The 288,358-nt window shown below is 35.1% G+C and overlaps 3 protein-coding genes across 3 annotated transcripts; 1 reads left to right on the top strand and 2 right to left on the bottom strand.

Annotated features, from left to right (window-relative positions):
* Positions 1 to 28,158: 28,158 nt before the first annotated feature.
* Positions 28,159 to 35,255, bottom strand: LOC145691908 (uncharacterized). Its single transcript, XM_081767213.1, has 4 exons — positions 34,821 to 35,255; positions 34,032 to 34,187; positions 31,924 to 32,078; positions 28,159 to 28,461 (listed from the first exon to the last, which is right to left on the bottom strand). Exons 1-4 carry the CDS (start codon positions 34,866 to 34,868, stop codon positions 28,284 to 28,286), a joined length of 537 nt encoding a protein of 178 aa, XP_081623339.1. The 5' UTR covers positions 34,869 to 35,255; the 3' UTR covers positions 28,159 to 28,283.
* Positions 35,256 to 68,922: 33,667 nt separating this feature from the next.
* On the top strand, positions 68,923 to 82,983 carry LOC145692416 (uncharacterized). Its single transcript, XM_081767722.1, has 5 exons — positions 68,923 to 68,957; positions 71,117 to 71,249; positions 73,675 to 73,830; positions 81,340 to 81,488; positions 82,806 to 82,983. The coding sequence occupies exons 1-5, from the start codon at positions 68,923 to 68,925 to the stop codon at positions 82,981 to 82,983; spliced, it is 651 nt and encodes a 216-aa protein (XP_081623848.1).
* Positions 82,984 to 168,123: 85,140 nt separating this feature from the next.
* On the bottom strand, positions 168,124 to 285,691 carry LOC145691907 (uncharacterized). The gene is made up of 10 exons (XM_081767212.1): positions 285,552 to 285,691; positions 271,509 to 271,592; positions 269,151 to 269,298; positions 264,227 to 264,370; positions 250,294 to 250,451; positions 212,108 to 212,191; positions 209,739 to 209,889; positions 184,618 to 184,761; positions 182,319 to 182,476; positions 168,124 to 168,517 (listed from the first exon to the last, which is right to left on the bottom strand). The coding sequence occupies exons 2-10, from the start codon at positions 271,589 to 271,591 to the stop codon at positions 168,337 to 168,339; spliced, it is 1,251 nt and encodes a 416-aa protein (XP_081623338.1). The 5' UTR covers position 271,592; positions 285,552 to 285,691; the 3' UTR covers positions 168,124 to 168,336.
* Positions 285,692 to 288,358: the final 2,667 nt, after the last annotated feature.

The raw sequence follows: 288,358 nt of genomic DNA, 5'->3' as shown, positions 1-288,358 counted from the left end.
ATCTAATAGCTTTTCTTTTATTTTCTGCGCGAAACTCATTTTTGATAAATAACTCTGTTTTTCAAGTCAGTGGCCTCTTAAACCAGGGCAGTGGGTAATCAACCTATTTCCTCTGATATAGTAGGGATTTAATCACTGATAGCTACTTCCCTCGGAAATGCTACGTCAAATTTTTTACGTATTATGCGACTTATTATTAATTCAATATCTTTATTTAGCTTCCTTTGAACTTGAATACTCAACTTCCCTTTCTTTATAAATTTTTGCTTCACTTTTTTAGAACGGGAAACGGAAAGTGACTAGACAGCTGTTTATAACAGATAATGCTTAGTTGCTCACTTATGATGAGTTTACTTTTTACTTCTATTCTTTAACTTGTTTTCTTTTTTTTTTTACACAAAACACCATTGTTTTAAGCTATTTTGTTTTTAAATTCACAAGGGGGATTTCGATCATCCAACCATTGGTTCATGTACCTGCATTTTGATTTTTGGTATTGCATTTGCATAAAGGTGAGTTTTAGGCAGTTATTCCCAGGCAGCCGTCGGGCATGCACCCCTAGTACAGAGGGGCCCTGCTGGACCAAAAGAATAAGATACCTGTGACCCCCAAGCTTTGCATGGGAAAGGATTTTAGACACTTATCGCCGGACAGACTAGTCGAACTTTCATCCCGTAAAACGGGCGGTTCTGCTGTCTAAAGATAAAACTGACTGTGACCCCACCAAAGCTGGCAGAAGCATAAGCAGATTTAGGGTTTTGCAAGTACATGAGACAAGAGCTGAATTCTGTCTTAACACTCGCGTCCCAATTTTTCATTTCCATCACTACACAAGAAAACGTCGTGAGGTAAACTGAGTTTTGCTCTGCGGAACCTAGCAACTATTCCGCTGACTTATAACAACTTAAAGCGAGAGAAGTTGAGAATAGAAAATTTTTCGTCGCCACTTCACTCCTTGTAAATCGCGCTACTTAGAGCAGAAAAATTATACTTGTATATCAGAGTCATAGGCTGAACACCGCCTAGTCCAAGTACGCCACTGAACTGTACTGACTTTACATAGTACCGATACACCACTTGACTAGTCAAAAGAAAACTTCGCGTACACTGTGGACTTTTATCTATTGAAAGCTCTTCGATAAAAAAAAAATCACTCCCGATTTGCCCTAAAACGCAACTGAGATTTTTGGTTCCCCTATAAAGTGAATGAGCACCAGAGATTTGTTTAGAGATTCAAGAACACACAGTTGGTTACCCGGCGAACACCGAACACCATAAAACTGTTGTGATGTTTTGTTCTGAGATTGGCGTAGCAATTGTGTACACTTTCTTTTGTGAAATCGTATTTGAGATCACTCCTCTACTCTCCACCCAGTATTACAAAGTTGGTTCTGAGTCCAACTCCCTTTAAGCCTCGGTCTTGAAAACGTCTTTGGCCTACTGGTTCGAAGATGATGAGAAAGTGCACTAACAGTGGTAGAGCTTGTACTGGAGATCGAAACCCAGGTAACATATGAAGACTGTGAGCTGAATCTAGATAGGCGTGATAGCTTGTCTAAATTAAAGAGACCATTCCATTTTACGTTTTATTTATAAGAATAAAAAAAATAAAAATGAGAATACAGATGAATTTCACAATTCGGTTACTTGGAATTACAACTTGAAAGTATTACTACATCACGTAAATAGGAGCACAACCCCTACGTTACTCAATGGATGCTAGAAGGTTTTTATGCTAAGCCGCGATTTATTAAAAATAGTGAAATTGCAACCTCGTATATCGCAACTTGCATTGGCCCGAAGGGAAAAGTGTTAATTCTCGAAGAGGGGATTTGGTCTCGAGTTGAACTAACTTCATAGTTTTAACTAAACATTCTCAAGGTGTTTCTAACAAATCTCCAGGTACTCATCCCAAGTCGAGGGGGGACTTAGAAAAAATAATCACATACCTGATATTATACAGAGCGGCCGTGACTAAGGAAGACACACACTCGTCGACCGTCGGCTTCAGAATCAACCGGAGCGGCGAACAAGCCTCGTTTATATAGGCGCTTCGTCCCACGCATTTCTGCCAGTTCTGACGTCGCTCGAACTCTACGTCACGAGCCTCGGCGACCTTGGAGAACCTATTCTCGCGCATGCTCAATAGTGGCTAAGACATCCAGTTTCTCTATGATTTTTCCCTATCACGCCGGGGTTGAAATTCCTATTTTACATTTATTTTTACAGTTTTTATTTCATGCATAGCTCCAAATACATAATAGATTTCATGTATTTATCGCTTGCGTGGTATTACCTAAATATTGCATCCGGGGACCCGGCGCTGTGATCTGAGTAAATCAAAGCCAGGGTCATACCACTATTACATGCGTGAGGGTTGGTGTCAATGAGGCATCAGGTTGCTAATTCAATCTGAACCTCAACTGACTCCGTTCTCCCTTTCTCTCTTTTCCTTACTGCACACACAATCTGAAAAGCGCGGGCGTCTCGCCCCATAATTTGAGTCCGGCTTAGGACTTCGAGGCACAACTGTGTAACAATATATATATATATATATATATATATATATATATATATATATATATATATATATTTTGCTAGTGTCTGCTTTATCATACTTTGCAGTTCTAAAAAAAAGTTTTTTTTATGTATACATACATCAAACTAATTCTAGTCCGACGACAAAAAAGAGAAGAAACACTATTTTTTTTCAAAACACATAAATCTAAAACTAATGCAATCCATTTCTTTTCAATATGCCCCTGCTTCGAGATCCCATAGATGTCACTTCCAGATGCCAGTTGATTCTCCAGCCTACCAGTAGCGGGACTATCTTCCTGAAAGATGCTCCATTCCCGGATGCCGTTTCCAGGATCTTCACGACTCAGTTCGAGATGTTCCTGGGCCAGCCTTCATCAGCACGATGCTATCTCCAGTTCCCGTCTCGTCACGATGCAGCGAGAACCTGTTCCTGTTCCCGGCTACATGGCACCTCCAAGAGTTTCTTTTTCATCGCGAGCCAGATGAAATGGTTCCAGCTCGACCCTTCTTTTTAGGAGTCAGCCACAAGGTGGACTGAAACAGTATGGATTCCTGTCATGAACCAGCTCATCCCAAAGCAGAAGCTCCAGAGGTTTCACCATCGGTCTGACACCCCGACCACATGTTTTTTGGATGATCTTCATCAGGTGTGGACAGACGCTGATCCACTGCTGCACCATGGACCAGTTCTTCCCGTCAGTGCTTCGCCAAGATTCGACGCACCGACTCTCAGTGCAGAAAGTTCTTTTTCTTTTTTTTTCATTAATGTGGATGTTATCAGTAGCCGCTCATTAAATCCCAGAGGAGAATTATCATAAAATAAGTGAATTATCACTTAATAGTGCATAAAGTTTTTTATTATTATTATTATTATTATTATTATTATTATTATTATTATTATTATTATTATTATTATTATTATTATTATTATTATTATTATTATTATTATTATTAACATGGAACAGAATGGACAATTAAAATAATATTTTTCAGGGCGAATATTTGGTACGTGGAAGATGAGAGAATAGTCAAAGCATTCAAAAATAAGAATAACATGAGGCCAAGGTTGTGTGAACTGGAAAATAAACTTTCCCACAACAAACTATAGCATAACACCTAGCTGACCTCGATATGTGCATCTGTGATCTGATCTATTGTTTGTGATCTGATCCGTGTATTTCTTGTGTGCAAGAAAAGTTAAAAACAAAATATCTGGTGACGTTCTGGTGCACAAATACACGGATTTTCCGAAACTGAAGAGAAAAACAAAAATAACCAACGCTTTATATTTGTATACATAACAATAATATTTATTAGAAAAATACTTTTTGACTGGTCTAAGATTCAAAAATATAGTGCCAAAGTAAAACTTCTAAAGCGAATCAATCATTCAACGATCATTCATTCGGCTTCCACCATTTCGGATTCACTTCGTTCCGTTCAGAGCTTCAACATGAAGTCTCTGAGTATCTGTCGTCAGAACATTAAGTATAAACTCATAAAGAAAGTATAATTAATGTATGGTATAGTATGACAAGTCAAAATTATCTATTAGCAATTTACATGCTTTTGTAGTTATTGTATGCTTCTTCCTTTTAGTACCGTAATATATTTGTGCATTTGAGTTACATGTAATTGTTTCTTTTATTCTGAATATTAATTAATTACATTATGCATTCTTCTTCTTATTTTTATTCAATCTCTTTTATTCTACTATCTGTCACATCTGAATGAAATGCCAATGATCATTTGGGTAATAATTTCCATGTGACAGACAATACACTATAACTATAATCCCACTATACTACCCGTTCCATTATTGTTGTATACTAATACACTTTACCCATTACACCGTTATGAATCAATTTTATATTTATTATTTTCTTTATATATGCTATTAGAGATAGCATTAAAATTTCAGCAGAAGAAAAATTGGGACACGTGGAAATACGTAGGGACAAACCATGGTTCGACCAGGAATGCATTAAACTAGCAGAAAAGAGAAAACAGGCAAAATTACGTTGGCTACTAAATCCGAGTGAAATAACTACACAAATTTCGTAGACATCAGGCAGGAAACTTCGAAAACTTTCAGGACAAAGAAACGCGATTTTTTGAAAGCTAAAATCAAGGAACTTGAAGATAATAGTAAAACTAAGAACATTCGGACCATGTATAACGGGATCAACGAATTTAAGAAAGGCTTTTAACCTCGAGCTTCTATATAAAGAAAGCTGACGCAATAGTTTTCCCTGATACAGATAGCATCTTAGATAGATGGAAAGATTTTTTGACGATTTGCTTAACACGCAGCCAAAAACTAATGTGCGTGGAGAAAGGGAGATATATATCGCAGAACTGTATATTCCAGAACCCAACCGAATAGAAGTAGAAACCGTTATAAAGAAATTAAAGAAACACAAATCTCCGAGTATAGACGAAATTTCGGCTGAGTTAATTTTAGCTAGAGGCGAAAAATTGTGGAACAACATACACAAATTCATTCTTCTTATTTTAGAACAATGAAGAATTGCTACAAGAGTGGAAAGAATCAATCATTGTCCCTATTCACAAGAAAGCGACAAATCTGACTGTAATAATTATCGAGACATTTCTCTTCTGTCGACATCCTATAAAATCTTCTCAAACATTCTATTAGCAAGATTGACCCCATACGCAGATGAAATTATTGGAAATTATCAGTGCGGATTTAGACGAAATCGATCAACTGTTGACCAAATATTTACCATTCGCCAAATACTCGAAAAGAAGTGAGAATTCAATTCAATTCCCCGGTACATCAACTGTTTATTGATTTCAGAAAGACTTACGACTTGGTTAGAAGAGAAAGATTGTACAAAATTCTTACAGAAATTGGAATACCGAAAAAGCTAATTAGATTAATTAAGGTATGTTTAAATGAATCCCTAAGTAATGTTGGTGTAGGAAAATTTTTGTTCACGAGCTTTTACGTCGAGAATGGCCTGAAACAAGGAGATGTGTTGTCGCCATTATTATTTAACTTTGTTCTGGAATACGCTGTAAGGAAAATCAAAGGTAGCAACCAGGGCCTAGAGTTGAACTGTGTTCACCAGGATATTTCGTATGCGTATGATGAGGATTTAATAGGGAATGATAGGAGAACAATAGAAAGAAATGCAAAGGTCTTATTAAACTTGCATGGACATGGGTTTAGAAGTAAATGCAGGGAAAACTAAATACATGGAAGTGTGTCAAAACGGCAAATTATGGATGCGTTGAAATATTAAATAATACTTTCGATAAAATGAATACTTTCAAATATCTAGGATCAATATTAACAGACAAAAATCATATTCACGAAAAAAATTATATGTCGACTAAAAGCAGGGAATTCGTGTTATTATCCAGTTCAAAATCTCTTTTCGTCGCGAATTCTGTCGAGGAATTTGAAACTTAAAATATACAAAACGATAATCATGCCTGTTGTTCTGTATGGTTGAGAAACATGGTCACTTACTCTGATGGGAAGAACATAGACTGAAAGTATTTGAGAACAAGATAATGAGACGAATATTCGGATCCAAGAGGTACGGGAATGGGGAATGGCGGAAACTTCATAACGAGGAACTACATAATTTATACGGTTTTCCAAACATTGTTAGGAACATCAAGTCTAGAAAGCTTAGGTGGGCAGGTCATGTAGCTAGAATGGAAGAAAGTAGAAACGCTTTCAAAGCCTTGACTGGAAGACCAATCGGAACACAACCATTAGGAAGATCTAGGCGCAGATGGGAGGGCAATATTAAGGTATATCTCGCAGAAATCGGAATACAAAGTAGAAACTGGATCCAATTGGTTAAGGATAGAAGTCAGTGGAAAGGTTTTGTAAACGCGGCATTGAACCTCCTGGTTTCATAGGCCATAGAGTTAATTAGTATTTCAGTTAGTTGATTTAACATTGTTTTTTTTTTCTTTTTTTCTTTTTTTTCGGGGGGAGAAGGAATTGTAGTCAAATTATTTTTCTTTCAGTTCACTTGTTGAAGACCGCACATCAGTCGAAGGTAGCAGTGAGGGATCTAGCCCAAGACCTAGCACCTCCCAGTTTTTTCAGTGACAAAAATATTTTAAGTATTTATATATTTCTTTAAAGTTTATACAAACTCATGATATATCTATCTATCATAGTGTGCGTTCTGGCTGTCCTCCAGTTTTTATCTTCTAGATCCACTTTCTAGGAAGATGGTTGGAGTGCTGAGCTCCCAAGTTGAATAATTGTTTTTATTTCAGTTTCAGGTTCAATTCTCAATAGATATACAGTTCTGACCACATGCTAAACTTTAGAATCATATCATATACATTTCAGATGCTAAAAGGTGTTCCCATATGAGATGGTTACTTTATTATTTTCATTTACTAATATAATTTATTTTTATTATAAGTCACGGAGACATTTTTTTATGTCTAGAGAATCAAAGAATTAGAAGAAGATATTTAGTATTGTGTCATTAATTATTTTATAGCAGAGCTGCTCAAATATGTAATTCAACGCTCTTGCACTTCCTTATATCTTAGCAAAAATTGTATTATTAAGTTAAATACGTAGTAAACATAATCCTCTTGATTGACTTTTAAAATAAAGTAATGATTCAACAGATCACCTTAATTCCAGTATATATGTGTTTTTCCTTTAGAGTCTATAAGTCATCCAATAAAATTAAAACGCTCTTAATACTTTGTTACTTGGAGGGTTCGAGGAGAGAGATAACATAGTAGTCATATTGTAGTAGCTAATGGCGTGGGAGACCTGGGTTCGATTCCCGGAGAAACTCATGTGATTCGGATTCCACGTTAATCAGTAGGTCCCGTCTCATGTAGCCTCGCTGCTGAATGGGACGTTAAACTCAAAACCAACTCAACTGTAGTAGCTAACGGCAGCACTGTATAAAAGAGTTTAGGTTATAAGTACCAAAATTCTTATTTAGTATATCATATCGTGATAGTCAAGTCAATATTTCATCAAGAAAGTTAGGTTATATTAATTCTCTCGCAAGTCTTTAAGTAACAGCAATAGAAGCTCAACTAAGATCGAAATCTCAATACTTCTTCCAAGATACTCTTTTGTTCTGAGTTCCGTTATTGTAATTCCTTTTCGAGTTTAGAAAAGAGAAACAAAAGAAATATTTGATTCAAAACAACTAATTATACTTAAACGTTTAATTTTGTTGTTTGTGACTACATAATAATTTTCAAAGAGGTCTGTCACTTAACAGAAATGGTAAGTCTAATCATTACAGTGTATAATATATTAATAGAATTATTCTAAATATTTTTCAGCAGAAAATTTTTATTTATGTTCCATGTTACTTTAATCTGGATTAAGATACTTAATTTCCTTTGTAGCACATGTTGGGCAGGTACCATGCGTCTCTCGAAACGTTGTATTTAGATACAGACTAATAGTTTTTGCATAATTTCTTGAGTAGCCTTTGATAACTAATACAGGTTTCGAATTTGGTAATCTCAAACTTTCTTAGTTATTGCAATTTCTCTTTCCCTTTTTGTTTTCAGTTTAATTTTCGAATCTTCGGTGTAACTGTGAAACTACGGAACTGGGCCTTTTAGACATATGTTTCCTTAGAAGTCCGTCATCACCATCTCCCTTAGTTTCGGTGCATAATCGTGAGTCGTTAAAAAATAAAATTAAAAATATAATATTTAAATATCTATGTCTCAGAATTCGACTGTAAAGGTACAATGAATTGTGGAAAGAAAATTGGACACGGAGAAAGACTTTTAGCTATTAATTGAGTACAAATTGCAATATTAATGTATATACCGTTTAGAAATTGTTTTACTTCTCTATTATTAATCAAAAATACTATTATCACTTTTCCCTTTCATGAATAGCCTATATTATTTTGAAAAGTGAAACAAGTTTTTAATAGCAAAGAGGAATTAAATTTCGACAGTAATCCTTTTAGTCTCTAAGCCCATTCCAAAGGACATGTAGTTTATCGTGTCATTTCTTATGCCTATAATAAAGTGCTTTAGTTGACAATATTTGGTATTTTACATGCATACAAGATTATATTAATAGAGTCATTTGCCATTTGATGATTTCCTTTTCGAATTTCTGAAACATAAATTTTTATCTTTTTCTCTTTTCATTTTATGACGAATGTTTTTAAGGACTATTTGCTAACTTGGTCCTGTTTAAGAGTTAAAATTGCGAAAATAAGTTGTATCTTAGAATTCAGAAGGCACTCCTATCTGGAAATGATTATGAGTGTAATTGTTTGTTAAGATGAACGATTGCAATATAGTTGTTGATCATTAGAAGGTACAAATGTTATCAAAATAAATAATAAAATAAAATAAACCTTATTGTTTAACTGGCGGTGAATTGAAGCCAGGTCACTTGTTGAAGACGATTTCTTCATTACTTAGGTGTTTAGGCTGTTCAGAGGTATTAAGCTGTAAATCACTGCACCATTTTCCTTGCAGCTGCCTTTTTTATAAAGCCCTCTTTATAACATCAAAGCTATGTATTTAAAATGTCTATAAAATATTTGGTTGACTCGTAAAATAAATATCAGAATTCATCAGGTTATTTGAGATTTGCCTAAGAAATTCCTTGTTCATGACGAAAGAGTTGAGTTGAGTTGATTTTGAGTTTAACGTCCCTTTCTGCAGCGAGGCTATATGAGACGGGACTTACAGCTTAACGTGAAATCCGAACCACATGAGCTTCCGCCGGGAATAAAACCCGGGTTTCCCACACCAAAAGTGCGTACGATAACCGCTTATTCATGACAAAAGCCAAGGATTCGTTTCTTTTCCACTCCAAATATCAAGTTTTCTTACTTTTCATAACATTCCTCTATGTGTAGTATGCTGTATTTTGAGAGAAACGCACTAGTAATAAAAACATAGTGCCAAAAAACATACATTAACGATAATTAGGGGCATTGTTTATGGGTAACACAAGACAGAAGTATGTACCTGACTGTCTATTTCCTAGTTTGGTAAATATAGCAGTGACTGTAGATTGGTGTGCTGGCATTCCGTGGTTTATCTCTATGGATGACTTAAAGCTATTGATCTTATTTGTAATAATTTTGTTGACGTTTTAGGTAAACCAGTGAATTCTATGGTAGAAATATTTTTCAATGACTTATTCTTTCAATATGATAATGCTCCAATACTCACAGCAGGTTTGAGGCACATCAAGACACCAACGTTGTTCCACTCAATTTCCATATTTGAACATCATTTAACATGATCAGTTTTCTAGCATTGAGTTTGTCGCATATTCCCTCCTCCATCATTTCAAACTTAATTGAGTGCTGCACACATGGAAAAGATTCAGAGTTGTATACATAATTTCAGCGACAAATACAAGCTTTACTAAAGGCGAAGATGGTCCAATGCTGTACTAACATTGTAAGTTGATTTTTGTGAAGGTGTTTCATTATTTTCAAAACTATATATACATATGCAGTTGGAATAACAGAATCTCGAAGACAATATATAACATAAATTATTTGACAGATAATACGAAAAATATCATGTAACAACACTAAATATTGTATACTGGAAAGGCTTTCGCTATATAGTTCATCAGCTGGGCATGAAAAAAAAAACTGGTGGTTTCTGGTTTGATCTTAGCTCGCATCATGTGGGCTTTGTGGTCACAACCATATTTACTTGAGTTTTCTCGTGTTCTCCTGTTTCCTTCCAATTTCTTCATTTCCCCATTTCGTTCATGATCATAATCTCCATTAGCCTTTAAGCCATAATAATGGATCGTAAAACTGAAAGATTTTTTTCATCATCATGAGGCAATTGGGAAACTTCGTGAATTAAGAAGTGTCGAAGTCAGGTCCAAAAGTCATAAATAATGACATTTGAGAGCTGATGCACTGACCACGCATCACCATGTTGAACATTCTACATCTGAGTAAACATAGCGCTTCGATTGTAGTGACAGTTAGCTTAACAATTCTTTCTATCTGTTAACTAATTTCATCAGTATTTTAAATCCACATGAATATAAACAAAACTAAAATGTAAGAAACTTGAGTATTATTCTTCTCCCCTGTAATTCGACATCCTCTGTGTATTGAAATAAAATACTTTTAACATTATGACATAGATAGATATAAATATGCTTGTCTGTGCTTCTTCACTATTGCAGTTTATGGGAAAATTAACTTCGCAGCCATCTACATGTTTTAGTGTTTGATCTCATTTTCAGTAGTTTTATGTATTCAGCGCACAACAACTTAAAGTATATAGACGACTGCTTTCATTAAATTTGAATCGGTTCAGCACATACTTTTGGTTTTCTTGAAAAACTGCATTTGAAAGAAACCTCAAGTAAAACCAGTACCTCTTGCAGGCCTGCATGTGACTGACGTCATGTGTAAGCAAGGAAATTAGTTCGCAATTTTTCCGCACGCACAGATAAATCGAACGAGATATGTTAGTTGATTTGGAGTTTTGCGTTCTTTCAGCACTGAGGCTATGTGCGACGTGGGTCTACAGCTTAACGTGGACTTCGAACCACATGAGTTCCTACCGGAAATTGAATCTGGATCTTCCACGCTGATGGCGTCTCCACTACCCATACAGCGAGGAATGAACTCTGTTGGAGCTCATATGTTTTTTGATCCTATGTTAGAGTGAAGATCTACGTTTATAATAACTTCGATAAAAAAAAAAAAAAAAAAAAAAGATAAAATAAAAGAAAACAAGCTAATAAATCTTTTCAACAAAAAACTCGATATTGGAAAGATAACGAAGATACGGTATTAATAATGTTCATTGAATTATATACTTTTTCAGAAAAAAGACCATACACACTAAAATCACATCCAAGATGATAACTAATAAAAATACGAAAGTATATACGTTGAATCGGAAGGCACCAAATCTTTAGTTGGAAACTTTTTCTACTAAAACTATTGAGTATAACTAAGGGCGTCCCTCCGGCTTTGTCTGTCACGCACTTTCCTAAATTCACATATGTTCTCTTCAAATACATTACCTATTTTCACACTTACTATTGTTCCAATCTTGCAGTACCCCCGATAAACTGTCTATGCTTTGATTAAAGTATTCTTGTATAAATAACGCAGCTTTTATTCAATCTTTTCAATTTCGACGAACTTTGTGTCAAAGGCTCCCTTGTGCGTACATCCAGGTTACTTTAATAATAAGTTAATTAAGTGAAATTTAAAATTCTTATTAAGGCAATTTGATAATGAATACACTACTTAAATAGCACAAGTGATTGCTCGTATTTCCATCCGTGAATACTCACCGAAAATAAAATGTTGCTGTCAATTTATTGATTGTTGAATATTTAATGGCGAGGTCAACACCAAGGCTATTTGTCCTCGTCACGATAAGGCCAATGATCGACGCATTATTTAGATTTGAAAATCCAAAATAAGATTTCTAAAAAAGAGAAGATCAAGTAAAACAATCAATAATAATACTTTGAACAAAATAAAATTGAAAGAAACGTAAAAATCCTAAAAGAATAAATAGCAAAATATTAGAGAAATAACTAGAAAAAGGCAATAAGAGTAACACATTACTGTTAGAAATTAAAAAAGAAAACCTTATTGTGCATTAACTATTCCAATCTCACGAAAGAAAGTGAGAATACGGTCACTAGAGACCGCACTATCACCCGAAACCTGATTAAGAAATTTAGTTTATCCCTAAACGTTCTCTGAAGTCTGAGTTTTCTGGACATTCTACAGGAGTATGCCGAATGCTCAGTAGGACGATATAATCTCCACAATACGGATGGTTAATGCCTCTTACTAAATATGTATAAATGAGATGACAATGTCCTATACGCAAAAGAGTAAGGATCATATCATCTCGGGCATTAGTTCGTGAGATGTCTTTCAATTACCCAAAATCGATTTTGCTGTATACAACTTATTTTCATTGACATGGTTCCGACCCGCTTGCCAGCGAGAGCGCATCTACTGGGTGAAATAGCCACGGAGATTAGAGCACAGGAGACAGTACTCCAGTGTAACATTTACCAATGCGGCGTTCTTGGCTGTTATGTCGGCACGCTCCCTTCTCCGAATGTCGACATGTGCTGGCATCCAGGAGACAGCGACAACATTTATTTGCTGTAGCTGATGGCATCTCTCAAGAATGTCTCTTGCTAAGTGGTGTTTCGTAAAGACATTCTTCAGGTCTATTATAACATTTTGTGTATCAATGTAGATAAGCACACGACACAACGTAAGCCGAAACCAAGTTTAATTGTTAGATCAGCAATAAGTATTAAATACAGGCTATGCAGACTAAATCCTTAACTGTCCTCTTATGTGACGAAGCCACAGGCAACAGGTTTCTCATTTCTTGAGTCTCCTGTATAAGACACATTGAAATTGCCATAATATTCCAGTAATGCTCTTAACTCTTATAAGTATTTCTGGTGTAGCGTTTGGAATGCGATTACAATCGCAGGTCGGACCTTGATGGAATCAATAATCAAATTGGAAGGACTCAAACATGTAGCAATGAGTGAAATGTCATACAAATTCTCCTTCGATGAGATTTTCGTAAACACGAAAATATAATGTACGTATAGCCCGAGGACGTGCTACATATCAATCGTAAATCTGGTCATCATGCAATGAAAAGATGAAGGGATGATCAAAAATATGGCACATATGGGCTGTATAATTTCTGACAAGTTTCTCATGGCGACAGGCTAACATTAGTTCGTTTGCTTCTCAATAAAGACTAACAACGGGAATAGTACGGAATACACAAATATATCTAGAACATGGACGAAGAATGCGAAATTATAGAATATTTTCATTAGTTGGATGCCTATAAAAAGTAACAAGAGCAACCTGACAAGGCAGAATAGCCTCACGGATTTCCACAGACTACCATGGAACTTGTCGTTGTGGACCATCGCCTCCGCATGATGGTATTGGCAGTGTCGACCACATGTAATTACTAACTTCAACTATTCTGGATGGTTAGCAATATAACATATGGTTCTGTATTTGTCCTGTTAGTCAAAATAGGATTATTGAACTGCTTGACGTAATTTACTCCATAAATGTTCAATGATAACTCACAGAATAAAATAGATTTAAACTTATATATTTTCGAATACTTTTCCAAGTGAACTTTGTGGTGGACAAACACCGTGTGTGTGGGTTTTCTCGGGGTTCTCCCGTTTCCTCCCACTTTCTTCATTCCACCATTTCATTCATTTCTCATAATCACCGTCTCCTTTAGCCTAACCGGCATAACCGAGGGGCGTAAAACTCAAAGATTTCATTTAATTTTCGAATACTTTTCAACATTTACCTTATATTTTCACAAAATTTCTTCTGTATAAATTGAATCTACACCCATTCATATTTGCCTCCTTACGTATTATATCTTAACTGCATATGAAAATCTATCTGGCCACAAAAGTTAACAACGTAAATGTACAGGTCTGGCCATAAAAGAATATTATATTTTCGGTACCGGACCATTGTCCATAACAACATTTACATATTTATACAGATTATCGTTACATAAAATGGCTTCCGAACAAATGGGAATTATTAATTTGGTTGATTTCCTACTAACTAAGAATCCTGGGCCAGAATAAGATTGTTAATACAGTTGGACATACGGTATGCTTACTTTCCGAGTGGCCCTCAAAAAATATAACTACAAATTACTCATACTTCATTTTTTATTTATATTTTTATAATTATTCATTATTTCATATTATTATTCATATTATATTTTAATTATTCATGTTCATATATGTGAAGATATATGAAATTCTTATGTATTTGCATACATTATAAGTTATTTTATTTCGAACATTGGGACATTTTATTTTAAATTGAACTCAACGAAAAACATCATCGTTTGATTAATGTTCAAGTCGCATTTCAATTTTTTCCAAGCTCATTTACTTTACAGACAAAGAAGTTTTCTTACTGTCTGCCGTCTTATTCTTACATATGTAATTTGTTGATCAATAAAACAACAGATTGCTTCCCTGTCCACATTCCTATCATCACCTCACCCAGGCACGTAGCCAAGTGGGTTTGAGGGGTACGGACCCCCTCTTCGAAACCAGAAATGAAAAAATTAAAGAAGGATGAAACAAAAAGAGACGAGAAAGAGAAGAATCAGCGTTAAAAGTAAAAAGCTACAGCAAACTTTTGGTTACTCTTTCTTATGAGAAGATTTGTATTACTTACAATACATGGTGGCGAATGAGCGGGATATCCTGGAGAAGCCAGTTAATTTGAAATTTCTAGAAAAGTTACGGAACTATCAGAATTTCTGCTACTAGTCAGGGAGATTTCAAGTTTTCGAAAGCATAGTGCCGTTCTGTAACAATGTGGATATATTTTATCATAATTTTTCGTCACTGCTTCTCTGCAGTATCAAACATATTATTTCAGAAACAGTTCTTTACTGCTCCTTTAACCTGTCATTTGAAACAGACAGCAGTTGACGAAATCATGAAAACAAACAAACAAACAAAAAAAAAAAAAAAAAAAAAGTGGAAAAGAAGTCCTGTTAACATTTGATTCAACAGAGTTATTGTAAACTAGTTTGGAAGACGTTATTAGATATGTACTTTTTATAATAGTTGAGGTCATAATGAAAGGATAATTGTTACATTTGAATGAACAGAGGGAGGAACGTAGATATTGTAAAATCTTTTTCAATATTTCCTTTATATTCTTTTACTCAAGATTTCTACATAGTTTATCAAACTACTTACTAACATATCCTCATTTTATTGTCCTAACAAACCAATATACATTACCAGTAAAGTAGTTTAGACGGAACGAGCCCATGGTGTGATAACCACAGTATTTCATGTCACACACACACCCCTTCATTAGGAAATCCCGACTAAACGAAACAAATATGTTGCCAGTGAAATAGTTTAGAATGATCGAGCCCCTGGCGTGATAATTACAGTATTTCATTTCACGGACCCCCTTCCTTTACGAAATCCTGGCTACATGCCTGCCCCACCTATGGCTAATCTATGTAGTCTGCACTTTTCAACGTCACAGAAGAAATGGTCGATGAACCAGAAAATAACTCGGAAAGGACTTTAAAGAAAAACCATTGAAATAGTTTGGAAGAGGTAGTCGAAGTTCGATTTCGAGCCGAGCAACATGTAACAGTGCGAACTACAATTTTGAGTTTCTTTGAGAGTATTTACTATCTTTAACGTTCTTAAGTTGTTAATATAATGTCTTGTCGTTTGCAAAGTAATTTTAATCTCAGTTGAGTTAATCACACCGCCTTCGCTATTTGAGTCGCTCTGAATTTTAACTTCTATCCACTTCATTGCCTATCGAAAAGGAGAGATCAAGGAGACCCACGAATGGATGAAAGTCGATCCACGAATGGAACCATAAGGGAAGAAACACGGATACCTGCAAGTAAGCACAAGTATATTTTATTTTTATATATTTTTTTTATTTATTTATTTATTCACTTTCCTTTGGCCCCAACGAGCTAATGCTCACATTAAGGGGCAGTACAATCCACTGCGTACATACTTTAATAATAATATAACATGACAATATATGTTTGTCATAGACTAAAAAGAGACAAATAAAAGAAAGAAAAAATAAAGAAACAATAATGGGAATAAAGTTCAATTATATATATATATATATATATATATATATATATATATATATATATATAAGAAAAGGAAATACATGGTAACTACTAAATACACGGAACAATAATAGAAATTCAAAATATTGCATAAGATGTTAACTTGAATAACAATATATGAAATACATGAACAGAAACTTTTATAGTTATGGATTATTTATGTAATTTACATTAACAACAAATTTAGGGAAATATCATATAGCTGACAGTTATTTACAATGAGCTATAAACCGCTCCCAGTAAAGCTGTGTCACCTGTTTCTTAAATATATACTCACTACAACAATCTTTAAGTTTATCTGGAAGGTCGTTATACGTTTTGAGTAGACTGTATTTGACACTCTTTGTGCCATAGTTAGTTGAGTTCATTCTTCTTATATGTAGTGCATTCCTACGTCTAGTATTGTGTTCATGAATATCGTTATTTTTTTGAAGCTTGAGATTAATATGTGTCTGGGAATTTATAATTTTGTAGATTAAAATACTTGTTTGAACTTTTGTAATTAAATTTAGTGGTAATATTCCTGAGGTCATGTGCAAACTATTGCTGGAATATCTGGGAGGTAATCCATACATTGACTTTATTGCTTTCTTTTGGAGAACTGCTAACCTAACCTAGCCTAATAGCTATTTCCCTTCTTACCAATTTCTACCCTATCAACATCACAATCTGTTTCATTTTGTAAATGTTCGGTTTCATATAAATGCAACCCAGATCAAATCCCATGTCTTACGCTCTACCACTTACAAGTTTTACAAAATCCTGGACGCTACTTGTTAAGTCTGACATCACCAATGTTTCGATTTACTCACATGTTATCTGAGCTTTTGAGCTGGTAAATAGCGGTCATCTACATCCATTCATAATGGCTTCCATTCGTATTACATCTTAACTGCATAAAGAAATCTGTCTGGCCACAAAACTTGACAACGTAAATGTACAGGTCTGGCCATAAAAGAATATGATATCTTCGGTGCCGGACCACTGTCCATAACAACATTTACATATTTACACAGATTACCGTTACATAAAGTGGCTGCCGAACAAATGGGAATTGTTAATTTGGTTGATTTCCTACTAACTAACAAAGAATCCTGGGCCGAAATTAGAGTGTTAATACAGTTGGACATATGGTATGCTCACTTTCCAAATGGCCCTCAAAAATATAATTAACAAATATTCACATTTTATTTTTCCCTTATATGTTTATAATTATCCATTATTTCATATTATTATTCATATCATATTTTAATTATTCCTATGCATATATTCTTATATTCGTATACATGATAGCGCATTTCGAAAAAGCGTTAAATATTACAAACATTATTCGATTCATTATTTTATCTTCTCTATTAATTAATATTGTAAGGATCCCCATATCACAACATGAGCACATGTTTATAGACGACATGTGCTAACGTTTATAAACAAGCAGACGATACACTGAACAGGAAGACACGAAGATCAACACGATGGGAACCGAAAGGAGACGAGCCACATGAAGAGGGCCTATAAAAGAGGAACCACAGAGGAAGGAAGCATCTGTTGACTACTGATCGCCAACCCAGAACAGCTCTTGAGGTCGCACTGGACTAAGGGGCTCTACCTATCCTAACATCCCTGGAGGCTGCTTTGAAGCGAAGGAGATTCCTCAACACAAACCATACCTGAGCCGAAGAGGTTTTCTATGATCATAACCTGAGTAGCTACAAGACACCCCGGTGGCTGCCATGTGAGAAGGGGTTCCTGTATGAAACGTTACTTCCTTCACCCTTGGTCATAAGGGATATTCTGATATATTAACTTTGTAAAACACAAAGACTATTTTGTACTTTTATAAATAAACCGGTGAAGGGTTAGATTCCTGGTCCATTATTGTCTCTACCTACACAAAATGTTATAAATACAATATATTTGTATTAGTTTTACATAATAACCAATTTATGTTAACAAATATTTTCGTTCGGGCGCATTAAGGATATATTCTAGTAACGATTTAAACTCATATATTTTTCGAAATGTTAAACACAAAAATGAAAAATCTACTCAACAAGAATGTCATGTAACATATAATAATAATTATGAATTTAAATATATTATTATACATTAACATAACTAAGAACTTTAAGGCTGATTTCATTTTTAAAATAGTCAATTAAGTGATTTAAGGTATTTATTTATAAGAATATAGACAATTATTTTTGTAATCAAGAAAATAGGTTATTGATGCGGATTTACTCCATCCTACGTCAGACACATTATTTTACATTTATTCACATCTTCCAAGCAGTTTAAGATATCTGATCATTGAAAACTGCATTATGATCCTGATATCTGTTTAAAAACCATTTACGTTGTTTGATGTGATACTTATCTAAACACTTTTTGGAAATAAAGTAATTTGAAGAAAGTTGAACTTTCAGTTCCTTGTAACTTTGTTTCTTCTTGCTCAAAATTCGTCGTATGGCAACCTTAGTATTCGACATTAAGGTACTTAGGATATATATTCCCCTGTCCGTCTCACTTGCATTAGAGCCCTCCAAATTTTGGTTGATTTTTGGTGTTTGTGAAACTAGCATTCTTAGCTTGCAACACTGCTTAAGAAGTGTACTATTGTGTGTTTTCGGGGTTATATGTTGATTTGAAATATGTAATAAAATAATGTAGTGATATTAGAAAAAATAGAACTTAATATTGGGTGGAACACTTTTAACCTTGCAGTATCGCAGAGTATGTCGAACAATATCGCACTGGCGATGTTTATATAGTATAAGATTTCAGCGTTTGTGCATGTTAGTTAAAAAGTTACAAGGGCGTATCAAGATAAATGGTCCATCTGGTCCATCCTATATATATATATATATATATATATATCGCCCCTCCCCCAAGTGATACCAATCCGCGGGAAAAAATCCCAAATCCCATTTTGTGGGACTTTGGACTTTTTACATTAATTATTGGGGATGAAATAAAGGGGATTTCTCTCAAAATTGGAAACATAAATGGGATTTTTTACTTTAAATATAGTCCACGTTATCAAAATTCTCTACAAGCGGGAAGTATACATAATGAGTCATCAATATGCATATCAGTGTTGTCAACTTCTAGACTGAAGTCTTTTCTTTGCTATCTGCAAAGTGGATGCTAGCGAAGATTGACTTAGTCATATGTAATTCTTAAAAAAAAAGTACCAAGAAACGAAATTTGTGCTCCGGTACTTGCAGAGGCGGACTGGGCCGCCCGGATACCCGGAAATTTCCAGGTAGGCCCTGCTCTTTGCAAAATCACTTAAGATATTGCTCGATTAGTTATAACTAATTCAAACTCCGTTCTCGTTCTTAGTAACCAGTGGCGTAACTAACGGGCCCGTATTGCTAGCGAAGGGGACACTAGGGAGAGGGAACTTTTGCCCAACCTGTAGCATCTTTGTTGAAAAATTAATAAGACAATAAAAAAGTCTGAAAAATACATTAATGCAAAAATGCATAAAATGTTATTGACTTGAAAATGCAATCTCGTCCATAGTTTATGTATTCAATAATGTGAAGTGCAATCGATAACATATAAAGAGCATGGAGCTAATTTTCTACGGTAAGGAAACCATGTTAGACATGGAGTTGTTGGACACGAGTGTGACACTAAATAATGGTACCTGAGCTCAGAGGTGATATCAGAAATCGGGCCCCGAAGTTTTGAGCTTGGGTCTCTGCTATTCACCAATAAAATATGTAGTTCTTGAATATTGGAAGTGGCAATAAAAAGGTCGTGGTCCCCTGAGTACAGCGGTGATGTCATAAATCAAGGCCGGGACCTGATGTCCCAAGATATCGGGTCCCGAAAGTATAGAATCGGATCCCTTCTATTCACCAATGAAGCATTGAGTTTTTGGACGTGGGTGCTTGCATTGGAAAAGATTGGTTTCCCCTTACCGGTGATCTCGTAAATCTGAATGTTGTTGTATTGTTGTAAACTAGTGCGGGTTGAATAGCGTCTCTCTGCAAGAACCCTTCTAGAAATAAGGGAATATTGGCTTTTAGACGCGTCTTGGTGCAGTGTTCGTGTTAGTGATGATCGACAAGTGAGAGATGTGAAATCCGTATAAAATTCGGTCCAGTGGTTGAGTAGTTAAGTAAAAACATATTCTCAAGCATTATTTCAGTTGACTACAACAATGAAACGGACAGTATCATTCGTTATTATTTGAATCAAATCAGCTCGTTTTAATCTATTTTAAATTAAATTGATATAATATGCACAATTATGTTCAATAATGACAGAAAGAAAGGTTACCAATAAAACAGAAGTGGTAGAAGAGGTTCAATATGCAACGAAGATTCAAGATGCGAATGCCTCTTTTCAGAAGGAAGATCCAGGTCCGAATTTGGACACATCTAGCAAGCCAGATGAAGCGCAATGTTCATATTGCCATAAGTGTTTTCTAAGCCAAAGAGGTCTAGCCATACATACTAGTAGATGCCACCGCGAATCACTCAAGAAAAATCTATCTTCTTCCAATGCGAAAAGTGCCATTACCTATATTTCAAATATATTAACACACGAAGCGATTGATGAAAATTCAACGGACTCAACAGCTAAAATAGGTGAACTGTTAATTTTTTTAAAGTCGCACATTCCTACACTCCGACGAGTTCCCCGAGACGCCAGACCAGCTATGGCTCACTCCTTAAGTGAAGTTCTACAAAAGGTCACGAATACTAATAGTATTTATGCTTGGCTAGATCTTTTAATCCTCCCTTATGTGGTTCTCTGTATTCCTCCATATGCCGAAAAAGTTACAAACCTCACCACGTGGGTGAAGCAAAGACTACGAAACTGGTCGGAAAATCATCGAGAAGCTTTGTCAGCCGAATTCATTAAATTATACAAAGTTCGTGATTTGTCAAAATCCACATCAATCCACAGTAAGAACATTGAAAATAAACTATCGGACGGTGATGTTAGAGGAGCAGTAAGACTATTAACCTCCGAAGACTCGATAGCGACTCCTGATAATTCATTGTTAGAAGCACTCAGAGCAAAACATCCAGCTCACTCACATTTATTAGTCATCCCTGAACCTCCAGAGGCATCAGCATCCGCAGCTAAAGTATCATCAACTGAATTATTGAAAGCAATTAAATCTTTTCCTTCTGGATCCGCCGGTGGAATGGATAGCCTCAGAGCTTCAATTCTAAAAGATTTAGTTCTATCACACGATTATGAACCTAGAGATCAGCTTATCAATGTTATCAGAGAACTGTTACACCTCATTATATCGGGAAAAGTGCCTACAACATTGAGACCGATATTCTTCGGTGCGTCGTTACTTGCCCTTAAGAAAAAAAAAAAAAACGGAGGCATTCGGCCAATAGCCGTGGGCAATATTTGGAGACGATTGTCGGCCAAAATAATCTGCTACAAGATGCGCGAATCACTAATCAACATACTATATCCACACCAACTAGGAGTCTGTGTCCCATTTGGGGCGGAAGCAGCAGTACATGCAGCCCGCACATATTATTCTACTTCGCACACCCAAGTGAAAGCATTTTTAAAAATCGATTTCAGAAATGCCTTCAATGAATTAAATCGAGATTCCATGTTGCTATCTGTTAAAAAGAATTTTCCAGCATATTTTTCGTACATCTCTCAATGCTACTCTCAACCAAGCAACCTATATATAGGAGATAACACTATTCTATCACAGCGAGGTGTTCAACAAGGTGATCCGTTAGGTCCAACACTGTTTGCTATGACTCTCCAACCAATTGTTAATAATATAAACGCAGAGCTGAATGTCTGGTATTTGGATGATGGAACAATAGCTGGAAATACAGACGTAATACTACAAACATTAGACAACATTCGTACACATGCATCATCAATTGGCTTATCGCTAAATTGATCCAAATGCGAAGTAGGATTCCTCGGTGCTACAGAAGAACAAATTAAAAACCTCTATGATATCTTTAATAAATCAGCACCTGGTATTCAGCTCCTTACACCAAGTAATGCAGAGCTTTTAGGTTCAGCTATCTCAACAGAGGCATGGAGCAAAATGTTACTAGACAAAACCTCAAAACTAGAATTCTTTTTGTCACGACTTTCCAAGCTTTCAGCCCATTCTGCTTTTTACCTATTAAGGGCTTCATTTGGAATGCCGAGATTATTTTATTTCCTCCGATGCTCTCCATCTTGGAAGGAAGATGCCCTATTGGAAAAGTATGACGATACTCTTAAAACTGGTCTGGAATCCATCCTCAATCGTTCTCTTAATAACAACTCTTGGATACAAGCTTCTTTACCAGTCAAAAATGGAGGCCTTGGAATCCGTCGCGTCACAGATATGGCTATTCCGTCTCTTTTAGCGTCTTTCTACGGTGCAAGTCAAATAGTTAGTTCTCTTCTTCAATGGGATAACGACGAAATCTCCAATCCAGATGTGATGGACTGCATAGCTAAATGGACAAATTTAGTTGGGTTAGACCCTCCGGCTCTCGAAAATCGTAACAATCAGTCGGCTTGGGACGAGCCCATCGTTAATTGCCAGGCAACTTCTTTATTGCAGACTACAAATAACATCGAAGATAAAGCCAGACTTTTAGCGGTCATGTCCCCAGAAAACGGAGCATGGCTTCAAGCTCTACCATCACCATCTCTGGGCCTACACCTATCCAATGAGAGCTTCCGAATATCAGTTGCACTACGGTTGGGAGCAGATATATGTGAACCACACCACTGCCCCATTTGTAACACCTTTGTAGATAAAAAAGGATTACATGGTTTGTCGTGCAAAAGCAGCGCAGGCAGACACCCACGTCATTCAAGTGTAAATGATATAATATTAAGAGCATTAATATCAGCAGGAGTCCCAGCAGTGAGGGAACCGACTGGATGTAGCCGATCTGACGGAAAAAGACCCGATGGTATGACATTAGTACCTTGGAAGAAAGGAAAGGCATTGATTTGGGACTTCACATGTTCAGACACCTATGTCCCCTCCAACCTACAATATGCCTCAGTACAAGCTGGACTCGTAGCTGCTCGAAGAGCGAAAGAAAAAGGGAATAAATATAGCAATCTACTCGATAACTATTGCTTTGTCGCAATAGCAATTGAGTCTAGTGGTTCTTGGGAAGAAGGAGGCCTCAAATTTATAAAAGAAATCGGCCACCGTCTATCAATTAAATCAGGAGATAATCGAGCAAAAAGTTTCCTGATTCAATGCATAAGCATAGCCATTCAACGTGGGAACGTGTCGGCTATAATGGGAACGTTACCCACTAGTAAAGAGCTAGAAGAAGTCTTTCTTCTGTAATTGTGGAGAAGGGAGGTTAGGAGCAAAAACAGACATCATTGGTGCATCAATTTATGTAGCAACCGAGCAAGGAATATGGAGAGACAGCTCAGAGTCCATAAGTTTATATGAAAAATTACGGCATGAATGCTGTACCATACGTCAAGACAGTGACATAACAAGACAGGTTGGAGCCTTTGAAAGCAGAAGATTTAGTACTACCTGCCGAACATTATGGGAACAAAGTACCGAAGAATAGATATTTACTGTTTCATTTTAAATTTTCATTATATATTTGATTGTTAAATTTTAAATGTAAAATAACTAGGCAAAAATCGCTTTGTATGTGATTGTGTGTAGTATATTTGAAACATTGAATTTTTTTAAAAAATATATATATATATAACAATGTAAGAAAATTATACCAAAAACTATTATAGAACAATTCTCTAAATTTGTCAACTGTGGTGATAAAGACAGTTAGTTACGTTTGAAATCAGTTCAAATAAAATTAGATTAGATTAGATGTATAAATTACACATAAAATAGTGAGCCCGAACGGAAAGGCACCACTCCTTTCTAGCAAATCTTTTTTGTATATATACTTTTTAAGTTATGTTGTTTATTTGTTTTCAAAATTCGGGTAGAAGGAGGTCTCCATTGCTGATGCAATTATAGGTTTTTATCGTTTCTTTTTAAGTTCGAGTCTATAAAGAAGAAGGGGGATAGCAAGATGGGATTTCTAATTCGGCACACCTAACAGTAGTGCACAAATATTGACAGGAGTCCACTTGCGAATATTGCGCGGGTTCGGGGCATGCGATCTTTCTTACGCTACTAATAGTAACACTAAAATCAATATAATTTAAATTGTATTTATGCGTGTGTTATGGATTACCTAAATCATATGTGTCTTTAATACGAAGAGCCCCCGAAGCAAACAGGTCACGCCTCCTCAATTGCCTGCTCCGGGAGCAGACTTATGACGCTTGGTTAACGCCAATAAGTTGCAGCCCCACAGGAAATCGAACCCGGGACAGCGTAAACAGAGTTCTGACATTTTAGCTACTAGATGAAACCAAGACTCTCTGTATAGTTTGTTTTTCTTTGAGTTAAAATTGAAAAAAAACTCGTATTCATCAAAGCCCTTAAGCATTATTCTCCGTGTGGGCCCTTGTACTCCCAGTCCGCCTCTGAGTACTTGAAGAATGAAGAAAAAAAAATAATTAACGAATGAAAGGAAGAATGTAAAATACTTCCTATGAAAAAAGAAACAATTAATCTCCAAACGTTCGAAATGTTTAGAGGATAAAACTTTTATAGCATCATTTGACTCATTAGATGCTACAAGGTACAAACATGTGATGAAGTCACTGCATTTCTGACAACATAACACAATATCCCCGTTCTCGATTAAAGAAAATAGTTACTCACGATTTATTTTATAGATGTGGAAGATCGAAATGTATTGATAATTCACCCAGAAATTGAAAAAGTTACACACGATATACCAAAGTATCATATTGGCATTTAATATAATAATATTAATAATAATAATAATAATAATAATAATAATAATAATAATAATAATAATAATAATAATAATAATAATAATAACAACAACAACAACAACAGAATATGGGAAATTCGAATGCAAGACGGGGTGAATTGCCTCTTGATGGGATTTTATAGCATTTCAGGTTGGCATCATTGCTGCCCCTCTCACAGATAAGACTGTCGTACCTCCAAAATGTCAATTTTACAAGAAAGCCCAAAAAGATATTTGTACCTATGGAATCTTGATTATTATTATTATTTTATTTATTTATTTATTTATTATTTTTTTTTATTTTTTGGAATTGCAACTATGTTTCAATGGTATTAATTATTACGTAGGTAGCCTTTCTAAATACATACAAATTACAATTATCACACATCGAACTATTTAAAACCTAATTTGCGTAACAATAGTGTTGTTCTGGGAGTGTGGTGTTATAGTGTATACCTTCAAGCAAAATTTCTGACGTTTTGATGCTGGTACGCTGTACATAAATACTAAATAATTAACATATAAAATATACTCGTATATAAATCACGGCTGAAATGTGGGCTATATATTCTCGTCTAAGAGTTCTTCATGGGCACTTGCGACATTAGTTTAGCATTATATTTCAGTACACAGAGGTAAGGCGAATTGCAGGTGACAGATAATAAGAAACTCATATTCTTTTTGTTTTCTTTACGTACATGACATTGAAATATTGACAAAATTAGATAGCTATACTCTACTTTAAGAGTATAAAGGACTGTAGGAACCAATACTGAGTATGCATATTATTTTTGCTATATCAATTACTAGCATCAATTACCTGCTTCGCTGGGTTATTTTTTTTTTTTAAATTAGAAATATGTTTCGTTAGTCAGTCACTTTTTACTATTACTAAATCGCTCCCTGATATTGGTCATTTTCAATGATTTTTATATATCCCCTCTCCTCATGTTGCGGGTCACGGCATCGAAAGTGTCATTGTTCATCTCAGCGACCCCGAAAAGTATGAATTGGACATTGATATTGGTCATTTTGATCCCCTCCCACAATTTTTGCAGGGCTCAATTTGGATTTAAATTATATCAGAAGTGTCACTGTTCATCTCAGAGATTCAAAATCTATAGATTCGACACTAATATCGGTCATTTTCGAACATTGGTAAATGTCTTTCCCCTCCTTTAAGTTACATCGTCAAAGTGATATGACAAAAATCATCTCATGTTCGAACTTCATCTAGGTTGAAAATTTGGTCGAGATCGGTCCGGTGGTTCAAGAGTTATTAAGTATCATTTATTTTTATACATCCCCCCTCCTACCTCCTCCCCTAAGTTCTATCGTCAAAGTGAATATATAAATACCATCCCAGGCCCGAACTTCTTCTATGTTGAAAATTTGATCGAGATCTGTTAGGTGGTTCAAGAGTGAAGTCACATGGACAGTCACTTTCATTTTTATTTTTTACATATATCTCCACCTCCCCTCCCTCTCCTCCTCTCATACGTTGCACCGTCAAAGTTAAATGATAAAAGTTATCTCAAGCCCAAACGTCATCTATATTGAAAATTTGATCGAGATCGGTCGGATCGTTCAAGAATTATTGTTTTATTTATTTTTATATATCTGTCCCCTTCCCTCCCCCCTGAGGTTTACCGTCAAAATGATATGATAAAAACCACTCCAGGTCCCAACTTCATCCATATTGGAAATTTGATTAAGATCGGTCAGGTGGTTTAAGCGTGGTGAAGTCACAAAGATAGTAACTTATTTTTACTTATTTTTTAACATATATCTCCCCCTCCCCTTTGTTGCACTGTAAAAGTGAAATGAAGAAAACATCCCAGACCTGAACCTTATCTATGTTGAAAGTTTGATCGAGATCGGTCGGGTGGTTCAAGAGTTAAGTTTTATTTATTTTTATAGATTAGTCCCCTCCCCCTCCCCTAAGGTCTACAGTTAAAGTGATATGTTAAAAAAACACCTCATATCTGAACATCATCTATGTTGAAAATGTGGTTAAGATCGGTCGGGTGGTTTAAACGTGATGAAGTCACAAAGACAGTCACTTTTACTTTTATTTTTTGACATTACATCTCTCCCCTCCCCTTCGTTACAATGTAAAAGTGAAACGAAGAAAACATCCCAGGCCCGAACCTTATCTATGTTGAAAGTTTGATAGAGATCGGTCGGGTGGTTCAAGAGTTATTAAGTTTTATTTATTTTCTATATTTCCCCTCCTCCCCTCCCCTAAGATCTACTGTCAAAATGAAATGATAAAAAAACTTTCCAGGTTTGAACTTCATATATATCGAAAATGTGATTGAGATCGATCGGGTAGTTCAAAAGTAATTAATTCACGAACATAGTCACTTTTATTTTTATATTTATTGATTTTTGTAAATCTCCCTCTCCATCCCCTCCCCTATGTTGCTCCGTCAGAGTGAAATGATAAAAATCGTCCCAGTCTTGAACCTCATCTACATTGGAAATTTGATCAAGATCTGTCGGGTGGTTCAAGAGTTATTAAGTTTTATTTATTTTTTTATGTCCCCCTTCCTTAAGTTGTACCGTCAAAGTGGATAGCTAAAAACACTCCCAGGCCAGAACCGCATCTACATTGAAAATTTGATCGAGATCGGTAGGGCGGTTTAAGAGATTAAGAGTTACAAACATAGTCACTTTCAACCTTATAATATATATTACACGCGTTTCATAATTGAAGGGGTTAATTTTCATGTGTTATAAGCATATTTTTGCGACCTTTTAAAGATACTAAATACTACCACTTCAACAAAATATAAATCACAATTGATATTCAGAAAAGTGATTGTGATCTATAATTATCCTGTCTCTGGTTAGTTCAGGCACGTATATTTTTGATTATATTAACTGTAAATTAATACTTCATGTCAAGTGTAATCAAATTAAGAACCTTCGGGCTTAAATACTAATTGCAGATAATATGTAAGTATAAGTTCAATCAGTTGAATTGCGTGAGAAAGGAAGTTTGTAGAACAAGAAAATTAAATAAAATAGGAATATATTTATTTTCTTAAAAATATAAAATACAGGCTTCAACTAAAAGATACATTAATATATAAATAGAAATTTAAATATTTTAAGACTTATTGACTAAGAAATGTATATAAAATTAAAAAGGTCATTGAATACAATGCAAGTTACATGTATATATAAAAATTAAGGTCGTGGTGGGAGACCAACTACTTGTAGGACGCTGTTCATGTTTGCATCATAAGCATGATAGATATTTACACTGCTATCGTAGATTGCTGTGATGCCTTCTCGAATTAGGTCCTCTGATAATCCAGAGACGTATACAGGAGAATTGTGCCATGTGATATTACTGTCGACGACGCTGTAAATAGCAAATTAGAAATGAAAATTACGGTATTATAATGATACAATAAACAATTTTTATTGATACATATAGATTTGTGTGCCATGTGTTATAGAATTGCTATCTTTATTAATAGAGGTAATTCTTAATATTCAATGGAAATGCATTTAGGTTTTCTAATATTTGATCATGAGCTGAAATTTTTGATCCTTGTTACTTATGAGCCAAAATTATACCTCAGATCTTCAAAGCTAGAGATGAACAGAAGAAAGCTTTGGTAATGTATTTCTAAATATCATAGGCAATTCTTACTCCAAAATTTACTTTATTAATAGAAATCATAGTAAGTGTCTCTCCTGTTGCATATTACCTAGACGTTATCAATATGGAGAATCATATTAAATTCTGATTGAAAGTAGAATACAGACGCTTCTAATTGTTGTAGGGACATGGAACAAGCGCTGCACGACCTAGTTAGGCTTCCTTCGCTATCATAGTACAGAGTGGCCACAAAGTTCCGTTTCCCCTTGATAAATGCTACCATTACCGTCAGTTACCATTACCCTTTTATAAATGTTAATGTAAGGTTTTCATTGTTTCAGATTGTGTGGACGATGGCTGATACTTCCAGTTACAGTATTGAAGAATGGGTTATTGCAAGTTGTTGGATGCATGAGAGAAACCAAACAGGAAAGACACTGGCAGCAGTGCGTGCAGACTTTCGGACAAGGTTTCAACGAGATCCTCCCCGCAGGCACGTAGCCAGGATTTCATAATAGGGAGGGGGGGAAGTCCGTGACGAAATACTGCGGTTATCACAAAAGGGGCTCGATCATTCTAAACTAGTTTACTGAAAACATATATTTGTTCGTTTAGCTAGGATTTCGTAATGGGGGCCATGACATGAAATAACTCTCGTTACACACCAGGGGATCAATCAATATAAACTATTTTATTGGCAACATACCCATATTGGTTTCTTAGGACAATATAATGAAAATATGTTAGTAAGTATTTTAGAAACGAACTATGAAGAATCTAGAGTAAAAGAATATAACAAAAAGTATTGAAAAACATATAATATTCTGAGTTTCTTAAGTTTTTCTGAGAGTCTATCTGATCGAACCGATTTATCGATCGTCATTTGTAGTCCATAGGATTAGTATGGATATAGGTGGAATTCGGAATGCTCCGTTACAATAATATCCATTTTCAACTTGACCCCCCCCCCAGTTTCCTCCACACAAACCTCCTCATAAGAGTAACCGAACGCTTGCTGTAGCTTTATATATTTAACGCTGATTCTTCTTTTTCTCGTTTCTTTTTGTTTCATCCTTCCTTAACTTTTACATTTCTGGTTCCGAAGGGGGGAGGGTCCGGACCCCCCGGACCCATCCCTTGGCTACGTGCCTGCTCCCCGAAACAAAAACTTTTACGATGGGAACAAAAACTACTTGCCACAGGAAATGGGAATTATAAGGAAAGAAGTGGTAGTCCTATGCCCGCACCGCTTGCCTGGCCACAACGAAGTCCAGACCTCACCACCTGTGATAATGCGCTATGGAGGTTCATAAATGGCATCGTTGCACAAAACCGTTACGATACCATTGCCAAAATGACAGAAGCAGTGAAACAAGCTTGCAATCAAGTTTCACCTGCATTGCTCCGCAAAATGTCGCACAGAACCTGGCGGCGCATTATCCTTTGTCATGAGAGTGACGGTCGACAGACTGATCCTTTGAATACTTAATATTTTCTATCTCAATCAAACTTCTCGAAAGTATTGTTGTCCATGTCATTCAATTCTTTCTGTGTAGTTATTTATGTACGTTTAGTGGCTCATGTTATTTATTTTCAGGGGTACAGAGACTTTGTGGGCACCCTGTATGTCCTTGACCAACTTGATTCCTATTTAGATGTTTCCTTTCCTCTAAATTACGTGTACTGATGTCGTTTAGATAAGAAACAAACGTTGTTCGATATATGCAAAAGAACTTCAAACTATATAAATCTCATGTGAAGAACATCTCATTTGTGGATTTAGTCCCTAACTTGGATTCTAATTCTCCACCTTAATTTTCTGTTCTACTCATCAGTTCAGCAGCTGAATGTATGGGTACTACCACGAATACCTTCCTTTCCGCCACTTTCTCATTCTATTCAGGAAAAGAGACATAGTTTTGATGGAGATCTGTAACTGTTTTCCAGTACTCTCATCAATAAATATCGGGGTTATATTACTTATTGAAACCTCTGAATAACGAGTACTGGTGAGGTATTATCATTTGACCGTAAATAAGAGATGTCTGTTACATAGATATTACACAAATTTAGATTACATGTAGCAAGTATAAGATTTATATTGCTAAAAGCTTAAAAATTGGTTTGCAATCTACCTTAAACGTGACCGGTTTTGTGACGTAAAAGGCAGTTAGAAACTTCTGGAGGCATGTCAAACGGAGACCTCTTGTCTGGTTCGCAAACCCCAAACAATTCTCATACATGAAAACTACTGAATGGCCTTAACATCCACCCTGTTCCTCCAAGAAGTAATTTAAACTAATGCAAGTCTTGGGGGCGTAGATAGCGTAACTCAGAATTAGAAACATGGGAGTAGAGATTCAAAGATAAAATTCGACAACACAGAAATAATTTAGAATAAGAATTTAATGAACTGATCTTGAATGACTGAAAAACTACAGAGCATGATGTGGACTGGTATGACTTAAAGACTAGAGAAGACAATGCATAATCACTTACTTTTGGTAACGATGACGAGCAGAACCTCTGATGGACAGAATGACGGAGTGACAAAACTAATTATGAATAATTTGACTCGCAGAGTTTCGACGTCAAAATAGAACTTCTCATACCCGGAAGAGAATCCGGTAGTATTTATATGATTTTTCCGTCATGTCAACATTCTTGCACATTCTTTCTGAGTCTTCCTAGTTTTAGAAGTCATAGCCGGTCGTTTGCATTGTAGAAGTCAAGGCACTCTAAATTTTCCATTGGATTATGAATCCTAAAGAATATTCAAACTGCCTCCACTTCATACATTGCCTGTTTTATACACATTTTAAAATTCAATTAAATATTTTGTTTCATTACATTGTGGTACACAATAATATAGTAAATACATTAGCTATAAATGTAAATATAGGTTAAAATTGAAATGATAAATTCAGTACAATTACCTGTACTAGAGGAAAGTGCATCGCCAGATAATGTTTATATGGGCATGTAAAGCAAAATATACTAGTGCTTGTGTGATGATTTTGTGTTGCTTGTGTATTGGCAACACTGTTAACCTGTGTGTATTGCAGAATAACCAAAAACTTCCCCATTACCTGGGGCGTATGAAATAAATGACCCACTCTATAAATAAGTATGTGTGTTTCATTTTACGTTACGAACAAATTATATGGAAACTAAAAAGATACTTGAAGAGAGTTCACATCCTATTCATAAATTACTTACTCAAAGAAATCAAATGAAGTGAAGGGATCAATCCAACCTTCAATTTCATAGAAGATGGTTATACCCATTTGAGTTTTATTACTACTAACTGAGGCTTGAAGGTTACCATCGTATCGACCAAGTCCTGGCATGCGAATTGAACAATTGTATTCTACCTGTAATATGAAGTAAAGAAAAGAAATTTAAATCCAATTTAACCTTAGTATCTAATGATTAATAAAGATTACTCAAAAATATTTGTTATAATTCACTACTTTATTTATTCAGTTACTTAAGGACTTAAGAAATATATCTCTTTGATAGTGTTCATGGATTATAATATATTGCATTGTAATATATGAAACTACTATCCCTGTGTTCAAAGGAAATGATCTACATTAAAACAAAAATGTCGTATAATAGTGTAAAGCAAACTAGAGATAGCAAGGAGACAAAAGGAGAAACTGTAGTAGCACAGATTGTTGATGGCGGACTGCATGATGACAGATTAAATGAAAAAAAACTCATGGAGAGTGAAAAGGGTGATAAAATGATGGAGCTTGGAATATGAGGGGCTGAGATTGGAACCCAGCACAAGGGTTTTAATTAAATTAATGTACTGGATGGTGTATAAGAATGGTGAAAGTTGAATAACCTGTTATAGGAAGGATTTCACATGATGTCTTGGAATAACATCAGGAAAGGAACAAATGGAGGGAAAACAAACTTGGTGCTGTGATTTTACAAATAACATGAAGAAAAATGGGAGTTATAAAGTGGCGAACAAGAGGGATGAAAGGTCTATGACAGTAGTAAGGGCAAATACATTGAAAGAAGCTTACTCGGAATAAGAGAAATAGGAGAGAGAAACACGTGTTACGAGAATTGCAAGGCCAAGGTACAAAACATCAAGATTTGAAAATAGTAAACCAGATTAAAGACTAGTGGGAAATCCTGCAGAATCAGGAGAAGATAACAGAAAGATGGAAAGAATATTTGAATAAGTTGTGAAACGAAGTGATCCCAAACCATATATTTATAAGGACGAATTGGCAATTGAAGAATTAGTGCTAGAATTGAGTAAGAAGAAAGTGGAAAGTACATTCAATAGAGAGAAAAATATAAAGGCTGTAGGAGAAGACCAGATCAAGCATGAACAATTTTGGATAAGATGAAGTTGTCTGTAAGTAAGGCGGCAAGATGGATGCTAGAGATACGTATGTTGATGTCAATTTTAAAGGGCGAAAGAGGGTGTTCATGAATGTGGAAACTACATATGTCATAAAGAGACTCGATGGATTGCAGATGGAGAGAGAGCGGAAAAGAGGAAGGTCCAAAATCTTATAGAATCAAGTAAGATTTCAGGGAGGAAGAATGAAGGAAAGATTAGACAAGAAATGGAGGATTATGGAGAAAAATAATAAAAAAAGAAATTCCGATCTAATATGAACATGAGATTAAGGTATTAACAGAAAAGAAGGTTAAAATGTGAAGTTAGGTAGGATAGTGCCCCGAATCTTGAATAAGAAAGTTCTGTCGCTGGGGCTTCTTAAAATTCCTGTTCAATTTCCTGGTAGCTTCTGCTGTTCATGCATGTATAGACAATGTTCATTTAAATAAATTAAGTAATGATTAAAACTACTTTTGTAAACTGCTCCCAATTTGGTGCAACTTTGCTTTATTGTTTAGAATTATGTTCAATTAATTACTTTTCATGTCTCATATTTATTATATCACATTATCCCGAGAAATATCACTGTTCAGTACGTGATAACACGTTGAGCTGCATTTAAATAAAAGATTTAATATACTCATATTAAATACTTAAAATTTTGCCATACTTTTATGGAATTTGATTTTATATGATTTTGAGATTATCGTCACTTTCAGCATCGTGGCTATAAAATAAGAACCTTCAGCTTCACGTGGGATCCGAACCACACGAGCTCAGGCTGGGAATCGAACCTTGACCTCCCGTGCCAAAGGGTTGCACTTAACAGCTTAGTCAAGAGGGAACTTATACCTTTATAATTAAAGAGTGAATAAGATGCAGTATATGCACTCAATGAACTCAATGCACTTAGTAAATTATACTAAGATCCTGATTAACATATCATCCGTAAACAAACCTCAGCTCTGGTGTATTCCAACATAAAATTCATGGAGATAGCTTTGTCATCATCATATGTCATGTAAGTAACTTCACTTGCTCTGGTAAAATTAGAAACACCTTTGAAGATTCCATTCTCCAACACGAAGTCAATTGTTACGGACGAATTTTGTATCTGTAAAATATAAGAGATAGAACTGTAAAATTAAAAATTAATTTTTAAATCTATCCCTAAGGAATCTAAATATCTTCTTTGATGTAACTATTAAAATGTCAAATAGAAATGTTGGCTACTGACAGTGACTTTTCTGTGTTTTTGAGAGAGTTAAAATTTTCATTTTAAGTTAAATCCAATGAGACTTCAAGTTTTACTATCAAAACAAAACTCATAAGAAAAGATTTATATATATATATATATATATATATATATATATATATATATATATATATATATATATATATATATATATAATCAAATAAGTATTTATAAAGTCAAATAATGTAATACTTGCTTAAAGACATATACCTACACTTTAAAAAAATCTGCTTAAAATGCATATTTATTAAAAGTGGTAAAATGTAGATAAAAATAATTCCTTTGTTCGAAAGTTGTAATTTCAATAGTTTGTTTTCGTTCTTATAAATTGAAAGAAGTTATACGTGATTTTTCTGTACAGTTTCCGTATTTAAGGTTTTGTACTAGATTTTGAATATCAATATGAATGTTCTGGACGCATTGTATACTAAACACAAATTCCCTGAAACTAAAGAAAAACTAAATATCTATCACAATAGTGCCAAGGCCTACCTGCCACCTATTGGCACTCTTCTTTAAGATGGTGTTTAGTAAGCACATGACTCCTCTCGCCGTCAATGCTATCGTTCTAGAACGATGATCGCTACCTCTTTCTTTAAAGTAGCTCCACAATTGTCCTCACGACGCTGGGCTTACGTCACAATCAAAATACTATCTGATAGGTACGAACGGTTATCTATCTTCCCTGTGACAGAACTTGGCACTGTCTGACTCCGCTGATTTCACGTGGAGTTATTTCAGAGTGACTAGGGCGTTGGATAAGTACAAACTCACTCTATGGGCAATTGACAAAAAGACGGCAAATACTTTATGTAATGATTTGCAAGTTGTTTAAAACCAGAATGATCACTTATATTTAAACAACGTATCAATAATATTTAAATAGTTTCTGAAATATTTTCCATTTAAGCTAGTTTGAGTACTTTAATTAACAAGAAACGTTTTTTGTAATTGCTAAGCAATACTAAACAGTGATTGTACTGATTATTGCATTATTTAAAATACCAATACAATATGGTTTGTTACATGATAGGCTTTGTTAACTTATTACTTCAGTTTGGATCAATAAAATTAATCTGTATTTCTGTTAAAAGGGGGTTATTCTTTGTCATAAGTTTAAGGACAAAGCAAAAACATTGTACTTATAGCTACTTCGGAAACATTTTACAAAATAATCACTTTCTTTAACCAGTTTACTTTGTTGAGAAATTATATATGATCTGATATATATATATATATATATATATATATATATATATATATATATATATATATATATATCAGAAAATCAAAAAAAAGTTATATCACTCAAAAAAAATGGGCATATTGAACTTTAGAGATGAAAAAGATGCGTGAATAAATGTAAGTTAATACTCATTACGTCAACTAAAGCAACTAACCATACATTTATTATTGTTATTTTCTAAATTTTACCTTTAACGGGAAATGTCCAAAAGTAGTATCAATCACAACAGAATCCCCTTGTTCTTTTAACTGGCGAGAAAGTTCAGCCAAAAAAACATCTATATATTTGTTATACTTGTTATCAATGCTCGGTAACCTGGTAAGGCTGCAAAATAGTAAAAATTAATCTTTTAAGTATTAACTTTAAAACAATGTATTTTTTAAATAATTTATTGGTATATTGCATACCACCTAGGTATATCCCAAGGTATTAAAACTAACTAATAGATACATAAGTGCACACATATATACTTCGTAGTTCATACTCTTACATATGCTTAGTATTGAAAGGTTAGGCAATAGCAATATATATGAATTGGGGTAAAATAGTACGTAGGAACGATTACAGTCTTAGGAAATTGCGCGTGCATGAACCTCTCGTTCGGTACTTGGACTACTGTATTATTGTGGCACAGCTGTATAAACAATACTTCATAGTAGAGAGTAGAGAACCGAAAGTGAACAGCGTAATTATGCATCGCTATGTCTGGTCGACATCAAAGGGCACGATATAAACAAGCGACATACGGGAGGCGGCTTCTCGTACAGCAATACAGGTACGCGTACAAGTCTTGTCCTTACGGCAGTAATATGCGTATATAAAAGCAGCAGACAAGAGAGTAATATACGATCGGGTAGTGAACAGAGCAATATTCCCATAACCATGAAGGACAGACATCTTGTCCATATGGCCATAACGAACTGTACTGCATTGTCAATAGTGGAAGCTCGTTGCTAGAACACGGTATCAGTTGTCAACCTGCTTTTGGGAATGGTTCAATAGCTTCTGCTGAACACTGGATTGACTCAGAATCACAAATATCTCAGGCTACAGTAGTAGCGTAAAAGTCTTTGTTGGTATGCTAAGTGGCAGACGACCATGTTTCCTCACAAGTCCCTCTTTAGTTTGTCCTACAGTGATGCACACATACGCGTTAATGTTATTATCATAAGCAATATCTACCAGGCTGTAGACTAAAAAAGTAAAATGAATCATTTTATGGGTATGATTGTGTAGTGAGTGATCACGACTGCCACGCACTGAGGTTACTTCACCAGTATTGGTTATATCACAAGCCGAGGTCATAAGACACTGCATTTAAGCTGGGAAAGGCAGGTCAATATATCCCTGAATATGTGAAGTATCTTTAAGAACACCTTCCATAGATTGCACGGCCACCTCACATGTATGCTATTGAACATATCTGAGACATGATTAGTCGATACCTTGTTCGTCAGTTCTCCAGTAGAAAGTTTTTCGATGTCTTATCGATTCATATGCAAGCATCGTAGCAAGATATTGTTCAGAAACATATGTAATGCCTGTTTGATGCAGTATCATAAAGATACGTAGATGCGCTATTATGACGCTTTACGTGATACAAATTTATCAATATTATAGATGTTTTAAGTCCTGATATGAACGTTAATGTATACACTCGTAGATATGTAACAAACGTGTAGACTCAATACACATGTAGTGCAAGATGAGTACAGCATTTTGTCATGTTATGTAGATTAATCGGAACAGTGATGATGTTTATTATCCCCACTTACATAAAACTATGTTAGAATAGGACTCTTTGTGTGTAGTAGCACAATGTCATCTTGGAAGAATGTATTATTGTAATAGAGCATGTCTAGCATGGAATTCTACTGGCCACTGAAAATGTCTTCAAAATAATTGATAATAGCTTAATCTTTGAGAGCAATGTATAATCAACGTAAAAGCAACAAATTGCAGCATACATAGAAAAGAACCGCCACCATCTTTAACGGATAGAATGTAGTGAGTACAGATCACAAATATCCTTCTGTGGGTGTTCCCCATGCATAAATCCAGCATGATGTTGGAAATAACGAAAATGAGCGGCTTGGGCGAATAGAATGGTAATCACCACTTCCGGTAAAATTGAGTCATTAGGTGGAACTGATTGTAATCGAACCACAGAAGAGTATGTAGGTAATTTAATTTCGGAGATGTACTGCATCTGGCAGGGTAAGCTTGTATGGCATGTGTCGTTGTATTGAGTTACATAGAAGTGACCAACCTTCTTTTCCAATTTACTCGAAAGTTAGAAAATGTGACATAACCAGAGCTGCTCAAATATGACTAATTCGGCATATTACATTGTTTGAACAGCACTCAAATTTCCGTATTTGAAAATTCATAAATTCACCATTTTCCACTAACATACACGCTTCGTATAGTAGTATTTATTACTTTCTAAGATAGCACCAGAATGATCGTTGTTACTACCATCTATAAAAACAGTATTGGAATACATAGATGTTTTCATTATTTTGATAATTATATCCATAGCATTAGTTAAACTTCAGGTGTAAAACGAATATATCAGTATGAATTACATTCATGGGTTTTAGATTAGTTGATTGGTTTAGACTCATTTTCTTCTCGTCTATTGTATAAATTGTTAGTATCGTAATATTGTATGTACATATGTTAGTAGTAAATATTGTATGTACATGTAACCTACATATGTGTATTTATCTACGATAGAAATAAGTCGTCTATCAGTCCTATTTTTTAATCAGAATTAGAAGAATACTTACCCATAGTTATTTACTCCAGCATTTGAGTTTCTACTAAAATGTTGAACTGTCCAAGAATCACAAACGAAATTAGAAATTATGAAAACAACTATTCCAAACACCGATTTCATCTTGAACTCTTCCTATAACTAGAGAAACAGTACACATTATAATAGACTGTATTACTAATATTGACACAACAAGTTAACATTATTATAAAAATTCACATGATATTATCTAGCTAGTAATGTCCAATGGCACTTAATTTAAAAATTAAGCATGCTATCACAATATCTTATCAGTGTTCTTTGATGCTCTAAATTTGTTTCTTACGATAGAACTTTAAGTTAAGGAACTAGTACCGACACTGGAACTTTTAGTAGTAGTTTTGTAATTTAACAGTGGTTTGTGGCAAGTTTTAGTAGTATAGTATTTTTAAATTATGGAAAGAAAGAGCGATAGAAATGTCTGGTCTTCTATGTTAGGAGTTGACGTCAGACTTACAGCCAGTTGCAAAAGCAATTGTCAAATCAAATTAAAGTGAAAAAAAGAATATGATTGAGAAAAGGATAGGGAGTACCCAGAAACGACAGGCAGAACGCTCACCTTCATGCCGTGAGAAGTGAGCACAATGGACGGAAGGGGCTATAGAAGTGAGCCCTGAAACAGCAGAAGATCAGAATAGGAACATGGAACATCGAGATTGACAGGCAAGAGTTACAAGCTATCGAAAACACTAGCAAGAAGAAAAGTAAGCATAGAATGCATCCAGAAGACTAAATGGAAGGATCTAAGATCAAAGAAAGTAGAAAATGGATACAAGCTCATATATACGGGAAACAACAACAGAAGGAATGGAGTTGAAATTGCCTAGGATAGGAATATGAAGAAGAAATTAGTGGACGTGAAGAGAGCAAGCAACAGAATTATGACAGACAAACTCGTGCTAGGAGAAAGAGAAACCTTGAATGTAGTCAGTACCTTTGTTCCACAAGTTGAGTGTGATAAAGAGACAAAGCAAAAATTTTGGATAGAGCTTGATATTACTTAGTTTATTTACTCTATTTTATTTTAGAAAGATGTAGAGGTACTATATTATGTATACCTTCTGCTACCTGATAGGTATATTTTATTGGCAATTGTAATCCTTATATGAGAATTTTTCGCGTTTTGTAACTTATTGAAATAGGCAAATAAATAAATAAATAAATTGTTCATTACATGAGAAGCCTATCTTAATAGGAGACCTAAGTAGGCAGGTAGGATAATCAAGATCAGTATATGAAATAACATAGGAAGAATATTGATTAGAAGACAGAAATAAGGAATGAGGACACATTACAAGTGACGGAAGCATACGATCTTGCTATTCTGAATGCTTTCTGTAGGAAGAAAGAAAAACATTTTATTACATATAAGAGTAGCACTTCAATGTATCAAAGTGGCATTTCATCTTATGGAACAGAGAAACCTATGTGATACAAAGAACTGCAAAGTAATACCAAGACAGAGTCTCACAGAGCAACACGTCTGGTAATAGCAAATATTTACATCAAGTAAAAAGTAGAAAGAAGTCGACAAAATTCGAATCGGTTGACAATCTTCGAACTAAGTGGTGGAAAACAGAGAGGACAAATGCTGAAGAGAATCGAAAGGAAATTCCACATTCTAAGTAATGCAAATCAAAGAAGAAAGATGCAAATGGAAGAGGATTAGACCACAGTATCAGCATCACTCAGAGAAAGCTAGTAAAGTTGTGAAAGAAACAAAAGGAAAATGTCTCATTCATAAAGAAATGTGGCGCTGAAGTAACGAAGTTATGAAGAAATATGAAGGAGCTATGAAGGAATAAAGAAACAATACAAAATGACAGAATTCTGGCAATCACTATGGTCTGAGCTAGAAGAATGACAAGAAGACAGTTAGTGTAACAAAAGGCAAAGGCTATGATGAGTTGTACAACAACCTGGAAACAAGAGAGGAGAAAAGATGATTTGCAAGCTTTCGAAGGTATAAGATAGCCAACTAAAGGTATTTCGCACGTGTGCTGCACAAGGATGAAAATAACGAGGTTCTGACAAGTAAGAAGAAGATAAAGAGAGCAGAGAATTAGTATTTCCTGAAACTTCTCACTGAATAAAACCAGGGCCAAACTTACGAAATACTACTCAAGGACTTGTTCAGTCTGTGAAAGGTAGAAAATGCCATGAAAAAGATGAAAAGATGTGAAGTCCCAGATCGGATTTGAAGCATCGAAAAGCTAAAGTAAAGATGGAGGCAGTAGTTTACTCAATTTTAATAGGATATTGGAAACATCCCAAATTGCAAATGGGGCGTTCAATGTTTTTGTTTGATAGGATATTGGAAACTTCGTAAATATCTCGAAAAAAAGAACAAGCAGATACGTTGTGCCGATTAATAAAAACAAATTCGATACACAGAAATGTGGCAACTACTGGGGAATCAAACTTAGGAGCCATGCAGTGAAGCTCTGAGAGAGAGTGATAGAAGCAAGATTGGGAGAAAAGACAATTTGGTTTCAAGACAATAATTTTTGAAATAACAGAGAACAATTTGGTTTCATGCCAGAACGGCCGATAATAGATACAATATTTGCATTAAGTTTGCTAATGGATATGTACAAAGAATACCAGAATGACCTCCATACTTTCATCGATCTAGTTAAAGGGTATGATAGAGTACCACAGGATTTTATTTGAAGATTGAATGCCACACACTGAAGTAAAAGTGTGTTCCAAACACATAATCTGTATAATTCAAGATATGTACGATGGATATAGGACAGGAATGGGGGCGTATGTGGTACAACAGAAGAGTTCATAGTTCACGGTATGTGGTACAACAGAAGAGTGGGACTTTATCAGAGACCTAGTCTTAACCCAAGCCCTTTAACAGTTATGATGGACGAATTTGTAAAGAATATCCACTTTGGAATAGGTTATTTGCATGCGCGGCACGTGGGATCAAGAATTATATCCTAATTGCATTTTAAATTTAATGTTCATATCTAAATATAACATGGAAAACTGTGAAGAAATTTGTATGTTAATGAAATTTTGCAAGTAAAAGAAAAACATTACTTTCATTATATCTTTAAATTTTAAGATATGCGAATTTCTTGTAACTTTTAAGATAACAAGATATTTAAGTTTTCAAGATAACAACATATTTTAGTGCAAGGATCACAAAAGTAGAAAACACATACGTATGAATCAAAATGTACTTTGATTATTTCGTCACTACATAATCAAAAACAATAACAAAGTTCAATAATATTACGGTTAGCTTCATATGATAACATTTGTAGTTGTTTCTGAGAACAAACTTATCAACTATTGAATGTTTTGACTGGAACTTATCACTGAAATTTATAATGTATTGATAAAATGCTGCTATTTCTCCACGAATATTGCATCTCTCTTAATCATAGAAATTGTTGTGATTCATTTGCAGTTTCAGTAGGTGCAGGTAGGAAGGAAGCATTAATGACATTCCGAATGGATCAAAAAATCCAATATATTTTAATCAAAAATTTTCTTGTAGGCCTTATATCTGGAGAACTACAGTGTAGCCAAACCCAAACTATCAGTTAACTCAGTAGTATGTACTTATTCCGTAGAAAATGCGAAAACGCGATTTACGGGCCGTTCAAAACTTTTGTGGCCCCTGATCCAAAACCTAATTATTGGCCAAAATCGCAATCTTTTGATCCATTTTTGATTTTCCTAAAATTCTTGTTTTCACATGAAAGCTTTATTATAAACATTAAAATACAGTGTCAAAGCAAAATACAATCTTTCTCTTCGTAGTAAACGGGAAACATCTCAGTCTGTGCGTTATGCTTATTCTTAAAAATATAATGTCACGCTGATAGATGTCCCTACCTGCGCTATCACTTGGCTGACTGACACTAAAATATATGGTTTGGTATTAAACTGTACAGGTAATTTGCCAATTTAAAAACTATTGTTGTGTATAACGAAGTTCTAAGATAATTGTATAAATATGGTATGGTTGGTGGGCAATCTCAATAAATAAATAAATAAATAGAAATAAAAATTAACTTTACTAAATTAAATAATTAGAATTTTACGATTATAGCTAAAATTAGTACGATTTTAGCTATAGTTAAGAGCGAACCAAAAGCTCAGACCCGATTATTAGTTATTTGAATGGAAAATTGAGCATAATAGCAACACTTGAAAACGATACGCACAAGAGCATTAAAATTCTATCTTTAGATTTGTAAGAACGGAAATGTGAAATAATCGTTGGTAAACACTTCTTTTAATGAGGAGACCTTACCACTTTTCCTCTCATTAATTTCTACCACAAGGAATGGAAATGAAACTTTAATCTTAAAGAAAAGTCACAATGTTTTTTCACGAAAACTGGATAACTATTACGAACTTCAAACTGAAGAATTTAAAATAAGAGGAATTTCTCGAAGTAATTATGAAATGTACTTTTCAGAATTCTTCCTTTCACTCTTGATCAAGTTTAACCTCAAATATTAGGAGTAATTTCGGGGCCACATTTCAAATAGGAACGGTGCGAAAAATACTGGTATGTATTTTAATGCTCTGCTGAGACCTATAGTAATTAGAATAAATTTACTGATAGAGTAATAATATATTAAAAACTATTTTGTACACAGTAAACCAATGTATTCACTATATTTCACACAATCACAGAAACAAATCTACGCCTAAAAATTAAGAAAGAAAATTCTATGTTAAAAATGGAATAATAAATTTTCGCATTCAATTAGGTATTACGAAAGAGCACATGTATTTGGGTTACTGAAATGAATACGTATTATATGTTTAGAAAAATGGTAAAGAAATTTGATATTCATAATTGCATTCATAACGCATGCTAAACTGACCATTTTGAGTACGTATAGTAGTATTTTATATTACCATACATAATCAATTCCATTGACTGTAACGTTCCTTTTCAGCAACAAGGATCCATGGTCTTTCTGATTAATTAATGGGTTTGTCTACGACTCTCAATTTACTAAAATATTTGTTGTATTTGTATTTCTTGGATTCATCACCTACTTTCATTTATATACTATGTTCTTGGTCAATTGAGTGTCATCAACCTCAAACTTACCCTGGTCAGCCGCAAGTTCAGAATCAACTATCTTCTAGCAAATCATATTTAATAACATATCTCAAAACTAGTTGCTGATATACACTTTTCGTATATTTTATAGTGCTTAAATATATTCTAAAATATTTAAACCTACGATATTAATGTCAATCTGTATCTTATAAGTGGTTAAATTATTTATACTTATATTCTTTTATTTCTAACAGTCACGCTTTCGCCTGCATCCAACTTACAAATATGGAAAGAGAGGTATCTGATTTTTATAAAGAAGTTAAATCCTTCTACAGGTTCTCATTTAAATCTAAAATTCACTAATTACTTACACAAATACAAGTGATTCTGTTCGTATCTGCAGATTCAGCAAGTTCTTCTGAAGCTTCCCACGGAATATGATTCTTTCTTTCGTGCCTTGCTTTTATAGGCAACTTATCAGCAAGAATATCTTACAACTTCAAATAAGTAGGAAGTAGACAAGTGTCACACTTCCATTATTTACAAAAAATGTAGATTAAATAATATGGGCCCAGTACATTAATATTTCACATGATTTAATTTTTACGTCTCATTTCTTTTTCTTAAAAATATTTAAACAGTAAACTGATAACATACTTTTACAATATACGTATACATTGTGTACATTTTATAAACAATTAAGCATTTTTAACATTCGTGTCCACTTGAAAGGTCATTCAATTTTGGAGTGTTTATACCTGAAAAATCCGCTTCAAAATTATTGCGCACATTGCAGTACTCAATGAACCCATGTTTTCAGCACGTGGTAATGATGTTTATTACGCACTTACAATTTAATCAATCTAATTTGTTGAGGACATTTGAACATCATGATAATTCCCTTTTTCTCTTTACTTTCGCATGTTTTCTTAATTTATAAAAAAAATGCATCTTTTAAGATAATCATAGTTCTGACAACGTTAGAATGCAAGTTTACTTTTATCAGATATAGGTTATTTACTTCTCCCTGAAATATGTTAAGTATAACGTTCTTTCAAATATCTCTTCTTTGTATTTTCAAGTGTTCATAATAAAAACAATTACCAATTGAAATGAAAAGGAAAGTTTTATTATTAAGTGATCAATGTTATTTCCCAAAAGAACATGTTTTGAATTCATAATTAAAAATTGAATTTATTTAAATACTTTATTACTCAACTTTTCAATTTGTCGCCTCATATGCACGTTACCTCTATTTTTGTGAAGATCAAGTTCAACGTAACGTGCCTTTCTGAAGCTTCAATAAATAAGTATTGATATATCTTTTCTACAAATTGGTTAAAAGGAAAATCCACCAGAACATACTTATTAAATAATCTTCAAAATAGCTGGAAGTAGAGCCTTCACGTTTAGTGCAATAGTTCGCTTTTAATATTTGGGCGTGCTCCTGGATACTGGGTTCTGTGAAATTTGATTTTTGATCTCCAAAATTATTGAATATACGAAAATGAAACTTTCTACGAATGTACCCCTTATATCATAAGCTATAAGTACGAAAGCTTTTTATTTAATGTATTTATTACAAAATATAACTTCTTATCAGAGAGCAAAGAGGTTAATTGTTTCCTTTCTGTTCATAGTTCGACGAAACTGCTTGGAGTTCGAAAATTTGAACAAATGTTTACTTAAATTCTAGATTGTATGCAAAACGTGGATTTTAGAAAGCACACCCAACAACCTTCAGCAAACGTGAAATGTTCCTAATTTATTTCACTACTATTAGCTGTTATTGTTGAATCACTCAGTATATATTCACGAAACTTAATTTGTATTACTTTTGGATACACTGCTTATTTAATCCACCCCGAAGTTGTATAGTAGAGAGAGAGAAGTGGTAATTTTACAACTATTGCATAATTCTTCTAAACAGTAGGACATAAGGTATGATGTCTGGTATATGGGTCTTTTGCTTCAAATAATATTAGGTCTACTTTGTTATTGACTTCCATTAATTCAATATTGCTAACCCAAAGGAGGGAGATAGGTGTGAGTAGAGGTCGCAGAATACTGGCTATGGTATAATGCATGAGCATGAAAGAACAATACAACTATTTAAATAACTGACAAATTACTGACCTTTGGTAGTACTATCTCTTGACCAAGCAAGATGAAGTTTATCTGACAAGGGAAGAGAGGGAGATTATATATCGAAGTGGAAGATGGTTTATACACCAATCGAAAGCACTAATGACACCTATTATGAAACTGTAATAAAAGTTTTCCGAATGCATATACTGTGCGAGTTATATCAATATGCATGGTGTCTAGAAAGTCCGTTGCCACCCCTAGAAATCGCAAACGGAAAGACAGATGACAAAACAGGAAAACACGTGTTCGATGATTTTAAAAGTACAACGTATCAAAGCAAAAATTGTTGTCCCAGGGGCATCCACAGAGTAACAGGCGGGGTCCAACTCAAAAATTGCAAATGATGACGGGATCAAGAAGCGTATCGTTGGAAAGCTGTTGGGAAAAGAAGAAGACCAAACAAGTCTTCGCTCTCTAAAAGTACCATGTGCAAAATGGTAGCCGGTCAAAATGTCAACTAACACGTCATTGTAAAGTCTATGGCCACCCTCATAAATCTGAAATGGTGCGACAGATGTCAAAACAAGAAAACACGTGAGTCATCATTTCGAAAGTAGAACGATTGAAGGTAAAAATATTTTCCAAGGGTCCTCCACAGGGTCCCAAACGGATACTCCCAACTCAAAACTTTCAAATTTCAAGAGAGGGTCAAGTAGCATATTGTTTGAAAGCTGTTGTTAAATGAAAGCAGATGGAAGAAGTCTGGACGTTCTACGATAACTCTGTGCAAACATCTTGCGTTTTAGTTCATTTTTCTGTGGTCTTGTGTGTTCGTTTGTTTTCACTTTAATTTGTGTATGCAACGTAAAGAAAGGAAATACGCTTCTATGGGATTCTGCTCTTCGAGGCCCATTAATATGTAAAGAAAGAAAGAACGAAATCAAAAAAAGAAAAGAAACGACAAGAACAGAAAAACGAAAAGGGACGGAGATATTATATATCGAAGTGGAAGATGGTTTATACACTAATCAAAAGCAGTAACTATACTCATTAAGAAACTGTGATTATTATTGGTCCGAATGCATGTACGGTGGGAGTCATATGCATGTTTAATTGTAAGTTTTTTCATTTTCACCGAATATTGTATCAGATAGCATCGGAAATGGTTTGAATAAAGTCTGAAACTGATTTTGTAGAGATTTGTATTTGACAAAAGTGCTAAATCACAGTTCATTTTACATGCACAGTGAATGACTACTTCCATGCACATGTAGTTGTTTCATTTAATACCAACAATATTCTTTCAAACAATATTTTATTTGACTCTCCCTAAAATTTGAAAATTTTGAGTAGGACCCGTCTGGGACCCTGCGGAGGACCCTGGGACAATTTTTTTTAGTTTCAATCATACTATTTTCGAAATGATGACTCACGCGTTTACCTGTTTTGAATTTGTCGCACCATTTCAGATTTATGAGGGTGGCCATAGACTTTACAATGACGTTTTTGCTGACATTTTGACCGGCTACCATTTTGCACATGCTAATTTTAGAGAGTCGAGACTTGTTTCATTTTCGTTCATTTCCCAACAGCTTTCCAACGATATGCTACTTGATCTCATCACTATTTGCAAATTTTGAGTTGAACCCCGCCTGGGATCCTGCGGGTGGCCCTGGAACAACAACTTTTGCTTTGATACGTTGTACTTTTAAAATTATCAAAAACGTGTTTTCCTGTTTTGTCATTTGTCTTTCCGTTTGCGATTTCTATGAGTGGCAACGGATTTTCTGGACTCCCTGTATATTGATATAACTCGCACAGTATACGCATTCGGAAAAAAGTTATCACAGTTTCGTAATAGGTGTCATTAGTGCTCCCGATTGGTGTGTAAAGCACCTTCCACTTCGATATATAATCTCCCTCTCTTCCCTTGTAAGCTGTTATTCCTGTCTATTGTTCATTATGGTTTTCAGCTTGCAGTATATTGTTTCCAGACCATTGCTTTATACCAAAAATAACTGTTTCCTTTGAAATGAACTGAAATTGTAATTATGTCATCTTACTGATTTCTTTTATGCCTAGTTAAATTTTACTTTCTGTGCCAAAATGAGTTTATATTATATATAAATTTAATATTACTTAAATGAAAGTTATGAATATTAACGTTATATATCACAAAATTTGATTTTCACGAAGAAAATTTAGTTTAGTTTATTTTTATTCTATATATCGTAGATCCATGAGCTATGATATACATTAGCTATTACAAATGGAACACACAACACAAAAGTAGTGCTAAATATTTTCTGTTTTATTATGTTTAAATTAATTTTTTTCATACTATGTTTTTTTCACTTTTATATATATATATATATATATATATATATATATATATATATATATATATATATATATATATAAACTGCTGCCATTAAAATTGCAACACCAAGAAGGAGAAATCGGAAGAGCACGAAATTTGTACATTGTGTAGGAGATGATTGTAGAAGGAAATGATTTGGTACCCAAAACCTTCGTGCGTCATGTACGCCTGCATATACATCTGGTAAGCGATACTTCGAGCAGACCAGAGAGGCGCAAAAGAGCCATCAATGTGCGTGGTTGTGGGTGTACTGTGTCAAAAGCGGTCATCAATGCCTCGTCGTTGAATACGACAGTGCTTCGCAGTTCGATCGGGGCCGAATTGTTGCATACCGTAATTTGTAGTTTGTCGTGCCCAGACGTCGGTGCCAGAGTAGGATGGAATGCATCTACCGTGGCAAGTGTGTGCAACCAGTGGGTACAGGAAGGCACAGTAGAGTGACGTAGAAATTCACAACGCCCGCATCGGACGACGGACTCCGAGAACAGACGCCTGATACGCATAGACTTAACAGACCGTACGGCCACTTCAAGACGGCTGAAGCAGAAACTATGGGCAATTTTGCGACGTCCAGTACCATCACGAACCTTGTTGCGTCGTTTGTTGGAGCGGAGATTTTTTTTTCGCCGCCCATTGCTGCGGATGCCTCTGAATGTACAACATAGGCGTGCGCGCCAGACATAGTGCGAACACCGTTGTGCAGGGCGTGAAGAATGGAATGCCGTATTATTCTCAGATAAACCCCTCTTCTGTATACAGCATCATGATGGACGTATACGTGTCTGGCGGCACCGTGGCATTAGGCTTCAGGATACCTGCATCTGCATCATCACACACGTCCTTTACTGAGCACCATGGTATAGGGTGCTGTCGCCTTAGCTGTTCGTTCGCGTCTCGTATGCATTCCAGGAAAATTGAACTGCCAACGGTACATCACAGCGATACTAACCCCTGTTGTTCTCCCATTAATCGCAGTAACTTCACTTTCCAACAGGATAACACGCAACCCCGTGTTAGAAGGAACGTCCTCGCATTCCTGGAAGCTAACCACGTGTCCCTGATTCCGTGGCCAGAACGTTTGCCAAATCTTGAAGATTGATCATTTCTGGTCTGTTGTAGGTCATGGGCTGGTTCAAAACAGGTTTTCTCCACGTAATGTAGGGAAGCTTTGGCGGCGAGTGGAAGCCGCTCGGGACGCCACACTTCAAGCAGACATCAATGGGCTCATTCTCTACGTGTCTCGTGGTGTTGCAGCAGTTCCGGCCGTTAGTGGAGACTCTACACACTACTAGCTCCAGGAGGTTCGGCAACCCTGCTTCGCATGTCACGTGTTACACCACCGACCTGTAAGTATAATCATTTTCTTCTCTTATTAGTACCTCTCTGTTTGCCAAGTTTCGCATTTCTACCTCATCATATTCTGGGTGTTGCAAATTTAATGGCGAGCAGTTTAGATACCTTTCCTTGGTGCAAAGCATTTTCGTTTCGATTTTATATTGTATCTTTTATGGTAGTAAGGGTAGATAGTAACTATTACTTTTCCTAAGCGCCTTTCTTCTCTTTACCAATGTCATCTGAATTTATTTTGCTATCTTAAAGTATTCTTTTATTTATTTTATTGCTAGTATAGTTTGTTTTCCGTTTATACTGTCGTATGCTTTAAGAAAATTTTCGTCTCGTGTGTCGTTACATTCCTCGCTTGCAAACAAGAAGTGCCTCTCGTTTTCCACAAAATACGCAACTCCTTGTTCTATTCTCATCCTTCTTCCCCTCCCACTTTCATGTACCCAATTTTATTGAGACAACTTCACGTCTCTCTGCCCTCAAGAGGTTGATATATGTTTTCCTCTCCTTTTCTTCACGAAGTAAGCAGCAGCATCATTTCATATTCTGATTGGGGAGAGAGAGACAAAACTCTAAATGTTAGTTGATTTTCAGGCTTTTCATTGGTGTATTATTATCTCATGGATTAAAATGCATATAAATATCGAACTCAGGGGGGCAATTGACGCTCTGGAGCCCCAAATGACACCCCTGGATGTAAGGATCTTCATGTAAATAGATGAGCTAAAAATCAGAGATTGTACAGATACTCCACAGTCCACACTCTTAAGAAAAGAGTCCACTCTAAGAAGTTTGGAAATACGATTCAACAAGTTATACATTTTTTTCTTTTTTGTCTAGACCAACTAATATTAGATTTTGCGTCTGCAGGTTTTTGTTTCCGTATTGGTACTAATTATGGTGTCTGGGCTTTGCATGAATCTATTATTTCCTTGCGTACATTTAATATTGACACTTCAAGGTGGAATAAACAACAATATTGAACACGTAACATAGATGAATTATTACATGAGGACCCAGTCATCGATATTAGTGATCCTTGTAGACTATATGAACGCACCAATTCACAGAAAAAGTTCAACAATCGATTTTTCTTTTTATCACTTTGTCTCTTCTTGAAGTGTGCTTTTCGACGGAATTTTGAGCAGGGTAGTTGATAATTGAACAGTAATGGTAAATGGGTTGTGCTAGGTTTCAGTTCCGGTTCCAGTTCCGGTTCACGTACTAAAACTGATTTTCCCTGCAAAATTTTTCCGAGCACAGAGTTGAATGGGTTTTTATCGGAAAATGTGCTTCGGTATCTTTTCAAATCTCGAACCGCTTTTATGAAGAAATTCCTTTCTCTTCGTGTCCGGAACCTTTTTCGGGAAAATCGATTCGGTTCCAGAACTGAAACGTAATAGAACTCATTTACACCTATCGGTTTTTGTTAGCATTAACAACTCTTGATTTTCGTGAAGCAAGGCTTGCGTTTCCTTAGGAGATTAAGAATTAGTACTGTTGGTTGGGATTGTGATTGGTTAAGACTAAGATGATGTAAATATGAAACTAAAATAAAGCTTTCGAGCATTTCTACAATGCGTAGTATCGCTAGTGTAGTCATATGCAAAATACATATGTTGCAGGTTTGTCTGAAGATGAACTGACAGGAAATAATTCCTGCTTGTTTAAATCAGTGAGAATTCCAGGTGGTAGCTTAGGGGAAAATTGGTGCTCAATTGGTGGAAATTCTGCTCAGTTTGGAATGTCAGCATTTTCATAGTTCTTAATGTTTCTATGGATTTTTTACATTTCTCCTCGGCGAAAGTCTTCTGAAATCATCATTGAATGTTCTTAATGTTCTTGTTGTTAATCATCTTACACACATTAAGTCACATTCATCCCATCTCGTCTTGGAGATATCTTGCGCAGGTCACATCTCCACAGTAGGAGCGCAAACAGAACTCTCTCTCTCAGAACTAGACACTCAACATAAGTCTTTATCTTACGCATAACATGACTGGCCAGAAATAAAGTTTTACTAGAAGCAAAATAGAATAAAGATAGAAGAAAAGAGAAATAAAAAGAAAGAATTAAAGAGAAAACGACGCTAACTTCCTGATTTCAGTAAGTTTTGAAGTGCGTGTTGAATGAATGTAGTACTACAAAAATCATTACGTAGAGAAATTTGTAATCAAAACGTACAACTTAGTTTTGTAAACAAACTACTCAATTTTATGTGATAAGTGTTCAATAACCTGTTTATCTTACTTTAGTCTCTTCACATTATCTTGCATTTGAGGTTTTCAACGAAACAATTTCCTTTAATTGGAATCAGTACTTCATGTCGTTCTTAGAAAACGTTTTTATCGGATCATTACCATCATTGATATTAGTTTCATCACTAAATAATATCATAAACGTCACTACTAAAGATGCATCAGATGATCAAGATATTCACTGTGAAGTTTTGAAGAAAGAAGTTATACATATATCAGCATTTTATTTAATCGGTATCGCATCGCAGTTTATAAACAAAATCCTAGAAGTGCGACGCAAACGGAAAATTGTATCGCAAAATGTGATGCATCTATGATCATAATTTATTACCGAAGTCTGCTATTTTTGCAACAGAAACAGTTTATCATTATCTTTTCTTTATGACAATGATTCTATTCCAATCTTACATACAGTTAAAACTCTGTGATTAGTCTTATTTACCCGACGTTTACATTTCGGTGTCTGTTGACTCTCAAGAACACAATCTACTACTGACTACAAACCAAATTATTGGAAACTGATTGATGATATGATAGAATTGATGATAGAGACCATCCTCTTCGACAGTTTATTCTATCTGTAAACAAAGTGGCTCAATCGATTCTCCAAATCCAAGACTCGAGCTTATTTTTCAAAAGCTAGATTACTAGCTAAAATATGGGACCTTAGCAGTACACTTTTCTTCTCTGCCTTCCCATTTTTTCATATTTCTTTCATAGTGTTGGCCAAGAAAAATATATCTGTTTTGCTACGCTTGCTTATTTTACATTGAATTTACGAAAGAAAAGTAGTGTTTGGTTTAAAATGTGGAAAACGAATTAGATCCGAGTAGCAGTTGGCTACAATTAGAAACTGGACTTGTGTGAAATAAGTTATTTTGTTTTATCGTGAAAATGAATTTGACCTCGTGGAGCGTAGTACCAGTTTCCGCAAGTCTTTACGGATTCAAAACTTATTTTAATATATATATATATATATATATATATATATATATATATATATATATATATATATATATATATATATATATATAGGCACATTCGAAAACAGCTACCACCTTAAACAATCTGTAGAATTTCAAAGTTAAAACTTTTAAAAATATAATTGCTATTACTTTTTCCTTGTTTTGCTTTTCATTATCATACTTGTTTATAATGCATAGAAAATACTTACTACATGTATTTCACTGTATGATATAATAATAATAATAATAATAATAATAATAATAATAATAATAATAATAATAATAATAATAATAATAATGTTTTTCTTGGCTGGCAAGACTGTGATGCAAAACTTAAAAATTGCGATGCAACTTTAAATTTGTTTCGCATTTTGGTACGCAGTAAATACCGTACATTCTAGCTTTCGAACTTGTGTTTCGTAACTTTAAAAAACATCGGACTTATATTTTGTAATTTTTTGAAAAAGAAAATAGTTTCCTTATAATAAAATTATGATAGAGAATAAAGTTGGAAGTTTGATAGATATTTGCTTACATTACCATGTTAATATTCAAAATACGAAAATATTTTCTTCTGCGAGAGATAAAATACTTTTTGTAGGTTGTTGATTTCTCGGTAGTAAAAGGAATTAAGTTAGATGTACCTATCTATTTATATTATATACATAATGTTACACTGAATTTAATTAAACCATTGATATAATAAAATTACAAAATTTATGAATTTAAGAGATCAAGCCTGTCAAGAAGGAAGACCTTCATGTTCTGTGAACTTCTTAATGTTGTTCCTTCACATAATTGAATTTAAGGTTTACTTACAGGATAGTTGAAGGTTTGAACCTGCTGCAGACCATTATTACAATTTGGATTCTGGTTGTCAACTAACTTGACTATGCTGATAGATACAGATAATGACGACGCTATTGACGTTTCTTGCTGTTCTGACCGGTCTGACCCTTTCATTATTTTTTGGACAGTTTGTTTTAGCCTTCCACCGGTATGAGTTTCTTGTTTGTATTTTGTATTTTTGACAATCTCAATTTCATTTTCCTGATTTCACTACCTTGAAAGTGAATTTACTTGTTTATGTAAACTTAACCTGTTTCTTTTTTATTTTCAATAACAAAAATATTTTAATATACATAGATGTATATATTGAGAACTAGCATATATTACCCGCTTCGCTGGGTTGAAATAAATAATTTAAATGCACATTGATATTGCTAACTTTCGATCATTTTAATGTATGCCACCCCTCCTCATCCGCAAGAACTATACATTCAACACTAATATCGGTCAGTTTTGACCATATATAGTTCTCCCTCCCCCATGTTGCGGGCCATGGCATCGGAACTGTCACGGTTCATCTCAGCGACAAAAAATGTGGATTCTGCACTAATAACGGTCATTTCCTATGATTTTTAAATATAGTCCCCTACCCCAAATTGCGGGTTTGAATTTGAATTTAAACGGGATCGAAAGTATCACTGATCATCTAAGGAACCCAGAAAACTATAAATTCGGCATTGATAGTTGCCATTTTTGTTCATTTTTATATCTCTTTCTCTTCCTGCCCCAAGTGGCGAAGCTGATCTTGTATTTAAATTGGATCGGAAATGTCACTGTTCATCTGAATGATCCCGAAAACTATGGATTAGACACTAATATTGGTAATTTTTGATCATTATTATATATAGGTCCCCTTCCCCCACCCCCGTGCTGCGACACACGGCATCAGAATCGTCACTGTTAATCTCAGCTACTCCTAAAACTATGGATTCGGCATTAATATTACTAATTTTCAATCATTTTTAAATGTTCATCCTCCTCCCCTACGTTGTACCCTCCCCCTCCCCAACTATCAGACCCTAACTTGGATTGAAACAGCATTAGAAATGTCAGTGTTTCTCTCATCGACTCCGAAAACTATGAATTCAACACTAACATCGGTCATTTTTCATCATTTTTTAAATTTCTCTCTCCCTCCTCCTCCCCTACGTTGGCTCGTCAAAGTGAAACGATAAAAAATACCCAAGGCCCAACGCTTATATATGTTGAAAATGTGATCGAAATTGGTTTTGTGGTTCAAAAGTTATTAGGCTTTATTAATTTTTATATATACGTCTCCCTCCCCTCCTCTCCTCTAGGATCTACCGTTAAAGAGAAATTACAAAAATTTTTCCAGATCCGAATCTTATGTATCTTAAAAACTTGATTGAGATCGAATTGTTCAAGAGTTATGAAGTTAAAAAAATAGTCACCTTCAGTCTTATATAAATTGATTTTATATATCTCCCCTCTTCCTCCTCCCCTACGTTTCCCACTCAAATTTAAATCATAAAAACGATCCCAGTCCCGAATCTCATCTATGTTGAAAATTTTATCAACATTGGTCGAGTGGCTCAGGAGTTATTAAGTTTTATTTATATTTTTCTACCCCCTCCCAACCTCAGCTCTACCATCAAACTGAATAGCCTATAACCAGCCCAGCCTCGAACCTCATCCATGTTACAAATTTGATCGAAATCGGTCGGGCGGTTCAGGAAATTTAGAGTCACAAACATAGTGATTTTCAATTTTATATATATATATAGATATATCTCCGCCTCCCATTCCCTTCCCCTACGTTGCATTGTCAAAGTTAAATGATAAAACCTATCCCAAGCCCGAACACCATCTATGTTGAAAGTTTGATCGAGATCGGTTGTGTGGTTCCAGAGTTATTAAGTTTTATATATTTTTATATGTCTGTCCCTTCCCTTCCCCCATACTAAGGTTTACCGTCAAAGTGATATGGTAGAAACCACCCCAGGTCCGAACTTCATCCATATTGATTTTTTTTTAAAGATCGGTCGGGTGGTTTAAGCGTGATGAAGTCACAAAGACAATCACTTTTGTTTTTATTCTTCTTACACACACACACACACACACACACACATATATATATATATATATATATATATATATATATATATATATATATATATATATATATATATATATATATATATATATATATATATATATATATATATATAGGATCTTTCAAAACAACACCGACAACGTTTGGGAGGTGATTCCTCACACAAAGAGAAAAAGAATAGACCAACCCGGGTGCACAAATGCTTCCTTTCGGAGTTATAGGTTGCCGAAAACATGAAAAAATGAACTTTAAAGGTCCATAGCTCCAAAACTATGGGATCTACTGAAGTCGGGTCAGGACTTCACTCAGGAACTAATATGTGCACTATCCAAATATCCATGTTTCACAATCCTAGGGTACTCACGTAACAATTTTTATAGAGAGAATTTGGCTACGGGTACATACTCAGTAACTACCTCTATAAAAATTGTTGTTGCGGAACTTCCTCAGGTTTATGAAACATGGATATTTGGGTAGGGCACATACTAGTTCATGAGTGAAGTCTTGACCCGACTCCAGTAGGTCCCATAGTATTGGAGCTATAGACCTTTAAAGTTTATTTTTTCATGTTTTTAGCAGCCTATAACTCCGAAAGGAATTATGCACCCAGTTTTGGTCTATACTTTTTGTCTCATCTTGGTGTGAGGAATCACCTCCCAAACGTTGTCGGTGTTGTTTTGAAACACGCTATATATATATATATATATATATATATATATATATATATATATATGTGTGTGTGTGTGTGTGTGTGTGTGTGCAGGATGTTCAGAAAGTAACTATGAAGTTTATAACCCAATGATGTCACACAAGATGTTGGTCTTCAATCAAATCAGATCTGTGAACAAATACAAATAGCCTACCCGGTCAAATATGAATCAAATATGTTAAACAATGGAAAATGTTGTATTACTAATTGACAATCATATCAGTCATCACTTAGCACACCACAACATGGTACTGATATCATTTGTCAGTTTAAAAAAAAAAAAAACGTAACATTAAGATTTCTCAGTAGTGCACCAGGGCCATCTCAGAGGGATGTGTCCCATTGCGATGTGAGTGGAAATGTCGTATGCTATTAGGGTATGCATCAGTTCGACAGTTTATCCTAGTAATGGCCAAAATTTTCCGGAATCGGAAATTTCACTTCCAGACAGTGGCGGATCTAGAAGGTAAAAACTGGCGGGGGGGGGACAGCCAGAACCCAGACTATGATAGATATATCATTAGTTTACTATAAACTTTCAAAAATATATAGCTTCAATTATTTTCGTCACTCAAAACCTGTGGTGGCCTAGGCCCCCAGCCCTGAGTTAGATCGCCACTGTTTCCGGATTTCGGAAAAATTCCGGAATTCGAAAAATTCCGGAATTTAGAAACAATACAGAATTTAGAAAATTCCGGAATGTTTCCGACATCGGATTTTTTCCGAAATCGAAATTTTCCCCGAAATCCTGAAATCTTCGGAAATCCAGATTTGACCGAATCGCAAATTTTTTCCGATTTTACTCTCCAGATTTCGGAATGTAAAAATTCCGGAATTGGCATCTTTCGTTGATCTTGTAGATATGTGCTTTGGCGTTAGGCGCACAGCCAGTGCTTATTTCATAGTCATATAAAGTGATTAGTTTCAAACTTTCTCGCGCATACAAACAATTATAATATACCAATATTCTTTACAGTGTAAGTATAGGATAAATATTTACTAAAGAAAGCAATCTGTTTAGTAAATATTGATCCGATATATATATTTATTGTTTCTAGCAAAATAGTAGGGATACCAGCAAATTTTCCACTGTACCAGCAACACATGCTACAAACCAGAAAGCTATGTTTGTTTTCCTTGTACGCTACAGAAAAAGGAAAATTTTGGGAAAACACGGAAACAAAATTTTTTCGGAAAAACGGAAGATGGAGAATTTTATGGAAAACAAAAAATTCCCGGAAATCGGAAAACTATTTTTCGGACAACGGAAGGTTTGGCCATCATTTTTCAGAAAATCGAAATTCGGAAAGTTTTCTCAGAAAAGGGAAATAAAATCGGAAAAAGCAAAATGTGAAAACGGTAAATTTTCGGAAAATATAATTTTTCGGGTAGTCTGAATATTAAAATTACAGAAAATTTGGAAAACGGAAAATTTTCTCGGAAATCGGAAAGCAGAAAAGTCATCGAGTCAGAAAATTTTTCGGAAAACAGAAAATCATCAAAAATATATTTTCAGAACAAAAAATAGAAAAATGACCATTTATAAACTATATAACTTTGATAATAATTATTTTTCAAATATGTCATTCCATTTCCTTTTACTTAGATACAACACCGATATTTTTATAGTAGGAGTATACGTATAGAATGAATATTGCTGAAGCCAATTGATGGTTAGCAAATATTGATTTTAAACTTAGAGTTTGTAGTATCCAGCTAAGGTTGCGAGATGCCAGCATATTTTAATGGAAATTATTTTCCACCATAGCAGCCACATATGCTCGAAAGTAGCCTGATAGTTGGATTGTTTCCCCAGATAAAACCAGTAATTGTTGCTGGTCCAATTACTTCCATCAAATAAACCAGTAATTTCATTATGACCAACAAGTTCCAGCAAGATTTTCTTGCTGGTTCCAGCAAAAATTTTAACCTGGGTAGCGAGAATATTACCTTGTGCACTGCTGATGTATAAAACTCCACCTCCAAGCCATAGTCTCTCCCTTACTCTATCTTATTATGCAGTTTGATGAAAAAAGGGAATGTTGTACAAATATTCTGTACTTTTTTTCTCATGTACTATTAGAGTTGCCAACTTAAGAAACTTACAGAATACTTTTGCGACATAAAAGAGCATGCCCTAATTGTTTTACGTGTCACAGAGACACAACTACCAAGTAATAACTGAATAAATTACGAACACAGGATTTTGTTTGAAAAAAATCAAAATATCCATCTATTATTTCTTTTTTCGTACGCTCTGTCCAACCATAGCATGTATCAAAAGAAAGTCCACTTAACTGCAATTCAAATGATTTATGGAAGAGAGATTGGTTCAGTTTCTCCCTTACTTGACTTTAAAAAGGTAACAGATACATTTTAAATATTGATTTGTCACGTAAGGTAGATGATAAAACAGTTATGAAGGATCGAAAATCAAGGAATTTTTAGATAAAACATTTCCCAGAAAAGAGTGTAGGGTTACCAGAGGTTGAAACAAATTGCAATTGAGACGTATTCTTGATAAGAAAGACGTAGAAAGATAAGAATTTAATTTCTACTCATCACGTGCACATTGGAATTGTTTGTCATCAATCACGAGTGTTGTTTCCTTTCACATTATTTGTTTGTTCTACTTCTTTTACTAAACATGTACTTCAACACATTTGATTGTATCAGAAACACTATACTTATCAGTTTTGCTTTAATGAAAATCGGTACTTAATAATTTGCATTGAAATACTAACGCACTCTTGTTAAATGCTGTGGGAAAATAAATGTAATTCCTTACAAAAATAAGCCCTTATATTGTAATTTTAATAAAGTTTCATTATTATCATTTTGGCGAAATAGATAAATCATGAAATTGAATTGAAAACACAATACATGCACTACATAGAATTAAAATTCACGAGCAGTCCCCACTATTTACCTAGGTAGTATGCATGTGGGGAATTTCCTACTAGAGCATTGTTTGCCGAGTTGTTGGCCATCAAATTTATGGTTTGTATTTAGTCAAAGTTTATAAAATATTCAAAATAATACTTCCCGTTTAGAACAAAAATTAGAGGGAAATACATAGTACAAACTTGTTAAACGTTAATTAAGTTCAACGTGTACTTACAAACTCTTATAATAAGGATTACCTCAAATTAATAAAGATCAATTTTTTCCGTAAAGGGAAACTTATTACTAGCTTATTTATTTATTTATGTATTTATTTAGAAGTAGTATATACGTCACTGTTAGGAATATGTGTCACTATTACAGGATAACAACCAAAGATAGATATGGCCTGCCACTTAAAAGTGTAGTTTTTTTTACATATACAGTACGTAAATAAATAAACAATAAGTTTCAGACTTTAAAATTATAGTTCGTTATCAACGTTGAACAGACATAGTTTTTAGTCCCATAAAAATGAGTTTCTCGCGATTTTCTCTAAAACTTCGCACCCACTCCTAATCTTCAAAACAGATGAAGAATAATTGTATTTTAAACTTTCAAAAATATGGGTCAGTGTAACAAAAATACGCGTTAGTTTGCATCCTTATTTTTTTACACTATTTATGATTATGTAATGTAAATTTAAATAAATCAGAACCCATTTCATTTGAAAATAATACCGTTCTTGCTTTTCATTTTAATATTTACTATGATTTCTAGTTCTGAGACTTCTAGTGTAAATCTTTCTTGTACTATTCTGGTGGTCTTAAGTCTTTAATCTAACGAGGAAAAATCGAATTCCAGTTTACAGAGTTGCAGTATCTAATTTGTAGTACTTCTAGTCTAGTGTGAATATTCTCAAAAATAGGGAAATAATAGTGGAGAAATTTTAAAATTTTCCCCATGAAAGTATTCGTTAACAGGTTTGACTCTTATAATTTGAGTTTTTAAAAAATGCGATTTAGAGGTGTATTAATTCTGTTAACATCAGCGAGAATATTACTTTGTATATTGCTGATGCATAAAACTCCACCCCAACCACCACTACAACCTCACCCTATCAAACAGTTTGCACGAAAATAGGGAATATGATACAAACAATCTGTATTTTTTCCCATGTACTATTACAACTATCAACTCAAGAAACTTCTAGAATACTTTGCGACATAAAAGAATATGCCTAATTGTTTTACGTGTCACAGAGACGTAACTAATAACAGAATAAATTACGAACACGGGAATTTTTAAAGAAAATTTTCAAAATATCCATCAATTACTTCTTTTTTGTATGTAGTTCCCGTGCATAGCATATATTAAAAGAAAGTCCACTTAACTCAATTCAAATGAGATATACGTTGTGTCTATACATCAATTGCAAAACGTATATGAATTAACACTAGTCCACTTAACTCAATTCAAATGAGATATACGTTGTATCTATACATCAATTGCAAAACGTATATGAATTAACACTATCTTTTAATTTGTTAAATTCAATTTCCTATTTTATTGTTACAAGAGAAAACATACTGTATTCAAGATTCACACAGTATCTTTGCGAATGGTGTATATCTCAATTGTCTTTATTTGTCTCAGTTTATAAGCAAATAAATTCACGAAAAGAACATTTTTATTGGGAAATTTTCAAAACATTCCTGTATTATTTCATTGTTTCTGAAAGTAATAAAACTAAACCTTAAAGAAAAATCTTCTAATTGTACTCAGAAGGTGTAAAATTGTATTTATACTTCAATTAAGTCTTGAGTTGTTAAAAGTCTAAGATTTTGCAGAAGATGGAAAGCTCACAAAGGGCGGAAATTTTAAGTACATTTTTGCTGCCAAATCTATCGCAGTTGAGCTGTGGAGATTTATATGGCTACTTATTTTGACATTGTGAATAAAATCAAAGAAAGAAAAATTAGGTTTTCCTGTATCCGAATAATTCTTGTTATCTTGTTAGCTGTCCTCAATAACTTGAGTCTGTATTATATTATTATCGCCATTGTTTCTCTCTTTAATATAACATGTATGATCATTTCAGGCTACTTGTGTTAAACAACCGAGTAGTAATATGTTCTCATTAAATACTGTAGACGCTAATATTGTGACAAAGGAGTTTCCACCACCCAAAGATTTAGAGAAAGGCTTAAAAGTCTTCTGCGTACACAGCACACAACTCTAAAACATACCAGGAGAGCGATATTTGCTAAGTTTTCCCACACTTAGCTTATTTATCTATTTTAACTAATAAAGATTGTATTCATGATTATTATTGATTATTATTGATTTTTTTAAGTAAGGTAGATGATAAAGCAGTTATGAAGAATCAAAAATCAAGGAATTTTCAGATAAAGCATTCCCCAGAAAACAGTCTATGGTTGGTAGGGGTTCAAAGAAATTTCAATATCAAGATATATTCTTGATACGAAAGACGCAGAAATATAAGATAACTGAATTCCTACTCGTCACGTGCATATTGGAATTGTTTGTCATCAATCACGAGTGTTGTTTCCTTTTACATTATTTGTTTGCTCTACTTCTTCTGCTGAACGTGTATTTCAACACATTTGATTGTATCAGAAACACTATGCGTATCAGTTTTGTTTCATGGCATAACCGTACTTGATAATATGCAATGAAATATGAACGCAGTGGGAAAATAAATATTATTCCTTACGAAAGTAACTTTTTTTAGTGTAATTTTATTATTTATTATTATTTATTACAAGATTTATTAAGTTTATTATCAACATTTTGAGGACAAGAAATGAATCATGACGCTGAACTGAAAATGCACTACATAGAATTAAGAATCACGAACCGTCCCCGCTAGTCCAGTGGCTAGCGTGTGGTCTTTGGTTCACATGATCCTGTATTCAACTTCCGGTAACAGAGCACTAAAATTTGAGTGCATTACGATGATTCGGATTCTCCTTAAACTCGCAATTCTCGCCCCTTATAGCATAGGTGCTGAAATGGGACTGTAAATTTAAACAAACAAAAGAACAAGAAATAAAGACTATTAGATTTTGGGATCACCAGCATTCACAGACTACTTCATAAATTATATTGATCAGCTACTTGCATTTCCGATCAACATAATTGTACGTTAGCATGTAAACAGTTTCAGACTTAAAAAATATCATTTATCGTTTGTTATCAACATTGAACAGACATACTTTTTAGTCCCATAAAAATGAGTTTCTCTCTATTTTCTCAATAATTTCGCACTTACTCATAATCTTCAAAACAAATAAACAATTGTATTTTAAACCTTAAAACATACAGGTGAGTGTGACAAAAAATAGGGATCAATTGACAACCTTATGTTTGTACTATTTATGCAATGGAAATCCAGACACATCAGAATCCATTCCTCGTGAAAAATTTGAAATTGTTGCTTTTCATTTTAATATTTACTGTGACTTCTAGTGCTGAAATGTCGAATCTAAATCTTTCTAGTAATATTCTGGTGGTTTTAAATCTTTAATCTGATGGGGAAACATGCTAGTGAGTTGGAATCACTGGTTTCAAATTATACATACAGGACATATCTCTAAAACTGAACTTCCGCTAGAGTGGAATGTATGATTTAGGGTCACCTATGAACATTTCTGTTCATACTTATTTATTTGCTTCATTCAACAAGTCACTACATAATTTTGCAAGTACATGATTTCACTAAAGATGATTGAATGTTCATTGTAGGTACAAATTCGGATTTAATGTTATTCAACACTGAAACTGGTGGAAAATGTCTTTAATAACTGATTGCTGGTAAACATATCTTAACCCTCCTATGGTCTTCGGGTCAATATGACCCCCAAGGGACAACTAATTCTTAAATAATTACTTTGTACTTGGTTTTCGGTTACTGACTATTTTGGTATTCCTCGACCTTGTCTAGTTCTTTACATAACCCAAAAATTAAAAGTTAATTATTTTAAATAACGTTGTAAAATAAAAAGGTAACACATCAGACCTTGAGGTCATATTGACTGCAATGTTTAATATTTCGTATTATTTTATTTTACTTTTGACGATGTTTGCGGGGACTCATTATTTTCGTATTCTTCGACCTAGTCTAGTTCTTTATATAATCCAAATATTAAAAGTTAATTATTTTAAGTAACGTTGTTAAATAAAAAGGTAACACATAATATTGACCCCAATGTCTAATATTGTAATTTTCCTATTATTCATTATTATTATTATTATTATTATTATTATTATTATTATTATTATTATTATTATTATTATTATTATTATTATTATTAGTAGTAGTAGTAGTAGTAGTAGTAGTAGTAGTAGTAGTAGTAAGCCAGCTCAATACACTAGAGCAACTATTTAGTTTATCTTTCATGTTTGCATGCGCTTATAAGAGATTAAATAAGGGGGCAAATATCGGGTCATTTTTGATAGATTCATATATGAGTGGCTCGGCAGAGGAAAATGGTAAGGAATATTTTCTGACCTTCGTATAAACTGAAATATAAAGTTCAGCATTCCCGTGCAATGCTATACAATGAAGCTTCTCCTGCTATCTGCAGGTAGACCTACATTTATGAACTTAAAACATCTAACATACTTCCGTGGTCTAATCCCAATTAGCTCAACTTAATAATTCAATTTCACCGGAGGTGGTAGTTACGATTATCTTCTATGGAATGGCTCGTATATCGCGTAGCAAATGACGCTGCTGTCCAGATTAAAAACAACACGTATTAGTTAGAATTACAACTGACTTGTTACATGTTAATTCGTCGCAATACCACCTAACCGAAATATTTAGATTCTGTAAATTTCATCTCAGAAACACACTCAATATTTTCGTTTGCCTACTAAATGTGTTTTCATTAAGAAAAAACAAAAAATGAGATATCTTAGACGAAGAAAGAAAGCAAGTTTCTCTATACAAATTGTTGTAATAGCAAGTTACTGCACATAAGATCGCTATTTGGCAAATTTTTTAATATTTGAAAAATTACACAAAATGCCAGAACCTGGTGAAAATTGAGCCAATTTCGGTATTCCAATGTCCAAATCAACAAATACACAGTATAAACGTTATTATTACAATATTTTTTTACAGAAAATTTCTGGACAAGTGTATGAGGAATACATTGAATTTCAGACGAATACCTGGTAATTAATCTATTATAGAAAATTGATTGTGACTTTAAAGCTCTTGAACCACCAGACCGATCTCGATCAAACTTTCAACATAAATGAAGTTCGGGCCTGTGATGGTTTTTATCATTTCACTTTGACAGTAGAACTTAGGGAGGCGGTGGGGAAGGGGTATACGACCGATCTTGATCGAACTTTCCTCATAAAATTACTCCTAAATTATTTTCATTTTGTTATTTGCTGTTGCATGTGTTATGTGCGCCACAAAATTCAGTAAACAAAGTAAAAAGTAAATTGAAGCGCCTTAAGATTTTAGATTACGATGAATAGTATGAAAATATGATAAAGGTAGATCTAATTCCAAGTGTTTATCAGCTGTTTGAGATCCTTGAAAGATGCATTTTCTCATCCAAAGAAAAAAAAAGATACTAGGAAAATGGAGCTACGTCACTGGTTTGTTTTACTTATTAATGATTTGCACTGATAAAATTGTTGCTGCGTAATACAAATCTACGTGTCCACATGTCCCAACAAGTGGGTTCATTGAGTACTACAGTGCCTTGTTTATTTACATTTGTTTCGTAGTTAAGTGCGCCTTATTTCTCACAAGGAATTTCCACAGATAAACACTTCAAAATTAAGTGATTGACTTTTTAAACGGATCCAAACTGCTAATTTTTTCATTGTTTTCACAGTAATTAAATCAGCGCGTGTTTTATACAAACTATTTTATCAGTTCATTGTTCGCATTTTTTTTTTAAGGTTTTAAGAAGAAAGTGTGACGCAAATTAAGAGAAGTGAAGATGAGTGTTTAGGGTCCATGTTAAAGCATTTGTTTAAATAGTGAAAGTCTATTTTTTTTGTCCACTTCCCACGCCTGGAAGATCGTTAGAGATTTTTGGCGATAAACTAGCTTTAAAAGGAGAATAATTTGTGTAGGAAATTACAGTTCTCAAGAAGCTCAAAGAATTTACTGAGTCTACAGTTAGATTCAAATACACAAAGCATCGCAACATTTAAAGTTTGTAAGTAATGTTCACCCTTTTATATATATATATATATATATATATATATATATATATATATATATATATATATATATCACTCATATAATATTTATGTAATGAATATGAATATCAATTTAGTTTACAAAATTTGGCTAATTGGTTCCATACTTTGCTAAAGAATTTCAACCATTTTTATGAGTTTAACTTATCACAATTATACACCGAAGTTAAGGTTGACTGTAGTGATGATAATGAGCGATATGGTGAAATGAAGAAACTGAAAGGAAGTAGGAGAACCACGAAAAGCCCAAGCACAAAGTTTTGGTTCATCCCAAAGCCCAGTAGGCGCGAGCTGGGGTCGAGCCTAGAACTTTACGCACAAGAATTGAGCGCTCGTCCGCTAGCTAAACGATCCATGTTCTCAATTATAACCTCTCTATACGTTGAAAGAGAATTATTTGAGTGAAAGCCTTTGATACACATAGAATGATTGAAAGCATCACTTAATTGCAAATGAAGGCGTGACTAAAATGAGTCGAGTTCATTTCGTTTCTATTTATGTTTCAAATACTAGTAGTTAATTAAATGTGGAATACTTGAGCTTTAATGATGTGAGCGAGATTTGTGATCTCTTTATCAATTCATAACTTAATTGCTTTCATATAAATTCTTTATCCCTTAAGCAATACTTAAAGCGAATTTTGCCGTAAGAAAATTTTGTCAGGAAATTCCAATCTATGCTATCGTTTTGGATTAGGAGTATAGAAGAGTCCTGTTTCCCTTTGTGTAAAAACTGACAATATTCATGTAACTTTAAAATACACAAAACTGATTAAGTGCAAACGTTAAAAAATAAGCAGTAGCAATTCTTAAGAGGTAGCAGCTATTACATTTCTTTCTCCTTCATCGTTACACTACTGTCATTTTTACAAATAAAACGTATTAAACTTATTTTAATGTTATTTTCTTAATTCATACTGCGCAGTTATTCTCATTCCGTAAATAGAAATTGTAATAGACTTTAAAGAAATTTGTATGTATTGTATGTAACACGTATATGTTTGCTATATTTAAAACCAGTTGAGAATGCTCCAAGAACATTATCAGAACGAACTTAAATTTCTTATTAATTTCTACAGGCTTTATACCTATTGTTCTATGTACTTTGTTATTATAGTCATTAAAAATTCGTGTAATATATCTACCCATTTATAATTTCCTTGAGTACTAAATTTGTTCCACATGTTTTGTTTAAAGTTGTGTTAAAATGTTCTACAATATGTTGTTTACGAGGACAGATGCACAAAATGGAGGACTGAAAATTAAAAACTTCGCAAAATATCATCTCTCTATGACTTACGGTTCCCGAGATATGGTTCCTTAAATCTCCCGAAATCCGAACTCTTTTGGCTAATCTCCGGGGAACTCTAGCCAGTTGGCCGTGGTTACCGGTTACTATTGGCACCAAAATGTTTATAATTATTTAGGTATTGATCAACACCAATATTATCTCTCTATGACTTGCGGTTCCTGAAATATGGCTCCTTAAATCTCCCGAAATCGGAACTTTTTTTTCCAAAATCCCGGGAATGGTATGAGTGACGCGGTAAGAGTGAGTGATTACACACACACACACACACACACACACACACACACACACACATGAGAGAGAGAGAGAGAGAGAGAGAGAGAGAGAGAGAGAGAGAGAGAATTCAGTTACGAACTTTTTAAGTTTATTGATAAAGGAAGATCTAATAGATTATCAAATATGTATTTTTTATATTTATAGTTGAGACTACATGATGCATTCGACATTTGGAATAGTTACTTTTCTGGTTTTGAGTTGCATTGGTGGTTCCTGGACAGTTCAATATCTTACAAGAAACTTAACTCTTGAAGCCAATGAATATAAGTAAGTATTATTGTAATAACGAAGACTTAAAGGTCATATATATATATATATATATATATATATATATATATATATATATATATATATATATATATATATATATATATATATATATATATATATATATATATATATATGCTTTATTTTCTTGTTTGTTTCATATTAGTGTCAGTTTTAAATACTAAGTTATTTAAGGAGTAAACTTATAGCTTAACGTTGAAATCCATTCATGTATCCTCACTGAGAATCGAGCTCGGATCTTCTACACCATGAATAAATAATTAATGATTTTTTTTCATGAGGGAGCAACTCATAATTTTGATAAATGCAGAGAAATACGAAAAGTTGTAGGAAGTCGGTTAGTTAAGTTTTATTGAAATGCAAGAGAAGTATCTGAAATTCTTCAGATTAGGTATGGTAATTAGAACAATGACTGCATTAACAAATTAGATTTAGGATAATTTAGTATACTCTTAGATTTCACTTCAGTTTGAAGAATATGTGGAAAAGTGAAAGTATGATTTTGATTAAACTAAAGACGTCAATATGCTCGCATTCTATAATTGATGTAGTATAACATGGAGTGAATGGAAGTTAGAAGAATTTATAAGGTATAAACTGTAACGAATAATGGTATGCAAATCAAGTAGTTGTACGCAAGAAAACTGATATACATTTATTTTTTTCTTTAAACTATGAAAATTTGACAATTCTTTTTCACTATATGCTTCATTTCTATCAAATACTTTAAATATATATAATTATAAAATGCATATTATCTATTTGAAAAATTGGGAATTTTTAACAGCTAATATTATGTGAGTGGCGTACAATTCCATCCGATTATTTAAGAAAACTTTTACATGCCAAAGTTCGATTTGGAATATTTTTGCTCATCAATACGTAACTTTCTTATCCTTTTTTTTAAAAAAACTCTCTCTCTCTCTCTCTCTCTCTCTCTCTCTATATATATATATATATATATATATATATATATATATATATATATATATATATGTTTAGGATATACCAGTTAAGCCAGCTATCTTGAAAACTATCCCTTCTTCTTATTTATTGAAAATTTATGAAATTTGAAAATGAGAGATGAACTTTTAAAAGTAATCTCTTCCATTTTCTTCAAATGGACAACTTTTGCTTTCTCACGAAGTTTGAAGTTTACATATTTGTGAGTTTAAAGTAATGTGTAAACAAGTGCTTTTCCCGTCTTTAATTTACATTGTGGTTAACTGGATCTCCTTTTTCCTTTTTAGAACATTCCGATTTTTTGGAACATTGACCTATAACGATATTTGCATTTATATATATATATGTAAATGCATATATGCAAATATATTATTTGCCATAAGGTTTTCCGAATGCTCTCTTTTCTCCGTCGGTTTATTGAACAGTACAATATATGTGCATCTTGAGAGAAGCTTGTCATCAATGTGCTTTTATTTCTAATATTCAAATTCGACAATACACTGAAATTTCTCAAAACGAATTTGGATTTTACCACTTTTAAGACAGCATTGAACGCATATTTAGTTTCACAGTTAGTTTTACAAAAGTATGATTTTCATAACTTATATTGTCTTCACATGATTAGGGTATTTCATTCTTCAGGCATATGCCACTTGCAACTGGCTGTCTAAATTCAAAATAAGAAACAGCACCTGTTTTACTGATATTCATACTTTATCGGTGTAATGTGTAATCCTGATTTATCCATAAGGGTCTGTTGGATGTTGTAGTTTCTTACAGTAGAAGAGACGGTTAGTTATTTGTAAACAGTCTTAGGTGGCTAGTAATCAGATGTTGATTATGCCTGAAGAAGAGGGAGTTTTGCAGAGGAACAAGTAAATCTTATATGTGAAGATGAGTTTAATTATGGGAAATTCCAGTAGATGTATGCGTGTGATTATGCGTCTTTGTAATTAAGGACATTGATGAAAACTAGATGAAATATCTGTAACAAGCACTCTTAACCAAACTCAAGTATATGAAGGAAGCAGTGAACTGCCTAGAAATAAGCACAAATGTAATTTTCATTCAAAAGCACCTATGTGCGAAATGAATACAAAACATTTCGGTTTGTTCCTAAGAAGTACACCGAATGCATTGAAGTGTTGTTTTGTTAGATCGACTCCTTGCTTCATATACATCTCGATTGAGAACTAAAAAGATTATGGTAGGATCTCTTTTCAAATGTCCTAATTATTCAGTAGTGAAAACTGATTGTTTTATTGGAAATAGCACAACAGCAGCAACAATAATATTGCCCATCTTTAGTTTCCCAGGATAGTTACATTATATCTACTGGTAATTCATCAGAAACTGAACGATTTGTCAATGCCAAAATCAGAAAGTACATTTCCGAAAAGTTCTAGGAATGTCTGATAATTATCTAATGTCGGGTAAGCAAGGAAAATGCGCATTCTGTGAGCAGAATAAGGCTAAATGTTGCAAAGTGTAGAAATAAATTACATCGTGACTGCTTCCCATTGTGTACTGTGAAAACACTGCAAAATACAGTGATATGTATAACTTTTTGTACTTTGTTCTTTTTACACTATTATGTATGCTAGATACCCAGTTTAAATGATCGTCGTAATACTGCAATCCAATAAGACTAAAATAAAATGTGTTATAATGGAAACAAATATACTTATCAGTTATCACATATTTCAAAACATTATCAATACTGTGTAAAAGTAGTACACAGTTATAAATAAATAAAATAGGCATAGTGATTCTGAGAAAAACGTTCAAAATCTCACTTCAAAATAAACCGTAACAGGCCAATGTTTCATTAATGGAATGTATTTAAAACATACTTTCTGGGATAATTCTGATATTCTACTTCAGATATGGTCAAAAATACGTCTAAATGTGTAACATTTTCAAACCCTATCTCTTATTAATATTAATATCATAAATCAGCCATTAAATGTTAAAATTTATTCCAAATGCAAGTAAATGTTTGAACAATATTATTTGCAATGCTTTCGAGTTTTATTTTTTTCCTAGATTTTGCAATTTGTATATTAGCAATTTTCTGGATTCCAAGATTATTTATTACTCATTTGTTATTTTAACGTAGAGTATAGTACTGATTAAAGGAATATTATGCAGCCTACATATCTATTTTGATGAAAACAGAAAAATCATTCGTGAATTAATAGGAAAATTAGGCTTTATGGGAATATTCTATGAAAGGTCAATGGTTATGGAGTTTTGTAATGATAGTGACGATCAGAAAAACCTCTTAGACACATTGCTAATACATTTTCAGCAGGACATAAATTATATAAAACATACTGGATTACGAGATAGTATATACGTTCTATTAACTTGTAAGAAACACTTCAGTCATTGCAATAGAACGATTCATAATAGCAAATGTATAAAACAACGACTTAAAATACTTGTAACACTACTATTGCTCAAATAATCAATTAAAGACATAAACTTTGGGTGATAATAGATTTACTTTCGTTAAAACTAAAGAGGTATAACGCTACTATATTTTAGTTCTTATCTTTATACACAAATAACACCAAAAATGTACCAGATTTTACTCACCGGTATTGAGTTCACAACTTTATTTTACTGTTATATTTTTGTTTATTTTTGAGAATACGTTATAAAAACCAAACAAATTAATTAAAATTGGGAAATACCCCGAAAGAGCAAATGAATGCAATTTTTCCATATTTTAAGAACTATGAAGAAAATTGAATCAAAATTTCAGTTTGAAATTAGTACTTTAACCTGTTTCTGTTTGCACTTAATTAAATTATTAGCTATTTTGTTGAAATGATTATAGCGTTCCATGGTGTTAATTGCATTCCTATATAGAAAGTCAAGAATGGGATTTCAAATGTAAATCACAATCAAACTTTCAAGTTATATTGGCCTTATAAATGTTTATCCAATGACACGATATGCTAAAATGTTAACTGCAATTCTTTTAAAAGAATGCAATTCAAAACCAACTTTCTAAAAATATTTTTAGGATTGCCTCGTTGCCAACATTTTCTGATTACAATACATACGTAGATAATTTTCTAAAGGAACTTTCTCGTCAGTTGAAGGTGTGCGGAGATTCTGTTGCTATTAATAAAAGATTTGGTCACTTCCAGTTGCAGGTAAGATTTTAGGTATAAACTAAAAAATAGTTAAATTATCAATAAGCTAATACTTTATGCTTAGCATGGTATTTTAAAATTCATCGTGTGTTTACCATGAAATGAACAAGTACCATTCATGTAAAATTGTTTCCACGATTTCAAAATTAAATGAAACATAAGATAATAAAGACAAATTCAAAAGTTAAGTTATTAATACTTTTAGATATTGTATTAATTCCAAGCTAGTAATAAATTACATCTTAGACGTAAACAGTGAGATGGAAAATAACTTTAGAGAGAGGAAAAATTAGGCACAAGATGAGGAAACAAAGTTATCTTGAAAAATATGAATCATAGATAGCCTGTCAAAATAATGTAAATATTAATTATAGAAATTTTCTTTTTAAAAAAAAATACCTTACCAGCTGTCTAAAATTTTACGGAAAACAGAGCCGTGTATGTACCATGAGAATGCTTCTAAACTTTGCAGTACAACGCCTGTTCTGTTATGCAACCGTAATCACACTGAGGAACATATGGTTGCTTATGAGCATTTTGCTTTAAGAAATTTGTAGCGGACCACTGGGAAGGCACTCTTTCAATCTGCAAAAAGAAAAAAATATGAAAATCGATGAACCTATGTCGAAGTTATTCTTTAATATATCTAGGCCATATATATACACAAGAAGGTTGCATTAAGAACTACCTACTTTCTCTTTTTGAGATCAGTTGAAAACAATATTCTGCAATACATAATATTAGTGAGTTATTAAGACAAAGGATTTGTGCCACGATTGTCTTGTGTTGGTGCTGTGCTGAGTGATAGTTGGTAGTATGTGAGGCGGTATTGTATGAATTCAAGTGTGCAATGGGTGAGATTAGGGTGTAAAATGTAAGACCTTTGCAATTTTCTAAGAGGTGCGAGGTCAGTTGAAACAGGTTGCTCAAGATTTGCAATGTATTAGGCGTATGGGGAGAAATGAATTCTAGGTGTTGGATGCATGCAGAAATCGTATCGTGACATCATCATGGGAGAAGAATAGTGTGCGGAAACCTAGTTTCGGGGAGAGGAATCACCAAACATTGAATATTTTATAGAACTGTAGAGCTACTGACCTTAGAACACAATCAGCATAAGAAACGACCTATTTCTACAATCACAGTTTCACGAGAGCTGCGTTATTTCAACGTCCACTGTCTGGTTAAGATTTTAAAATATCTGATCACTCTTGCCAAGTAAAAGACGGTGTCAAGAACGCAAAACAAGAACCACTAATGACTGAAAGGGAATTCCACGGTTGGTGAATCATCTCTTTCCTTGTTTCGAACAATAGGTCAGTCTGATGGACGCCTATAAAGCGTATGCTCTAAGCTGCTTACGCCCTACCGTTAAACATGATAGCGGCGGGAGCTTTATTCTGGTGTGGGAATCAATTTTATTTTATTCCGTTGGGGATATTATTATTATTGCCAAAGAATATATTGATTGATATTAGCAAACGGACTGAAAGCTCTAATGTAAGTTGATACTGTTACATTATACGTAGGTTGATGTTATACGTACAGTTAAAAAACTTTTATTAATATGTGTAACTGTAATAGTCCCCTAACTGTAATTAATTTTAAACTGTGATTTGATGTATGTTTTTTTATTCCGTTAGGAATGTTTTTGTTTGTTCTTGTTTTCTCATTACGTGTCCTAAACATTACAGTGTTTCGTGTGATTTCGTTGTGTTACCAACAGATATACTGTTTGTTACGAATGATAGCAGTACATAGTATTTATATGTTGGTAACGCTCCGAAAACACACGAAACTCTGCAATGTTTAGGTTACGTAATGAGAAAACAAGAGCAAGCAAAAACATTCCTAACGGAAAATGGAGTTACACCAATTGTGCTTTAACCAACTCATATATCAAAATGTTGCGTTTCCTAGTTTATGAATATGGTATGTTTACTTGTTTTTAGTTATTGCTAGGTCTCTAAGGATTACTTTCTTTGAATTATTTCCTTATGGTCGGTATGGAATATTTCAACACCGGCAGCTAAAGGAAAACGAATTATTATTATTTCACAACTTAGTAATAAAAATGATTATTAATCTAGTACATAAATTCTCCCTTTAGTACAGAAATTTTCTAATCACATTTTCTGCGAGCGGAGATTAGTCAAGATAGGAATTTTCATCTAGTCTAAAATGGCGAAAATTCTTATCTGCGAGAAATCAGTGACTAATAAGCCGTTAGGTAAGACGGAGGACACAACTTGCCATAGCTATCATTATGCACTAAAACAGTTGATGTAGCTTCTAGGAATTTCTAAAATGGTTCTTTGAAAAGTGACGCATTTGGCTTTATTAACTTACTAATGGTTAGATATACCGATTATGCCATTCTTTATAGCTCTGATTATTTCCCTTAAATTTTATATTTCTCAAACAGGCAGAAAGTTCGACTGCAATAGTTGATTTCTTACTGGAGGACGGCATCTTGAATGGCATTTCTAACATTACCAGGGAGAGTGATGTCAGTTATACAACATTCCATGACAATGAAGTTATCTCCATGAGTTTTATGTTAGAGTACACCAGAGCTGAGGTTAGTACCTACTAATGGTTAATTGGAGTTTGGAAAACTGTATGTGGTATGCACTTTCATAATGATCACTGACAGAGAATATTTTGATTTCACGTGCTTTCATATTGATAGTTTTAAAAATGTAAAAATGTGATGATAACGTTATCACATAAATGTATTACAATTTTCCTTATTCTGGATCTAGAATAACATATTGCGTGTTTCATAGTATTTAAAAGTAGATAAGAAAGTACAAAGTAATTCTATCGAGTTCAAACTAAGATTGTACATGTATAGCTGATAATATTGCTAATATTAGTTATGAATGAAACTATAAAGAATTATCACAAATTTGGTTGCTGTACGTAGACCGATTGCATTTATGAGTAAATCTTATCTTATTTAACTCTAATAAAGTAAATGATAAATAAGAGGAGACTTATATTGATATGTTTTTCGTAAGCAGCAAAATAACACAGGTTATAGAAGTTTTAAAAAAGTACATAGAGTCATAGTGGAGTTGTATTTATAAATGCAGTAAGAGAATGTAAATACATTTGTTTGTCAAGTTGAAGTCTGTGATCCGAGAAGACGCTGCGAGGAGCTGAGATTCTTGTAAAAACGAACTGAACTGTAATATACAGTACAAGATGATGGTCAGCAATATTACTATTTTATTTTCAACATCACAATATGTTGCAAAAGAAGCCTCACACTATTGAGTTCAAACTTTTCTCTCCAAGGGTGTATTCGAAGCTCCAAAGGAGAGATTTAAAATCTAGAACTTCTCACCATTCCTGTAAAACGAGATGGACAAGGGCTATTATGGTAATGATACACATTTTTCATTTAGTCAGTCGGCGTAGCATGAATTGAAGGAAGAAAATACCTTGAATACAGGTCTGAATTCACCACTATAGTTTTGATTGATTATAGTTACTAATTTATATTTCAGATACACTGAAAATATACAAGTAAATTCACTGATAATATATAACTAATTATTCTAGGAAAGATATAAATAAGAATGTTTCGTTTATGCATAGTATTTGTTTAAACTAACTAACTAAACTAACTAACTCTATGGCTTATGGAACCCGGAGGTTCAGTGCCGCGTTCACAAAAGCTCTTCACTGACTTCTATCCTTAGCTAATTGGACCCAGTTTCTACTTTGTATTCCTATCTCTGCGAGATCCATCTTAATATTGTCCTCCCATCTGCGCCTAGGTCTTCCTAATGGTCGTTTTCCTATGGGTCTACCAGTCAAGACTTTGAAAGCGTTTCTACTTTCTTCCATTCTAGCTACATGACCTGCCCACCTAAGCCTCCTAGACTTGACGACCCTAACAATGTTGGGTAAACCGTATAAACTATGTAGTTCCTCGTTATGAAGCTTCCGCCATTCCCCATTCTCGTTCCTCTTGGGTCCGAATATTCTTCTCAGGATCCTGTTCTCAAATACTTTCAGTCTATGCTCTTCCCTCAGAGTAAGCGACCATGTTTCGCAACCATACAGAACAACAGGCATGATTATTGTTTTATATATTTTAAGCTTCAAATTCCTCGACAGAACTCGCGACGACAAGAGATTTTGAACCGAATAGTAACACGAATTCCCTGCTTTTAGTCTACATTTAATTTCTTCGTGAATATGATTTTCGTCTGTTAATATTGATCCTAAATATTTGAAAGTATCCACTTTATCAAAAGTATTATTTAATATTTTAACGCCTCCACAATTTGCCGTATTACGGTCCCGACGCACTTCCATGTATTTAGTTTTCTCTGCATTTATTTCTAAACCCATGTCCCTGCAAGCGTTTAATAATATCTCTGCATTTATTTCTACTGTTCTCCTATCATCCCCTATTAAATTTACATCATCAGCATATGCCATAACCTGGTGAATGCCGTTCAACTCTAGGCCCTGGTTGCTATCTTTGATTTTCCTTATGGCGTATTCCAGCACAAAGTTAAATAATAATGGCGACAACGCATCTCCTTGTTTCAGGCCATTTTCGACGTGGAAGCTCGCGGACAAAAAATTTCCTACCCGGACTTTACTTTGCGATTCACTTAAACATATCTTAATTAATCTAATTAGCTTTCTCGGTATTCCAAGCTCTGTAAGAACGTTGTATAATGTTTCTCTCCTAACCGAGTCGTAAGCCTTTCTAAAATCAATAAATAGTTGATGTACCGGGGTATTGAATTCCCACTTCTTTTCGAGTATTTGGCGAATGGTAAATATTTGGTCGATAGTTGATCGATTTCGTCTAAATCCGCACTGATAATCTCCAATAATTTCATCTGCGTATTGGGTCAATCTTGCTAACAGAATATTTGAAAGGATTTTATAGGATGTTGACAGAAGAGAAATGCCTCGATAATTATTACAGTCAGTTTTGTCGCCTTTCTTGTGAATTGGAACAATGATTGACTCTTTCCACTCTTGTGGCAATTCTTCCTTGTTCCAGATAAGGAGAATGAGTTTGTGTATCTTGTTCCACAATTTTTCGCCTCCAGCTAAAATTAACTCAGCCGGAATTTCATCTACACCCGGAGATTTGTGTTTCTTTAATTTCTTTATAGCGGCTTCCACTTCTATTCGATTGGGTTCTGGAATATACGGTTCTGCGATGTGTATCTCCTTTTCTCCACGCACATTAGTTTTTGGCTGCGTGTTCAGCAAATCGTCAAAGAAATCTTTCCATCTATTTAAGAGGCTATTCGTATCAGTGAGAACTGTTCCGTCAGATTTCTTTAATATATAAGCACGAGGTTGATAGCCTTTCTTAAATTCGCTGATCCCCTTATACATGTCCCGAATATTTTTATTTTTACTATTATCTTCAAGTTCCTTAATTTTAGCTTTCAAAAAATCCCGTTTCTTTGTTCTAAAAGGTTTGGAAGTTTCCCGCCTGATATCTGCGAAATTTTGTGTAGTTATTTCATTCGGATTTTGTAGCCACAGTAATTTTGCCTGTTTTCTCTTCTCTACTAGTTTAATGCATTCTTGGTCGAACCATGGTTTGTTCCTACGTATTTCCGCGTGTCCCAATTTTTCTATTGCTGAACTTTTAATGCTATCTCTAATTTCAATCCAAGTATCCTCAACACTAGTGCACTCCGAGTCTTCTAAAACCGAGAATCTATTCGAAACTTCAATCTGGTATTCCTCTCTTACCTGGCTCTCTTCTAATTTCTTTAAATTAAATTTCTCTGTTTTCGGACATTGAGTATTACATTTATTCAACGATAATCTCTCCCGTATTATCGCTCCTACCAGGTAGTGATCAGTGTCACAATCAGCCCCTCTAAACGACCGGACGTCAATTATGCTAGATTGTCTTCTTCTATCTACTAAAACGTGATCAATTTGATTATGTGTTTTTCCGTCTGGTGATGTCCAAGTGTATTTATGAACGTGGGAATTTTGTACTCTTCACTATTAGGTTTTTGGATGTTGCAAAGTTCACGAGTCTAACACCGTTGTCATTACTTTCCTTATGCAAACTTTCGTTCCCTATAATCGGTTTGAAAATATCCTCTCGTCCTACCTTCGCATTGAAATCCCCTAATAGAATCTTCATATGGTATCGCGGGAGTTGGTCAAATATCCGTTCCACTTCTTCGTAAAAACTATCTTTTATATCGTCACCCTTATCTTCAGTTGGAGCATGTACATTTAAAACAATAATATCACACCACCGTCCCTTAAGAGTAATAAAAGAAAGTCTGTCAGTAACAAATTCAATCCGTTTAATTGCTGGTAATATTCGTTTGTGAACGAAAAACCCTGTTCCTAACTGGTGATTTTCATTTCCTTCCCCGTAAAAGAACGTAAAATTTCCGGAATTTTCAGATCCATTTCCTTCCCACCTAACTTCCTGAACTCCTACTAAGTCCATCCTGTATTTCTCTAACTCACTCGTTACAGATTTTAACGCGCCTGCCCTATAAAGACTTGTAATATTCCATGTTCCAAATCTCATGTCCATTTTCTTTTGCTGATGTCGTGCCAAGTTATCAGTCCTTGTCCGAGGCTTTTGTGAATGTTTCTGAACAAGTACCTTTTTTACAGGATGAGGGTGTTAGCCTTACCCAAACCCCCAAGCTGGAGGACCACTCCTAGTCGTCTGTCCGCGACTGCTTATTCAGTATATTCGCAGCTAACCTCTATATCTAGAGGCCTTCTCCTCGATCCGCAACCTGAGGACGCGCCATGCCGTGGTGACAGGAACCCACGTTACACAGATTTGTTTAAACTCGTGTTACAAATTAATGTAGTTAAACAAATACGTGGTAAAATTATATACTAATATTTAGTCCCCTTTTCTAACTTCTAAAAATGTTATCAGTCTGTAATCTTCACCTAATTAATATTAATTTTATAATTCACTAGCAGCGTTCACCCCGCTTCGCTGGGGTCACCCCGGAACGCAATAAACTTTGTTACTTAGATAATTTTTACTTTTTCGCTTTCAAGTGATATGATAAAAACCATAGAAGATTGGAGTAAATGTTAACATTATATCGCCTGTCATTTATGTTAACCCGCCGAGTGACACGGTCATGTGGGTTGCATATAAATACGGTTAGATTTAGCTATGATGAGCTAACAAAGGATTTGTACGTTATGGACACTTGAATGGTCAATTATCTCAAGACACTGGTAATTGAAAATTAAAGTGATATGATAAAAACCATCTAGGGTCCAAATCTTAATAACCCCCCAAAAATGAAAGAAATTGGTTCAGTCGTATTAGCGTGATGAGCTAACAAAGGATTTGTACGTTCTCTTTTATATATAAGATTGCAAATAATTATATAAAACTATATATATATATATATATATATATATATATATATATATATATATATATATATATATACAAAGAGAGAGAGAGAAAGAGAGAATTCATGTGTAGACCTATGTAATATACTAATCACAGTATTGGGGCAATGTAAAGAAATCTACTCTTTGCAAAAATTTTATTCTTACAAGCAAGTTGTACTTAATTAATTTGTTGATTAATTGGTATAGCAGTATTATTAATTGTATCACATAATAGAAAAAGACTAAATATTTTTCTAAAAATTATACCATTGCTTGTTATAAGTATTTGAACTTCTGATGTACATAAGTACGAGCTAATTTTATACTGTGTCTATAATTCTATATTCAATTTTACATCTACTAGTATACCGTCTAGGACAGTACTAGTTTATTCTTGCTTGGATTGTACTTGGGATTATACGCACTTAAAAAGACAAGTTAACTCTCATCTGTTTCAAGACATAGTTATAATATAGTTTCATCTTTAATATCTTCAATCAGTATAGAGCCATACAATTTTTTCTTTTCAATAAGAATGTTCTATTTCTTATTCGATCATAGTGACGTTTGCTGCCGGTGTCATTTATTCGCATTAATTGGGACCGAAGTTTGTGTAGACAAATATTTTTTGTGGATAATCAAACCAGCGTTTACTTAACAAAGATTAGGATTAGGATTAAAAATTAGATTTCCGGACTTTCGGTATATATGGCTATGTTAGTCCACTTATGAGAGATGGCGTCCATCGGCGATCGCACTGCCCGAGGAATTAGGGAGGAAGAAAGAAATAGGGAACGAAGGAAGCGGGCTGGAATCATTATGCGAAGTACCATCTCGGCATTTTCCGGGTGTGAATGAAGAAAACCCATGAGATCCTTACTCAGAATGGCCTGAAAAAGCTTCTATACTTTTCCCACCGGGAATCTAATTATTAACCAAATAAAAGTATATACAGTATAGTTTATATAAAGAAATTACTGTACAGTATTAAATACACCCTCCATTCCAAAAGAAACCGAACGTTTTTAAAAAAAAAACAGAAAAGCAATGTACATTTTGGAACAAATCATTTTTATTAATCAATGTATTCCCCTTCTGCATCGATACACATATTTGCACGCTCCAACAAGTTGTCAAACGACTTCTCCATGTCCTTTATTGGAATGGTCTTTAGGACGGCGGTCTTTGCCTTCTCAATGGCATCAATCGATGCGTGCCACTTTCCTTTCATCGCCAAATGCAGTTTCGGGAACAGATAAAAATCGCACGGAGCGAGATCTGGTGAACAGGGCGGATGATGCAACCGAATAATGTGATTTTTGACAAAAATTCAGTTACAAGTCGCGAACGATGTGATGGTGCATTATCGTCCAAAAGAGTCCAACTGCCGATTTCGCGATATTTGGGCCGAATACGACGAATTCTTCCCAGCAAACGCTTCATGACGCCCAAGTAAAACTCTCCAGTGACTGTCTGGCCGGACTGAACAAATTCTTTGTGGATAATTCCTTTTGAATCGTAAAAACAAATCAGCCTCACCCTAACTTTTGACTTCACCAAGCGACTTTTTTTTGGGTGTTCCTTCATCCGGCGCTCTCCATTCAGCACTTTGCCGCTTTGTTTCGGGCTCATATTCAAAACACCACGTCTCGTCACCAGTTACAATCGATTTCAAGAAGTTTCGATCCTGCCGAGCACTTTTAACGATGTCTTTGCAATGCGCAATTCGATCAACTTTTTGGTCTTCGGTGAGTTTGTGTGGTACAAACCGCGAATTAACCTTCTTAAGGCCCAAAACTTCGGTCAAAATGCGGTATGCGGTTGTTTGAGGAATGCCTAATTCCATTTCAATAACTTTCACCGACGTTTTTTTTTTTTTTTTTGTTATGTTTGATGAATTCACGCACTTTTTCGATGTTTTCTTCTGATAATCCGGTTCTGGGACGGCCTGATCTTTCGTCATCATCCAGCGTCTCTCTACCCGATTTGAATCGCCTGAACCACTCGTAAACTTGCGTACAGGATAGACACTCATCACCATATGCGTTTTGTAGCATTTGGTGCGTTTCACTAAAAGTTTTACCCAGTTTAACACAAAACTCAATTGCAGCTCGTTGTTTGAAACTCATTTTCCGACCGATGTACACAACACACTGACAGTTGAAACGCAATAACTTTGTTGCCGTGCATCCAAATGTCATGACATTTATACCAGTTGTCAATGAGGCACTACGCCATCTACCGGTAAAATATTACAACAGATGGCACTAGTGGTACTATTTGTTTTCAAAAGTTCGGTTTCTTTTGGAATGGAGGGTGTATACCGTTCATATATACAGTAACAAAAAAAAATGAGAAAATGAGAAAACACTTGACATATACGTGTCTAATTCCAGCACTGTCTTATTTATGAAGAAAAATAATAATTTTGTTCTTGTTTAGTAGATTTGTTTGCTTTTCTTTTACTTTTCAGTGTACGCATAACTGACATTGCTGATCATCGACGCATAGACAAACGACATTCTACTGTAGATAGAGATAACAAAATACCTTATAATATATTACAATGTGCTCCTTACGTTCAATAAATAGTTATAAAATTGTTGTTTTCCACGTAGTTTTAAGATTTATACTAGAAACATTCAAACATTATATTTATTAATTTTAATTCGATTTTCTTTCACTTAAGGTGGAGTATAACTTTTCAGTTCGTACTAGTGAGAAATTCGATGGAAGCTTGCGGACATCAGTTAGTACCAATAGAACTCAAATGGGTTTTACAATCAACTACGAGATTCAAGATTGGATTGTTTTATTCATTTCATTTGATTATTTTGAGTAAGTTGCGGTTTCCAGACATATTCAGTTGACTACAAAAACAGCTTAATTTTAAAGATCGTAACATAGACTCGACGTGTTTTGCATAACAACTATGTATTTCCAGTAAAATTTTAATCTCCTAAGTTATATGTCGTGGCAAGAAGATATTGATATAGATTCAATGTGACCGCTTTCGACATTATAGGTTTTACAGTAGCACATCTTGAAAGGAAAAGTACTATATATCCAGTATCCATTGTGGCTGTTGTGTTGCATTCAGTCAACATTTTTCAAAATAAAAACGTGTCTTATGATCTTTTTCCTCACCTAGTTTATTCTTATGCACTAAATTTTATCACACGTCACATTGGCACAATATTCACTTTATAGATCAAGGAATTGCTACTACTAGATGTTGACACGTTCAAAAATACATGTTAATATACGTATACTATTTACAGAACCCTCCAATCTTGTTTACCACATTTAGCAAGTAGCATTTGCGTGAGAAAATTACTACTTTCTTCTCAGAAAGTTATTATTTTCTCCAAGTATAAAAATTCCTTCATCATTATCTCATGATTTATTAGGCTTTTTTATCGCTTTGTTTACTCTTAAAATCATCCCTATATCAAGTTCAAACATCTATTTCACTTCATTCTTCCTTTCAAGTACTCAGTTGTTCAATAGAGGTTGCAACAGGTACAGTCTGATAAATAGATAAGAAGATGACTAAATAAGTTACACACAATATATGAATAATATTTAGATTTGTGTGTTCAAATGACAAAAGGTAAATGAAGAAACTAGTCCAATTGTGTTTGTTTCATAGGATTAATATCTTTATTCATATTAATCATAGTACTGAATAAAGATATTAATCAAGTTATTCAACTAACACAGATAATACTTTATTTAAGTTTGTCTTTATTGTACAATCATCGTAATATTAAAGTGTGAGTCGATTGCGCATTACTGCATATACTTAGATGCTGTTTACAAATGGATTATCTTGGAAATGAGTTAAAATTATGTAAACAAATCTGACTTACTTTTATCTTTTCAAACAAGTATTTTTTTAAACAGAATTATCACATAATTTTACCCAACAATGTAAACAATGTGAAAAAAGGAATTATTTCAAAGTAAAAGTCTAAATTTACGAAACAATTAGAAATGGGTTGATATTCAGTTTTGCTAAATTGATGACAAATTTTCTTTACAAAATAAACTATTTTCTTTTTTAACATTACACAATGAATGATTATCAGTTTAAAATAATTTCTTCTAAATCATTTACTATCATTTTGTTTACTATTACATATTTACTTACAGCATCATTGATAGTGACGTCTCTTGGAAAAATGCATACGGAGACTTCTCTGGATTGTCAGAGAGTCTTATTCAAGAAGGGATTCGAGCGATCTATGATGATAGTAGAAATATCTTCGGTGTTTATGAAGCACACATAAAGAACGTTCTACGAACTGTTGGTCTTCCTCCACGGATTTGATCATTTCATATCTATTACATCAAATTTTATATTTATGTATTTATTTTATTATTTATACAAGTTTACTACTATTGTCACACAAGAATTTGTATTTTATTATTTCTAGTAGTAGAAAATCCAATAGAGGTGTAACATGTGTATAATGAAATAAATGTTACTATTTTTAACACAACTTTTATTAATTCGACTGCACAGAAAATCTTCCCAGAGAATGACGATTGTAACAATTGAACTTCGGTGCAGCAGAAGGTACATCTTGTCTCAAAAAGGTTGAGCGCATTCTTTATTGGTGTTTTGAGGCAAAAATTTTTTAAGTCCAGCTTCGGGTATCTTCGGGAAAAAGTAAGCCAGGTTCGAACCTCCAGGCCAGCCTTTGCAATCGGGAAAAAGTTTGCAGATGTGTTTTTCTTCTTTTAAATATAATAAGACTTGTTACCAAGTGTTTAAAAAAGCAACATTGATTGAAATACTTAATGATACAATATTTCGAAACCTTTTATTAATGTGAGCACATGCTTGTTTGTCATTTAGCTTTCTATACGTAATGAAACATTTAAATACGTTAAAGAATCTTTTCATATGTAAAAGAATGCTCAAAGTTAAGAAATAGAACATAATTATCGCCTGAGTACTAAAATAAAAGTCAAAGTAGAACAGAAACAGCGTTTGTAATGGATATGAATGTCATAATTATCTTGAGATCCGTTATACATCGCTAGAAGCTTAGTTCTAGAAGTCCTTGTGTTAGCTCATTGGTAAGCTGTCGGATTTCAAATCATAAGTTTGTGAGTTCGAATCCCATCTGGGTCAATACTTTTTTTAAAATTATATTTTCCGCAATGCATGAAAAATTATATAAAATAATTACATTAAAATACATAAGTTGTTTATATATAACATAATAATTGCAGAACATAGTAATTATTATGTTTAAAATATAACATCTGAGATAATTTTCACAGTAGGTTGGTATTATATATGAGGATGTAAACACAAGTTAAGAAACTCGTTCAATAGCAATAAATAAATCATGTAGTGAATTTATTTGCAGCTATTTGTCATATAGAGAGTAATTCTTAACATTCATAATATAGAATGTCATTTATGTTCTTGAAAAGTTATTCGATGCATAACAGAGGGTATAAACAGAGAATCCAAAGTCGGAACGCTCGCAAAAAAATTCATGAACCCCAAAGGTCACGTGAGCAGACTGGAATTGTCCTTATGAAGCATGCCACAGCAGAAAGTCTTTACATAGATTTTCAATTCAATTCCTGATATATGTTTTTGCAATGTGGAAGTGGTGATGCCTTGAGTCGCCCTCTCTCGCTCGCTCGCTCGCTCACTCTCTCTCTATTTATACAGAATATAAAAGTGGATTTATGTGTGTGTTTCAACATAATTCTGATATATCTCGAGCAATTTTAACTATATTTCTTACAGTCTGGAAAAAGAGTACTGTCGGGATACATATCAAAAATGCTAGAAACGGGTCGATATTATTATTGAATCCATAGTTTCGTGGTCGCTTAGGTGAATAGCTCTACTTTCAATTCAAGTCCAATTAAGCTCCCATTACCACCCAGGGTGGTTACGTAGCGACATAAAGATATCGAAATCAACCGATATTAGAATCGAATCGTAAGTTTTCAGCGCCGCTAACAGTGCAGCATTTCCCATTAGTCCACATTAGTCCCATTGCCTAGAGGGCAACATATTTGCAGAGTGCAAATTTTAAAACTTGAATAATATTTTAATTTTTTCCGTATGAAAAAGTTAAAAATCATGAGCAAATATACTATTTCACGAACAATCCTCTTTTACTATTCTAATATGTTTAATAATAGCGTAAGAAATGTAATAGTAATTCAGAACATGTTTCACAGTTGTTATTTTTTCTTACATAGTTGTAGCTGTAGCATGTAGTGAGTGGAATTTAACTGTAATAAATTCACTAATTAACCATATTCGAATTAAGTTTTATTTTTAAGTTCGGAATGAAGGGGCGGAGAAATATGGAGTTATTGGGGGCACCGAGCTTTTCTACATTTTACTTTCAAGATCTCCATTTTTCTTTTGTCATTTGTTCCTAATAAAAAAAGTTCAGTCACTTTTGGATTGTCATAGGATAGTAGGAGTTGGATTTTGGGATGCAGCCTGTGAGATTCTAGAGGAGCTAACTGCTTGAAAAAATATTTTTGAATCATCTGTAACATATGAAATAAGGATATGTATCATAAAAAATTGAAAGTAACTATGTCCGCGTAATCATCACGGTCAAATTGCAAAGTCAAATGAATTGACGTTTGGTATATAATCAGGCTCCAATCCCAACTGGGAAGTTATCATACGCGTGTCACTTTCATTATAATACATATCCTTAGGGGGAGTAGAAGTCCGAATTTTTGCGAAAAATTTAGTATCTCACAAGCCGTTCAACTGAGAGCTGAAATTCAGCATATAACTCTTTATTAAAAATAAAGAGAATATGCCCTGGCATTTTTTAAAATTGTCTTTTATGAGCGGGGGGACGGGGATGCATTTTCTTTATATTGGAAATTGGTAGTGGGTTGATTTGTAAAAATAATCGAAAACGATTGATATTAGTTGAGAAAAAAATTGAGTAATGCAAACTAAAGTTCTTCTTGAATTTTATACCCACTGCTTTCTATTTATAATTGCTGAAGCTGGTGTTTAATATATGGAGCGTTCCGAACATAAGGCAATCAAGCCATAAAGTTAGAGAAAAATGGCCATAAAATTTGTATTCTAAACTTAATTACATGGGCATTTTCAATTAGCACAGCATGCTTAATTATATAGAAAATTAGTTTCTCTTTTTTTTTTACGTTGGTCTAGTTTTCCTTGATTCGAAACTTTTAAATTTCACCCTATTTTCTACTGAAATGTGTCTGTAAGGCAACAAAGAAATAATTACATATGATAAATTTAAATTCATTTTAATTCGGAAGATGAGAAACACTTTGCCATTATATATCGTAAAGGTCAGACCCACCAGTATTGTAACAAAGAGGTGCTTGAGCCAATGACGGTAGAAATTCAAACTCCGATAAGTGATAATTTCACAGTCTTGTTTTATTACAAGTGTAATCTCTTTAGTCAATGGAGAGGAGGACGTGGGTCATCGGTCAGAGTTGATGTCAATGGGTTTTGGTGGGTCGAAGTTGGGCGCAATGGTTCAGAGTGGTTCATAGTTGGTGGTGGGTCAGAGTGGATCACGATGGTTCATGGGTCAGAGTGGGCCAATGGGTCATTTGGGTGGTGGGTCATAGTGGGTCATGGTGGGTCGTGGATCAAATTTTCATTGACCCACACCATCTCTGGTTAAAATTGTACTAAAGATAAGAGGCACCGAAGATGCATGTCGGCTATTATGCTCAAATTTTGCGCATGGATAGTACTCCACCAGAAAGCAATAAATCTGAAACGGTTCACGGTATGACCTCCTAGAACTCGAGATGTAGGGGTTTGTCTGATTGGCTAAATTAAGACGTCAATGATTTATCCTTCAACAACCAAGCTTTTTATGATCGTTTCCGTGGGGAAGTCAGAAGAACACGTGCCTAGTAATCGTAATATTGATAGTTCGCGTCCACCCCGGGGTATTTGTTTTGTGTTTTTTTGTTTCACCTAAATATAAATAAATCACATATATAGGCATTTTAACATATTTTGGGAGAGTAATTTTGTGGTTCGTTGGCGTTTCATCTCGTCTCTGCCGCTGGTAGTAAAGTTTTCAAAATGGAACTGGGGCCATCACGGATCGTCGCTGCGAGGCCACCAATTTCTGGCGAGAGGTTAATAGTTGACCATCTGTAGTCCACCGACGCTTACAGCTTAGGGTAATGAACGATGTCCTTGCCTTGTAGACTTCATGACTACCGACGTCGGCAGTCAACTAGCTTTTAGTATTCCTTTACTAACCATCTATCGTTCATGTTTGTACACGGTGTTGTCATAATAATAATAATAATAATAATAATAATAATAATAATAATAATAATAATAATAATAATAATAATAATAATAATAATAATAATAATAATAATAATAATTATTATTATTATTATTATTATTATTATTATTATTATTATTATTATTATTTGTAGTAACAGTAGTATAATTGATGATAGAATAATTATTGTCTATGTATTGTCTAGGTAGGACTACACACAGGATTTGGCTCGTTTTGGTTCGACTTGACTCTAATCCGAGTCGAGTTGGAAGATATTTTTCGCGCCGAGTCCAAGAGTAGACCTCAAAGATGTCTGTTTCGAGTCGAGTCGAGTTTCAAAGAAAAGTCGTTCGTGCCCATCCCTACTAATGAGAGCTTAATCGGAGTTAAGCGAAATTGAAAGTCTCACTATTTATCTAAGCGACCCCGAAAACTATGAATCTAATATCGATCATTTTCTAGCAATCTTTTATATGTATCCCCCTCCCATTCACCATAGGTAACCCGACAGCACTCTTTTTGAAACTATAAAAAATGTGGTTAAAATTACTCTAGGCCAGTGGTTCTCAATCTAATTCCTATCACGATCCCCTTTTATCACACGCTCTTGCCAGCGACCCTTTTATAATTTGTTTTATAATAAGCTTGTGTGGGATTTTTAACATACCTATTTCTATAATAGTAGAATCCATTTTTTTTTGTTTATAGTGAACAGTGCCATGGAAAATCATTGCCCCGGGCGAGAGTATAGTACGATGTCACCGTATATATGAGTGACGTCGACAGACTAGCTACGAAGCGCCACCATGGTTGGCACGAAGCTCAATAACATTTTCAAAATAAACCCTACCTTTCCTTAATTTTGAGCACATTTTATTACGTTTTTCCTTCTATTTTACACATGTGCACATGCACTTTCCTAACTTGAGTAACACACTTCCTCCGAAATGTGTGGCCCCTCTTTTCGGCGCCCGGCACTGACAGTGGATACAGTAACTGTAATATCTATATTCCCAACGACGAAGGTGCTGGTTCAAGATCGATGTTAAACTCCTTCATTGAAGAGGCCATTAACGTATCCGATCTAAGCCCACAACTTCTTGACCAAATAATAGAATGATCATGCGACAAGTCTTTGCAACTGGTTTTCTGTAACGAAGACTTGGACAAGTTCTGCCTGATGAGGAGAGAAGAATATCCTGGTCTGGTGATTGCTGCTTTAAAAGTAATAATTCCATTTGCTATATCGTACTTGTGCGAAAGTGTTTTTTTTTTAATGGTAAACATTAAAACAAAGATAAGAAATCGCTTATCAGTTGAAAATGGCTTGATAATATTCGTCATGAAGATTGAACCGGGCATTGCTGCACTAGTGAAATTACACCATGCTTAGGTATCTCATTAGGTTTTAATTTTAATTGTATTTCAATGTGCAGGTTTTGTTTCATGTGTATTTTTCTAGTATTTCTATATACAGTTCTCATTAGTTTTATATCATACCTCTTTGATTTAAATTCATTTTTAAACAACTCTACTAACTAACTAACTCTATGTCCTATGAAACCCGGAGGTTCAATGCCGCGTTCACAAAAGCTCTACACTGACTTCTATCCTTAGCCAATTGGATCCAGTTTCTACTTTGTATTCTTATCTCAGCGAGATCCATCTTAATATTGTCCTCCCATCTGCCCCTAGGTCTTCCTAATGGTCGTTTTCCGTTTGGTCTTCCAGTCAAGACTTTGAAAGCATTTCTACTTTCTTCCATTCTAGCTACCTGACCTGCCCACCTAAGCCTCCTAGACTTGACGACCCTAACAATGTTGGGTAACCGTATAAATTATGTAGTTCCTCGTTATGAAGTTTCCGCCATTCCCCATTCCCGTTCCTCTTGGGTCCGAATATTCGTCTAAGGATCTTGTTCTCAAATACTTTCAGTCTATGTTCTTCCCTCAGAGTAAGCGACCATGTTTCGCAAAAATACAGAACAACAGGCATGATTATCGTTTTGTATATTTTAAGCTTCAAATTTCTCGACAGAATTCGCGACGACAAGAGATTTTGAACCGAATAGTAACACGAATTCTACACCCTTTGAAAATGTTCAGTAGACTTATTTTTTATTGTTCTTTATAGTGTGTATAAAAAATAAAAGTATGCCTATCAGAACAAAATTAAAAATAATATTTAAAAATAATTTCTGGTATTAGATTCTAACTATATTTATCTCTTCCGCCTATCTTCGCGATCCCGTAGGGGCCGCGACTCCCAGGTTGAGAAACCCTTCTCTAGGCATACATGAGTTATGATGGAACATACATACATACACTTTTACATGTATAAATGCAGATAAGAGAGAGTTGAGAGAGAGCGATTAAGGAATTACCGCTCTCAATCTCTTCACTTTACTTTTGCGATTCGTGAATTTCTTACGTGACAGTTTGGGGCTAGCTAGTTTTTTGTCTTGAACCACGATCCTATTTTCGATATGCTCTACCTAAATGCTGTAATGCGAATATTGAGAAGTTATCTGCGATGAAAGTAGCTGCAAATAAATATATTACATAACTTATTTATTGCTATTACACGATTTTTTAAATTTGTATTCAATATTCACACATAACACACCGACGTTCTGTGAATACCTCAGATGTTATATTTTAAAGATAAGAATTACTTATGTCGTGAAATGATATGAATATATATATTCAACTGATATATACAACTGATGATATGAATATATATATTCAACTCATATATACAAGTGATGATATGAAAATATATATACAACTGATGAATTGTAATGTAACTATTTTACATAATTTTCATGCATTGAGGAAAGTAGAATATCATAAAGGAATCTCACCTGAACGGGTATCGAACTCACGATTTAAACGCTCGGTGGTGTACCACTGAGCTAACATGACCGCTTTTCGGAAGCTGCTTCTGAAATATAACTGAGCTCATACGTAAATGCTCTTTTCCGTATGGAAATCACAATGACGAAACGAGAGTGTGAATACATAGTCTCGAAATATTGTATCATTAAGTATTTCAATCAATGTTACTTTTTTCTACACTTAATACCATTTCAACATGTCTTATTATATTTAACAGAAGGAAAAAACATATCTGTACATCTTTTCCCGATTACTAAGGTTGGCTTTGGAGGTTCGAACCAGCAGCTTTAGTTTACTGTTTTCCGAAGACACCCGAAGTTGGACTTCGAAAGTGTTCGTCTCAAAACAGCTATAATCATATCGCTCAATCTGTTTGGTATATGGTATATGTTTTTATACGTGTAAAGTCAGTATAACAATTCATTCTTTAAACAGCTTTTCGTATGTATTAATATTCCTTTATAAAAACTGTTTTTATTATTATTATTACGGCGCATCATTTTCAGATTTCTTTCGCGAGTCGTTGACCAAGTCGTTCGCCACCAGCGTTGCCAGACTCACAGCTCGGAATTATTCCAAAACCTGATCGAACTTATGCTAGATTCGGTCAAATTATGCTAGATCCTCATAATTATTAATTCAGGGGTTTAAAAAAAAACAAAGTTGAGATACGATAACGTAACTTAAAATACACAGAGAGCAAGAATGCATGGATAGAACTCAATACTTCACGCACCAAAATTTTCACTCAACTAAATTACTGCAGTCGTTGCCAAACTCAATGGCGTATATATCGTATAAATGAATGCAAAGTTTTTGTTTACATATTTTGAAAGAAAATTACTTCGCAGCATAAGCGAAGTTGGGAATCGTCTGCTGGGGGAGGGGGCAGATTTTTGGTCGATCTCGGAGCTGTCATTTCAGGAATAAATATGATCATGAAGTCAGAAGTAAAGATGGTGAAGTTGTCAAAAAGTTGGGGGGAGAATGGCCCCCATAGCTCCGCCCATGCCTCGGAGTTAAAGGATTAGAAAACCCTGGGTGGAGCCACAAAAAAAAAGCCCAAAGCCGTTCCGAACTTACTTAGGAAAATAAGACTGCCTGTATGGTTTACCGAGTGTATGAATCAATGGAAGATGATACATTTCTGCCGTTCTTTTTCTTCCCACGACCAACTTCTCCAGGTTTTACGGCTTTTTGATAACTTGCTGAAATTGTGCTAGATTTGGGCAGGATGCTAAAAGCAAGATGCTAGGTGCTAGAGACATGCAAATTATGCTAGATCTAGCATCATTATGCTAGATCTGGCAACGCTGTTCCCCACAATAGGCGTGTCGTGCAAGTAACCAATCACACGTCATGTACTACCTTTTACCTATTGCTTTCTTCTCACAGCTCAGAACATTGGTAACTATGGATAGACGTACAGCAGTAATTACTTTATGGGAGTTGGAAGGTTATTCTGCAACTGCAGCTAGCAGGCGAGTAGGTGTCCCGGCCTCTACAGGAAGGCAATGGATTCGGAAATATAGTGCTACAGGTCAGACTGGTAATTTACGATCTCCTGGTCGTCCGCATGTGTCAACCGAAGCCCAAGATGCGAGATTAGTAAACGAAGCCCGGTTAGACCCACTAAGGACGTCTAGATAGATAAGGGAAGCTTCTCTCTTTCCTGGTAGTAAGCATACAGCTCTGCGAAGGCTTCGTCATGCTGGGTTACGTGGCCGTGTTGCTGCCGTGAAGGAAAAACTCTCAGACGACCACAAAATTTACCGTCTCGCGTTTGCACAGGCGAATGTGGGTCTCAATTGGGAAAACGTAGTTTTCTCAGATGAATCCATATTCACAACATCAAAGGAGGGACGCCGTTTTGTGTATCGTCCGAGAGGCACCCGATATGACCATGGATATGTGGCTGCTTGCAATCGCAGTGGCCATGTATCTATTTTATGTTGGGGTTGGATTTCCAGTCGCGGAGCAGGACAGCTTCATAGAATTGAAGGACATCTGGACAATGCTCAGTACTTAGACATTATCAGTAATATCATGGTGCCATCTGTACGAGTATTTCAGCCTGATGGTGTAATTTAGTTCCAGCAATACCAGTCGCCAATACATAATTCCCGTGTGGTTCAGGAATGGTTCGCAGGGCACCCTGAGATTGATTTAATCGACTGGCCGCCTCGTGGAGCAGACCTCAATCTCATGGAAAATATGTGGGCACAAGTGAACTAAGGGAAAGTTGGCCTGAGGCAGATCCACCAAGAACTCAGGATGACCTGTGGCATCTTGTTTCCGAAGCATGGCTGGAGGTAGGGGAAGGAGATAGATTTTTCACCCATGTAATAGATTCCATGCCCAGAAGAATGGAGCGTGTAATAAATTCAGAAGGGTCTTGGACACAATATTAATGTCCCCGCCTTAACTCCCGAAAACAGCCCTTTTCAGGGCTCCCTAAACGCTTCTGAAAATATTTCTAGAAGTAAAACACTCCTTGTATCCGATTTCTGTGCAATCCTACTAACAAAAAAATGATAATTAGCTGTAGGCTTTGAACTCAAGACCTCTTCAGTGGCAAGTCCGTACTCTACCAGTGAGCAAACATGAACACGCAAACCTAACCTGAAGAAACACGACTTTCAATTTCTGGTATTCGATGACAATGATGCTCATATACTTTGCAAATGTTGTATTCAACTTGGGATATTCCGCAACACACACACACACATAAACAAAGCGAAAGCGAGAGAGAGAGAGAGAGAGAGAGAGAGAGAGATGAATACACAAAAGCATATTCAACGTATTCGAATGAGACTCTAAGTAACAATATTCCGTTCTAAAGAGAATTTGTGTTTCTTCCCGTGACGTTAAGGGGATCGGGAAAAGTTATGTGTCTTGAAGGAGGATACGACTTTGGATACTCTGTTTGTACACTTTCTATATCCGTAGTAATATACTGTATTTCACGAATATGAATAACATACTGTAATGAGAATATTGAGAAGTTAAATCTGTATGACAAATAGCTGCAAATAAATACACTACATAACTTATTTATTGCTATTAAACGATTTTCCTAACTTGTATTTAACATTCTCATATATAATAACGACCTACTGTGAAAATTATCTCAAATGTTATATTTTAAACATAATAATTACTATGTTCTGCAATTATTATGTTATATATAAACAACTTATGTATTTCAATGTAATTATTTTATATAATTTTTCATGCATTGCGGAAAATATAATTTTAAAAAAAGTATTGACCCAGATGGGATTCGAACTCACAAACTTATGATTTGAAATCCGACAGCTTACCAATGAGCTAACACAAGGACTTCTAGAACTAAGCTTCTAGCGATGTATAACGGATCTCAAGATAATTATGACATTCATATCCATTACAAACGCTGTTTCTGTTCTACTTTGACTTTTATTTTAGTACTCAGGCGATAATTATGTTCTATTTCTTAACTTTGAGCATTATTTTACATATGGAAAGATTCTTTAACGTATTTAAATGTTCCATTACGTATAGAGAGCTAAATGACAAACAAGCATGTGCTCACATTAATAAAAGGTTTCGAAATATTGTATCATTAAGTATTTCAATCAATGTTGCTTTTTTAAACACTTGGTAACAAGTCTTATTATATTTAAAAGAAGAAAAACACATCTGCAAACTTTTTCCCGATTGCAAAGGCTGGCTTGGAGGTTCGAACCTGGCTTACTTTTTCCCGAAGATACCCGAAGCTGGACTTAGAAAATTTTTGCCTCAAAACACCAATAAAGAATGCGCTCAACCTTTTTGAGACAAGGTGTACTTAGGCGATCGAAATGAAATTTAGTACACAGATGGAGACTAAGAAGTGCCAAATCTCAACGAATGCTGTTGAATATAGGTTAAGGTGATGGTTAATTAATCAGAAAAAGCTCACATGTAGGTGGCACTACATACGTGTGTAATGGAATATATCAAAACATTCACTTGTTCTTATTTCTACTGACTAGGGGAGGTCGCGAGGTGTTACTCTGACTTCCTATCGACACTATGCTCTATCGACTCGTTTTTACATATAAAACAATTACGCAAACGGAGAAATCCTCGATCGGAAGTGTGTTCGAATTAACCGTTCGAATTAAGCGTTCAAAGCTCAAAATTGAACAGATTTTGCGGATAGTTTGGAGTTACCACTTTTTGAGATAGACGCTTCGTTTTTGATAGCGGAGGGTTTTCGTGGGTACCCAACACAATGGTGAGGTAAAAACATAAGCAGTTTGCAAGATAAAGACATTTATTGGAAAGGGAGTGAAGAGTAATGGCGTCTTACAATTTGAAAATTGCCTCCTGTTTGGCACACAGTATCAATAAGCAAATAAAATGCATTTGCAACCCCTATTCGGCTGTATTATCATTCAAATATCACTTTCCTATGTGTCCAGTTTCAAACTGAACAATGACATTTGTCTCCGAAACGCTTGCTAGGCGTGTGACATTCAATGAAGAATGTCATGGTATTTATAATTAATCTTGTGATAATCTATATTGCAATGTTCTTTCCCTTCTGTGCGTAGGAATGAGACCAAAAGTTTCTTAGCAGGCTCTGTCACCAATGTGTTGTTTACCCCAGAGCAGCTGTCCAACAAAAATTTTGCACTGGGGAGCACAACATAGTATCATATGTAGAAAACAAAAAATTAGTTTATTGTTAAAATGAAGTTAATCCAAATAAATTATCCATCACAGGCTGGCACTGACAGTGAATACGACTATCAGTTTACACAACCGGAATTTCATTTGTACTCAATCGCGCGAAATTGGCGCTTCAAACTAATCGCGCTTGTGAAATATCGGTCGGCTTCGGAACTATCCTGAGCGGTACTCCGAACCCTGTCGGGCTATGCTTATGCATTGTAAAAGACGCTGTTTCAATACATCATCGCTTGCCATGTATTTATTTATTTATTTTAGTTTTCAGGGAATTGAAATGCCCATTATGGGAAATATTGGTCAAACTCCATGGAATATTTCAACGACAATATATTCAGCGACAAAAGAGGCCGAAAAATTAAAAAAGAAAATAGCGGGAATGTGCACTCAAAGCTATGAGAAAGGTGGCTTTTATTCTGGAGAAAACCGAAGTTTGCATAAATTGTCGCTAGCCGATTGTTTGTTTTTTGGCCACATTATCGTAAAATATTCCTTGAAGTTTAGCCACTATTTTCCAACAATCGCTATTAAAATCCGTTGACAAATTATTTAAAAATTGCTAGTGATGAGATATTGAAACACCTTCTTTCAAAGAGGCCGACTGGGTTCGGAGTCTTGATCCATTGTTTAATTTGAAGGTGGCCACAAAGAAAGTGCCATTTGAATGACAATACAGTCAAATAGGGTTGACAAATACATTTTATTAGCCTATCGACACGGTGTGCCAAACAGAAGGCAATTTGCAAGTTGTAAACAACATTACCCTTCACCTCCTCCATAATAAGCATCCTTATCTTGTAAAATTCGTACGTTTTGACCTCAGCACTGTGCTAGACAGCCAAGAAAACCCCCGAAACCAAAAATGAAGCGTACATCTAAAAAAAAAAAAAATAGATCAAACCTCTTGCAAAATCTGTTCAGTTTTGAACTTTGAACGGTCGTAATTCGAACACACTTCCTAATTGAGGATTTCTCCGTTTGCATAATTGTTTCATATGTAAAAGCGAGTCGATTGAGCACAGTATCAATGTGAAGTCAGAGTAACACCTAGCGACCTTCCCTAGTGAGTTGAACGATATATTTGTTGGTATGATCCACGCCTACATTGACCTATATACTGAAGAAAACATGTAGTTTATTTTTGGGACTGTCATTAAGGACGATTTTTTCAAAAACGACTCCATCATATTTCATAAAAAAAAATTATTAATTATGTGACAACATTCATAAGTCATTTGTTCTGAAAATCTCTATGATAATTTATTTTAAGCACGAGTATTTCCTTATGATTTTCTTAAAACATGCTCAACCGATTTTGTTCATATTTCATAAATAAATATTTTATTAATAACCTGGCAAAAAGCAGTAACTAATTTCTTCCGAAAAAATCTACAAGGTTTAATTTATTCTTTCGGGTAATTTTTTCAAATGGTTTTTCAGAAATGACAGACAATTTTGTTCACATTTCATAAATAAATGTTTTCTTTAATTAATAACCCTAACATATGTCATAAGTAATTTCTCACGAAAAATCCACAAGGGGTAGTTTACTATTGGGGTGAGTTTTCTTAGGGGAAGGTTACCTCAAAACGCCTTGGAATTTCGTTCGTATTTCAGAAGAACATGTTTCATTAGTTACTACAGCATAACATGATTCAACTGCAAGGAGAATCTTTCCAACCAAAGGCAAATGTAACTTCGCTGCAGCAAAAAATACTCAGCCGAAACTTTTCTGCAAGAATAAGCACCCAGACGATCGAGCTGAAATTTACTACATAGATCTAGGCTAAGAAGATCAGAAAGGATATGGGTTAAGGGGTTGGTTAATAAATCGTAAATAATAATAATAATAATAATAATAATAATAATAATAATAATAATAATAATAATAATAATAATAATAACAACTTATTCATAAGTGGGTCTTTTACATGTGTAATATATTAAAATGTTCCACATTTTTGCTGAGTTGAACAGCATACTTCATGCTTATATTGACGTATATAAGGGAGAAAACATATAAATTGGAAATAAATAAATAAATAAATAAATAAAAATTAATATTAATATCAATAGAAAGCGTAATTAGTCGTATTAATTGGGAAATTTACATGTGGAGAGTAAATGCGTTCGGATGTTTAATAACTGTGTATTATTTTACAATTTTTATCTTTATCTTTTACTTATACCTTATCATTTAATTGGCCCTGTGTTCCTAATAACTCCATACCGATTCTTCTAATAACCAGAACGTAAAGAGAAAATGGTAAAACTTTCTTTTCATGACAGATACCGATCATTGATACAATATGACTATTCATTCATCCCGTAAGGCAAGAACGTTGCCGAAAGATGTTATGGATGTCGGAGTCAAATACTAGAAGTTTCAGATTCGTAAACAAGGTTCACGATAAGCAATACAGTGCCCTAGTATATTTCTAAAGTACAAAAATCGATTACACAGTTCACATCGTCTTTATGTATTACAATAAATTTACCAAATGACGTAACTAATGTACAATTTACTGCAAAAGCAAAGCAAGTTCAAAAACAAACTAATTTTTGTATATGTATGTAATCTAGTTTTCTTTACAGCACATTTCAACAACTTACAAATATCTTCCTTTTCCGTTGATTCATTGATAAGTTTGTGTAATAAAATTTGTTCCGTGGTTTATCTTGTAGCAGATGATGTATTAAACTATTTTTTCATAATAATAAGGATAGTATTTTCTTTAATGATAATAAATAAAATATAAGGAATAAATACAGGCCATGTTCTGCTTTCATGTTCATGAAACAACTGGAGTGTGGGCTTACTATCGCCTGGATCTACCAGTGATGACAAAGAAGTGCCTGTCGGAATCTCAAATGTTGCTTTGTTTTGAATCCAAAGGCTTGAAGAAGTCTTATTCCAACAATATCCCTTTACGAAAAGATTTCCTTCAGTCACTCAAAAATGACAGACATCATGAGAGGCTCTATGACACATTCAAAAACACTGGGTGTGAGTTGAGCGGTTCGTATTCAGACTCAAGGTATCAAAAAGTGAATCTTCTGATTCAGAGACACCAGTTTCAAGCACGATACCAGCATAAATCAAGTACGGTACCAATTTCCCGTCATCAGACGAAGAAGAGAGTGTTTGTAAGCTTACAACTTTTGTTTAGGTTGAACGGCTATGATACTTGGGGGCAGAACGCTAGTGTGAACGTTACAAAAGTTACAAAAAATGTTATTATTTACAATTAATGACTATAATAGAAACATAATGCAAGTAATACATAAGTATATCAAAATTATGCATATTACTTAGCATTTAAATGTGTTGTATGACTAAATAAATACTGGATTGTAGAATTGTTTAATTGAGTCATCTGATCTAAAATTGACATAATGAAGTAAAGGACATTAATATCATTTGAAGAAGATAGCAGTTTAGAGCACATAATGTACTATGATGTAAAGTAATATTAAAATCCAAGTAATATTAAAATTGCCTCCATCTGACACATCAGATTTTTTTAGTTTTGGTAGGCAGACTTCCTGTTCTTCTCACGTAGAGAATAAGTTTCATTTTGGTCATAAAGGACATTTTGGGCTGAATTTGAATTTAAACGGCATCGGAAGTGTCACTGTTCGTCTCAGAGACCCCGAAAACTATGGATTCGACACTAATATCGGTCATTTTTGATCATTTTCATATATATTCAGCCCCTTCCCCAATTTGCGGGGCTGAATTTGGATTTAAACGGCATTGAAAGTGTCAGTATTCTTCTCAGCGACCCGGAAAACTATGGATTCGACACTTATATCGGTCATTTTCGATCATTTTTAAATACCTTCTGTCTCCCTTTCCCCTAAGTTCTACCGTGAAAGTGAAATAATAAAAATTATCTCAGGCCCGAACCTCATCTATGTGGAAAATTTGATCCAGATCGGTATGGTGGTTCAAGAGTTAAGAAGGCACAAACATTGTCCCTTTCAATTTTATGTAGTCTACTAAATTAAGGGATAGAAGTGTAATGCAATCTATATTATAAAATTGAAAGTGACTATGTTCGTGACTGTTAATCTATTAAACCGCCCGACCGATCTTGATCAAATTTTCAACGTAGATAAGGTTCGGGCCTGGCAGTGTTTTTAGCTATTTACTTTGGCGAAGCAACGTAGGGGAGGGGGTGGAGTGGGAAATATACAGAAATCAATAAATATAAAAATAAAAGTGACTATGTTCGTGAATTAATTACTTTTGAATCACACGATCGATCTCAATCAAATTTTCAACATATATGAAGTTCAAACCTGGGAAGTTTTTTATCATTTCATTTTGACAGCAGATCTTAGGGAGGGGGAAGGGAGGAGGGGGAAATATGTGAAAATGAATAAAACTTAATAATCCTTGAACCACCCGACCGATCTCGATCAAACTTTCAACATAGATAAGGTTTGGGCATTTGATGTTTTCTTCATTTCACTTTTACAGTGCAATAAAGGGGAGGGGGACGGGAGAGATATATGCCAAAAAAGTAAAAATAAAAGTGACTGTCTTTGTGACTTCATCACGCTTAAACCACCCGACCGATCTTAACCAAATTTTCAACATAGATGAGGTTCGGATCTGAGGTGGGTTTTATCACATCACTTTAACTGTAGAACTTAGGGGAGGGGGAAGGGAGGGGATAAATCTATAAAAATAAATGAAACTTAAGCTGGATCGCTAGTCACCTTTAGGGTAAAACTTTCTTACTAGATGGCAGAGCTCATTGCGATACATGCGATGTTGCCACATGAGTTACGGATAGAAAAGTGTTTAGACACGGCCGCATTTTATACATGATTTACAACAAAGAGAAATGAGAGCTTTTATTTCCATTTTACTCAATACTGCCTGCTTTAAAATATTAATTAATTATATTCTTTGATCAAAAGTGATTTTTAACTTATGAAACGTTATGTGGATCTCTCAAACTAGATGTCTTTACAGTGCAAATTAAGAATGCCTATACTAATACAAAATCATTACATAAATTTCACCTTTTGGGCAAAACAGACTCTCAGTACGCTCAAAAATGGTGTTTTATACGCCTAGTTGTAATCCTTGGTGTAAAACTTATCTCTACTTTAGAGATTTAATATATCATGGCTAAAATCCCCTTGTTTTTTGATCAAAGAGCAACTTAATTTGCATTTAGGGGGAAATCATATCATTTCTATGGTAATAGTTTCTTAGAAAACGGCAGTTAAACGTTATACATTTATTTGTTAGATGCCTCTACGGTGCAGATTAAGGATACGTGTACCAATACAAAATCATTACCTAGGTAGATAGGACAAAACATATTCTTAGTAGGTTCAAAAATGTTATTTTATAGGCGAGGTTGCAATCATTGGAGCAGTTTTACTTTAGGGGCTTAAATATCATGGCTAACATTCCAGCGTTTTTTGGGCAAAATTCGACTCAAACTGCATTTAGGGATAACGAAAACTACTTGCATGGTAAAATTTTCTTTGCAAATTTCAAAGATATACGTTTATCTATAACTAGATGTCTCAAAGGTGCAAATTAAGAATAAGTATCCAAATACAAAACCATTAAACAAATCCGATCATTTCAACAAAACAGACTCAGTTCCTTCAAGCGTGGTATTTTGTCAGTTGTATTCTCGTGCAGGTATTTTGTAAGTTGTGTTCCCCAGTGCACATATTTTGTAAGTTGAATGTCTTAGTGTAACTTTAATTTAGAGGCATAATCATCAGGCCCGTATCCAGGGGAAGTCTAGGCGGGCCGGGCCCCCCTAAAATTTTCACCGTAGGTTTGCAAATGAACTATAATATTGTTGGATCGAGCCCCCTCTAACTTCAGCCGAGCCCCCCTACAATTTTGGAGTGGCTACCGGGATGATATTCATTATGGCTAAAATTCCTGCGTTTTCTGGACCAAACATGGCTACGTTAAATGAAAACTATCACCAACTTTTACTAGGTTCCTTATTTATATACAGATTTGTTCCACAATCCAGGTGGAATAAGGAAACTGAGATAGGGCTTTATGCAGAGTCGTTTTGAAGTATGATTAGCGTCATACTAAAGGCCTGACTACTGCAGGAAACATATATTAGTCGAACTCTTTAGTAATCACGCGTCAGAATGACTCTGCATAAATTCTCGCAGCGAGTAAAACTACGCAATTAGCACGGGTGTTAGGGTGCCGAAGGCGCTATTTGAAAATTTCTAGTTTAATATTCCACGATTATAGTCTGAATCTAAAAGAAGCAGTGATGATGATTATCGAAATGGTGGACTAAAGGAAGTGGGAAAAAATCCGAGAAATTCCACGCACACTATGGGTCCTATCGATTATACACATATTAACATTATAATAAATACCGGGCGAATTCGTTATCAAATTATATTACTAGAACAACATATTTATAAATCATGTGACAATAATTTTGGACATGAGTGTACATACAGAGACCTGTTTACCTTTGTTAGGTGTTGGTCTGAACAACATGATCCTAAGGATCATCTAGTTTCTTTCATGCTTCTTGGCGTCCGGTAATGTTACGTCTAGCAACTTTCTCTCAGGCTCGTGGCAGTCAGCACGCCATCGTGGCAGTCAGCACCTTGATATTGGTAATCAGCGCCAGTCGTGGCAATCAGCACCAATAATTGGCTGTGGCAGTCAGCACCCCACCGGAGGACGGTAGGTAGCGGCATGACGCGTTCCCCTGCCTATCTATACCCATTATAGTTTGTTTCAGAACTGGGGGACGCCTTAACTTTTTTCGAGGTGGGGTACGGCGTCCGCGCATTCTCCTTCACTTTTACCCCTGGGGCCAATAGGCTAATAAAATGTATTTGATACTCCTATTCGGCTATATTGTTATTCAAATGTCACTATCCTGTTTGGCCACCTTCAAATTGAACAATCACATTTGTCTTGGAAACGGTTTGCCAGGCGTGCAAACTTCAATGAAGAAAATTCAATGAAGATATTCATAATTAAACTTGTGATTATCTATATTGTGGTTCTTCCCAGGCCCGTATTCCTGGGGATCTAGGGGGGCCGGGCTCCCCCTAAATTTTTACTGCTCCCCTAAAATTTTCACGATAAGCTTGCAAATGAACAATAATATGGTGAACATGGATCTATGGTTGGATCTGCCGCCCTAACTTCTACCGCTCCCCCGCATTTTTGGACTGACTACTGGCCTGGTTCTTCCCCTTCTGTAGCTATAGGTCCAAACAGCTCGAGCAGCGCCACAGGCTTGTACTGTCGCGGTACTCCGAATCCTGTCGGCCTATGCTTATGCATCGCAGAATACGGTGTTCTAATACATCATCGCTAGCCATGTGCTTAGTTTTCAGCAATTGGAATGTCAGTATTATTGGGAAATATTGTTCAAACTCCAGGAAATATTTTAAGATATTCAATGAGAAAATAGACCAAAAAATTTAAAGAAGAAAAAAATGGATAACAGCAATGTGCGGTCGAAGTTGTGAACTAGGTGACTTTTATTCTCAAGAAACCGCTGTTTCAATACATTACCTCTAGCCGATTGTTTGTTTTTTGGTCACATTTCTCGCGAAATACGTAAAATATAGTAGGAGAGACTGAACTATTCTACAGGTACCGTTATGTTTTATAAATAATATAGAAAGTAATGGGCTGTGTTGGCAGCCGGTTGGGTTAGGTCATTAGGGTTTGATGACATGCTTACGTGTGTTTGGAAAGTTCTTATGTTTCTTTTTTTAGTTGTGCTGACATGGAAAGGTCATGTGTTCTTTTTTCGAGTCTGTATGCGTGTGTGTAGAGACTTTATACTGGCTATTTTTAAAAGTAATAATGGAAATTTGAATTGGTTTGATTTGAATTAAATCTGTTGATATGATTAAATTAATATTGCGCAGTAGTGATTAAATTAATAATCCGTATGAGTGATTAAATTAATATTTATATTCTCCTAATAAATTAGTCGGAACAAATAAGATGTTCGAACAATATGTGAGAGAATAAAAGATATTATACAAATGGATTTGACTAATAGAAACTTACATTGAGAAATATATATATAATTTTGGAAAAATGAAATATTTGAGTCCCACCATTATACCTGTTAGGCTAAAGGAGATGGTGATTATTTTATTTGTCGAACAATATGTGAGAGAATAAATCGCTTTACAAAGAAAGATCTTAAAAGTATATAGAAAGTGTGAACCTGTAAAGTAACACTTTCGATAATTAGAATTCTGGCTGCGTACGCCATCTTGAAAAGCGCTACCTTGCGTCTTATATTACCTTGAATGTGTATCCGTAGCTGACATTAAGGAACGAAGGAAAAGAAAGAAAAAAAACATTGGGTCGCCGTTATTCCTTCTTACACTATAATTTATAGACCAGTAAACACAACGCTACTTACTCCAGATTCTTGTACACTACTTGCGTTGTCAATGCTAAGGAAAAGACGAGGAAAAGAAAGAAAAAAAATCATTTAGGATAACACCATATATCTTGCATCTCTGTTTATTTAACTTTCCTTGTAATAAACGCATAACAAAAGACTCTCATTGACATTTATGATCGTGGATAGCTAGATTCAGGAAAAAAAAATCTTTATATTCCGTTAAGTTCCTCAAACCTTTTAACGCCAACACCACTCGAAGGTAAATAACAATATGAATTAAGCCACACTGTACTAACAGTAAGAGAGTTGTTTACATTTCTAGACAATAGCACAAAATCCTTGGTAGGCTACTTCACCAAAGGAAATTTACCAATTACATTACCACTCGTGAACATCTCACTGCAGAGAGAGAGAGACCTACGGCTGCGTCGATTAACCTTCCCCCTTTTAGCACATAACTTCTCCACTTCACCCGCATCCAACCGCTAAGAGGGCATTTCCCTCGACATTTACTATTAGCAGCGGCGGTAATAACATTAAACTCTGTAGCACATTATAGGGAACACAAAACCAGCCAGTGAAATTAGACTCGACTTCTGACACTCCCGCATTGAAGTACGAGTGGTATCGTACACCCACCGTCTTAACGTGCCTCACTGATCTCGTGAGCAACATCACAATCAAACGTAACAGAACAACTCGAGAATGCAAACTTTGGGTGCGGCGACTTAATGCTTAGATTGTAGATCATATAGATATACATATGTATATAGTTATTGATAAACAATACGGAATGCCCGCTGCTAGACAGACATAAACTAGCCATCGCTAATCAATCTTTAATTTATCAAATAGAATGCCTGAGAGAATAGACAATACGGAATACCTGTTGCTAACATACATGTGCTAGATGGCAGCTAGTAATATATTATACATCTAGACAACTCTAAGAGATGATCTTATTCAGAGCAAGAGAGAAACGGCTTTGATATCAGACTACCCCGCTGGCGTATGATTCAACTTACTGGATAGAGACTCACTCTCGTTTACTCGGACATATTACGGACAAAACTCATTTCGGATAATATTATGGACATTGTAAACTGACTCGGATAATATATATATATGTATACACCAAGAAACCTGAGAATTATTGAACGTATATTACTGTTTGTTCATAAGTAATCTGTAGTAAGATAATGAACACACGAAGACATTGATATGACGTTAGATATATTTAAAACAATTTGGACAACTATAAATGGTGGACAATTTCTTCCGCAACTTCCCGGATGATACCAGTTTCTTCACAAGACGGAATAAAAAGAAATAGACATATTTACCTAGTAGACAGTTACCAAAGCTCACCCGACCGTGGTTTCACTTTACGAATAAGGACACTGTGGAAACACTGTGAAACAGCACTCCAGGGTGGCGACCGGTCCTGATGACTCCTCCAACATCTCACCATGTGTACAGCCATAACCTCGGCGTGGATTGATCACACGACGACCCCTCCTGGGTTAATAGCAAAAGCATACGTTCCGCTACTATCTCCACCAGGTAGACAAACAATCACTGCAAAGCTGCTGCAATGTTCATCCTCACAACAGCGACCACAGTTAGACACATTAAATTCCAGAGAGGCAGGCTGAGCTGACAACAAGTAATATAGGACGAAGTCCCTTGCCAAGAAAATGTAGTAAAGGTGGACGGAAATTCACCACGTCAAGAGAAGGAGGCCATACATCAATCGAGTTCAGTCCCGGAGACAGCACAAAAGGGATTTCTGAACTTCAGCTTTCATCACATTAACAGTTAGGAAATATCCAACCAATCTCAGCCATGCTTCTAAACGCACAGGTCGAATATTAGAGTAAGTTCTCTTGTGATTCTTGTTTACACCCGCTAGCCTAGCATACCGTTCGGCTAAAACAGCCTCTTTAAATATTTATATTAAAGAACCGCCACTCACTGCACAGTTCACTGTAAATTAATATCCAAAATTATGGACAATCGTGCTTCTCACCACACCACGGCCATGTTCGCAGTTCGTAGTACAAAGAAAAGGTGAACCAGAGGGGGCTCTCCGCAGCCCTCTCACTTCCGGATTGGTCATTCCATACTACGCATCAAAGCGTAGAATGGAAATAACAGATTTTATAACAAAACAAATATAACTAAAGGAGAATAAAAATTATATAAACGAGCATTTATATATGCAGATTCATAATAATCCTTCCGTTTTACATGAAACACAAAATTTTAAATTATTTCAAACGATCCGAGCTACTCTCAAAAGCCGCTCAACGCAAACCATAGACATACAAAGGAAAGTAGCATACTACATCTACACGCACTAGTCCAATTGTCAACCATCTTGAATCCTTCATGAAAGTCGAGAATTGAGAAAATATAATAAGAAATAATATTAGCTGAGAGCTGATTGAACATTTCCGCAAATATTCTCTTTGAGAAAATGTAACGCTCAAAGAGGAACGTTACATCCACCCAGAGGACAAGGAAAAAAAAGAAAAAAAAATTTCCTCTCTCTTTTTTTTACCCTATATATTATTATTAGAAGTTATTTACATGGATATAAGAAGTTCATCTCTTCGTTCTTTGGAACAGTTGAATTTCTTCAAATTATGAAAATTCTGCGTTCCCACACTTTCCCCAGTGAGGGTATGCAAAATCACTGAGTTTTTCAGAACCCTTCTAGCCAAGAAAGGGCCCGAGAAACATTTCATATATTTAGCAAATTCTCCTTTAATTGAAAAGGAAAGATGGTGAAGTTTAACCATTACTAGGTCTCCTTCTTCTAACTTAACCTCCCTTCCTGTTCGTTTCAAAGATTTCTTAGTTTTATTGGTAACTTTAGGATACAATGTAATATGACGATCTTGGGTAGGTGTCTTCTCTAGAACACCAGGCCAAGGAAAATTCTTTTTAAATGCTTCAATAGCAGAATAAGATAAAAATAGCTCTGCAGGCGTACAATCAATACTACTACATAATGAATAATTTAGGAGTTCCTGACATCGCTTCAGTACAGTACTCCACTTAGAATGATTACTATGACACTCTAAACGAATAATTCGGTTGAGTTCTTTATGGCTCCTTTCTGCCAAACCATTCGAAGACGGGGAATAACTAGACGTTAATACGGATTTCATATTATGCTCCTTACAATAGTCCTGCCAGAGGCGCGAAATAAACTGTGAACCTTTATCCGAGAAAATAGCATTAGGATAAGGGAACAAATAAAAATAATTCTTTTCCAACACTGAAATTATACCTTTAACATGAGCAGTCTTTAAAGGAAAGAAACAAACAAACCTAGAATAAACATCAATAATAGATAAAATATAATAATATCCATTACTAACTGGGAGCCTCCCAACGAGATCTACCGCTAGGCGGTCGTGAGGTCGACTAGCTTCTATATGAATTTCTTCTTTAAGTATTACCTGATTGGCGAACTTTGTCTCAGCACAATCAAGACAATCTCTAATATACTGTCGAATTGACAGTTTTTGTTTCTTCCAATAAAATAAAGAACGACATAAAGACATACATTTCCTAGCTCCAAAATGACCACGTGAATGGACTATTCCAATTATTTCTTTTATTAACTCTTGAGGAATAACCAAAAGCCATTGGTTCGAATTCCTATGCTTGAAATATAGCAAACCTTGATAACAAGTGACATGTTCCGAGGAACTATCCAATAAAGACCTTAACTTAATACAGAAGTCGTCATACTTCTGCTTTTCCCTGACTTTCTCCAGGTTGAAAAGAGACGAATCTTGAACAGACAAGAAATTAACATGATACTCTTCTAACTTCGAAGGCACTTCCGGTGGATTTCTACTCAATGTATCCGCGACAAAATTCAGACTCCCAGGACAATGCTCGAAGACAAGGTCAAACCTTTGTAATTTAAGAAGCATACGAGTCGTCCTAGTATCTAAGTTCTTCATAGAAAAAGAATGAGTGACTGCAGCATTATCCGTATGGATATACGCAGTTCTTCCAAGAATATATTGTGAAAAACGTTCACACAAAAATAAAACAGAGAGCAATTCCAACTGAAAAGAAGACAATGAAAGTTCGTGAGGTTTAACTCTACGACTAGCGTAGGCGATGACATTTGGATGATCGGACCCATCAGGGTACTGTGCCAGAAAACCAGCCAAATTCTCAGAACAAGCATCCGAATGGATGTGAAATGGCAAATTGAAATCTGGTTGTCCCAACGCAGGTGGATTACTGACGATTTCCCGCAATTTATAAAAGAGATCCAAAACTTCAGGAGTGAGTTTGTACTTAACATCCTTCTTAATAAGATCGTACAACGGAGAAGTAAGAGTCGAATAATTGGGAATGAACCGCTGTCGCCATCCCAATAATCCTAGAAATTGACGCATCTTTTTCTTGGTTTTCGGGATGGGATAGCAACGGATTGGCTCATTATGACGTGGGTCAACTTTGACAGTCTGACCACTAATGACATGTCCCAGGAAGTTCACTTCCGTCAGAAGGAAGCAACACTTCCGGAAATTTAGGGAAAAATTCCCACGTTCAAAAATTTCGAACACACGCTCCAGATGGGCGAAGTGTTCGTCTAGAGAAGTGCTAGATATTAAAATATCGTCAAGAAACAAAGTGACAAAATCTTTAGTACTTTGATCGAAGTAACTATGCATAACACTCTGGAAAATAGCGGGCGCACTCCTTATTCCTTGAGGTAAGACCATCATTACGTATTGTCGCCCTTTATAAACAAAACTCGTACAGGGGTATGACGAAGGATGGAGACCTACGCCATAATATCCTGACGAACAGTCAAACTTTGAAAAGTATTGCGCTTTCGCTACACGGTTCAATATATCACCTATTGGTTCCACCTGAGCCTTAGGAGCTCGGACACGGTGGTTCAGTAGGCGAAAATCAATTACAGGTCTAACAGCACCAGACGCCTTGCGAACACAATGCATGGGGTTCCGGTACGGTGAGGTCTGTTCACGGGCTAAGCCTAATTCAATCCATTTTTGTAATTCTGCCTCAAATTCCATTTCCATGGATTTTGGCACAGAATAACATGGTCCTACGACAGGTTCTTCGTCAGTTAATTCTATCTTGTACAAGGGCGTTCGTATCCTACGAGGATACTCGCAGAAAATATTACGATATCGGAGTAACAAATTATATAAACGTTGCTTAACGTTAGTATCTAAATCTTCTCGAGATGAGATATAATTCTGAATTTCAGAATCTGAAAGGTTAGATTCAGAAACTATATACACATCTGACACAGAAAAGGTAACTGGATTTTCTACTGAAGGAGAAACCTCTAAAATGTTGACATCAGAACACAAAAGTTCGGAAGGAAGCGATTCCTGCTCATCGGATGGCCATTCAATCCTCCCGATCTCAACCTTGTTCGAAGACAAAGCTACTATAAGACTACTAGGTTGATTAGTCGAAATTACGACATGACTACCAGCATTATCACGCAATCGGATTTCTTTCCTCTCCCTGTCGATAACAGCTTTGAATTTGTCTAAAAATGGACAACCCAAAATAAGATCTGTTCGAAGATATTTTATAACAAACAATGGAATATCAAATAAATGACCCTGAATATTTAAACTAAATATCTGGACACCTTGAACCGAAAACTTCTCTGTACCAGCAAAGGCACCTAACGACAAACCAGTATATGGTCGCAATTTAGCAGATGAAAATTTTAATTTTAACTGCTTCCAAATATTCCAGTCCAAAAGGCATAAATCTGATCCACAGTCAATAGTACAGGTTAATTGGACTCCGCCAATGTTTCCTTTGACAACAGGGGAAGAAGAAAAATAATAGTCGGGCTTTTCTTTTTCTTCATCCTCCTCGACTACAAAGTTTACGTTAAATGATATGACATTATTACTCTCGTTATTATTTACATCTCCAGATAATGACTCCAGCAAGACATTATGAGTTTTGACGTTAGTTTCCGAATCATTATCTACGGGGACTGGAGAAATACAGCAGTCGTTTCCCCCCGTGTTCGGAAAAGACTGCAACCTTAGTTTTCCGAAGCAGATGAAGGTTGATCTTCCCTTGGATTGGAAGATGCTTCATCTCGTCTCCTATCATTATTTTGATATCTTCCGTTACGTCCTCGATTTCTTCCACGATAACGATTTCTACCATTTCCTCGATATCGATTATTATACTGATAATTATTATCATTATTGTTATTGTTATTGTTATTCCTATTTTCAGTCTGAGCATAGCTTAAAAATTCAGTTTGACAGCTACTGTCAACATGTTCCGAATTACGATTAATGATTTTAGCTTGCTTAGCGAATACCTTCTTTGTTGGAGGCCTAACTTCATGCATAGAAGTATCCTCAATCCCAGATAATAACGCTACTTTACTCATTAATTCATCAACACTATTATACTGCTGAACGGACAGCAAACGCATGTCCCTAGGCGGTAAACAATTCAAAATTAATTCCACAAGTTCCGAAGTACTCGGGGTTTCGCATATATTGTAGTAACTTTCGACTACAAACCAAACGTAATCTAACAATGAAGCAAACTTCGTCTTATCATAGCGCAAAGATTGCAACGACTTCTTCTGTGCACGCTTTATCTGAGGCGAACAATACTGATTCTTAAAAAGACGCACAAAATCTTGATAAGTTTTAATTTCAGGAGCTACTGAGCTATACCAAGCAAACGCGGCTCGCACCATACAATGTTCTACGACCCGTAGTTTGTCTCCATCAGTAAGTGAATACATACTTAAACATTTCTCAAGATCCCTCAAAAACTTCCTTGGGGCTCCAGGTTTGATATCCCCAGAATACGAAGGAAAAGATTGTAAATCTTTCTGCTTAATCGCAAAAGGCAATGAATGCGGTACTATACCACTAAAGGTGGCAACACTGTTTCGCGATACCGGATTATTCGGCACAATAGCAGTGTGAAAAACACTAGGATCATAACTAGGCTTTAAATAGCTAGTACTAAACACTGGTGGGCTATTCCCAACATGAGAAGTGATCCCTCTCGACATTGACCATGTGACAGTGTCAGTAGTAGGAGTGCTATTACTTACATTATTGCTGTAATAAACAGAAGAATTAACATTTGGAAAAACATTTAAAGCACTAGCAATTACTTTGGTTTCACTAGGACTAGCTGGAAACTCGTATTTAATATCTAATTCTGATTGCATAAACACAGGTTTACTCAGATAACTATCAGAACTAGTAACAGACGCATTGCATTCAGCAGACGTACTAACAATAGTATTAACAGGCAAATTATCCCTTGACTCAGAAAAAGACACAAAAGAATTTCCACTAATACAAGGACGTTTACAGGGAACACCTTCTTTACTCAGGCTCCCACACTCAACTGACGTAAATTTAGGTTTCTGCAATTTATCCACTTTATTAGTTAGGGTTAACACTTCAGAGAAAAGCTTAGATTGACTAGTATTACACCCTTCTAGTTCAATTTTCACTTCCTCATTCTCATTTTCAAGTTTTTTTATTCTATCAAAAACAACCTTTAATGCTTTATGATGAGATTCTGCCTCATTCTCAATGGAATCAACACGAGATTCCACGGACTCAATACATAACTTATTATTATCAACTTCCGTTTTCACAGATTCAATACATGACTTATTACTGTCAACTTCCAATTTAATACTATCTAACTGCACTTGCAAATCCTTTTGGTTAACAGTTAACGAACTACAAAGGTTTTCTACACTACCTATTCTTTCATCAATTTTGTTAATTGTAGTGGAGAGGCTATGTACATTTTCGACAATGCACTCTTGAATTCTAGCTTCAGTCCTTTCGTTACTTTCTTTTATACTTTCTATTTTACTATTAGTATTAGCATTACTTTCTTCTATCTTCCTATTAGTATTTGCATTACTTTCTTCTATCTTACTCAATACAAGAGCGAACATTTCAGCAAGTTCATTAACGTGCTCTGTCCCTTTTTCGCTACCTTGCGGGGACTTAGGCGAAGAAAAATGCTTGGGAGGTGATTCGTTCTCACGCTCTGACACTTCAGGAGAAACATGCACGTCGCATTTAGGACAAACCCAAACAAAAGAATCTGAGCTAACAGCTTCGAAAACACTAGAAGTATCTTTTAACTTAACACAAACAAAATGTGACCATTCGTGACACCTGTCACAAGATATAGCACGTTTCTTATCAGAATCAATTTGTTCCGCGGCAGCAAGAGGTTCACTACAACAAACACAAATAATATCATCTCCATTAGGAGGAAGATTCCTCGACTCAGCCGACATTCTTACTTACTGACTTATAAGTCTAATAAACATAAACATATGTGAGCTCTATCCAGTATATCTCATCAACACCAACGCAACAGTCCGTATCACTCGTTTCTTCCCGCATGACACGACAAAAATAGTGTAACATTTTAGACAATAAAATAATCCTACAGCTGGGATCGCCATCTTGTAAAGTAAAACTTTCGATAATTAGAATTCTGGCTGCGTACGCCATCTTGAAAAGCGCTACCTTGCGTCTTATATTACCTTGAATGTGTATCCGTAGCTGACATTAAGGAACGAAGGAAAAGAAAGAAAAAAAAAACATTGGGTCGCCGTTATTCCTTCTTACACTATAATTTATAGACCAGTAAACACAACGCTACTTACTCCAGATTCTTGTACACTACTTGCGTTGTCAATGCTAAGGAAAAGACGAGGAAAAGAAAGAAAAAAAATCATTTAGGATAACACCATATATCTTGCATCTCTGTTTATTTAACTTTCCTTGTAATAAACGCATAACAAAAGACTCTCATTGACATTTATGATCGTGGATAGCTAGATTCAGGAAAAAAAATCTTTATATTCCGTTAAGTTCCTCAAACCTTTTAACGCCAACACCACTCGAAGGTAAATAACAATATGAATTAAGCCACACTGTACTAACAGTAAGAGAGTTGTTTACATTTCTAGACAATAGCACAAAATCCTTGGTAGGCTACTTCACCAAAGGAAATTTACCAATTACATTACCACTCGTGAACATCTCACTGCAGAGAGAGAGAGACCTACGGCTGCGTCGATTAACCTTCCCCCTTTTAGCACATAACTTCTCCACTTCACCCGCATCCAACCGCTAAGAGGGCATTTCCCTCGACATTTACTATTAGCAGCGGCGGTAATAACATTAAACTCTGTAGCACATTATAGGGAACACAAAACCAGCCAGTGAAATTAGACTCGACTTCTGACACTCCCGCATTGAAGTACGAGTGGTATCGTACACCCACCGTCTTAACGTGCCTCACTGATCTCGTGAGCAACATCACAATCAAACGTAACAGAACAACTCGAGAATGCAAACTTTGGGTGCGGCGACTTAATGCTTAGATTGTAGATCATATAGATATACATATGTATATAGTTATTGATAAACAATACGGAATGCCCGCTGCTAGACAGACATAAACTAGCCATCGCTAATCAATCTTTAATTTATCAAATAGAATGCCTGAGAGAATAGACAATACGGAATACCTGTTGCTAACATACATGTGCTAGATGGCAGCTAGTAATATATTATACATCTAGACAACTCTAAGAGATGATCTTATTCAGAGCAAGAGAGAAACGGCTTTGATATCAGACTACCCCGCTGGCGTATGATTCAACTTACTGGATAGAGACTCACTCTCGTTTACTCGGACATATTACGGACAAAACTCATTTCGGACAATATTATGGACATTGTAAACTGACTCGGATAATATATATATATGTATACACCAAGAAACCTGAGAATTATTGAACGTATATTACTGTTTGTTCATAAGTAATCTGTAGTAAGATAATGAACACACGAAGACATTGATATGACGTTAGATATATTTAAAACAATTTGGACAACTATAAATGGTGGACAATTTCTTCCGCAACTTCCCGGATGATACCAGTTTCTTCACAAGACGGAATAAAAAGAAATAGACATATTTACCTAGTAGACAGTTACCAAAGCTCACCCGACCGTGGTTTCACTTTACGAATAAGGACACTGTGGAAACACTGTGAAACAGCACTCCAGGGTGGCGACCGGTCCTGATGACTCCTCCAACATCTCACCATGTGTACAGCCATAACCTCGGCGTGGATTGATCACACGACGACCCCTCCTGGGTTAATAGCAAAAGCATACGTTCCGCTACTATCTCCACCAGGTAGACAAACAATCACTGCAAAGCTGCTGCAATGTTCATCCTCACAACAGCGACCACAGTTAGACACATTAAATTCCAGAGAGGCAGGCTGAGCTGACAACAAGTAATATAGGACGAAGTCCCTTGCCAAGAAAATGTAGTAAAGGTGGACGGAAATTCACCACGTCAAGAGAAGGAGGCCATACATCAATCGAGTTCAGTCCCGGAGACAGCACAAAAGGGATTTCTGAACTTCAGCTTTCATCACATTAACAGTTAGGAAATATCCAACCAATCTCAGCCATGCTTCTAAACGCACAGGTCGAATATTAGAGTAAGTTCTCTTGTGATTCTTGTTTACACCCGCTAGCCTAGCATACCGTTCGGCTAAAACAGCCTCTTTAAATATTTATATTAAAGAACCGCCACTCACTGCACAGTTCACTGTAAATTAATATCCAAAATTATGGACAATCGTGCTTCTCACCACACCACGGCCATGTTCGCAGTTCGTAGTACAAAGAAAAGGTGAACCAGAGGGGGCTCTCCGCAGCCCTCTCACTTCCGGATTGGTCATTCCATACTACGCATCAAAGCGTAGAATGGAAATAACAGATTTTATAACAAAACAAATATAACTAAAGGAGAATAAAAATTATATAAACGAGCATTTATATATGCAGATTCATAATAATCCTTCCGTTTTACATGAAACACAAAATTTTAAATTATTTCAAACGATCCGAGCTACTCTCAAAAGCCGCTCAACGCAAACCATAGACATACAAAGGAAAGTAGCATACTACATCTACACGCACTAGTCCAATTGTCAACCATCTTGAATCCTTCATGAAAGTCGAGAATTGAGAAAATATAATAAGAAATAATATTAGCTGAGAGCTGATTGAACATTTCCGCAAATATTCTCTTTGAGAAAATGTAACGCTCAAAGAGGAACGTTACAAACCTACAAATAATTTGGAAAATATTTTAAAAATAAGAAGGTGAGAACACTTATAATGTGTAAAAGTTTATGTGATACGTATTGGGATCGAACCCGGGACCCTTAGCATCCGAGGTGTATACTGTATTGCACTGAGAATAAACCCGGGACCCTTAGCACCATTGGTGAACGCTGCATTGTACTGAAAATGAATCCGGGACCCTTAACATCAGAGATGAACGCTGTATTGTATTGAGAATGAGCCTGGGACCCTTAGCACCAGAGGTGAACGTTGTATTATACTGGGATTGAACCCGGAACCCCCCAAACACCAGAGGTGAACGCTGTATTGTACTGAGAATTATTGCAATCCTCACATGTAAATTGGCGAGAAAAAAAACATGGGAAATACGAAGTGTGTGTGTGTGTATGATTTGAATGGTTTATTTATTTATTTTGTTAATATTCATCGTTTTATTGATTTGTTTATTCCTTATAGTTTACTCCGTGTTTACAGCCAAGTTTGAAATACGGAGTGACTGAATTGTTCTTCCGTCTTTGAGAGAAGGCGAGCTTAGAATGAACACAATTTTATTTTTGTAAATGCCATTACTTCCGGGTCACTGCCTTATACGCGTTTCCCTTTTGCTTACGTTAGAACTTTGAGTGCTGACACAGATGTAGAATGTCAATGTACTTTCTACTTTTATTTCCGCTTGCCATTATGTACTGAAATAACCTTAGACGCTTTCTCCTTGCCGTTAGAACTCTGACTGGTGACATACTGAAATATTTTTCCATTAACTATGATTGTCACTGCGATACTTATCGACAGTGATGAAGAAGACAGATAGAAATTTTATGTTTCTTCCCCCTTTAGAACATGTTTTGGGACAAACACGTAAATGTATTTTTGTAGCAATATCTGATTTTGGCAGAATATCTAATATCTGATGAAAGTTTTACATGTAAGCATTTTCCTTAATTAGATGAGAACCGCACATTGCTACAAGGCGAAAATGTCGATACCCTGTCTGAATGAGATTTCTCCAGCGGTTGACGAACTTGTAAATAAGAAATTTTTAGATTTCTTGCCGTAACACTGAATAAACCATGTTAGCGGACATGATGACTTTATTTATAATTAATGAAATCGGGTTGAAAACCTGATGAAAACATGATGATTGGGGGAGGGACACAATGAAATCCTTATATATATATATATATATATATATATATATATATATATATATATATATATATATATATATATATATAGTATTGAAATAAAGTTTGTTATTATTGTTTTACACAGTTCCATAGTGTGTGTGTTGAAAAACTTTATTTGTGTGTTTATTGAACTTTTTTCGTCAGTGATTTTAACAGAACGAACTCTGATTTTTAAGGTGAGAACTTTTTAAATGCTAAACTGATATGTATTATTCACTTAATTATAATGAAAGTTTTTTTGAATAATTATTGGTAAACTACACGATTTGCTTTTGAGAAACATTATCGGGGAATAAACCTACGACCATTTTGTAATCATGCAAGAGGGACAAGATTTCAAGTGTTTGCAATCCATTACTAAAGTTATTATTATTATTATTATTATTATTATTATTATTATTATTATTATTATTATTATTTCATTCTTTCGCTTTATTAGAAGCTCATTCTTATTTGCATTCTCCTAATAAATTAGTCGGAACAATATGTGAGAGAGAATAAAAAAATATTCTCCTAATAAATTAATCGGAGCAAATAAGATGTTCGAACAATATGTGAGAGAATAAAAAAGATATTCTCCTAATAAATTACTCGGAGCAACTTGCAAAATAAATCGTTTGCTGTGCAAACTCGTTGTTAAAAATAAGAAGCTCAGAACACTTGTAGTGTGAACCTAGAAATAATTTCGAAAATATTTTAAAATTTTCGAACATATTAAAAAATGAATATACGGTCCCTTAAGAACCGCGATTATGATTTACCAAAGGGCTAAAGACGGACCATTTACTTGTAGAGTTTTATTTGCTTAATTATAGGATGCTTAATTACAATATGTTTGATTCATTTGTTACGATTTTTTAACTGTTATACCGATCACTTTAAAATCAGTTATACCTAATATATATATATATATATATATATATATATATATATATATATATATGTACGTTGTACAGATGGGACTTGAACTGTTTAAGTAAGCTCATTTGCCAATAGATGGCATAAAAGTACGCTTTGGCAACACAGCTGATAATCTTTTAGGAAGGCAAATGTTTGAACTAAGACTAGTATTTGCAGAAAGAAATGTTTTAGTCTTGGGGAGGGGAGGGAGCGCTTTTTCCCAACATTATTGTGTTTTAATAGTAAATATTACTGAATGTTAGTTATTTGCGTGGGTGGTAGCCACATAACGCATACAATAGCTTTAATGTTAAGAAAGAAAATTTACGGACCCCCTAAATACATTGATTATTGAACACTGTCTTTTGATTTGAAAAAACTTGTTGTGTATCCTCGAAGTAAAATGAAATGATGGCCCTCCAACTAAGTGGCATTTGCATGTCAGATAGATTACCTAGATTTTAACTGTATTATAGCAAAAGAGAATTACGTACGACTATTATAGCAAAAGAGAATTACGTACGACTATTGTAGCACGTAGCTATAACTGGCGGGGGCCATTTACCTTAGTTATAGGTGACCCTAGATTTAAACAGTATTGTATTACAAGGAAGCAAAATGAAATTATGTAGTCCTATTTGTAGCATTTCCCTCTAACTAAGTGGCATTTGCCTCTCAGATAGATTGCATAGATTTAAACAGTATTGTATTACAAAGAAGCAAAATGAAATTATGTAGTCCTATTCGTACTATATCCCTCCAACTAAGTAGCTTTTCCCTCTCAGATAGATTGCCTAGATTTTAGCAGTATTATAGCAAAAGGAAAATCACGTACGACTATTGTAGCACGTAGCTATAACTGGCGGGGGGCCCCTTAGTTACAGGCGACCCTAGATTTAAACAGTATTGTATTACAAGGAAGCGAATTGAAATGATGTATGGGTATTCCTAATATGTTTTTACAATTGTGTATGGCTTTTGCCTCCCAGATAGACCATCATAGATTTTAATAGTATTGTATTACAATCAAGCAAAAGGAAATTATGTACGACTATTGTAGCACGTAGCTATAACTGGCGGGGGGCCCCTTAGTTACAGGCGACCCTAGATTTTAACAGTATTATATTATAGCAAAAGGAAATTATGTACGGCTATTTCTACCATGTTTTACCAACTGATTCCGTGTCTCCCATTAGTTAGTTCCTACAATTGCGGGTTTTTCTGAATAGGTAATAACATGATGATGATAATAATGTTCAACTGAAGGTCCATATGTGTTGGTGGGTCCCCCTTAGGGATTTGTAATATAATGAACGTTTGGTGGTTTACTGATAGAAGAAGAATCAACTATGCCCTCACAAATTATGTTTTATTAACAGAACACAACTGCGAGAAGGGTTCTTGGTACTTATTTAATGCTGTTAGTAGTATTTAATGGATAAAAAGAAATATATATCATACTGTACCTTTAAAATATAAGTATATATATTCAGGACTAATAATAAATACGTCAACACGATGCACGGAGGTAAACTAAACTAAAGTTAATTTAAAATTTCTCCGACAGATGTCACTGTTAGTGGTGGGGGGAGAACACTTGATAGAACATGATATAACATGTATTTGATGTGTACGCTTATCATTTTTTCTTACGTCGGCGTGCGTTAAAGATCACAGAGAAAGCTTTCCTGATTATTAAACCTATTTTAATAGTATTAAATAAAGTATACAGGATTATCACTATATTTATTGAGGCCTGTTTTATTACAGACATTGAAGCTGTGCTAAGCGTTGTGGTGCTAGCAATTATATATATTAAAAGTACCGACTATCCCAGTTGAGATTTCTTCTTTTTCTTTTTTTTGTGGATTGTGAACGGAGAACTAAGCCTTGAAAGGTATGTATTTCTTATGATTATTATGATTTTTTTTTAAAAAAAGAAAGAAATTATATAGTTTTTTAATTGTACTTGACTTGTATTTAACCAATATTAATGAACAAAGAGAGACTCTCTCTTTCTCTCTCTTTCTCTCTTTCTCTCTCTCTGTGTGTGTTTGTGGATATTTTTAATAGAATAGTTTACAATTCAATATAAGTGAATATATTTACTGATTTTTCATAAAGTAACTTGATTGATTTCTATTTACATATCAATAATTAACTAAAGATGATTAATTTTTTTCTTTTATATGATATTATTATGTGAGCGTTGCTTAAAAGAAGTATTTATTGATCTTTTTTTATTAAAGTGGAGTTGATTACTCAAAATAGTTTTTCTTTGTTTTATTTTTAGATGGATTTCTTCTGCCCGACTGAAGAAATAAACCTTATTGATGAAATCTACCTGCAAGAGGTTTTGCGCGGTCTCAACGAGTACCCTAGGGTTTTTAGCACGTGGAAGGCTATTATGAAATTAAGCAGACTTGGCCATAGGGGATCGGTGAGATGCGAAGCCATATTGCGGACCCTTCGTGTCTTTGACGGTAAGGATATACTACTTCTGCAGCACTGCGTAAGCAGTGCTGACGTACTGGATTTGTTTGTGTACGGTTTTTTCCGTAATAAAGAATCATATGAATTGGCTCTAGATACAGTTATGTATTTATTAGCTTGTGGGGAAGGTCAGGTAGATAGGATAAATGATACAGAGTTATCTGAGTTTTTTGATTTTGGCTCGCGATTTGTTTTGGAACCATGCTTAATCCCATCTGAAAATAATAATGCCATAGTCATGACCCCTCAAGAAACTCATAACTTGAGTCCTAATAATTTATATTTGTTATCAAATGAAGATTTAGCTTTCCTAAATGATAAAGCAGATGGGATTGGCAATTTAAATTCCGTTGAATTACCAATTGAAGAAGAAATGAGGAGATTGGTTGAAAATGAGGACAATGCTGTGGTTATACCCACGCAACAGGTCCAGGGAGAAAATCCTGTATACAACCCAGCTCAATATTGTGTACAGGATAATCATGACTATGGGAACCAATTGATTTTTTCTCCTCAGCCTGGACCGTCATCTGCTAGTGTCCCACCAATGGTTGGACATGGCAACATAAATAAGAATAGTACAAGTAGTACTCCTGGTAGTCATAATAGTGGTAGTACAAGTGGTAGTAGTAGTGATAATAATAATGACGGGGATAATCAAAGAAATAGTAATTTCGAAGTTGTAAGACAAAGCAGCCAATGTTTCGTAAGTTTCATCTTACGGGCCATGAAATTGTCGTCAGACCTGTGGGTGATGAAAGGAATATTAATAACCCAGAGGCCTATATCGAGAGTTTAATCAATTTTGCGTTGGAACATGTGATCTCCAATGCACGCCCCATGGACTACATTGGTTTATACGTTGAAAGTAGTAATAGTACTAATAACAAACCAGTGTATGTGCCGTTTAGAAGAAAGGACAATTTCACTGCTAGAACAGTCCTCACTTCAATCGAACGAGTACTAAATTCGAATGAAGTGTTCCTTTTAGGGGAAGAAGTAATGTTTCGATTCCATATAGCAGAGAATTTGCACGGACAAGGAAGACCTAATGCAATGAGTGCTGTCCAAAAATACTGCAAATACCAAGATTACTTGGAAAAGCGATTAATTCGCATTGAAAATAAGAATATGTACTGCCTCCCCATGGCCATAATATATGGAATAACAAAACATACCGCAAGTAGTAAAGTTTTATATCATTTAAAAACAAGAGATTATAATAAGTGGCTTTTTAAAGCAGAAGTCTGCGAGATGGCAGGAGTTAACGTTAAAAGTAAGCAAGGTTGTGACATCTCTGATTTGGACCTCTTTCAAGCATATTTGAAAGGGGAATATCAAATCGTTGTTTATGAGGAGGTTGAAAAGAATAATCGGGAATATATAGTACGGTACCCGGGAGAACATGCAGAAAATAAGATTTTTATCCTATATCAAAGAGGTAACACTATTGGTCATTTCGAACCCATTCGTAATATTAGAACTTTTCTCAAGGCACGGAAGTATTGTTATTATTGTTTGGAAGCTTATGATGAAAGATATTGGGTACATAAGTGTAAAACTCGTTGTACTTTTTGCGAACATACTCACGAACGGGACTATACTGCAAACAGAATTAAATGTAATGCATGCAATAGAGAGTTTGCTGAGGGTATTTGTTTTGACAGCCATCGGACACGTAATAAAGCGGCTAAATCCGTATGTGATAATGTAAAGCTCTGCATCGATTGTGGTATCATCTTTGATAAGAGGGGGCGAAAATCTGAACACATGTGTGGTGAACATTTTTGTTCAACATGCAGCGCGTATGTTGATACAAATCATACATGTTTTGTGCAGAAACTGCAACCTGTTCATACGAAAAGGTTTATGTACATTACCTATGATGTAGAGACGATGTTGAAGGCGCCGAATGAGCTCGGTGAAAGGGAACATGAAGTTGTACTGGTGTGTTGTCATCATGTATGTCACGTCTGTATAAGGAAAGGTATCGATGAGTCTTGTAAAACGTGCGGTGACAATATTGGAAATCGTTCGTTTTCTTTTAAGACAATGACGGATTTTATTAACCACGTGTTAGTAGAACGTCCTGTCTTTCAGAAGATCGTGGCGATCGCTCATAATGCATCCAGATACGATGGCCTCTTCTGTCTTAGAACTCTAATAGAAGACCAGCATATTGTACCTAGTGTTCTTATCCAGGATCAAAAGATTTTTAATATTAACATAGGTAACCGTATCTTTTTTCGCGACTTTTTCCTCTATATTGGTGCTAAATTATCTAAATTACCGAAAACGTTAGGCCTTAGTGAAAATTTAAAGAAGGGAGATTTCCCATATTTGTTTAATACTGAAGAGAATCAAAATTATGTCGGTCCCTACCCCCCGCTTGAGTACTATGACCCTGAGGGACGAAGCACAGAAGAAAGAAAACAACTGCAGGCCTGGCACCAAGAACGTGCGGAAAGTGGCGAGGAGTTTAACCTGCAGAAGGATATGCTGCCTTATTGTGAAAATGATGTTAGAATTCTAACAGAAGCGGTCATTAAGTTTAGCGATATTATTGAAGAGAAAACGGAGGGTTTGCAATGTTTCATAACATCATCAACCATTGCAAGTCTTGCAATGCGTACATATCGTACCTTGCACTTACCGGAAAATACTATTCCTATAATTCCCGCGTTGGGATTTCCTCATAAGACCAAGTATAGTACAAAAGCTATGCAATGGCTTATGTATATGGAAGACCAATTAGGGATAGAAATCCAGCATGCTAGGAGAGGTGGGGAAAAGTATATTGGTAGGTACAAGGTCGATGGATGGCACGAAGGACTCAACGCTGCCTTCGAGTATTACGGATATTATTTCCATGCCTGTCGCCTTTGTTTTCCCTTTAACCGTGACGCGGTTTTGCACGATGCACAAGATTCGTACAATACGATGGAGAAACGATATGAGCAAACCATGCGCCGCCGTAAGTACCTGAAAAGTATAGGTGTAAACCTATATGAAATATGGGAATGTTCTTGGGATAATAAGGTAAAGACGGACAAGGAAGTGCAAAAGTTTGTTCAAGAACGTTGTACTAATCTGCCTGATTTTCTTATTCCTAAGAACTGTTACAACGGTGGTCGTACGGAGGTCTTTCGTTCTTACGTCAATTGTACGAGTGATGAGCGTATTTATTATGCCGATGTAACTAGCCTTTACCCATGGGTAATGGCGCGTAAACCTATGCCGGTTAAATCACCTAAGATTTACACGGGACCGGACTTTCCAGATGTGGAAAGTATTCACGGTGTAGTCAAATGCACAATTGTCCCTGCAAAGGACCTCTATTTTCCGATCTTACCATACGTTGCGGGAGGTCGATTACTTTTCGGTCTTTGCCGCACATGTATGGAAGAAGAAAACACTAATGAATGTACTCATAGTGATGCTGAGTGTGCTCTCACAGGAACATTTTGTACTCCAGAGTTACACCTTGCTCTTAAAAAAGGTTACAAAATAATTGATATACATGAGATATGGGAATTTGAACTCTTAGATCCTGAAGAGGGGAATTCAGGTGGGCTGTTCGGGACCTATGTGAATTCCTTCCTTCAGATGAAGCAGGAAGCCTCTGGTTTTCCTGCTTACTGTACCACTGAAGAAGACAAACATAAATATATCGAAGAATATTATGCCCATGAAGGCATACGATTAAATTATGATAATATTAGGACGAACCCTGGATTGAGGCAATGTGCGAAACTATACCTCAATTCATTGTATGGAAAGTGGGGGCAACGCACAGATATGTCACAGAGTATAATTGTTATTGATGAGGTCACATTTCTTAGGTATTTAACTACGGCAAGGTATGAAATTCAAAGTGTGGTAGCAATTGATGATGACCATCTCATTGTCACATACAGAGACATTGAAAACGAAAACGTTCCGTTAGCGTTTTCTAATGTGATACTAGCCGCATTTATTACTTCGTGGCCTAGACTTAGACTTTACGAACTACTGACGACTGTAGGACCTGACAGAGCAATTTACTGTGACACTGGCAGTATCATGTATCTACAGAAAAAAGATGAGGAACCCTTGTTACCGCTCGGAAACTATTTGGGTGATCTTACAAATGATATTCCTGAAGGTTGGGAGTTTACAACCTTTATTGGTCTTGGCTGTAAAAATTACGCCATGCGGCTAACAAATGCCCAAGGGGAAGTTCGCGATATATTCAAAATTAGGGGGATAACACTAAACGATAGAACCTCTCAAAAAATTAACTTTGAGAGTTTCTATAAATTAGTGTCTGGAAAATTAGAGTCCACAGTAATAGAAAACCCAAACAGTATCGTTCGTAGCCTGGGGTTCCGTATCTTTAGCTGTAGAGAGACAAAGACACACCGTGAGGTCAACAGAAAACGAAAACGTATTGACGAACCTGACGTAACTGACGATGAACCAATACAAAAACGTGCAAGTGTACCTTACGTTTATAGACCCACGAATGAATGAATGTGAGTTGTATGAATGTCTCTTTTTTTTAAACCAGCTCGTATGCACAGCATAACCGTTCTTAAAATATTTATTTTTAATTTATTCCTAATTTATTTTAATTTATTCATAATTTATTTATTTATTTTTTCATTTCAAGCTTTAATTTTATATCCCAGTGATTTTTTTTTATTTATTTCGTTTGCTGTGCAAACATTATATAAACTAGTCATTTTAAGCTTTAATCTTATATCCCAGTGATTTTTTTTATTGGATTGTATGCCAGAGCAGCTACATTGTGATCATTTTATTTGTTCGTTTGCGGTGCAATTTTAGTTGGTACGCTTCTTGTAGAAGCTCATTTTATTTAAATTTTCGTTTCGAAATTCAAGCTTTAATTTTATCTTTTATTTCCTCACATGTTCGAAAATATGTGAATGTATGAGTGTGAGTGTGTATATAAAGCAGAGTCTCTATTGTATGCATTCATTTGATTACAAGATGTTAAAGTTTCAACATCCTTCTACTATTTTAATTGCTGGTCCTTCAAGGGCTCGTAAAACTTGTTTTGTAAATCGTTTACTTAATGAATGTGATCAAATGTTTAGTATAAAATTTAATGATATTGTTTGGTGTTATGGTGCAGTAATACCAAAATTAGATGCAAATGCAAAAATACGTTTTGTAGAGGGAATACCTGACATGAATAATTTTGAAATTAAAGAAAATTCATTATTAATACTTGATGATTTAATGTCGGAAACTAATGGCGATGTTGCTAATTTATTTACAAAGTATGCACATCATAAAAAGTTAACTGTAATATTTATTATTCAAAATTTATTTCCAAAAGGAAAACATGCACGTGATATTAGTTTAAATGCACATTATATTATAGTATTTAAAAATCCACGTGATAAATTACAAATACAATATTTAGCAAGGCAAATTATGCCTCGGTATAGTAAAGAAGTCGTGAGTGTGTTCGAAGAAGTAACACGGGAGCTTCACACTTATTTATTATTTGACTTGACACAAAAAACAAACGATGCATTGCGAATACGTACAAATATTTTTCCGAATGAAATCATGCATGTGTACGCTAACGTAAAAGACATGCATACAGAAATTTTTGTTTAGTTTGCATCAAGATGTTGAAGGTGAAACAACACTAAAGCACGCTCCGTGCTCTGTGCAAATGCAAAAATGCAAAACGAAAACAAATTATACAAAATGCTTCAGGGGATTTAATAAGAACAATATCTCAAGTAGCTAAAAACACAATAAAAGGAAACATTCCTTTAAATTCTCGTCAGAAGCAACGTTTACGTAGACATTAAAAGATCTTACGTGCTCTATCTCAACAGCGTACTGCATTGAATAAAAAAAAGAAGTTGTTACTACAAAAAGGTGGTGCACTTTTACCGTTAATCTTGGGACCACTTCTTGCAGCAGTAGGAAGTAGTATTTTCAGTCGTTAAATATGTCAGAATTACGTAAAATGATTTTAGTTCCTGAAAATGCTGTACATGAAATTCAATCAAATCTTAAATCCATAGATTCACATCAGTCACGTTTAGATGAAGAAATGAATAATATCTTAAAACGCCGTGATCTTAGTGTACAACAAAAGTGGAAATTATATCAACAAGCTTTGCATCGTTATTTACAGTATACATCTTCTTCACATAAGCCTATTACTTTACCTATCATTCAAGAAGAAAAAGAAGAAAAATTATCATCAAGTTCCAAACAAGATAGCAATACTTCTATTTTACCATTTGTATCAGACATTTTACAATCAGTACCGAAAACACTTCGTAGGAAAACAGATCTATTATTAAATCAGTTGACAAGTTCTGATAAAATTCAGTGGGATAAGTCTGGCATTGTTCGTATTCAAGGAAAAACAATACCAGGTTCAAATATTATAGATTTAGTAAATGATGTTGATCGTACAAGAAAATATTCAAGAAATCCTTTAGGTATTCATGAATTTAAAATTTTATTAGATCTTAATGTTCCTAAAGAATTTATTGGTACACCTATTAGCACACCAGCATCAAAAGTGAATAGTAGTAGTAGACAACGTATTCGTAAAGTAAGAAAATCTACTAGTCCTGCAGTAGTTGCTAATTTATTTAAACAGTGGAAAGAATATAGTATGTAAAATGACAAAATTATCAAAAATATATTATGATTATTCAAATCCTGATTCTTTATCAAGTATACAAACATTACAACGCAAAACAAAGTTCTCTAAAAAGAAACTTAAAAATTGGTTAGCTTCTCAAGATGCTTATACCTTACATGCACCAGCTCGTAAAGTTTTTGAACGTAAAAGTATTATGTTAGTGCACCAAATGAAACATTAGAAATGGATTTAGCAGATATGCAAAATATTGCAAAGTATAATAATAATTATAAATATATATTATGTTGTATTGATATTTTTTCACGTTATGCATATTGTGTTCCGTTAAAAACAAAGAAAGGTCCTGAAATGGTAAAAGCAATAACAAAAATTTTAAAAAATTTCAAGTTACCCGTGTTTAACGTACAAACATATTTAGGCGGTGAATTTTTTAATCGTCATGTAAAACAATTGTTTAAAGAATATGAAATTAATCATTATAGTGTTCATTCCGAAATTAAATGCGCATTAGCAGAACGTTTTATACGTACATTAAAAGAAAGATTGTATCGTAATTTTACTGCAAAGAATACTTATCGTTATATTAATGTATTAGATCAAATTGTAAAAAATTATAATTATTCATACCATTCAAGTATTAAAATGGCACCTGCACAAGTAAATGATTCCAATGTGAATCAAGTATGGAACACATTATACGGAAATAAAAATAATAAAAAGAATATAACATGTAAATTTAATCCGGGTGATTTTGTACGTGTTAGTAAGTATAAACATGTATTAGAAAAAGGATATTTACCTAAATGGTCACAAGAAATATTTATTGTTGACAAATGTATTAAGTCAGATCCTGTCACTTACAAATTAAAAGATTGGAACGGTGAAGAAATTAAAGGAATATTTTATGCACAAGAATTACAAAAAGTAATTATAAATTCGAAGAAAACATGTCTCATTGAAAAAGTATTAAAACGTAAAAAAGGGTGGATGTATGTAAAATGGTTAGGATATCCATCAAGTATGAATTCGTGGATTAGATCAGATTCTATTCAGTCTGCAAAATGAATTCGAACTTTACACACGACTTTTACGTTACTCTTCCTTCAAATGCAAGTAGCAATCTTTTTGAGAATAATACTACATCATCATTTCGAGTTAAATTGGCACAACCTATTGATTAAGTGATGGGGGATGGGGTGTTGCATTAACACAAATTAATATGTTTTTACAATGTTGGTGAAAATGAAGAAATTATAATTACTAGTGTTATCGATGATAAAGTTGAACGCTACCGTGTTCCAATAACACCTGGATATTATTCATCAATTGAATCGATTCTACAATTAATTCCTGAAAATGTTCGTATGTTACACTATTTACAAAATAAAAATCAAGTTATTATTAAACATTCTTTAAAATTAGAAGATCAATGTATGATTGGTGTTACACCAGGTTTACAACAGATTTTTGGATTTATTAATGAAAATACACTTGATGTTAAAAATGTTATATACACAAAAGTTAAAAATGTTGATTTAATATTAGCACGTGGAAAATTTCCATGTGATTTAGATTATAATATTCCCAATACAATTAATGTTTGCATTGATATTGTAAAACAACAAAATATAGGTCCATTAGTTCGAAAACTTAGTGTATATAATGTACAACACGGTCATGTAAAATCTTTTGTCTTTCACACACCACACTATGTTAAAGTTGAAAAGAAATATTTTGATACAATAGAAGTAAACTTAAAAGATGAACACGGGTTAAAATTACCATTTCGTTTTGGAACTTCAAACCTAACACTTCACTTTAAACGAAAATGATTTCTGAAAGTATTGATGATAGTTTTTACATTACATTAGTTTCAAATGCTAGTGCTGATGTATATCCTACAAATAGTCCAACACATTTTATTAATCAATTAAAAAATAATATTCGTTTATCAGAATCCGATTGGTATGTAGGATTAAGTGAAGTACATATTCCATTAACATGTTATAATGTTACCGCGGGTGAAAACGTTATATGGTACAAATTTAAAAATGCAGAACCTATGAGAAGTAAAATTCTTGTTGGATATTATCCATCCATTCATCATTTACTAGAAGAATTAAACGCAATATCGAGTTTTATAAGATTTAGTTTTTCAAATGTTGTACATGTTGAATGTGATGAACATGTAGAATCAGTTACATTGTCGCCTATATTAGCTTTACAATTAGGTTTTTCTGAAAAATCAGATCTTGTAAAAGAATCTCACGGATTCAAACAACCATACATAGATGTCGGATATCCACATCAAATTTTTATTTATACAGATATTATACAATATCAATTTTTAGGCGATACAAAAGCACCATTATTACGTATAGCAACAATCTCTGATATTAAATATGGAAAAGTTCAAACAATTACATTTGAAGATATTCATTATATGCCACTTGCAAAATTTTGTTTTAACACTATTGAAATACTATTAAAAGATCATGCAGGGCGAAATTTGCCATTTCGTTCTGGGACACGGACCGTAACACTACATTTTAAACGCTCTTCGGCATCTTCTAAATAATAATAATAAAAATGAGAGCAAGACGTGTTACTTATCATCGTGGTCGCGGAATACCATATTTTTCAGGACCTGTATATCAAAGGGAACATGGTATAGGTAGTTTCTTTAAAGGATTATTTCATTTTGCTTTACCATTTCTTAAACAAGGTGCAAAAACTGTAGGACGTCAAGCATTACAAACCGGTATGCAAGTTGCGGGTGATGTATTAGAAAATCGACCATTTAAAGAATCGGTTCGTGCACGTGTAAAAGAAGCTGGTAATAGTTTAAAGACAAAAGCAATTAATAAAGTTGGGCAGTTGCTAACTGGTAACGGCAAGAGACGGTCACGCAAGAGGAAAGCTCCTGCAATTGTAAAGTTTGGACCACCAACAAAACGTAAACATATACAGGACATCTTTTCATAATGGCGTTCCTAAATTCAAATAATTTCGAATGTTGTACCAATGAATTTGATTTCTTTTCTATACCAATGACACAAACAGCTATTGAAGCAACTACAAATGCTGAACATCGTCCTATTTCCACATTAACCTCAGAAGGACCTATTGAATTTGTTATTCCGGGAGAAACAGGTGAATTTATTCATCCTGCATATCTATATCTTTATGTACGTTGTAAAATTACTAAAGCTGATGGTACAACTTTAGCTAACGATGATGTTGTCGCACCCGTAAATAATTTCTTACATTCTTTATTTAGTCAAATTGATATTTCGTTAAATGATAAATTAATTAGTTCTTCATCAGGATCTTATCCTTATCGTGCATACATTGAAACATTATTAAATTATTCTCATGATGCTTCTCAAACACATTTAGCATGTGCCATGTGGCATAAAGATACTGCAAAAAATTTTAATAAATTAGATAATACAAATGCTGGTTTTCAAAAACGTGCTAATAAGGTGAAAAATAGTAAATCTTTTGAAATGTATGGACGTCTTCATACGGATATTGTAAGTTTAGATCGTATGCTTCCTAACAAAGTAAGTTTGCGTGTAAAACTACATCGTAGTAAAGATAATTTTTGCTTAATGTCTGCTGAAAATACAAGCTATAAAGTTGCACTTGAGGAAATTATTCTTCATGTACGACGTATTGATGTAGCTGCAGATTTAGCTATGCAATTAAATACACGAATGGGTACGAAAACAGCAAAGTTACCTCTGACGAGAGTGGAAACAAGATCTTATACTATACCTGCACAAGTAAAGTCTTACAGCATTGATAATCTTTTCCTGGGTAATGTTCCTAAAGGCCTGATTATTGGTTTCATTTTAATAATAATTTATACCTTCTAAGTTACTATACTTTGATTTCAGGTACTGGTATATATTATCAAAATTATTCACATACTGTTACTCTTGATGAGTATCCAAACGGATATGCTCTGTATGCATTTATTCTATCTCCAACAGGAACTTTAGATGATAACACGTGGGATGTAGTCCGCGATTCCCCTGTAAATTTAAAAGTATCATTTTCAGAAACTTTAACTGAACCTGTTACATGCATTGTGTACGCACAATTCGATTCTTTAGAAGAAGTAGACAAAGACAGAAATATTTATACTGATAACACCTTCTAATTTATTTAGTTGAGTACAATGCGGGTTGTTGTTCACTTCTCGGCGTATCATGATAACGAAGATGAGTTTATTATAAAAGAGCTAGCCATTGTAAATCCTGACGTTCCCTTTTTTCAAAATTGGATTTTTAAACCACCATTTCCTTTAAATAACTTATCTGAGCCAATCATAAGCACAAACAAATATCTAGGTGAGAATGTGTATGGCATTACCTGGCACGAAGGGGATGTAGAATATTCACATCTTAAGGAAATACTTCAAACATATTGTTCAAATACTACAACCATATACACATACGGAATAAATAGAAAGTGTTTTCTTCAAGAAATTCTTCAAAGAGAATTTACAAATTTGGAAGAAATAAACTGTCCAAAGTATACTGCATTAAGTTTTCACGTTCATCGGTGTGCACATAATAAGCATCGTTTCGGACAATATAGATGTACTGTTCATGAAGCATTACTGTATAGTGAATATGTGAAAGTGTATGATTATGTGTTACATGTGAATAACAGTGATAATTACATACCTACTACAATTAAAAATAATCTTCATCATGTATAGTGATGAATTATTAAAAGTGTTACTAACTGATAAAGTGACTGGTGCAAGTGTTACTGGAATTTACCCTATTGACAAACTTCCTGTAACGGTAAAACCTCCTGCAGCACTTGTGATTAATCTTGATACATCTGATTCTGCTGGTTCCCACTGGGTTGCAGTGTACATCAATAAGAAAAAACATGGGTACTACTTTGATAGTCTTGCTATGGACATTCCCAAGGAAATAAAAAACTTTTTGTCGAAAAATACTAAAATGTACTTTACAAATATTCAACAATATCAACATGATAATTCTGTGTTATGTGGTTATTTTGTCTTATATTTTCTGCATCATATTATTCGCACTCAATCATTTGAAAAGTGTTTAAAATTGTTTAACAAGAAAATTTTGAAAAAGAATGATGCTATTGTTTATAAACATGTAAACAAATTTTTAAAAAGAAAACACAAATAATTTTTTTTAATTTTTTTTTATTTATTTATTTTTTTAATTTACATTTTTAATTTACAATAAATTTTTTTAAACTTACACCCATGCATTTTATTTACAATTCCTCATTACAATCTTGATAATGCATTAGTTAATGCTGTTGATCTTTGATATTTCCACCAATAATTCAACTGTTGTGCATTACGATATGCACATCCTGATTTCTTTACAATACTTGTGTGAAAAGAACAATATTCATTAAATGTATTTCCACATAATTCATTTAATGAAGGACAATGTTTTGTTTCTAAATCAATGACATTATCTAATGCAAATATTCTTTTAATCCAAAGAGATTTCTCTAAACCTTTACAATAAAAGGTTGAATTCTTTGCGCATAATTGATATATTGGTTTCGTATGCATGATACAGTATATCCAGTTTTGCTATCCCATTTCAATCCATGCAAATTTAATGTTAACCAGTCAATTTGTTTTTGACAGTGATAATAAATTATATTCAACTGGTGATTTTACCAAGCAATGGAAATTTACTGTATCATCGCATGCAGTTAAACAAAACTCACGAATAATAAATTCGTTATCAGACATTTTAAAACCTTGAATATCGATAATATACTGATTTACACATGGTGAAATTTCATTTGTATGAAAAATAAAAAACGGAATTATCTGTCCAACAAATTCTGTATTTTGTAAAAGATCACAAGTTTTATGCATAAAGCATAGAAATGAGATTTCACTATGTTCTTGTTCAAACACTTCAAAGAGTTCACTAAGAGTTTTGTCCAGAGATAAATACTTCACTACAAATGATCCAGTATTATGAAAATGTCTACATTCATGAGGAAGATGTAACTTGCATTCCACGCATTCCATTGGATTATTGTTGTGTAAGTATACTTTTATAGTTTTTAATACACAGTTCACATTAATGTTTTCACCATTACATAACACACATGAAACACTAGCACTATTCGAATACATTTTTTCAATCTGAAACATTCGCTTTCCGTTTGTCTTTTCTTATGAAGATCTCTAGTAATTCCGGTAAATAGTCTGTATCACTTAATAATTCCACATAGGCGTCATAAAATTTTCCTCTTGTTAATAGTCCGATAATATGCGTGTTTGCGTACAAATAAAACACATCATCTTCAACACTAGGACTTGCTATAATACTCCAAGCGCGGATTTCCAATAATTCTGGACGCGTCGTCATACAATCATGATCAAAATCATGATTAGATCCTGTCGTACATCCCTCACACATTAGTGTTTCATTAAAATTTCATTTTTCAATAGCCTTCTTTATACATTCGCGATCCACTTTTTCACTATTACAACAACAATCTAAAGCCCAAAATCGTGATGTTCTTGATAATACAATTGGAGATGATGGCGGTGTTGGTGAAACTGTTAGCGCTGGTGAATCTATTGCATCAAAGTCAAATTCTTCATCTGACGATGATTGGTATATTTCTGTTTCAGCATCAGATATTGCTTCAATATTGCTAATACGAAGATCCTTCTTCTTCTCATACGACTGCATGATGTATCTTTATATATTTTGTCTCTTATAGCCTGTATTTAAAGTATTTTCATAACCGCAAGGTAATCACGTGTTCGGCATTCCCAACATTAAAGTTATTTTTATTAGTTTGTCCCCCAATTTGTGATGTTTATCTCCCACGTCCGCAATCTTCCTTTTGTTCACCTACCGCGGTGCCAAAGTTATTTCTATCAGTCTGGCGGTATTCTGTAATGTTTACCAAACGTGTCAACGGTCTTCCTTTGTATTTAAATTCAAGTTTTAGCAACGCCCTGCAAGCACACATCATCACTCCTACCCAACCGGTTTTCCAAAAGCGCGCGAAAAGTTCAGTTCATGTCTTAAGTTCATCATCAACAGACGTACGGAAACCACGCTCTGTATATGTACCAGTATAGTGTATCATACCGTACACAAGCTTTTACAACGTTCACCGAGTATAATCACACAGTGTTCGAGTAATAATTACGATCCGACAAATTAAAAAAAAAGTTCCGCATGAATAAATATTTCCCTCCCATCATACAGCGTTCACCAATGGTGCTAAGGGTCCCGGGTTCGATCCCAATACGTATCACATAAACTTTTACACATTATAAGTGTTCTCACCTTCTTATTTTTAAAATATTTTCCAAATTATTTGTAGGTTCACACTTTCTATATACTTTTAAGATCTTTCTTTGTAAAGCGATTTATTCTCTCACATATTGTTCGACAAATAAAATAATCACCATCTCCTTTAGCCTAACAGGTATAATGGTGGGACTCAAATATTTCATTTTTCCAAAATTATATATATATTTCTCAATGTAAGTTTCTATTAGTCAAATCCATTTGTATAATATCTTTTATTCTCTCACATATTGTTCGAACATCTTATTTGTTCCGACTAATTTATTAGGAGAATATAAATATTAATTTAATCACTCATACGGATTATTAATTTAATCACTCATACGGATTATTAATTTAATCACTACTGCGCAATATTAATTTAATCATATCAACAGATTTAATTCAAATCAAACCAATTCAAATTTCCATTATTATTTTTAAAAATAGCCAGTATAAAGTCTCTACACACACACGCATACAGACTCGAAAAAAGAACACATGACCTTTCCATGTCAGCACAACTAAAAAAAGAAACATAAGAACTTTCCAAACACACGTAAGCATGTCATCAAACCCTAATGACCTAACCCAACCGGCTGCCAACACAGCCCATTACTTTCTATATTATTTATAAAACATAACGGTACCTGTAGAATAGTTCAGTCTCTCCTACTAAATATTGTTTGAAGTTTGGCCACTATTTTCAAACAATCGCCATTGAAATCCGTTGAAAATTTTAAAAAATGGCTAGCGATGAAATATTGAAACACCGTCCTCCACAATGGATACCATCATGTCTATGGGTTTTCTCGGGGTACTCCTGTTTCCTCCCTTCTTCTCATTCCATCAATTCTTCCATCATCATTCACTTACCTTAATCATCGTCTTCCTTAGCCTAAAGGGTATAATCATCGGATGTTAAACTGAAATATTTTATTTTTTCCACAATGCACAGAGGCCAGCTGGTTGAGTGTCGCGTTGAAGTTAGTCCCGCGGCAAAGCGTTTCGGAGACACATGTCATTGTTTATGTTTAGATGGCCACACAGAAAGTGACATTTGAATGACAATACAGTTGGTTTCAAATAAATTTTATTAGCCCATTTATCCGGTGTGCCAAATAGGGTGCAATTTGCAAGCTGTAAGACGCAATTACCCTTCATCCCTTTCCCAATAAGTTCCCTTATCTTGCAAAATGCGTACGTTTTGACTTCACCATTCCATCGAGTATCCAAGAAAACATCTCGGTACCAAAAATGAAGCGTGTATCTCAAAAAATAATTTCTTCAAACTTTTTTCAAAATCTGTTCAATTTTTAAATTTTAACGTCCATAATTCGAACAAGCTTGCAATCGAGGATTTCTCCGGTTGCCTAATTGTTTCATATGTAAAAGGAGACGACTGAGTATAGTATCAAAATGAAGTCAGAGTAACACTCCACGACTTCCCTAGTAAGTAGAATTAATTACTATTTTCCACTAACGGGTTCAGACACTAACGGGTATGTATGAAAGCTCAAAAACATATATAAATTATTTTCAAGAAAATATAATATTTTACCTAAGCAAAATGAGTTTCAGAAAAAAGAAAGTAAGAAAGAAAGAAAAGAAAAGAAGAAAATGAAAGAACACATATTACATATTTAACGTTCAAAATGATCGTCAAAATAAATTATCTTCGTATTACACGTGTGTATAATATTCACGTGGAAACAAACAGTTAAAAATTGAAAAGCGCTTAGCTGTTTCTTCGAATTATTCTCCCTTTTTCTTCGCTTCCCTTGGCTCTTCGATCTTTTACTTTGAGTTGGATTCTTCTTTTTTGTGTATGATTCCTTCCGTTTCCCCATTTTCCACTTTTATTATTTGTAATAGTTTTGTCACAGTTCGCAGGTTCCGCCTCTGGACTCCAAACGCTAACAAGGAATTGCCCTACTACTGTGACTGCAACAGTAGGGATGGCCACGAAGTTCGGGTTCCGGCGGAATCGGTTCCGCGAGGAACCGGTTCTCGGAGATCCGGTTTTAAGAACCGGTTCTGGAACCGGTTCCGGACCTGGATCCGAAAACCCGGTTCCAGAACCGGATCTTAGGAACCGGTTCCAGACATGGATCCGAAAACCCGGTTCCAGAACCGGATCTTAAGAACCGGTTCCAGATCTGGATCTGAAAACCCGGTTCCAGAACCGGATCTTAGGAACCGGTACCAGACCTGGATCTGAAAGCCCCCAAACACCCGTAAAGGAAGGACAAAGTTCACCTTCAAAAATAATGCAAACAGGACCATGCACTTGTGCCTTCCCCGCCCAGACCCGCTTGTGCCCCCCCAAAAAATTTTGGTCCACCAGTGGGTGTTTAGCCAAATGAGTTGGCCAGTTTGCCTGTTTAGCCAATGAGTTTGCCAGTTACCCGCTTTATTTAGCCAAATGAGACAAGCTGCCGCCGCCTGGGCGTCTGCCTGTCGCTTCCACCATTTCATCTAGCACACTGTTCACAGCTTGCCAGCAGCGCGCGTTTAGCGTAGGGATGGTAGCAAAGTTTCGGTTCCAGCGGAACCGGTTCTGAAAACAGAACCGGTTCCAGACCTGGATCCGAAGAACCGGTTCCAGACCTGGATCCGAAGAACCGGTTCCAGACCTGGATCCGAAGAACCGGTTCTAGACCTGGATCCGAAAAACCGGTTCCAGACCTGGATCCGAAAAACCGGTTCCGGAACCGGATCTTCAAGAACCGGATCCGTTCAGACCCGAAAACCGGTTCCACCAAGAACCGGTTCTGGCCATCTCTATGCAACAGTACACATGTAAGTTTGGCAACGAAGCATTATGGCGTCCTGCGTAAGTATGAAATTCAGCCGCTAAAACTATTTTCGTAAACACAAAATAATATTTGGATAAAATGTAAAACATAACACGAAAAACGGTAATATAATATTCATGATCCGTAATGAGACAACTACTTGTAAAATAATTTATGCTTGTAAGTAAAAATTTCGTAACACTGAGCACAGGAGTAGCAAAATCTAACAGCAAGCGCCATCTTGCGTACTCATCTTAAAACTGATCAAGTTTTCCTCTTATGTTTTACTTTTTTAGCTAACAGAATACTAAAGCACAGAAAGAGTATCTCAATTTGTAGCTGACGCATAACTCTATTTTATAGTGAAATACTTATAATATGTGCCATTTCTTTACGCGTTGGTTAAGGCAATAAACTAATGCTTATACTGACTTCCGGGTACTGATCCACCTTAACAACTCTTGAGTCACGAGACCTATCTTGTTCAAATTTTAATCATAGATAAGATTCGGGCCTGGGATGTTTTCGTCATTTCATTTTTACGGTGCAACCTAGGGGAGGGGGAGAGGGAAAAAATGAAATGAAATCTTTGAGTTTTACGTCCCACGCTTATGCCGATTAGGCTAAAGGAGACGGTGATAATGAGAAATGAATGAAATGGTGGAATGAAGAAAGTGGGAGGAAACGGGAGAACCCCGAGAAAACCCACGCACACGGTGTTTGTCCACCACAAAGTTCACTTGGCGGGGGCTGGGATCGAACCCGGGACCCCAAGCACCAGAGGTGAACGCTCTACCACTGAGCCACCGTGTGTGTGTGTGTGTGTGTGTATGTGTACATTTAATTTTTTTTTGTATGTAATTAGGACGGACCGACATTGAAAAGTCCAAACAATTGCTGCTTGAGTAAATCGAGAGAGGTGATTGAAATATGTAATTTTGTAGATTGTTCGTCAGATGATTCAGTTCTAATTATAGGGAATGTTTAAATCCAAAAATGTTTGTGATACTCCATGTAACTCTTCTACATTTGTAATAAAAGTAGTCAAAAGAGTTTCCGCATTGAAAACTTGACCTCTAACTGACATTGATACGAGTAGTAATTAAATGTTACAGGCTGCTACTAAACGCTGTAATCCCCTTACTACCCTTCTCTCACCAAACTCACGCAATTTCTGCTAATTAATAATATATAAAATGCATTTTTTTAAAAAAGTAATAAATATATATTTTATATTGTAGTATGTGAACAATATTTTTTAATGACAATGCTTACTACAAAATAGCAATTTTTTTAGTATGTAACATGGCTAGTCAGTATTAGTGTACGAAACGTGTTGATTTTACTAGTGAAAACCTCAATTATATGTACGTAAATGTTTCAGACAGAAAAAAGACAGAAGACACAATTGGTGGATGTCAACCACAGTGCTCTACTCGTATAATAGAATTGTTTGACTGTATACTGTTAGTCCCAACGAAATGGTTAACGGAGGGGCACAAAAGATGTCGCTACCCAAAGTACATAACATACACAAATTTCAACATTGCAGTTAGAGACAAAAAGGAACCAAATGAAAATTGGAATATTTATGATGTGCTTGCTGTCATTGGTCACTCACGTAAGTATCGTTTTTTATTTGATTAGTGTAAATCACCTGGCTAAATTTCATTGGACCTCTTGTGATCATCACACATTGCACGAAAATTATTCTAAGTTAAAATGTTTATGTATCCAATATAGCATTTTTGTGGACGAGATAACTACCGTAGTTATTTATTAATGATTATAATCAAATTTGGTATAAAAATTGGTTATTGGCAAGGGCGCCCATCAGGGGGGCAAGGTGGGGCGCTTGCTCCCCTAAGAGTAAATTGTACTTGGGAATATCGAAAACCTAATAGAATTTTTACAATAGTTACAGCAAAATTTGAAACTATATTTGAAACGTTGCTTATACTTGCCCCCTCTTGGAAACCACAACATGGGCGCCCTTGGTTATTGGGTATCTTGGGTAAGTTCATTAACCACCATATTCCGACAGAAAATTTCAAATGCCGACCTTTAGAAAGTTTTAAATTTCCACAATTATCGTAGTATTAACAAATTGGAAACAAACCTTACAAACCTTACATACACATTACAATATCTTAGATATGCCTGTAAGACAGTATGATCCAAATAGAAATTTCAAAGTAGTCGGTTTTTGAAATGAAATTAAATATTTTGTTTAACGTCCTACGATTATGCACCCAGGCAAAGGGAGACTGTGATAATGAGAAGTAGTGAAATTAAGAAAGTGGAAGAAAACTGAAGAACCTGGGAAAAACCTACGCACACGCTGTTTGTACACCACAAAGCCCACTTGGTGCGAGCTGGAATCGAACCAGGAACCCAACGCATCAGAGGTGAACGCTGTACCACTGAGTCACCGCGACCCTCTAGTGAACTTCAACTGTTTAAAAAACGTTACAGAAACATATCTGTCTCTTGAGGCAGTGCCCGCGGTGGATCAGTGGTGGGGGACTTGGTCCGATTCCTGTTTGTGCCAAGTGTACTTTGTGGCAGAGACCTGCACGGGCCGGGCTTGAGCGGGCCGACTCTGTTATTTCTTTGATCCGGGCCGGGCTTGGGCGGGCCGACACTGATTTCTCTTCAGGTCGGACCGGGCTGGGGCCAATTAATTGCAAATCTTTAATAATTATTTACTTTTGATAAACGACAATTGGAATAACGCCAAACGTTGAAGAAGTATGCTCGTGAAAAATGTTACAAAGAATGCAATAGCTATTTACAGTTTGTGTTGCTTAGCGGCTCCACTTTCACTATAGAGGATTGCAGGCATTGCGCGGTAAATTGAGCTCTGACCTTGACCTTCACTGAATCCAAAATATGACAAGCAGGGGTAGGAAAGTTTTGCCTGTCGCTAAACAATATTGCCATCTTCACTTTATGCTAAAAATTAATTTAGATTTTATTTTATTTTATTTTATTTTATTTTATTTTATTTTATTTTATTTTTATTTATTTTTTTTTACACGAAATGGAGTTTTTCTTCTCTCAATGACAGGCAAAGTTCTTGGAGGCAATACTATTTGGGAGGAAAGCGTCAGGTTGTGAACCAGAGTTTAGAAAATGTTTCTGAGGGTTAGGTGAAGTTTAATACTAAATTTTGAGAAAGATTGGGGCTCGAGCTAAAGTTTTGGCCAGGGTCGGGTCAAAAACTTTTATCGGGCTCCGGCCGGGCTTGGGCCAAGAATTTAAAAAAAACTTATCGGATCGGGCGGGCTCGGGCCGAAAATCTCCAAAACTTTTTGGGGCCGGGCTGGGCAGGGCCTAGGTACATTCGGGCTGGATTGGGCTCGTGTCAAAAAATTCGGCCCGTGCTGGTCTCTACTTTGTGGGGACAAACACCATGTGGATAGGTTTTCTCGTGGTTCTCCCGCTTCCAGCTACTTTCTTCACTTCATTCAATTCTCATCGTCACCGTCTCCCTTAGCCTCAGCGTGTGCTTCGGTTTCTTCGGAGTTCTTCCATTTTCTCCCACTTTCTTCATTCCACCATTTCATTCATTTCTTATCTTCACCGTCTGCTTTAGCCTAGCCGGCATAACCGTGGGACGGAAAACTCAAAGAAATTAGCCTCGGTGCATAATCGTGGGACGTTAAACTAGATATTTCATTTCATTTCGTACATGGCGAATTTAAAAAAGCACAAGTAATGGCTATATCTCAGTACAACATTATTACTCTTTGAATTATGTTCCACTGACAAGGGACTACTGCCAACCGTGACAGCTAAATGTTTATAAAAATTGATACTCTGACTGACTGTAGATCGCTAATCATCGTGGTGATAGTAACTCAGTGTGGAAATGCCTTGTTTACCCGCTACATATAATACAAATACCAAGCAGTGACCGGGTGAGACTGTGGCGAGTTATACCCCCAAAACGCCAGAAAAAGGCAGAAAATGAAAATTGTATGCAGGTAATCTGATATCTACGGGAGCGGGACGCGTGACCAAGAACACGGCAGTAGTATCACACAAACAGTGTTGCCATCTCAATACAAATTTATAGTTTTTCAGATAGAAAGTATACCAGTTTATGACAATAAAAATTAGCACAAAACATGAAAGAAAATAAGCAAAACGTGGGTTATCATTGTTGCCAAATAATGGAGATATGAGGCTCTAAAATTGAGAAAGTATGGGGTCCGTAATGCGTTCAAATCTTTGAAGGTTCTCCCTCCAGGAATAGAACCTGGAACTCAGTGCACCAAAAGGGATGAGCGCAGAGCGATCAGAGCACTAAGGAAACAAGTAAAATTACCAAAGTTAATAAAAAAAAGGAGACACTTCGTATGGAGCGCTCAAGTACATGGAAAAATTGTTGCCTTTTTTTTTTTTTTTTTGGTAATTGAGGCGTCCAGTTTCAAAACGACTCTTGCTCATTTACAGAAAACCCCACAAAACAGAGAAAATGTGGGATCTGGGTGTTTTGTAGAACTGGAAATAACTTTAGTGTGTTCATGTGAAAAACTTGAACATCCTCTGTAATCAGTAATAAGCATTCGTGACATTACCATAGAGGTTGCGCTGCTCTTAATGCTTGCTACACACAAATTGCTTCAAAGGCAACAACTACGAGAACATGTCCAATTAAGTTCATTTCAATGAAATGTTACACATTAATGGTGCAACTATGTAATTATAGCATTATTCGATAAGCGCAGCAGCAAAAGTACGGACTAGGGCGAGGCCTAGACCGGTTCGGAAATTTGGTTCGTCGGTCCTGACTTTTTCTCGATCCGTAAAAAAGTACGAAGTGCGGACCTCAAGGTCTGGATCTGAACACATTAAGCTTAACCCACTTTGTCACACTGAAATGTGCAATAAAAATTAAATTTATTTGTTTTTATTAAGTTGCGAAAACTTATTTCTTAATATAGTGAAAAAAAGAAACAAGTAATGAGTAATTATTAAAATGTTTAATTTTTGTCAGGGTCCTTTTCGCATTGAATGATCTATTAGAGATAAATAAATGCAACTTAATTATCAGTTCTTTTTAAATGAATTCATAAATATAATATTACTTGTACATTTCATGGTAAGATGCATTCCAAGCATGTTTTCCTACCTTTCTCATTTCCCAGTGATTATTTGTATGTAAATTACACTAGGTAAGCCTACTGTGCTTAGTGTTGTTAGTACAATTGGTTTTAACTACCTAATAAGTTTTCCATATTGTTTATTCTCGAGTCTCGTTAGTTTTTGGATACGATGTTTGCAATTTATATCGACTCTTTCTCATGAGTGCAAGCATAGAGAAGATTTTGGTTTGAAAAGAACATTATCTCGTAATGTAATAATAAACATGAAACCATAACCTGGGAGAAAGATACAGGATTTTCGCAACCAGCATACAAATCAATCAAATTAAGGTGAAAATTCCTTACTTTAACCTGCATAGAAGTCCATCAAATAATGCTGGATTTTCTAACATGAACCAGCATATAAATCCAATAAATCATGTTAAAATTTCTTGCTAGAACCAGCGTAAAATCCAGTAACATGGTAGAATTTCTTGCTGGAACTAGCATAGAAGTCCATTATATGATCCTGGAATTATTTTCTGGAATGAGAATATTAATTCACTAAAAGATGCTAGAATTTCTTGGTAGAACCACGGTATAATTAAGCAATACAACATGTAATTTCTTGCTAGAATAAGCATAAAATCCAGCAAAACATGTTAGACTTTCTGGCTAGAACCAGCATAGAAGTCCAGCCAAGCATGCTAGAATACTTGGCTGGAACCATAAAATTACTAGGAAAACCTCTCGACATCTTTTCCTCGTCCAGCAAGAAATCATTGCTGGATAAGCTGGAATTCTTTTGCTGAAAAAATTGCAGTTCATGCTAGACCAGGAATAATTTTCCAGCAAAACAATTTCAACCTGGGTGATGTTGACAGAACTTATAAATTTCCAAATCGGATTTAGAAAGATCTCAAATTATAGGAGAGTAAAAAAAGAAAATGAACACTTTCATCAGGATATTTTTAAAAATTTCCACTGTTATTTCCCTATTTTTTTAGAGTATTCAGACTAGACTTATAGCAAGCTAAAGGAACTTCGAATTTGATACTATAAATCGAAATTAAATGAAATGAATTCTTTGAGTTTTACGTTATACGGTTACGCCAACTGGGCTAAAGGAGATGGTGATGATGAGAAAAGAATGAAGTGGTGGAATGAAGAAAGTGGGAGGAAACGGGAGAATCCCAGGAAATCCACTCACACGGTATATGTCCACCACAATGTTCACTTCAGATGGGATCGAATCAATTATGGATCAATAGCGACCTTATGGATCAATAGCGACCTTATGGATCAATAGCGACCGAATTTGAATCAAGGGCCGATTTCACTATCTTACTAGGAGAGATCCTTTCTAGTTTTCATTCTTACGATCTGTGTGTTAACTTGTGGGGGGCATAGAGAGGCAACTGCTCCCATTTAAGCTCCTTACCGTTGGAAGCTGGCCCACTTTGAGATAAAACTTTATTACTTGATATGATATGATACTAAGAAGAATGATTCAATGGAGCATAGAATAGATTCACCACATGAAAAGAGAAGAAAAACTCTTAAATGAAGCTCATCTATTGCCGTCAGGAAGAAGACAACGCAGGTAGAGACACCTATTAGAGCGATTGTGAACTATCAGGTCGTTCTATATGTCAGTTTTTGTGTTGGTTGGTTTTCTTTGTTCCTTGTATAGTTCAAAGTTTAACCTCAGTTATTATATGTTATTTTATTAATTATTCTTTGCTCTGCCTAATCATGTGTTTGCTTAGCAGACTAGGTCAGAAATATGCATAAAGTAGAAACTATATTTAAAAAATGTAGTAGCTAGAAGAAGAATATTGATACACGTGGAGTATATTTTGTTTAAGTGCTTTCAAAAATTATATGTTTATGACATACATAAAACCATCAACATTATTTGCACAATTATTGAAGAACAATGATCTGTAATTTTAAAATATTTGTAGCGAGGTTCATCTTGTATTGCAGGTACGAAGATAAGAAGAAACTCTCGAAGTTTTTAAAAATACATGATAATGACTGTCTTGCATGTAAGTTCCATTTACAGCTCAAAACGGTTAAAATTTTCAAGAAAAATTGTAGCCAAAATGTTCAAAACATAATTTCTTTGTACTAAATTCTATTTTGGGAAACTATTCCAAGTTTGTCATTTATTGTACGCATTCAATGTTGACTTCAATTCAATCCCTAAGAGTTATCTCACGGAAGTTTGTAAATCAAACTAAATCTATTGTACTACATTCTGTTTGTTTCAATCATCTTATCATTCATTCTCCACGTAAAGTTGAAAAAAAGACTGAAAATAGTTCAAAGTCCTAGTGGATTTACGCAGGTGTTGACAATTTCTCTCTTTTATCATTTCCCCTACAAATGGGTTTACTATCACCTGCGTCTGTGTCACAGATTAATAAGTCGCATGGTCGTTTTCAAACTGGCAATGTTATCACACGTGGATTAGTTAACTTAAAAACATTCATAAGTTACAAATTGCTGCACAGTTATCAGGCATTACTATCAACGTTCAAGTTTCACATAAAAGATATAACTCCTCTCTGTGTTCATTCCATATGCATAACATACAAAAAAAACCTATCAAAACGTAATAAAATTAATGTTTTCGATAATTATTCGAGTACATTATTCTTTTAAAACTTTTTATATTTTCTTAGAAATAATAGAATTAAATCCAGTTTGGTAATGTGTGCTAGTCAGTCCAGTCTGGCGAGTAACAAAATTTTGATCCTCCTTGAGAATATTGACCCTTCAAACTACCTTTATTCAAAATAGAGAAAATGATTCAACCAAATAAATTATTTTGAACTAATTTGTGAAATAATGAAGAAGAAGAAAGTTAGGCCTATGTACTTGCAGAAGTCTTATGTATACACTGCTTCTTTCCGCAGTTCACACAGAATAACGAAAGAAACGAAGTTTGAATCTGCACTATGAGTATTTTAGTAATAAAGGTGAGCTAATTTAATTGCGGCGAATAACATTTTAAACGGACGTATTTTTAAAATCTAATATATTAACAGTGTTAAATTTATAAGCATTTTTGTTTTTATCACGTTGATTAACGTAATGAACTATATACAGTAATATGTGAAATTGAATAAGTATTGAGATAGGATTGTCCGGGCAAGTATACTATAATTACTGTATATTACTATAGATAAATTGCAAATACAAACCACTTAATATTTCTTCAAAATTAGAGAGTAAATTGTGCTTTAATTATACTACTATTGAATTATGTTTTGTAACAAGACTCTCACTGTAATTTGTAAAACAATTGCTTGGAGCAAGATCCGGTATATATAGTGTACGCTCAAGCACGTCCCAATGGAAAGACTGAAGAAAATCGACTCTTACTGTATATCATTCATAGTAGGATCGCCGCTTCTTCTACACGACAAAGGACTTGCCGCCGCCTTTGTATTTTGCCGCTCGGTAGCCGTGGACACTAATGGTATTTTCCTTTATAGATACCGGCACACGTTGTATGTTTATCTAATATTTTAATTTAAGTAAGAAGAGAAAGTTTACTTACCTTTGATAACACCACCGCTGCTGTCCTTACTGTTGGAATCCATCGTGACTTCTCTTTATACTTTTACAGCTTGCTTTGTATATCTTTTACGTATGTGTGATTTTTCAGCTGGCGCCATTACTGTTGGAATCCATTGTGACTTCCCTTTATACTTTCACAGCATACCTTGTATATTTTATTACGTATGTGTGATCTTTCCACTGGCGCCCTTACTGTCTGGTTGTGCTGCGACTGTCCTTTATACTTTTACTGATCGCTTTCTATATTTTATTACGTATGTGTAACCTTTGCGCTGGCGCCATTTCTGTCGCGAAATTTTCGCCCGCCCGCTTTGTATATTTGCCGCTCGGTAGCCGTGGATGCTAATGGTATTTTCCTTTATAGATATCGGCACACTTTGTATGTTTATCTAATATTTTAACCTAAGTAAGAAGAGAAAGTTTACTTACCTTTGATAACATTTCCGTTGTTGCCTATTTCCTGGTTGTGGCTGATGGTTTATTGATGTTGACAACTTTTTTTTTTGACGTAGAAGAACTTGTTGTGCGAACGAAAGCAAACAAATATTTCGATACCGCAGTTATAGTTTCCAGTTTTAGGATATATTTATAACCTCGCTTGACTATTTGATGCATGTTACTATTGAATTTAATAAAATAATAATTAATTGGGTGAATATATAAATTTGATATTGTAATTTTATGAAAAAACATAATTATTGTGCAATTATATATTGAAGAATTTTTTTTAAAAAAGTATGAGAAAATATACATTAGTGCAATATTTAACCGAATATTTCTATGATACGTGTCAGACATATGGATATTATCCGAAACTAGCTATGTTTACAAGCTAATGTTGTATGATGGTACTTTTATGTTGCTTTTTTTCCGAAAGTTTGGCTTATTTGACACTGATTGTAGGTACACCATTTGATTGTAGGATATTTGTTGTACCTTGCAAGTCAGAACTATGTTTTTTTTACACATTTGGATTGATAATACAGTTTCAATTGGAATTTTTGGGTATTACTATTATTATTATTATTATTATTATTATTATTATTATTATTATTATTATTATTATTATTATTATTATTATTATTAGAATTATAAAAATAAGTATTATCTTACGTAAATAGAATTGGAACTTAGCCTCTTTGAATTACTACTCCGTTATGTCAGGATATATATGACTGGAAGAAACTTAGTTTTTGTATGTTGTAGGAAATTATTATAAGTATGTGATTGCGTTTTTTGTATATGAAATTGGATATAGAAATAACAGTACATAACATGTAGATGCGATTGATTTTTTATTGTATGCCCCTATTATTTAAATGTGAAATTACACGTCACAATTATTTGATATGTATAATACACTTATTATTTTGTTACTAATTGCGAAGGCCATATGATTTTAGTTTACTTTTGGATGTTGATATTCAGATTATAATGTTTAGTGTGTGTATCCTACCAGTTATGTAATCGGCAAGATCAAACAAACAATTTGAAAATGCGTAGAAGCCTTGTTTAACAACCTAATTTTGTGCTGTTTAGATTTTCATATTATATATGCATAAGAATAGACATTCCATACATAGGTTGAAACTGAAATTGTATTTTTAGATATTTTGGAGGGTGGATTTTAAGGATACCCATTTTTTTTGTTTTGTTAGATACTTGTTCTTTTATTTAGGGTGCTACATTTTTATTTATAATATTAATGCATAGACATTTGGGATATAAGACCCGAATTTAATAATTTTATTACTAATTTAATACAGCTTGTATTCAAAATAATGGTGACATTATGGATTTTCAAGTCAAACGTGAATTCTACTAATTAAACTATAATTACTACGTATGGCACTAATTTTACTAGAACTTGCAATGGTTTTAAGCTCTTTTGTTTGCATGAAATTAATATTAGCGGTTTGATTTATATTGGAGTTATTTGAATTATGCTTTGAGATTAGATTTTTTTTATAATGGGAAACTTTATAGTTGAATTTACTTAGAAATCCTGTTGCAGCGTTTGAATGGTATATACGTTTATAGCATGATAGTTATTGTTTTTGTAGGTGAAATGAATATTTGTTTACTGAATGAAGATATGATTACAGAAATATTTGATTTTGATAGTATTATCAGAAATTGAACTAAATATTTTTACGCTCCAGAGGTTACAATCGAACACTAAATAATTTTAAGTTTATCGTTATACGATTATGCATGTTAAGATAACTTGTATTAGAACACTTTGTGGTGACTTTCCTTTTAAGATGAATGAAACGATGGAATGAGAATGTAGGAGGAAACGGTAGAACCATGAGAAAATTCCATATGTATGATGTTTGTCCATTACAAACATACATGGTCCAGAATTGAACTAAGAATATTAACGATATTAACTACGAAGTGTGTTCACTATAAGTAAGAATAGAAGGTATTCCATTGTTTGAAGCGAATTTAATGGGAAATTGATGAGGGGTAAAAATTATTCACTTTATGTGATAGATAGTGTTGCAGAACTATTTATATATTATGTGGACTTATAATGAATACAGTACCGGGACTATTGATTACGCGAAGATTATAGTTGATGCCTTTTATAGGGAGTTTTTTTTTACTTTAAGATTGCTGAGGACTGTATTATTATACTTTGAAGGAAATATACTACGGATATTTAATCTTGTACTTACAAGTGGGCTTGATTCACAAGCCTTCTGGTTAACACTTGGATGTGGTAGGTGATTATTTATTTTCTATGCTGCACAACAATATTTTAATGTATATGCTTTATTTGACTCATTTTATATACATTTAAATCACTGACAGAATTATTATAGGTAAAAATTGTTTTTGTTTCGAAATTTTATGCTGTGTTTTTGGTTGCTTACCGTAAAAAATATTTTATGGAGTATATGTGAATTTTACTAGAACTTGCAATGGTTTTAAACTGTTTTGTTTGCATGAAATTAATATTAGCGGTTTGATTTACATTGGAGTTATTTGAATTATGGTTTGAGATTAGATTTTTTCTTTATAATGGGAAACTTTATAGTTGAATTTACTTAGAAATCCTGTTGCAGCGTTTGAATTATATCTAAGACTAGAATATATTGTTATTGACATAGTATTTGACATAGGTTTTAATTGAAGTTGGGAATCAGAGATTCACAAATTGACATGTGACGCATATATGGCACATTGATATTTAGTATAGTGTAGATATATTTAAATTTACAATGCACGATAATATTAGAATTTGACGTAAGTTGTATTGTGGTAAAAGATTACCCTACAGAATCATCATATGAAGATTTGATTGATTACACTTTATATTTTGCTGAACTAGGTCCTTTACGAGATTAGTTTTGTATAGAGATACAAATAACTACACACTATTAATGTATGACGGTGAAAATGATTGATACTTTATTGTTCGGATATTAGATATACGGGTTATTGGTTTCTAGAAAAGAATTCACGGAAACTTGTGTCCATTAAGATTTTGGAATTTCAGGTTGCAAGATAGAACTTTGTTCATGTTATTTGGTTTATTTATGAATGTTGATTTAAATTTGTTGAATTATAATTACACTATTCAAACTTGAAACCTGTTTAATGTATTATATTCATGTGACATTACCAGAAATAACTACAAGTTAGTTTGTTATATCACATTAGGCCATATTAGAAACTATTTATCAGAATTGGTAACTATATTTGAAATAAGATTGAAGGCAAAGTACTATGCTTGAATTTAACGATGAATAATATTTACTTATTATACTGATTAGAACTTTAATTATGTGTTATGGTACCACCACTAATTTACTACTTTACTGTTTACATATTACATACATTTTAGGATAAATTAGTTTTTTATGACTATTTGTAGATATTACAGTAAGATTAGAATTTATTTTATATTGAAATATGACACAATATTAAGTATGAACTATTGATAACTAATACTAATTACAGTTTACTAGGAACACAAGTTCACACTATACTTTGTAGGTTTGAAATTACTAGACTTTTAAGAAGTAGATGGTTACTATGTTTTAAGAGCAAGAACAATTGATTTGTACAATAGTGACAGCTATTATACTGGATTGGAGATACTCTATTTATATAACTTTAATTTATTAGTATTTCAATTAGCAGATAGAAGTACATTATTTACAAATATTGATGATACCGACTCTTTTAATAATTTATAAATGGTATGTTTATTAATGTCATTTAGATTTGTTTAACTGGAATCAACTAAAGTAACAGTCTTAACTATGACCAATATTATGATCCACTGGAGAATGTTTTTTTGAGTTGATATCAGTGAAAATGTACGGTAGAGACTTATTATATCCTTGGAATTATAGTTTTTACTAAGAAATGCTACGATTATGAATTATTATGATCTTGAGAGATATATTGATATGTATTGCTTTAATAATAAGAATTAATTGATTTAGAATATTAGGATTGACAGATGATTCCTGAAATATTGTTATTTATTTATTTATTTTAGATACAAAGCACCACAGCTAGTGACAAGCATTATCCTTTGAACTATTAAGCACATAATTGACAGATTGCCACATAGTACTTTATAACATAAATGCATAGCAATTACATGTAATGCTAACTGAAGAGGGCACTATCGACATTTAATTAATAGATAGCCAGACCACCATAAATACTGACAACTATTGTTTTGTTTAAAGATATTTAAATATAATTGACAGATGGGTATGTTTTGCTTTTATAATAAGATATATTTGGTTTACATTTATGGAGACACTTTTGTTTTTGGCATTAGTCACTTATTTTAGATATGAGACAGCGCAACTAACGACAGCTATTATTTTATTTGAAGTATTAAATACGTGAATGTTAGCGTGATTTGTTTTTGTCATAAGATGTATTTGCTTTACATTAAAGTTGGATATTTTGATTATTACAATACTGAAATCTATATATGTTAGATAGAGGACAATACAACTAGTGACATTTATTAATTTATTTGAATTATTAGAATGTGTGAATGCCAGTTTGATTTGTTTTCTTTTCATTATAAGATATATTAGCTTTACATTTAAGGATTGATATTTGATTAGTATGATACCAAGACTATTCATGTTAGATAGAAGGTAGCACAACTAGCGGCATCTGTTGACCTATTTGAGTTATTAACTGCATGAATGTCAGATTGAATAGTTTTACTTCAAATATTCATTTATTAAACCATAAATATTTTAAAATGATTGCATAGTAACAAGGTATATTGATGCTAAATACGACTCAGTATACGCTATTACCATGTACTACTTCGTATTTAAAATATTAGATTTTGAATGACAGACTAGGACGTTTTGCTGTTATACTAAAAGACTAATTATTTTGAATATTTATTCATTCAATCAATAAATACTAATGGATATGCATTATATTTTCTTTTACATAACTTTATATTTCAATTATTTTGCTGCTTATATTAACTTGTTATTGTAGACAGTTTCTTTTGTTAAAGAAATTTGATAAGATAAATATAATTGTATAAACACAGTTAAATTGAAATTATATATTTATAGCCTACATATTGAATAAGTACTGGTTGATTTACGAGTTGATGATGAAGAGTTGAACAAACACACTGTGAATTTTATATTTGTATATCGGTAAGCATAACATTAAGGATAACTTTCTACGAATATGGAATAATTTTCTTGTACTGAAGAACACTGTATCCTTATTGAACAGAAATTTTTCAAATACATGAAGTTTAGAGAATCATAAGAAATATTTACAAGTAATTGGTAAAAACTAAAACGATGAGACATGACTTTATGATGTGGAGATATATCAGGAGAATATGATGGATAAGAAAATAGCAATTTTTACTTATGAAGACTATTTATTTTTTTGTTTAATAGTGACATCAAGTATTTTTATTTCAGATTGATTAGAGATAAAAATTATATACTATTTTTAATACTGATGAATTACATGATAATTTAATTGTATTATAGATTATGACACTTACAGTATTAAGTGCTTTGAAGGTTTGAAATCCTCCCAAGACAATGTTTGTGAATAGATGAATGTTATGTCCATTTATAAATGCTATAATCAGGGGATCATCACATTGTGGGATTTGTTCATAGTTTCAGCACATACAAAGAATAATTTAATTATTAGTAACTATAAGCGCTTGCTTATCTTAGGTGACAGTTTGACACTATATTGACTTTAACAATTGCATAGAATTGTTTTCATTATAATGATCCCTTTATTTTCTGCAAGATATGTTTTATGTTACGTTTGTTGATTTTATCTCTTCAGTATAGTGACAAATGTTTTAACTGTATTGTGATATTTGAATGAAAATGATAAAATGATAACAACCAATTTGTTTATTATTAGAGGTTCATTTTGCCGAAAAGTATGAAGGATATGAGGGTGTAATGAAGGAGAAGATGGATTGATTGTGTCTGCTGGATGTCTATAGAAATATGTGCGAGTGAGTGGTGTGAAGATGTCTTGAAGGAAATTAGCAAAAGCATCAGCTTTTAAGTAGTCTCTCTATATTAGTAAGACATCATTTGATAGTTGATATGCTGTTTTACTATGTTTTTTCGCAAAGAGCATTGAAATGTTTTAATACTTGTTAGGACGAGTGACGTTAGAGAGTATTGCAGATTTTAATTCAACACCGTAGCTTGTAACCACAGATGTAATTTTGACCATTTTCTGAAGTTGTTGGTGATGACGGAGAGATTTTGGATTTTTCTTTTTTTGTACGTTGATAGTTACGCTAAAATTGTTGAGAGCGAGTGATAAATGTGAGGTATTTAGTTGGCAATGTTGGTCGATAAGGCGTTGATGTAGTTACTGGTATGTAAAGTGAACTAGTCTCTTGGATTGAAGATATGTAGGTATGAATGTTATGATACAGTGCGTCCATTGATGTACGGTTGTAATGGGTCTACTGCTGCCGATAAATGTGTTTTGTATTGTTTACAGTTGAATTTGTTAACGGATGATAGTTCTTTGAAATTCTGTAGATTGAGACGTATGATGAGTACTAAGTTGTAATTTGATTGGAAGAGGCTCACTTCCTATTGGATCGAGAACATTAATTTGGATTTGTGAAATGCGATTAGCAGAAGTAATGACAATATTCGGTATGCTTTGTGATACAAGCTTAGTGGGTTTGGAAGACTTTGATTGATACCAGGTATGTAAGTTATGACAAAGGTTTGAAAGGTAGATTTATCTCTTTCTGATCTGCTGTACATTTTGAACTTTTTCATAATTATGAATTTATTATAATTATCGGAAATGTGTTGCACGATTACAGTAGGTAGCGGTTTTACAGGTTTGATATAAACTGTAGCAACGATTATAGTTATATTACGGAAGTATAAAGTAATGATGGGATATTCAGGAAGATCTGGCAGCCTACAAAAGTGTTGCCGTGATGGAATTCGTGGAGAAAATTCCACAACTGTTTATCCATTTGTGCGTCTCCTATGAAGGTGCTACCCTGTAGAATTATTGTATATCCAGAAAAATGACAAATGATGGACGGAGTGAGAAAGGTTTCGTTATGGATAAACACTACAGCTCTTTTTACCACCAACAGCGCTTTAAATAAAGCTTTATTTTGATGAATGGATCTAATATTGATAAATATAAAGACTATATCCATGACCAGTAGGCTAGACACTAGTTTCCAAAAATAGTGTATAAAAATAGATATTTTGACCAGAATAAGTAGTATGAAATGTAACATGGAATATTTTTTTTTGCTGCATGTGTGATTTGTTTTAAGTCGTGTGAACGATGAATTGGTTGAATGTTTTTGAAGAGTAAGCGTTAGAAAGGCAACAATATATTGCGTACTGTTATAGAAGACTCAACTGATTGTAGAACGTTTGCAGAATAGTTGTATATACGTAGTGGTACCACATACTCAGGGTGAGCATTGGTATGAATGGATTTACCTTTACACTTGTAACTATATGTCGGGTGTTGTTCATGGCAAGTGTAACAATTTTGGCGAGGTTGTAGATTGGGGATATGAATGACCGGACCGATCACCAGATCAATAGCTGCAGACAGACGTATTTGGACATATTGCGGTAGAGTGTTGATTATATGTTTAGCATTTTTGCATTGAAGTGTTAGGGGAAAATGAAATCTTTGAGTTTTACGTCCCACGGTTATGCTGGTTAGGCTAAAGGAGACGGTGATGATGAATAATGGCTGAAATGGTGGAATGAAGAAAGTGGGAGGAAACGGGAAAATCCCGAGAAAACCCAAGCACACGTTGTTTGTTTACCACAATGTTTACTTCATGGGGGGCTGGGATCGAACCTGGGACCACACGCACCAGAGGTGAACGCTCTGCCACCGAGCCACCGTGGCCCCTGAAGTGTTAGGGGGTGCTGGTGATCGTGAAAGTTTAACTTAGTTTTTTTTTTGTTATAAATGAATACCCCCAATAGTTAGAAGAAAATCATTAGTGGTTTGAGGTGTTAGTACTTGAACAATGTATGTGGGATATGTAACATTTATAATTTGCATAACCTTCAGGAGTGTGTGTCCTTCGTAGCTAAGTTCCCCACCTGAATTTCTTTATTGGTATAAGGATCAACACACCGATTCATCACGAAAAGGAGAGGAGGACGGCGAGGTGGGGGCATTTGCTTGCCTTGAGATGTATTATGGTTAGTAAGTTTAGCATTTTGTCGAAGGTTTCTATATGTACTTTTTTTAATATAATGATGACCAAGTTTGCATTTTTCTGGTTGAAAATAAGGCCGTTTCTAGTTTGACTATTTTTTTTTTTTGAGTGACGCACGAGGAAGGTACTTGTACAGTTGTAGAACAACTTAACTTGTTTCACAGTTGAGAAATATGATTTGAAAAGGGTTAACAGAAACGAGTACATTGATTGAGATAAAGCTTGAGATAAAGTTGGAGCTATAGTAGAATTTGTTTACATTTCCATAGTATTGTCCACTATATTTGGTGTAACGTGTGCTTTCTTTGCAGCTGGTGAGAATTGCAAGCGGTTAGAATAAGTTTGTATGATTGAAGAACGGGAAGCCATAGACATAACAGAGCTTGTGGTATTACCAGATATAGTTTGTGACTGCACATGCATTTCTTCCACTTTAGTGGAGCAACCAGAATGTTTACGTTAATTATTGCTAGCGAGTAAGGCTACGATTGATACTTTGATACATTTTGGCAGTTTATACTTGGGAGTTGACATCAAGAAAGGTATGGTAGAGAATTTTTATTATCGATAGATGCACCATATTATAATGAACAATAAACATTGATATGTTATGAAATATGTAGAGTTTAATTGACACGTTAATATGTTTTAGGTTCTGATAAGAACTATTTGACTTATAATATTACAGAACAATATTTGATTGGTATATTAGTGTTATTCATATGAAATAGATACAGCATATCGTATTTAGTATCAATAATTATATTATTTGAAATATGACAACCATACATGATAGTTGCTAATTTAGCTTCTAAAATAAGATATGGTTATGAAATTTTTTTGGTTTAATGAAAAAAATGAAACGAAATCTTTGAGTTTTACGTCCCACGGTTATGCCTGTTAGGCTAAAGAAGACGGTAATGATAAGTAACAAATGAAAAAAAGTTGAATGAAGAATGTGGGAGGAAACGGGAGAACCCCTAGAAAACCCACGCACACGGTGATTGGCAACCACAAAGTTATTATGGATTTGATTAAAGTCAATATATGCACTTAAAGTCAATATAGTGTCAAACTGTCACCTAAGATAAGCAAGCGCTTATAGTTACTAATAATTAAATTATTCTTTGTATGTGCTGAAACTATGAACAAATCCCACAATGTGATGATCCCCTGATTATAGCATTTATAAATGGACATAACATTCATCTATTCACAAACATTGTCTTGGGAGGATTTCAAACCTTCAAAGCACTTAATACTGTAAGTGTCATAATCTATAATACAATTAAATTATCATGTAATTCATCAGTATTAAAAATAGTATATAATTTTTATCTCTAATCAATCTGAAATAAAAATACTTGATGTCACTATTAAACAAAAAAAATAAATAGTCTTCATAAGTAAAAGTTGCTATTTTCTTATCCATCATATTCTCCTGATATATCTCCACATCATAAAGTCATGTCTCATCGTTTTAGTTTTTACCAATTACTTGTAAATATTTCTTATGATTCTTTAAACTTCATGTATTTGAAAAATTTCTGTTCAATAAGGATACAGTGTTCTTCAGTACAAGAAAATTATTCCATATTCGTAGAAAGTTATCCTTAATGTTATGCTTACCGATATACAAATATAAAATTCACAGTGTGTTTGTTCAACTCTTCATCATCAACTCGTAAATCAACCAGTACTTATTCAATATGTAGGCTATAAATATATAATTTCAATTTAACTGTGTTTATACAATTATATTTATCTTATCAAATTTCTTTAACAAAAGAAACTGTCTACAATAACAAGTTAATATAAGCAGCAAAATAATTGAAATATAAAGTTATGTAAAAGAAAATATAATGCATATCCATTAGTATTTATTGATTGAATGAATAAATATTCAAAATAATTAGTCTTTTAGTATAACAGCAAAACGTCCTAGTCTGTCATTCAAAATCTAATATTTTAAATACGAAGTAGTACATGGTAATAGCGTATACTGAGTCGTATTTAGCATCAATATACCTTGTTACTATGCAATCATTTTAAAATATTTATGGTTTAATAAATGAATATTTGAAGTAAAACTATTCAATCTGACATTCATGCAGTTAATAACTCAAATAGGTCAACAGATGCCGCTAGTTGTGCTACCTTCTATCTAACATGAATAGTCTTGGTATCATACTAATCAAATATCAATCCTTAAATGTAAAGCTAATATATCTCATAATGAAAAGAAAACAAATCAAACTGGCATTCACACATTCTAATAATTCAAATAAATTAATAAATGTCACTAGTTGTATTGTCCTCTATCTAACATATATAGATTTCAGTATTGTAATAATCAAAATATCCAACTTTAATGTAAAGCAAATACATCTTATGACAAAAACAAATCACGCTAACATTCACGTATTTAATACTTCAAATAAAATAATAGCTGTCGTTAGTTGCGCTGTCTCATATCTAAAATAAGTGACTAATGCCAAAAACAAAAGTGTCTCCATAAATGTAAACCAAATATATCTTATTATAAAAGCAAAACATACCCATCTGTCAATTATATTTAAATATCTTTAAACAAAACAATAGTTGTCAGTATTTATGGTGGCCTGGCTATCTATTAATTAAATGTCGATAGTGCCCTCTTCAGTTAGCATTACATGTAATTGCTATGCATTTATGTTATAAAGTACTATGTGGCAATCTGTCAATTATGTGCTTAATAGTTCAAAGGATAATGCTTGTCACTAGCTGTGGTGCTTTGTATCTAAAATATATTAAATAAATAACAATATTTCAGGAATCATCTGTCAATCCTAATATTCTAAATCAATTAATTCTTATTATTAAAGCAATACATATCAATATATCTCTCAAGATCATAATAATTCATAATCGTAGCATTTCTTAGTAAAAACTATAATTCCAAGGATATAATAAGTCTCTACCGTACATTTTCACTGATATCAACTCAAAAAAACATTCTCCAGTGGATCATAATATTGGTCATAGTTAAGACTGTTACTTTAGTTGATTCCAGTTAAACAAATCTAAATGACATTAATAAACATACCATTTATAAATTATTAAAAGAGTCGGTATCATCAATATTTGTAAATAATGTACTTCTATCTGCTAATTGAAATACTAATAAATTAAAGTTATATAAATAGAGTATCTCCAATCCAGTATAATAGCTGTCACTATTGTACAAATCAATTGTTCTTGCTCTTAAAACATAGTAACCATCTACTTCTTAAAAGTCTAGTAATTTCAAACCTACAAAGTATAGTGTGAACTTGTGTTCCTAGTAAACTGTAATTAGTATTAGTTATCAATAGTTCATACTTAATATTGTGTCATATTTCAATATAAAATAAATTCTAATCTTACTGTAATATCTACAAATAGTCATAAAAACTAATTTATCCTAAAATGTATGTAATATGTAAACAGTAAAGTAGTAAATTAGTGGTGGTACCATAACACATAATTAAAGTTCTAATCAGTATAATAAGTAAATATTATTCATCGTTAAATTCAAGCATAGTTCTTTGTCTTCAATCTTATTCCAAATATAGTTACCAATTCTGATAAATAGTTTCTAATATGGCCTAATGTGATATAACAAACTAATTTGTAGTTATTTCTGGTAATGTCACATGAATATAATACATTAAACAGGTTTCAAGTTTGAATAGTGTAATTATAATTCAACAAATTTAAATCAACATCCATAAATAAACCAAATAACATGAACAAAGTTCTATCTTGCAATCTGAAATTCCAAAATCTTAATGGACACAAGTTTCCGTGAATTCTTTTCTAGAAACCAATAACCCGTATATCTAATATCCGAACAATAAAGTATCAATCATTTTCACCGTCATACATTAATAGCGTGTAGTTAATTTGTATCTCTATACAAAACTAATCTCGTAAAGGACCTAGTTCAGCAAAATATAAAGTGTAATCAATCAAATCTTCATATGATGATTCTGTAGGGTAATCTTTTACCACAATACAACTTACGTCAAATTCTAATATTATCGTGCATTGTAAATTTAAATATATCTACACTATACTAAATATCAATGTGCCATATATGCGTCACATGTCAATTTGTGAATCTCTGATTCCCAACTTCAATTAAAACCTATGTCAAATACTATGTCGATAACAATATATTCTAGTCTTAGATATAATTCAAACGCTGCAACAGGATTTCTAAGTAAATTCAACTATAAAGTTTCCCATTATAAAGAAAAAATCTAATCTCAAACCATAATTCAAATAACTCCAATGTAAATCAAACCGCTAATATTAATTTCATGCAAACAAAACAGTTTAAAACCATTGCAAGTTCTAGTAAAATTCACATATACTCCATAAAATATTTTTTACGGTAAGCAACCAAAAACACAGCATAAAATTTCGAAACAAAAACAATTTTTACCTATAATAATTCTGTCAGTGATTTAAATGTATATAAAATGAGTCAAATAAAGCATATACATTAAAATATTGTTGTGCAGCATAGAAAATAAATAATCACCTACCACATCCAAGTGTTAACCAGAAGGCTTGTGAATCAAGCCCACTTGTAAGTACAAGATTAAATATCCGTAGTATATTTCCTTCAAAGTATAATAATACAGTCCTCAGCAATCTTAAAGTAAAAAAACTCCCTATAAAAGGCATCAACTATAATCTTCGCGTAATCAATAGTCCCGGTACTGTATTCATTATAAGTCCACATAATATATAAATAGTTCTGCAACACTATCTATCACATAAAGTGAATAATTTTTACCCCTCATCAATTTCCCATTAAATTCGCTTCAAACAATGGAATACCTTCTATTCTTACTTATAGTGAACACACTTCGTAGTTAATATCGTTAATATTCTTAGTTCAATTCTGGACCATGTATGTTTGTAATGGACAAACATCATACATATGGAATTTTCTCATGGTTCTACCGTTTCCTCCTACATTCTCATTCCATCGTTTCATTCATCTTAAAAGGAAAGTCACCACAAAGTGTTCTAATACAAGTTATCTTAACATGCATAATCGTATAACGATAAACTTAAAATTATTTAGTGTTCGATTGTAACCTCTGGAGCGTAAAAATATTTAGTTCAATTTCTGATAATACTATCAAAATCAAATTTTTCTGTAATCATATCTTCATTCAGTAAACAAATATTCATTTCACCTACAAAAACAATAACTATCATGCTATAAACGTATATACCATTCAAACGCTGCAACAGGATTTCTAAGTAAATTCAACTATAAAGTTTCCCATTATAAAAAAAATCTAATCTCAAAGCATAATTCAAATAACTCCAATATAAATCAAACCGCTAATATTAATTTCATGCAAACAAAACAGCTTAAAACCATTGCAAGTTCTAGTAAAATTAGTGCCATACGTAGTAATTATAGTTTAATTAGTAAAATTCACGTTTGACTTGAAAATCCATAATGTCACCATTATTTTGAATACAAGCTGTATTAAATTAGTAATAAAATTATTAAATTCGGGTCTTATATCCCAAATGTCTATGCATTAATATTATAAATAAAAATGTAGCACCCTAAATAAAAGAATAAGTATCTAACAAAACAAAAAAATGGGTATCCTTAAAATCCACCCTTCAAAATATCTAAAAATACAATTTCAGTTTCAACCTATGTATGGAATGTCTATTCTTATGCATATATAATATGAAAATCTAAACAGCACAAAATTAGGTTGTTAAACAAGGCTTCTACGCATTTTCAAATTGTTTGTTTGATCTTGCCGATTACATAACTGGTAGGATACACACACTAAACATTATAATCTGAATATCAACATCCAAAAGTAAACTAAAATCATATGGCCTTCGCAATTAGTAACAAAATAATAAGTGTATTATACATATCAAATAATTGTGACGTTTAATTTCACATTTAAATAATAGGGGCATACAATAAAAAATCAATCGCATCTACATGTTATGTACTGTTATTTCTATATCCAATTTCATATACAAAAAACGCAATCACATACTTATAATAATTTCCTACAACTTACAAAAACTAAGTTTCTTCCAGTCATATATATCCTGACATAACGGAGTAGTAATTCAAAGAGGCTAATTTCCAATTCTATTTACGTAAGATAATACTTATTTTCATAATTCTAATAATAATAATAATAATAATAATAATAATAATAATAATAATAATAATAATAATAGTAATACCCAAAAATTCCAATTGAAACTGTATTATCAATCCAAATGTGTAAAAAAAACATAGTTCTGACTTGCAAGGTACAACAAATATCCTACAATCAAATGGTGTACCTACAATCAGTGTCAAATAAGCCAAACTTTCGGAAAAAAAGCAACATGAAAGTACCAACATACAACATTAGCTTGTAAACATAGCTAGTTTCGGATAATATCCATATGTCTGACACGTATCATACAAATATTCGGTTAAATATTGCACTAATGTATACTTTCTCGTACTTTTTAAAAAAAATTCTTCAATATATAATTGCACAATAATTATGTTTTTTCATAAAATTACAATATCAAATTTATATATTCACCCAATTAATTATTATTTTATTAAATTCAATAGTAACTTGCATCAAATAGTCAAGCGAGGTTATAAATATATCCTAAAACTGGAAACTATAACTGCGGTATCGAAATATTTGTTTGCTTTCGTTCTCACAACAAGTTCTTCTACGTCAAAAAAAAAAAGTTGTCAACATCAATAAACCATCAGCCACAACCAGGAAATAGTCAACAACGGAAATGTTATCAAAGGTAAGTAAACTTTCTCTTCTTTCTTAGGTTAAAATATTAGATAAACATACAAAGTGTGCCGATATCTATAAAGGAAAATACCATTAGCGTCCACTGCTACCCAGCGGCAAATATACAAAGGCGGCGGCAAGTCCTTTGTCGTGTAGAAGAAGCGGCGATCCTACTAGCCATATGCGGGTTAACTCCGAGCGATTTTTATGTCTTCTTTGATTTCAAGAATTTTCTGGCGACAGAAATGGCGCCAGCGCAAAGGTTACACATACGTAATAAAATATAGAAAGCGATCGGTAAAAGTATAAAGGACAGTCGCAGCATATCCAGACAGTAAGGGCGCCAGTGGAAAGATCACACATACGTAATAAAATATACAAGGTATGCTGTGAAAGTATAAAGGGAAGTCACAATGGATTCCAACAGTAATGGCGCCAGCTGAAAAATCACACATACGTAATAAGATATACAAAGCAAGCTGTAAAAGTATAAAGGGAAGTCACGATGGATTCCAACAGTAAGGACAGCAGCGCTGGTGTTATCAAAGGTAAGTAAACTTTCTCTTCTTACTTAAATTAAAATATTAGATAAACATACAACGTGTGCCGGTATCTATAAAGGAAAATACCATTAGCGTCCACGGCTACCGAGCGGCAAAATACAAAGGCGGCGGCAAGTCCTTTGTCGTGTAGAAGAAGCGGCGATCCTACTAGCCATATGCGGGTTAACTCCGAGCGATTTTTATGTCTTCTTTGATTTCAAGAATTTTCTGTCCGATAACCATTCTGGTAGGATGAACATTTGCAGACGGCTGTCATTCACATATTCTCAGGCGGTTTACGTTTACATCAGGATACACAAGTTTATCTCGCGGTATGACAAGTGTCTGAATGTAGGTAGTGAATATTTTGAAAAGTAATGTCACCTATACTGTATCTGTAACAATGAATGTTCCAAGGTCATCGTATGCTCTTTGTGTTTACAACCCTAGGGAATCTTACTTTCTGGCTACACCTCTTATTTCTAAAAACTGTCGAATAGCAAGTGTTAGAATATATACTTTGAATTAACATAAATAATTTCTAAAACATTACTAGCGTGTGTACTACATATAAGACTGGAACAAAATGTGAAAAATAAAGTATTTTCCATTATATCCCACGAATGTTCAATGGACCTTACTTGTGCGTTTGAAGTTAAATGGTGACTTAATCAGTAAGGGTGAATGTGGTGAAAAATACGTAACAATATTACCATGTTAGTAACAATCAAACTGTGAATTTTGTCTCTGAGTCTGACACACTAATAACGATTTAAGCTTGAATGCTGCAATATGGTCCAGTTTCATTTATCAGGAACTGTCTTTCTTTTCAGTCATTATTTGATCATTAGCTTGCAAAACGCTGACATTAAAATTTTTAGATGCATTATCTTGAGTTTTTCATTAAGTTTCTTAGATACAGTTGCTTCTTTTCCTACACACTTTTTCAGTTCATAGTTATTCATGTAATAACTCATGATTGGCTTCTAACTTAAAACATGCTTCTGATAAATAAAAAAATAAACGCTTGGATGTACCATGAGTACAATGGAGCCGGAGCAAAACGCAATTATCAATATATATTTACATATTTAATACATTAACCCACGCTGCTAGGTATGCTCATGCAGTTTTATGAATACATCGCTAATGAGATTATTTTTCTTGCTAAATTTATTTTCCAAATTTGGCATATTTTTGGAACTGGGGGCCAGAGTATTTTGCTTAAATTTCATGCTTTCTTGCTATATTTTCTTTATTTTTTGATGGTTTAGGTAGGTTAGGCTAGGATATTTAGATTTGGAGGACCAGAATTCTTTACTTAAAATTCGTGCTTTCTTCCTATATTTTCTGTTTTGATGGTTTAAGCTAAACTAGGTTGGATTAGGTTACGCTATGTTATGTTAGTTCTTACTAATTACACTTACGTAACATCAACTTATTTATCCTGTAAACATGCTGATTTTACCTGATTCCTCCCCAGTTCCAAAATTATTCCCTAATTTTTTATGTTATATTCATATCACACTTTTACATAGCATGGGTCTGTTGAACCCGTGGAACGTAATATTTCTCTATTGCAGCAAATAGTTCACTGAGACATCTATACTCTTTATTGGAAACTATAAGGGTATAATTTTTATTTTTATCTACTCAATAACAATTATGTTGACTGCTCTGAAACATTACATTGTGCCTATTGTTGCATTCCAAGAATAATAGTTTTCCCCCCTTATTTGTATATTTCGTTGTCTTGGATTGTGTATTTCAAAATATTTACAGACGTACAGAGTAGATTTTTAACATCTGTTATAATGTGTAAACAATTACTAATTGAAGTGATCGGTTTCGGATCGTGCATATGAATTTTAAGTCTCTTCTAATAATAGTGAATGCATTTCCTAATCTGCAGATAAAATGGAGTGCGCTAGTACAGGTAAACGTAAACGACGTAGATCAGAAGAGAGAATCGTCTTCTAGTCCGAATGTTTCTTCTGTTATTTCTAAGTGGGTGTACGCAGATGAAGGAACGAGTTCAGAGGAAAGTGAGTTATCACATATAAATGAAAACTATATTCCTCCTACCAATCAAGATGATGATGAAGACGAATCTTCTGGCATTTTGTGTCAAAGTGATGATGATAAAGACAATGCCATGCATGGAAATATTTCATCGACTTCAAAACAAGATGGATATCCCCTACCAAATGATAATTACTATATTGCTCCCAATGGTGTGATATGGAAAAATACTCCGCATCTTCAACTCAAAACTTCCGCTCTGAATATTACAAGATTTCAAGCAGGACCTTCAAGAGGTCCCATCGATGCCTGGAGTATATACATTTAGCGCACGATTTTGGATGAAAGTTGTCAAATGCACGAACTTAGAACAAACAGAGTTTGTCAATTGAAGAAAAGAAAACATTGGGATGATATAATATTTGAAGAACCTGTGACTTTTTTCCGGAATTTGCTACATATGGAGGAAAACAAGAATTGGGATGTTCCTGTAAGGGAACTCTTTCTTGACAAATGTTCTAATCCATTATATAGAGCTACAATGTCTGTAAATCGTTTTGAAGCCATAAGAAGATTTCTAAGGTTCAACGATAGGAGAACACGACAGGCTAGGCTAGAAACGGACATATTTGCACCTATTTCTTATGTTTGTCAATTATTTCGTGAACAGTACAGGAACGTAATGACCCCAAAAGAGAATCTAACAATAGATGAACAGTTAGTTACGTTCAGGGACCGTTATGGTTTCGTTCAGTCTATGCTTTAAAAGCCGGGAATAATTACATGACATTAAAATATTTAAAGTGGAAACACGCGCTTCGCATAAATTCTAAGTATTACCACTTCACACATCATAGAGCAGACAGAGAAATGCAATAGAAGAGTAGAAGAAGAAGGATCACAGCGAGACACCTAGGTTTGTCTCCAGACAAAAGTTGAGGCTGTCTCGTCTATAAAATGTGTAGTTTAAATTATATCACGTCTGTAAAAGTGCATCAGTTTCTATTGGAAGAGCTCTGTCTCATCTCGTAGGCAATCATTCATAATCAATCAATTGTAGGCAATCTTAAAGGTATAGCTTATTTTTCTAAAAACCTAGCAGCTGGATTCAAAATCAGCATATTACCCAAAATGTTTTGTAGTAGAACAAATAGAATTGTTATGTGTATTATTGTTATATATATTATACATTCGATATTTCAATATACAGAGTGGTCCGGAAGTGGGCGTACTCCCCTTTAGTTTCAACAGTATAATGTTAGTTATGGTAGAGTGCCTGTACACAGTCACCTTGAAGTGTTAAGAGTCATGAATATCGGTATGATCACCATCTATGTCGTAACACAGCTGAATTCTGTGCGAAGTTCTCGCATATATTTTGCGGAGATACTCCGGACTCACGATGGTGAAGGCGTGTTCCACAGCTGCTCGTAATTCCTGCGTTGTGTGATATCGATTGTTTCTTACTTGTTGCTTTATGAAACCCCAGAGAGCATTGTCTGGTGTCGTCAGATCGGGACTTCTTGGAGGTTAGGCAAAGGGAGCTGGTGAAGATGTACAATCTCTTTCAATCCAGCGGCCAGGAAACGTTTGATTCAGGTAATTGCGCACGAGAATCGCGAAGTGCGCTGGTGCTCCATTATGCTGTATCAGAACACTGTCTTGAAATCATTTTTTTTCTTTAGTTGAGGCACCAATCACTCATTAAGCATCTCCAGGTAAGAATGTCTATTAACATTGTCTTCGAAGAAGTAAGGCCCAAAAATGTGTATTGCACTAATTCCAACCCACACCATCACATGGGATGGGGGTGGTTTCCCTCCATCTCTTTGTAAAACCACGGGTTTTCCTTACACCACATTACAACGTTCCGAGAATACATACTCCGGTAGATAGCACACTCGTCTGTGAAGAGGACTGCACCACAGGATCGATTGGAAGAGAACACCTTAAGGAGAGTTCTGCATGCCTCTTTCCGCGCATCCATGTATGCGTCACTCAGTTCATTTACATGCATTGAACGATAAACCTTCAATTTTAGATCTTCTTTCATGTGCTTCATCATGGTGACTCGAGGAATACCAAGCTTCAAAGACCTTTTACGTGTTGATTTTGAAGGTGACTGCTGCACTGATGCTTCCACTTCACGGCACGTTTCCCTCCGTCTTATCGATCGACCGCCTCGGGGAAGGTCTTCACACTGCCCGTAACATATGCACGTTTTTCCCCACCCCAACATTGTTGCTTTTCTTGGTGGATTAATACCAAAGCGGTCTGTAAATTTCGCTTTAACACTTTCCGTAGTGTCACCTGTGTAACACCTTTCGTGAAGCCAAACCGCAACAACTAAGCTTTGTGCAATGCCATATTGACTTTGATCACACATTGTTGATTACTCCAACTGCAAATAACTGTTACCAAGTAGAAAACAAATGGACATGGATAGCAAAAGTTGCCAGACAATGCCAAGCAATATTATCAGACAATGCCAAGTAATGTTACCAAACAAATGTGGATAAAACCTAAAACCGTCAGAAAACACCAATTAGGAGTACGCCCACTTCCGGACCAGGCTGTAGCTCATGTATTTATTTAATGAATCATTGGTTAATTTGTTTCTTTAATGGTGCTCACCCTCTGTAATTATGAGGAAAAGTGTTTTTAAGTATAGCTAAAGAGATAATATAGATAATATCTTTGTTTCAGTTATTACATAAATCCATCTACATCGTACAGCCAAACAGTGACGACGCCAGCTTTAAGTTCTTAGGGGGGCAAAGGAGGGGCAGATACATTTTCGGGGGGGCGGCTATTTGTCATACCAAAAATGACATATTTATTACGTTTGACTTATTTTACATTACATTGTGTAATTTCGTTGCTGGTTTTATATTAGACCTATACGATTATAAATTAAAGTTATTTCAAGTAAAATTTGTAACTAACAAATAAGTAACGTCTGCACATGAAATATTTTTCAATGAAACTTTTGAAGCCTAAACATAAATTGAATTACTTTCGCGTGTGCTACAAGTAACACATTCATCTAGTACTACAATGCTACGTCTCTCTCTCTCTCTCTCTCTCTGTATATACATATATATATATATATATATATATATATATATATATATATATATATATATATATAGAGAGAGAGAGAGAGAGAGAGAGAGAGAGAGAATTTACGAGGAGCTGCTGAAAATGTCGTAGTCCAATGCGAAAGGAGTGTAGGTACTAGGTAGAAAAATGAAACCATAGTTTAGAAAAACATATCTCTGTATGTACAAATACAAATTTTCATATTCATAATGAAATTCTTATTGTTTCTCAGTCCTCTGAAGTGATTATGTGTGCCCAAACAGATAATTCCACGAATATATAGATCCTAACTGTTATAACATTTTTGTTCCACCAAGGAAAGTCACTTAAGTATATTAATTAGGAAATCAGTGAAACACCACGGGACTCTCCTCCGTTATATACAGTGGTGAAGAACTAAATGGCTTAGTATAAACGTGGCGATTTCTCAACAAATTATGCTTTACATCCAGGATGATTAAAAGCAATGACTCTTCCCGAAATCACGGATGCAATTTGTGACATTATTCTTGAAAATTGCAGCATTTCAGCCAGTGGTGGATATAGTCCGGGGCCGGAGGGCCTAGGCCACCCCAGTTTTTGAGTGACAAAAATAATTTAAGCTATTATTTAGATAGTTTTTAAAGTGTATAGTAAACTCACGATATACTTATTATAGTCTGAGGTCTGGCTGCACCCCGCTTTCTCAGTTTTTACCTTCTCAGCAAAACTTGTGTCAGAGATTCTGGGCATTTCTTTGGAACTCGTCGGTGGCATAATTCAGAATGGCTTGGGTATGCTCAAGTTCTCGACATAATGGGTTCCCAAAATATCTGTCAGGAGAATAAAAGAGTGACGGCATTAAGAGAAGTCTTCTTCCAATTTGACCGTAATGCTGATCAATTTCGCTGACGAATAGTAACCATAGATGAAATATGGATCGCCCCAAGAAGTTCAAGACACAGAAGTAGGTTGAGAAACTGTTTGCAACATTTATCTGGGATAAGTATGGAGTCGTACTCATAGACTACCTCCGCAACGGTCAGATATTGAATCCAGGATCTCTACATTACTTACAAAACTGAAAGAAAAATTCAAAGTTCAACTCCGCGGAAAATGAAAAGAAAGGAATTCTGTTCCTTCAGGAGAATACACCTGTCCATCAAGCCCCTGCGAACACAACTGACATTGCATAATCTAGGATTTCAATGTCTAGATCATCATTCTTATTCCGCAGATTTAGCTCCGTCTAACTATTACGTGTACTTATTTCCCAAACTTAAATAACACTTGAAAGGACGCCATTTTAGATCTGATAGGGATAGTGCTACGAACAGTGGTGCGAGGAAATCTTCAGATTTTTTAACTTTTCTGCAAAAACTGGAGCACTGTACAAGGTAGTATATTGACTCGCGGGGGAAGTATAGAAGAAGTAAAACTTCACCATTCCACGTGCACTCCTTCTGAGTTGGGCTACGAATTTTTCAGCAGTTCCTAGTCAATATGGTAGACGTTACGTCAGTACTTTGAAACAAAATAAGTAAGGGAGCACTAGTATAAACCAATTACTAACTAAAGATCAGCACTCTGACAATACGTTTTATTGGGAATCAATTTAATTCCATAAATTTATTATTATCATTTGCAGGAAGGGAAAACATAACTCTTTTTATCCCTTCAAAAAATTAAGCTCTGGTAGTTGCAAACTAAGCTGTTATAAGCACATCCTCTGAATATTGAAACTTGAGAATAATGTTTCAGGAAAAAGAAGTATACAAACAAAACAAAAATAAAATAAAACAAAATATGAAACTGAAAACTTCAAACGTAGATAAATACAAACAAGTTACGTAATTGGGTTTTACTTTTCTGTGTTTCCAATCGAAGTTGATCCAATGAGAAGAAAACAAGTCGCTATTGTTCGCTACTACTGTTCGCTAGGCACAATAATTAAAAATCATAAGAAAGAAGTATAACTAAAATTTACCTCAAAAGGCGCTAAATTAGAAAACAGAAATATGAGTGCATATCCAGACGCTCAAAGAAGAAAGCTTGAGAATTAATCTGCCACATAGTAAATGCATGGAAAGTAGACAATTTGACAATGAGATTGGTTATGATACTGATATAAAATACTACATATATAATGTTTAAAGATTGTAGGAGTCTGGGGGAGCAGTCTAGGTGGCAGTCAGGGGGGCAGAAGTAGCTACTAGGGGGGCGCTCGCCCCCTTGCCCCCCCCTCTGGCGTCGTCACTGCAGCCAAACTCCAAACATTTAAATTTTATATAAACAAAATATTTTAAATTAACAATGAATAAAGAAAAAATGAAACTCCACCGATTAAACGTATTTCAAAGAAAATAAATCAGAACACGACTAGAAATGCTTAAATATTTATGTATTTTGAGCTTTTGCAAAAATCATATTTTATTGAGTTGATACATAGTTTATAAAATAAATGTTTTTTTATGTTTGAATTTTCAGATCTAAAATTTGATTACGCATATATTAATTTGTGATTTCAACGCTTTTTAGAAACACGAAAATAATGAATTCATAACTGAATTGCTTCCTGTATAGCTAAATATCTGATACGTTGTCTGTAGATGATAAACATACTGAATGATCTTATACATGTACATACAACACCTGATTTTAAAAAGCATGCAACACCACAAAAGTTATCATTTTAGTATTTCCCTCCTTTAGGATGAATTGGTTTTGAAATCATCTATATTGTTGAGTCTAAATTAGTTATTAAATGTTACAGGTACACGAGAATGGAGTGTTAACAAATCAAGAATTGTTTTCTGTATGCTATAGTCGAAAATACATTGTCTATTCATGTGAAAATTCTGGAATGCCAATGGAGTCTATAGCAACAAACGTTGCATCTTGAATAGCCTCGTGAAGGTTTATCCATCCAGTGTCATAGATTGAAAATACTGCTGCATCTATCAAAGGACCAACAGCTTCAGGATATTGATCAAAGGATGGCCACATGCTACCATTTAGTTTTCTGTAATCATTAAACAAATACTTTGTAAACATTTTCACCCAGGAACATTTTATACGTACATGCTAGAATATTACAATGATCAACAATCTATATTAAAATTTAGTTTTTTGTACACTAACAACGCATTGGGGCCTGGAAGATCCTGAAGTACTTGAATTATTTACGTTAGATTTTAAAAGTAATTGATAAACTTGTGAGAGTAGAGTGTCAAGATAGGGAGATAATGAGTTTTTTTTTTTTTTTTTTTTTTTTGTAGAATACTTCTAACTTTCTAGCGAAGAGGATCGCAAAGAAGTCCTATCATTAGTGTTTGAGCTCAAAAAATATATAGCAGAAGTCCGTATAATTAGTGCTAAGTATTAATTAGAATATCTTTGTGCAGGAACAATACGCAAAAAATAAACGAATACGTTTTATTTTTTATTTTCGTGGAAAAACTGTTTTAGGGAGCAAAAGCCCCCGCCCAGAATTTTGGAATTTGACGCCCGAAAGGCAAGAAGAAGTGAACCGAAGTGAATTAAATTGTGCACAGATATTGTAGATACAAAATGAGGGAATAGGGTTTCGTATTTTCCTATTAAAAGAAAAAAAAAACACGTTTGGTTGAGGGCACGGACCAAACCTTTGATCACAAAATATCAAAAGTGCTGGTAACAGTATGTCAGATGTGTGTAAAGCACATGAAGAACTGCAACGAAGCTTTGTGTATTCACAATGCTCAAAAAATAAACAAACACAGGTTTTATTTTCTGCAGAAAACGGTTTTAGGAGTCTAAAGCCCTCACCCAGAATTTTGGAATTTGACGCCCGAAAGGCAAGAAGAAGTGTACCAAAGTGAATAACATTGTGCACAAATATTGTAGACATAAAATGAGAGAACACGGGTTTCGTATTTTCCTGGAAAAAAGGGTTAGGTGGGGCACGGACTCCTCGAAATTTTGGTCACGAAGTATCAAAAGGGCTAAAAACAGTATGTCAGATGTGTGTAAAGCACATGAAGAATTGCAACGAAACTTTGTGTATTCACAATACTCAAAAAATAAACAAACACAGGTTTTATTTTCTGCAGAAAACGGTTTTAGGGGGCAAAAGCCCCCCGCCCCCAGAATTTTGGAATTTGACGCCCGAAAGGCAAGAAGAAGTGTACCAAAGTGAATGACATTGTGCACAAATATTGTAGAGGTAAGGTGAGGGAATACGTGTTTCGTATTTTCCTGGAAACAAAAAAACAAAAACAAAAAACTCTTGAGTGGATCGAGGAGCTGAGTGGCGGAAGGAGTGGACCGAAGTGAGTGAAATTGTATGTAGATATTGGATATGTAAAGTGTTTCACAAGTGTCTCCATCCGATTTTTTCAAATTTGGCAGATCAACAAGGACAAACAGTATCGTAAAACAGATCTAATTTGTAATTTCTAAAAGGAATACAAAATAAATCAGAAAAGAGTAAAAAGGAAATAAAGATACGCGATTATTCTAAATTTAATTTTACATTGCATAGAAACGATTTCTTTCGCGTCTCATGCAATTAGCTTTCAATAGTTCAACATTAGCCGGAAGCAAACATGCAGATAGAGCAGAAAAGAAAAAAAAAACACAACGAAACTGCAGACATAAGATGGAAACACACTGAAGAGAACGTTCTCATCACAGGCAATTGATTTGCTGAGATAGGGACGCCAGATCCTTCGAACAACGCCGAGCGAACTTACAAATAGAAGCAAGGACTTGTAACATTAAGCTTTTTACCTCGGTATTTCAAACTCGCAACACCTCTGTGCGCGAGCTACTCCGATTTGTGTTATTTTGTTATCCAAACATATACGAATCTGAAGAAGAAAATACCTAAAATGATAAAAGGACTATCATAGACTTTTAGGGTACTTCAGATCCTTAGAAGACACCCTCGTGGTCCGCCCAAACGAGGGAACATCTCCGAAAACTTCGCCCATAAAGGAAAGAAGGAAGAGATGATTGCCTAGCTGTCTACGATGCTGGAGTCCAGACTCATAATTGGTCGTCGCCCAGAGCTAATCTCCAATCAATTTAGATGCTTGATGGACTAAAAACCTTCCCACCTCAGTTTTCGGACTAGTGTCACTTAACAACATTCAAGAACTGTGTATTAGTGATGTGCTAGTGTGAGTGTTCATACAGATTACTACGAACTGGAATGGATGGAACCAAAGCCGTAAGTAGTATTCATTTATTGGCAAATCCGAGTCAATTGCAGTTTCTATACATATACTCTCCATTCTGCTCTCGTGTCTGAATGTTTCCTTTTAGGCTGTGTTGTTTCCAATCTAACACCAACCCAAAATTTTGTCGGGAAATTAAATTTCAAATTAGATTCGTTTTAAGAAACAAAGGCACTCGCATTAAAGCCTCACACATTGCCTTTACTGTGAATGAATGTTTCCTTTCTACTCGCTCTTTTCCTCCTCGAAAACTGTGTACCTTCATTCACCCCAAAATGCTCTCCCAATAACTTAAAAATGAAGATACGTTCTAGGTTGCAGGTACGGAAACCTCACCTAGACAAGAACGTTTAATGTGCGCTGTGCCCTGAGACCAGGTAAGACTCAGGAGCATATGCACACAACGTGGTGCCGAAACCCGTTTTACCCGTACCGTGGTGCCGAAACCCACTCGTACACTTGTGGCCGCTGGCTCACAACGTGGTGCCGAAACCCACTCCTACACTTGTGGCCGCTGGCTCACAACGTAGTGCCGAACCCCGCTCTTCCCGTAGTGGTCCTGCGGACACACAACGTGGTGCCGAAACCCACTCGTACACTTGTGGCCACGGGCTCACATCGTATTGCCCGAAACCCGGTCTATATCCAACGTGGTGCCTAAACCCGATTTACACGAACCGTGGTGCCGCACCAGTGGTCCTTCCCATGCAACGTGGTGCCGCAACCTGCTCGTACCCTTGAGGCTGCAGGCATACAGCGTGATAATGAATCCCGGTTCTGGAATCGAACTCAGATCTTTATGCGTAGCATTTGTGATGGTATCCTTTCCTGTTTAACTCGTTCTACATGTATTTTGTAATCACATTGTGATTATTATACGAGAACTTACTGATCTACTCGCCTCATACACTGTAATCGGCTGACTTCCTTCGTTGTTGTTATTAGTGGCACGACTACGACGATAAGCATTGTATGCCAGTCTCTTGATGGGTCATTGTCCACATGTCGACAGACTCCAAGCAATCCCTCGGTGGTTTACTGGATGATATCCATTTGCTAGCGATAAGAAATCGTAAGCACCTTAAGAAAAACGCCAAGGAGCTTAGAGAGGCATTTGCTCTTCGTTTGCGCACTAGAACAATTTGTAGGCAGCCTTTTTCTTCCTCATCGTCATCCGACATGGCAGACCAAAATAATGGTGTAAATACTGGAAACGTGTTGAACCAGAATGTGGTTCCCCCAGGTAATCCACAAACCCCACCAAATCCACCTCCACCCCCACCACCACCGGTCGTACATGTTCATAATGCAGCTTTTCGCTATCCGACTTTTGATGCGGATAAGGATGATATTCAGCAATTTTTTAAGGAAATGGACGATGTTATTTTCCTTAATAACATTCCCCGTGACCAGGCAAAACAAGTAGTAGTGTCATGTTTTACAGGTAAAGGTAGACGTCAACTTCGTGTTCTCCTTAAGCGCAATAACTTGGAAAACGCTACCTATACTGAATTCAAAGATGCTGTCATAGAAGCTTTTAAACGCGCTAGGGACAAACTTTCAATCTTTGAACAACTACATGATAGAGTACAAGGTGAAACAGAATCCGTCCGTAACTATGTCTACGAGAAAATGATTCTTTTGGATAAATGTGATAATTTATCTAATGAAGAACAATGTTCATTCATTAAGAACGGCCTTTTGCCTTACTATTTAGACAGAATTGGTTTTCATGCCTTTGACGACCCGGACGAGCTTTTGGAGGTTCTCACACAAATTGAACTAAACAAAAATCGTCTCGAACGCAGACAGGCCAAAACGTTGGAAGATAAAGTCAAAGCAGCAGTGCGGAAAGAGCTTGCGTCTTTACAAACGACCTCTTTTACGGAGTCTCTTGACACTTTTGTAGTGCCGAACCCCGCACCCACCCATACGACTACTCCTCAACTCTCCAACAACCATCGTAAACATAAATTTAAATACAAAGGCAAGCCTAGCCATGTTCTTCCATCTTCGAACGCTTCACAGCACGCACCTCCCTCCCCCCAGGGAAATACGGAGGACCTAACGGCCAAAGTTGATAAATTACAGAAAGACTTAGAGGGCTTAACTCTCTCAGTAGCCTCCACCACGGCTTCCAATCAACCTACACCTTCTGTGAAAAATACAGAACAGGCAGGTCAAATTAGAGGTAAACCTAGAAACTTTGGTAAGGGTAGAGGACGCAAACAGTATCCTTCTTATCCCGTTACCCCTTTCCCTCCAGGTTATTACCCCTATCCGTACATGCCTTCTTTTCCGCAATCTATGGGTATGGGATCTTCACCCCATCCTAGGACGATGCAACCCACAACACAACCAAGTGGTAGTGGACAATTGAATCCCGAGGCTCAGGGCTTCTACCCCCACCCACCTTTAACTTACTCGCCGGCTTTAAACTAGCTACGGGTAAGACAGTTGGGGGCAGTCTTACCCCGAGCTCCCCTTCCCCCTTCGGACAACGGTCCACGGGTGTACAACGTACGCCACATGTCCCTCACGGAAATCGAACCAATACCACTTGCTCTGAAAATAAACATCCACGTGGTAGATTAGGACGCAAACCCTTTGCTCAAACCCTTCACGTACCACTTATAGCAAATGAGATTCTTCGTATACCACTACAAATTGGTAGAACTGACGTTCATGGTATAATAGATAGCGCGTCATCTATCTCTATCATTGATAGAAGTCTTGTCCCCAAGTCGGCCAAGCGTTATCAAATTCAAACCACTGTAGTGGGTATCTCTCAGGCCCCAGTACAGCTTAATGAAGTTGTTGTTTTACGCCTTAGAATTCAAGGTTACACCTTCCACCATCGCTTTCATATCGTCGACCGCTTAAGTGTACGTCTGATCCTTGGTGTGGATTTTTTACGACCACATATGGCACAGGTCAATATGGAATCGAACACCTTGACGCTTAAACGTCATGGCAAACCCCCGCCAGACGCTTTTAACGCGACCCCTCCCATTAGTTTATCTGCATCTGTGTATAACATCCTTTTAAATGCTTCGAAACCATATTTCACCTTAGGTCAACGAACGAGGTTGTTACCCCGTTCTCGTACGGTAGTTCCGCTCCGACTTCACAACGGAGACACGGGCGTTGAATATTGTGTTGAACCTGACCCCCGCGTTTTTGCGAAACATGGTATTCTCATACCCCATGCCTTATTGAAAAAAGAATGCAATTACATCGAAATCATCAACCCCAGGCAGAAATGTATAACTTTACAGCCTTCGCTGTTTATTGGAACTGCAGACGAGGTGGTAACTGCCCCTCAAGATAAGGAATTTTACTCCTACTTTGACCCCACCTATGTCAACTTGCCCCTTTTAGAAGAAGGTCAGCGTAATTTTGACTCATCTAAATTACAAATTGGACCGAACGTTTCTCCTGAAACGAAAGACAAAATAGTTAAATTAGCGTATCAATATGCTGATACCATGACTTGGACTGACACTATTGGTTCCGCACGAAATTTTCAATGTCAATTTCAAATGAAAGAACATTCGATTTTTCGAGGTAAGAGTTACGCAATTCCTGTTGCCCTTCAAGATGAAGTCCGTGATTACATTAATCAATTGTTAGACGCCAAAATTATACAACGGTCGAGTAGCCCATACAGATCGCCAGTCATGTTTCTTCGCAAACCCTCAGGAGCGATTCGAAAAATCATTGACCTTCGGGAAATTAACAAGTCAATTGTATTTCAAAGCGTACAACTTCCTCCTATCCAGGACATTGTTCAGAAACTTAGTGGTCATAAATTTCTGACATGTTTCGATGTCACCAATGCCTATTTCCATTTGGACCTTCACCCTTCGTGCAGAAAATATACTGCCTTTGCTATTCCTAACATTGGGGTTTTCGAATATTCTAAACTTCCACAAGGTCTAAACGTATCTCCTGCATTCTATAATAAATTTATGAGTATTGTTTTATCGAATTTGGAACCTCGATCCCTCGAATATTATTTTGATGATATTGTCTATTCAAGCGATTCGGAAGAACACGCTTTAGTAACATTAGAAAAGCTGTTCAGACGTTTTCGCGTTAGTGGACTTCGTTGCAGCGTTGCCAAATCTAAATTCCTTTTCGATCAGTTAGATATATTAGGCTATACTATCTCTCAAGACGGACATAGAATTAGTGAGAAATTGATAAATGCAGTGAAAACATACCAACCACCTAAAAGCACACGCCAACTTCGACAATTCTTAGGTTTAGCGAATTACATGCGTAGAGGAATACGGGACTATGCCAACTATGTAGCCCCTTTCCGTCCTCTCCTACGTACAGGTGCTAAATTCCAGTGGTCCCCGGAAATGCAGTCCGCCTTTGAAACGATCAAAGACAAATTGGTCTCTTCCGAAGTACTTAAGCCCTATGATCGGAATAAACCTCTATGGGTATATACGGACAGCTCTGAAACTTGTATCGGCTCGATTCTCTTACAGAAAGAAACCGAGTCTGACACTGAATTTTACCCAATAGCTTACTTCTCACGTTTGTTAACACCTAATGAACTGAAGTTGTCTATTCTCCATAAGGAACTTTTATCCATCATTGCCACCTTCAAAGCATTTAAGTTCTATTTGCTAGGTAGGAATTTTACTCTTTGTTGTGACAATAAGAGTTTGACTTACTTACAAACTGCGAAAGAACTAAATTCGAAACTTTTACGCTGGTACATGACTATCAGTGAATTTCAATTTGATGTTAAATTTATTAAAAGTAAGGACAATTTCGCAGACCCCCTCTCACGTTACACTATCCGCCCATGCGATACCGAAGATGTCACATTTGAACGTCTTGCAGCGGAAAATTGCTTTGTGTCGAACGCAAAGAAGACAAAAGGCATCCCAGATTTTAAGTTTTTGAACCCTGTAGATGTCGTAACAGCGCAGAAAAACGATTCCTTCTTTGGTCCGCTGTACAAATTGGTGAAAGACGATCAACCGCCTCGTAATCCAACCGAAGCAAGAGCATTGCGAAGCTTCAAAATTGTTGATGATAAGCTTTACAAGATTGCTCGCTACACTAATTGTGAAAGATATCTGTTGTGTATTCCCGAGAGCCTCAGGGAAGAAGCGTTTCATCTCATACACACGCTTCCTGAACTTGGTAATCATGGTGGACAACAGAAAACATACGCGTTGGCCCACTCTCGTATCTTTTTTCCGAACATGCGTGAATATCTACGAGAAAAAGTTCGGCTTTGTGAGTCTTGTTTGTTACACAAACGAAACTCCAATCAGAGAAAATTATATCCTCAAACTTATGCAACAAATGAACAGCCATTCTCCACGCTTATTTTGGATCAGATAGGTAAATTACCAATCACAAAACACGGGAATACCTACATCTTAATTGTTTCTGACCTCACCACCAGATATTTGATTGCTATCCCCATCCCTGATGTGAAAGCAAACACAATCATAGAAGCGCTTCGCACCCATGTCTTTCTTGTATACGGGTACCCTCGTATTTTAAAACTGGACAAATTACCTAGCCACTCCAGCAAAGTTTTCAAGGAATTTGCTGAGAAATACTCTATACAAACAGAGTATGCTACAACTCAAAACCATAACAGTATTGGCTTATGTGAGAAATATTGTGACATTTTACAATCATCCATTCGGCATTACATAAGTAAAGATCGCGATGATTGGGATGAGATATTACCCGCTATCACATTTGCTATTAACACGTCTGTTAATTCCAATACTGGAGATAGCGCATATAGACTTCTTTTCGGCCACTTTCCCCGAACGGCTTTTGATGTCAAATTCGACACTTGCACCGACCCCGAAGTCTATACCCAACGTCTCAAACTATTGCAACAAATTCGAGACGAGGCGCAAGAGAAACTTAAGAACATATTCAAGAAAAGGCTAGATGCTTTTCACCCAAGTCCCCGTTCACATGACTTTGATGTTGGTGATCCCGTAGCCATACTAGATGTCACGCCTAAAGTTAATGTGCCGCAATTTTTAGATTATACCTATAAATTCCGTGGACACATTATTGGCAGATGTCATGGCAAGAACAAATATCTCGTTCGTTATGTCAATGGTAGAGGTATCCAAATTGAGGAAGAGATTGCAGTAGAACGATTGAAAAAACTACCTGCAAACCCCCCTCCCACCTCACTTGGCAAACAACAAAACGCTCAACCTGCGAGTAATACACAAGGGATGTCCACAGACTCCGTAAACAGAGCCCCGCCTCTGAAACTCAAGCGAGTCCAGGGTCATTGGCAGACTGTGTACCCCATGGTAACCGAAAACTTGCTGTCAACCCCTCTCCCTGTGTTTTACACTCGCCTCATTCCTGTTGTGTAGCCTTCCCCTTGTAACTATGCATCCCGCATCTTCTCCCTCAAGTTCGAAAAAAAAAAAAAGGTATTCAGGCAATACTTAGAGGACACTGATTTGGAAAAAGAGTACTGGAAACGGAAATTGAGAATCAACCCCTCCCCCCACCCTGATCGAGTGGTCTGATCAACCACGCCTTCCCAACCCCTTTCCTCCCACATTCTCATTTCCTTTTCCCACTCACATTTCCTTCCCCGTCGGAGAAGAAAAGGAGACATTCCCCCCTTGAAAGACACAAAATAACTCGACGTTATTACGTAGGACTTTCGAGACGAAGACAACGGAGAAACAAAAGGGTAGTACAAGACAAATCGCGTTAGACATGCGAATGTAGTATGTATGAAACACCCCCCTTGCTTGCAACAGTGCATCCAAGAGACCATGTGAATTCCATTGACACTTTTGTATATAGACTATACCAGGAGAATTAATGGATATTCATCATTCTTTTCTTTCTGTCTTCACTTCTATTCATGTCAAAACCTGAACTCAAATTTAACTCTACATATTCCTTTATGCACACGAGAAAAAAAAAAATATGAATATCAACGTAATGTTTTAAATGCACAGATCCGAATCCTGCTTGTTTCTGTTGCATTCTCCTCGCACGACTTCGTGCTTCTCTGCGACGAGCTTTGCTGACAGCGCTCGCTCGCTCACTTCTTGTTATCTTGTCATATGTTGACCTTGAGTTGGAGTGAACACACATGTTTGTTCTCCCCTCCTCTCATTCTAAGAAACTGTAATATGATTTTGAGGATTCTTGTCTTTAAATGATTACTATTGAGATAGGTGTCCGTTCCACGAACAGACATTGAACCTGCTTAATAGAGACATGATTTTCAGTGCTACTGTAATATACAAAATGACATTGACATTTTGCAATTAGCGATGAATTAATTTTATTCCATTAGTGTAGGATTCGTGTTTTGAGTGTGTTCATGTAACACAGGACTCTAGAAGCGAATATGATATCAATTTGTTTACATGTTATTTTAGTTTGATTCCTTTTTAAACTCATTTTGCATTTTATTTTAGTTGGTACTATTCATTATCCATAACTACTTAGTGCTTGCTGAAATAAGTAGGTGCTCATATATTTTCCATTTCAGGTACATTGATTTACAATTTTGTCGTACCTTTCGCATATATTTTATGTTCATTTAATGTTTACTTTTCAATTTACTTTGATTATTGAATGATACATACATTATGCAATTTCAAGAAATCATTTCCAGATTCATGCGTTATACTTTTATGCGATTTTAATAATTTTCATTACTTTCAGCTTTGATTTTATATTCAATATTTGCATTTATGTTTTGATTTTGATTGTTGTATGTTTATGTCATAGTTAGTCTTGCACTCCATTTACGTGTTTACGACCAGAATGATATACAGGGCTTCCCATTTTAATTCGCCCTTATTTTGAGTTTAAATTTTCACATATGTATATGTTTCACTTTTGTTTCAAATTCAAGTTTCATTCACTTTGTTATCTTTAAGAAACTCATTTTTTTTCGTTTTACTCCGTATTGCATATTAACAACTTTTCATTTTTGTATTTGAGAAAATTGCAACTTCGCGGAGGGAGCGTAAAACAGATCTAATTTGTAATTTCTAAAAGGAATACAAAATAAATCAGAAAAGAGTAAAAAGGAAATAAAGATACGCGATTATTCTAAATTTAATTTTACATTGCATAGAAACGATTTCTTTCGCGTCTCATGCAATTAGCTTTCAATAGTTCAACATTAGCCGGAAGCAAACATGCAGATAGAGCAGAAAAGAAAAAAAAACACACAACGAAACTGCAGACATAAGATGGAAACACACTGAAGAGAACGTTCTCATCACAGGCAATAGATTTGCTGAGATAGGGACGCCAGATCCTTCGAACAACGCCGAGCGAACTTACAAATAGAAGCAAGGACTTGTAACATTAAGCTTTTTACCTCGGTATTTCAAACTCGCAACACCTCTGTGCGCGAGCTAATCCGATTTGTGTTATTTTGTTATCCAAACATATACGAATCTGAAGAAGAAAATACCTAAAATGATAAAAGGACTATCATAGACTTTTAGGGTACTTCAGATCCTTAGAAGACACCCTCGTGGTCCGCCCAAACGAGGGAACATCTCCGAAAACTTCGCCCATAAAGGAAAGAAGGAAGAGATGATTGCCTAGCTGTCTACGATGCTGGAGTCCAGACTCATAATTGGTCGTCGCCCAGAGCTAATCTCCAATCAATTTAGATGCTTGATGGACTAAAAACCTTCCCACCTCAGTTTTCGGACTAGTGTCACTTAACAACATTCAAGAACTGTGTATTAGTGATGTGCTAGTGTGAGTGTTCATACAGATTACTACGAACTGGAATGGATGGAACCAAAGCCGTAAGTAGTATTCATTTATTGGCAAATCCGAGTCAATTGCAGTTTCTATACATATACTCTCCATTCTGCTCTCGTGTCTGAATGTTTCCTTTTAGGCTGTGTTGTTTCCAATCTAACACCAACCCAAAATTTTGTCGGGAAATTAAATTTCAAATTAGATTCGTTTTAAGAAACAAAGGCACTCGCATTAAAGCCTCACACATTGCCTTTACTGTGAATGAATGTTTCCTTTCTACTCGCTCTTTTCCTCCTCGAAAACTGTGTACCTTCATTCACCCCAAAATGCTCTCCCAATAACTTAAAAATGAAGATACGTTCTAGGTTGCAGGTACGGAAACCTCACCTAGACAAGAACGTTTAATGTGCGCTGTGCCCTGAGACCAGGTAAGACTCAGGAGCATATGCACACAACGGTATAGCGTATTTTATAGTATTTCTGGAGGCACCTTTAACCCTTAGAATGTGTTTCCGCATAAACAAAAATACGTGTCGATTAATTTCCTGTTTGCTGTTGATGTGCCAAATTTGAAGCAAAACGGATAGGGAGACTTGAGAAACACGAAAGGTCTTATTTTACATAGGGTCTATACAGTATCTACACACAATTTCATTTGCTTAGGTCCACGCCTTCCTGCGCTATTACGGTAATATTTACTTTTTTTTCGGAGGGGGCCTAGACCCCAACACTATTTTTCCGCACAAATAAAAGCACGTTTCATTTATTGTTTTGCATATTGTCCTTATACGAGGTTTCGTTGCAATTCTCCATATTCTTTAGGAATTTCTGACGTATACTTATTTGCACTTTTGATATTTCGTAATCAACGGTTTGGAATGTCCGTGTCTAACTCAACAAATTTTCCCAGGAAAATACGAAACCGAATTACCTCATTTTACGTCTACAAGGTCTGTGTACAATTTCATTCAATTCGGTGCACTTCTTCTTGCCTTTCGGGTTTCAAATTTCAAAATTTTGAGTGACGGCTTTTGCCCCACAAACTATTTTTCCACAGAAAAGAGATAAACACGTATTCGTTTATTTCATGTGTAGTATCTAGGTGCCAAATTTTATTAAAATCGGAGTGGGCTAATAGTAAGCAAATTTGATCCCTCACTATAACTTATGTCTGATTTACATTCTATCATGGTTTTATATTGGTCTAAACAGACGGCAGTGTTTATTTCCAGGATTAAATAAAGTTTTACCCATACTCACGCAATTCCTTGAACAACGAAACCTCAATATTTTTTTTTTTCAGATTCACATTAAATAGTAAAAGGAGCAGACCATTACACTAAACGTTTTCACTCAAAATTATTAAACTAAATCCTGTGCTTCAGTAATTAATGAAACATTTTCTTGCGAAATACAAACAAAATTATAAGGTGTTTTCGGAAGTTATCGGTCAAAGATAACTCACCACAAAAAATAAATTATTTCTCGTAGATTTTTCCATAAGATATTGACTGATACAATATATTAGCGTTATTGATAAAATAAACTGATAGAAGTCGTATTTCACAAATCTGTCAGAACAAAACTCACCTATAGAATAAACCAATTGTTGTGAATAATATCTGGAAGTTATTTATGCAACACTATAGAAATATTAGGGAAATATTTGTTTATGAAATATGAACAAAATATCCTGAGTCGTTTACGAAAAAGTTCTCTGGAAAGATACTCACCCCAAGAGTAAACTACCCCTTGTGAATTTATTCGTAAGCAGTAATTTAGGCAACATTATAGAGTTAAAATAAAATATGTATTTATGAAATATGAACAAAATCACGTGAGTTGTTTTCGACAAAATCGTCCGAGAAAAAAGCTCACACCCAGGATATTAAGAAAAAGAATATCCCCAAAAATAAAGTAACCCTTGTACATTTTCTCAGGACAAATTAGTTACGTTATCTTCTCAAGTCATAATTGAAATGTTTATTTAGGAAATATGAACAAAATCACCTGATTCAATTTTGAGAAAATCGTCCGAGAAAAAATCTCTCTCCTTGTGTTTTCGAAGAGGCATGGCTTATACCACAGTATAAAGTTGTTATTGAAAATTTGATTTATACTATTGATAAATTAATTATTTGAGTGTTGTATCGAAGTTGTGATGTCAAATAAGTTACGGTATTAGAACAATTTGGAATTAATTCATCGGCCTTTTGGCTCTAGTAATACTAGATTTATCTTCTTTATTAAACTATTTATCATAATATAGCATAGTCCTGCAATGATGGATGTAAGTCATATCCTTGCTGTATAATATGAATAAGTTAATTAGAAAAGATCAACACTTTATACATTGAATTTTGTCTACTTTTCCAATACGATCAAAATGCTTTTTTTTTCCCTGAGTTCTGATTTTTCTCTCTCTGAAATGTAGTTCGGTAATAGTCACATCATGTTGAAATTTTGAAAACAATTGAAATCAAATTTCCATGTATTACAAATGTATGTATGGCATCTAGACACAAAGTGTCAGAAAATAGAACACTTTAGAAATTGAACCAGTTGCTATTACCAGGTCTTATAGACTGAATATTATAGGTTCCCTAACACCATGAAGCAATCAGCAAAGAGCGTGAATTATAAGATGGCAAACTACGTTCTTAAAGCCAGAAATAATGGCGCAATAGTGATGAAGAGTTAGCATATCGCAACACCTCATCATTCAATAAAAGCGGTTGGAAAGCTGTGACCAAGAAATGCACTTTTAGTTTTAGTAGAGATCATATAGATTATTGTGCCTACGTAAATTCTAAAATTAAACATACTTACTGGAATTTCGTCCATGTACTAAGAATGCCATTGTAAAAGTAGGATGTCTCATTGCTTGGGAAGGCTAAGCTTATGCTGGTGTTCGTATTGTTTACCGTAGCATATACAAATCCATCGTATGCGACACCTCTTATCCTTGTTATATACATGTATTGGACCTAAGGAAGATAATTCTTCAATGAAAAGAATAATTTTTCAGTTTCAATCAAATCAATGATTTTTTTTCCTTATCATTAATCCTAAGAGTTCTGAAATCATAATAATACAAATGTCTTATTCTTACGTTAGTTAATCGGTTACCCTAACTTTTTCACATAATTCTGTGAAGTGCAATTTTTGATTGTGTTTTTAAGAAATATCATCATTACAAGCGCTCTTCCATAGCTCGCATGACTTTGTTTCCAATCGAAACATATTTCCTCGCTTCTAGTAAACGCTACTCGCTCTTTACTTTTATTCATCAATTGCAATCTTCTCCTTCTCCTCCTTTATTTGCCACCAGTGATGTATTGCTAGAATTCTTGGTAGATATACGCTCGATCGTTTTCAAAAATAAAATGTACGCTTACACTTTAATCCCTGAATTAAAGTGAGTATATGCTGAACTATAAAAACGTTAGGCGGTTATACGCAGTATACCTTCCATTACATCAATGCCAGTCACCATATCTATTATTAACATATCCCTTAGACATTTCGTTATGAAATAGTGACCAAACTAGCTTATTTTCTTCTTTTCAAATCCTTTCAAAGCTGTTTATCTCTCAGCCACTTTCGATAACATTTCCTCATTGGTGAATAGTGCTAGTTTGAAGATGAGCAGTGTACTTACCAACAGAATTGTTCAAGCAGTGACGAGGCAAAAGGGGTAGCAAGCAGACTGTCAACACTACCCCATAGCATCGTCTGCCCTTTTCCAGCGATCACCCTTCAGATATGATGTATTGTAAAGTAAGTGAAATGACATAAACTATTTTCGGTATAGAAAATACAGCTGCTACCCAAAATTTTGTTTGCCCCCTCCACTTACATTTGAAATAAATCAATATTGGCTAAGTCCGAGTTTGATCTCTGGCGAGGACCGAGATTTATTTTTCCATTCTATCTTCGTCCAAATTCGACTTAGAAGTTCACCCAAGCTTTGTCTAATGATTAATGGGGAAAACATGACGGTTGAGACATCCGGAGTGTGGTTCTGATCACATCACCTCTATGTACCTAAGCCATGGAAATATGTAACCTTAATACTATTGGCTCTAATCTTACCGAATTTAGAATGTGTTGTTTTCTTCATTGGTTTCTCATTGAACCCAACCTGTTTTCACTATTGTTTTCTGTATCCACATTTCGATCTCCAGTTTTTTCTTAAATTCTCTTTTGTGATGTCCACATTAATGCGTTGCAAAATACAATAGTTCACGCGACAAAATTCTCCGACTCATAAAGTGCTACGCTTCTCATTTTTATATACAATTTAGTATAATTTAATTTGCAAGATATAAACAAGTAGCAGTTTCACGCGTACACCATGTAAAGGAGTTTAATTTGTATAGCGTGATATGTTTTCAACTTACATTAAAACCGGAAGTTCTAGTAGATTTGTATCAGTTGCGGTTTTAGTACAAAGATTAGACAAGAGATGGAATATATTTTTGGTATGCTTAATACTTTGTAGAAAACTATCTTGTGGAATCTATGATCGTTTTTACTCTATATCGACCAATATCAAAAAAGGAAGTGGTTGATTTCTACCACTTCCGGTTTGAATATAGAGTTAAATAGTATCTGGTCGTAGGATGCTAAATCTATTTCAAAAAACCATTTCTCGCTATCGCTTATCGTTTTTACTTTATGTAGGTAAATATTGAAACCGGTAGTTGAATTGGATTTCTACCAATTTCTGTTTTAGTAGAGTAATATGAGTGGAGTCGTTATCTTTGCTTGAATCACTGAACCGATTTCATAAGCCACTTCTTTCTATCTATTACATTTTTTTTACCCTATAGTGACCAACGTAAAGATCGGAAATGGGTAATTTCTCCACCTCCATCAACAAACTCGATTCCCAACTTCGACCTTCTATATTCTGCTCAAAATTCATAATGATTCAATAAGTAATGTTTGATTTGTTTATCTCCTAGGTAGACGAACGGACACACGAACAGAGTAGATATGCATATAACGGAGGTTTGGTAAACCAGACTCCTTAAAAACTAATACTAGTTACTTTAATCCTATTTTAGTTTTGTTTAAGTATCATTGTAACCGAAACCTCCATTTTGCAACTAGCATTACCAACCTGTAGTTTAGGGAAACTGACGAGAAAATCTAATAAATACGTGTTCTGGGTTTCACGATATCGAACAGTGACATCACTTGATCTTACTATGTTGTCCACTCCATAAACAAAACCACTTCTCATAAGATAATCAGCAATCACAGTCTGGAAAAACAAAAGAAAAATTCAATATACTCGATCAGTGATTTTTTAAAGATTGAAATTAGGAATTATGTTCAAACACATTATTTGCAGTAAAACGGATTGCTTACAAATATCCTGCCTGAAAGTTACTTGCGATTGGCCTTGTCACAGTACACAGGAGATTTTGAAATCCCAACTGATACATGAAAGGCAAATTCTCAGTAACGTTTTGGAACTACGAGTTAGAATAAAAAGTAACTTTATGAAAATTATCTTCAGATTGCCGCAAGGCAAAGACTTATAAGTGTAGTAGAACTTGAAAAATAAATAGTAATATCTACAATGTGATACTACAAAATAGCCTTTCCCAGAAAGAAACAAACATTAAATCAGTTTTAAAGACAATTTAAAGAGCATCAACGGACGATGTTAGAAATGAAAATTAAAAGCTTACATTAAAAAAACATTTTTAACACTCTTTTTAATAAAGTTCTTTCCCACATAGCTAAGATATAAATAATACACATAGACACAAAAGACGAAAAATAGATAAAATCTTAATCCACAAGTTAACTTACAATCTGACGTATCTTAGGTGATGGCTCCCTGATAGCAAACTAATTCGAAAGCTTTCTCTATTATACTACCGAAATTTATAATTGGCTAATGTTTAGAAAATCTATGTCAACAATGACTAACAACAAACTCTAATTATGTTTATTAACAAGTAATTAAATTTTACTCCTTTCTACCCTTATCATACACACACACACACACACACACACACACACACACACACATACATATATATATATATATATATATATATATATATATATATATATATATATGTTTAACGTAACATTTGTCTGTCACATGATGGCGGATCAAGTCACACCACTAAAAATTTTTATCGTTATAAACTAAGGGAAAGAAATTTACCTAGTGCATTAATTTTTATATACAAGAATTAAGATTTACTAACTTTCGTCCTTTTAGCTTGAAGAGATAAAATTGTAAATAATACTGATGTGATTTCCTTTAAGAGCCACCATTATTATCAAGCAGTAATTCTTGTTTATTATAATCAAAATTTACATGAGACTTGACATTAGGAAACAATAAGCATTGCTAATGTTTCAAATTTTACTAAGAGTAAAAGCACTTGCCATTTATAAAAGAAACGTGTTCTTTATGTTTCTGTGTTTGTTAATGATTTTTCTTTAACATGTGCAATGCAACTGCAAAAAAATACAAAAAGCATATGTGTATTGATTTTCTTATTAAAATCGTGTAACAATTGTATCTCAGTGTAAATATAACGTTTAAGCGATGATTTCTTAATATTTTACTCTAAATATTAAGAAAGGGCTGACACAAGTAGTAACTCATTACTCATTTCTGTTGATTTTCACATGAGAAGCAAAAGAGTTTTACAAGGATCTTACACTCATTAACGTTTTGTCATGAGTTCTTTAAACCCTAATTCTAAGTAATATGGATTAAAAAATGGCAATGTTAGAGACTTCTTCTGACATAGTGGATTATGTCTTTTTACAACTACTGAAATAATTAAATAATTTAGAGATACACCCTCATGTCAGATAATTATAATCTGCTTCTTCTTCATACGAGATTAGTATTAATATACTTACAAAGTTATAGTCATTTTTCAACTGTTAATGCAAGCATTTATCGAAATTTATGAATTTCTGACGTCCATTTCGTGCTTGATTATTCCTTTCTTAAGTTTTCAGTTATTTACTATATATATACATAGTTTTATATTTCATTATCTGGACGTTTTCAATAATGTCATACAGAGAAAATAACATAAACAGTAACATAGTACCGGTTTAAATTAAACAGTCTGATTGATAGAAAGTTAACGTGAATATAAGTACAGTTCTATTGACTAATATATTTATTTTATATTCTATTGCCTGGATATTTTTCACCATTGTTATATAGAAACAATGATGCAGTAATTAAATATAAAGTAACAAAGTACATGAAAGCTATAGAAATTATTAACCTGGCTGATAGAAGCTTAATACGGCGGTCGCACGAGGTCAATGATAGGGCACTTACCTCTGGGGTGTGGAGTCTCTGGTTCGATCCTAGCTCTGCCAAGTGAAATTAGAGGTGGACAAACACCGTGTGTATGGGTTTGCTCAAGGTTCTCCCATTTTCTCCCACTTTCGTTATTCCACTATATCATCATCACTGTCTCCCTTAGCCTTAGTACATAATCATAGGGTGGAAAGCTAAAAAAAAAAAAAAAATATATACTAAGTTTAATACACGTAATAAGTATTGGTTGTACATTACTGTTTCATAAGACTATGTGTTGGATACGAAAAGAAAGTATATTTTGAGTGCAAGAGATGAAACATATTTTTTTTCTGAAGATACAGTAAATTTCTTTCAATGCTCAATCATGACAACACTGTTCAATATAGTTGCTTGTAAAAGCTAACTATTCCGGATGACGGATGACAGGGTAGCTTTCATGACACATATACATAAAATCGTCATGTATTTCTTTCGCGATGTTCACAGATGTTTGGTTTCGTAGAGGAGGTAACTATGAAGCTACATCTTTAGTATTGAAGATCTTGACCACAGTTTTGTAATGTTGCAGTTGAAGATGACTTGTTTCGAAGTAGATTGTGTCCGGAGAATCCTTAAGCAATTTAATCTTTCTAATACATTTCCAGTTGAATCAGCAGTTTTGTGAAGTTGAAATAGTCGCATTTCCTCAGCAGCAGCAGCTGAAATTAAGGACATCTTTAGTTCTCATTGCATGCACTACATAAAGGTGGCTGTGTCTTGGTAGATGTATGGTTGGAATTATTTGAGAGAAAACATTTACTTCACCGGTGTGCTTTACTGCTTTTGTATTACATTGCGAAGTCAATCGCATTCGCTCTGACCATGTTGAATTTTGAAGAATCTCAGTGCAACTTCTACTATACCTTGGCCTTTTAAAATTATGTTGATCAAAGCTTGCAACCACTATTCTGTCATTGTTTTGGCTGATATAGTTCTCGCAATTTAAATATATAGTATTTTCTCCTTTCGTGTCAAGCGCAGTGACAATTATAAATCAGAAAACACACCTTGCAACTACGTAAAACCCATTACATTCTTTCATGCCATAAGTAGCAGTCACAATCTTTCGTGTGTAGATTGTATAGGCTATCTTTGATTTATTATAAACTAGATTCATTTTATATAATAACGAAGATTGATTTGAGATGGTTAAATCAATTACTTGCCTCAGATCAAATAGAAGAGCAAGAGGCATTCTTTTACTTCGTTCTTGAAGTTATTTGACTCTCTCTCTCTCTCTTTGCTATAATTTATTAGGATTTCCTTAGATTTAAGTTAGCTGATGCAAAGACCGCATTGACCTTACTTCAAACGATGAAATCCAAGTTTCGTTTCGTTGAAAACTCTTCTATATATCTGAAACGAAACATTTCGCAAAGGTGCATATTCAATGTACTCCCATGCGCAAAAAAAATTGCGCGTATACTGTAACTCAAGATTTTTCGCATTTATTCAATTTTCCTTACGTTTATGGGTAAAATTCAGTTATTAGTATGTGGAGATAATAGAAAGCAATCCATCTAAGAAGATATTTCCAAAAAATATAATAAAATAATAAAAATATAAGCAAAAAACAAAATTATGCTCGGTTTTGTGTATACTGGCAACGATGATTTCTAGGGATTTTTTCAGTAGCAGATCACAATTGCGGAGGGAATTCAGTAGGGGAATCGAGCAGTTGGATCAAGGAACTGGATATTGGACTAAAATGTTGCATTTATTGGTTAAAACCTAGTGTGTAGATTGCCTGCCAAATATAAATTAGCTTCTGTAACTAAGATGTCGTACGAAAATATAGAATTAAACAGAAAAACTCTTATCTTAAGGTTCGAAGCGATACGCACCATGGTTATGAAGATTATTTCTTAAGAAAAAAGAACAAACACAACGCAGCCTCTGTGGTTAGGTGGATAGAGTGGCGGACTCGTAGTTATTTTATTACTTTGACACCACATCGAATCCCATGCTATTCTTTTTTTTTTTTTTTTTTTTTTTTTACAAAACATAATTTTCATGTTAATAAGAACCGAAGCAATATACTAAGGACAACTTATTGATATCCAGGATTACAGTATTATTGGTAATAGCTATTGTTTTCAGTTCATGTTGTTGTATAGCTTCTCTCACCCTGTTTTCTTGGGAAAATAACAATTTTGTCTCCAACAAAATGTAAAGGATATATACGGACAGAAAAAGACATCTTAGTATCAAACGTGATTTATCGTGATGAAATGGACTAGTTTGCCATTATTAAAAAAAAAAAAAAAAACTAAAGTAAATTACTGAAGTTCACTTCCCTTTAGCTTTTAGCTAAAACAGTATTTTTTTCTTTATAATACTATACTTTATGAGGCAAGGTGTGTGATCATACCCACAAATTTAGCTAGGGAGTGAAAGATAATCGTTTATACAAACATTTTACAGGTTTAGGTGCGTGAAACACCAATACACCATGGTCTCGCTTATCCGACCATCCTTTGTTACACATACCGTATGATCCGATATATCATTGTAGAAAGCACCAATCGGCAAGAAGAACTGCAAGTTGTGGTCTTAATATATTTTTCATGCTCTGGAGTATATCGCCTAGCGCGCCCGTCTACACGTTGACTCATACATCTATCATTCAGTGCAGACACGTATCCAGGTTTTCTATTCGGAGGGGGCCCAACACGAATCCTCGTAAGCACGTAATTCTAATGTTTTAAAAATATCAATAATAATAATAATAATAATAATAATAATAATAATAATAATAATAATAATAATAATAATAATAATAATAATGCAACAGTTCTGTATTTCTCTTAAACTTTTTCCTACTTCTCATTTATAAACCGGTTTACTTTGGAAACTGCATTATAGCACAAACAAAATGAAACATATTTTCGAGAGAAATGTAACTAAAGAAAACTGTCTGCTACGTATATCACATAACAAAAATAGCAAGAAGACATTGAGTGTATCGTTCTAATATATTAAAGTTAAAAACAGAACGGAAACAAAATGTTAATCCTATTTAATTCCTGTTCTTTAATTCCAAATGGTATAATGGCATTATGGTATGTTCTTAGAATTATAACAAGACAACAGCACATTGCCCAAAGTTTGGACACTGACTATTAGTAAACTGATATAAAAGAATCTCAAAAGGGTAAAAGCATGTTTATTAAAAAGTGCTTGAGTTTCGGAGGGGGACAGCCCTCAGGCCCTCACGCTGGATACGTCCCTGATTCAGTGCAGTGCAGTTATTTGTTATAAAACATTATTATTAGATGTGTAATATGTAAAATTATATCATAAGTTTTACTTTTAATAGGTCTTTTCTTAACACATCCAAATTATCCAGCGTTCTGCCTGCCTGTTTATGTCGGATAAGCGAAATTCTACTGTATTTCCAAAGCTAGCATATACATGAACTAGAATTGTATTGTCCTAGAACAGACAATAGTGTGAAATGCTTATATTAAAAGGCTGGAATAAAAAAGCGTAAGTACTGTTTTGGTAGCGTGAGAACAAATTATAAACAATTCAATATATTTCCTAGGTATTAGATTATCATCTTGTATGTCGATGTGCATTCTCTTTTAAACATAGTTTTAAAAGTCATACCATTCGCAATATTTCTAAGGAAATCGAAAGAAAAACTCCTATATGCGTCTTGTGGCAAAGCGGCTTAAGTGCATGGTCTGAAACCGATTCCCACGTTAAGGTATAGATAAAGTTCCCATATTTCAAAAATGCAAATTCGGGATGCTACTAAATTACGGGAGTCTTTGAAATGCTTAAAATGAAAACAAGTGTTAAATACTCATTTACGTTCCTCCATTAGATAGAGTTGTTCAAGTATTACGTTATCACATTTTTATTCATGTCACTAGACCTTCTCCCTAGTTAAGCAAATGTAAGAGATGATTTACTCCCTCCCCTTGGTAAGCACAAGTGTTTTTTTCCCCTTAAGATCTGTTGTGTTTCGTGAAATAGCAGCTTCTTGATTACTTAACTATCTAAATGAATGTTTTCACTTAGAGCCGTCCCGTCGATTCGCATTTCCTAGGACTAAAGTAAATTAAGGGTCAATAATGAAGATGAGACTTCCATATCAAACATGAAGAGACATGTGGATCGGAGATCTTTCTTTGTTCCAACTTTGATTTTTTCAAATCCATGATGGAAAATTATATTATGAGTACAGTTTTTGAAATGAATAGTATACAATCGGAAAAATATCTTACAAAACGATGGTTTATTGCAAAATACTTTGACTCAAAGAATAAATTACAAGTAATAAACTTGTTACTTTTCCTCAAGAATCTAAGTCTTGAATGAGACAGAGGCTCTCGGGCGTAGTGCTTGGAACGATTGCCTCACTTGTTCTACCTTACCGTGGGGCAGCCTTGATTCGACTTGATCCTAAACGGATTATTCAGAAGTCGAAGTCGGAAGATTTTCCCCATTTTTCCTAAACACTCTTGGTCGATTACAATCTGCCTCACTTCTGAGGGGACAAAACCACGCCGTAAGGGTTGGTGGACCACCTATAGGCAACTAGCGACGGGACACCAACGAAGCACAACATTATTCCCCCAAAATACGTTAAATCGCCTATATGTGTAATTTGTTTACATTAAGGTGAGTATAATTTTTTTAAATAAAGAAAGTAAAAAAAAATATTGCCCCGAGCTGGGCGCGAACCACCAACCTTAGGATTACTAGTTGCGTGCTCTTCCGAATTCGTCACGGAGGCGATGAAAAAACACAGCTTATACAGTGATAAATCGTTGAAAACTTTTTAGTATTTCTAATCAGAGTGCTCGTTTAAGCGTGTATATTAGACGATAACTGTTTGGAATCAGATCAAATGCACTCGCCATGTAATTTTATAACAAAATGGCAAGCGTCTATTTACTTTTTTCATAGTTTACTTGCTAGTGATCGGCGACAGTTGCCATCTAAATTCATACAATTATATGCACCAATCTCAAGATTTTTCACTTCATGATGCAAAGGCAGGAGTTACTCTTGACCCCCTCGTCAGGGAAAAATAATATATGATAATAACCGCATGCACATGACTGGCGATAGTTCATGTTGGTCCCTTCGCGATTGTCCGCGACAAATCAAAGGAGCGCGGACCAAAATGAAGTCCTCGCTGTTACGTGGTGGTAACTTCAATACCCCCTACTCTAGATATCTGCTTCGACTCGACGAATCCCTGCTACTAGTGGCACAATAGCGGCAATCCTTGGACTCGTCGCTATATCGACGACCGCCATTTACCGGCAAGTGGGCCACTAGGTGTTGGCGAAGTTTACGGCATGGGGAAGATAATAAACAAACAAACTAATAAATAAATCTAAAGCCTTATTAAAAAAAAGTTTTCCCAAAATTTACATCTAGCAAAATCATTTGTTGGTGTTCCAGAACTGTAAATTCACCTTTATTCATAGTTTACTTCTATCGTTGTTTTGATATGAGAATGTTATGTCTGAAACTGTAACACAGGTTATTAATACTTTTTCTTGCTTTAGTCAGATTTAGCAGTTTTACTTAACAGTCAGTCAATTTGGATCTGTGATTTCAGAGTTTTAGAGATTACCTTAAATTTTCACTTGATATCACTTGGAAAACATCACTTGATGGTTTTCATTAGGTAATGTCTCTGTCACTTCCAGTATATTTCAAACAATCAACTATTTACAGTGTCTTACTTCATTAATCAAAACTACATTTAATATTCGACAATTGTGTGCATCTTTTTCTTATATCTGTCCCTCTCTGAGTTAACTTTTCTAAAATGAAAAAAGAATAACTCAGGAATTATTCAAATTAAGTTTGTGCTTCTTAATCTGTTTCTTCAAGTAACATTTGTAGAGAATGAGGTGTGGTGCAGTGGAAAGATGTGAGCTTTTCAAAATAAAGGTCAATGGTTCGAATCCACTCGTGGAAATTTTTAATTTTTTTTTACTTAACATTATTTAGAATAACGGATTCATGTAATTTGTGTTTTAATTTACCATTTTGGAATTTAAAATGTAGCCCTTAAAAGGGCTGATTAATTGTTCCAAAGAGTTCAGTAGGAAGTCCAACGCCCTTCTGCATCAATTACGGCTTGAAGCCGTCGTGGCATGCTTTCTATAAGCCTTCTGATATAATTGTGGCTTTCTGCTAAGTCTTCCCAAGCCTTCTCTACTAATTCCCACAAACTGTCTTGTGTGGTTGGAGGCGGTGAGGGCCACGTATCTCTCATTATTCTCTTGACCTCAGACCACACGTTCTCAATTGGATTCATATCAGCCCCTCTGGGAGGCCACTCTAAGACGTCAAGGTGTGCTTCACCAGAAAGCCATCCTTGAACCAATCGAGACATGTGGATCGGAGATCTATCATGTTGGAAATGGATTACTCCATCTGGATAGAGGAAGCGAACAGCTGGCAGCATTACGTCCTGAAGGATATGTAAATACTGCGCAGCTGTTAATCTCCCCTCTACCCGATGAAGTAACCCAAGTCCATGAGAGGAGACGAATCCCCAAGCGGACACAGATACCCTACCAGAGAATCTTCTTTGATAAATGTATCGTGAGTCATATCTCGTTCCGTTTGGACGGTACACAACAACGGGGCCATCATTTGAAGAATAAAATGTGCACTCGTCACTGAAGATTACATCCTTCCAGTCACGATTCACATTTTCTTGAGCAAATGCAAGACGCCGTTGAACGTGTCCTTCCGACAGGAACTCTTTGACTGCAGCCCTCCTCGCAAAGAGATTAGCAGCCCTCAGCCGCCTCCGTGCGGTATCGCGAGACGCAGAGAAACTTGCTGCTTGTCTCAATTGCCTGGAAGTGAGGAATGGTCTTTCTATTGCAGTCCTCACAAGCGTCTGATCTTCTTCAGGAGAGGTAATACGCTTTCTCCCACTTCCAGGACGGCGTTCAGTTTCTCCTGTCTCTCGATACCGTTGTACCCAAAATTGAGCAGTTCGTGGGGAAATCCCACATATTTCAGCGGCTTGCTTTGCACTATAACCTTCTTGAACTAAAACAAGAACTTGGCTTTTCGAGCTCAGTTTCTCAGCCATTGCACCGATATAATGACTTTTCGAATGGTTTACTTTATACGCATAGTCGCTACCAATACAACGCTATAAAACCTTGACAATGGTTTGACCTTTAGTCTTTCAACTAGGATAAGACTGTTTGTTAGTTAACATGTTACGTGAGTTGTAGTCTCACAAAGACAGACTGTTGCTGTGTCTTCTCTCTCTTTTTTTCTGTGTGAGTGCCTGTGTGAGGGTCTAATACATACACACACGAAAACAAACTCTCTACATAGATTAAAACTGAGCATTTTCTATTTTTTTCTTTTCTGTGCTGAAATAAAAGTGTTCTTTAGAAAACCTAGAAATGGAGACCGTATACTATATAACGTTGCTTAGGGCCTGGTATGTAGCTTATCATTTGACAGTTTCACACTTTCATCGTATATTGAAAGCAATAGAGACTAAGTCCTTCTACACCTACATGAGAAGGAAACAAATTCTTTTTAATTCGTGAATTATGCAAACGCACTAAGCCCAGAATTTTTAATTTATTTAAGATTATTATTATTATTATTATTATTATTATTATTATTATTATTATTATTATTGACTTAGGTTTTCCAAAAATAGGAACTTAAACCAGGAGTGAATCTGTCCTTGGGTGATTACAACTAGCCTACAAGCCAAATATCATTGGAAAGCTTAAAAGAAAGTATAAGCAATATTTCACGAAAACCCGGTACTTTTTAACAAATGTGTTCGTTATCAAGTTTTCATAAAGTACTCTCTCTCTCGTATAAATAATTTCGGAGGGGTCGCGGTGGCTTAATGATAGAGCGTTCACCTCTGGTGCATGGAGTCCTTGGCTCCATCCTAACATTTTACAAGTGAACTTTGTGGTGGACAAACACCGTGTGCGTGGGTATCGTCGGGATTCTCCAGTTTTCTTCCACTTTCTTCATTCCACCATTTCATTTATTTCTCATCATCACCGTCTTCTTTAGCCTAGCCGGCCGGCATTATCGTGGGACGTAAAACTTAAAGATTTCATTTCAAATAATTTCAACCCCCAACAATTGCAGGAAGTATGTAATTTCGAATAAAACAAACTACTCTATAAAATTTTGAATATGATTATTTTTTATACCATTCTCGCGAACCTTATTTCTAAATCTAAGTGTAAGACGACTATATTCACTCTCTTATTATTATAGATGCATTTCAAGTGAAGCAGCTGAAGTAGTGGGAAAATTAGAGAGCCATACCGTATATTCCAGTGTGCCACAGTCAGTATAACGCGGCACACTGGTGTGCCCAGCAAAGTGAACGGTGTAGCGCCAATTTTTTCCTATTATTTACAAGAATATTTGTCGAATTTCTTTTATTATTATTATCAACGATTCTTTCACGGATCAGCTGTCTGTATACAGTTACGCAGACACAAGTATCACAATGAGGGAATAAGTATAATTATTTACTTTAATAGTAATAAAGAAGCCTATTTTCTTGTATTTTCTACCGGGAATAACTGCATCCGGTCTAGAAAGCTAGAACTAACAACAAAGGGACCCGATGTGCTGACCACACGCTACTCCAAATTCGTGAGTGCCACAAGTTCTCTTCTACGGTCTGGCACAATATGGGCTGTTGCGTTCAGAGAGTGAATGAGAGAGGGAGAGAGAGAAATAACTTAAGTCCATTGCACTTACATGCGTTAATAAATGTTAACTTATGTTTAAAAATCATGTAAATGATCGTTTCGTTTTCTGTTTATTATTATTATTATTATTATCATTATTATTATTATTATTATTATTATTATTATTATTATTATTATTATTATTATTATTATTATTATTATTATTATACATTTCTTAACACGTTGACTGCCACGTGTATGGAATTCCTTACACATGGCTCTCCCGTGCAGTGCCGCGTGTGTGATTTTGCATACACAAATAATATATTCCAAGTTCGTTGTGTTCGTTCTATAGTTGTGTATGTAATTAGATACATGTGGCATAGAAGGCAAAATTTAATGTCTACGCCACGTATATGCAAAACCATACACAGAGAAAATTATGAACAAAGACATTTATAGGGCTAAAAAAAGGCGAAGACAAAGAATTACTGGCAGACTGCTGCCCGTGGTGCACAGGTGATAACGATCTATAGTTTTAAATTTAAACAGATAAGAGTTTTAATTAAGTCCGAATTTAACTTATAGTGTACACTGAGGAAGACTCAGGAGTTCTCTAGGATCGTTACAATATCGAACCTCGTGAAATGCACTGCAAACCTGTCCGCAAGCCCCCCGTAATGTTCAACAGATATTGTGTATTAATGCTCATTTCAGTGCAAACCTATATAGGCCTACGCACTTCAATACTCAACGAAGGTGCAGACTATTCATGAGTTGCAGTATTAAATTCTCTCACCCACTGTATTCTCCTAACATGTCTCCCAGCGATTACAACATTTTTTGGTATCTCAATCACTTCCTAGTAGGATAGCTTTACCTAGAGGCCACTGATTAACCTGGTATTGGATGTTTCACTTTCTTACTTATGGATTGATAGTCATTGGTTGGACTTTCACACGCAAATATCTAATATTAACAACGTTTCTTCTATAATTTCGTAATATTGTATTATTCATTAGCTTGGTTCGGCTTGTTTAAATACTTTTCTCTTTGCACCTACTTATTACCTATACTTTAACGTTGGATAAAAATACACTAGCTCTCACCGGGAATCAAATCCAGAATCAATGCACTTGAAGTATTTGGCCACAACAAGGCACATTTAAAAAGGAAGTTTCGATTTTGTTAGGAAATTTATGATTAGGTATACCATTTAAACACGCGTGTCAAGTTAGACCAACCATCAATACCAAAAAGACTGGAACAAATATCAGTATTATGGGCTATTTATGGGCTAATTAGTTGCTCTAATCCCAATTTTTGGGCTTCTACTGTTTAGCAGGAAATCGGATTCAAAGTTGGCGAGTCTAGCTTGATATCAAGCTAGAACCCCCATATGATTACAATGGTCCGATGGAAAAAATTCAAACATCAGAATTATGGGCTAATTAATTGCTCTAATCTCAATTTTTGGACTCCTTTTGTTTAGCGGAAAATCGGATTCAAAAATGGGCGAGTCTAGCTTGAAATCAAACTGGAACCCCCCATACGGTTACAGTGGTAAGTCCAAAAATGTTCAAACGCCAGAACTATGGGCTATTTATTATGGGCTCGGCTCTCAATTTTTATTATCGGCTCGGCTTTCAATTGCTCTATTCCCAATTTTTGGGCTCTCACTGTTTAGCGGGAAATCGGAATCAAAATGGGCGAGTCTAGCTTGACATCAAGTAAGAATCCCCCATACGGTTTCGGTTAGAATGGTTCGATTGGAAATTTTCAAACGCCAGAATTATGGGCTCTTTATGGGTTAATTAGTTGCTGTTATTCTATTTTTTTTTTTGGCTCCTAATGTTTAGCGGGAAATCGGAAACAAAACGGGCGAGTCTAGCTTGACATCAAGCTAGAACCCCCGATGCGGTATCAATGCTCCGATCCCCCCCAAAAAAAACTCAAACGCCGGAATTATGGGCTATTTTTGGGTTAATTGGTGCCCTAATTCCGAGTTTGGGGGCTGCTACCGTTTAGCAGGAGTTTTTCATCAAATTGTGGGATTTGGCTTAACTTCTAGCTATAAACCTAATGCTATAATGCTCCGATCAAATAATTAAAATGCCGGAATTATGGGCTATTTGTGTCCTAATTAGTCACTCTAATGTCGATTTTGGTTATTCTATCGTTCGCAAGAAATCTCATGCAAGATTGGTATTAATTTCTAGATAACGTGGGATTATAATTTCAAAGTTGCAGTGAGAAAACGTTGATGTCTATTAACTGAAAATTGATTTATTTGCATTCTCCGCGAATGCAAATATATATTTCTACTAGTAAATCCATGAACTGTCTTTTCACGTTTATATGTTCAGTATGGTTGGAAGTAAGTAGTGTATATATAAAATTTATATAGTGAAATATCATATTATTTTTTAATGTTTTTTTTAATTTATAGGAAATGCCTCTTCGCCGTTGCTGGGGGCCGTAGTGGCACAGCAACAGCATGTTTATCTCTTGCGCGTGTGATCCCTAGTTCAATCCCAGATTGTGCCAAGTGGTCTTTGTGGTTGACAAACACCGTGTGCTTGGGTTTTATCGAGATTCTCCCGTTTCCTCACACTTTATTCATTCCACCATTTCATTCATTTCTTATTATCACCGTCTCCCTTAGCTTCGGTTAATAGGGGTCGTTAAACTAGATATTTCATTTCCTCCCCGTACCTCCATTTTTTTTTTTTTTTTTTTTTTTTTTACATTTGTGGAGGATTTACTTTTCCAAGAAATATACAGGTAATCTCGCCTATGATAAAGACATTGCATAAACCGTAACTCTATTTGTAGTAGTTCTCGAAGAGTAGGGTAAAGATTGTGATCGACAAGGATGTTGAAAATTTTTTTTAATAAACTAATTAAAAGTCGAAAAGTAATGTCAGAAATGCCTTTTTCTGTAGGCATGGTACAGGAAAAACACAAGACCATTTGAAAGATATTATTTCTGATGATTATCTGTCCATTCGTATGCAAAGTTTAAGTTATATTACGAGGCTCATTCCGAATGTAATGCAGTCTTTTTGTGTGTGTATATGTTGAGTGATAAGGCAAACGGTGATAACGGTGATAATGAATGAAATGGTGGAATGAATAATGTGGGATAACTCCGATAAAACCCAAGCACATGGTGTTTGTCAACCACAAAGACCAATTGGCGCGATCTGGGATCGAGCCAGGAATCACACGCACAAGAGTTAAACGCTCTACCACTGTGCCACTGCGGTCCCAGCAACGGCAAAGAGGCATTTCCTTTGCACAAAAAATGTATTAAAAAAATAATGATATTTCACTATATAAATTCTATATATACACTATTCCCAAACATAATGAACATAAACACGTAAAAAAAGAAATCATGGATTTACTAGTAGAGATATAGATTTATATTGGCGGAGAGTTCAAATAAATCAATTTTCAGTTAATAAACATCAATGTTTTCTCACTGCAACTTTGAAAGTATCATCCCCAACTTATCTAAAAATCAATACCAATCTTGCATATTTCTTGCTAACGATAGAAGAAAAAGCTCGACAATAGAGCAACAATTTAGCAATACAAATAACACATAATTCCGACGTTTTAATTCATTTGATCGGAGTATTATAGCCCTAGGTTTATAGCTAGAAATTAAGCCAAATCGCACAATTTGATAAACATTCCTGCTAAAAGGTAGCAGCCCCAAACTCGGAATTACAGCATCAATTAGCCCACAAATAGCCCATATTTTTGACGTTTGATTTTCTCCGATTCGAGATGTCTAGCCTTATGGAGGGTTTTTACTTTATGTCAAGCTAGACTCGCAGGCTTTGATTCCGATTTCCCGCTAAAAGGTAGGAGCCCAAAAATCAGGATTAGAGCTAATAATTAGCCCATAAATAGCCCATAATTCTAGCATTTGAATTTTTAAGATCGGACCATTGTAACCGTATGTCGTTTTTACCTTGATGACAAGCTAGACTCGCCCATTCTGAATCCAATTTCCCGCTAAACAGTAAGATTCCAAAAATTGAGATTAGAGCAACTAATTAGCCCATAAATAGCCCATAATTCTGGCGTTTGAATTTTTCCGATCGGACCATTGTAATCATGTATGTGGTTCTACCTTGATATCTAGCTAGACTCACCCATTTTGAATCCGATTTCCCGCTAAACAAAAGAAGCCCAAAAATTGGGATTACAGCAACTAATTAGCCCATAAATAACCCATAATTCTGGCGTTTGATTTTTTTCGGACGGACCATTGTAACCATATGGAGGGTTCTAGCTTGGTATCAAGCTAGACTCGCCCAATTTGAATCTGATTTCCCGCTCAACGGTAGGAGCCCAAAAATGGGGATTAGAGCAACTAATTAGCCCATAAACAGCAGGAGTCCAAAATTTGGGATTAGAGCAAATAATTAGCCTATAAATAGCTCATAATTAAGGCGTTTGAATTTTTTCGATCGGACCATTGTAACCATATGAGGGTTCTAGCTTGATATCAAGCTAGAATCGCCCATTTTAAATCCAATTTCCCGCTAAACGCAGGAGCCCAAAAATTAGGATAGAGCAACTAATTAGCCCATAAATAGCCCATAATTCTGGCGTTTGAATTTTTTCGATCGGACCATTGTAACCATATGGAGGGTTTTAGCTTGATATCAAGCTAGACTCGCCCATTTTGAATCCAATTTCCCGCTAAACAGTAGGAGCCCAAAAATGGGGATTAGAGCAACTAATTAGCCCATAAACAGCCCATAATTCTGAGATATGTTCCGGTCGATTTGGTGTTGGTGGTTGGTATAACTTGACACGCGTCATTTAAACATATATTTAAGAATGGGTACGGATGAAACGCACTGAATTTCTTAAACTGACTCGTCTTAGGCTGCAGCTATTACTGAAACACTTATTTGGAAAATGCGAATAAAATAATGTGTTTTGGAAAACTTTGTTCGAAGCAACTTACGTCCAAAAGTAAAGTATCCATTGGTCATATTTCTGTTAGAAATAACTTATGCCATATATTAGAATTATTAAAGAAATAATTGTATGTGAACTATGAGCAAAAGCGTTTGAGTACTTTCTGAGAAATCGTCAAAAAAGTCATCCCCAAGAATAAAATATCCCTTGTGTATCTTTTCAGGACAAACGAGTTAGGCTATTTATGAAATACGAACAAAATTGCCAGTCATTCTCGACAAAATCGTAGGGTAAAAATTGCCCCGAAAAGTAATATACCACTTCTAGCTTTTTAGGATGATGGAATTATACCATATCGTTAGGTTATTTATGTGACATTCATTTATGAAATATGAACAAAATTGCGTCAGGCGTTAATGGGAAAATCGTCGGAGAAGAGTAAACTACCTCTTCTGAATGTTTACAGGACGAACGAGTTGTGTCATATTGTTAGGTTATTAATGATACAATTATTTTAGAAATGTGACTGAGAAAATTGCTTGAAAAAACGCATCCCATACAGTAAATTACACCATATGTATTTTTTTCAGAGTAATGATTCAAACTATATTTGTAAAAAAAAAAAAAATAAGCAAAATCTTTACAGCTATTTTTGAAACAATTTAATTATTTTAAATTTTCATCCTTCTGTAAACTACCCTTATTTCTAGGTGTCGGAAAATATAGAATTCGAAACGATAAAGTGTTATAAAAACTTCATGTCTAGACTTAGGTCCAGATACGTCGAACAGTATGGCCTCTATTTGAATGCATGTAAAAGCGTGACGAACCAACAAACGAACAGATGGACAGACATCAAAATCACATTTTCGATATGTGGGGGCGTGAAACTTGAATTCATTGAAATCTCGAATTCGATTTTTATCACTACTACTACAATTTCTTCTTTCGTCGCTTGAACGTGAAAAAGAATAGGAATACAACGACACGTAAGGTGATAATTTGTAATTCCCAAAATTTAATGAGTTACGTTTAATGTGTTGCCATGCTAGAAAAGAAGCTTATGCCTGTTTGTTATATCATTTTAATATCAGTTTTTCACGCTACTATATAATGTAGAAATATGGTATGATTATCGTTCATATTCATTGTATATTTGGAAATATTCGTGTTCCGTATACATAGATCTGTATAATTTAGTTACGTTCAACGAAAGCATTCTTGCACTTGTGGATATGAAAAAAAAGAGAGAGAAAGTCAATACTCTAAAAAGCAAAAAACAAGCACACACACACACACACATAAACGATCATTTAACATCAGGTCGATGTAACAAGGGGTAAGAGTGGACAGACTTTCAAGGTCGCGTATGTTCTTCCTGACACACAAACCCGAAGTGAGTTGTCTGCTGTTCAAGAACGGGAAGTAACATACAAGACTATAAACTGAAAACAATAACTGCTTCCAATAGTACACGTATTCTAATACTGAATAAATACGTCGATTAAAGGATACTACCAATAAATTATTTCCTTATTATATTGTTTCGGTTCTTATTAACATCAAAATTATACACTTCCTATAATGTTTTGTAAAAAAAAAAAGGATGTGATGGGATTCGATGTGGTGTCAAAACAATAAAATAACTACGACTCCGCCACTCTATCCACCTAACCACGGAGGCTACGTTGTGTCGGCTCTTTTTTTAAAGAAATAATCTTCATAACCATGGTGCGTATCGCTTCGAACCTTAAGATAAGAGTTTTTCTGTTTAATTCTATTTTTTCGTACGACATCTTAGTTACAGAAGCTAATTTATATTTGGCAGGCAATCTACACACTAGGTTTTAACCAATAAATGCAACATTTTAGTCCAATATCCAGTTCCTTGATCCAACTGCTCGATTCCCCTACTGAATTCCCTCCGCAATTGTGATCTGCTACTGAAAAAATCCCTAAAAATCATCGTTGCCAGTATACACAAAACCGAGCATAATTTTGTTTTTTGCTTATATTTTTATTATTTTATTATATTTTTTGGAAATATCTCCTTAGATGGATTGCTTTCTATTATCTCCACATACTAATAACTGAATTTTACCCATAAACGTAAGGAAAATTGAATAAATGTGAAAAATCTTGAGTTACAGTATACGCGCAATTTTTTTTGCGCATGGGAGTACATATTTCACATTTTTCTGACATTGAGATCTGGGTGTAAATATTATTTTGAAGAATCTTTCTGACAATAGAGTGACTCTACTCTAGGAAAGCGATTAATACGGTTTAGAATACTAATCTCTGTTTATCATTTATCTGCTTTAAATGTTCGTCCACCTCTCTTCTTACTTCCAACAATGTCAATGACTCTAATCTTCTTGAGTATGGTATGAACACAGCGCTCACTAATACCAAGAGTGTTAAGAAATATCTTACAAACTTTCGATCTCATTCCGTTCACGGTCAAATAGTAAAAACCTGTCACTATTTTATTCCGTCTGGATGGTCCTATGGGGATGGGCGGTAACGTATTTATTACTTCCACGCGGCTACTTAAGAATTCCTCTTGCAGCTACAAGTTGCCAATATCATAGAACTCACTTAGAATTATTTTTAGTGCTTGTTTTGTTTTCAACTTAGACATTTTCTTTCTTTCTTCGTATAACCGAAATATGAAATGTTCAACACTATTCACCTAGTAACAGTTATCCCTGTAACAGTACTTATATGTTAGAATTTTGATTGTAAAACGTTTCGTTCATTTCTATCTTAGATGTGTTTTTCTTTAATGTTATTAGTAGTATTTGCATTTTCTTCGACGAACCTTCAACATTGAAGTTTTCAGGAGACACTAAACAATTTTGAAAACAATGTTGTCCTTTTTGACTGTTAATGTCTGTCTGCCTGGCTTTTACATAATTCAAAACCTTCATACGACACTTTACATGATATGTACAGTCTGGATCGTTAAAGAAGTGTTTCTAACATAGAAGTGTGAGGCGTCTCCCGCAAGACGAAAATATTTCTTCTTTAGATTGTGACACTCCACAAATCTCTTTATGATCAGGAACATAGGCGGGTTAATCTATATCGTGGCCACATATTTCAAACAAATTCCGTCGCTGCATAAATGACATTATTTTTGTTTATTTCCTTGATTTTATTCACCATCAAAGATTAGGGTACATCTTCATTCAATAAAATGAGTGTGTTACCTGTGCTCATAACTTCAACTATTCTTTTGTACCATTACTTTCCGGGAGCCGCCGCGATGTTGCGACTGAAGCAATCTCTGTAAGTTTCTTGGTTCCGACAGAATGCAATTCATGATCTCCCTCGTGGCTAAGCGGTTAGCGTACACTCCTATGGAGTAGGATACCCAGGTTCGATTTCTGGCGGAGCTCGTATAGTTCGGATCCACGTCTTATGTAGCCTTGCTGTTGAAAGGGGCGCTAAACTAAAATGAAATCATATCGAAGAAGCAACTCAATTTAATTTTATCATGTTCAATTGTACCGTCTTGCCGCTTAATCAACGGGTCTATCTTAACAAATCAGTTTTTTAGTGTGATAAATACTCGTCTTTTCTCTGTAAAACCTATGAATACACGAATTTCAACAATAGACGTGCTTTGTTTTCTTATCACTCCAGCTTATCGCTAATATTTTGACCTGCAAGTAGAGATGCAAAGGCACAGAAGGAAAAACTGTTTTTTCGCGACTTTTTGCCTGCGAAATTTTGTTTTCTTAAGAAAACAAATTCAACTTTAATGCAGAGATAACAACACGTTTCATGTTGATTACTCCAGTATAACACGAGGAAAAAAGCATTTAAATACAATATTTTGAATAGAAAATCCAGAAAATATTCAAGAATGAAAGAAAATCGGTCATTTGACGGGACAGAAAAATTTAAATCAATAGACTCATAAGTTCCAAAAAATTGTTTATAGAACTATTCAATTAACGTTCAACGACAAATATGTTTTACTAAAAAGTTTAGTAGTGTTAGCAATAACTGTTTTGAAAATGTAGCTGATTTCGTGAAACAAAATTATCATTTAAAATCTGTAAATAAAGTGAAACTTCATTATAACTACTCGTTTATATATTATTTACTGAGGCCTCTTACATTTGGGAGGGGAGACATTTAAAATGCTATCCACAAATGAGTTATTTAAGAAGTTTTGACACGATATTTACAGCAAAAAAGAAAGAATTCTGTGAATAATTATGTTAAACTAACAGCATACACAAGATTGCAGTTTATAGCTTTAATTTTGTAAACTAAACTCTCTGAAACTCAGGACAAAATGTTTCCCAATTTGTAAGCAAGGCAATATTTTATAAAAAAAAGTATCTGTTTCTTGGTTTATAGAACATTTTCCTTGTGTATCACATTGCATTCAGGCAACCAGTAAACACATATATCAAGATACACTGCTCCACAAAACTTAAGCAACCCGAGAGAACGTAGTATAAGTGACGTGTGGGGCCCATTCAACACTGGTTAGTGGCATGCACATACACAGAGACACACAGGCAAGGCGAGCACCCACTCTATCGCATAAGCAGCACCGTTCCAAGCATGGTGAACAACTTATGCCATGAGGCGTACACCACAGCCCAGTAGTGTCCGAGGATCCAAGCATTGAGTTAATGGTTCTTGCGTGGGGTACACACCTTTGATTTGGCTGGTAGACGGCACTTGAGTGACTTTGACCGCGGGCGAATAATTGGGCGTTTGGAATTGGGCCGATCGCAAGTGGAAGTGGCGCAGGAATTCAACGTGAACAAAAGTGTTGTGTCGAGGCTGTGGAGTCGCTTTCAAAATGTAAGTGAAGTCAGTAGACATCATGGAGGAAACAGTCCGAAGAAGACGTCGGCCGTCGAGGACCGATTTCTCACAATTTCTGCCAAACGTAACCGTCAAGCTTCATGTTCTCAACTGGTCAATGAGTTTTTCAGGCTACAGGACAGCGCGTGAGTCGTGAAACTGTTCGTCGGTGGCTCAATAGAGTAGGACTGTATGCAAGAAGGCCTGTGCTGTGTGTGCCATTGAAACTGGAGCACAAACGTGCGCGTTACACATGGTGTCAGGAATATGTTGCATGGGGGGAACACCAGTGGGCGCGTGTCATGTTCTCCGATGAGTCGAGATTCAGCCTGTCGTCAGATTCCGGTCGGACTTTAGTGTGGAGAGAGCCAGGAACACACTATCATCCAAACTTCATTGCTGAACGGCCGTCCTATGGCGGTGGTTCCATTATGGTGTGAGGTGGAATTATGCTGGATGGTTAAACGGACCTCCATATTGGGTAACATGGCACTTTGACAGCACAACGGTGCCGGGATGAAATTCTCAATACACATGTGCACAATTTCCACGAAGCGTTTGGCCCAGACTTCCTGTTCATGGATGGCAATGCCCGCCCACACCGTGCACATCTTGTGTCCGAGTATCTGGAGAGAGAAGATATTACGCGTATTGCATGGCCTGCATATTCGCCGGACTTTTATCTCATCGAACATGTGTGGGATGCTCTTGGGCGGCGAATAGCGTAGCGCAGTCCACCAGCACACACTCTCCCTGACCTGCAAACAGCTCTCCTCGAGGAGTGGCGCCATCTGCCGCAAGACTTGATCAACACTCTGATTTGCAGCATGGCGGCTAAATGTCGTGCCTGTATAGCTGTTCGTGGTGGTCTAACTAACTAACTCTATGGCCTATGGAACCCGGAGGTTCAGTGCCGCGTTCACAAAAGCTCTCCACTGACTTCTATCCTTAGCTAATTGCATCCAGTTTCTACTTTGTATTCCTATCTCTGCGAGATCCATCTTAATATTATCCTCCCATCTGCGCCTAAGTCTTCCTAATGGTCGTTTTCCTATGGGTCTACCAGTCAGGACTTTGAAAGCGTTTCTACTTTCTTCCATTCTAGCTACATGACCTGCCCACCTAAGCCTCCTAGACTTGACGACCCTAACAATGTTGGGTAAACCGTATAAACTATGTAGTTCCTCGTTATGAAGCTTCCGCCATTCCCCATTCTCGTTCCTCTTGGGTCCGAATATTCTTCTCAGGATCCTGTTCTCAAATACTTTCAGTCTATGTTCTTCCCTCAGAGTAAGCGACCATGTTTCGCAACCATACAGAACAACAGGCATGATTATCGTTTTATATACTTTAAGCTTCAAATTCCTCGACAGAATTCGCGACGACAAGAGATTTTGTACCGAATAGTAACACGAATTCCCTGCTTTTAATCGACATTTAATTTCTTCGTGAATATGATTTTCGTCTGTTAATATTGATCCTAAATATTTGAAAGTATCCACTTTATCAAAAGCATTATTTAATATTTTAACGCCTCCACAATTTGCCGTATTACGGTCCCGACGCACTTCCATGTATTTAGTTTTCTCTGCATTTACTTCTAAACCCATGTCCCTGCAAGCGTTTAATAAGATCTCTGCATTTATTTCTACTGTTCTCCTATCATTCCCTATTAAATTTACATCATCAGCATATGCCATAACCTGGTGAATGCCGTTCAACTCTAGGCCCTGGTTGCTATCTTTGATTTTCCTTATGGCGTATTCCAGCACAAAGTTAAATAATAATGGTGACAACGCATCTCCTTGTTTCAGGCCATTTTCGACGTGGAAGCTCGTGGACAAAAATTTTCCTACCCGGACTTTACTTTGGGATTCAGTTAAACATATCTTAATTAATCTAATTAGCTTTCTCGGTATTCCAAGTTCTGTAAGAACGTTGTATAATGTTTTTCTCCTAACCGAGTCGTAAGCCTTTCTAAAATCAATAAATAGTTGATGTACCGGGGTATTGTATTCCCACTTCGTTTCGAGTATTTGGCGAATGGTAAATATTTGTTCGATAGTCGATCGATTTCGTCTAAATCCGCACCGATAATCTCCAATAATTTCATCTGCGTGTGGGGTCAATCTTGCTAACAGAATATTTGAAAGGATTTTATAGGATGTTGACAGAAGAGAAATGCCTCGATTACAGTCAGTTTTGTCGCCTTTCTTGTGAATTGGAACAATGATTGATTCTTTCCACTCTTGTGGCAATTCTTCCTTGTTCCAGATAAGGAGAATGAGTTTGTGTATCTTGTTCCACAATTTTTCGCCTCCAGCTAAAATTAACTCAGCCGGAATTTCATCTACACCCGGAGATTTGTGTTTCTTCAATTTCTTTATAGCGGCTTCCACTTCTATTCGATTGGGTTCTGGAATAAACGGTTCTGCGGTGTGTATCTCCTTTTCTCCACGCACATTAGTTTTTGGCTGCGTGTTCAGCAAATCGTCAAAGAAATCTTTCCATCTATTTAAGAGGCTATCCGTATCAGTGAGAACTGTTCCGTCAGATTTCTTTAATATATAAGCACGAGGTTGATAGCCTTTCTTAAATTCGCTGATCCCCTTATACATGTCCCGAATATATTTTTTTTTACTATCATCTTCAAGTTCTTTAATTTTAGCTTTCAAAAAATTTCGTGGTGGTCACGCGCCATATTTACTGCCTATGCTTTCGCACAATCCAGCTTCACGTGTTGAGGTATCATTGTGCTGAAAGTTTTGGTCACTCTATACATCCCAACTGTATTGTTCGTCTTCACTTGTGTTGCACTGTGCATCTGGACCGTCTGTTTGTTCATTATACTTGGTGCGGTGATCGTGCCGTTTTATATTCTGCCACTTTCTTCGAGTTGCTTAAGTTTTGTGGAGCAGTGTATATAAGTCCCAGGAACTTGAAAAATACTTCGGTAATCAGAACGACATTTGGGATATGATGGTTGAATTACATACACTTTGCCGGAAACGAATGCAATGCTAGTTTGCAAATCAGTGAAAATAGCCAGCCCCGAACTGAACCTAGGACTCCAAGTACTGGATGTTGTAATCGGACTTTCTTGGTTGTAGAATCCATTACAGGGAAACAAAGGTAAAACTTGAACTAAAGTGTCAAAAAATTGAGAATATCTGTTTTCTTCAAAGTCAGCATTTCATGAAGATCTTCAAACAATGGATTTTTTGCATCTCTAGCTGCAACGTTAAAAATCTTATTTGTCGCGACTGAGATACATCTGCGCGTAATTACATACCTTTTAAAGTTTCGTCTGACATATTCTTTCTTATCTCAACCATAGGTTGGTGGGCAACATGGACATTTTAAAAATTTTCTCTCTCTTTTATACGAGAGTTGCTTTATACTTTGATAAGGTATCTTCTTCATAACTACATTTAGATATTCTATTCTTGGTCTTCCTCTTCCTGGTTTTCCTTCTGCCTTTCCATCTATCAACACTCTGATCCAATCGGAGTGCCGAATAAGATAGCCAACCATTCTATTCTCTTCATGATCTGTCGTCCTGCGTTAGCTTTTTTTAGTACCGGTACGTCTTCTTTCCTTTTCCTTTCGGTCCAGGATATGCACAACATTCTACGCCAACACCACATTTCAAAAGCTTCCAGCTTGTATATTTGAGCTTTTTTCAATGTCCACGTCTCTGATCCATAAAGCGCCACACTCCACACCAGAGTATTAATAAATCGTTTGTTTGACATAGTGTTGTATTTTGAGATACGTCACAATGGCTTTAGGTAAAAGCATATTTTGAGATATGCCAAAACTTTCAATGTTGTATAAGTCTGTTAGTATTGAATTTTGTGATATGCAGCATTTTTTGAGATAATAAATATTATTGAAACTATCTCAAAGTGGCACAAACTCTATTTCGAACAAAAATTGAGACACAACATTATATAAGCCACTTGAAGACATGTTCAGTTTCCTCTTGTCCTCTAGCTACCGATTAGTCTGTTAGTCTGTTATTGAATTTTGTGAGATGCAGCATTTTTTGAGATAATAAATATTATTGAAGCTACCTCAAAGTGATACAAACTCTATTTCGAACAAACATTGAGATACAACATTATATAAGCCACTTGAAGACATGTTCAGTTTCCTCTTGCCCTCTAGCTACCGATTGTACGGGGTGAAAATTGCATGAAATATTGTTTTAACGATAGTCGACTGATCGAAAGAGTATTTCCATTACTTTCGTTTGACAGTATTTTTATATTTTATAGTATTGAATGTGAAAGAAAATATAGTTGATCTCGTATGATCTTATCCAAAAAGGGAAAAATAGTCGATCATGTGATAGAGCAAGTTGGCTACCACTGACTCACAAAATTATAAAATTACATCTTTTACAGTACTTACGTCATTAAAAAGTAAGTAATGGCCGAAGCCATATTCAAGATCTATATAGCCTTTGGATGCTATCTCTGGTCTAGCTATGTCTAGTACTTGGTCCACATAAGCATTAAAGTCGACCTCTTTCAGTAAGAAATCAGGAACGTTAATGTTTTTCCTGAAACAGAATGCAAAGTTCGAGTGAGAAAGTTTACATCATTGTCTTGAAATGATAAAGAAATCACCAATAATTTAAATGGTGAATACTCGTCAGTGGATTCCGGTTGTGTGTGAAACTAATTAATAGATCTTTTTCTCACCGTGGAAAGACAGTACTTAAATATCGAATTGCTATGTTGTCTATTTTCTCAAAGTACTTGAAATGTTATTATAAGGATATATAAAATCAGAGAGAGAAGCATGCTATTTGAAGTGAAATTCGAATCGCCCACTAATGAGTGAGCAAACTGAGGAAGGATGGTGATCGTTATCATATGCCTAATACCTCTCTTTTGATCTGTCATAATGATGTGATATGTATTCAACCTAATTAGTGTCGAAACGGCAGTATTAAAAAGTATAAATCCAGCATTATATTTAGAAAAATACATCTCTTAACCAATACAATTAATTACTTTTCGATGGATTGCCTTTAAGAACGGTATAAAAGATAATTTCTGCTAAAGCTATGGTTAACATCAGTTTAGTTGACACTTTTATTTCCATTATCATCCCATTCCCTCTGCTTTCTTTGCAAGGTAAATATTGTGTGCTTATACTAAGGTTACATTACTCTCATGCTATCTATAGATAGATTATATTTTATACACTGTGAAAACGTATTTAAGAATAGCCTTTCTCCATTGTCCAATATGAAAGACCTCAAGAACACGAAATATGTCTGTACGAGACTTGTACTAGTGTTTGAAGATTGTCAGGCAACACTACAGGTATGCAAGTAAGTAAAAACCGGTGTGTGTGGAACAGTCTGTATCTGTAATGCTAGAATAAGGTCGCGAGAGGTTATTGTACTATTAAGGACTTTAAGTGACCGTATAATAGAGCTGAATAAAATCATATGGAGGAACTGCAGAATTGTTGCTACGTGTGTGACGTGCCATTGGTCAAACACCTGGCCAATTCAGTAGAAGATTCAAACACCTGGCGCGACTCGCGAATTAAATGTGAGTGCTTGAAATGAAGGATCCCTCGGATCATTTCAACTTACAGGGCAATGACCATCACTGCAATCAGAGACATCTTAACTCCACACATGAGCACACGGACACTAAGTAACCGATTGTTAAATGCAAGTCATTCTTGCATTAGTCTAGCACATTTTACCTCTAACACTTGCTCATAATCGAGAACTCATTCGTAGCATGAGCGATTGTTGTGCCCTGGCGAATGAAGGACAATGTATTAATCGATACGAGTGTTTTCTGTATCGGACACAGTGGCGGCCTAGTGTGTGTTAATAGACATTCACGTGTGCGGAAAAGTCCAGTGTATATTCGTACTCTCCTTCGAAGCATTTCCCCATAGTGTTAAAGCAATCCAGCGTATTCTACTCGCTACAGACATTCAATTCTGGCATGTCCTCAGGTCAGACCTAAGCCATATCGAGCACATGTGAAACATGGTGTAACGGGATCTGATCACCACCGAAGTGCATTGATAACCATCGCCCACGTCAAAATCTGCAGCTAGAGTAACACTACACACCAAACAGACACTAATAATTTGTACGAACGTTTACTTGACCGAATAACTGTTTTTTTTTGGGGGGGGGGATATTTCACACGTGCTGTTAAATATGTTACCCACTAATTTAAATCTCAAATTATTTATTTGTGGTCATGGTACCACGTTTTATCAACAAACGTAATATATAATCTCTCATTAAAGGTTGAACATTTCACTAGCCAGAGATATGTAACCGTCTGGGGGGGGGTTAAGTTAGCTTATTTATTGAAAATATGTATGCATCTTCGATTTCTATGAAGCTTGAGTCTACCCTCGCTCAACTAATAATTCTACCCATTTCCAGTAGTTGGCCTACTTCCAATTAATAGTTCTACTAAATCTCGTACCTATACATAGAAGGTATAACATCATAGTAAATTTTAATCAGAATGCTTTTTTTTTCTTTTTGCGAAAAATGCTGTACATAGTTTGTCTTATCACACAATATTGTGTGAAATAAGACGATCTGCTGCTAAAACTCTGCAATATGATATCATCTAGAATTTTGTAGATTCTCAAAAATTTAACGTGAAAAAAAGTATAACAACATAATACATAGAACGTGTGGATGAGAAAATTTTTGATTTGTCACTTTCCTACATTTCTATCTTCAACTGTTAGTTAGTTTCTTATTTTTTCTTTAATCTTACCTCGAATTGTGATAATCGTTGTCACTTTCCTGCGGTATTTCACCAGCAGCCGCAACAACCAAAAGAAGTAGCAGCAATTTCATTCTGAAAGCGAAAAATATGTTAGACTTGGAGTATTATAATCTGTAGCTTGATGCAGTGTTGGGCAAATTTCAATTGAATTAACAATTAACCTGTAAATTTAATTGTTAATTGCAATTAACAATTGAAGTAAGTAATGGTTAATTGTTAATTGCAGTTGGCCATTAATAAAGGAGAATCAATTGCAATTGATCAATCGATTGAAAGTAATTGCAGTGGAAAGTAATTGCAATTGAATTCTGTAATTCAATTGCAAGTGAAATTAACTGGCAATTAATTCAATTGCAATTGATTTCCGCAGCAATTACTTTCAATTGATTAATCAATTACAATTGATTTTCACTGATTAATTTTCAACACTGTAGTTCAGAGAGGGCGTGGGGCAATGAAAACTTTAGCCACGACAATTGACTCACCACCCGTCGTGACCCACGACCCACCGTGACCCACTCTGACCCACCACCCACCATGAACCACTCTCACCCACTGTGACCCACAGACCCACCAAAACCTATTGTCATCAACTCTGACTTATGATTCACGCCCTCTTCTCTACTGACTAAAGAGTTTAAACTGCCTATAAAATTATCACTTATCGCAGTTTGAATTTCTACGATCAATCGCTCAATCACCGCACTAATACAATAACGGCGGATCTGACCTTTCTAATATAAATAAAATAGAGTTTGTTCGTGTGTCTATCTTTGTGCGGCCTGTGGACCAGACGAGTGGACCGAAACTTTTCAAAATTTGGTCACGGGTAGCTTAGTCTAGGCCCCAGACCAAGACGAAGAGTTTTTTTTTTAAATTTCGAACTAGGGGGTCTCCAGGGGACGTTTGCCGGTACCGGCCTGAGGACCAGACAAGTCAACTGAGAGTTACGAAATTTTGGTCAAAGATACCTTGGTCCAGGTCTCACACCAAGGAAAAGCGTTTTCGACAAAATTCGAACCAGGGGGTCTCAGGGGGGCGTTTACCGGGACATGTAAAAATAGTAGAAAATGACCGATATTAGTGTCGATTTCATAGTTTTCGCGGTCGCTGAGATCAATGGTGAAACTCCGATCGCATTAACTTCCAAATTCACCGTATTCGGCTGCGGGCCGTGGGTCAACAGGGGGAGGGAGGATACCGAAACGTAAAAGTACTCCAAAATGACCGATATTAGTGTCAAATCCATAGTTTTCGCGTTTGCTGATATCAATGGTGACACTACCATTAGCGATGACTTTCAAATTCATCCACCGTTGTATGTGGGCCTTGGGTCACCAGAGGGGGGAATTCCGAGACATGTAAAAATAATCGAAAATGACCGATATTAATGTCAAATACATAGTTTTCGGGGTAGCTGAGCTCAATGGTGAAACTCAAGACCGCGTTTACTTTCACATTTAGCCCCCATCAGCTAAGAAACGGGGGGATTATAAAGGGGATCACGAGACATGTAAAAATAATCCACAATGACCGATTAGTGGAGTAGGGTAACGTCACGAGATAGGGGAATCTTGCAAATCATGATACAAACATGCCACTTAGTAATGTAGTAGATATATACCTAAGAATGAAATTTAGATGTAGACCCCAAAAATCAAACCCTTTATTTGCCCCTGTGACGTCATCATACAACATGGCTGACATGGGCATTACAGAAACACAGTAAAGGCACATAAATCGTTGATTACAAACGATACATTCTATATTTTGATGGATGAACTGAATTATATCTTGATTAAAGTCTTCCACATTGCCATAATAGAAAAAAGTATCACTATATAACGAGTATTAAACAGAGGCGGCTCGCGAGGGAAGTCACACAGGTAAGATTTGGATTTTTCTATTAATACTCAAAGATGGAAACTTTCCTAATTTACTGATTGTTATATATAACAATTATTATATTAATTAACTTTTTTACTTAATTTGAAGAGAAAAAACATTAATTTTTACCGGTGCAACTTCCCTCACAAGCCGCCTCTGGTATCAAGATTATCAAGAGTGTGCAGATTACACGATATTTCTTTCCTCTAACATTACCATACCTCCATCACTCACAGATCACAAATTTCCATTGGAAGTATTTGTTTTACACTGATCATCGCACACACACAAAGGTGTGCAGGGAAGAGATAACTTAACACATTTACATGCACGCGAACACAGTGATTTACATCCACAGTGAAAATGCTCTTGGTAGTGTTCAGACATTTGTTTCAGTAAAGACCATAAAGGTGAGTATGAAGGATCAGCTTTCTTCCAGCCCCATTGCTGAGGATTGGGTATATTAGGTTTTAACTTATGCCACTAAGACCAAATATATCCACCTTGAAACACTGCTTGTTTCACATGCTGAAGAAGTGCTCCCTCAGTTGGAGGTACACTTTCCAGTGAACGACCTTTCTTGGTAACGAGCATTTTCCGACATTCTTTAACACTCTCTGCGGTACTTCTGCGATCATACAAGTACACAGTAAAGCGCTGCATTTCCCCGAAAGAACTGTCTGCAATTTCCGAAGGACACTGTGAAAGCTCCACAAATGCATCAGTGACATATGAGTTTGCTTGCCAAGCTTCCCAGGCTGTTTTCTTCCCACGTCCTGCAAAGGCTGATACCGTATCGCATCCAGTGAGTGCGTGCCAGAATGGAATTGCTTTGAAAATCTTGGTTCCAAGCTTTTTTGCATACTCATGGACAGGAAGGTATCTTCGATTCCTTCCAACTCCGTAATCAATCCATAGATGAGAGAGGGTTAGGTTGAGAAAGGCATGTAAAGCTAGCACCACCACATCAGAATCAACTGTTCTGATGATAATCGATTTGTGACCAGAGTCACTGGCCTGTTTGGCATGCAGAAGTAGTCGTCGAGTATCGGCTTCTTCATGTGTACAGGGTGCGAGTTTGGAAACATCAACATTGGGCGTGATCCATCCAGTGTCTTTAGTGCAGACAACAGTCTTGCCTTCTGGTGTGTGAATATTTGACAAGAAGTCTGCAATGAGTTGGAATAATCGTTGTTTGTGTCTTCATTAGAAACATGGTCCAATTTTTAGGAATCCGCGTAGAGTCCCCAACCCGTACTCGTGGCGAAATTCCTCATTTTCGACGCACTTCCGTTTTTAGGCTGCCTGGTAGATAGCGGTTGAAAACAAAGTCCACTCTAGTTTTGTCCGTGAAGATTGATAATATATATGGTTTCACTTTCGTATCAAAGTAATCTCGGAAGGTTTCTGTAGGAGATGGTTTCAACATGTGTATGACAGCAGAACCATCAAGTATCACACATGTGGTCTGGGGAGCATTATGCTGGGAATCTCCGAACTTTTCCAGACACGTAACAACATCTGACTTAGTTCCCTTGCGAATGAAACCATCGTCAGAAAGTGATGGAGGATACTCCAAATTTTCATGAGCGAAGAAGTCAGAAAGATCGCCTTGTCGGCTCTGACAAGCAATAAACATTCCGCTGAAAAGAGAACAATCATTTTTCATGATATTAACCTTGCGGTGTGCGGCAGTGGTCTTTGTGATTTGTTTGCGGTGGAGGGTTAGATTATTTCGATGAATTGGTTCAAAAATTGATTTACTTCACTGCATTAAGCGTTCTTTTTTTGAAGCTGTCTACTGGTCTCTGCCGAGCTTTTCAGCATTGTACACTGATGCAATTGCATCTTCGCTCATAATTACGTCAGACACTATGCTTACAAGGTCAGTGCCGTCTTGCGTGAAAGGATTTCTATCGTCTTCTGAAAATGTAGACACCAGTCTTGAGACGTCTTTTACAAAACGTTTATTGACAGGCAGAGTGTAATCTGATGAGTCTGACAATCACCTTCATCAAGTAACAATCTATATTCTTCTTCAAAATTGGAAATGAGATTGGCAATAACTGGACCAGACACCATCCACTTCAAGAGCGCTGAAGAATTGTCAATTATTCCAACTGCTACGCCTTCAGACTTGACGACTTTGTTGCATTGTTCATGCATTTGATCATGGCCCATACAAGAATGAGGACGACTTGCCTTAGTACTAACGAAATCATCTCGCACAAACTCTTTATAAATGGTAGGATGTCTGCAACTGAGCTCCTGTAATGACTTTACAAATATTGGCATCTAACGTGCGTAGTGCATGTGGTCCAAGGCGAACATCCAGGGACACAACTCTGATAGGGAACTGATGTAGAGTTCAAAATCTGCAGAACGCAAGCTGTGCAAGAGCCTAAAGAGAAGCATTTCAAGTTCAAATACTTATACCATTCATTCTGTCTAATTTTAACCCACTGTTCAATTCTTTGGAGACATTCAGGCGATGCACTTTCTGAGTATGCTTTCTTCAGCATTTAGTACAGGGCTGCAGATGTCACTTCGTGAGCATATCTCGCTCGCTTCACGTGGAATCCATGTAAGCAATTATCTGTTTTTCCAGCAGTGGTTACGCCTGCTTCCACTAGAAGATTAGTCCACCCACTCTCAGTCAACCAGTTACCCAACATTTCTAAGGTTGTCATTTCAATATGAAGTGGACCCATCAAAACTACCATCTTGTCTTCCCCATACTGAAGAGGCTGGGACCACTGAACTTGCTTCGCTACAGCAAAAACGGGTTGATCACAGGTAACCACGGGGACTTGGGAAGGATTAAGTGATGACACAGTCTGAATGATTATGTAAATGTAATGACGAATCATGGCAGACGAGTTTATGGAGTCTGGCAACAAGGGTAGTAGAACACACCTACTTGTAGGTTGAATCTTATCACGAAGTTGCTGATTATGGAAAGCTGCCCAGATAATATGTTCTTCAGAAATACTGCGCCTTCTCTGTGTTAATAATCTCGATTGCTTTCAATCACATATTTGATAAAATATCTTCCTATAGCGGTAATTCAACACTATTGACGGTAGAAAGAGGCGCATATGATTTAAGCATTGCCATCTGAGGAACATTTGTGAACCATGCAGGCAAGTCACCTTTGCATTTGCCGGACCACTTGTTGATTATAACCCCAGTATCGCCGCGAGGATAAGATGGCTGAATTATAGATATCCCTGTGCCGTGAAATGCTTGCATAGAGGTTGCTGACGACGGTTGTGATCGATATTGTCTATGGCAGCACAAGTAAAAACGCCTGTTTGAAGGTTATCTTGATGTACTCTCTTCTTAGTTTCAAATTGTTCACACAGTGCAGTGGTCATGGTAGCCGATACCTCCCGAACTCGATCATATGATACACTCACACGTTCCGCGCTTTTGAATGGATCATTAATCCAATGTACAGGGGCAGCGGAGTCTCGCTTGATAGTGGATGGCTTACATTTCCCTGTCCTTGCTTTCTTTCTCGTTTCACTGCGTGTCAGTAACTGAGACACTGACAGTGAAGCACGGCTTACATCAACAGTTTCTTCATTTGCAATATTAGGACCTTCAAGAATCATCCGTACAAGTGTTACTAGTGATTGTGGAACTGATTGCTCCTGGCAAGCTGCGGTAAAATGCCCATTGAATTGTGGGAAAGCTTTAAACATGTGCTTCTGCACGATGGATGCAGCCCTAGCCAAACATATTCCATCATCTTCTGAATTCTGTAAGCAAGCACCGTAAATCAATTCTGCAAAGCCAATTCTGCAAATGTCCGTTGCAATAGGCAATCTCAATTACATTTACATTTAACATTGGGGTTCATAATATTGTACGGTCGCAAAGATATGTACCTGGAGTATTGACTATTATAGTTCCATTACTTGAGGTCCAGGTACTTATGTGGGTGACTGTACAGCACAAAGTCTGCCCAGTTTTAAACGTTGCAACATATTAAATTTAAGATGACATATTTCCAACAATTTTGCTCTCTTTACATTTCTTTATTTCTGCAATAATAACGGAATTGGCCGATTTCAACGGACTTTTGTTTCATCCTGTATAATACTAATTACAGGATTCAGTGACAAAAAACGTACCTTTTATTAGCAAATATGAGTGATACGAATTCAAAATTTGATGTGAATCGTTTGTAATCACCGTTTTATGAGCCTTTATTGTGAGAAACGGTGTTTCTGTAATGTCCGGGCGGCCATTTTGTACGATGACGTCACAGGGCCAAATAAAGGGTTTGATGTTTGGGGTCTACATTTAAATTTCATCCTTAGGTATTGGTCTACCACGTCACCAAATGGCATGTTTGTATCACGATTTGCAAGATTCTTCGGTTATCCTATCCCACTAGATGTCAAATCCGTAGTTTTCGCGGTGGCTGAGATCAATGGTGATACTTTCATTAGCAATGATTTTGAAATTTAGCCACCATTGTATGCGGGCCGGGAGTCACCGGGGTTGGTGAATTGCGAGACATGTAAAAATAATGGAAAGTGACCGATATTAGTGTCAAATGCGTAATTTTCGCTGTCGCTGAGATGAATGGTGATACTTCCACAGGCGTTGACTTCCAAATACAGCCCCCATCGGCTGCGGGCCAGAGGCATTGTTTTTTCAAAACTGGAACCAGAGGATTATAGGGACTTTTACCGGCATATGTAAAAAGTAGTAGAAAATGGCAGATGTTAGTGTCACATTCATAGTTTTCGCGGTATTGGTTGGGGGTTGGTGGGGGACAGAGGAGATTTTTTCACAATACGAACCAAGGAGGTCTGAGGAGGCGTTCACCGGGACATGTAAAAGTAGTAGAATTTGTGTCGAATTCATATTTATCGGGGTTGCTCACACGTATAGTGACACCCCCGATAGTGTTTACGCGGCCTTCCCAATGAAAACATACTACGTTGTTGGATATATATTCACACAAAATATATCCAATTTTAGAAATGTTTCTTAATTGTTCTCCCGTTGTTCAGTTTGTTTACATTGATATTTTATTTGATCCGTGCGAAGAATGTGCATAACAGCTAGTACGAAATGGTAAAGTGCTTGTTATGGACCAAATTACAATGAATTCAATTATATAGATAATTATTATAATTATAATTAATAATTATTTCCTTGTTGAATTATAGATACTTTTCAGTGGAAAAATGAATAAAATTTAAAAGTCCGAAATCAACGTAAAGTAGACCAACGTAAAGGAAAAATGTATAAAATTTTCCATATAATTAATCTTACAAACTTAAAATTTCCATGTAATTAAGCTAAATTTCCATTTTTGTGTCGTTTTGTGCACCTATTTCCTCGTTTTCTTCGTCACCGGAAATGGGCCAATGTTATCCTACAAATATGGCGGAACAAGTTAATGCTGTTCCGTCAGGAACGATTTCGAGGTCGTTTCCTTCACATCGTCTTGTGCGTGTTTTCTACCGTTTTGTAAGTCTATTTCCCCGTTTTGTGAATCAATAGTAGTGGGTCAAAATGGGCATTCAATGTGGGAAGAAAAATGATCCATTCTCCCACCAGTATCGAATTTCAAGGTCGCTTTTTCGCATTGCATAGTGCATATTTTTACCGTTTCTGCGCATATTTCACGTTTTATAGGCCAACGAAAGTGGGTCAAAGACTACCTACAAATATGGCGGAAAAAGACATATTCATTCCACTTTCAAGGTCCATTTTGACCCTCTTCCACTGATGCACAAAGCGACACAAATCATGCATGCAAAATGTGAAGGAAACGACCTCGACATTCGATGGTGACGGAACAGCATTAAGTTATTCCGCTATACTTGCAGGCCATTTTGACCCATTTTCGTTGTCGCACTAAAGTGGAAATAGGAGCACAAAACGGTACAAAGCAGACACTGTACGATGCGAAAGAAACGACCTCCAAATTCGATAGTGGCGGAACAATGGCTCTATTTCCTCACACATTGATGGACCATTTTGACGCATTTCTGGTGATGCTCAAAACGTGGAAATAGGCGAACAGAATGGTACAAAATACACACTAAACGATACGAAAGATCCAACCCCGAAATTCGATAGTAGCGGAAGAGTGAGCCACTTAACTCCCACTTTAAAGGCCCGTTTAACTCACCTCGGGTGATGGACAAGACGAGAAATAGGTGCAGAAAACTTTTTAAAAAGGCACTAAACGATGCGAAAGTAACAATCTAGAAATTCGGTAGTGGCGGAGGAGTGAGTCATTTTCGTCACACCTTCGAGGCCCATTTTGACCGTCTTCCAGTGACGCACAAAACGTCGAAATACGCGCACAAAAGGGTATGCGATGTGAAATTAACGACCTCTAAATTCGATAGTGGCGGTCTTGGTCATTTTCGTCCTATCTTTTCGTCCTAACTCTTGGTCATTTTCGTCCTATCTTGGAAGCCCATTTTGAGCCACTTCCGATGACGCACAAAACGTGGAAATAAGGGCACGAAACCGCACAAAAATTCACTAGTCGATGCAAAAGGATGGATCTCGAAATTCGGTAGTGGCAGAACTCTTGGTCATTTTCGTCCCACCTTCGAGGCCCATTTTGTCCGTCTTCCAGTGACGTACAAAACGTCGAATTAGGCGCAAAAAAGGGTACGCGATATGAAATTAACGACTTCGAAATTCGATAGTAGCGGAACTCTCAGTCATTTTCGTCCCATCTTGGAAGCCCATTTTGACCCACTTTCGGTGACGCACAAAACGTGGAAATAAGGGCAAGAAACGGCACGAGACATTCACTAGTCTATGCGAAAGGAAGGACCACGAAATTCGGTACTGGCGGAGCAGTGGGTCATTTTCATCCCACCTTTGAGGCCCATTTTGACCCTCTTCCAGTGACGCACAAAACGTGGAAGTAGACGTACAAAACGGCACAAAACGATGTGAAGAAAACGACCTTGAAATTCATTGGTGGTGGAAGAGCAATAACTTGTTCCGCCATATTTGTAGGTCCATATTGACCCACTCCCGGTGATGCACAAAATGTGGGAATAGGCGCATAAAGCGACACAAAACACACACAAAAGATGCAAAACAAAGTACCTCGAAATTCGTTGGTGGCGGAACAAGTTAATGACGCCGTGAGCACCAATATAAGTATATACTGTAGTTCTTACCAGGGGGTGCGGTTTTTCAGTGGTAGAGCGTTCACCTCCGGTGCTTGATGTTCCTGGTTCGATCCCAGCGCGCGCCGTTCGGACTTTGTGGTGGACAAACATCGTGCTCGTGGATTTTTCGGGATTCTCCCGTTTCCTCCCATTTTCTTCATTTCATTCATTTCCCATCATCACCGTCTCCTTTATTCTAACCGCATAAGCGTGGGACGTAACACTAAAGATTTCATATCATTTTTTGTAGTTCTTACCATCAAGGCTGAGAACTGCACGGTCCAATTTTTTAGCCAAAGTAGAAGCCCAACCGGAATAGTGATGTCAATCGGCTCGGCTCGGTTCAACTGAGCGTACAGCTTGAGCTGGCTTGGTTGGGATTACCCATCGACTGGGCTCAATTGAGCCAATGGCTTGAACCGGCTCGGTAAAGAGGAGTCATCGATTCGGCTCGATCGGAGCCAATGGCTCGAACCAGCTCCGTTGAAACGAGTCCATAGGCTGGGTTCGAGTCAGCTTAACTGAGCCGATGGCTCGAAGTGGCTCGGTTGGGGTAAGCAATCAGCTCGGTTCGGTTCGGCTCGTGTAAGCCCTCGGCTCGAGCTGGCTCGGTTGGATGAGCTGTTGGCTCGGGTCACTTCTCGGTTCGGCTCGATAAGTGAATGAGCTGTGAGCGAGCCGCTTGAGTCCTTGACAACCCTAAACCCGGGTCGAGCAGTTTTGAACATGTTTGGCTGCAGTCCTATAACTTTTAACAATTTTGGCTCGAGCCCGAATACTTGCTCCTCTTGAACTCAAACCAAGAACCTCGTGACCGATGTCCTTGCCTCCTGAAGATTTCTTGACGACCGAGATCGACAGTCAACTAATTTTTAGTATTCTGATACAAACCGCCTGTATTCCGATACAAACCGCCTACAGGTACACGGTGTTATAATAATAATTAGTTATAGTAGTAGTAGTAGTATCATTGATAATTATATTCTCTATGTAGGATACTTGAAGATAGTAGTACTTGGAACTACACGAAGGATTTAGCTCGAATTGGCTCGACTCGACTGGAAACTCGATCCGAATTCGAGTCGAGTTGGGGGAAATTTTTCGAGCCGAAATCTCGAGTCCAGCTCAAAGATGTCTGCTTCGAGTCAAGTCGAGTTTTAAAGAAAACTCGCTCGAACTCGCTCGTGCCCATTCCTATTGTATGCATGATGGGCATATAGAGTTCTTTCGAGGGGGATAGAACCATAAACATAATATATTTAAAAAATACTTACTTTACGGCTTTCTTCCCAGGGGAGAAAGGGATGGTAGGTATCCAGCATTTCTTATAAGTACCTTATTTGAAATATGTAAAACAGTAACAAGTGGACAACACAATATACACACATCTTCTTATATTCAGTTTTAATTGCTGATTTCAATTGCAATTAACAATTACAATTAACAATTACAAATTTCAATTGTCAATTGCAATTAACAATTAAATGTTTCAATTGCACCCTTTGCAATTGACAATTAACAATTAAAAGTTTCAATTGCCTGGTGACCAATTAACAATTAACAATTGACAAAATTTAATTGCAAATTTTATGATTGAATTCAATTGCAATTGAAATTAATTGTCAATTACAAATTGAAATCAATTGCAATTGAAATCAATTGCAATTGATTTTCAGAGCAATTACTTTCAATTGATTGATCAATTGCAATTTATTTCAATTGATTTTGCCCAACACTGGCTTGATGTAGCTAATTATTTAAAGCTTGTCTAATGTAACAGTCATAAGGCATGACATTCCATATCATGTTCAGAGATTAATATAAGACTCATCACTGCGAACATCACATTTTCTTGCTTTGTACTTGTAATTCTTATGTACTCGTATTCTAGTTTCTTTCGTGCTCAATTGTCTAATGCGCATAGTTATACATGATCTAGGTTCGATTCAAGAAGAAAGTTCTTATTTCGGATGAAACCCTAAATAGTGGTTTCTTTCTCTATTTAAGCACAAAGTCTAACCTCGTACAGCCTCGGTAACGCAAATCTACTATAAAACAGTTAATATACATTCTTACACTTCTTAAACGTAGTTAGAAAACAATTTGGCCAATGTTAAAGCGTGCACATTGGGTGATAACCAATAAAAATGAGTAACTACTCCTGAGAAGTCCTGCTCGGAAATTGTAGTAACTACCCCAGGAGTAATCTCCTCTCTCAATTTCGTATCAATAAAAAAAGCCACTACTCAGGTCGAGAATGCTCCAGATTTATGAACGTTCACTCACTTTTCCTCTGCGCGTAGCTGTGAGTCGTATCAATAAAAGGAGTGATTACTCATTTCTCCCATCTGTCGAGCGATCATTTCATTGTGATTAACCTATGGCGCAGTACTCTGAATGCCATGGAAGGGACAAGTAGCAGCGATAGTTTCAATCAAAGTGCATTTATGGATATTATAAAAGAGTTCCCAGTAGTACTTTCAAAGTCACAGCTATCAGAAAGTAAACGAAGGAAAGCCGAAGCTTTGAAAGCAATTACAGTGAAATGCAACGAAATATTAAATACACCAATGACTGAGACACAAATTCAAGAGAAAATCTTTAATATTCGGGCGAGAATGAAATAAAATACTGATTTGAGAAAAAAAACGGGAAACAAGAAAGTAATACTGAAACCATGAGAACGAATCTGTTAGAGCTGATGGATGCTGATTCGAATCCAGCATGACAAGCTCATATTACGTGTTGTTCAAGGTATTTGTAGATTGGCTTTAAGAATGAAATCAGGCACTTGCCCCTTTGTTTCCTTTTTAAAAAGAAGTCCAGCCACTCATGTCATAAAGCACGTCCATCTGATTGCGTTTTCCACACTATACGTGTCCCCTTCCACCTTGACCTAAACAAAATACATACACACGTATACTCTCTTCCTATTAACGTACTCGTCTCCAAAAATACTAGGTTTCTTCATTATCACGTGCGTACAGTCAAGTGCTCCGATAGCATCCGAAAATGAATATTGTTCTTGCCTTTGCTGCTTGCATATTACACACACTGGCCGGAAACTTTATCCAGTTTTCAGATTTCGCAATAATCACATACATTACACTCGTAATAGTCATAGACACAGTACTTTGAGCCAGACCAGAATTTTCTGACTCTCCGACCTGGAATCTCGAATCACTCACGTAACGCGAGAATACCCGCATCTTCTCGTCATTACTTAGTGCGCCACCTCGAGTTTTGGTTGATTCTCCTAAAAAGTGTTGTACTAGCCACTCTACATTTTCTTGCATAAACATATTTCTTTTTGTAATCACCATTTGCAACATTTGTATGCAGTAAAGTTATTTATTGCAGCTATGGAAAATTCATAATTGCTAATAAAACTCCAACTGACCAAAGCAGTATATATATATATATATATATATATATATATATATATATATATATATATATATATATATATATATGAAAATTATATATACTGCTTTGATCAGTTGGAGTTTTATTAGCATTCTCGAGCTTCCACCACAAATTTGGAGAAGTTTCTAGCACCATAGAGCAGTCTCTGAATTTTATTGATATCAAACGCGGAGTAGTTACTTAGCTCGAGAATAGAGGTGTGGTTGCTCCAAAGGGAAGGGACTTTTCCGAGGTCAGCCGAGACGAGTAGTGCTCAGTTCTCCTTTTATTGATACCAATGCGAGTATCTACCCCAAGATTGGGGGTAATGGGTAACTTCTTCGTTTTATTGTTTAACTTCAGCCTTTGTCTTACATTTAGCAATATGCTTGGGAGGAAGTTGTGAATTTGGCGATATTGTAGCACTGAAGGCCGAAACGACATCAAACGACTTGGCTGACTGTGAACTGTGCAAATTTAAACTCTGAGCCATATTATGTTGGATTCATGGATTCTCTTGACATACTACTCGAAAAATTCCACGAAACATCTCAGGCAACATTTTAGCTGGTGATCTCCAATAAACCCACTTTTCTTTTAAGGAAATGTTTATGCATAGCTCTTATTTGTGTTTATCTCATCACGATATCTTCAGGTGCGATCCAGTGCCGTGCCGCAGGAGGGAGGGTGAGCCGAAGTAAGGGGGCGTAAAATTTGGGAGGAAAAAAGAAAATATTTGAGACAATCCATTCTAAGTGATCAAGTATGTGCCGCTCGGCCATCTCCAAAAAATATATTTTTTCATGAATGTTTATCCTATATCAGAGCACTTCGAGACCACAATTATTTTTTACAACATCCCATGGCGACACAGTGGCTGCCGCCATTTTGCGATTTTAGGCGTTACGTTTTTTGAATATCTCAGCACGTATTTGTCCTACCAAATTCAAAATTGTTGGACGTCTCCAACTTGTGCAGAGCTAAAATTTTGATCTTTTACATTTTTGCCTAAAACCACTTGAAGGGGTGAAATTAGGGTCTACAGTAGCAACATTTTTGGACATTGAAGAAAGGTTTAGGAAGAGGAAACAACTGACGTAGAGGTCTAAATTTGTGTGTGCATGTAGTCCGGGGTGAGAAGTTAATACACGAAAATTTACAGACCTGCAGCTACTCCCAAAGGCCTGAAGAAAATCGTAAAGTTGGGGAATTACGCCAATTTAGCATGTTTCACTTACCAATATCTCCAATGAGCCTGGATGAAAAATCTGAAATATTGAGAATAGTTAGTCCTTTAGTATACCATAACACACAACAAAGCGCGTGTTGTGTTTTTGAGCAGAAGGGGGTCAAATTATCATGTAATGACGCCATACTCTAGGAGGTATTGTTTATTCATAAATTCAACTGGAAATGTGTTGCTGTGAAATACATGTAAAATAAAGCAGGATGAATGGTTAATCCAATCAAGGCTCTCAAGCTCGTTTTTTCCCTCTAGTTGTAACACTGTCTTATCACATCCAGAGCAGCACTGGTGACGAATGCCGCTATCAGCAGAAGGCGAGGAAAGTCAAAATACACACTTGACAAAAAAAAAGTCCGTAAGTACTCCTTGCTCTTGCTACTTGCTATATCAATATTAAATCATGTTTATTCTTGTTTTAACTGTCAACTCATGCATGAGACTGTTGTCCTTCGTTTAATCTACATTACGTAGTCAGTGTTTACAGTGAGTAAATATTCACTGTTTTGAGAATGTAGATCAAACGAAAGGACAACAGTCTCCTGCATATGTTGACAGTTAAAACAAGAATATACATGCTTGAATATCATCGATATAGCAAGCAGCAAGAGCAAGAAGTACTTGCGGACTTCTTTTGTCAAGTGTGCATTTTGACTTTCCTCGCCTTCTGCTGATAGCGGCATTCGTCACCAGTGCTGCTCTGGGTGTGATAAGACAGTGTTACAACTAGAGGAAAAAAACGAGCTTGAGAGCCTTGACTGGACTAACCATTCATCCTACTCTATTTTACTTCACAACAACAAATTTCCAGTTGATATTATGAAAAAAAAACACCTCCTAGGTTATGACGTCATTACTTAATACTTTGACGCCTTTCTGCTCAAAAACACAAAACGCGCTTTATTGTGTGTTATGGTATACAAAAGGACTAACTATTCCCAATATTTCAGATTTTTCACCAGGTTCATTGGAGATATTGGGAAGTGAAATATGCTAAATTGGCATAATTCCTCAACTTTACAATTTTTTTCAGGCCTTTGGGAGTAGCTACAGGTCTGTAAATTTTCGTGTATTAACTTCTCACCCCGGACTACATGCACACACAAATTCAGACCTCTACATAAGTTGTTTCCTCTTCCCAAACATGTTTCCAGTGTCCAAAAATGTTGCTATTGTAGACCCTGATTTCACCCCCTTCAAGTGGTTTTAGGCAAAAATGTTAAAAGATCGAAGGTTTAGTTCTGCATTAGTTGGAGACGTCCAGCAATTTTGAATTTGGTAGGACAAATACATGCTAAGATATTCAAAACAACGTAGACGCCTAAAATCGAAAAACTCAAAATGGCGGCAGCCGCTGTGTCGGCATGGGATGTTGTAGAAAATAATTAATTAAGGTTTTGAAGTACCCTGATATAGGTTAAACATTCATGAAAAAATTAGATTTTTTTTAAAAAAGCTAGAGCGGCAATTTTTGATTTTTCTCGATCACTTTGCATGGATTGACCTATATAAAATGAGAGGAAAAAGTAATAAAAAGTGCTCAAAATGAAGGAAAAGCTGGGTTTATTTTGGAAAATTTTCTTTCGCTTCGCGCCAACCATGTTGGTGCTTCACGGCTTGTCTGTCGGCCTCACTCTTATGTACGGGGGCGCCGTCATATACTATTGCCCCGGGCGCTGATTTTTCATGGCATGGCACTGCTCTGATTCTTTCGATGTCTAAACATTTTCCTGGAGTTGTTCCACTATTTAATTATACAAAAACCGAGCATTAAAAACCCATGATGCAACCTTCCTAGTAAGTTTCACTATCATTACTCTTTGGCACCTGCAAGCTGAGATACGGCATGAACAATGACGTTGGTTTCGTATTTCTGGAGCAAGTACATAGGTGACAGCAGCATTGCCAAATCGTGAGAAATAAACCGGTCAATCTTCCGTAACAAACACACAAACATATTATTTACCTGACTCTCAATGTATACTTCTGATGCCTCCAAGTGATCTTCTTACTCCACGTTATTCCTACATTTATATATACTGTTCGAACTTTCAAGGAAAACCGTTGAAAAAAATTATTGCTTCACTTAACCATACGTAGTTCGTTTTACTATTTAAGTTACAGAATGAAAGGAACAGATTGTAGAGAAGATATCTTTTTCCTTGTTTTCGTACTCAAGTTAAAGAAGTTCATATTAATTAGAGATAAGATTAATCCAATGGGATTGAGGTACGTTGATAACAATAAGTGAGTAAATAAAGATAAATAAATCAATTCATACTTGAAGATTCATATTCTTGCATGCGCCTTAATGAAAATATGATTCGGAACACATAGGTAAACCTTTACAAGAATAGGACTTACGATTAAGTAAATTATCACTAATGAGCATCTGTTCTGTAACACCCAGGGTAAACAATGTTAAATTACTTTTTAGCTTTCTTAACACATAATAATCACTTTTCCTCAAAATCACCCATCATGAGAATCCACAGAAAAATAATATATAGTGACAAGCCAAAATAATATGACCATCTGCTACCGTTGGAACAAGGTCGTTGGACTGACGTATGAGCCATGAGGCATAGCAGAACTGTTCATCAGATGGTAAAAGGAACCTCAGATGAGGCAGTGTTATGCTTATACGTAAAGGCCATGGGGTGAACCTCACGAATCGATATTTTGAAAGTAGCTCCACTGAATTTAATGTCATCAAATGAGTAGAAAAAGAGCAACAATCTGAGAGTGGGTACTTTTACCATTCGCATAAGCTACACTTCAAAGGCGCAATTTTGAGATCATTTTTCTCGTGACCTCATAGACACACATGTTTAAAAATAGTTTCATTGGATTCAGTGTTCTCAAATTAGTATAAAAAGCGCAATTAGAAATGTATCCTAGCGTGGACAATATTCATTAGTGGTATGATAGTTGGTGCTGAAAATGATAACGTTATTCATACTTCAAATCAAGTTATTTTACCCTAACTCATTGAAAGAACTAAGATGTTTCGGACATTCCCTGTTAAGTTTTTAAGCAAACAATCAAGGCAGGCATCTATACAACAGCATTATGTCATCTAAGAGTTAAAAAAAACAACAAAATGAAATCTTACATCACACGATTATGCCAGCTAGGCTAAAGGAGACAGTGATGATGAGAAATGAGTGCAATGTTGAAATTTATAAAGTAGGAGGAAACGGGAAAACTCCGACGAGGCGTACGTACACGTTGTTTGTCTACCAGAAAGTCCACTTGGCGCGAGCTGACAGATAACAGTAGTAACAAGGAAGTTCAGTTACCTATCTCACCGGTCTCATAACATTTAACAAAACAGAACAGTAACAAGAATCAATATCATTAGTCGGGTAGGTAACGTTATTAGTGATATCAGGATTAATAGAGATATGATTCGAGAAATTTCTGATTTTAACAAAATCATAAGCTCCGTTTTGAATGTGATATATACTCTATCGTTCTTGAAACGAATCGAACAAATAATATTTTCTATATGTAGTATATCTTCATGTGTTAATAGCAAATTTGAAAGTCCAATAGTTCGAAGAAAAATGGTTAGCTAAACCTCAAAAACATCACACATGAAAACTGAGTGAGCCTTCGTTTGAAAGTAGCCAAATGTATGTCTTCTTTACACCTAAACCTTTTCATCACTATTGATTTCAATGTTAAATTTCTATATAGCAAAAATAGTATGAGGAAGCGAGAAACGGTTTTGACATACATTTAGCGTTTCAGTAATTTGTTCCCATCTCCTCTTCTATCTCTGTACTGAAACCCAAAATGGTACAAATATACCATTTCCGGTTTGAATATTAGTTGACACACAGAAAATACTTAACCGACAATGAAACGATGATCTAGTATGGATTCAATTTCACATTCCATCGTGTCGTTATCGGACTTTTCAAACCGGAGATGGTAGGAATGTACTGTCTTTGGTCTCAATAATGATCTCTATAAACCAGAAGTGATAAGTAACAACGAAAGAGGATTTTTAAAAGATTTTTAAGAATAAGTTTCATCTACACTCTTATCCTCCTATTGAAACTTAAAGTCGTACGAATCAGTTACTACTTTGTTTTTTAATATTGATTCCCGTAGAGCAGAAGAAATAGTAGATAACAAGAAACGGCTTTTCCTGTAGATTCAGGATGTAACAAAAGATTGAATCTCGGCCCTTTTTTTAGAGCAGATGTTGATTATGGGCACGTTGTATCTCAACAGTAGAGCAATCGCTATGGTGTGTGGGGTCTGTGGTCCGATCCTAGCTCGCGCCAATAGATTTTGTGTTGTACAAACATTCTGTGCTTGATTTTCCTCGGTGCTATCCCGTTTCCTGTAGCTTTCTTCATTGCCCATTATTATTCATCTCAATATCACCAACTATCATTGTATCGGATTTGGGCTTCTCTGGATCGAGGAGATATGCTGACAATTCTTAATCCAGATTCGGAAGATGCTCATGAAAATAATGAACTTCAGTTTCTAGTATTTTCCCCTTAAATCAACTCCTTAGCCAACAACACAACATTGAAAATGTAATAGAAAATCAGCTTAATATGTAAGTCCCTCATGCACTTCCTATGAAATTTGGAAATACTTTTTGTTAAAATATTAACTAATATGATAATACTCTACTGAACTGTGAAATTTTCAACATTCATAACAACAAAATATGTCTATTCAGCAATTTTTTAAAATGGAATTTGGTATTCAAATTCACAGCGTACGTTTGCGAAATACCAGCAAACTTTCGTTTCAAATATTCGTTCTTGAAATGGCTTCAAATTGAGAAAAGAATAATTTCGTACGCGTATAAACTGCTGATTTTTATCTGAGTGGAAAGGAAACTGTGGGAAAACGTTAGAAAGTTAAGTTTCGTATTTTCTTACATGCTTGTTAAATTTGAAGCAGAAACTTCTATAGTAGTAGTAGTCCCCCCCGTATATGCAGCCGAGTCAGCAAAAATTTTTGTGACGTCATAGGTCAAAGGTCAATGACCTTAGCCCGGGGTCAATGACCTAGGGGTACATAGGACCACCCCCTCTAAATTTTGGCAGGGGTACCTTGGCCCACCCCCTAAATTTTGGCAGGGGTACATAGGACCACCCCCCTTAAATTTTGGAAATTGCCAAATCTAAAAATTGGGTGTGGTAGCCTAGGACCAGGGTATGTACCTCTATTAGTATTGGGGGTCTATGTCGTTCCCTTTCATGGGTAAAAAATTGCCAAAAATTGAAATTTCGGGGGTTTTTGACCTAATTTATCCCCTTTGATGAGGTGTTATTACCTTATATAGTTATATGGGCGTATACAGGGGTTCATTCCCTTTCATAAGACATGGGTATATTAATGCACCCATTGAGAAATTTGGGAGGGGTACCTTGGCCCACCCCTTAAATTTTGGAAATTGCCCAATTTAAACATTTGGTATTATAGTACAGGACCCTAATATTTATTATTATAAATTTGGATGGTCCACCTCGTTTCCTTTTAGGGGTACCAAATTGCCAAAATATAAACGTAAGCAATACGTTATACCACGTGTTTGGTTTTTGACCTAATTATGTGCTTGGATGAGGTCCTATTACCTTATACAATTATATGGGCGTATACAGGGGTTCATTACCTTTCATAAGACATGGGTATATTAATGCACCCATTGAGAAATTCGGGAGGGGTACCTTGGCCCACCCCTTAAATTTTAAAAATTGCCCAATTTAAACATTTGGTATTATAGTATAGGACCCTAATATGTATTATGATAAATTTGGATGGTCCACCTCGTTCCCTTTTAGGGGTACCAAATTGCCAAAATATAAACGTAAGCAATACGTTATACCACGTGTTTGGTTTTAGGCCTAATTATGTGCTTGGATGAGGTCCTATTACCTTATACAATTATATGGGCGTATACAGGGGTTCATTACCTTTCATAAGACATGGGTATATTAATGCACCCATTGAGAAATTTGGGAGGGGTACCTTGGCCCACCCCTTAAATTTTAAAAATTGCCCAATTTAAACATTTGGTGTTATAGTATAGGACCCTAATATGTATTATGATAAATTTGGATGGTCCACCTCGTTCCCTTTTAGGGGTACCAAATTGCCAAAATATAAACGTAAGCAATACGTAGTACCACGTGTTTGGTTTTGACCTAATTTATCCCCTTGGAGGAGGTGTTATTACCTTATACAGTTATATGGGCGTATACAGGGGTTCATTACCTTTCATAAGACATGGGTATATTAATGCACCCATTGAGAAATTTGGGAGGGGTACCTTGGCCCACCCCTTAAATTTTGGAAATTGACCAATTTCAACATTGGGTATTATAGTACCGGACCCTAACATGTATTATGATAAATTTGGGTGGTCCACCTCGTTCTCTTTTAGGGGTACAAAATTGTCAAAAATTTTAGTACAACCACGTGTTTGGTCTTTTGGCCCAATTTATCCTCTTGGATGAGGTTCTATTTCCTTATATGGTTATATGGTTATGTATAGGGGTCTATTCCCTATCATAAGACATAGGTACATTTGTGCACTCCTTTAAAAATTTGGGAGGGGTACTTTGGCCCACCCCTTAAATTATAGAAATTGCTCATTTTATATATTTGGTATTATAGTACTGGACCCTAACATGTATTATGATAAATTTGGGTGGTCCACCTCGTTCCCTTTTAGGGGTACAAAATTGCCAAAAATATAAATGTAAGCAATACGTTATACCACGTGTTTGGTTTTTGGTCGATTTTATTCCATTTGATGAGGTGTTATTACCTTATATGTTTACATGAGCGTATACAGGAGTCTATTACCTTTCATAGGACATGGGTATATTGATGCACCCCAGGAGGGGTACCTTGGCCCAACCCTTTAATTTTGGAAATTGCTTAATTTCAACATGTGATGTCATAGTACTGGATCCTAATATGTATCATGATAAATTTGGGTGGTCCACCTCGTTCCCTTTTAGGGGTACAAAATTGCCAAAATATAAACGTAAGCAATACGTTATACCACGTGTTTGATTTTGACCTAATTTATCTCCTTGATCAGGTCCTATTACATCATATAGTTATATGGTCACGTATGGGGATTCATTTCCTATCATAAGACATAGGTACATTTGTGCACCCCTTTAATTTTGGAAATTGTCCCTTTTATATGTTTGGTATTATAGTATAGGACCCTAATATAAATTACTATAAATTTTGGTGGTTCACCTCGTTTCCTTTCATGGGTACGAAATTGCCAAATTTTAGTACAACCACGTGTTTGGTTTTGGCTCAATTTATCCCCTTGGATGAGGTCCTATTACCTTATATGGTTATATGGTCATGTATATATTGGTCCATTTCCTATTATAAGACATGTGTACATTGATGCACCCTTTAAATTTTTGGAAGGGGTACCATGGCCAACCCCCTTAAATTTTGGAAATTTTCCAATTTGAGCATTTGGTATTATAGTACATGCCTCAACATGTATCATGATAAATTTGGGTGGTCCATCTTGTTCCCCTTCATGGGTAAAAATTGCCAAAATATAAACATAAGCAATATGTTGTACCATGTGTTTGGTTTTTGGCCCAATTTCTTCCCTTTGATGAGGTTCTATTACCTTATATGGTTATATGGTCATGTATATGGGTTCATTTTCTATCATAAGACATGGGTACATTGACGCACCCTTTAAAAATTTGGGAGGGGTATCTTGGCTCATCCACTCGGTTTTAGAAATTGTTTAATATAAGCATTTGGTATCATAGTACAGGACTCCAATATGTACCACTATAAAATTGGATGGTCCACATCGTTACCTTTTCATAGGTAAAGAACTACCAAAAAATCAAATTTCGGAGGTTATTGACCCCTATTTAGCATGTTATATGGGTATGTACAGAGGTTTATTACCTTTATATGTTTATGTTCCCTTTTAAATTTGGGAATTATCAAATAACAAAATTCGGTAAACGTTTTCTAGGACCCATTGGTGTTCCTCTTATGGCCAAATATTCAAAATTTAAATATTATTGACCGGCTTTATTATTGAATAAGTACAGGATGTATTACTTTTTCATAAGACACATGCGTATTTGTGTACCAATCTTAAATTTTGGGAGGGGTACATTTCTTATTGTCATATCAATAATTGGTAATTGTTCTTTGGGTAAATCATTATGATCACGTGATCAGTTATTAACCTATGATGGGATTAGGAGTCCAGGACATTGGTACATTGAAACTTTGTAGGATAATTTGAGAATGTGTCATTGGGTTTGATTATTCCCGCCAAATATAAACGTAAGCAAGACGTTGTACCACGTGATTGTCCTTGATGATGTAGTGTACAGGGATTTATTTCCTTTGTTGTGGTACTTCTTAAGTTTGAGTACACACACACTTCTAGAAAACAGTTGGTTCTACTCAGGTAAACAATTGACGGACATTATTGACCTTATTGAACATATAATGATATGATTAACTCTAAGACTTAGGTATATCAAGAGAAGTATTCTTTAAATTTGGGAATGGTGATAAACAGAATTTTAACATAAGGTGCGAAATTTGAAACAATACATTGAACTTTAGTCACAGCTCATAGTCTAAGATCATTGGTGGTGATTGATTTGAAATCTGATAGCTAACCTTATTGAATCTTATGACTCATAGACGAAAGGCAATACATGCTACAACAGTTTGAAATTTAATCATAAGGTGATGTAATCTGACACTAGCAAAGTTATTGTTAATGCAATTTGATTGGCTGATCACTATCTTTCCTGCAATCTGATTGGTTGATCACTATCTTTCGTGCAATCTGATTGGTTGATGATTTTCAAATCTTTGCAGTATTCAGTTTTAAGTTTTGTTTAACATTTAAAAATCTTGGTTTCGTTCAACATTTTGCACTCACTGAAACCGTTTATTTGTTAATCGAATAGTTAAAAACCGGATAAAGTTTGACGGTTAACCGTGAAACGTAAAATTTTTAGTTTGAAATTTTTTTTGTTTGAAACTTTTTGTTTCGAAATTTTGTTTGAAATTTTTTTTGACAACTTTTGTTTCAAAATTTTTTTGTTTAAAAATTTTTCGTTTCAAAATTTTGTTTAAAATTTTTGTTTAAAATTTTTGTTTGAAATTTTTTGTTTCAAGATTTTTGTTTGAAAAAATTTTTTCGTTTCAAAATTTTGTTTGAATTTTTTTTCGTTTGAAATTTTTTGTTTGAATTTTTTCGTTTCAAAATTTTGTTTCAAAGTTTTTTGTTTGAAATTTTTGTTTCAAAGTTTGGTTTGACATTTTTAAAAGTTTGTGCACTCATTAGTAAAGAACCGAAACTGTTTAGAACAAAACCTCTGGCAACATTGTGGTGTAATAGTACACGTCAGAACATGATAATGCAACGTCATCAGTTTTGCATCATATATAAGTATCGTTCGAGTTAGTATTCATGATAACATCATCATGGCTACTTGTCTGCAGTTTCTAAACACACGTGATGTGATGAAATCATTTACCATGATTACTGATTTACAACAGAATGTACCTTATAGAATCTTAGATAGCCAAATGAACCCTACAAAGTTTGGATTAAGAATCGTAGTGAAACTTGAAAATGATAAGAATATAATTTTACCAGCAAGATATTTACCCATGGAAGCATCAAAACAAGAAGAACTGCTGCGTTTCTTAAATACTGGATCTGTATCTTTATGTTACAAAGGATTCTTGGGTCGAAGTCATCAATTTGAATTTAGTACACAGCCGGATTCGTCAGCAAAATCATGAATTCAAACGTCAGCACGTCAGACGTAGTTGTATGAATTTGGTTGGTCGGCAACTGTGATGAAACCATGAATTCAAACGTCAGCACATTCCTTTCCAATGACGTCAGCAATAACTATAAATCAACCAATACACTGTCATCCCACGAAATCATTTGAGCAAGTGCTTTTCAAACGATAAAGAGTTCCTCTTCGCAAGCTATTATCCAATCAATATATTTCAAACAAAACATGTCATGATTGGTATCAGTGCTAGAACATTTGAACCTGTGATTCGATTGGGCAAAGCAGAACAATTTGGTGTACAACTGACCTGTGAAGAATGGCAAATATTATGTTCACGAATCGACCAAATGAACGATTATTTTCATGATGAGCTAAATGTGACCATAGTCAAATCATTAGGCTCAAATCATGAAGTGGTGCTGCGTACAGTCCTCGAAGAGAAGATGGTGCTGTTACGTAAAAAGAGTACATCTCATGTCCCTCGCAACATGGTGTATCTAACACAAACGGAATGGAACAAATTTATCGACGTATTTCAGTGTGTGAAACATGCAGTGGAAATGTGCAACAAAACTAGTATATTCCTGAAAAAGTACTATTTTGAAAAATGTGTTATGCATATTGTACAACATGTATCTAGATATTGTGATGGTTGTCAACATCGTTCGTGGGTGCATACCTGTATTGATAAACAGTTTATTTGTGATCAAATGGACATTGAGTTTCCACCAATTGATATTGCATTAGACCTTAAAAGACTTCAATTGGAATTAAAATTATATGCTAAAGACAAACTAGTGCAAGAAGTTCAAAATACATTGTATCGACAATATCCAGAACCACTATCTGGTATGGATGTATGTGGAGTGTAATAAAATGATCCATTTCAATGAATTGTGTTTTTTCATTTCAAGTACAACCCCATATTCTGACGTGTACTATTGCATCACAACGTTGCCAGAGGTTTTTTGTTCTAAACAGTTCCGGTTCTTTACTAATGAGTGCACAAACTTTTAAAAATGTCAAACCAAACTTTGAAACAAAAATTTCAAACAAAAAACTTTGAAACAAAATTTTGAAACGAAAAAATTCAAACAAAAAATTTCAAACGAAAAAAAATTCAAACAAAATTTTGAAACGAAAAAATTTTTTCAAACAAAAATCTTGAAACAAAAAATTTCAAACAAAAATTTTAAACAAAAATTTTAAACAAAATTTTGAAACGAAAAATTTTTAAACAAAAAAATTTTGAAACAAAAGTTGTCAAAAAAAATTTCAAACAAAATTTCGAAACAAAAAGTTTCAAACAAAAAAAATTTCAAACTAAAAATTTTACGTTTCACGGTTAACCGTCAAACTTTATCCGGTTTTTAACTATTCGATTAACAAATAAACGGTTTCAGTGAGTGCAAAATGTTGAACGAAACCAAGATTTTTAAATGTTAAACAAAACTTAAAACTGAATACTGCAAAGATTTGAAAATCATCAACCAATCAGATTGCACGAAAGATAGTGATCAACCAATCAGATTGCAGGAAAGATAGTGATCAGCCAATCAAATTGCATTAACAATAACTTTGCTAGTGTCAGATTACATCACCTTATGATTAAATTTCAAACTGTTGTAGCATGTATTGCCTTTCGTCTATGAGTCATAAGATTCAATAAGGTTAGCTATCAGATTTCAAATCAATCACCACCAATGATCTTAGACTATGAGCTGTGACTAAAGTTCAATGTATTGTTTCAAATTTCGCACCTTATGTTAAAATTCTGTTTATCACCATTCCCAAATTTAAAGAATACTTCTCTTGATATACCTAAGTCTTAGAGTTAATCATATCATTATATGTTCAATAAGGTCAATAATGTCCGTCAATTGTTTACCTGAGTAGAACCAACTGTTTTCTAGAAGTGTGTGTGTACTCAAACTTAAGAAGTACCACAACAAAGGAAATAAATCCCTGTACACTACATCATCAAGGACAATCACGTGGTACAACGTCTTGCTTACGTTTATATTTGGCGGGAATAATCAAACCCAATGACACATTCTCAAATTATCCTACAAAGTTTCAATGTACCAATGTCCTGGACTCCTAATCCCATCATAGGTTAATAACTGATCACGTGATCATAATGATTTACCCAAAGAACAATTACCAATTATTGATATGACAATAAGAAATGTACCCCTCCCAAAATTTAAGATTGGTACACAAATACGCATGTGTCTTATGAAAAAGTAATACATCCTGTACTTATTCAATAATAAAGCCGGTCAATAATATTTAAATTTTGAATATTTGGCCATAAGAGGAACACCAATGGGTCCTAGAAAACGTTTACCGAATTTTGTTATTTGATAATTCCCAAATTTAAAAGGGAACATAAACATATAAAGGTAATAAACCTCTGTACATACCCATATAACATGCTAAATAGGGGTCAATAACCTCCGAAATTTGATTTTTTGGTAGTTCTTTACCTATGAAAAGGTAACGATGTGGACCATCCAATTTTATAGTGGTACATATTGGAGTCCTGTACTATGATACCAAATGCTTATATTAAACAATTTCTAAAACCGCGTGGATGAGCCAAGATACCCCTCCCAAATTTTTAAAGGGTGCGTCAATGTACCCATGTCTTATGATAGAAAATGAACCCATATACATGACCATATAACCATATAAGGTAATAGAACCTCATCAAAGGGAAGAAATTGGGCCAAAAACCAAACACATGGTACAACATATTGCTTATGTTTATATTTTGGCAATTTTTACCCATGAAGGGGAACAAGATGGACCACCCAAATTTATCATGATACATGTTGAGGCATGTACTATAATACCAAATGCTCAAATTGGAAAATTTCCAAAATTTAAGGGGGTTGGCCATGGTACCCCTTCCAAAAATTTAAAGGGTGCATCAATGTACACATGTCTTATAATAGGAAATGGACCAATATATACATGACCATATAACCATATAAGGTAATAGGACCTCATCCAAGGGGATAAATTGAGCCAAAACCAAACACGTGGTTGTACTAAAATTTGGCAATTTCGTACCCATGAAAGGAAACGAGGTGAACCACCAAAATTTATAGTAATTTATATTAGGGTCCTATACTATAATACCAAACATATAAAAGGGACAATTTCCAAAATTAAAGGGGTGCACAAATGTACCTATGTCCTATGATAGGAAATGAATCCCCATACGTGACCATATAACTATATGATGTAATAGGACCTGATCAAGGAGATAAATTAGGTCAAAATCAAACACGTGGTATAACGTATTGCTTACGTTTATATTTTGGCAATTTTGTACCCCTAAAAGGGAACGAGGTGGACCACCCAAATTTATCATGATACATATTAGGATCCAGTACTATGACATCACATGTTGAAATTAAGCAATTTCCAAAATTAAAGGGTTGGGCCAAGGTACCCCTCCTGGGGTGCATCAATATACCCATGTCCTATGAAAGGTAATAGACTCCTGTATACGCTCATGTAAACATATAAGGTAATAACACCTCATCAAATGGAATAAAATCGACCAAAAACCAAACACGTGGTATAACGTATTGCTTACATTTATATTTTTGGCAATTTTGTACCCCTAAAAGGGAACGAGGTGGACCACCCAAATTTATCATAATACATGTTAGGGTCCAGTACTATAATACCAAATATATAAAATGAGCAATTTCTAAAATTTAAGGGGTGGGCCAAAGTACCCCTCCCAAATTTTTAAAGGAGTGCACAAATGTACCTATGTCTTATGATAGGGAATAGACCCCTATACATAACCATATAACCATATAAGGAAATAGAACCTCATCCAAGAGGATAAATTGGGCCAAAAGACCAAACACGTGGTTGTACTAAAATTTTTGACAATTTTGTACCCCTAAAAGAGAACGAGGTGGACCACCCAAATTTATCATAATACATGTTAGGGTCCGGTACTATAATACCCAATGTTGAAATTGGTCAATTTCCAAAATTTAAGGGGTGGGCCAAGGTACCCCTCCCAAATTTCTCAATGGGTGCATTAATATACCCATGTCTTATGAAAGGTAATGAAACCCTGTATACGCCCATATAACTGTATAAGGTAATAACACCTCCTCCAAGGGGATAAATTAGGTCAAAACCAAACACGTGGTACTACGTATTGCTTACGTTTATATTTTGGCAATTTGGTACCCCTAAAAGGGAACGAGGTGGACCATCCAAATTTATCATAATACATATTAGGGTCCTATACTATAACACCAAATGTTTAAATTGGGCAATTTTTAAAATTTAAGGGGTGGGCCAAGGTACCCCTCCCAAATTTCTCAATGGGTGCATTAATATACCCATGTCTTATGAAAGGTAATGAACCCCTGTATACGCCCATATAATTGTATAAGGTAATAGGACCTCATCCAAGCACATAATTAGGCCTAAAACCAAACACGTGGTATAACGTATTGCTTACGTTTATATTTTGGCAATTTGGTACCCCTAAAAGGGAACGAGGTGGACCATCCAAATTTATCATAATACATATTAGGGTCCTATACTATAATACCAAATGTTTAAATTGGGCAATTTTTAAAATTTAAGGGGTGGGCCAAGGTACCCCTCCCGAATTTTTCAAGGGGTGCATTAATATACCCATGTCTTATGAAAGGTAATGAACCCCTGTATACGCCCATATAATTGTATAAGGTAATAGGACCTCATCAAAGGGGATAAATTAGGTCAAAAACCCCCGAAATTTCAATTTTTGGCAATTTTTTACCCATGAAAGGGAACGACATAGACCCCCAATACTAATAGAGGTACATACCCTGGTCCTAGGCTACCACACCCAATTTTTAGATTTGGCAATTTCCAAAATTTAAGGGGGGTGGTCCTATGTACCCCTGCCAAAATTTAGGGGGTGGGCCAAGGTACCCCTGCCAAAATTTAGAGGGGGTGGTCCTATGTACCCCTAGGTCATTGACCCCGGGCTAAGGTCATTGACCTTTGACCTATGACGTCACAAAAATTTTTGCTGACTCGGCTGCATATACGGGGGGGACTACTACTTCTATACTCTACTTAGAAATTTGACTTTCAGTCTGGATAGGCTATCTAGTCTGTTGCGAAAGAAAAACTGTCAGCTACATTATTGTTCACCATGTAATACAGCAGTTAGAATTTAGTTACCACGGTATTTCAAGTTTTGACAAAATTATGTTCTTCAATATTGAAAGGGGCACATGAGCGGCATTCTATGTATTAATCTGATTTTCCATTGTATGTTTAACTCCATTTTGAGAGGAAGTACTTTTTCTTACAGAGTACTTCCAGCCAAATTAGAAAGATCAAAATACAGCCATTAAATTTTGCATATCCGATTTTAAATATCGCGGTTAATTTTATGTCTCAAGAACTATAAACTTCGTTTCTTAACAGGCTATTGAAGGGTAAGCTGGACACAAACAGATCCCGCATAATCGAACAACGCAAAGGTAATATACTTCAAGAGATTCGAGTTGTTAACATAGATACCTTGAGAAAAGTATTCCAAAATTTTTAAAAACACATTCATGTGTGGCGTGTAAGGAAATCATTTTCAACATCAAATATGGACAGTAGATGTTTTGCATCGTTGAAGGAAAGTGTATACAATTTTTTAAGTTATTATCTCATTAACAGAATCGTTTTAGACAATGGTTTTGGGACTCTAGCGAAAGAATCATTCTGTATATAATAAGTATAGAGTTGTTAATATAAGAAAACAAGGTGGAAATTCTTAACTAATATCTTTGTTCCAATTGTTTACATAAATCCACCATCTTTCATGTCGTAAAAACAAGTTAGGAAGTGTTTAAATTGTATACAAACAAAACACTCTAAACTGCTATCACTTGCGATATCGTTTACAATAAATAGAACAGAATTAAAAACACACTGATTACATTACAAGGAAAGATTGGGCACTACAAATTCTTACAATATTTTTGTAATGCTACCTTTTGTGAATATAGTATTTCATTGAAGTAACATACATTTATTGAAAAATATATTGGCACAGTATCTGTTCTTATGTTTGAATTTCCAGACCTGAAACTTGACTATACTCATTCATTTATTTGTGGTACAGTAGGTAAATACCAAGGAAACAAATTCATCATCTAATATGACGTCTTTTTATACAGGACGAATACACTGAACAAGTTTATATATCTAATAAAAAGTACATAATTTTCTCGTTCTTTGCTATAAATTTGCTTTCACTGTATCAATATCGTTGGAACTTAATTGATTGTTAGGTGAAACAGTTAGGTAGGAAAGAAATACAAATAGATCAACTATTGTTTTCTGTATGCTGTAGTGGAAAATAAGTTGTCTATTCTTGTGAAAATTCTGGAATGCCAATGGAGTCTATAGCCACAAACGTTGCATCTTGAATAGCCTCGTGAAGGTTTATCCATCCAGTGTCATAGATTGAAAATACTGCTGCATCTATCAAAGGACCAACAGCTTCAGGATATTGATCAAAGGATGGCCACATGCTACCATTCAGTTTCCTGTAATCATTAAACAAGTATTTTGAAATATTTTCATTAGCAACGTACGTTAGCATATAGATATTATGTTTTTTCATGTTTATTCCTAACAAAATGAGATCGTTAAAAATAAATATTACAAGGTATTGTTAATTTACATAGAATAAAGTATAAACAGAACACATACAACACCATAACAGACATAAAAACAACGAAAAGTAGATTAAGTCTGCTCAAATATCTATCTATCTATCTATCTATCTATATATATATATATATATATATATATATATATATATATATATATATATATATATATATATATATATATATATATATTCGAGCGATAGTATCTTCTGCCTATTGAAACAATGGAAGATAGGAGAAAAATGTTCGGTTAATATTGTAATTGACATTATTAAAACTTAAACCTATGGATCCTGACAAAATAATAAAACTTACGTTTGCAATGGCAGTTTACATAATACCTAACACAAATAATGTAACAAACAGGGGAAACAGGAAAACTGTTTCCTTAAGTTCCACACAAAGTAATATTAAATCATTTGTATGTTTAAAGTTTATAGGAAGAATGCAGCGCGTGAGTACTTTGTATATGGTGTAATGAATAACGTTCTTACCTACCAATAAATTAATCCATGTTTGGCTCTTCGTCAAGTACACTCTGCGTTTTCAATTTTCGTCAAAGAAACAGCTATTTAATGGGCATTAATGATTTAGATATGGTTTTATTCTGTTAGATTTTTAAATTTTATTTTAAGGTAATAATGTAAGGACTTCAAGTGAGGATGTTTGAGATAATTTTGCATTAGTAAATATAAAAATAAACTTACATTCGAAAGTAAACAGACAAGTAATTGAAACGAAACTACCAAGTGTCTACAATTGACTCAACCAGATTTATGTTTCTGTCTGCCTGTTTCACCACAACTCTCTTCAAATTATTCGATTTTATTGAAGCTTGGTATATGTCTTCCTCCAATCTTTGAAAATAACCTTGTTGTTTGATGCTAACAAAACATTCATAAAAAATAACACTGAAAAGGGCAATACAATTCTCCCCATACTGCAAGTTTCCACAGATAGAAAATCATTTCCTAGTAGGAAATGGGATTAAAGTCTGTGAAGAATTTAATGGTAAATTCTAATGAAATATATATATGTTTGATTTTGTAGCAACGTCGCATATTATTTTCTTTGCGGCTTTCAATGATTCACCGGTACACAATTAAAATCATTAAAGAAATGAACGTATTTACTTAACTGATCAAAAAATGTTCCACAATAACATTCGTAAACAAATATTCCGCTTTGTGAAATATGGGATACGTGTATCTGAAAGTTTCGATTCATTCCTTAACACTTGGATATAGAATCAGTCGAGGATGGAGGAATTAATTTAATTCCCTCACAGCACATTAGAAAATATGTCTTGTGATAGCTTTCGTGAAAATAATTAAATCTTGTAGTATATGTGAAGTCCAACTGAACGTTGATGTCTCATGGCTTTGTCTTGGAAGACAGATTGTTGACACAAAAATGGTTCGTTCTTCTTTAACCAGAACTTTTTCCTGGTCTATTTATGTTGTCTGTGATCTTCTATTCCTAGCCCATTCACTGGCTTTCTCCTCCGTGTGACATCCATACTTCCTCACCGAATCAAATAAAAAGTTTCATTTCATTTCATTTTAATCAATACCTGAACTTTTAATGCTATTAAGTGCTTGAATCTTTTTATGAGTTACTTCTGTATTCTGTAACTTTAAAACAATGCTGTTACCCAATGCAATATGAAAATCAGAGACTGACTGACCCTCCGCGATTCATATGCATTTCGTTTCTGCAAGCTAAAATTCTGATTACTTAAATACAACCTGTAGCTTTAGGTACCTTTATTGACATCAATTAAACCATAGACGTAACACCCCACTAAAAGATTGAATGCGAGGGGATGTATTAAATACCAGAGTAAGATTTTATATTGATTTATTAGCTGAATCATGTTTCATTGTTGTTGATGTAAAGAAAGCAAAGAAACAAGTTACTCTTCACATATACAAATATAATTATATGTTAATTATTTTTTCAAAACAAATATAACAAGCATCGATTTTTTAGATGTAGTAGCAAGGAACCACTTCTTCAGTGAATCACCGCGGAAGGCTATAGGGCGACAGAACAAAGCAATGTTACCTCAGACGTTATTTGAAATTCTTATCTCTGTCTTAACTGTTAAGTGAGGACACTTTTTAACAAAAAAAAAAATTATTTATGATATACTCATCTGTGTGTGAAAACATAAAGAGAAGAGGAAAGAAAATACTAAGATTTCCGTTCTTATTATGAAATCTTTCAGTATGTAGAAAATAGAAATTATGTCCACTATTTAATCAGAATGTGATTAATAAACTACTGTTCTTACGAGTAGAAAAATATCCTGAAAGTTCATATTTCTATTAGGAATACACATGTGAGATTGGAAAAAAATGTATCATTTTATGGAATCAATCCATCCAGGAAATTGATTTGTGGTAAGAGTTCATTTGGTTCGGGATCCCACGTTAAGCTTTAAGCCCATGTCTCATATAAAATTAGAGCAGAAACTGATGCCAAGCTCTAAACCAACCAATCAATCATTCTTAGATATCGTAAGTGCCAGTGAAGATTATTGGTTTGTTATCCGTGAAGGGTCGCAATTAATGTATAAACCGTGCATGAGTTTCACGTAAACTCAAAAATTGATCAAACTTACTAACTAACTCTATGGCCTATGGAACCCGGAGGTTCAATGCCGCGTTCAAAAAAGCTCTCCACTGACTTCTATCCTTAACTAACTGCATCCAGTTTCTACTTTGTATTCCAATCTCTGCGAGATCCATCTTAATATTGTCCTCCCATCTGAGCCTAGGTCTTCCTAATGGTCATTTTCCGCTTGGTCTTCCAGTGAAGACTTTGAAAGCGTTTCTACTTCCTTCCATTCTAGCTACATGACATGCCCATCTAAGCCTCCTAGACTTGACGACCCTCCTAACAATGTTGGGTAAACCGTATAAATTATGTAGTTCCTCGTTATGAAGTTCCCGACATTCCCCATTCCCGTTCCTCTTGGGTCCGAATATTCGTCTCAGGATCTTGTTCTCAAATACTTTCAGTCTATGTTCTTCCCTCAGAGTAAGCGACCATGTTTCGTAACCATACAGAATAACCGGCATGATTATCGTTTTGTATATTTTAAGCTTCAAATTCCTCGACAGAATTCGCGACGACAAGAGATTTTGTACCGAATAGTAACACGAATTCCCTGCTTTCAGTCGACATTTAATTTCTTCGTGAATATGATTTTCGTACGTTAACATTGATCCTAGATATTTGAAACTATCCACTTTATCAAAAGTATTATTTAATATTTTAACGCATCCATAATTTGCCGTTTTACGCTCTCGACGCACTTCCATGTATTTAGTTTTCTCTGCATTTACTTCTAAACCCATGTTCTTGCAAGCGTTTAATAAGAGCTCTGTATTTCTTTCTATTGTTCCCCTATCATCCCCTATTAAATTTACATCATCAGCATATGCCATAACCTGGTGAATACCGTTCTAGGCCCTGGTTGCTATCTTTGATTTTCCTTATAGCGTATTCAAGAACAAAGTTAAATAATAATGTCGACAACGCATCTCCTTGTTTCAGGCCATTTTCGGCGTGAAACCTCGTGGACAAAAATTTTCCTACTCGGACTTTATTTTGGGATTCATTTAAACATATCTTAATTAATCTAATTAGTTTTCCCGGTATTCGAAGTTCTGTAAGAACGTTGTATAATGTTTCTTTCCTAACCGAGTCGTACGCCTTTCTAAAATCAATAAATAGTTGATGTATCGGGGTATCGTATTCCCACTTTTTTTCGAGTATTTGGCGAATGGTAAATATTTGGTCGATAGTTGATCGACTGCGTCTAAATCCGCACTGATAATCTCCAATAATTTCATCTGCGTATGGGGTCAATCTTGCTAATAGAATATTTGAAAGTATTTTATAGGATGTTGACAGAAGAGAAATGCCTCAATAATTATTAGTCAGTTTTGTCGCCTGCCTTTCTTGTGAATTGGAACAATGATTGATTCTTTCCACTCTTGTGGCAATTCTTCCTTGTTCCAGATAAGGAGAATGGGTTTGTTTATCCTGCTCCACAATTTTTCGCCTCCAGATAAAATTAACTCAGCCGGAATTTCGTCTAAGACACTCGGAGATTTGTGTTTCTTTAATTTCTTTATAGCGGTTTCTACTTCTATTCGGTTGGCTTCTGGAATATACGGTTCTGCGATGGTGTATATAAACTGACCTTTCACTGAACCACTGTGATCAATTATAAGCTTCGGAGTCTTAGCTTCCAATAATTGTGCTTCTAGATTCCTAATATGGGCTCAAAAGACCGTTAAATATATTTTAAAAACCACAAAATAGAACACACAATTACTTTTAAAATATTGGCTGGGGAAATCTTTATAAGAACTAGTTGAAATCATCTTCCTTCAAACGAGAAGAATGACTTTATGGAAATATTATTTGGAAAACAATTAAACCCCTTACTCGAATAGGATAGCATTACTATAAAAGTAAGATGATAAAGATTCAAGTGAGTCCAACTGCTAGCTATGTTCAAGATTCATTTTAAACAGTTAAAACGTTTCCTGTTTGGCCAGTTTATAAACAGAAAATGGAAATTTAGATATTGTAGCAGCCAATCCCTTTTATGCTAGAGGCAGAATTTTTACAGTGTAGCATGTGGTCACACATTTGTAGTGAGCAGTTTACGCGCTAAGCTTCATTTTCCTATGATGAGAGATTCGTAAGATACTTTATTTTTTGGGGTACATTTTTAATCCTCCTTTCCCAACTTAATATGCATTGTAGTGAAAGTAACATGATAAAGCTCGACCAAAGATAACTAGGAAGTGGTGAGCTGGCGCCCGCTAGCGAACTTGACACTATTAGAGAATGGTAAATTATACATAAATATGAACATTCAGGTAGAGGAGCACATGGGAAGAAGTTATGGGGATTGAAGTGAAATTTAGCGTTGGGACACAATAAGAAACAGATTTCGATGTAACCGTAATCGATTAGTACCAATTAGAGCGTAGCTAAACAATTTAGACAAGAGGAAGAAACAGCCATGCCTTTAGGGTAAATAATCTGTTAATAAGATGTTCTGTGTTCAAACCCTATAAGAACTTGCGTTATTTCCCATTTGCACCTTCAACGCCTTTTCACAATGACTTCCAATGTTAAACTTCAAATCTTTATTACTTTTCAGCTTGCGTTCATTTTTACCTGAAAGTTTAAATTTATGCATAGTTGGCCATTCCCTAAATCGTGTCCAAATTGTGTCAAATTTCCAGAGAGCGGCAGCTAACAATTTTCTTGTAAGTACTAAGTTTGTTTGAAAATTCATTTCAAATGGTTCATTCGCTTTTCCGTGATGGTCAGACAGGCAACCACGACGTCACTTTTATATTGAGCAAGTATTTGGAACTTACCCCTTTTCACGTTAAAAGCAGATATTTTGAAGACGATGGAAGACGGTGAAAACGATGGAGTCTTAAAAGAAATAATGTATCACCCATCTAACGTAAGGGATCCGAGAGATGCTCTATTTTCGGTATACGTTTAAAATACGACTTCCTCCTATGATATACGAAGCCTGACTAAAATTAACGGGACTGGCAACCCTGTCAGTGACATAGGTGGAGTAGTGAGGAGCTCATGTGGGCAAAGTAACCTTAAACCTAATAGAAGAGAATGATATACATGAGTTGCCTCTCAATCAGGTTTAGTCTATGAACAGCCATTGAAAGGGGAGGTGTGTATTCATGATGCCGGAAGAGTGATAAATGTGAAAATTGAGCAACGCATTAAATTGAAATCCCTGTGAAATTAAGATCACTGAGTGAGCGTGTGAAACTGTTGGAGGATATGTGTATGATGATAATACGATGTCACGTAAGCGAGTGTTTGAGTGACATAAACGCTTCAGCGAGGGACACAAGAACGTTGATGATAATGAAAGACCGGGTCGTCCTTTCACAGCAACAACAGGGGAAAATGTGGCAAAAAATCCATATTTTCTGGATTGATCACAGGCTTGGCATTAGAATGATAGCAGACATGGTGAGTATCGATAAAGAATCTCTCCCCCCAATTTTTCATGGCGATTTGAACATGCGCAAAATTTGTGTTATAATGGTACTAAAAAACCTCAGGCAGGAGCAGGATTTCCGGAAGCACGTGTGCAGTGACACAATGGAACACCTAGAAGCTGAACCGGACTTTCTAACGAAAAGCTCCACTGGTGATGAGACGTGGATCTTTCAGTATTATCCTGAAACAAAAAGGCAATCCATGCATCCTAAAACTCCCTCATCATCGCAAATGAAAAAGGTACACAAGAGCAAATCGAAAGTGAAGGTCATGTTCATTGTGTTCTTTAATAGCAATTCTCTGCTCCAGATTGAAGGTACTATCATATGAGACAGTGAATAAGCAGAATCTTCAGCAGGTTTTGATGAAACTGCAAGAACGCGTGAGAAAGAAAAGGTCGCCCTTGTGGAATACAATGAATTAATAGTACAGCACGACAATGCTCCATCGGATGCTGTTTTGACCGCAGCTGTATGTTTGTTCCTCTGTAATTGTCAGACTGTATATAAACGTATGTTTTCTCTATAATCTTGAAAATATTTTTATCGTACCTAATTGTAATGCCCATTAAAGTTTTCTCAACTGTTACAACGTGTTACACTCGTATAACAATTGATACAAGATTTTCACATTTCAGAAATGTATGTGCGATACCTGAGGTCCCATTTAGTAATGGTTTGGAACAATGTTTTACTTTGCGTTAATAATTATAATTGCTTTTTTATGTTTTGCGTTGCATTGCGCTCGGTAAATTTTGTGAAGACTGGTACCGAATGAGGCCCCTGGTTGTAATGAAGCAAAACGTTAGAGATTTTCGATAGATGCATAAACTTTTCTATGTTTATCCACCATTGACAAGTAATTGAGAATTCAAGTGAATGTTAGGGTGGCGAACTCCTTTGTAGAAAGCCAGAAATAATAACTTAATGATATAGGTAGTAGACATGCTGATCACTAGAGCCTGGATTTCCGTGCACAAACAAACCCCGATATATGCATGCAAATATGCACGAAAATATGAAAAAGTATTCACTAAAATATGCATTAAAATTTTAACACATGCACGGAAATATACACCAAGAAAATAAAGTTCCAATACCTTAATGACCTCTATTGGAATGAACTATGAACGTCTTCCTTAGATTTTCTTCTGTAAACAACCTGTGTTCATCAGTGAGAAACGTTTTGTAGATAGAAAAGTTCTTTTCTACATCAGAAGAAGTAACTGGTGCATGTGAAAAAGAACGAATGACTAAGCAATCGAAAGTGAATTTACCTAGGATTGTGAGCAACAATCACAACATTATTTTACCAAAAAAAAATCTACATCTGCGTTTACAAAGTGATTCAGTTCACTTTAATTATAAAATATTTTTCTTGTGATATACTCTCAAATATGCAAATATGCAAGAATGAAATTCGGAAATATGCAGTATACTGCAAAGTTTGCGAAATATACATGAACATCCAAATTTACTCAGAATATGCACTTATATGCGCTAATATACGCGTCTCAAACGAATCCTTACAAGTCCGTCGAAAACGAAACAATACTTTCCATACTTTCCTGCATATTAATATAAACTGCATTTTGCATATAAAACCGGGCTGTACTTATCACACATCATTCAACTAAAATCTCTTAAGGAGCTATTTTTCGCCAGAAAATTCATTTTTTAGTTTAACGTACAGGATTAAGGAGATGGTGATAGTGGTAAATGGGAGAATAAAGAAACGGGAGAAGCCCGAGAAAGAGACACACACATTGTTTGTTCACCACAAAGCGCAATAAGTTTTAATTTTAGTTTAGTTCATATAGATAATTGTAGCTACATGAACTCTATAATGAAAACATACTTACTGGAATTTCGTCCATGTACTAAGAATACCATTATAAAAATAGGATGTCTCATTGCTTGGGAAGGCTAAGCTTATGCTCGTGTTCGTGTTGCTTACCGTAGCATATACAAATCCATCGTATGCGACACCTCTTATCCTTGTTATATACATGTATTGAACCTAAGGAAGAGAGTTTAAAGAATAATTCTGCACTTGCAGTCACACCAAGTATTTCTTTCTTACCAATAAACCAGGCTTCATGGGAAAATATTTGATGCAATTTATTTGTACATTTCGTGTTTCTTAATCATCTGGAAGCTGCGTTACTAGATTTGAACTAAGTTTCAAATTACGTAAATCCTAGAAAACAAGTGTAAGAGTTTCCTAACTTCGTAAAGCCCGTTGTTTGAAGGTTAAGAGTTCTATATTTTTAATTCGCATGATGAATTTTGCACTTGGTAGCACAAATACCTTATTCTTTAGTTAATCCGTCATATGACTTCCCAGACCTCTGTAACTTACTATTCTAGATTACGTTTCAAACGAGATAACTTCATTGTAAGAATTAAGTCTTCACTCGCCGTCTCTCGCTGCTAACAGAGAAGATTCTATGCATTTCAATGAATCACCAATCTTTTGGTTTCGACCTTCGAATTAACCTTTTTAGCATCATTCATCAATAGCTCTTTTCTTCTTTCCCGCTATCTTTTATTAGCCATCGCATCTATTGTTATATCCTTAATAAGACATTTCGTTATCAAATAACTACATAACCTTGATTTCATCTTTTTAAATACTTTTGTGTTTTTAATCTCTTCGCCACTTCTGTTTATACTTCCTCGTTTGTCGATCCATGTGGCGTAGTCAACAAGAAACCTATCTATTAAGGGGGATACCTGATATAGGAATAGGTCAGATTTGGAATAGCATAGATCTTCCTGTTCACTGATACGTACCAATGGTGACATGCTTACTTCGCGAGTGTCTGTTTACTTATTTCATTGTACGAATACACTTTTAGTCTCACTCCCTAAAATTATTCAATATCAGGCCAAAGTAGCCCATGAGAAAAAATAGTTCAGTCGAATAATGTTAAATTGTACCCGAAGCAAGCTCAAATTTTGAATGCATTCACAAATAAATATAAAACAATGGTACCTTGAAAGTTTGGAAAGACAATTGTAAGTTAATAAACGAATATTATAAAAGTGATATCCCATAGCCTATAGTGATAGCCCATAGTTAGTAGCGGCACTCATGTCTGTATACGGGTAAGATATCCGATACAGACCATATTGTCTTGCATTGACTTCTGAGATACGTTGCTACGACTTCATGCATTGATTCGTTCTGTAAGTTTACGCACTGTCGCTTGTCTGTCAGCCCAGACTTTGCCGGTCATAATCATTGATAGCTCAGGAAATGAAAGGAAAAAATCCATGATTGTCGGGAAAAATTCGAGACAAGCTGAATTTTTGCCAGTTGTTAGAACCTAACTAGAGGTGCATTTTCCGAAAAGTCCCCCACCCCTCCCCCTTGTGCTTTCCCCTCCAGGCCCCTTTAACAACTAATTTGCAAGGTTTTCGATTATCGCTCATATTTTCGTTATTATTAATTCGATCTTCAAACTCTTTTACAGTCCTTTTCCTTGAACCACGATCTAAAAAAAGTTATTCTTAACAACTTTCGCTAGGTCTAGTATTTTAAGAGAAAAAATCGTAGAAACAAGTAAAATTTTACATTTTTATGTGTACTTTTTCCGTTTTTTAATATTTTAAATTTTGTGTATTCGATAATGTGTAGAAATGCTCAAATAAAAGTTGTAGAGCGCTTCTTTAGCTTTAAAACGGTGTGTATATTAATATACTGGTGCCGGACAGCCGCTCCTTGCAAATTGTTTAGTCGACTTTAATATGTCAACATAATAGTGGAGTGTTTCATATGGTTTGCATCGTAAGATGTGATGTTCTGTTATTTTGATCCCATTTGTGATCATTAGGAAAACCCATGGTTAATTAATATTTTTAGAATTTTTGATAAGTAAGTATAGATTTTGGACGTACCTTTTACTAAATGTGACTTTTAAGTTAACATCTCTTATTTATTCAATGTTCAAAGCCTATTTAATTTCATTTTTTTTAGCAAATCTGAGCTCTTGAAAACAGACCAGTTGTTAGAGCTATATAGGTCAAAATAGTATATTTCACAAAAGTAAATGTAGTAGTTAGTTTCTTATATTTAAACTGAACTTTGATAATTAAATTACGTCTTCTTACTATGAAATTCCATTGTTACTATAGTACCTTTGGACTATTTTAATTTATCAAAAGTAATACGCAGAAAATTTAATGTTTTAATTTATCGAGTCAAATATTAAGATTATTTCCAAGTATATTCGTATTGCAAAAAGGGACCAGAGTCACTTCCATGAACTTTCGACAGAACAAACAAACAAATGAACAAAAGTCTTAAAACAACGAGGATATATAAGGTTGCCAGACGTCCCGGTTTTCCGGGACAGTCCCATTTTCGATAAAAGAATTAACAATCCCGAAAAAGGCTTTTTGGACGCCTGTTCGTCCCGGTTTTCCTTTTACAGATTGAAAAAAAAACCTGAAAGAAAGTATGTCTCGCCTAAAAATGGAAGGTTTTCGGAAGATTTGTGTAGCCAATTAAGTTTAAAATCACATCCATTCCTTCGTCCTATGAGTAGTTTAGCTTCCAGAGGGGCGGGAGAAAAGGATTTTAAAAATATTTAACAGGGAGCATATGTTATATAAATAATTTTTTGAATATTACTTTCAATGGAAATGAACGCATTTTTCCTTGTGACGGGCTTTAACTACTAGTTGTTTTCTACTTCAAGCGGCAGTGCAGAATTGCTTCATTATTGGAACTTTAATCATCAATGGCGGTACTGCTCTCAGTCTCTGCATATTAACCGCATTTAAATTATTTCGTCCTGACTGCCCTCTTCTCAGGCACAGTTTCTTCTGAGAACTGAGTTGTCTTTAATATATTTTTTCATGTATGGACAAATATCTCTAAAGATGCTGTGGATGCTTTCATTAATTTTGGATTTATAAATTTCTCCTTTATCTGATAAAATCTTCAGTAATTTTCAGGCTAAAATTCCGTAACAGCTTATTCTAACACAAGAAGTGGCATTAAAGGTATGTGTCTTGTTTAATTTTGATACTGAATTTTGTTTTCTGCCAAACTTTCGAGAGCCTGTGTAAGTCTTTCAAGAGATTTAGTTTTAAGCGTTCTGAATTTAGCGTAAATGTATTTTTTCTTACTAAATGTTAAATTTGTATTTCTTTTAGGGTAGTGTTTCTGACTCAGGTGATGAGGTAACAAAGAAACAATCTCTTTAATCATAAATGGAAAGGTGTGTCATAATTGGCGCAATATTTAGGAACTGTTAAACACAACAAATCGGAATTCGGAGTAAAGGACGCCAAGCAGATCTTCTTATATTACCTTTTCACATTCTTTTTACATCACTAGTATGGCTTTATTTGTATTAATTGCGTATAGAGTGAACTGGAAAATTGTGAGTAGTAACCGGGAAAAGACAAGTAATTAATTGACTCCAATTAAATGAGTAGGAAACCTGACCTTATATATAATCTAAGGTTGGTGTCCTGGTTTTTCGTTTACAAAATCTGGCAACCCTAAGGATATATATATCGGGTATTACAAAATAAGTGTTAAAACTCTCAACCACCGTGTAGGGGATAGCAAAAGAAGAAAAAAGATCTCTTTAACTTTGGTCAAGTGCCATTAGTTTCGGAGATATAACGCGTCGTCACATCTGTGGGAAAGTGAGTTCCAGAGGCGTGTATTTCAAAAACTATTCAAGGTAGAAAGTGCAGCTTAAAAACTCACAAAGGAAGTCATATCTGCTCTATCTAAAACTGCAGGTTTCAAAACTCTGTAAGGCGTGTGCGAGGGATGTCCCAAGGTGACTGAAAAACCGCCGATGAAATTCACTGTCGGCTTTAGAGTCCCTTTAGAAAGCCATTGAAGAGCTTTTGGAAACTACTATAACATTTACTGAACAACATCTGCAGATTAAGAAAAAGAGACCAGGCAGATTTAGATAAGTTCACTACATGGCTAACAGAGCAATCCGCTCACTAAGATATCCTGAGAACTTGTTTCTTTATCATTTGGATATGTGTCTGATGATTCTGTCATTGTGATGAGGCTTATGAAATAGGGATCGCAGCGATGGAAAAAATGAAAGACAAGAAGTTTAGAGATTTACATCTTCATAGAAGAAACATGGTGAAAACTCAAGTTAAACCAAAAGAAATGAAAGTTTGGTCAAATGAAGTGACAGTCAATCCTCAACAGCTTTTCAACAAAATATTCTGTGTTTTGACAATCCAAACAAATTAAAAGAGTACCTAACATATGAGCTAGCATCTAGACCGCCATCTCTTTTGGATGATGTGTCACTCCGTAAAGGCATTGAATCCTCATTGGTGAAGATATTCCAAAGTGGTTTGCAAGAAGATATTGATGTAAGTGATACGACATTTGTAGTGGATGAAGGGTTTCTGGTTCATTATCTGAGGTTACCGAGTGATTCCACATATGGAGAAATAGTTAAAAAATTATTGTGACTATGTAATATCTAACTATGAAGAAAAATGCTTCTATAATTTTTTATGGATATCCGGAACATTCGACCACTAAACACGAGGAACAAAACAGAAGAGCTGCAAATAAAACTTCATGCAAACTAAACTTTGAGGATAACTCAAAATGTTTTACAGCCAACGAAAACATTTTAGAAAATAGGGGAAACAAGAAAAAATGTTGCAGCTAATTGCATCAGAATTGGACAAAAGGGGTATATCAGTATACACGGTAGAGGAAGATGCTAATGTTCATATACTGTAGGTTGCCATAAAAAAAAACTAAATCAGTATTCCAATATCAATGTTGTAGGTTCCGATACCGATTTATTGGTCCTTTTAGTGGCCCTTACTCTTGAGAAAGATAAATAAATAGTATGTGTTTTGTAAACAAATAGGTGGTAAGGATCAAACCAAAGTACTTTAGAACATTCAAATGTTGGTTAACAAAACAAAGAAATCAGAAGTCTCTTATTTACCTATGCAGTGACTGGCTGCGACACTACGTCTTGCTTTTATGCTTTAGGAAAGGTAAAATCAGTAGAAATGCTGAAATCCTCGTCTGACGCTAAGAAGCAAGCTTTGATGTTTACCGAAGACAATATTTCCAAAGAAGAATTGCTAAGAGGTGGAGAACGTTTTATATGGCCTGAAGAGATACTCAAACTTGAATGAAGCCCGATACTTCAAATTCACTATGCTCACAAGAAAGTCAAATTTGAGATCGAATTTCGATTTGGCTAAACTATCTCTAACAACAGAAACATGTCAACAGATTCACTAAGGATTTATTTGCAACTACAGAGACGGTTGGGAGCTAATTTGTCAGCTACTGAATGGGTATGGAAACTGGAGTCCGTAAGACGAAAAGGAAGAGGAAGTAAAGTACTTAAACCAATTACCTCTTCAAAGCCTTTTGCACCAGATGATTTGTTGTGTTTAGTGTCGTGTGCTTGCAAAACTGATTGTGGTGATTATTGTAGGTGTCGGAAGTCAGATATGAATTGTTCAGCTACGTGCGAACATTGTAATAGTCTCTTACGTCACAACGCAGCAACCATGGATTAAGATCAAGACGCAATTGATTATGAACAATAGCATGTATATATTGTAAATAGTGTTAAATGCCTTCAATATAGACAAGAATTGTATATATAAATTATTGATGACTCTAAAAAGACTTAGATGATCGGATTAATAATAACGGAGATATAAGCGATAATCAAAAACCTTGCAAATTGAATGTTAAAGGGGCTTGAAGGGGAAAGCATAAGAGGGAGGAGTGGGGACTTTTGAGAAAATGCACCTCTAGTTGAGTCCTAACAACTGACAAAAATTCAGCTTGTCTCGAATCTTTCCCGACAAAAACCCTTTATTACCTGGGCTATCAGCACACATGGACGATTACTGCGTCGTCCCTGATAGGCCGTAATGCTTGCAATCGGATACACACAGTCCACTATTAACACTGGAGCTGGAAAAATTCAATTCTCGGACCACTTCCTAAATCGAATGTCCCATTCGTCTAGCACTAGTTATCTCTCGCGCTTAAACTCCCATAATTAAGATCATGTTGTTATCACCATGGCACGCGTCGTTTCACTGCACTCACAAAAATCAAACTGACAGTACTGAAACATTTTCACGCCGTTCCACCGGATTTTTGCGATGTAATGCTACATCACTTACTGCCCAACCGCTACCCCATGACTTTTGTCACGTAAGTGTTGTACTGAGAGATTCAATTTTATGAATTATGCTTCAATTTGGAAGAATAGGTTTAATTAGTGATCTTGTATTAGTAAAAATCTTAGCCGCTAGAGTTACGGTAGGTAGCGCCAAGGGTGGCGAGTTTCGAAATTATTGCGTTCGTAAATTTTTGAAGTTGGATAAAGGTCAGTTGCTAACAAAAATATAACCGGTCAAGAAAAAAAGAAAGTTTATAGTTCCTATAAGTGTTATATATATTTAGTGGCTGCCTAGAGCTTATAGTGAAAAATTATTGTATATATAATATCTGGTGAGTTACGTATTAATATATATATATTATATCAAAGAGATTAATACTCATTATATATGGTGAAGACATTGATATGTAAGGCGAGGTTAAATTGTTAGTCAAATTGTAACAGGATTGCATTGACTTTGTCTTTGTTGAGACATATACGTATATAGGGCTAATATTCATATTGTAGTTGATTCTATTTAGATGTTGTTTTCAGTCGATACAGATAATGTTAAATTGTTCCTATCAAGTTCGGATATTTTATAAAGGATTTTTTTGAAACTTAGATTTTCCTTTACCCTAGATTGTCCTTATTTAGTTACAAAGAATTGCATATTAATAGAATACGCTTATTTATTGAAGGTTAAACTATCCGTATTTCTTATAACTGAATTAAATGTGGGGAATGTTGTGCATTCCTGACCGATAACAGTGGAGCTATTCTTATTACGGGCAGCTTCATGTTACACAAGATTCTTGTTAGCAACTCATTTCAGTTAATGGGTAGTTTAGAATTTACGAAGCTCACTAGTTATAATAAACTGAAAAATAGAGAATTGTGGATAAAGAGGATAAGATAAAACAAAAAAAAAGAAAGAAAAGAAAGAAGGAAATTAAGAGTCTGGTATATGTGTGTAGATATATGTAAAATTATATGCTTGTTTTTTTCTTTTCTTGTAAAGTTAGTGTTAATAGCGGGGCATAATGGATTCTGACCGACCACAATTATATTTAAATCATTTCGAAAATGGTGATCAGGGAATAGTAGTAAATAGGAACTGGGATATGTCCTTCTTGACAGATAATTCCGGATTGTTTGGTTCTACTAGTGATGAAACGCAAGGTAACCCGTTTGTTGGGTCAAGTACAGACACCTGTAGTGATACGATTCGATCGACGACCTTGAGTGCTGTAAATAATTTGCTGTTTAGTAGTGGTGTTCTGGAAGGTCATGGCTCTATGCGTTCGCTTTAGGACAGCCCACCTTCTTGTCCTTCAAATCAGGTAGATAAGCGATTACATAATAGCAGACCTAGTAACGTTAGTTAAGGTGTAGGAGCAACAGCTGATCAGCCGTTTATACCATTTAATACGTGTTTTGATAAAATAACAGTAAATGCTGCAAGTCGTAGTTTTTCTGAATATATGAATAAAATTCCGAATTGTAATGGTTTGAATGATAGACAGTTATTTTCGTTTATGTTGGCTGTATACAGGGTTACTAAGTTAGGATTATTTCCTATAGAATCTGTATTAATAGCAGCTTTGGGTAAAACGTCTGGCGTACTTCATAATGAGTTATTGCATTTGTTTTCGTTAACGCATGATTGGATTAAAATATGTTCTTCGTTGTTTGCGAAATTTATAACAGATTTAGGAAAAAGGGAAATAATAAGGTCGTTTGTAGAACGAATACAGCAGCCAAGTGAAAATACAGTATCATTTGTAAATGACGTTATTGATAGTTACATTATTTGTATGGGTCTTAAAGATAATACTGTCATTTTGGATAATGTAATGAAGGGACTTAGACCTCAAATTAGATAAGAATTGTTTAAATACGAATACCCTGCAAGTTTAGAAGTGGTTATAAGAGAAGTTCAAAAATATGACGTTTTTCAGCGAAATCAGTTGGGTTATGATTCTATAGTTCGTAATACTCAACATTGGGAGAAAAAAAATAGACTGTTACTTTTGTGGAGGTGATCATCGTATTGTCCAGTGCCGAGTACGAGCAAGGACAGTGGCGGTAAATAGGAGAACAAATAGTGAGCGGTGACTCGTGAGGCGAATAGTAGGGAGCAAACGAGTAATAAAAACTATGTACCACAAGACGCGAAGAAGAGGGACAGGAATTCGTCTGTTACTTTTAGTACTCAAGAGTTCCCTAATCAACGTGAACGGTTAATTGCAACATTTGTGCGTGCATATGTTTTGGGAAAGCATTACTTTGGGGGAATTGACACATGTTCGTCTATTTCTATGATTAACAAAGAGTGTTTCGAACAGTGGAATAGTACATTACATCAGCCAATTGAACTAACTCAAGAAACTTTCCGTGGTAGTGGTGTTGATGGGAAAACTATTACTTTACATTCTTGTGTGATCTTGCCCATTCGGTTTCATACCAAGGTTTATAAACTAAAGTTTTTTTAGTGGAGAAGTTGGAACCGGTATTCATAATAGGCATAAATAAACTTTCATTTATAAAGGCTCAAATTGATTTAAGTAATAACAGATTACTCTTGAAATTTGAAAAGGTGGAAGTCCCTCTTAGTTATAAACCGACACCCCCCTCAAGTGATTTTAATAATGCTGCCGGACGATTTGTATTTCGTAGTAAACATGATCAACCTGCCATGAAGTGGTGTGTCCAGACAGATCGAGAGAACCAGTTAAACCCGCATGTTAGAAGTGAGGTTGGTGATTCGACTTTTGGAAATTGTCATCCTACGTTATTCCAGAATCAGGAGTTTGCGAATGTGCAAGATAAGGTTATGGTAGATCCACTTCTACATGAGGCAGATCCTTCATTACAAGGGTATGTAAACAATTTATTGTGTCAATTTTCGGATGTGTTTACAGATAGGGTTGGTGAGATAAAAGATTTTGAGTATGATATCAAGGTTGATAATGAAACTCCCATAAGAAACAAACCGTATCCGTTGTCCCGTGTTGATCAAAAGAATTTAGATAAGGTATTGGATGAATTGTTGGCTCAAAAAATTATACAGCCTAGTGATAGTAATTGGTCATTTCCTTGTTTTCTAGTAAGAAACAAGACAGGAGATCCTCGTATGGTAGTTAATTACCAAGGTCTCAATCGACGTTTGTATTTAAATCCACAGTATACGCCGCGGATAGATGATGTTATGGCGGAGTTATCAAAGGGTGTTATATTTTCGAAATTAGATATACGCCGAGCCTATTTGCATATTAAATTGATTGAGCGTTCTCGAAAATATACTGCCTTCCTTACGCATAGAGGATTATTTCAATTTAATTATTTGCCATTTGGATTAGCGGCAGGTTCTTTCGTTTTATCGCGAATAATGAATAATATATTATATTCATTAAAATCAGAGGGCGTCGATTGGTTCTTTGATGATGTAATATTATATAGTTCAGACATTGAAGGACATAAGAAATTGTTGGAGAAGGTGCTAAGTAAATTCCGTGAAAACGGAATAACTTTATCTGTGAGCAAATCTTTGTTGTTCCAGAAACGCGTGTCGTATTTGGGTCATATTATAGAGAATGGTAATATGTACATGGATCCTGAAAGAATCGAAGTAATAAAGAAGTTACCAGCGCCTAAGAATAGACGTGGTTTAATTAGTTTAGTCTGTTTTTTGCAGTACTTCAGTAAATTTATACCTAATTTTCAGGATAACATGGAACCACTTAATCGACTTAGGTCACCTAAAATAGCTTTCCAATTGACGGAGGAGCAACAAGAGGCGTTGAATAAAATTAAAGAACTGTTTGAAACGCATGTTATTTGAAATTGCCTGACTTAGATGCAAAATTCGTCCTTAGCAGCGATGCAACATTACGTAGCGTTGGAGGCTGTTTACAACAATATGATGGTACAGGACAGCTAAAGGTCGTAGCATTTTATTCTCGTAAACTAAAACCTTATGATTTCCAGAAGCCTATATTCTTGCTTGAGCTTATTGCAGCTATCGAATCGATGGAACGCTTTAAAACATATTTGCATTCTCGTTTTGAGTTGAGAGTGGATCATCAAGGTCTTGCGTACGCTATTAAAAATTTAAAGCGGCTTAAGAAGTATGGTAATTTACTGTATAGACTTCTTGCTTTTGATTTTGATATTAAACATGTCCCTACTAATTTAAATGTTGTACCAGATCTTATTTCTAGGCTGTATGATAGAGAGAATTTTGAAGAGATGGTGTTGGAACCGTCTTTGTCGGACAAGGTAAAAAATTGTGCTTGATTAATATGTGGAATATGCCTTTAGCTAGTGTGTCTATTAAGGAATACCAAAGGAGGGATCCAGATCTGAATAATATAATAGATAAGTTGAAGAGAAAAGGATGTGTGGAAGGGTATAAGTTAGTTAAGGATATTTTGTGTAAAAAAACTAAGGCGCTAAGAAATCCGTATAAGATCTGTCTTCCGAGGAAATTAATTAATACTATTTTGGAATTTTATCATAATTCAATAATACCGGGAGCTCATACTGGAACGAGGAAAACTATAGCAAAGATATGTTCCAGATATACATGGATGGGAATGGTAGATGATATTAAAAGATATGTATCAACGTGTGACCCGTGCCAACGTATGAAAAGTAACAATCGTAAACAAATGGGTCAGTTAGTATCAACTTTTGAGAAGGTGATAAACGGGATTTGGTACACGGATGTAATAGGGCCAGTAACAGAATCTAGATCTGGTCGATATTGCTTAATTGTAGTAGATTCTTGTTCTAAGTTTATGTATTTGGAACCACTTAGAAATTTGAATAGTCAAACCATTATTAATAAATTGTATAAATTAATGTGTAGGCATGGTTTTCCGTTTTCAATAGCACACGATAACTATAGTGTATATGTATCTGCAAGGTTTCGAGATTTTCTTTTTGGTCAAGGAATTCGTGACATTCGTATTTCTCCTTATCATAGTTCTTCGAATAATGCTGAAAGATACATCCGTCTTTTAAAAAATTGTTTGAAAATTTATTTTTATGACAAACAAACTCAATGGGATAAAGGGATTAACGAGATAGAATTTTCGATCAATTGTGCAGAGCATTCTGAATTGAAATGTTCACCGATGGAAATGGTATATAATTATAATGTATGTGACCCACTTGATGTTAAATGGAATGTAGGAATTCTTGATTTAGATGCGCTAAAGGTAGATGTTTGGGTAAATGCTATGAAAAATATGGAAAGAGCATGGTACAGAAAGAAAAAGATATTTGATAAACGTAGATCGCCTACGAATTACCAGCTTGGGGATAAGGTTTTAATTCATGCTCAGTTTAAATCATCTTTAGCTGATAAGATAACTCGAAAATTTCTTCCTCGCTGGCTGGGGCCGTTCGAGATTATCAAGTTCTTAGGACCGAATAGCCGTCAAGTAAGATCTATAAGTAATGAGCGCGATGTAAGAAAGACTCATGTTTCCTTAACAAAGCCTTATCGAGAAAGGAGGTATATTACTTAGGTGTATTAATGAAATGATCCGTCTCTTTATCCTTTAAAGAAATTATTTGAGAGCATCCAGATAATTGGTTTATATTTAAATATGTAAAATGTATATTTAATGTAGGTTTGTTAATTATTGTTTTGTGTATTCCAGGCCTGGAATTCAATGATGTCCGCGTGTTTGTCGTTTAATGTCATATTGTAAATATTTTTACAAGAATTTGACTGGAAAGGAATGTCAATCGACCGAGAGCCGTATGGAACTATCCTTGAATTTGACTAGTAATTGCAAGTAATATTTATATTTGTACCTGATGACATCTGTAAGTGTTAATTTTTCGATTCCTTGCCTATATTGTTTAGTTATTTGCTCTGGCAGTCAATTTTGGGGTACTTGTATAGAAAAAAATATCTCAGGTATTTATGTATTATTATAATTGAAATAAGCTTTGTAAATTGCATATGAATTATGTGATCATAGACATATGACCCAGTAGATTAATTCGGGAGTAGATGGTGGTGCTTAGATGGGGGTATGTATGGATTGTATGAGTGAGTGAATGAATGAAATTTTGGGGGAAATTTTTGTTATTTAGTTTATATTTTTTTATGTTGGTGGTGAATGAGTTGTATGATTCTGTGTAGGAATTAGAGATTAGGGGTGACTAATTACTAATCATGAGAGCATGACATACGCTAATCCTATAATTCATAGCAATAGATTAAAATAAATATATTTATTTTTGGTCAGGGGCGCCGATGTGTGTACTGAGATATTAAATTTTATGAATTATGCTTCAATTTGGAAGAATAGTTTCGATTAGTGATCTTGTATTAGTAAAAATCTTGGCCGCTAGAGTTACGGTAGGTAGCGCCATGGGTGGCGAGTTTCGAAATTATTGCGTTCGTAAATTTTTGAAGTTGGATAAAGGTCAGTTGCTAACAAGAATATAACCGGTCAAGAAAAAAAAGAAAGTTTATAGTTCCTATAAGTGTTATATATATTTAGTGGCTGCCTAGAGCTTATAGTGAAAAATTATTGTATATATAATATCTGGTGAGTTACGTTTTAATATATATATTATATCAAAGAGATTAATACTCATTATATATGGTGAAGACATTGATATGTAAGACGAGGTTAAATTGTTAGTCAAATTGTAACAGGATAAATTGATTGACTTTGTCTTTGTTGAGACATATATATAGGGCTAATATTCATATTGTAGTTGATTCTATTTAGATGTTGTTTTCAGTCGATACAGATAATGTTAAATTGTTCCTATCAAGTTCGGATATTTTATAAAGGATTTTTTTGAAACTTAGATTTTCCTTTATCCTAGATTGTCCTTATTTAGTTACAAAGAATTGCATATTAATAGAATACGCTTATTTATTGAAGGTTAAACTATCCGTATTTCTTATAACTGAATTAAATGTGGGGAATGTTGTGCATTCCTGACCGGTAACAGTGGAGCTATTCTTATTACGGGCAGCGTCATGTTACAGTGTGTACATGTGTTTGTAGATATATAAGGAATTTCAATCTAAGACACGTAAATTTAGGAGGTTATTTCTAGAGTCATGCACGTGTATTTTATATATGATAAATTGTAATTAATTTACAAATTTGTTGCAATAGTGTCATTTAAATCACACCCAGCAAATTACTGGTGGAGAGAATTTGCTTCAAACAATTTTAAGTAACTAGTTTTCCCCAAATCTCTAGGAATTCTCACCCTGCTTATGATCTCAGAAAATATCTCCCACGATTGATGTATATGGCACTGAGAGGCAAGACACTTGCATAAACATGAAAATAAAGAAGAAGCTGAAAGATGTCTCTAAATTTGAACAAAAATGGAAAAAGTAGATATGGAGACAAGAAAATCTGAATATCTGAAAATTATTATTATTATTATTATTATTATTATTATTATTATTATTATTATTATTATTATTATTATTATTATTATTGCACATTGTTACTTTATTCGAATTTTAGAAGTATTTAATTTGCAAATCTGTACTTAAAATTATAATAATTTTGTTAATCCTTTCTTATTTTTGTTCAAACATCATTGTGACCATAACCTCAACATTACCATTAATATTACCTACCTTTAGTTTAGGAAAGCTGACGAGAAAATCTAATAAATACGTGTTCTGGGTTTCACGATATCGAGCAGTAACATCACTTGATCTTACTATGTTGTCCACTCCATAAACAAACCCATTTCTCATAAGATAATCAGCAATCACAGTCTGTAAAAATAATAGAAAAATTATATAAAACTTTACATAACTCATTAACATGAATTGAAAATGATTGTGTCTTTCATATTCAGTGTACCTACACAGGAAGTAAAGCTATTGATATATGAAGTCATAATACAATCAGAATCCGTCTGATCTATAGGAGTTATGCCTGTAGCAAGAACAGATGCTATAGGTAATCTAGATGCTTTATTACTTTTATATTCGTGTTCTGTCATTATTTTCATTTTTCAATGACGCTTGTGTTGACATTTCGGTCCACCGACATTTTGCGCTGGCTTATCAACAAGAGTTGAGACTTGTTTCATCTTCTTTTACTTAACGTTAGCTTTTATACGATACTAAACTTGAAACCCTTTCCCATTTCAACATTCTTAGCTGGACCCCGTCTGGGACCCTCCGAGGGACACTGGAACAACTTTTGTTTTACTTTGAATCGTTATTCTTGTGAAATAATGACATATCTGTGTTTTTGTTTTTACACGTACCCCACCGTTTCAGATTCATACGAGTGCCACAGGCTTTGCAATCGAGAGTGTGCTGATATTTTGACCCACCGCTATTTTGCACAAGTTTATCGTAGACAGTCGAGACTTGATTTATCTTCTTTCGTTTAACGCCAACTTTCATACGAGCAAGTTGACCCTCGTTTCGATTTAAAAATTTTGAGTTGGACCCGTCTGGGACCCTCTGGGGGACCTTGGGATAATTTGTTTTACTTTAGTACGTTGTACTTTCGAAATGATGAAAGCTATGTTTTTCTATTCTCATTTGTCTCACCTTTTCAGAGTTTTCGGGGTTGCAACGGACTTTATGGACACCCTTAAAGATTTTAATTACAATTACTAAAGTGCTGCCCCCAAGCGGAATGCATGAGACCTCCCCAATTTTGGTAACCGGTTTTGATCTAACATTGACCAAAACTTTCAGGAAATATATACATAACCCCCACTTTGCTGGTTCAGGTTCAAGTACATCCCTAGTAGGATAAGAAGAACGCAAAGCTCTGTGTATATTGTTAAACACTGCGTTCTAATTGGTTAATTCATTTGTACGTATTTGACAAAAGAATATACAAGTTCTGTATATTCGCATTTTTTTGGTGATGACTCTACCTACAAGTACTCTTAAAATATGGCATGCATGATTAAGTATTTTAATATAATTTCCTTATTAAGTATATACTCGTCTCCTGCTCAGATGCTTCATTATGACATAAATAGATACACTAAAAATTTGTATTAAGAAATGTAGAGGTGTAAATTGTTTAATGACTTTCAAAGTATTTATATTTATCAGAGAATGCGTATCATCTAGTACTTGTCAGTAAATTGACAGATAGTTTACTTGCTGAATATAGTAAGATATGTACACAAAAAATGCTGCACGAATTAGAGTCTTCCAAGAACAGAAATTTAGTTATGTCTTTATATTGAGTTAGTTAAATGATGAAATGATTTTGCAAGTTGTGCGAATAATTTGTGATGTGTTACAAGATTTATGATACAGATGTCTCTTGGGAGATTAATTCTATTTAATAGTGATAATATATGGTTTTGTGTTACCTACAAAAAGTGTAGAATCATAAATGTATAAAAATTATGACAGAGGCGATATGTAAACCTGATTCTAGAAAAAGTTGTAATAATAAAGAGTGCATGGAAGCACAAAATGAAACAAATCAAGTTGAAATATCTAATTCTAATCAATAAACTCTTAACAAATAAGATTCAATCAGTTTACTGAAAATAATATACTAATATTACTGCTCATAATATTAATCTAAACAGTAAAATGAATACGACATTCTCAATGAGCTGAGTTTAACAATTCATTCACCACCCCTGGCAGATTTGAAAAGATTCAAAATAAAATGGTCAACTTTAGCATTCGTTCCATTGCCTTGACGCTAGGAAATTATACAGTAACACCGGAGAATCACCTCGTCAATTGGAACAACTACACTATCATCAAGAGTGAAAGATAATTATGTCAAGTATTCATTTCCTATTCTGATAGTTAAAACCCTTCTTCTCTCTCTTTTACCTTATACCCAATCTAGTAGCTATTTTATCATTTCGAATTGTTCAGTCTTATTTATACATTGAAGCATAATCTTCCGCAACATTAGTTGCATGTACATAGTCGGTTCTCATCCCCATTTACATCATTTGTTTGAGCAATTTATGGTAATTTATGCGGAACTCTTAAATCAATGCCTCAACTAATTAAACTGACATTCCACATCTGGACAATATTTTCAACAAGACGATTTAGACCTATTTCTAAGTAAAGTGTAAGATCACAATCGGAAGTATTCCGATTTTAAGTACGAAAGCAAGTAGGCCCAATATATTCTTGAAATCGAGGAAGTTTAACAAGGAATCCAAGAAAAGATTCAGTCACTTCAAACTAATCGATGACATTTCTGAATATGTTCCTTTCTCAAAAAATTAGTAACATTTTCTCATAGATATGGGTAATTCTCTTGAGTATCGCTCCATCTTCTGTCCTCTAATAAGTTTTCAGTGTGATCTATTTCTGAAAGTTCGATCATAGGAAAGAAACGTCTAGAGGTATATTTCACCAGACAAATAACTAGGTTTAAGAAATGCAGTGTAGCACTTGATTCCTGCTTTATTTCAAGGTATATATGGTAATCAGGATTTTCATACTAGTAACTAGAGATGTAAGTGATCCGAAAACCGGGATTTATTATGGAAAAAATTAAATGTCTTATCGCGATTTAATTGCATGAAAAATTGTGTGTGTGTGTGTGTGTGTGTGTGTGTGTGTCTGTTTTTTTTTTTTTTTTTTAATATTTCAAGATTAGTGCAAGAGTACAGTAAGATCAACTTTAATTTTCTCATTGTAACACGAGAAAATGTTTAATCACCGCATTCTGAACAGAAAATCCTGAAAAAGTCCAAGAATCAAAGAAAATGAGTCGTGCAATGGAACAGAAAAAGTGCAAATCGGTGGATGGACTTTAGTTCCAACGTATTGTTTTAGAGCGTGGGAGATCTGGGATTAATTCCCGGCGGCTTATCATGTGGTTTGGATTCCACGTTAATCAGTAGGTCCACTTCCCATATAGCCTCGCTGCTGAAAGGGACGTTAAACTCAATTCAACTCAATTGTTTTAGAGCTATTAGATTAACGTTCAGTGACAAAATTATTTTACTAAAATGTTTAATTCTGTTAGCAATATCTGTTCTGAAACTATAGTAAATTTCGTAGAACAAAATTGTCATTTAAAATTTATAAATAAATTAAAATTTCATTTGGGGTCGCTAAATTTTGAGGGAGAGAACATTTGGAACGCTATGCTGTTGCGCCACAACTTCCATATTTCAAAAACTTTGACACAATATAACAGTAAATAAAAAAGGAATCTCATGATTTATAATCTTAAACAAACATCATACACAGAATTCTAATTTATGGTTTTTAATTTTCCAAAATGAACTCTCTAAAGTCAGGATGAGATGTTTCCCGAATTGAAGACTGAAATGTAAGCAATAGTATACACAGAAACGTTTATAGTAATATTCCTCGGTTCCTCGGTTTATAGTAACAGTTTCTTGTTTTCAGATTGAATTTAGGCAACCTTGTAAAACACGCATATCAAGATGTATAACCTCCAGATAGTTTATAAGATTGTTAAGCAACCAAACCGTTATTTGGAATACGGTGACTGCATAGCACACACTTACTGGCAACAAATACAATATCAATTTGAATACCAATCAAGAACAGCCAGTCCTCGCCTTTCCATAGGTCTCGCAAGTAGTGGATATTGTAATGACCCTTTATTAATTGTAGAATCCACTATAGGGAAACAAAAATGTTGTCTTGAATAAGAAATGCATTTAAAAAGACAAAAAAGTGAACATTTCCGTTTGCTCCTCAAGGAAATTAAAACTCTGTTTTTTTATGTGAAGAAATAGTTGTTTTTTGTATTTTCTAGTTGTAACTATCTGGGACACATAACAGCTCGCCTAGTGACTAGCGTGTGCAAATTTGGTAAATAGGATCTTGAGTGCGAGAGCCTCGAAAATTTGCACGCATTACGATTGTTTGGATTCTATCTTAAACTGAAGGGCTGTCTTTCATGTTGCTTTTGTGCTAAAAGGAAACGCTCACTCGTAACAAGAAATAACAGCTTTGCACTTCAAGAGTTCATCATTTGAAAAGTTGGTTGCGAATGTCTGTCACAGCATATTACCGATTTTAGAAGCCTGATAGATGACATGAAACAACCAACTTCTCTCTAGAAGAGAACTATGATTATTTTTTAAAATCTTTTGAACGTTCAATAACAGTAAAAGACATTTTTCATTCATAAAATGTTAGTTCTTATATTTTAGGTCTTTAACGATTTTCCTTTCTAAGTGTGTGTATAACCTAAAATTAGAGGAAAACATAATTATGTATATTGATTTCCACACTAATTGTCGTTTGTTACATCCATACTCAGCAGAAAAGCAATGTTTGAACTGTCTCCATTTAATACTTGAGCTAAAGTATGGGTTTGGTTTTCCTCTTGTCCTCCAAGTAACAACTGTAGGGGAAAAACTTTTCAAATATTTTTCAAAAAGTTCCATAGGTACTTCATATTTGGTAATATTTTCATAATTTACAGTGTGAACTGTGAATGGGAGTGCACTCGGTTTCGAATGATGTTAAAAAAGGTCGATCGGACAATTTAACAAATTGGGCACAACTGAAAACACTATTGTATGGTTATTTCTTTTCGAATACTTACATCATTGAAAAGTAAGTAATGCCCGAAGCCAGGTTCGAGATCAACATATCCTTTAGATGCTATCTCTACTCTAGCTATGTCTAATACTTGGTCTACGTAAGCATTAAAGTCCACTTCTTTTGGTATGGAATCTGTATCCTTTATAATTCTGCAAAAAGAGAATCGAAGTTTAATTAACAAAGTTTACATGAATGTTTGGAAATAATGATAGAATGCTCTAATAATTTAGATTAGTATAATTCGTCAGTGTGTCTTGTTTGTGTCTACGTATAACTGATTTAGAGTATTTTTTCGTTTATTTTAAAAACGGTACTTCTTCTTTCTGAATTAAATTCACATTGAAGAACTGGTTTCAATAAATGAAGTATATCTCGGTAGCTACACCTTACCATATACTTAAAGTGCCTTTTTTTTAGGTACAATGGATTTTTCCTATAGTCTACTATTTCTTGTATTCGTTTATCCTATGTTCGTAACCTTTATCGTAACATGCAATTTATTGTTTATTCTTCAAAGATGTTAGTCAGATGTTAGTCAGCCCAAAACCTCGCAATTTATGTCAACTCAGTGGTTCTGGATTTTTCTGAACATGACATTATGCAAAACTGAGCATTTATCATGTGGAAACAGTATACAAACATCGGAAATGGCATGACTGTGAGCACTTGAAGATCCTGATGAAATTCTGCGTACCCTCCTGGGTAAGTATAATGTTTTTAGAGCCCTTACATTCCGATATATACAATATACGAAAATAAAACAATTATTCCCTTGAACTTCTTTTGTGAAAACTAACATTGCATAAAATTGAAACTATCATGTGAAATATATGTCTTTTAGAAGTTAGCTGGGGAAATCATTCTTCTAATATTTATCTTTATCTTAAACTAATTGAAAGTTTTTAGAATAGAATCACATGAGGAATTGAGGCACGCAAGTTGAAGTGAAATTCGAATTACCCACAAACGAACCTAAAGAAATGAAGAAAGAAAGTAAATGTTGTCATATATTTATTATCTTATAGTCTTTTAACTTACGATGTGATAGATCTTTAACCTTTGCTCTGTCCAAACAGTGATATAAATATAAATGAACACTCATATTTCGGAGACAAATAGTCCATCAGTAGTATACTCAATATTAGGTAGAGGGTTCAAACTGCAACCGTGATTTGCAACACAAAGTTGACTCCTCTACAGTACTCGTTCGGACCACTCTAACTGATAGGATGGGCACTGTCAGTCGAATCAGAGACATCTTAGTCCCACATGTAAGAGCACCATGACTAAGCATTCAACTATTAAATGAAGGTGTACATTCCTGCATTAGTCCTTCACATTTTACAACTGATAGCTGATCGTACCCAAGAACATATTCGTTGATGTCGTGAGAGACTGCAGTGACGAGATGATTGAAGGAAGGTATATTCAGTGACAGTGTTTCTGACTTGATCATATAGTGAGACCGTGTGTTTGTGTTCTGGTAGATGCAGCTGAGCGGAAAAGTTCAGAGTATATTTGCACTCACTCTTAGGATCCATGTATGGCGTTCTGGTATGAGTCTTCATTCAGGGTAGTACAACTAGTATGTCATACAATCATAATATCCTCAATCCTATCCTTCGACATTATATGAAAAATTTGTAAGAACCACATTTCAGCAGGATTACAAATGTCTCCATACCGCATGACGAATCCAACGTGCTCCACTCGGTATAGATCTTATCGAATATGGCATGATTATGTCTGATTGCCAGAAGAACTGCTTCAATTACCACGCCATAATCTATAGCAAGCATAGTATAAAACATTTCAGACATATATTCAACGTGGAGTGGTTACACGTTGTCTCTTACTTACTAATTTGAAGCTCCAACTATTTATTTGTGGTATAAACGTAACGTAGTTTCCCAACAAAGATAACATAAAGTTATCATTAAAAATCCGCAGTTTTGAACATTTCAATATCGAAGAGATGTGTAGCGGTGTGAAGGAAAACTTAAGGAAGAAATTTCATTGAAATCATGTTGACTGTTTTAGTTCGAGTCCACCCTGGTCAAATTGTTTATCTACAAGATCTCGTAATCTTTATATATTTAAGGCTAACATTATAAGATATAAAGATATTTGTAATTGGAATAAATCTTCGTTTAAAATTAATTTCTAGGTTTATAATTTAATAATTAAAAAGAAAGTCAATCCCTGTTAAATCTGGATATCTGTGTATCCTCTATAATGCAACATAAGGAAAAGTGCTTAACGCCTTAATCCACGTAGTACAATCTACCTGAGAATTTTTTAGTGTATCTCCTTTACATATTTCAGTTCTCAACTGCTAATTTTTTTTAAAATATCTCACCTTGAATTGTGATGAATGTTGAAACTTTCGTGTCGTATTTCACCAGCAGCAGCGACAACCACAAGAAGTAGCAGAGATTTCATTCTGAAAATAAAATTTTTATATTTATAGCGCTCATCGTGGATTATCCTAGCAATGGCATCCAGAAAAATTGCAACGTGGCGTCTTTTCTAAGGCGTATTCACGCAACATTTATGTTAATTTATGAAAAACAACTCTGAAAGTCGGGGCAACAATATTGACGAGTTAAACTTTTGCCACAACTGGTTCCCCATAGTGAAGAAGCATCGGAAATTCGATGAATAAAGTTTCGAAGTTTGTTGTTGAACGATAATGACATAGACGAAAAATGAAATCTTTGAGTTTTACGTCCCACGTTTATGCCGGTTAGGCTAAAGGAGACGGTGACTATGAGAAATGAATGAAATGGTGGAATGAAGAAAGTGGGAGGAAACGGGAAAACCCCGAAAAACCCACGCACACGGTGTTTGTCCGCCACAAAGTTCACTTGGCGGAAGCAGGGTTTGAACCCGGGAACCCATGCACCAGAAATGACATAAATGAAGCAGATCACAATGCATGGTGCTCGATGTTATCATGTCTAACATTGAGTAAAATAGATTCCGACTTTTACAATTAACCTAACAAGGTCCTGAAATTCTATAAATATTTAGAAATACTAAGTATGCATTTATGATAATTAAATTCTAATGATGCCTCTTTTATATGGAATAAATATATATAAATTATTATTACAACAAAGAAATTAAGATCAATATATTTAGTTCAAACATATAACAGATTAAATATGTTAATTAACATTGTTATGACACATGACAATTACAGAAACTGATGGTTCAAGAAAATATTTCTAAACCAGATATAATTAGATTACATCATATCAACAACGATTACAAACGATGACATGTTCTTCAAAATATGTAATACTACCATATTCGCCATGTTATTCACACTTTAAAGCAACTAATCAGAAATCATGTTACATTTAGAAGTAAGAGATAAGAAGTCTTCAGGTTATGTTGTGAAGATGGATTTTGTTGTTAGGTTACGCTCTATTAAACACTATATGTATATCATTTAGGAATGTTGACAGAATTATTGATAGATTCGCTGTAGGAAGTTAGAAGAATGAGTAGTAGTAGAAGTAGGTTCAGCTTTGTAGCGTATAGAGTAAGGTAGAATTTCAGTATATTGTATAGTATGTAGAAACAGAAGTTGTTTAGAAATCAAGTTATTGTAGAATTTCTTAGATTATTTTGTATTTGCTTGCATGTCATAATTAGGTTAGGTTAGAATAGTAACAAGTGTAGAGTTTATTTAGGTGCCTTTAGTTTTACTAGTACTGTCAAATTGCTTGAGGAAGCAGCCTTGTTCTTAGTAGGTTTTGTTCTGTTATAACTTGTATTTAATAGATCTTTGGTTCCTTTTCCAGCACTCTGTTGACTACCAGTGTCTTGTGTCATCATGAGGGGTGAAACAGAAATGTAATAAATTGACAAACGATATCTGATTAAGATTGCAAACGATGATATGTTCTTGAATGTATGTAATTTGGTCTTCATTAAACCTTTAATCAATAGTCTTTATTACTCTTTCATTATTAACTACCAACCACGAGTTTTAGATAATAACACAATAATGATAGTTCAATGTACGTATATTGAGGTTATTGTATGTGAAAACCATAGAAACAAATAATGTTACGTAGGATATCATATTCTTCATATATGAATGTTACTTTATATACAAAAATATTTTGTTGAGGCAAATAGATCACTAATTTACTACATATTGATGGATTTGCATAGCATGATGCAAAGGAGGAGGAAAATCCTCCCTGAATCAAGCTTAGTCATTGTTCATTATTGTCTTGTGTCTGCCACCAGAAACTTTCTTAAATGTTACTTAAATGGCTATAAGTCTTCCTTTAACAAAACTTGATTCCTCTCTACTTTAGTTTTACTTTAAAGTTGAGTAATATTACTTTAAGATGGTAATTGATTTTGTATTGAGTTTATTTTTATTTTTAAATTTGTTTTAAACAAAAATTCAGAACTTCTTCCTTTCATGCCAGTAAATTAGATTCTATCCCCAAAGCAAGAAGTACATTGTACAGTATCATTAAAATAATATCCTAAAATATATCATTAAAGTAATACAATTTAGAAACAAAATGATGCAAAATACGTTATAATCTGTTGATGTGTTATTTAAAACATCCAGTAATGTAATACCAGTAAGGTACAAAGTCTTTTCTACATACTCTGAGATTACTTAATTCATTAATTTTTGATGTTAGAAAAGACTAAAAGTATGTCTATATACTACTAAATTTCATCCATATTGTGAATTTCCATTGTGAAGAGGATTCACTTTTAATTCATCACAGATGATCTGTGAATTGATAAACCATCAGAAATGAACTTGTTTCAATCCATTTCCTATCGTTCACCTAAATTTGATAAGTTATTGTTGTTATCTCGTTTCCTTCAAATGTGTACTACTATTACTTCCAATGTTGTAGCAACGCAATTCTAAATTTAGAAACTTAAATTGTTTCTAACACAACGCCATTTATCAAATACGTATCTTAAAACATTAAATTATCGTTTCCAGCTTTCATACTACACCACGTGTAACCTACTTGTGATGATAAGCCGTTCATAACGAATGATAAATGAACAATTTAACAACTGTTAAATATCCTTTCTGACATATTTGTAGTGTAAATTAGAAAATACCTGAATCAATTTTACTGTTATTGGATTTGTTATGTTGTAAAGAAAGATAATGGATATAATGTGAAGCCACAGAACTTTGATTTTACTTTTGGATAGTTTCGAGATCTTTGATCCCATTATTGGCATGCATTAATATTTCGCTTTGTAATAGCACTCAAGCAATCATAAGGCATGGTTAAGGCTACAAATGGTACAGCTAAATATCTAATTAAATCTTTCTAAAAATATTAGCTAAAATATCTAGAAATATTAGTTATTATCTAATAATTATTCTTCGATCTTTTACTTTATCAAGAGAAACCTATTTGATCTAAATAAATTTGTGCAATGCGGTTCCTGATAATAAATAGAGCCGATATGAATTACCGAATACGCACCTAGCTAAGTATTCAGCATATATTTCTTAGAGCTGGCAATGACAAAATTTTTTGAAACAACAAATACTTTTGACGATATGTGTAATTTTGCATTCCACTTACTTATGATCAAATCAAATTTCTAAAGTATAATGAAAACTTCCTCACTGACAATGTTAAATTTTCGAGCTTAATATGATATTCTATTTTAATAATAAGACTATCCATGGTTTGGATTGATTATTTTAACAAACGAAACACTGAACAAAGCTTAAAACACATTTTATTTTAAATTATATTAACGGTTTCGGATGTCTAACATATCTTTCTCAGACAATATCGAAAATAAATTAAATTACATACATACATATAGTCATTGTTATGACAAAGTTTAAATTCTTTAACAGTCATATATAGTCATTGTTATCAAAACATTTAAATTCTTTTAACAGACGTATATATAGTTATTGTTGTACTTTTTTTCCTATTTGCTGAGGCCTTCAGCCAATCCCGTAAGTCTTGTTGTTCACTTTCCAAATATTACGTTCCGCCATTTTTGTTTCTTATAAGGGCCTTTTTAAATTTTTTCTTGTCTATGCTATCCAAACTTCCTCACCAGAATTCATTAATAAGTAAGCCTCCTGTCCAGTTCATCAGTTTATCTCTTCTTACTTTCTTTAAACAATCTGCTTCTTTCCACTTCTTTATTATCATTCTTTTCTCCATCTCCAATACCTCCAGCATATCCCAATTAATTCTGTGGTTCGTCTCCTTAACATGTTTATATATGGTATTGGTATCTTTCTTCCTCCTAACATCATCTTCATGTTGTCTTAATCTTTCTTTCACTCTCTTTCCTGTCTCTCCTATATATGACATATCGCAGTCCTCACACCATACCCTTTAGATGATTCCATCTTCCTCTTCGTTAATCTTTTAGTTCCTTTTCTATTCTTCTTCTTTATTGATCTCAATAAATTTTCTCCACTCTTTCTATAAGTTCTGACCCCTCAATTCTTAAATAAATTCTTCAGTTTCTCTGTTTCTTCTTCCATACTTTCTATACCATGCCATTTCCACTCATCCTCTTCATTCTTCTTTCTCCCTCTCTTCCTCTTCCTGCGTTCTTCTTCCTTCTCTAACTCCTTCTTGCTGTAACCGTTTTTCTCTAACTGTCTGTAGAATTTCTGTATGCTCTCCTTCCTTCCTTCCTTTTCGTTCTCCAGCATTTCTATTCTTCTTATCATGTTTGTTATGAACTTTCTCTTTGTACTCCTATCCATGTCGCTCCTCTTATGGCAGTATACCCCCGCTGAGCACTCTTTCTGGTACCACCTCGCAACCAGCCCTTCTTCTTGTTTTATTATGGTAATGTCTAAAAAGTTTATTCTTCTATTTTCTTCCAACTCCATGTCTAAGCTTATACCTTTTTCTTTATCTTCCACACTATCTTTGAAGTTCTCTAATTGTCTCCTAGTCCCTTTTCACAAGCCTAGACAGTCATCCACATACCTACAAAACATGATCAAGTTCTTACCCCCTTCTTCTTTCACCTTTTTCTCCCATTTATTCATAATTATTGCACTACTATTATAGAAAAGGAACTAAAAAGATTAACGAAGAGGAAGAAGGAATCATCTAAAGGGTATGGTGTGAGGACTGCGATATGTCATATATAGGAGAGACAGGAAAGAGAGTGAAAGAAAGATTAAAACAACATGAAGATGATGTTACGAGAAAGAAAGATACCAATGCCAGATATAAACATGTTAAGGAGACGAATCACAGAATTAATTGGGATAAGACGGAGGTATTAGAGATGGAGAAAAGAATGACAATAAGGAAGTGGAAAGAAGCAGATTGTTTAAAGAAGGTAGGAAGAGATAAACTGATGAACTGGACAGGAAGCTTACTTATTAATGAATTCTGGTAAGGAAGTTTGGATAGCATAGACAAGAAGAAAATAAAAAAGGCCCTTATAAGAAACAAAAATGGCGGAACGTAATATTTGGAAAGTGAACAACAAGACCTATGGAATTGGCTGAAGGCCTCAGCAAATAGGAAAAAAAGAGTACAAAAATAACTATATATATATGTCTGTTAAAAGAATTTAAATGTTTTGATAACAATGAATATATATATATGACTGTTAAAGAATTTAAACTTTGTCATAACAATGACTATATATATATGTATGTATTTTCATTATTTTTGATATTGTCTGAAAAAGGATGTGTTAGTTATCCGAAACCGTTATAATTTTAAATAAAGTGTGTTTTAAGCTTTGGTCAGTGTTTCTATTTTAATGTAGCAAAATTTAAAGGTTGGAAAAATAGATGGCAGATATGGTAGGCCTAGAAGACAATTTCCTTGCATTTTAGAAATTTACAAAGCAGCAATCAAAGCAAATCTAGAGAAAAATAGTTTGTAACAGATAAGGAAACATAATTTTTCTGATTTAACAGAGGTCTTTTATGTGCTCCGTTTGTGCCAACGACAGATATCAAGACTCTAATTCAATTCCTATCACACATGTTCCAATATGGCGGTTATAGCCATTTTAGCCATTGTATGTTTGATTCTTTGTAGAAGATATGTTTAATTTCATGTTAAAAGACGAACATAAAAATAAAACGCTAAGAATATATTTATATGTATTCGGATGATCCTAGGGGCTATGGCATTAGATATAGTTTATCTGAAGAGCATCCAAACTGGATGTTACCAAGAGTAGAGTATATCTAAGCATTATATCTTAATGAAAATACGGTGAAGCTTCGTCCTGTTAGTTGTCACTATGTCCCTGCAGCTGAAGCATTAGCTTACCGAGAGTTTATTAAACTGGTGAAATATAGCCCATTTATTTTCCATAATCGAGATATATATCGTTTCAGTCATAACGGTATATTATGTAAATTACCCTTATCGATTTTTTAATGTAACCCAAGATCATTTTGTGGATTCCTAACTTAACTATTCATCTGATCATACGAAAATTAACTGTCTAAGGGCCAAAATGAGTGACCCATTTCTTTTTGTTTCTCTCTTCTTTTCTCTCTCTCTCTCTCTCTCTCTCATTCACGTGGTAAAGTATGGATGCAAATAAGCAAAAATAATTTTTTTCAACTTCAATTATTCGAATTCTTATCAGGCGTTTACCTCTGGTGCATAGTGTCCTTGGTTCAATCCCAGCTCTCGCCAAGTGAGCTTTGTAGTGGACAAACACTGTGTGCGTGGCTTTTCTCGGGGTTCTCCTGTTCCCTGCCACTTTCTTCATTCCACCGTTTACCTCATTTCTTATTATCAAAGTCTCTTTTAGCCTAGCCGGCACTAACGTGGGACGTAAAACTTAAAGATTTCATTTCGTTTTAAAGATTCAAGAATAGTAATAATTTCTCAAGGGTTTTCAATGAAGCATTAGCATTCGGGAGATCATGGAATCTCTTGGGTATAGTCCACATTATTGAAGGTGAATGAAGAATGTTACTATGTGTTACTGTCTTCTCAAATACATGTGCTAAATGCAAAATAACATCTTCGGCCAGGTATCAAAAGTGCAGCGAGTTGTGATATCTACGCTTATTTGAAATGTGAACTAAGGATTTTGAAATGGAATGTGAAAACATGCACTTTAAATATCACAAACAACCTTAAATGAAGAGTGTGTGTGAGAAAGTAGTAGCGGAATATTTCAGAAATGGGATCCCAGACTTTCAAACTAAAAATCTACGACATCCTATGTAAAGATTCACTAAAAACCGGAACATCTTATGCAAATTTACAGTATAGTCATTAGTGATGAGCAAATGCAAGACCAAGACCAAGACGCGGGTGGTCTTGGTCTTGGTCTTGCACACGCAGTCTTGGTCTTGGTCTTGCACTGGAACCCTTGGTCTTGGTCTTGTACACAGTCTTGGTCTTGGTCTTGGTCTTGCTTGCATGTCTTGCTTTTAAGAAATCTTATGTTTTACATAGGTAAATTTTACTCTGGATATAAGGGATAATAAATTCTACGATTCACAAATAGTAACGAAGATACAATGTATGTTTCTAAATGTAATGTAGTTTACCTTCGTGTAAGTATGATGATAGTGTACAACATAGGCGATGAGCTTTATATTTTTTCAATGGGTGCCCATGCTTCATCACTTATAAGATAAATCACAACGTTTCGTAATCTTCTGATATTTTCTAACAGATCCAATACTCCACTGGTTCCCAAACTGGGAAGGCTACCCCTGAGACGAATAAAAGAAAATCAAGATGGCACAGATTATTGAATATCTTTGAATATTTCACTCTAAAGGCGTATTTTTCCTTTCAACCTCGATCAGCTAATCTTTATATTGAACAAACTTCCAATTAAATATTGATAGTTTGTTTCGCTGCTTCCAATATGTACTCTATGGAGCATAAACATGGAAATTAGGCAAAAGCGATGAAAAAATCTAGAAGTGGACATGGAGGGAAAAAAGGAGAGAGTTAGCTCGGCTGAACGGAAAACGAATAAGAAGGTGTTACAAATAGTAGTAGTAGGGGAGAAAAGAAGAATTTTAAATGTAATTAAGAGGAGAAATCGGAGCTGGTTAGGACATGACTGAGGAGGAACTCTATTATGAGAGACGTGCTAGAGGGTATTGTGGAAGGAAAGACAGAGAGGGGCGAAGAGGACTGTAGTTGAAGAAAGGTATTAAAACAGAAAAATATTACTCAAGACAAAGAGATTAGCTGAGAACCACCGTACATCGAAGCTTCTCAATTGCAGCAAATGACTTGCGAATAATGCCAGAATAGTGATGATGATGATGATTACATGTTTAGCAATATTGGCCAAAAACAGAGAGAATACAATTAAAATAATAATGATTATAATCCAACCAGGTTTAAAGAAATTGCAGTATTTTGAGTTTGCTGCTGCTTTAATGGAAATAGTTCCTAAGCTTCATTCTTAGGATCCGTCCACATATTACGTAACGCGGCAAAAGAGGGAGGGAGTTCGGCCTCGCGTTACGAAGTGTGGCAAGGGGGAGGAGGAGTTTACGTCTTCGTTACGTAACGCACTTTTTTGCTATAATTTTTATATTTTTATTCTCAGGTTTATGTGCAATCTTTTTAAACAAATAATTGCATTTAGTTCTTTTATTTTCATAAATAAGTAAATTAATATTCCTATTGTTTTGGGAAATTACGAACATTTATCCTATATAAATTGAATCATCCAGAAAGGATTCGAAGACGCTACAAGTCACCTGCGTGTCTGGTGACGAACCCTGCGTGTATTGCAATACAATAAAACTCCATTTTGTGGCTATCGGAGCATTGCATTTACGACACACTTTTTTCTGGAGTTAGTTGTTAGTGATCGTAACCACAGCTTGAAAATGCCCTCGCCTTCCCACTCGTATCACTCTTTCTGAGAACCTTATTTAAAACTTTTGATTTGAATCATTACCCACTCTATTCTTTTGAAGGGTTTGCAAAGCAAAATAAGATATTAAAAACCTAATTCATCTCGTACTCATCTTTTATTTTTGAATTTGAACATTTCTGGAGAAATTGAGTTTACTCGCGTTCTGGGACTGATTTAGAACAAGAAGAATTTGAAAACGGGTAATCTGAAGTTCAAATTCCAAAGAAGATGCTCGGAAACTTATTCATAAACGAGATGTTCCTGCTTCTTCACGTGTGCAGCGGCTATGAATCTGTAGTCGACAAGGAAGAGAACCTGTTTGCATCATCGACACTGGCGATCTTTAAATACACGAATCATCTTGGATCCCGAAAAAAAAAAAAAGATCGATGTCAGTTCTTAAGATCCTGTTTCACTTGCAGCTTCCGGCAGTATTTCCTCCTTGTCATTTGTCGGTGTCCTAAAAGGATGGGTGCAATCTCCTTGGGAAAACGACACTATGCAATTTCGAAGAATTAAAACTGGTTAATTAAACAACCTCATGGGGGTCAAAAATTATTACGGTACTACCATTTTTTAATACTTTGATTTGTTGACGGTAAAACACTACAAATATATTCAGAATACAAGCATTTTGTAATTAAAAAGTTCTACTATTAAATATAACTCCCAAAATAAGCAAAATTGGCAAAAAAATAATCAAAAAGTGTTAGGTAACAAAGGGGGGAGGGTTCGGCCTTGCGTTACGAAGTGTGACAAGGGGGAGGTAAGGGGTAAAAATGGTTAAAAATTGCGTTACGTAATAAGTGTACAGCCCCTTATGCACTGATAGAAAATGTTTTTTCAGTCCTGAAGTGTTTCTGTTTTTAATTTTTATTGTCACTTTATTCTTCTATTTTTTTTTTTTTGCATAAGTTGCATAACCCATAAGGATGCTCCTCACTTCCTGCAACAACTACGCATGAAATTTACTTTCTGCGCTCGCTACTTACGTTTTTCATGTTGCAAATTTCTTCTTACTGGACGTTTGTGGCATTTCGTCAGCTGACTGCTTAAGGCAAAGCAATTGAAGAGTGAAAAATAAATCCATCTTTTGTTATATTTGTCGTAGGACGAGCCGACAAATCTTACCAGCTCGAGGGTCAAAGGTACCTCCTGATAACACACACCTATAGAATAGTGTCTGATTTCCCGATAAGTAATCCTCATTGTTTAAAACGCAGGAATGCATCGTAATTCAGAAGCAATGACACATTTCTTTGTGTGCAAAAAGCCTTAATTAGAATGACACATGTGTAGCTTGAAAACGAGTAAAAACTACAGAAATCGCGAACAACCGATTCTGAAAACGACTGTAGCTATATGCTACAGGGGCAGATCAACTCACACGAATTGCATGAACTATTGGGAACACATTCACTCCAGTGACATTTTTACTGAAGCCAAGAAATTCAAGTTAAAGATGTAATGATTTTTCCCCCTTTCGTTTTGCATTGTATAAAAAAATGTAGTACTGGTACTTGTGCAAGTCCATTGCGCAAGAGTCTTAGTCTCGCAGGTATGATCTTGGTCTTGGTCTTGGTCTTGCATCGGGATTCTTGGTCTTGGTCTTGCATGCAAAACTCTTGCAAAATTCTTGCGCTCATCTCTAATAGTCATAGACTAGCACTTTACTGAAATATCATAAATATTTAAATTAAATAATAGGTCAACACTTATCAAAAGTAAGCGACAGAGAGTATATTATTAATATTGGTTGAGTATCGATTACTAACGAAATTGTATTTTTTTAAATGTCGTACGAATGATGTTAATTTTTGTTTCAGAGAAAAACCGGGATATTTGGAATTCCGTACAATCTTGGTGAGAACAGATTATGTAAATCTGGTACGGTTCCTGCTAAACCAGGGCGTCTGAGGTTTAAGTTTTTGATAATGTATGGTCAGATTCTGTCAGCTTTAAATGAAATATGAACATTGTTACATGGCTCATCACATATAGATATACATGCAAAAAACAGTTAGTAGTGCTTACATTTCTTTATCCCTGAAGGGCACTGATTTCAGCAGCTTGAATAGTTGTGGCTGACAAGAAACCACAAATTAGTATAGGTGGCTCACAAGACTTAAGAGTACATTCGTGGTCGGAAGTTAGCCTCATTGTCATGTCCACTATGAAGTTCAAATATGTAGACAAAGATCCTTCTTGTCGATTAAAAAGAATGGCGAGGGAATGAGGATTGGAAAGTACATTTTTTTCCTGTTCGAGAAATGGCTTGGCCTTGTAAGAACAATAAAAATGTATTTTCTATTATAGCCTCTTTTGTAATGAATGTGGGGGAGCGGTGGCTCAGTGGTAGAGTGTTCAACTCCGGTGATTGGGGTCCCTGGTTCTATCCCAGCGTGTGCTGTGTGGACTTTGTGGTAGACAAACACAGTGCTCTTGGATTTTTTCGGGGCTCTCCCGCTTCCTTCCACTTTCTTCATTCCACCATTTCATTCATTTCGAATAATCACCGTCTCCTTTAGCCTAACCGACATAACCGTGGGACGTAAAACTTAAAGATTTCATTTCATTTTTTCTTTTGTAATGAAGAAAAAGGCTTTGTTTTTACTACAAGCAGGAGTAAAAGTGAGAAGGACGCCGGGAATATCGTGCCTCTACTTCCATAAAACATCTATGGCGTCCACCCACTTCTTCAAAAATTACAATGGGCGAAGATTATAACGAGAATACAATCTATATCTCTATATTATTATTATTAGATAATGTTAGCAGCAAGACTTTTATAAGATATTAGAAGCTTACACTTCTTTTATTCTGAAAGATGATTACACGTATTCACTACATCACAAAATATTTGTCGAATATAAATATCTTCCTGTCATCAACTATCTATCTTCCTAACAATCATACCTTCTTGACAACCTCATCAACAACTAATCAACAAACCTTTTCTTTTTTCAATATACATATTTCTGCTCAATTATTGCGCCTCTGATCATATACATAAAATTACATCTACATCAAGAAAATATACAAACGTACCGTTGTATATTATGACGCCCGAACGGAATTTCCCTTTTTATTTATTAACTATCAAAAAAAAAAAAGGAAAAGAATTCTGGACCGTTTATATACATGTGGAAATTAATCGAATTTTCGAATGTACCTCGTATATTTAAAAATTATAATTCTTATAACTACACATATATTATACTTAATTCTATAACAATATCATTATCATATTTATTTTAAATTTTTATCATCATTTTCATTTATTTATACGTTTTACCGACGATAAGGCACATTCGAAATTAGATTAATAAGTTATTTAAGTCCTTTTTCAGGCCCATAAAAATGTTGGTTATAAGCTATTTGATTCCTTTCCGGAGCCATTAAATGCTGGTTATAAGCTATTAATTCATTACTTAGGAGGCTTCATGATGAATATTTTGTAAAAAATGTATGTGATATTCATATAATTATTCGGATATAATCTATAGTTAAACAAAATATAAATTAAGATTATAATGTCGATAATAATCAGGACATAACACAACAATTAAGATCTTATTGACATCACAGAACTCGAATAGGATACGAATAACAAACAAAATCATAATGAAAGCAAAATCAATTGAGCGTGGTTCCCTCAAGATATGTTTTTTCGGACGCCTCCACATCAAATTACGTTATATGACCAACAAGTTCTTTCAAGTCACATTGAAAGCTCCGAATCGAAATTCGGTTTTCCGATTTCTTTATTTCTATAGTTCTTAGTTTCTTACGTGTATTACCATGGTACCTGCCATCTGGCCAGCGTTTCATATAAATCGCATTATTTCGGCTGTGTTTAAATGGTGTTATTTCATCGGCCAAATCAGGTTCAATTCTTCTCCGTTTCACAGGTCGTGAAATGTTGTGTCTCCTAACGGATCTGTATTTATTCTATACATCACATCAACGGTAGTCTGTCCTGCCATGATTTCTGTTTCTTCTATAGTGAGAATGCGTTATATTACCGATACAATTAGGTTTGGTCGTGTAATCATTACTACTGTTACTGTCACTAGTAAGTTTAGGTTTAGTTACGTGATCACTATTACGTTTGCTATTATGTTTGATCACCTTACCGGTAGAATTAGATTTAATTCTCATCCTTTTTATTACTGTCGAAGTATCGGGACTTTTAACATATCTGTAACTCTTCCTTCCTGAATGTTCACGGCATTTTGTTCTTCCTCGGGTTTTGTTTCTTCTGTGGTTAGGTTCATCATTGGTACACATGAATTTAACATCTTGCTCATTGAGATCACCCATCTGTTGTAGCTGCAGTTGTTCTATACGCTCATCAACATGTTGGACTGATATCCGTCCTACATTTTGATCAGTTAATTCAAATTTTGCATTAAACTGTTCGTTCATTAAGTCTAACTTTGAATCAATTCGCTGCGTCAGTTGTTGAGTGATTTCTTGAGACATCAGCTGTATTTGTTGACGTGTGTTAAGTTTCATTTCTTCGACTTTCGCTGTAAGTTGTTGACTTGTGTTAAGTTTCATTTCTTCGACTGTCGTTGTAAGCTGTTGACTTGTGTTAAGTTTCATTTCTTCGACTGTCGTTGTAAGTTGTTGCTTCAATTGCATAAACATATCCAAGATTTGGTTAGTATTTACCATTTGCGACACGGTTTCTTCTGTAGTATCAGTCGTTGACCTACCATCATTATGTACATTGGCCATATTAGTCTTGCGCTCAATTTTTCTTCCACGACGCAAACAAGTATAATTTAAGTTCATAAGTTCCTTGATATTAAAATTGAACCCTGTCTTTACTATTCTTCAAGACTTTTACAGGGTCCCGCGTTCCGTCGCACCATATATAACGAGAATACAATCTATATCTCTATATTATTATTATTAGATAATATTAGCAGCAAGACTTTTATAAGATATTAGAAGCTTACACTTCTTTTATTCTGAAAGATGATTACAAGTATTCACTATATCACAAAATATTTGTCGAATATAAATATCTTCGTGTCATTAACTATCTATCTTCCTAACAATCATACCTTCTTGACAACCTCATCAACAACTAATCAACAAACCTTTTCTTTTTTCAATATACATATTTCTGCTCAATTATTGCGCCTCTGATCATATACATAAAATTACATCTACATCAAGAAAATATACAAACGTACCGTTGTAAGATAGGCAGGAGAGACAGTGTGATGTCATGCATCCCACTACCTTCTTAGATTCACTTTTACCTGTAACTACAAGTAAGGGAACGCTGAGAAATAGAAGTTTGACTTCGAGTTTACCTATAGCGTCAGTACTCCTTTGTAACGAGAAACTTCTATATTAAACGCATCTATAATACCATAACAATACAATTTCAACAGTAAAAGAAAGCATTCTACAGGTCAACAATTTATGTGGAAGAAACTCAAGGTTTCGAAAAGTAAATTTACAACTAAATAACAGACGAAAACATATAATCATTTACCTTATTTCAACTTATTCTTCTGATTCTTCTAAATATTCTTCTTACTTCATATTATGGTTACTTTTATATATACGCGTATATTCTCTCAATTTTCAAGGAAAACTCTTGAACAATCATTGCATCATTAATCATTCGTAATGCGATTTATTATTTAAAATACAGAATAAAAAACATATTGTAGTATAGATATATTTTTCCTTGTTTTCGTACTCAAGTTTAAGAAGTTCATATTAATTTGAGATAAAATTAATCAGATTGGGATTAAAGTTCATTGATAAATATTAAGTGAATTAATGGAGATAAGTTAATCAATTACACTTGAGTGTTCATATTCTCGTGTATGAACCTAAATGAAAGGATGATTATGAAGTCATGCTTAAAAATTTACAGCAATAGAACTGATTCTAAAGTAAATCATCAGTAATGGCGATATATGATATAATGTCCTGCGAGCACAATATTAAATTTCTTTTTAGTTATCTTAATCCAAGACAGTTACCCTATTATCAGTCTGCATGAAACAAAAGTTGTTAACAAAATTTTGATAATACGGTTGCCAGAAGATTGCACTTGAATATAATAAATCTACATTTTTCAGTTCTGCAAGATTTTATATTGGCAGTATTGGTAAAGGATGTATAAGAAAATAGGTTGGTTCTGTGCAAGCATGTATCTTGATGTAATATACAAGATGTCGTCTGTAAAGCCACGTGAATGCAATTATGTAAATTTTGCTACAGCGTCTATATTTACTTCAAGTGTTAAAAAATAAGAATATTATCTGGTGCGCTACCATCATACTGGCCACCTGGAGCTGGAACCACTGGAGCTTTAAAATCTAGGGTATCCATAGCTGGTGTACAAAACTAAGATAGTCACTTACGTTTTGCATCCCCATTGATTGAATTGTTCTTATTGGCTTACTATCTCGATCTTCTTCTATACGATTGTAGTACTTACTCTTTGACTTTCAAGAAAACAAAGGTCGAATTGTTTTTAAGCCTCCACGGAGGTTGACGCACCGAATTGATCTTAACTGTTAGCGACTTTGCAATTTCTCTTAGCTTAACGATTTATTTTGATACTATATCTTCGGGAGCAGAGATACCTAAAAGTAGTTGATGACTTTGTCATCTCTTCCGGCGAGCGATTACTTTTCGTGCTTCTTCTTCGGAGGAAAAGTCATTTTCATAAACTATAAACTTAGAACACAACTTTAAGAATATATCATTTATCGGAAACATCACTACCCTCGTTTGCGCTAATCTGGCGCCATCACCCACTCTAGCTACCAAGATGGCTTCTCAGGTGACACCAATCAAATTCGAGAAAATCAAAATCGTCCAAGATTCCCGGTATCAGGGGCAAAATAAACACAGCAGCGTACAAACCAGAATATTTTCTTCTGCCTTTAGTCAGAAAGAAGCAAACAGTCGCTCTAGCGGAGCTGAAATCGAAACCAACCACACTTAAGCAGTTAAGTGATTAGCAATCATCAACGTCGAATAACACTGAAGATATGGATTTCACAGTAGTAGGAACACTAAAGCAACTTAGGTCTTCCTTGACAAACCTTAACAAGGCAGAAAAGCTAGCTACCTGCTCCCAAAACTATCCGCCTCTCCCAACCAGCAACAAGTTCGATGGTTTGTCACCAGAACAAACAGATAATACAAGTGTCAGCAACAATACTGCTCCGACTAACAAGTCCTTTAGTTTCAAGCCTTGTACGATTTTCACATACGGAATTACACACACATATACCTTTATAAAGACCTTGTCGCTAGTATTGAAGGAGCCTTCCTTAGCACAGCCCAATAAGAAGCGCATTCGACTTCAAGCGACTAAAAAGATGATAATAACTATCAAAATTTATTACGAACAAAGACTGAATATCGTTGCTGCGCCTCGAAGAACCGCTATGTGTTCAAACCGCAAGTTTTTAGGAGAAGCAAAAAACATTCCAAACTCTTAAAAGTTTGCCAAATATAGAAGGAAACACTTGGAAAATATAATAAAATTGGTTCTGTGTATATTATGCACTGGGCATTGTTGTAGCTTGCTTGTTTACGTATCACCTTTTGCGCCTTTATAAGCACATAGAGGATTTGTATACATTAATCAATACGTACGTGATGAGAACGTGAAGCTTTTAATTTCAATCTATAATTTTTCATTATTGTGGTGAAACAATTGAATATTATCTTATCTGATTATAAGGGACGCTGCCTGACAGCTTTCAAGTTTATTTGCACAACATAACTTTCAACAAAAATGTCACATAGCGGTTCTTCGAGGAGCAGCGACGGTATGCCACAGGAGTGGCAAAAATAAAAGGCCCATTAAGATGGTTGTCCGAAAACTGCATGTTGACACAAAATTAGATTACCTGACAGAAGAACTAATAAGATTAGGCTACTAACCAACAAGAGTCCACCAAATGTCTCACGAAAGCAAGACAGATTACAAGAAAATATTGATGCTACTGTTCTTGGTTGCTTTGGAGAGAACTGCAACTGTTAAAGAGATATACGCAATTAATAACTTGCTACATTACAAGGTCCAAATCGAACCCTATAAGCCTCCGTCAGTGCTGCAATTTTATAGGTGCCAACGCTTGAAGGATTCACAAGACACCTGCCAAGCCCACCTGCAGTTTTTCAAATGTGGACAACTGCATTTCACACAGTCTTGCAGTAAACCAGACACATCCAAGGGCGCCCATCAAGGGGGCAAGGTGAGGCGCTTGCCCTCTACAGGAAATTGTACTTCAGAATATCGAAAAAACAATAGAATTTTTACATTAG

Source organism: Thermobia domestica, chromosome 8 (genome assembly GCF_964235325.1).
Source record: "Thermobia domestica chromosome 8, izTheDome1.hap1.1, whole genome shotgun sequence".
NCBI lineage: Eukaryota > Metazoa > Arthropoda > Insecta > Zygentoma > Lepismatidae > Thermobia > Thermobia domestica.
The sequence above is the reverse complement of the archived record's forward strand: the minus strand, read 5'-3'. Positions and strand labels throughout refer to the sequence as shown.

Coding starts and splice junctions, on each gene's coding strand:
- LOC145691908 (XM_081767213.1), bottom strand. CDS start 34,868: ATGTGCTTACTAAACACCATCTTAAAGAAGAGTGCCAATAGGTGGCAG. Junction 34,188..34,820: donor AGAGTGCCAATAGGTGGCAG/GTAGGCCTTGGC, acceptor TATATTTTACAG/ATACAAAATTCGTCCGTAAC. Junction 28,462..31,923: donor ACTTCATTTGATTTCTTTGA/GTAAGTAATTTA, acceptor TGCTATTTACAG/CGTCGTCGACAGTAATATCA.
- LOC145692416 (XM_081767722.1), top strand. CDS start 68,923: ATGCCTGAAGAAGAGGGAGTTTTGCAGAGGAACAA. Junction 71,250..73,674: donor TTGGTCACTTCCAGTTGCAG/GTAAGATTTTAG, acceptor TTTCTCAAACAG/GCAGAAAGTTCGACTGCAAT. Junction 73,831..81,339: donor TAGAGTACACCAGAGCTGAG/GTTAGTACCTAC, acceptor CTTTCACTTAAG/GTGGAGTATAACTTTTCAGT.
- LOC145691907 (XM_081767212.1), bottom strand. CDS start 271,591: ATGAAATCTCTGCTACTTCTTGTGGTTGTCGCTGCTGCTGGTGAAATA. Junction 250,452..264,226: donor TCAGCTTTCCTAAACTAAAG/GTAGGTAATATT, acceptor TCTCTTCCTTAG/GTTCAATACATGTATATAAC. Junction 182,477..184,617: donor TCAGTTTCCCTAAACTACAG/GTTGGTAATGCT, acceptor TATCTTCCTTAG/GTCCAATACATGTATATAAC.